This window comes from Leptodactylus fuscus, chromosome 5, assembly GCF_031893055.1.
Source record: "Leptodactylus fuscus isolate aLepFus1 chromosome 5, aLepFus1.hap2, whole genome shotgun sequence".
NCBI classification, from domain to species: domain Eukaryota; kingdom Metazoa; phylum Chordata; class Amphibia; order Anura; family Leptodactylidae; genus Leptodactylus; species Leptodactylus fuscus.
Window position 1 is genome coordinate 136,843,817 of NC_134269.1, and position 243,793 is coordinate 137,087,609.

General features: G+C 41.5%; 1 protein-coding gene across 1 annotated transcript; it reads right to left on the reverse strand.

Moving 5' to 3' along the window:
- Positions 1-96,105: 96,105 nt before the first annotated feature.
- On the reverse strand, positions 96,106-232,526 carry ADAMTS20 (ADAM metallopeptidase with thrombospondin type 1 motif 20). Its single transcript, XM_075275870.1, has 39 exons — positions 232,434-232,526; positions 219,190-219,545; positions 217,261-217,426; positions 191,372-191,631; positions 189,524-189,607; positions 187,498-187,622; positions 186,868-186,908; positions 185,286-185,391; positions 181,754-181,900; positions 179,006-179,147; positions 177,212-177,316; positions 172,397-172,542; positions 171,710-171,891; positions 171,474-171,610; positions 169,684-169,801; positions 159,941-160,036; positions 158,202-158,368; positions 155,754-155,883; positions 154,831-154,957; positions 152,509-152,719; positions 151,902-152,066; positions 149,732-149,896; positions 148,047-148,166; positions 147,230-147,334; positions 146,307-146,471; positions 145,924-146,223; positions 143,953-144,114; positions 143,463-143,639; positions 112,476-112,640; positions 111,047-111,220; positions 110,171-110,341; positions 107,533-107,733; positions 104,411-104,549; positions 103,004-103,095; positions 102,829-102,923; positions 98,877-99,010; positions 98,570-98,661; positions 98,367-98,471; positions 96,106-96,213 (listed from the first exon to the last, which is right to left on the reverse strand). The coding sequence occupies exons 1-39, from the start codon at positions 232,522-232,524 to the stop codon at positions 96,118-96,120; spliced, it is 5,760 nt and encodes a 1,919-aa protein (XP_075131971.1). The 5' UTR covers positions 232,525-232,526; the 3' UTR covers positions 96,106-96,117.
- Between the last annotated feature and the right edge of the window lie 11,267 nt (positions 232,527-243,793).

Genomic DNA, 243,793 nt, shown 5'->3' on the forward strand with positions numbered 1-243,793 from the left:
ACATCATCGGACAACTCTTCTTCCTCCTCCTCCTCCTCCTCCTCCTCCATTAAACGCAGTGAAGCGGACAGATGTGTGGACCTACTCTCCAGCTGTGACGGATCGGATGCTATCCCTAACTCCTCTGTGTGATCTGAGTTATCCCTGATGTCAATCAGGGATTCTCTCAGAACACACAAGAGCGGGATTGTAAGGCTCACCATCGCATCCTCAGAGCTCACCCTCCTTGTGGACTCCTCAAAGACCCGTAGGATGTCACAAAGGTCTCTCATCCATGGCCACTCATGGATGTGAAACTGAGGCAGCTGACTTTGTGGCACCCTAGGGTTTTGTAGCTGGTATTCCATCAAAGGTCTCTGCTGCTCAACCACTCTATTCAACATCTGAAACGTTGAGTTCCAGCGTGTGGGGACGTCGCACAAAAGCCGGTGTTGTGGCACATGCAGGCGTTGCTGGAGAGATTTTAAGCTAGCAGCGGCTACTGTCGACTTGCGAAAGTGGGCGCACATGCGCCGCACTTTCACCAGTAGCTCTGGAACATTGGGGTAGCTCTTTAGGAAACGTTGCACCACTAGGTTGAAGACGTGGGCCAGGCATGGAACATGTTGGAGTCCGGCAAGCTCCAGAGCTGCTACCAGGTTCCGGCCGTTATCACAAACGACCATGCCTGGGCCCAGGTGCAGTGGCTCAAACCATATTGCCGTCTCATCGAGGAGGGCATCCCTCACCTCGGAGGCAGTGTGCTGTCTGTCCCCCAAGCTGATCAGCTTCAGCACAGCCTGCTGACGTCTACCAACGCCAGTGCTGCAACGTTTCCAACTCGTAGCTGGGGTCAATCTAACAGCGGAGGAGGAGGCGGTGGCGGAGGAGGAGGCGGTGGCGGAGGAGGAGGCGGTAGAGGAGGAGGAGGAGGGGGGTGTTCTTCTCGTGTCCCTGCCAGGAATGTTACGCGGGGAGACGAGGTACACCGGGCCAGTTTGGGAAGCAGTCCCAGCCTCAACTACATTCACCCAGTGTGCCGTCAGTGAAATGTAGCGTCCCTGTCCGCATGCACTTGTCCACGCGTCGGTGGTCAAGTGGACCTTTGTGCAAAGCGCGGAACTAAGGGCCCGCCTGATGTTGAGTGACACGTGCTGGTGCAAGGCGGGGACGGCACACCGGGAGAAGTAGTGACGGCTAGGGACGGCATAGCGAGGTGCCGCAGTTGCCATCAGGTCCAGGAAGGCGGGAGTTTCAACAAGCCGGAACGCCAACATCTCCTGGGCCAGCAGTTTAGCGATGTTGGCGTTCAAGGCTTGCGCGTGTGGGTGGTTAGCAGTGTATTTCTGCCGCCGCTCCAATGTCTGAGAGATGGTGGGTTGTTGTAAAGAAACGCCTGATGGTGCCTTTGATGGTGCAGGAGAAGGAGATAAGACAGGACCAGGGGAGGATGAGGTAGAAGTCAACAAAGTGGCGGAGGCAGATGAAGTGGTGTCCTGGCTCGTCCTCTGGAGTGCATCGCCAGCACAGTCAGCAGTGGCAGTGGCAGTGGCAGAGGCAGAGGCAGTGGCAGAGGCAGTGGCAGTGGCGTGAACGGCAGGCGGCCTTTGTCCTGCCGTTGCTGCCTGCCACTGATTCCAGTGCTTGGATTCCAAATGACGGCGCATTGAAGTGGTGGACAGGTTGCTCTTCTCAGAGCCCCTAATCAATTTCGAGAGGCAAATTGTGCAGACAACACTATATCTGTCCTCGGCGCATTCCTTGAAAAAACTCCACACCTTCGAGAAACGTGCCCTCGAGGTGGGAGTTTTTCGGGGCTGGGTACGAACTGGAACATCTTGGGAGATTCCGGGTGTGGCCTGGCTTCGCCTAAGCTGCTGACCTCTGCCTCTGCCTCTAGATACCCTTTTTGGTGCTGCACCTGCCTCAACATCCACACTACTTTCCCCGCTTGACATCCCCCCTGTCCAGGTCGGGTCAGTGTCCTCATCATCCACCACTTCCTCTTCCAACTCCTGTCTCATCTCCTCCTCCCGCACAATGCGCCGGTCAACTGGATGCCCTGACGGCAACTGCGTCACATCATCGTCGATGAGGGTGGGTTGCTGGTCATCCACCACCAAATCGAACGGAGATGGAGGAGACTCTAGTGTTTGAGCATCTGGACACAGATGCTCCTCTGTTAGGTTCGTGGAATCGTGACGTGGAGAGGCAGGTTGAGGGACAATGAAAGGAGCGGAGAACAGCTCTGGGGAGCAGGGACAGTTTGGGTTATTGTTCTGTAAAGCTTCGGAATTTTGGGAGGAAGGAAGACAAGACTGTTGGGTAATAGGAGGAGAGGAGGCAGAGTCTGACTGGCTGCTGGACAATGTGCTGTAAGCGTTCTCTGACAGCCATTGCAAGACCTGTTCCTGGTTCTCGGGCCTACTAAGGTTTGTACCCTGCAGTTTAGTTAATGTGGCAAGCAACCCTGGCACTGTGGAGTGGCGCAAGGCTTGCTGCCCCACAGGAGTAGGCACGGGACGCCCTGTGGCTTCACTGCTACCTTGCTCCCCAGAACCATTCCCCCGACCTCGCCCACGGCCTCGTCCACGTCCCTTTCCGGGAGCCTTGCGCATTTTGAATTCCTAGTTAGAAATTGGCACTGTATACCAGTAGTAAAAATTGTGGGTGCACGTAACCCCAATATATTCTTTGAATTCCCAGTCAGACACTGGCACTATATGGCAGTAGCAAGAAATGAGGGTATTTGTATTCCCAATATATTCTTTGAATTCCCAGTCAGACAATGGCACTGTATACCAGTAGTAAAAATTGTGGGTGCACGTAACCCCAATATATTCTTTGAATTCCCAGTCAGACACTGGCACTATATGGCAGTAGCAAGAAATGAGGGTATTTGTATTCCCAATATACTCTTTGAATTCCCAGTCAGACAATGGCACTGTATACCAGTAGTAAAAATTGTGGGTGCACGTAACCACAATATATTCTTTGAATTACCAGTCAGAAACTGGCACTATATGGCAGTAGCAAGAAATGAGGGTATTTATAACCCCAATATATTCTTTGAATTCCCAGTCAGACAATGGCACTGTATACCAGTAGTAAAAATTGTGGGTGCACGTAACCCCAATATATTCTTTGAATTACCAGTCAGAAACTGGCACTATATGGCAGTAGCAAGAAATGAGGGTATTTGTATTCCCAATATATTCTTTGAATTCCCAGTCAGACACTGGCACTATATGGCAGTAGCAAGAAATGAGGGTATTTGTATTCCCAATATATTCTTTGAATTCCCAGTCAGACAATGGCACTGTATACCAGTAGTAAAAATTGTGGGTGCACGTAACCCCAATATATTCTTTGAATTCCCAGTCAGACACTGGCACTATATGGCAGTAGCAAGAAATGAGGGTATTTGTATTCCCAATATATTCTTTGAATTCCCAGTCAGACAATGGCACTGTATACCAGTAGTAAAAATTGTGGGTGCACGTAACCCCAATATATTCTTTGAATTCCCAGTCAGACACTGGCACTATATGGCAGTAGCAAGAAATGAGGGTATTTGTATTCCCAATATATTCTTTGAATTCCCAGTCAGACAATGGCACTGTATACCAGTAGTAAAAATTGTGGGTGCACGTAACCCCAATATATTCTTTGAATTCCCAGTCAGACACTGGCACTATATGGCAGTAGCAAGAAATGAGGGTATTTGTATTCCCAATATATTCTTTGAATTCCCAGTCAGACAATGGCACTGTATACCAGTAGTAAAAATTGTGGGTGCACGTAACCCCAATATATTCTTTGAATTACCAGTCAGAAACTGGCACTATATGGCAGTAGCAAGAAATGAGGGTATTTATAACCCCAATATATTCTTTGAATTCCCAGTCAGACAATGGCACTGTATACCAGTAGTAAAAATTGTGGGTGCACGTAACCCCAATATATTCTTTGAATTCCCAGTCAGACACTGGCACTATATGGCAGTAGCAAGAAATGAGGGTATTTGTATTCCCAATATACTCTTTGAATTCCCAGTCAGACAATGGCACTGTATACCAGTAGTAAAAATTGTGGGTGCACGTAACCACAATATATTCTTTGAATTACCAGTCAGAAACTGGCACTATATGGCAGTAGCAAGAAATGAGGGTATTTGTATTCCCAATATATTCTTTGAATTCCCAGTCAGACAATGGCACTGTATACCAGTAGTAAAAATTGTGGGTGCACGTAACCCCAATATATTCTTTGAATTACCAGTCAGAAACTGGCACTATATGGCAGTAGCAAGAAATGAGGGTATTTATAACCCCAATATATTCTTTGAATTCCCAGTCAGACAATGGCACTGTATACCAGTAGTAAAAATTGTGGGTGCACGTAACCCCAATATATTCTTTGAATTACCAGTCAGAAACTGGCACTATATGGCAGTAGCAAGAAATGAGGGTATTTGTATTCCCAATATATTCTTTGAATTCCCAGTCAGACACTGGCACTATATGGCAGTAGCAAGAAATGAGGGTATTTGTATTCCCAATATATTCTTTGAATTCCCAGTCAGACAATGGCACTGTATACCAGTAGTAAAAATTGTGGGTGCACGTAACCCCAATATATTCTTTGAATTACCAGTCAGAAACTGGCACTATATGGCAGTAGCAAGAAATGAGGGTATTTATAACCCCAATATATTCTTTGAATTCCCAGTCAGACAATGGCACTGTATACCAGTAGTAAAAATTGTGGGTGCACGTAACCCCAATATATTCTTTGAATTCCCAGTCAGACACTGGCACTATATGGCAGTAGCAAGAAATGAGGGTATTTGTATTCCCAATATACTCTTTGAATTCCCAGTCAGACAATGGCACTGTATACCAGTAGTAAAAATTGTGGGTGCACGTAACCACAATATATTCTTTGAATTACCAGTCAGAAACTGGCACTATATGGCAGTAGCAAGAAATGAGGGTATTTATAACCCCAATATATTCTTTGAATTCCCAGTCAGACAATGGCACTGTATACCAGTAGTAAAAATTGTGGGTGCGCGTAACCCCAATATATTCTTTGAATTACCAGTCAGACACTGGCACTATATGGCAGTAGCAAGAAATGAGGGTATTTGTATTCCCAATATATTCTTTGAATTCCCAGTCAGACAATGGCACTGTATACCAGTAGTAAAAATTGTGGGTGCACGTAACCCCAATATATTCTTTGAATTCCCAGTCAGACACTGGCACTATATGGCAGTAGCAAGAAATGAGGGTATTTGTATTCCCAATATATTCTTTGAATTCCCAGTCAGACAATGGCACTGTATACCAGTAGTAAAAATTGTGGGTGCACGTAACCCCAATATATTCTTTGAATTACCAGTCAGAAACTGGCACTATATGGCAGTAGCAAGAAATGAGGGTATTTATAACCCCAATATATTCTTTGAATTCCCAGTCAGACAATGGCACTGTATACCAGTAGTAAAAATTGTGGGTGCACGTAACCCCAATATATTCTTTGAATTCCCAGTCAGACACTGGCACTATATGGCAGTAGCAAGAAATGAGGGTATTTGTATTCCCAATATACTCTTTGAATTCCCAGTCAGACAATGGCACTGTATACCAGTAGTAAAAATTGTGGGTGCACGTAACCACAATATATTCTTTGAATTACCAGTCAGAAACTGGCACTATATGGCAGTAGCAAGAAATGAGGGTATTTATAACCCCAATATATTCTTTGAATTCCCAGTCAGACAATGGCACTGTATACCAGTAGTAAAAATTGTGGGTGCACGTAACCCCAATATATTCTTTGAATTACCAGTCAGAAACTGGCACTATATGGCAGTAGCAAGAAATGAGGGTATTTGTATTCCCAATATATTCTTTGAATTCCCAGTCAGACACTGGCACTATATGGCAGTAGCAAGAAATGAGGGTATTTGTATTCCCAATATATTCTTTGAATTCCCAGTCAGACAATGGCACTGTATACCAGTAGTAAAAATTGTGGGTGCACGTAACCCCAATATATTCTTTGAATTACCAGTCAGAAACTGGCACTATATGGCAGTAGCAAGAAATGAGGGTATTTATAACCCCAATATATTCTTTGAATTCCCAGTCAGACAATGGCACTGTATACCAGTAGTAAAAATTGTGGGTGCACGTAACCCCAATATATTCTTTGAATTCCCAGTCAGACACTGGCACTATATGGCAGTAGCAAGAAATGAGGGTATTTGTATTCCCAATATATTCTTTGAATTCCCAGTCAGACAATGGCACTGTATACCAGTAGTAAAAATTGTGGGTGCACGTAACCCCAATATATTCTTTGAATTCCCAGTCAGACACTGGCACTATATGGCAGTAGCAAGAAATGAGGGTATTTGTATTCCCAATATATTCTTTGAATTCCCAGTCAGACAATGGCACTGTATACCAGTAGTAAAAATTGTGGGTGCACGTAACCCCAATATATTCTTTGAATTACCAGTCAGACACTGGCACTATATGGCAGTAGCAAGAAATGAGGGTATTTGTATTCCCAATATATTCTTTGAATTCCCAGTCAGACAATGGCACTGTATACCAGTAGTAAAAATTGTGGGTGCACGTAACCCCAATATATTCTTTGAATTCCCAGTCAGACACTGGCACTATATGGCAGTAGCAAGAAATGAGGGTATTTGTATTCCCAATATATTCTTTGAATTCCCAGTCAGACAATGGCACTGTATACCAGTAGTAAAAATTGTGGGTGCACGTAACCCCAATATATTCTTTGAATTACCAGTCAGAAACTGGCACTATATGGCAGTAGCAAGAAATGAGGGTATTTGTATTCCCAATATATTCTTTGAATTCCCAGTCAGACAATGGCACTGTATACCAGTAGTAAAAATTGTGGGTGCACGTAACCACAATATATTCTTTGAATTACCAGTCAGAAACTGGCACTATATGGCAGTAGCAAGAAATGAGGGTATTTATAACCCCAATATATTCTTTGAATTCCCAGTCAGACAATGGCACTGTATACCAGTAGTAAAAATTGTGGGTGCACGTAACCCCAATATATTCTTTGAATTACCAGTCAGAAACTGGCACTATATGGCAGTAGCAAGAAATGAGGGTATTTGTATTCCCAATATATTCTTTGAATTCCCAGTCAGACACTGGCACTATATGGCAGTAGCAAGAAATGAGGGTATTTGTATTCCCAATATATTCTTTGAATTCCCAGTCAGACAATGGCACTGTATACCAGTAGTAAAAATTGTGGGTGCACGTAACCACAATATATTCTTTGAATTACCAGTCAGAAACTGGCACTATATGGCAGTAGCAAGAAATGAGGGTATTTATAACCCCAATATATTCTTTGAATTCCCAGTCAGACAATGGCACTGTATACCAGTAGTAAAAATTGTGGGTGCACGTAACCCCAATATATTCTTTGAATTACCAGTCAGAAACTGGCACTATATGGCAGTAGCAAGAAATGAGGGTATTTATAACCCCAATATATTCTTTGAATTCCCAGTCAGACAATGGCACTGTATACCAGTAGTAAAAATTGTGGGTGCACGTAACCCCAATATATTCTTTGAATTCCCAGTCAGACACTGGCACTATATGGCAGTAGCAAGAAATGAGGGTATTTGTATTCCCAATATATTCTTTGAATTCCCAGTCAGACAATGGCACTGTATACCAGTAGTAAAAATTGTGGGTGCACGTAACCCCAATATATTCTTTGAATTCCCAGTCAGACACTGGCACTATATGGCAGTAGCAAGAAATGAGGGTATTTGTATTCCCAATATATTCTTTGAATTCCCAGTCAGACAATGGCACTGTATACCAGTAGTAAAAATTGTGGGTGCACGTAACCCCAATATATTCTTTGAATTCCCAGTCAGACACTGGCACTATATGGCAGTAGCAAGAAATGAGGGTATTTGTATTCCCAATATATTCTTTGAATTCCCAGTCAGACAATGGCACTGTATACCAGTAGTAAAAATTGTGGGTGCACGTAACCCCAATATATTCTTTGAATTACCAGTCAGACACTGGCACTATATGGCAGTAGCAAGAAATGAGGGTATTTGTATTCCCAATATATTCTTTGAATTCCCAGTCAGACAATGGCACTGTATACCAGTAGTAAAAATTGTGGGTGTATATAGCCCCAATTCTATTGCTAGGGGACTTGCAGGGTATTTCTGGGGTGAAGGTGGGGGGGCACACCGTTGGAACGGGTATCGGGGTATATATCGGGTATACGGGAATACACTGACAGTGTATTCCATTCAGGATCCTGGGAAAGCTGGGTTGCGGCGATTGAGCCCGTCAGTGCCACGTTACACTGACAAGCTTCTCCCTGGAATTTAGCTCTTACAAGAGCTGTTGGTTGTCTTCTCCTTCCTATCCTAGCCTGTCCCTGCCTACCCAGAATCTAAGCCCTAGCTAGCTGGACGGAAACCTCCGTCCTCGGTGAATTGCAAGCTCAGAATGACGCGAACCTGGGCGGCGCTGTTCTTTTAAATTAGAGGTCACATGTTTTCGGCAGCCAATGGGTTTTGCCTACTTTTCTCAACGTCACCGGTGTCGTAGTTCCTGTCCCACCTACCCTGCGCTGTTATTGGAGCAAAAAAGGCGCCAGGGAAGGTGGGAGGGGAATCGAGTAATGGCGCACTTTACCACGCGGTGTTCGATTCGATTCGAACATGCCGAACAGCCTAATATCCGATCGAACATGAGTTCGATAGAACACTGTTCGCTCATCTCTAATTGTTATCACTAGCTCCCCACCCATTTCTCGTATTCTGTATTACTCTGAAATTCCACAATTAACACAGATTTTACAAAATACTGTACAAGATTAAAAAAATTCTGTGTATGTTTGAGGTTTGATCTGGGGTAGATTAATGTGGGTGGCTGCTCTAGAATTAATTTTAGTCTGATCTGAAGATCTGAATTAAAATAGACATCTATTCTGGGATCTGAATAATGTTGGGTTTTTTGGGCTCTGATTATATTTGTCATTATATTTGCTCTGGGGTCTCAATAAACTTTTTTTTTTCCAAGAAAATGTTTGTAATGATACCTCTGCTTTTAACTGGTTCTGCTTTCTTTAGACACTATAATTTTGATAGAATAGCTTTTGGGGACATTAGGCAGCACTGTATTAATGTGGTCACTAGAAGTAGTAGCAGGATGATAGTGTTAAAGTTTGAGGGTTGTGTTGTTATATCTGAGGGGCAAGGGCAGGCTATAATGGGTCATAATAGTTATTTGTGTTATACATATATTTTTTAAGGGTGACATATTGTAAGGAATTGCAGACGTATGCCTTAACAACATGGAAGTTTTCCCAACAACAGATGCATAGATGGGAAGAGGAAGGAGCGGCTGTTCACACTGTGCGTACGGTTTGATCAAGGCACAGCCTCAGTGCAGTCTGACATGGCTTGACTTACTCTAATTATTGTTACTCAGGTTGTCTTACATATTGTGTTGATTTAATATATGACTTGCATTGTATAATACTGTATGTAGTAAATGGAATGATATTCCACATGAGAATTTGACTGCTGGAGAAGTTGCGTGTTGCTCTCCCACAATGTCATCTTCTGACATCAAGAGTTGCTCAGGCTACCCATGGCAGCAAGCACAGCTTGCTTAGCTTGTGGAGTACAGGCTCCTTGGCAACCCCAATTTGGTAGCCAGTTTCTCAAAATGGAGCATTAGCCAAATCCTGCTAGTGGTGACATGAATTTTAGGAGGCAGGTATTGAATTACCTGAGGTAGCAATAGTGAAAAATCTGTTACGAAGGTCCAGAGAGCTGCTTGTACTGCTGTTATCACGTGTGCCTCTGTAGCTTTATCTGCTCATGCAAAGTTAGCAAAGAACTCTAAAGCAAAGGTTCCAGTTTCCAGTGTCTGCGTTTCCATTCCTCCATCCATAAAGAGCTCAGAGGCAACCTACAAAGGAAAGGAGCAATGTAGCTGGGTGGCTGCTCCTTGAGGTCTGGAGGACAAAAGGTATGTCCAGGGCCATTTTCGCAAAGCATGCTGCAGAATATTCTTTTGTATTAACTTGTGCCCAAACTCTGCTCATATGCCCTTTGACCCACCCATTGCTATTATGTGCCTAAGCGCAATAATAATTCTCATCATCTTAAAGCATACACTAATGATGTCTCCATTACAAAGTAAAAAGTTCTCTAAGTAGCCTGCAATATTATGCACCCTTAGTGGCCCTCACATATTATAATGTCCCTTAGTGACCCTCACAAGTATAATGGCTATGTATAACCTTCACACAGGATAAAACCTCCGTAGTGGCATTCATACAATATAATGCCCCCCATTCCCACAGTGCCCCTATAATACAGTCAAATGCCCCAGCAGTAGCCAATAGCCATACAATGCAATATTCCTTCAGTGACTCATAGCATATTAAAATGTTCCCTCAGCCCATCAGACAATATAACACATGTCACTTAGGACTGTGTCACTGGGTGAGGCTAAATGAGCACCATATTATGCACAGTACTACCAGTGTGTGTGGCCAGACTACAGTGTGCATTGGTTACAATATACCCTGAGGATTGTTCCCTGAACCTTTAAGATCCTAGTAGTGTCTCTAGAATACCTGTACACAACCAATATATTGAAGACAATACTTGCTCAGTCCTCTAGTGAATAAATGCAATTTAAACAAGTTTTTTTTATTAATACGGTATTATTTGCTACTAATAAAAAAAACTATTTGCAACTAGCACCTCAATTTCTGCAATATGGTTTTATACACATTTTTAGATTTGCCTAAATATACCCTATATTTGCATGACCACAACACAACTATTATACAGCCCACTCAGATCTGTTACTTACCACACCCTATAACCCTGGCACTTTTATTATAGTATGACATCTCTGCAGTCTACAGTGTAACCACCCATGTTCCAAACCATGGTTTGGGGAATCTTAAGGGAAGGCTCAAACAAAAGAATCTATCATGAATTTGGGAGTGGATTCCACCCCCAAATCCGTGGCGGATTTAGTCTAGAATCCCCCTATGGCTCACCATACAAAAGAGGGCGCTAGCTTTCCAGGCACACATCCAGGGGAGCAAACCCGACTCCTACCACCACCAAACATGGCTAAGCCACCTGAGCAAACCAGACACTCACCAACCAAACAGCCAACCACCAAACCAAAAACACCAACAGATGATAACCAAGGCCGAAATAAAGGCGACCACAGAGGCAAACAGAGAGCGGTACATTGAAGAATGGAGAAACAAAATAAATAACTCCAAGAAACTCACCGTGTACCAATCCCTACAAAGAGACTACACCATGGCCACCTACCTGGAGAGAATACGCCACACCAAGCACAGACAGACCCTGAGCCGGTACAGACTGAGCGCCCACAACCTAGAGATAGAGACGGGGCGATACAGGCAGACATACAAGCCACGGGAGAACAGACTGTGCCAGCACTGTGACCAGGGGGCCCTAGAAGATGAGACCCACTTCCTGCTACACTGCACCAAATACTCAGCTGTGAGGGCGTCTACTACCAAAGACTCTCTGCCCACATCCCAGACTTCATATCTGCAGACGAGGAAACTCTACATCCTACTGGGAGAAGAAGAGGCCACTGTGGAGATCGCTGCCCAATACGTGTCCAGCTGTCACCAAATAAGAGGAAGATGAGACTCCACGGACTATTATATTTATCCCAATACACCCGCCCCACCCCACCCCACCCCCACCTCCCCATATAGCAGTCACCAACGAAGAGGAAGATGAGACTCCACGGACTGTTATATTTATCCCAACACACCCGCTCCACCCCACCTCCCCATATAGCGGTCACCAACGAAGAGGAAGATGAGACTCCATGGACTGTTATAACCCAACCACCCCCCCACCCCCACCATACCCACCACTCACCCACCCAAATCCAACTCCCCCCCCCCACCGCCCACTTTACTAGCTTTGGCAATGCCAAATACCTATTCGGACGTGCCAATAGAGCTTTTTTGATTTGATTGATTTGAATCTGCCACCCATTGCCTGTATCACATAAATCCCACAATCCCCATTCCTCTTCATTTTGCTCCGCACAAAATGAAGAGGCATTTGTCTTCATTTTCCAGCCTACTAGTCCCTAGAAAGACACTTGGCAAACACACGATATATTGTACTTGACCCACCAATGCATTATAGATAAATCACCTGAAACAATATTAGAAATGCCACCAAAAGGCTAATCCCCATTTACTGTTCCATGATGTACACTAGCCTTAAAGAGGACCTTTCACCATATCTGGGCACAGGCAGTGTTATATACTGCCAGAAAGCTGACAGTGTGCTGAATTCAGCGCACTGTCGGCTTTCCCGATCTGTGCCCGGTGTAAAGCGCTATCGGTCCCGGTACCGTAGCGCTTTACAGTCAGAAGGGCGTTTCTGAGCATTAGCCAGAGACGTCCTTCTGCCTCGCGGCGCCAATCGCGCTGTGCTGTGGAGCGGGGAGGAACGCCCCCTCCCTCTCCTGATAATGCTAGTCTACGGACAAGCTGTGTGAGCAGAGGGAGGGGGCGTTCCTCCCCGCTCCACAGCACAGCGCGATAGGCGCCGCGAGGTAGAAGGACGTCTCTGGCTAATGGTCAGAAACGCCCTTCTGACAATAGAAGAGCTACGGTACCGGACCGTAAGCTCTTCACACCGGGCACAGATCGGGAAAGCAGACAGTGCGCTGAATTCAGCGCACTGTCAGCTTTCTGGCAGTATATAGAACTGCCTGTGCCCGGATATAGTGAAAGGTCCTCTTTAAGGCAGATTTCAGTACATTTATGGCACAGTGATACACCCAAAAGAACCACAGGATAAACATGGTAAATATCAATACCACATATCAAGTATCACGCTATGAATGCTCTAGCACAGCACTGGACGGTATAGTTTACATTATTCTCTTATTGGAACAATAGTCTGTTTTCCTTTTTTCACTACATAAAATGTATCTACATTTCCACTGTATACTGTACGTTTCTTCCTTACCCTTAATTCTAGAAATATCTGTAGAGAGATAAAGTCAATGAAATGTGTTTCCATTTTATGAATGGTCTACATTACCTCCTGTTTGTCAGCAGAACTTTTATTCATCACAGTATTGCTTATCCATTTATAATAACAAAACAGAGCAAGCATAAATGGATTTAGCTAAAGTAAGAGCGGCAATGGTCTTTTATTTCCCATCCGTACATGGTAATCCAGACATTAAAGCTTTGTGATTATTCAGCTTTTTCTAAGTGACAGAGGACACAATGCTGCTCCAACTCCAGCAATACGACCAATGCATTTGGCTTCTTATCTCTCTGGGATATGAAGAGCCAGGGTATTCCACATTGTGTATGCAGATTGTTTTACCCTTCTACATTTCTTATATAACAGGGGAAGCTTCTACATATATTCAGCTTGATAATTAAACATGCATAAAATTACCAGCTCTATTAATCCAGCATGACACATACAAAATACACTCAATTTAATTTTATTTTGTTATATCTTATTAAAAAATAGTAGTAATAATAAAAAAAAGTCTATAATACAAACTGTGCGGATTTTATTGTAATAATCATCATATTATAGTTTATAGAGATGAGTGAGTAGTATTTGATCGAGGAGGTATTTGATCAAATACTACGGTATTCGAAATATTTGTACTCTATTGAATACTACTAGCTATTCGCAATAAAGATTCGATTCAGAGCCAGCGTTGATTGGCCAAATGCTATACAGTGTATAGCATTCGGCCAATCAACGCTGATTCTGCAGCAGGCTCATCCTTGCTAGTCAGGAGAGCTGGCAGCTTGGTGTTAGGAGGGAGCTGACTTTTTCTCATAGGATTGAATTGACCAGCGTTGATTGACCAGTGTACAGCATTCGGCCAATCAACGCTGGTCCTGCCAGAGGCTTGTTTGTGAGGAGGCAGAGTCTAAGATCAAACCACAGCAGTCTCCATTGTGGTCTGATTTTAAACTCCGCCTCCTCACAGACGAGCCTCCGGCAGGACCAGCGTTGATTGGTCGAATGCTGTACACTGGCCAATCAACGCTGGTCAATTCATTCCTATGAGAAAGAGAGTAAGCTCCCTCCTAACACCAAGCTGCCATCTCTCTGCTGACTAGCAAGGACGAGCCTGCTGCAGAACCAGCGTTGATTTGCCGCAGGCTAGTCTTTGCTAGCTGGGAGAGCTGGCAGCTTGCTGTTATGAGGGAGCTGACTCTCTTTCTCATAGGAATGAATAGCTGTCTGAGACCTGGGCAGCGGTGGTTTCTTCCTGGCAATTTGGGAAACCACTACTCTGCATATCTATAGCAGTTTTTCTTCATACTGACTCTTGATCTTCTTTCTACCCCCCAGCACCATATGGGATGTTTGGTTAGAAATTGTATGAGTGAGTATGGCTCAGTATGACAATTTGCCTATACAGGGCATGTTTGAATGTTAGAATACCTCTAGCATGTTAGCAGCGCCGCACCTCCCATGAGGCGACCTGAAGCGACTGCTTCAGGCGGCGCTATGCCAGGGCCTCGGGAGGGCGGCATCTTTGCTGACCTAAGCCAGTCCAGGACAAGCTGTCCTGGACTGGCTTAGCGTCACCGTGTCTGCAGCCCGACATGGGAAGCGAGCGGTGTATTGGGGTGGCCCTGCTGGATGCAGCGCTGCTCCAGTGGCCGCCCCTCACACGCAGGCAGAGAGTAGGTCCTCTCCCTGCCTGCTCTTTGCTTGCGAACGCCGCTCACTCTGCTCGGCCACGCCCCCTTTCCGCACGGCCCGCCCCTTCCGCTCGGACCCACCCCTTTCTTGTGACCCCACCCCTCAGCTCCGCCCCTCCTCCGGGGGAGGGCGGCTTTCTGACGCCGCTTCAGGTGGCAGAAAGCCCAGGTTCACCCCTGCATGTTAGAGCACCTTTAACCCCTGATGATTCAGGATTTTTTGTGTTAAATCTATCCTGATGAAACATGCATGTCGGGTGTCATGCTCTATGGTTTTAATTATTCATGTGTGACTTCAGAATTCCTATGGGGTGGCCATATACTTAGGGAAAGGTTCCAGTCAGGCCATTTACCAATAGGGGAATGGATCTGAGTTAGGTTTAGAGGGTCAAATAGCAATCCCTACCCCTTCCTAGTGTGTGTCTGTTACTTTATCTGTTACGTATATACTCTGGGACACTTTTATCTTGGAATTATCTGATTATGTACCAGTTTGTTACTATGAGCAACCTCCTATTTATAATGGCACTACACGCAACATCATCTGATTGGTGAGTGTTACTGGTTTCATTTTTTGGAGGCTGCCGTGCCTGTGTGATTTCTATTGTTTGCACAGCATATATTGGTACAAGATTTTCCTTCCCCTGCCTTTTAGGATTGTTATTAATGCATATTTATTAAAAGTTATGTTTTATAATTAATATTTCTAGAGTACATGGCTACAAAAGGAATGTGAGTAGATGCCTGTTCCCACGATATAATAGTCCTACATGAAGATGCCATGGGCTCCAGAGCTGAGCTGATGCCAGCAGGAGAGAATATCAGCTGATAAATACAGCTAACGCTAGGTTCACACTAGCGTTCGATCTCCGTCCTGTGGTTTCCGTCTTCTGCATGCAGAAGATGGAAACCTGTCAGATCGGGTCCGGCCGTGAGCGGCGGTCAGCGTTTTATGCTCTCCGCCGCGAAACCGTTTTTTTAAATCAGACACAGAGTACTTCATGTCCGACGCTGTGTCCGGTTTTTAAAAAAACGGTTTCGCGGCAGAGAGCATAAAACGCTCACCAGCGCTCACGGCCGGACATCTTTCAAACCCATTCATTTGCAGGTTTCCGTCTCCTGCCTCTGTTTTGTGCAGGAAACGGAAACCTGCATAACGGAGTGCCGGGCACAGATGTGAACGAGCCCTGACATCCTGCTGTAATAGCTGCTCACAGTGAAAACACCATTCTTGGCTATCTAATCCCTAAGGCTTCGTTCACATCTGTGTTGCTAATCCGTTCAGGGAATCCGCATGGGGACCTCCCCGAACGGACTACCGAACGCATTGGAAAGCCGTGTGCAGTGAAAGCACATGGACCCCTTAGACTATAATGGGGTCCGTGTGCTTTCTCCATGGTCTCTGCTCGAGTCATGGAGACAGGAAAGTAGATTGCGAACTACTTTTCTGTCCGCATGTTCCGTGCGGAAAGCACACAGACACCATTATAGTCTAAGAGGTCCGTGTGCTTTCATGATACACCCCTTGCCAATGCAATGGGTCCCTATGCTGACTTCCCCAAATGGATTACCAACACAGATGTGAACGAAGCCTTACTCATAAAGGAACTGTCTCTTTATCTCTAAAGAGAACAAATAAGATTCATGAACTAAGGAAAGATGCATCAAACACCAGATTTACAATAATGCTCTGACTGATCTTTGTTGTGCTGTCAACTAGATATTTTATTATAGGAAACTGAGTAAAGAGAATTCTGCGTTTCTGTCACATAGACATACTGCATATTTTATTCATCTGCAATAAATGGGAAAAAGAAATCTAGTGACCGCCTGTGAAAGTCATTCAATCTCCAGTTTACTCATTTGCCACCTTTTGCCTCTTTCCCTTTGGCCCCAGTTTACGATTCACTTAATTGGCGAGTTTCTTTTTGCCTTGTTTTCTACTGGAACTGAAGTGACTACTTTATTACTGACAAAGGAATTTTAGCCACAATAATGTCTATAAACACAAGCAATAAACGGGACATAAGGAAAGATTGTTGCAAATTCTTTGATCTGTTTTAAAGGATCAGTAGCCTCCATTTATTAGCCTATATTGCTGAACTACTGGTGTTCTAATTAACCCCATCTGGTAATTTTATTTCAAAGGAATAAAAAACATTTTTTATGGTTTAATTCCAGTCCACAACTGTTTATAGTCAGTCTTATATCCAGTGCTCTCCTAGGGGAATAATGACAGTACGAGAAAATCAGGCCTTACAAATAAATCATTACATTATTTTTACATTGTTTTTTTTAACATTTACCTCTTATTTTTATATGTTTACTCCATATAATTGTATGTCCTAGCATATTTGTAGTTGGCTATAGGAAGCTACTTAACTACTACAATGCTTCTAAGGGAAAACACAGTATTTTCGTACACACTGCATGTCATGGAGGATGTCACATATGAAAGTAGATGCGTAGAGAGGTACAGGGCTAATACATTCAGAGTATGCTCTGTAATACAGTGAAACGTCTTTGAAAATGACAATCTGTGACCAAAACCTATAGAAATTCATCCAAGCATTTATTACTACATATTATGGAATTTTTTGTGGAGCCATAAAAGGATTCTATGAAGGTGTATACAACCTCTACCTGACCCACTTCACATAGAGGTTTTCTTATTGGCATACTACATTAGGCTGTATGTATTTCTGAAAGTGGGACCCCTTTTGGGCAGAACTATTATTTGGCGAACAGTGAAATATTCGATATTCGTTTCGAATAGCCCCTCAATATTCCACTATTGAAGCGAATATCAAATCCCATTATAGTCTATGGGGAAAAAAGCTTTGTTTCAGGGGAAACCACTATTCGACTCAGGAGAGTCACCAAGTTCACTATGACACCTCAGCAAATGATGAAAACACCTCTGGAATGCAACTGGGACAGCAGGGGAAGCATGTCTGGGGGCATCTAACAAGCCCAAGTCACTGTATTACGCCACTAATAATGCGGGAGATGACTTTTTCCCATAGGAATGCATTGACCAGTGTTGATTGGCCGAATGCCATACAGTGTACAGCATTCAGCCAATCAACACTGGTTCTGCTGGAGGAGGCGGAGTCTAAGATCGGTCCACAGCAGTCTCCATTGTGGTCCGATCTCAGATGTAGCAGAGTTCATCACACAGCTCTGCTACATCTCAGAAGTAGCAGAGCTGTGCACTGAACTCTGCTACATCTGAGATGTAGCAGAGCTGGCTGTGCGCTGAACACAGAGCAGGCTGTGTGCTGAGCGCTGCTACATCTGAGATCGGACCACAATGGAGACTGCTGTGGACCGATCTTAGACTCCACCTCCTCAGAAATGAGCCTCCAGCAGAACCAGCATTGATTGGCCAAAGCTGTACACTGTATGGCATTCGGCCAATCAACGCTGGTCAATGTATTCCTATGAGAAAAAGTCAGCTCCCGCATAACGCAAGCTGCCAGCGATCCCTACAAGCAAGCACTTGAAAGTGATGAGACCTTGCCAGGCCAAGCTAAATGCCAGAGTAAGTTCAATGCAAACACATTGTGGCAGCACACCATATGCTAGTCGGGATCGCTTGCAGCTTGTGGTATGCGGGAGCTGACTTTTTGCCATAGGAATGCATTGACCGTACTCTTGCATGTATCACGGGCTGGCAAGGAAGGTATATAGAGCTCCAAAGAGCTGTTTCAGTAAGTTTCCTACCAAAATAAAGCTAACTCCTAGCTAACCCTGCCAGTACTTCTATCCCTGTCTCACAGTCACATAGTTCACAGTCTCATATGAACCAAATCTGAAATCCACTATTCGTATAAAGTGGAGGTCACCTGATTTAGCCAGCCAATTACTTTTTCCGATTTTTTTTTCGATGCCTACGTTTTCCTACTTCCTATCCCACCTCCTCTGCACAGTTATTGGTGTAAAAAAGAGCGCCAGGGAAGGTGGGAGGGGATCCGAATTTTTAGTGCGTTTGCCACTTGGTATTCGATTGGAATCGAATACCTCGAACAGCCTGATATTTGATCGAATATCAATTCGATCAAACGCCGTTCGCTCATCTCTAATCATGACTCATTTTTGGAAGCTGTGTCCTACAGCAATACTTTTAGAGAAAAATACGGTACCTCTGAACATATGAGAAAGCTTGTACAGCTCTATACTCCAGATGCTTCGAGCCAATCAGGCCAGTGATTGTGCACTTGAGAAAGGACATGTTTCTCTCCGAAACGTGTTGTGCCTACCTATTACAATAAAGAAGATTGCTCTCAATTGCTTGGGTGAGCGCTGTGTTCTTTAACTGTTCCTCGGGTTGGTCCTTGTTCTGCCGGTGTACCACACGTCCTTGAGACGTCCCTGCTAGAGATGAGCGAACAGTGTTCTATCGAACACATGTTCGATCGGATATCAGGGTGTTCGCCATGTTCGAATCGAATCGAACACCGCGTGGTAAAGTGCGCCAAAATTCGATTCCCCTCCCACCTTCCCTGGCGCCTTTTTTGCACCAATAACAGCGCAGGGGAGGTGGGACAGGAACTACGACACCGGGGGCATTGAAAAAAATTGGAAAAAGTCATTGGCTGCCGAAATCAGGTGACCTCCATTTTAGACGAATAGTGGATTTCAAATCCGGGTCATATGAGAATGTGAACTTTGTGACTATGAGACAGGGATAGCTGTACAGGCAGGGATAGCTAGGGATAACCTTTATTTAGGGGGGAATGTTATTAAAAATAACTTTTTGGGGCTCTATCGGGTGTGTAATTGTGATTTTTGTGAGATAAACTTTTTCCCATAGGGATGCATTGGCCAGCGCTGATTGGCCGAATTCCGTACTCTGGCCAATCAGTGCTGGCCAATGCATTCTATTAGCTTGATGAAGCAGAGTGTGCACAAGCGTTCAAGCGCACCCTCGGCTCTGATGTAGCAGAGCCGAGGCTGCACAAGGGTTCAAGCGCACCCTCGGCTCTGATGTAGCAGAGCCGAGGGTGCACTTGAACCCTTGTGCACCCTCGGCTCTGCTACATCAGAGCCGAGGGTGCGCTTGAACCCTTGTGCACACTCTGCTTCATCAAGCTAATAGAATGCATTGGCCAGCGCTGATTGGCCAATGCATTCTATTAGCCCGATGAAGTAGAGCTGAATGTGTGTGCTAAGCACACACATTCAGCACTGCTTCATCACGCCAATACAATGCATTAGCCAGTGCTGATTGGCCAGAGTACGGAATTCGGCCAATCAGCGCTGGCTCTTCTGGAGGAGGCGGAGTCTAAGATCGCTCCACACCAGTCTCCATTCAGGTCCGACCTTAGACTCCGCCTCCTCCGGCAGAGCCAGCGCTGATTGGCCGAAGGCTGGCCAATGCATTCCTATGTGAATGCAGAGACTTAGCAGTGCTGAGTCAGTTTTGCTCAACTACACATCTGATGCACACTCGGCACTGCTACATCAGATGTAGCAATCTGATGTAGCAGAGCCGAGGGTGCACTAGAACCCCTGTGCAAACTCAGTTCACGCTAATAGAATGCATTGGCCAGCGCTGATTGGCCAATGCATTCTATTAGCCCGATGAAGTAGAGCTGAATGTGTGTGCTAAGCACACACATTCAGCTCTACTTCATCGGGCTAATAGAATGCATTGGCCAGCGCTGATTGGCCAGAGTACGGAACTCGACCAATCAGCGCTGGCTCTGCTGGAGGAGGCGGAGTCTAAGGTCGGACCTGAATGGAGACTGGTGTGGAGCGATCTTAGACTCCGCCTCCTCCAGCAGAGCCAGCGCTGATTGGCCGAATTCCGTACTCTGGCCAATCAGCACTGGCTAATGCATTGTATTGGCGTGATGAAGCAGTGCTGAATGTGTGTGCTTAGCACACACATTCAGCTCTACTTCATCGGGCTAATAGAATGCATTGGCCAATCAGCGCTGGCCAATGCATTCTATTAGCTTGATGAAGCAGAGTGTGCACAAGGGTTCAAGCGCACCCTCGGCTCTGATGTAGCAGAGCCGAGGCTGCACAAGGGTTCAAGCGCACCCTCGGCTCTGATGTAGCAGAGCCGAGGGTGCACTTGAACCCTTGTGCACCCTCGGCTCTGCTACATCAGAGCCGAGGGTGCGCTTGAACCCTTGTGCAGCCTCGGCTCTGCTACATCAGAGCCGAGGGTGCGCTTGAACCCTTGTGCAGCCTCGGCTCTGCTACATCAGAGCCGAGGGTGCGCTTGAACCCTTGTGCAGCCTCGGCTCTGCTACATCAGAGCCGAGGGTGCGCTTGAACCCTTGTGCAGCCTCGGCTCTGCTACATCAGAGCCGAGGGTGCGCTTGAACCCTTGTGCACACTCTGCTTCATCAAGCTAATAGAATGCATTGGCCAGCGCTGATTGGCCAATGCATTCTATTAGCCCGATGAAGTAGAGCTGAATGTGTGTGCTAAGCACACACATTCAGCTCTACTTCATCGGGCTAATAGAATGCATTGGCCAGCGCTGATTGGCCAGAGTACGGAACTCGACCAATCAGCGCTGGCTCTGCTGGAGGAGGCGGAGTCTAAGGTCGGACCTGAATGGAGACTGGTGTGGAGCGATCTTAGACTCCGCCTCCTCCAGCAGAGCCAGCGCTGATTGGCCGAATTCCGTACTCTGGCCAATCAGCACTGGCTAATGCATTGTATTGGCGTGATGAAGCAGTGCTGAATGTGTGTGCTTAGCACACACATTCAGCTCTACTTCATCGGGCTAATAGAATGCATTGGCCAATCAGCGCTGGCCAATGCATTCTATTAGCTTGATGAAGCAGAGTGTGCACAAGGGTTCAAGCGCACCCTCGGCTCTGATGTAGCAGAGCCGAGGCTGCACAAGGGTTCAAGCGCACCCTCGGCTCTGATGTAGCAGAGCCGAGGGTGCACTTGAACCCTTGTGCACCCTCGGCTCTGCTACATCAGAGCCGAGGGTGCGCTTGAACCCTTGTGCAGCCTCGGCTCTGCTACATCAGAGCCGAGGGTGCGCTTGAACCCTTGTGCAGCCTCGGCTCTGCTACATCAGAGCCGAGGGTGCGCTTGAACCCTTGTGCAGCCTCGGCTCTGCTACATCAGAGCCGAGGGTGCGCTTGAACCCTTGTGCAGCCTCGGCTCTGCTACATCAGAGCCGAGGGTGCGCTTGAACCCTTGTGCACACTCTGCTTCATCAAGCTAATAGAATGCATTGGCCAGCGCTGATTGGCCAATGCATTCTATTAGCCCGATGAAGTAGAGCTGAATGTGTGTGCTAAGCACACACATTCAGCTCTACTTCATCGGGCTAATAGAATGCATTGGCCAGCGCTGATTGGCCAGAGTACGGAACTCGACCAATCAGCGCTGGCTCTGCTGGAGGAGGCGGAGTCTAAGGTCGGACCTGAATGGAGACTGGTGTGGAGCGATCTTAGACTCCGCCTCCTCCAGCAGAGCCAGCGCTGATTGGCCGAATTCCGTACTCTGGCCAATCAGCACTGGCTAATGCATTGTATTGGCGTGATGAAGCAGTGCTGAATGTGTGTGCTTAGCACACACATTCAGCTCTACTTCATCGGGCTAATAGAATGCATTGGCCAATCAGCGCTGGCCAATGCATTCTATTAGCTTGATGAAGCAGAGTGTGCACAAGGGTTCAAGCGCACCCTCGGCTCTGATGTAGCAGAGCCGAGGCTGCACAAGGGTTCAAGCGCACCCTCGGCTCTGATGTAGCAGAGCCGAGGGTGCACTTGAACCCTTGTGCACCCTCGGCTCTGCTACATCAGAGCCGAGGGTGCGCTTGAACCCTTGTGCAGCCTCGGCTCTGCTACATCAGAGCCGAGGGTGCGCTTGAACCCTTGTGCACACTCTGCTTCATCAAGCTAATAGAATGCATTGGCCAGCGCTGATTGGCCAATGCATTCTATTAGCCCGATGAAGTAGAGCTGAATGTGTGTGCTAAGCACACACATTCAGCACTGCTTCATCACGCCAATACAATGCATTAGCCAGTGCTGATTGGCCAGAGTACGGAATTCGGCCAATCAGCGCTGGCTCTGCTGGAGGAGGCGGAGTCTAAGATCGCTCCACACCAGTCTCCATTCAGGTCCGACCTTAGACTCCGCCTCCTCCAGCAGAGCCAGCGCTGATTGGTCGAGTTCCGTACTCTGGCCAATCAGCGCTGGCCAATGCATTCTATTAGCCCGATGAAGTAGAGCTGAATGTGTGTGCTTAGCACACACATTCAGCTCTACTTCATCGGGCTAATAGAATGCATTGGCCAATCAGCGCTGGCCAATGCATTCTATTAGCGTGAACTGAGTTTGCACAGGGGTTCTAGTGCACCCTCGGCTCTGCTACATCAGATTGCTACATCTGATGTAGCAGTGCCGAGTGTGCATCAGATGTGTAGTTGAGCAAAACTGACTCAGCACTGCTAAGTCTCTGCATTCACATAGGAATGCATTGGCCAGCCTTCGGCCAATCAGCGCTGGCTCTGCCGGAGGAGGCGGAGTCTAAGGTCGGACCTGAATGGAGACTGGTGTGGAGCGATCTTAGACTCCGCCTCCTCCAGAAGAGCCAGCGCTGATTGGTCGAGTTCCGTACTCTGGCCAATCAGCACTGGCCAATGTATTTCTATGGGGAAAAGTTAGCTTGCGAAAATCGCAAACTGACAGGGATTTCCATGAAATAAAGTGACTTTTATGCCCCCAGACATGCTTCCCCTGCTGTCCCAGTGTCATTCCAGGGTGTTGGTATCATTTCCTGGGGTGTCATAGTGGACTTGGTGACCCTCCAGACACGAATTTGGGTTTCCCCCTTAACGAGTTTATGTTCCCCATAGACTATAATGGGGTTCGAAACCCATTCGAACACTCGAACAGTGAGCGGCTGTTCGAATCGAATTTCGAACCTCGAACATTTTAGTGTTCGCTCATCTCTAGTCCCTGCAGCTGCTGCCACAGCAATTCCGCTTGGGACCTATGGGTGTTTAAGGCTCTTCAGGTTGTTGTGACTTATCACAACCCACCAAGGTGAGCAGACACCTGTTGGTACTTATTTGTTACAATACCTGACTAGTGATAATACACGAGGATCGGCTTGATATTTGTTCTTGTTGTTCCAAAAAAAGGATGGTAGCAGGAAGAGTCCTCAGCATAGAGGACACCAGGTGGAGGAAAAGGGGAGAGCATGAGTGTGTCACTCCAGTAGTCAAGGCAATAGCTCTCAGAGGACCACTACTCCAAGGTGGTTGAACAGAGAAGGAACTTGCATTTACTGGAAATCTGGAAACCCACACAATAGTACCAAATTCTAAGAACTTATTATAGGCGTATGTAAATGAAGAGGTAAAATTATCCATGTGTATTACATAACTGAACCTTGGAAAGAATATGAAAATCTGTCTACCAAGATGTAAACAGGGAGACAGTGCCTCTGTTATGCTGCCCTCTATAGCAAGCACCCTTGAACAACATGCCCGACTTCCCAGAAGCCTTTGCTGCATGATGCAAGGTTATAACCAAATCAATTTGTCAGCTACGGACGGCACCATTTCTGTCTCTTTGGACTTCATCAGCGCAGCATAGAGAGAATTGATTTGGTTTAAGTGAGAGGCTGTGAGACCAGATTGTGGGGATAACGTCTTTCCTTAGGGAGAGACCACCTTCTCAGGTGTGTGGAGACTTATACAGCCATAGTTGCTCCACTGCAAAGGAACATGGGAAGAATATGCAAATGTGTCTCCCAAGATGTAAACAGGGAGACAGTGCCTCTGTTATGCTGCCCTCTATAGCAAGCACCCTTGAACAACATGCCCGACTTCCCAGAAGCCTTTGCTGCATGATGCAAGGTTATAACCAAATCAATTTGTCAGCTACGGACGGCACCATTTCTGTCTCTTTGGACTTCATCAGCGCAGCATAGAGAGAATTGATTTGGTTTAAGTGAGAGGCTGTGAGACCAGATTGTGGGGATAACGTCTTTCCTTAGGGAGAGACCACCTTCTCAGGTGTGTGGAGACTTATACAGCCATAGTTGCTCCACTGCAAAGGAACATGGGAAGAATATGCAAATGTGTCTCCCAAGATGTAAACAGGGAGACAGTGCCTCTGTTATGCTGCCCTCTATAGCAAGCACCCTTGAACAACATGCCCGACTTCCCAGAAGCCTTTGCTGCATGATGCGAGGTTATAACCAAATCAATTTCTCAGCTACGGACGGCACCGTTTCTGTCTCTTTGGACTTCATCAGTGCCTTGAAATCCAAAGGCAAGTTTGCACCAGCATCATTTATAGATGTGTGTTAGAATTTCACAGTGATGGAACAAAATCAGTGTAATATCTAGGGGCTGAGTGGTACCTGTTACCTGCTGAATCACATGTTGTTCTCCACTCCAGCATACTATAGGACAAAAAAAATTGGAGCAATTTCCCATCATCTTCTCCACAGTGCCATCTTGATTCACATGTCTTGATTCATATCTCCCACATGCTAAGTGGGAGATATGATAATATGTACTCAAATCAGGGGTGGGCTGGCTACCACTATCTTTCAGGCAAATCAAGATGGCTCTTTTGACTCGAGCCAGTTTACCTGCCCATACGAAAGACATTTGGATCGAAGCAATGTGTGGAAAAAGGAGGTGGGGAAAATAGCATATTAGCCAAGCCAGGTGAAGGTACCTCGGGTCCAAGTTTTACAGTCACACATATTTTACGGAGAGAAAAACTTTAACTGGTAATCTTTTGGTTTGAGTGTCTCACTAGATAGGATTACTGTTTTTTTTATGTGGACTGGCACATGGGTTATTGCTTGGTGGTTTTTGCCTTCCTTAGGATTAACTGGGGTTTCTAAATAAAAAGATTAACCTTGATGAATTTATTTGTAGGTTCATCTACTATACATACCTTTACAATCATGGTTTTGGTAAATTAGAATCTAACTCATTTCAGATTATTTTCATTGGCTCATATCAACGTATTGGAGCACTTTTTATCTGGAGCTAACAAATACCATCTGTTTGCCATTTACAGTTGAAAACCTTCTTATATACAAATATCTTTTGCTGTAACTAAGAAACCAATCCTTGTAGTTCAAAAGGTTCTGCAGACAATTTCTACATATGTTTTAAACAACAGAGCTGCAGTTTGCTGTTTTTGTGTATATTCTTGCTGTCAAAACATACAAAGAAGAGAATTGGATATGTATTTTGCACAGAAAAACTGTATGTGTAAATATGTTTCTATCTACGTATAACGTTTCTGCAATGTATAAGGGGCAGAATAAAATCTCCTGTTAATTATACACTTATACGTGTGGTGAAGTCTAAATGCAAAATTACAAGCTTGAAGGGAAGTGTCACTAATTATAAAATTATACTTTTTGTGGTGCACCACAGCCTGCGTTAAATCTCTAGATCTTTCTTTAACTCTTTAACATTTGCATGCCAGATGTTCAAGCTAAAGTATTTCTGTTTCTCTTAATTCCTCCTATGGTGATCATTGCTGTACATAGTAACCAATCAAGTCTTAGCAACACTGTTGCAATAATTTTTTTATTGTATATCTTCTAATCGACATATTTACCCACTCATATTCAATACATGTGTTACCTGACATCCAAGCTATAAATGTAGACATGAAGTTTCAACAGTTCTGGCAATTAAATATTAGTAATGTCACTTATTAGTTCAATAGTATTAAATATGTAAGAGTTCTCTTGTAAAAAGAATACAGAAAACTATTATTATGCTTACTTGTATAGCGCCATCATATTCCGCAGCGCTTTACAGACATTGGGCTCATTCACACTACGTAAACGCCAGCTTATTCTGAACGTAAAACACATTCAGAATCAGCGGCGTATAAAGCAGCTCCATTCATTTCTATGGGAGCCGGCATACGAGCGCTCCCAATAGAAATGAATGGGCTGCTTTTTTCACTACGAGCACTCCCATTGAAATAAATGGGAAGTGCCCGTGTGTACGGCTCGGCATGAGCAGAGCTAGCCGTACACGCCGGCACTTTCCATTCACTTCAATGGGAGTGCTCGTAGTGAAAAAAGCAGCCCATTCATTTCTATGGGGAGCGCTCGTATGCCAGCTCCCATAGAAATGAATGGAACTGCTTTATACGCTGCTGATTCTGAATGTGTTTTACGTTCAGAATAAGCTGCCGTATACGTAGTGTGAATGAGCCCATTGACAGTCACTGTCCCATATAGGGCTCGCAATCTACAGTCACTATCAGTATGTCTTTGGTGTGTGGGAGGAAACCCACGCAAACACAGGGAGAACATGCAAACTCCTTGCGGATGTTGTCCTTGGCAGGATTCAAACCCAGGACTCCAGCGCAGCAAGGCTGCAGTGCTAACCACTGAGCCACCATGCTGCCCAGTAATGTAGTTTAGTCCCTTATTGACATGTAATAAAGAGTTGGATTCAAACAAATAGAAGAAAAGATTAAAAGAGATATGCCACGAAAAGTATTTATTCTCTATCCATGGGATAAATAATAAATACCGGATCAGTGGGGTTCTGACTGCTAAAACTCTGACGATCTCAAGAATGGGGGTTCTTTTACCCTGACCACAGCCAGGCTAGCAAATAATAGGGAGTAGTAGAACAGCTACCTAAATCTCACATTGCACTTTGGGATAGAGTCAAAGGTTGCCCAGATTACTTCATTAAAGCCTGCCATGAGGCCAGATGGACTTGACAGAATCTGGGATCCAGGTGATCACCCCAGAAGCTAGAGTAAGAAATAGATGCACTACAAACTGAAAATCAGGTCAGGAACTACAGCAAAAAACTCACAAGGCAGATCAAACCAGAAGAGTGGACTCAAAGGAATAATCATGTCCAAGGCAAGGTCAATCCGAGAGTTAACTCTCAAAACCAAAATCCGTAAGCAAACGAATATCTAAGAAAACAAGCCAAAGTGAGAAGTACAGCAAACCAACAGATATGTTCAGAGCACTGAACCAAACTTATAATTAATTAATTAATTAATTAATTAATTACTTGTAGGTGCATGGGAAGTTCTGACCAGATTTTAAATATCCCTCCTCTGTTTTTGATCCTGTTTCAGCATCTTAGAATTCTGATTAGTGGCAGAATCAGTGAAAGCCTCACATGGCGGAATGACAACCTTAAAGCTAGAAGTGTTGCAGTGAGGATAACACACGCTGAGAATCCTAACATCAGCGGTCAGACTCCCACAATCAGGTATTTATTCTTATCCTATTGATGGCATAGCCTCTTTATAGAATGAAAATACATACTATACAGAGATAACTCAGATGTATTACTAAAATATACAGTTAAAAGCTCCTAGATACACCTACTAAACTACAACAATAAAAAACTAGAATAATGGACAATAGTTGTCCCAAGTTATTGTTATCACTAATAATATTCACCATAATAACAAAGAAAAATTCTGTACAGTATCTATACATCTACAGTTTTTTGGATAATTTCTTATTCCAAATTTTTTGCTGTGATGGTGCTGAAATTCTAAAAAAAAAAAAAAAATATTTGCAGCCTTTAATTATTTTTCCATAAAACTTGTACCTTCTACCTTGAAGTTGATAAAATGATACAAAGAGCCTTGGAGGAAATGGAAGCTACATGAAAAGGAGGTTATCAAAACTGCAGCTCCACAGAATAAACTTAATTAAAACGGAGACATTTGCTTTTCAGGCTTATGAATATTTTCTGGACAAAATGATGTGTTTATTCTTACATAGAATGCTAATCAGTGAAATGTATCTTTTTGTAGATTCTAGGAAATGTAACGTCTAATTTAAAGGGCAGCATATTACTTTCATCAACCAACAATGCTGAAAAAAAGAGGTGCTAAGCTGAATTTTCTTTTGCTCTGAATTACAATTACTATCAGAAGCCTGTAGCTTTCCCCATATGCTTGAGCAGCAGCTAGGATGTAAACATTGATATTAGAAGATCAGGATTCTGAAGATGTTCTTGTGCGCCTAGATTCACACCACATATGTACACACAGATGTATACAGCTATATAGCCATAGACATGCTTATGTTCGGGGCATATATTTGAGGAATTATTTCAAATGGAGTATAAGACAAAATGCATGGGAATAGTCAATGAATGTTTGACTATCACTGTTTAGGAAGAAGTAAAGAAAACAATAATGACAAAAATTGTTAATTATTGTCTTGTGTAGTAACAAGGATCCTATTACACTTGGCGATCTTAGCCTAGACGAGTGCTGATTGATGAGAAACATGTCAATTAGCACTCATTGCCATCAACCTAATTACACAGGCTGGTGTATAGAGAATATGGTTGAAATGATCACTACTGCCATTGCTCCATCACCATTCACATTACACAGGCTGGTGTGTTGCCAATAATCTTCATTTATTATTCTGCATAAAAGGTGCGACTAGCTGAGCAACAATCGGCTGACAGACAGCACAATTGGTTAGGGCATTAAAGAGTTAATCCAGGATTAGAAAACATATCTGCTTTCCTCTTCTCAGAATGTGACATCACATCCGTTGGACACGTGGCCATGTTACAGCTTATTTGATAGGCATCGAATTATAGCATTGCCATGTGATCAACTGACAGTGCTCCAGCTCAGTAGCAGCCATGTTTTCTAATCCTGGATCACTCTTAAGTTTTTATATTCATATGAGGTTTGATGCAGCATTTTCTGTGACAGTCCCATTAAAGAGTACCATTCAACACCTTCAATGACACCCATTCTTTGTATTCAATAGGTGGTACTCCACCAATTTTGTCACAGTTGGAATTTTATCTGTATCCCTCACTACTCCAGAATTAGTTTCAGTGCCTGATATGAGAATGGGTCCATTGTACCCAATAGCCTGTGGTTCATTGAACAAATCTTAAGAAATCGACTCTAGAAGCTGATAATTTGGGAATCTTTTGGATATATAAACTTCATACTCTGACACGTGATGGTTTAAAAGAAATAACAGAACCAACCTAGCAGTATAAAGAATCTAGTGTTTATCCCTTTCCTGACATCTGCCTTATTATTATGGCAGATTTCGGGTATTTAAATATGGAGCTGTCGCCATAGCCATACAGTGGAGACCGGCAGCAATGCCCATGATCAGGGCCCTCACTGTTTGCAGGCATTAACCCCACTAATACCTTGTTATACATGACCAAAACAACATTTTCTTGATGGAGCACAAATGCCGCCATTCAGGGCTGGCGATCCATTACCATGACAGCTGGGAGCCTATTGGAGGCTCCTAGGCTTATCTGGTACAGACTTCTATTACAGGATGCTCTATGCAGTCTAGAATAGAAATACTGTATTTTTACTATGCATTTCAATACATTAGCATTGCAGTGCATTGTATTAGTGATCAGACCCCCCCTACCCTGGGAATCAAGACCCCTAGGAAAACAGAGACACTACATACATAAGATAACCTGGCCAGAATAGGGAAATTGTGCCTGGGTTTCTGAAAAGTCCCAGACCATAGAAAGTTTCCACAGTCATGGTCCTGTGCGTTGGCAAATTACCAAGACAAAAAGACCGTCAGCACTGAGATGTTTGGGAAAAACTTTAAAACTCTACTAAATTTTTAATTATTTATATTTGCAAACATGTTTAACTTTTAGTTGTCTTTAAATTGAAATCTAGTTATGTTTGTGGCGAAAACCCCTATAAATTTATGTCAATGTTAAAATACAATAGTGAACAATACGGTACTCTATGCGGAAAATTCTATTTCTAACAAGTATAATTTACCTTTCTAAGATACTGTGTATATTCATTTTAACATCAGAAAAAAATTTGCAGTGCATATGTGTATATAGGTTGTTTTTAGAACATAACAGACAGATCTTTTGCCAAGAGAGCTAGAGAATGTTGACATATGGGAACAGATTGAATCAAGCGCTGACTATGGAAAGGTTGTGGGAACATCTGAGATGAATAATAAAAAAATGAACATATGTAGGTGGATCTGGCGCATTCCACACTTGGAAGAAGGCTGTAAAATATTTTGGAAGAAAGCAGAAAAGGTGAAATAAGATATCATTGAAAAATAATATGCTTACCTAAAGGAAGGGAATACATATGCAATAGAATCTGAAATTGTAATGAGAAAACAAGTGAATCTTAATGCACATAGACTGCTAGGTCCATTCTGTATTTACTCAAGTCATTGTGTAGGGACTAGGGCATATTAGCTAAGTTAGAAGCAGACTGTTTACAGTGTATGTCTGCATAGGAATGGTTTCACAAATACATTGCCTGCCAAGAATGAAAATTTAAAGCACATTTTCTAAACATACAGACAAGCCTTGGTGTTATTATTTTCAATGGACAAGTGTTCACATTGTTATGGGGCATTTCCTGTTAACATAGAACTAGGAGAAAAGGAAATTATCACTATCCAGAAACATTGATATAATTCCAGTTCTGCTTAAAGGGTTTGTCCGGGATAAACTACAAATGTGTCCCTAAACTAAAACCCTCCCCTTGCCTAACTTCTGATTTACTTGTATTAAAATCAATGTATAATTACCCATATCCCTGGAGTGGTCTTGTGACTGCCCCAGGGACACTTTGTGATAATCCAGTGATGTTCCGTTTCACCACTTCCGAAACAGAAAGTCACAAGTACTCTCCCCCCCCCCCCCTCATTACTTACATGTCTCCTGTGTCCGGGAATGGTTCCTCCCCTCCTCCTCTGTTGAAGTGTCTGCACAGTCTGGAGGTGACTGCAAGACATTTGCAATAGAAATGACAATCCAGTACTTCTGGTCTGTGTGCAGAGTCTCCATCCTGCACAAAGTGAAAAGGAAAGAGGAGCCGTCCCCCAGATCCGAAGCTAGGTAAGTATTATGTGTTGAGGGGGGAGGGGGGGGTGAGCTTAGTTAGTTACTTGAGAAAAGCTAGGAGTGGGCAGGATAGATTAGCATAGCTTAGCTAGGAAGACAGGGAGGGGGCTAGTAGATGTCGGGATAGCTTAGTGTAGCTTAGATAGGGAGACAGGGAAGGGGATGTAACGGAGTGAGAGAGGAGGGGGGCAATGAAAGGGAGGTAGCGTGGAAGGTACATAGAAAGTTACATAGTAGGAAATTAACAACATGTAAACAAATGCAGAAGGAGCTCCCACAGACACCTAGAAATTGCTCAAACACTGGTAAAAGTATATAGCACTAACAGAACTAAAAAAAAAATAATAAAAAGATTTTCTGCCCGAAAAACCCGTTTAAACTATCCATACATAAACTGTAAGAGCAAAGCTACCTGAACTTGACAACTTTGATGTATATATATATATATATATATATATATATATATATATATATATATATATATGTGCGTGTATGGCCGGACCTAGATGAGTCTACAGTGGATCAGGTGTACCCCCTGATGGGCCACTGAGTGAAGGTGGACAGGCTACTGACGGGACTTCCAAGGTAGAAACAGTAAGAGGCAAGGACCAGGCACTACTGAAAAGAAATGCATATCAGGGCAATGTACGACATACAGTATAGTTCAAGAGTAAGAGTCCCTACTTTAGACAGGCTTCTATCATTTATTGCATGCATTTAGTCTCTGTGTTGCTGTAATACTAAATGACTTTCTTATTTATGTTGTTGGTGTTCTATTGCTAATGTCTCATGTTTCCACTATAGTATTTTATTATTGTATTACACTGCTACTATCATCATTGCACTATTTCCTATTCTAGTATGTGAATACTCCACAGGCAGAATGTTGCTGTGCCTATACGTTGTGCAGTGTTCTACTTGCTGCTACATGACATTTCTGTCAAATTGTGGCAGAAAAACTCACTGTAAATAGGAGTAATCCCATGATTTTGAGGAGTCTGGGAGAAGGTCTACCAGCAGCCAGAACTGTGTCTGGTTTGTAGTTTCTGAATTCTGTCCAAACAACTAGTAGTGTGACATGTGGCAATGGCTCTGGGTGAGCTAAGCATGCATCCAGTGTGAGGACAGAAATGTGGCTGACATTTCTGCAGACTTTGCAATTCTGAAGACTTCACTGTTAACCCTCTGTGAAACTGTAACTTCAGTCACCTAAGCACTCAGTGGATGGGGCCGCTGCCCGAATCTTCACCATCGGGTTATCTGGTGTGACATGTTGCGTACTGCAGCGCCTCGACATAGACAAATATTGGATTTCAATTTACTTAATCCTTTATTGTCATGGGTGGTAAGCAACTACCAGAGATGCCAGGCAAAAGCTTATTCCCCTCGTCTCAATAAGAACACATACACTCTGACCCTCAGCTAAGTATGCATGTGTTTTAGAGGAATAAAGAAGAATAGCTGTTGGTAGACACCTTAAACCTCAGTTTAAAACCATTATATTATACTAAACTGGTGGTATAGCTCTGCTGCTTTGTAAGAAACATTAGATACATTAAGTTAGATTGGATATGTTGTTATGGTTCAGCAAAGCCAATAGCCTATTACTTGCAAAGTGCTAAATAAGCACATTCTTGGGTTAAAGTTAACCTCCGCCTCTGTAGCAACTGTAAGGGAATGTATGATAGGATTGTATATTAAGGTTCTTGCTAACATAAGGCTGTCATTCAGAATGTTCCCTGGAGATAGAAAAATAAGTTGAAGTCTGTGTCTTGCTGTGACTACTCAGGAAGTTAGGGGGCTTCTGTAACTATTGGAACAGTGGGGGCAGCCTCATGTGACTGTTATGTGGAAGGGGTCTGCTGTGTCTATTTGAGAAAAGTTGCTGTGTCAAATGGGGATATGGGTGCCTTCTACAACTACTGGGGAAGTGAGGAGGAGTTTTTGTTATAACTGAGCAAAAGGAAGCACACTGGTGCCTAAGGCAAATAAAAGACACTAAGGCGAATAAAAGACTCCATTAAAATAAACTTGTAAGTACACACACACACATATATATTTGATATATATATATATATATATATATATATATATATATATATATGTATGTGCATGTATGGCCGGACCTAGATGAGTCTACGTTTAGAAATTATATATATGTTTAGAAATCTTTCTTGAACTTTCCCTGAAGCACTCCACTCTGTCAGGCTGCAGATTAGTCAAGACGACAAGAGGATATATTTTCAACAGTTATGTGATCTAGCCTAGCATGCAAACTCAGCTTTGCCTATAACTTATATTTGTTTCTGATGTGCTGTTCACATTACTTACACAATTTCATGTCTTAAGTAACCTGCAACGTCTATAAGGAGAGATTTTGAGTTCAAAAAGAATCCTATTCTGAAAACTCCATAATTTTTCCTTTCCTTCTGTAAGGGAATGACTCCTGCTGAACCAGGGAGGAAGAGAAAAACAAAGACCATGAGTCCCAAACTTGACCCAGCCTCTGTCCCTACCTACTTTCCACAACTGTCCTAATGACAGGGACAACTTGGCTACAGTACCTTCTCTGAATAATAGAGATGAGTGAACACTATTCGAAACTGTCGTTTCGAATAGCACGCACCCATAGGAATGAGTGGACGCAGGGGGTTAAGCGGCCGGCCGCCGGCAAAGTCGTGCTGGCCGCTTCCATTCATTCCTATGGGAGCATGCTATTCGAAACGGCAGTTTCGAATAGTGTTCGCTCATATCTACTGAATAAGTGTTACACAGGACAAGGACAAGACAACACAGAAGCAGAGTCTGGAAGCTGAGGTCAAATCAGAGAGACAAACAGTACCAAATCGAAATCCAAAAGAGTAGTAACAAGGGAAGCCAAAGGTCAGAAGTCAGTAAATACAATACAACACAATAGCAAGAGAAATGCTTAGCAAGGACAGCGTCTCAATAGCCAGCAAACAAGTGTGGGCTGATGATGATGGGTTTATAGGAAGTCAAGAACCTGGCCCAGAATTGATTGGCAGATAGGCTGTCAATCACACAGGTAAGGCCTCATTCACATCTGCGTTGGTATTCCGTCCAGGAGAATCCGCATGAGAACCCCTCGTAATGGAATATTGAAAGCAACTGCAATCGGTGTGCCAGTGAAAGCACACAGACCCCATAGACTATAATGGGGTCCGTATGCTTGCCGCCAGATCTCTGCAGGGATCATGCGGACAGGAAAGTAGTTCACAATCTACTTTACTGTCTGCATGATTCGTGCGGGCAGCGCGCAGCCAGCACACAGATCCCATTATAGTCTATGGCGTCCATGTGCTTTCACTGCACAGCGCTTGCAGTTACGTTCAGTATTCCGTTCGGGGGGTCCCCTTGTGGACTCCCCAAACGTAATACCAAACGTAGATGTGATCAAAGGGTAAGGCTTAGATTAACTTTTGGAAGAGCAAAGGGAAATCAAGGTGAAGGAAATGGGTGTGGTGGAAAATCAATTACAAAGATGAGAGAATAGAGAAGTATTTAGACAGAACAACAAGAGAATAAAGCAAGGAATAATAACTGAACACACCTCCTGCACCGCAGCATGTGAGTGGAGAGTTGTGCAGAGACCCGAACAGACAGAGACGTTGGAACCCATGGTGATCTGGGTAAATATTATCTAGGCTGGTCAAGCTGAGTTGAGGGCAAAATCTGTATCATAGTCAACCAAGGGTCCATATGCACCTGGAGCAACCATGGCATCTATTAACTAACATATCTTTTAGTCTGACCATATACAATAATAAATCTAAAAAGATATAATTTTATTCTTGAACTTTATTCCACATGATAAGTGAGAAATCTTTCCCTCCTTAGTATACAGTCATACTTCAAATGCAAGTAAGATCTGCATTTTCTGTTCTTCCTGAAATGTTAAAATATGTCGTACACAGAGATATTTTAACAGCATTTGATGTTTCTTTGATCATAAATGTCTGCTCTAATATTCCCTTTCTGAGTTTTTAAACACAATCTCATGGGATGGCAGAAATGGTTTTCCTTTGATTCATATTACAGAGCCAGTCTGCGTATCGCTCGTCTTTTCCTACAGCACCACACCCTTTGAACATTTCTGGCTTCAACACTAACAATCTCAATGGCCTTGGTAAAAATTCAAATATGAAAGAAGTGTTATCCCAACTAATTCTGGACTCCTACTTAAGAGCTACATATGGTTTTAAGTACATGAGAAAAGCAGTCTGTATTTGTATGAGAATACTAAAATCAGCTACACAGGCAGACACATTGTGGCAGATTTACTAATAGTCTCTAAGTTTTAGATACATTTAGACTAGACAGTTTTGAAATTGCACCAGATTTATCAAATTGTTGCTGTTTGCTAAATCTGGTGTATTGCTAATGCTACCGTTTTATTTTGTTGTTATTATGTGGCGGCTAATGGGGTGGCAGCAGTAAGTAGCCTAACATTACATCATTTCTTAGGCTGCGTTCACATGGAGTAACGCGCCGCTCATTCTGAAATGTAGACATGTGTCAGAGTGAGTGCAGTAAAACAGAATTCCATTGCGTTCAATGGGTTCGGTCTTACACGCGCTACCCATTGAACTCAATGGGAGGCTTTTTTATGTAGGAGTACAAAATATAGTCTAATAATCTAATAATCAAAAGCTGACCCAAAATGTACAGTTAGGGCCAGAAATATTTGGACAGTGACACAAGTTTTGTTATTTTAGCTGTTTACTAAAACATGTTCAGAAATACAATTATATATAATATGGGCTGAAAGTGCACACTCCCAGCTGCAATATGAGAGTTTCCACATCCAAATCGGAGAAAGGGTTTAGGAATCATAGCTCTGTAATGCATAGCCTCCTCTTTTTCAAGGGACCAAAAGTAATTGGACAATGGACTCTAAGGGCTGCAATTAACTCTGAAGGCGTCTCCCTCGTAAACCTGTAATCAATGAAGTAGTTAAAAGGTCTGGGGTTGATTCCAGGTGTGTAGTTTTTCATTTGGAAGCTGTTGCTGTGACCAGACAACATGCGGTCAAAGGAACTCTCAATTGAGGTGAAGCAGAACATCCTGAGGCTGAAAAAAAAAGAAAAAATCCATCAGAGAGATAGCAGACATGCTTGGAGTAGCAAAATCAACAGTCGGCTACATTCTAAGAAAAAAGGAATTGACTGGTGAGCTTGGGAACTCAAAAAGGCCTGGGCGTCCACGGATGACAACAGTGGTGGATGATCGCCGCATACTTTCTTTGGTCAAGAAGAACCCATTCACAACATCAACTGAAGTCCAGAACACTCTCAGTGAAGTAGGTGTATCTGTCTTTAAGTCAACAGTGAAGAGAAGACTCCATGGAAGTAAATACAAAGGGTTCACATCTAGATGCAAACCATTCATCAATTCCAAAAATAGACAGGCCAGAGTTAAATTTGCTGAAAAACACCTCAAGAAGCCAGCTCAGTTCTGGAAAAGTATTCTATGGACAGATGAGACAAAGATCAACCTGTACCAGAATGATGGGAAGAAAAAAGTTTGGAGAAGAAAGGGAATGGCACATGATCCAAGGCACACCACATCCTCTGTAAAACATGGTGGAGGCAACGTGATGGCATGGGCATGCATGGCTTTCAATGGCACTGGGTCACTTGTGTTTATTGATGACATAACAGCAGACAAGAGTAGCCGGATGAATTCTGAAGTGTACCGGGATATACTTTCAGCTCAGATTCAGCCAAATGCTGCCAAGTTGATCAGACGGCGCTTCATAGTACAGATGGACAATGACCCCAAGCATACAGCCAAAGCTACCCAGGAGTTCATGAGTGCAAAAAAGTGGAACATTCTGCAATGGCCAAGTCAATCACCAGATCTTAACCCAATTGAGCATGCATTTCACTTGCTCAAATCCAGACTTAAAGGGGTATTCCCACCTCACATACTCAGCAGTCTTCACTCTTGTAAAATCTTCTTTCTTCCTGGTTTCTTGCATCATTTGGTGGGCGGGGTTTCACAGGCAACCTGCCGTTTAGCCCCGCCCCCAAATTCGTGTGTAGCTCCGCCCACCCACATTGGACTATGAAGTACAGGCAGCAGCAACTCCATTCTGTGTTACATACAGAGACTGCCTGTCTCTGCCATAATGAACACAACTGAATTAGCTAGCCTGATAACTGGGAGAACAGAAGAAATGAAAGCAGCTCCTCTATCTGAGTGCAGGACCTAGGTCACATGGTGTAGACACAGGATTAGCTAGATACACAGGCTCGCTCCCTGCACTTAGCCCCTCCCCCCTGAGAGCAGCAGATACATCATTTGACTCAGGAGCAGCTAAGTCAGGGCTGTGGCCACAAAAAATTGAATAAAGTAATATAGTGGACAGACAAAGCAGCTTTACTGAAGCAATGTATTTAGGAAAAGTCTTACATCCACATTAACAAGCAGTATAGATAGGATCCTTGTGATGGGACAACCCCTTTAAGGCGGAAAGACCCACAAACAAGCAAGACCTGAAGGCTACGGCTGTAAAGGCCTGGCAAAGCATTAAGAAGGAGGAAACCCAGCGTTTGGTGATGTCCATGGGTTCCAGACGTAAGGCAGTGATTGCCTCCAAAGGATTTGCAACAAAATATTGAAAATAAAAATATTTTGTTTGGGTTATGTTTATTTGTCCAATTACTTTTGAGCTCCTAAAATGTGGAGTGTTTGTAAAGAAATGTGTACAATTCCTACATTTTCTATCAGATATTTTGGTTCAACCCTTCAAATTAAAGGTTACAATCTGAACTTGAATTCTGTTGTAGAGGTTTCATTTCAAAACCAATGTGGTGGCATGCAGAGCCCAACTCGCGAAAATTGTGTCACTGTCCAAATATTTCTGGCCCTAACTGTATACAGTGGTATAACAATCAAATAATAATGATCAAAGTGATCATAGAATATATACTTTCAATACACATAATAAGAATCGGCCATTAAACAATACATGTGTCAGAGTGAGTGCAGTAAAACAGAATTCCATTGCGTTCAGTGGGTTCGGTCTTACACGCGCTACCCATTGAACTCAATGGGAGGCTTTTTTTTATGTAGGAGTACAAAATATAGTCTAATAATCTAATAATCAAAAGCTGACCCAAAATGTATACAGTGGTATAACAATCAAATAATAATGATCAAAGTGATCATAGAATATATACTTTCAATACACATAATAAGAATCGGCCATTAAACAATACATAAGACAGTACATACCTACAGACATGGTTAGAGAAAATTAACCCTTATAGGGGGGTCCACTACCGCTACCGTCACAGGGATAAAATCCTTAACTGCCTGACGCGCGTTTTGCCACCAACCGCAGCTTCATCAGGAGGCCTAAGAATAAGCCATTAACCCCTTCCCGACATGCGCCGTAATAGTACGGCGCGTGTCGGGCTTGTAACTATGGCGACCGCCCGGGAGCCGGGCGGCCGCCATAGCCGCTGGGTGTCTACTGCTTTAAGCAGTAGACAACCGGCTCTAATGCCTCCGATCGGTCCCCGGAACGATCGGAGGCATTAACCCCTCCGGCGCGTGGTCAAAGGCGCCGGAGGCGCCATTTTCCCGGCGGCGCATGGGCGCCGCCATTTTGGCAGGGATCGCCGGCTCCTGGAGCATGCTCCAGGGCCGACGTCATGTTGCCATGACAGCCGGGAGCCTTGTTAAAGGCTCCCAGCTGGTCTTCAAATTCTCTCTTTTGCAGGCTGGTGTATGCAGCCTGCAAAAGAGATGATGATTTTTTCAATGCATTGCAATGCATTAGCATTGTAATGCATTGCATTAGTGATCAGACCCCCTGGGGTTCAACACCCCTAGGGGGTCTAATAAATGCAAAAAAAAAAAGTAAAAAAAAAGTAAAAAAAAATATAAAAAGTATTAAAAGTTCAAATCACCTCCCTTTCCCTAGAACAAATATAAAGGTAGTTAAAAACTGTGAAACATATACATGTTAGGTATCCCCGCGTCCGAAATCGCCCGCTCTACAAATCTATAAAAATATTTTTCCTGTTCGGTAAACGCCGTAGCAGGAAAAATAGTCAAAAGTGCCAAACTGCCGTTTTTTCACTGTTTTGATTCTGATAAAAATTTGAATAAAAAGTGATCAAAGCAATAACTTTTCCCGAAAATGGTAGAACTAAAAAGTACACCCGGCCCCGCAAAAAAAGACGCCCTATGCATCCCCGTACACCTATGTATAAAAAAGTTACGGCCGTCGGAATATGGCGACTTTTAGAAAAAAAAAATTTTAACACCGTTTTGGAAATTTTTTTAGGGGTCAAAATGTAAATAAAACCATATAAATTTGGTATCCCTGGAACTGTACCGAAACACAGAATATAGGGGACATGTCATTTTGGCTGCACAGTGAACGCCGTAAAACCAAAGCCCGTAAGAAAGTCGCAGAAATGCATTTTTTCTTCAAATCCACCGCATTCTGAATTTTTTTCCTGCTTCCCAGTACATTATATAGAATAATTAATGGTAGCATCATCAAGAAAAATTTGTCCTGCAAAAATTAAGACCTCATATGGCTCTGGGAGCGGAGAAATAAAAAAGTTATGGGGTTTAGAAGGAGGGGAGTCAAAAACGAAAAACGAAAATCAAAAAATGCCATCGGCGGGAAGGGGTTAAAAAAAAAAAAAAACTCCTTTAAGTTTTTCTGTTTATCTAATGGCATTCATCTCGGTGCCCAATCCCCTTCGAAAAAGTGCTTATGGTGCAAAAAAAAAAAAAAAAAAGAATTTGGTTTCATGACACTGCAGCAATACTTTGGCAGAAACTGTACCATTGCCGTTCACCACAAAGAACACTGCAATCCAAATAAATGGAGTGAATTGAAATTTTTCCACCAGAAAGACAAGGCAGACTTTATTTTTACCTCTCCTGTATTAAACAATATAATATATTCAACATTTGATTATAAACACTGGGTACAGCATTGTGTGGTAATAATAATACAAAATGTTCTTCTTATCTACTGGGTCAATGCATCTGAACTGTAAGGCTGGATAGAACAGCATTGTGGATCACCTGACCAGTTTGCTGGATAAGGAGTCGGACAAAGACACAATTGTAACCAGTAGTAAAAGTAATTGTAAGTAATCTGCAATACACAGCAGATATAGGCTGGAAATAGAAGTTCATAAAAAATAATGAGCAGCTCTTTAACTCATTTTATTAACTTTCTGAACAAGACAACCTTACACTTTGCTAACACTTCTGTGTAATGGTAGAATGATATGTTCTAGTGTCTAGTACTGAACGCAGAGCTGTATAGAATCAACTAATCTCAAAAGAGGAGCATGAACACCATATCAGATCACAATTACTTAAAATAGATCAGTTCAATGTATCATTATAAACCTATACATTATATATATATAGAGAGAGAGAGAGAGAGAGAGAGAGAGAGAGAGAGAGAGAGAGAAAGAAGGGAGGTAGATTGTGGCTAACAACCTCTGGGTTGTAGATATTTTTTTTAATCAAAATGTAAACTAAATAGAGTGCATATAAAATAATTCATATATCATCCTAAGGACTAGTTCACTCGGGGTCAAGGAGGCGGATTTTGACAGTGGATTTCACCTCAAAATGCGCCTCCATACAATGGTGGTTTACGGAGACCACTAATGTTCTCTTTTCCGCTAGCAGCATGTTGCCTCTAGCGGAAAAAAGAAGCGAGTTTCCCATTCTTCAGGCGGATTCCGGCTCCCTGCGTCAATCTCGGTGCCAAAATCCGCCCCCCGTGTGAACGAGCCCTTACACACTAATTCATATGTCGTCTCCTTATTAACAATAAATGCATCCATTTCATGTAAACAAATTATAAAGGGAGATATGAAAGCAGGACAATCAATTCTAAGCAATCAATTATTAATGAATAATAGCAATTATTATTAGTAAAATAATCAAACTGATCGAAACGTGATGTCAGTAGAGTTTAGTAGCTAAAATCTCCAACTTTCATCCGTAAAGCTTTTTCCCACATCTTCAATTGAAAGCTTGTTGAGTACTCCATAGTACTGGAGATTTACTGAAATTTTGTAGAATTATTACTTTGTGCCATTATGTCTTCGCTCTGCTTCTCAACTGATATTACCAGTATTCTACAATCCCCATGTGAGGTTGGTCAAATTGATAATGTAGTAAGGATTGATCCTGCTCCTATTGATTATGTCCCAACCTGTGACGATATCAGGAGAAGGGATTGGTCGGTGGCATAGACGCACCTATTAGGCCTAGTTCACACGGGGAACGTTATGGCGTATTGTGGTCCTGATTGTGACGCAGGAAGCAGCGTCAGAATAGGTCCAAAATGCGCTTGCAACAACTGTCGCGGCTTCCGACAGTCGCGGCTTCCCAGTCCGGAGTAGGCCCAAATGAATGGGCCTAGTCTGGATGGTGCTGCTGTGAGGTGAACACTGGGGCTGAGTCAGCCGCGGAATCCACCTGAAGAAAGGGCAGCTCGCTTCTTTTAAAATAAAAGTTAACAAGTAAGCAAGTGGTCTACATAGACCTCTATTGTGAGGGGGCAGATTATGACGTGGATTCAGCGCCAAAATCCACATCCTTTTGCCCCATGTGAATGAGCCCTTATATGGGCAGGACTTTCCCTTTTTACCGAGGTTGGCAAGCTGGTAGTGTACTATTGTTCAGTGTATTATGCAATACAGATGAAATGTGTATGACCGGAATCAATAGGCAGGTTTTTTTTATATAAAATGTGGTCTTTTTACTCTATCCCTGGCAATGCTAGAGAATATATCTGGGAAAACATGCAGGGATAGAATCAGTAGGCAGGGAAAAGTCTGCTCTAATGATTATAGAATGGCAATACACACACAGTAAACTGCTTGCTATAATGACTAGAATGCCCTAATGAATAGAAACAACAATACTCCCATAGTGGACTTTTGCATAGTAAACTGTTTGCTATATTGAATGGAATGTTCTAATAAACATAGCAATAGCAATATTTATATAGTGGACTTGCTTGCTATGATGGATATAATTCTCTAATGAGTTTGGCATTAGTAGTACTGATATAGTGGACAGTATACTGTCAAAGAAAACTGTTTGATATCAGGGATGTGGTGAGGGGGGCATACATATCATAAGTTCACCCCTTTCAACAGCATACATTATGCGCTTTCTAGTGTACTAACAATACACCTAACACTTCATTATTTTACTTTAATGATTTTAATGTTATGAATAAAAGTAAAATTATAGACATCTTTTTGTTTTCATCATAGTCTATTTTGACCAGAGTCCCCACAAGGCTGGTTGACTTTAGCCAAGTCAAGACCCAGGTTGTAATATCAAAACTTTAGTACTAGAGTATAAGTGAGAGAACTAAACCAGTAACCCTATGGTGGGCCGAGAATGTTTTAAATAAGCCAAAGACAGTGTGGAATAGACAAGCCGTAGTCAAATCCAGGAGGTCACATAAATAGCAAAGCAGAAGCAGAGGGGAGATCCAGAAGAATAAGCCAAATTTTAGTACCTGGAGATCAGCAATTTATTGGAGAGGTTTTAGGGTGCATTCACTGAGCAGCTGAGCTCCTTTTATCTCTGTATTTACTACCTAAGGGTGCATTCACACGGAGTAACGAACTGCGTGACCTGGCACGTATACACTGTGTGAGATTTTGAGCGCCGTATACACTCCCATTGATTTCAATGGGAGCCTGGATCGTATACGCCGCATTATTTTGCGGCCATGATTTTTCAAAATAACACGGCGTATACGAGACTAACTCCCATTGAAATCAATGGGAGCGTATACGGCGCTCAAAATCTCACACGGCGTATACGTGCCAGGTCATGCGGCACGTTACTCCGTGTGAATGCACCCTTAGGTAGTAAACACAGAGATAAAAGGAGCTCAGCTGCAGAAACAGGCAAATGACTGTCCAAAGACAACTTTGAATACCCTGCCCCTAGTCATTTGCTGGTGTAGTAGAGTTCTGATTGGGTCTGTGTCTTAAGGTTTGCCATGGATCCATTTTTGTCCCTGTAGCAGTTAAAAGGTATTTTCCCATTTCAGTCTTTTTAGCTGAGGTGGGAATAATCCTTACTCTGCCTCACTAAGGTCATCAGGATTTATGAAGACAGCCGAACGTGGCTGTTCTAAGCTATTTCCATAACTCCCACAGGGGTAAACAGTAGTTACAGAAAGTCTAGAACAGTCACATTTGACTGTTTCTATAACTTCCTGCCTCGTAGAAGGAATTGCATATTGCAACGGTTTGCAACAATAGCGAGTCTGTTGAGAAGGTGGGAATTATTTTCGAAAAATGAAGAATTTATAATGTTTCAACACTAAACTCTACAGAGATGAGTCATGGCTGGAAGAATCATTCATGGCGGTCTGGTTCAAATAGACAGTGATGAGGAAAGAGAACGTGTACAATAGTCATCTGTGAGTCACTGAATATAATTGCTAAATATATTGTCTGCATCATACTATTGCTGTATTCTCCTGAATGTTCTGCAGAGCCGAATATCATTTAGAAATTTAGAAAGAAAGTGTATTTTAGGACCATAGCTAGCATTAGTTCCCTCTTGATCGCTTGGCAATTCAGAGTAACATAGATCTCAAAATGTTCCAAAGCTACAACAATAGATTTCTGCATCTCCTCGGTTGACTACCTGATATGATCAATTGTATTTTGGATACAAGATTCAGCTGAATGTGGCAATCTCAGTTGAGGCAACAGGGACTTAACTGGGGCACGTACCTCAAAGTTGAAGGGGTTATGCCACTATGGGTACTTATTCCCTGTCCACAGGGCATTGGATAACTGCCTGATCACTAGGGGGCCCAATCACTTGGTGCCTGATTGCAGGGTTCCCCAGTAGTCAGCAGGGCGGGGATACAAAAGTCCCCTCTAGGAGCGCCAGTACACTTGCATGACCAGCACGCCATTGATTTCTATGAGGATGCCAGCACTGTAATTTGGACATGGGATAAGTGTCCAGAGCTGCACAAACCCTTTAAAGAGGACCTTTCACCACCTGGGGCACATGCGGTTTTATAAAATGCTAGAAAGCCGACAGTGCGCTGTGCCCTGGGTGAAGAGCTATTGGTCCCGGTACCGTAGCTCTTCACCATCAGAAGGGCGTTTCTGACAGTCAGGACAGGACAGGAAAATTGCCGCGGGCATGAGCATGCCTAGAACTTTGAAGCCAGTGCCGGAAGAAGACGCAGAGAGAGGCTGTTCCAGGCAAAGATAGAGGCGGCACTGGAGATTTCTCTTGCAGCATTTGGGACGCCCCCAGTGCTGTTTGAGCTCTGGGGACCGCCCTCAGTGGTGCGAGAGAAGTCATTTGCATACAGAAGAAAACCGGGATTTCTACCGAATGGCGGCGCGGTGAAGACATATAAATGTAGGAGAAGAATAGCCTTTCTTAAGGCTATTCCTATGTGTAGGGAGAAAAAATTTAATTTCAATGATTGAATCCCTTTAACCAATGTTAACCCCCTAAGGATATAGCCAATTTTGGCCTTTAGGACAATGCATACAGTGTTGGCCAAAAGTATTGGCACCCCTGCAATTCTGTCAGATAATATTCAATTTCTTCCAGAAAATGATTGCAATCACAAATTCTTTGGTATTATTATCTTCATTTATTTATTCTTCATTTGTCTTCAATGGAAAACCACAAAAAGAATTGTCAAAAAGCCAAATTGGATATAATTCCACACAAAACATAAAAAAGGGGGTGGACAAAAGTATTGGCACTGTTTGAAAAATCATGTGATGCTTCTCTAATTTGTGTAATTAACAGCACCTGTTACTTACCTGAGGCACCTAACAGGTGGTGGCAATAACTAAATCACACTTGCAGCTAGTTGAAATGGATTAAAGTTGACTCAACCTCTGTCCTGTGTCCTTTTGTGACCACATTGAGCATGGAGAAAAGAAAGAAGACCAAAGAACTGTCTGAGGACCTGAGGAGCAAAATTGTGAGGAAGCATGAGCAATCTCAAGGCTACAAGTCCATCTCCAAAGACCTGAATGTTCCTGTGTCTACCGTGTGTAGTGTCATCAAGAAGTTTAAAACCCATGGCACTGTGGCTAACCTCCCTAGATGTGGACGGAAAAGAAAAATTGACGAGAGATTTCAACGCAAGATTGTGCAGATGGTGGATAAAGAACCTCGACTAACATCCAAACAAGTTCAAGCTGCCCTGCAGTCCGAGGGTACAACAGTGTCAACCCATACTATCCGTCGGCGTCAGAATGAAAAGGGACTGTATGGTAGGACACGTTTTTATTTTTCCATATGATGGCTTTATTTTGCTGAGACAAGTTGTATTATTAAATGGAACCTTTTTAGAGTACATATTATTCATTTAAAAAACTTTTATAATTTTTTTTGAGTGGTAGCAAAAAAAAAATATAGCAATTCTTCAATTTTTGTGGTTGTTTTAGTTTTCATTTTACATAGTTCATCATGGTATAAATAACATGTTAACTCAATTTGTGGGTTAGTACAATTACAGCAATACCCAATTTATAAAGAATTTATTTAACATTTTACCTCTTTTGCACAATAAAACATTTTCTTAACATAATTAATTTTCACCATATTCTAAAAACCATCACTTTTTATTTTTTCAAGTGATCGAGTTGCGTAAGGGTATATTTTTTGCAGAAAGCTGCAATTTTCATCTGCATTTATATCTTTGGCATGGTAAACAGATTTGGATAACAAAATACTAAAATGCTCAGGGTGACAGCACCATCAGATGAGCTATGTCACTAGGTTTTGCAGACTTAGTAACAGGTTCTCTTTAAATCACCCTGTACAATACTAAACTGCAGCTAGAGTAGTGTAAAGCACTCTGCCACTGGACTCTGGAAATGTGGAAGCAATTGTGGAAACCATTCTGGAGTGATAAATCACATTTCACTATCTGGCAATCTAATGGACAAACTGGAATTCTCTGGAGATATTATTTACGGGAACACATTATGCTTTTTTTAAATTTTGTGGAGGAGGAATAATAGTATAAGGTACTTTTTACAAGCTTGATCTGGACCCCTGATTTTCAATAATAAATAAAGAATAATGTTGAGGGATTTTCTGAGACTTAACTTAGGATTGCCTTAGGATAGGTCATTGGTGGGATCTGTACTTGGGACTCCTGTTGATCAGGTCTTTGGAGAAGCCATGGCATTCATGAGCTCTGCATCGTCTTCCCTGTGCTGAAAACATAATGTTGATTGGTTACATTGTACAAAAGCAGCTCAGTTACATTTAAGTAAATGAGGCTGTATTATATTACTATTATTATTATTATTGTTTATAAAGCACCATTAATTCCATGGCGCTTTACATTTGGGGGTTTAAATACGGTACACTACGGTACACAAAATATGCGAAACAAATATAATACTAATAATGACCAACTGGTACAGTAGGATAGAGGGCCCTGCTCGCAAGGGCCTGCAGTCTATGAGGGAAGAGGGATAGAGACAAAAGGTGAGGGGAGAGACTGTTCAAATGGTAGTGTGGTGACATAGCATTATTGGAGACTGTAGGTCTTCCTAAATAAGTGAGTCTTCAGGGTCTTCTTCTTCTTCTTCTTGAAGCTTATGATTGTGGGGGTCAGTCTTAGGTGTCCTCGTAATGAGTTCCAGAGTATTTGGGATTCACCAGAGAAATCTTAGAGACAGTTGTGTGAAGAGCGGATAAGAGCAAAGGGGAGTAGGAAGTCTTTGGAGGATGCAAGGTTATATGTGGGCAGGTAGCAGGAGATTAGGTCAGAGATATATAGAGGGGACAGGTTGTGGATGGCTTTGTACATCAGTGTTAATAACTTTCTATTCTCTGAACAATGGGTAGCCGGTGAAGGGAATGGCAGAGGGTAGTGGCCAACGAAGAACAGGGGGAGAGATGTATTAAGTGAGCAGTTTAAATTGGACTGGAAGGGTCAAGAGTATTTGCTAGGAGGCCATAGAGAAGGGTGTTGCAGTAATCTAAGCAGGAGATTATGAGGGCATGGACTAGCATCTTTGTAGTTTCAGGGGTGAGGAAGGAGTGGATTCAATGGATGTTCTTGAGGTGGCAGGAAGTGTTGAGGGTTTGGATGTGTGACTTTAAGGATAAGGATAAGAATCCAAGGTTATCCCAATGCAACGGACCTGTAAGGGGTAAGCGTGGTTACTTTAACTTTGATAGATATGTCAGGTAGAGGGTCTGTACGAGGTGAAGCAATGATGATGAATTCCATTTTCTCCATGTTTTGTTTGAGAAAGCGGGAGTAAAGAAAGAAGGCTACAGCTGCTACACACTTTGGAACTCTAGACAACAGAGAGGTAATATCTGGTCCAGAGAGACATATTTGCAATGTTAATGAAAATAATGAAAACCATGAGAGTCCATGAGTTGGCCCAGACCGAGGGTGTAGATGGAGAACAAGAGTGGTCCTACGATGGAGCCTTGGGGACACCTACAGCAAAAGAGTGTGGCGAGGAAGTGGTATGTGAGTGGGAAATGCTGAATGTGCGGTTAGTGAGGTATGAGGAGATCCTGGAAAGGGCTAAGACTGAGATGCCAAGGGATGAAAGTATTTCTAACAGGAGGGAGTGGTCAACTGTGTCAAAAGCAGGGGTAAGGTTAAGGAGGAGGACAGAGTAGTGATGCTTGGCTTTGACAGTTAGAAGGTCATTATTAACTTTGGTTATGGCAGTTTCTATGGAGTGATGGGGTCTGAGCCTGACTGAAGTCTGTTAAAGAGCACGTTGGACAAGAGATAGGACAGGTTGAGGGACAGTTTTTTAAGTATAGGTGTGACGGTGGCATGTTTGAAGATGGAAGGGAGGGATCCTTTGGTTAGGAATTGGTTGAAGAGATGGGTTAGGGTTAGAGTAATGACTTCATTGAGTTTGGGGATGAGATGTGACTGAATCAGGTTAAGCTCGCAGGAGGTAAGATGGGATTTAGATAATTAGGGTGGAGAGCTTTTCATCAGTGATGGAGAAACAGGTTAAAGATGAAGAGCACCAAGCAGTCGGGTAGAGTGGTTGTCGGGGGAGTAGGGTGAGATGGTCTCTGATGGTGTCAATTTTACTTTTGAAATAAGAGGCAAAGTCGTCAGCTGAGATAAGTGATGTCAGAGGGGGCACAGGAGGATGGAAAAGGGAGTTGAAGGTAGTGAACAGCTGTTTGGGATTGCGGGATAGGGCAGATATGAGTGTGGTGAAGTAGACCTGCTTTGCAAAGGTGAGTGCGTTCTTGAATGTGAGTACTGCCTCATAATAATAATAATAATAATAATAATAATAATATTGTTTATTTATATAGCACAATTAATTCCATGGTGCTTTACATTTATACCTGAGGAAGTCCTCCTGGGAGTGGCTTTTCTTCCAGAGGTGTTCTTCTACCCATGAGGAATGTCTAAGTTTTTCAGTCAGGTTGGTGTGCCAGGGTTGTCTATTGATTGGTTGGGCTCTGATGTTTATGAAGGGAGCCACAGAGTCAAGAGCTGAAGTAATGGTGGTATTATAGAAGGCAGCAGTGGCATCTGCATCCTATAGTGAGGATATGTCAGTGAGTGTAGAAGAGACTGAGAGACGTGCGGTATCAGGGCGGTTAAGGTTCTTCATAGGGTTGTTGGATTAGGAGTTGGTGGGTCTATTACCGAGGAGAGGGCAGAGAATGTCAGCAGCTGTGTTGTAATACCAAGCACAGCCCCTATACTATAAACAGCACTGTGCTTGGTATTCATATTATACAATGTGGGAATCCCTGTGGTACATATTATACTGTGTGTGGGTCACTAAGCAGCAAATTATACTGTGTGGGTGCCAATGTGCATCCACACAGTGGGTGCATAGATATCTGTTTTATAGCAGATATGTGATATTATTATAGGATGTAATTACATTACATGGGATTATAAAACAAATACTGTACAATGTAAATAGTGAAGGAGTCACAATGCTCCCAAAAGCATCACAGTATCTTCAAAGACTTGATCAGAAGGGGTCCTGGGTGCTAGACCCCCACTGATCTCTTAGATTTCTTAGACTGTTAGGCTGTGAGTTTCATCAGAGCCCCTTGACCAGGTATTCTAAATATAAAGCTATATGGGATAACACTAACTGGATTCGAGCCAAACTTTGGATTATTTATCCCTAGACAGATACACTAATTTATCATTGAGTCAGGCTGCATGTTAAATTATAGCTTCTCTAAGGTCTTTACATAGATTATGGTTTTAGTAGGCAGTGGTCATTCTGCGCCAGTGCTGCAGATCGTTTAAGAAGTATTTTACTCTTACTAAATCAGGTTTATTTCCTAAAACCATGGAAATAATGCTAATAGTTCTTATGATTTCATAAATTCTGTGAAATTTATAATTAAGAGGCTAGACTAAACTCTTAAACTCTTCAGTAGGACTATCTCACTTAAAGTTCATTTCTATCTGTACATTTAGTTTGATATATTGATATTAAGCAGAAGAGTTTTGCAGGATGCTAAGCAGAAATATGAATGCGTAAGAGAAGCAGAGACTCAGAGCCGGGAGCATTTAAGGTCACTCTGAAAGCAGTCCTACAAAGATTAAAATGAGTACAGGTATGCACACTCTATTAGTAGCAAGTTTTCCAGGACATATTCCGGTAATCTCCATTATTCACTGCATTTGCTCTTCTGATTTGTGTACATGCAGAACTGATTTTACAGATAATGAATTAACTATGACAAGTACCATATGGTTTCAATTACAAAACTAATCAAGCTAATATTTCACTATGAATTATTAAGAATAATGCAAATACATACTAGGAAAATTTCTCAAACTAATTTGTTAGATAAATAAAAAAAAATACAATGATTTACAAATGGCAACATTTAGACACCATCTATACATTTTTAGACTTGCTCTTGCTTGCTTAAAAATCTTTAACCCTTTACTTTTAAGTCTTCACCATGTCCTGCTACACTCTGGACAGATGTTTAATCCTTCTCTAAACCTCAGCCATCAGCTGTTATTACACTGGGGAAGAGGAAATATAACATTTTAAGGGCTAGTTCACACGGGGTTCCACGTGAACACATTCTGCCGCGGCTTTCCGCTCCAGGCCTATTCCAGAGGGTGGTGTCACGAGGCTCCATGTTGTGGAAAAGCTACTTTTTTTGTGGTAGATTTTTCTGTTCTTTTGAGCTAAATACAGAAGTGGGTCAAGCAGAAGGGAGAAGTATAACTGATTCCTAGATATTTTCCTTTCCTTCTGCACCCACTCTTGGATTTGGCTCAAAAACGCAGCAAAACCTGCAACACAACACACAAAAAATAAACGCATTTCCTCAATGTGGGTTTTTCAATTTCCCTCTCTGACCAGTTTGCCTGCTGCCACACTTCCTGTATTCTTCAACAAGCTGGTGGGCAGGCTTTGACAGTTTGATGGACAGGATACTATAAAGTACCTCAGTAGCTATAGACATTATTGATTATGATTACTAGAAATCTATAATAATGCAGATCAAATAAAATGCTCAGTAAATGTATTTACATTGCACAGGTTTGAAGAGATATAAACTTAAATGCTGCAGGGAAGAGAATTGCAAACTGCAATTAACTGACAAAATTGCCCAGACCAAGAGTAGAAGATAACAGCTCTGAGAACAAATTAAATCAAATCAAATCAAATAGGCTTTATTGGCACGTCCGAATGGATATTTGGCATTGCCAAAGGTAGTAAAGTGGGGGTGGGGGGTCGGAGTTGGAGTCGAGGGGGAGAGTATTTGAGTGGGGGGGGGGGGTGACTGATTTAGGGTATAACAGTCCATGGAGTCTCAACTTCCTCTTAGTTGGTGACCGCTATATGGGGAGGTGGGGTGGGGTGGGGCAGGTGGTTTGGGGTATAACAGTCTGTGGAGTCTCATCTTCCTCTTGTTTGGTGACAGCTGGACACGTATTGGGCAGCGATCTCCACAGTGGCCTCTTCTTCTCCCAGTAGGATGTAGAGTTTCCTCTTCTCGTCTGCAGATATGAAGTCTGGGATGTGGGCAGAGAGTCTTTGGTAGTAGACGGCCCTCACAGCTGAGTATTTGGTGCAGTTTAGCAGGAAATGGGTCTCGTCTTCTAGGGCCCCCTGGTCACAGTGCTGGCACAGTCTGTTCTCCCGTGGCTTGTACGTCTGCCTGTGTCACCCCGTCTCCATCTCCAGGTTGTGGGCGCTCAGTCTATACCAACTCAGGGTCTGTCTGTGTTTGGGATGGCGTATTCTCTCCAGGTAGATGGCCATGGTGTAGTCCCTTTGCAGTGACTGGTACACAGTGAGTTTCTTGGAGTTATTTATTGCGCTTCTCCATTCCTCCATGTACCGCTCTTTGTCTCTCTCAATGACTCCTTTTATTTGAGCCTTGTCCAGGGCATGTTGGGGGTTTTGGCTTGGCAGATGGCTGATGCTTGCTTGGGGGGTATCAGTTTTCTCTGGGCTCTGTGGCTCAGCCAGACTTGGTGGTGGTAAGAGCCAGGACTGCTGCCCTGTATGTGAGTCCAGAATGATAGCGCCCTCTTCTGCATGGTGAACAAGCGTGATCTGAGACCCCAGCCCCCTCCCCTCTAGAAAGCAGTGATTCATGTCATCTGTCCTAATGCTAGATAAGGAGAGAGACCAAAATGGTGGACTTCACAACATTGTTTAAACAATGGGGAGGAATAATCTCACATAGCAGGTAAACAAAGCAGGATTGCTAAATCAACATATTTAGGAAATCTCTTGAATTTATACAAGCTAGCAGTTTATATAGGATCCTTGAGATATAATAGCCCATTAACTGCTACAGCTTTTGAATGGCTAGAGCATCCTTTTTCATATGGAGCTCTGTTGAATATACATTGAGTTAAATTATACATTTTTCTCTTCCTGTATACACAACTAGAGGAAGCTTACAGCATGCCGCTGTATAATTGAGCTCAGTGTATAAACTATGTACCTGGGACAATGAATCAGCTGGTTCTCCCCAGTTCTGTCAACCTGATTGTTAAAAATACAGCCAGACGACAGAACAGGAAATGAGAGCAGGCGTGATCTGGTTATAAAACTGATAGAGGATAATATTCTAATATTAAGATAGGCCATTAATATTACATCTGAAAGGGTCTGACAGCCAGGACCCCTCAGATCAGATATTCCAGGATAGTGTGACAACTGGTAATGCTAATGCTGTTCACTCACCGTATTGTGTATAGCAGCACTGCACATTGTAGGGTAGGTGAACGACATATTAACATTAGGAACAAATGATCTGCAGTGGACCTGGTTGTTGGACATCCATAGATGTAATACAAAAATTAGAAAAGTGGACAATCCATAAAATACATGGAAAAAAATTATATTAGATGAAGAAGGAAGTCACTCTGGGGGCTTAAAAAAGGGGCATGGCTTGAGTTAAAGGATCAGCAGCCTAAAAAATTTAACCAGGCACTGTATGTTAGGCCCATCTTCCACCTCACTTTAGACATTTTTGTGGCATGCTGTGCAGATGCTCCTCTACACTTCCATCCACTCCCCCCAAAAAATCACCCCTTTTCCCTGTATTGCATACAAAAACTATTTAAAAAAAATTAAGAACATATATCTAAAAAATCCTGAACTATAAAATTATAAATATATTTAAGAACACATAGTAGGAAAAAATGGATCAATCATTATTTTTTTGCCATTTCCCCTCCTCAAACATATTAACTAAAAATTATCAGACATTCCATTGAATGGTATAAATAAAAACTACTATTTGCTCTGTACACAGAAAATAAAAATGTTATGGGTGTCAGAATATGGTGACTCAAAAAACTTGTATTTTTTAAAGTTTTGAAATTTTTCCTTTAACCCCTTCCCATTACAGTGCTTTGTCATTTTTTGATATGTGTTCTTTACTGCCTGCCTTCCAAAAGCAATAACTTTTTATTTTTCATTTACAGGGAAGTATGCGGCTCAGGTTCCGGTCCAAAAGACGAGTCGCCGTGACTGAATGCCAGTGCACTGCACCGGCATCCAGTCACACACGCCACTTTCAGTCACAGCTACCCAGCTTATGGACTGGAACCTGAGGTGGCCTCTGCTTCAGGTTCCGGTCCAAAAAACCCTGTGTGAACTTACCCTTAGACTGAGTTCACACAGAGTTTTTTGGTCAGGAATTTGGTCAGGAATTCGCCTCAAAATCAGCCTTCAAAAAAGCCTCCCAATAGAACTCTGTGAACTTAGGGACCTTGAACCCTAGGGGGTCTGATTGCTCATACAATACATTGCAATGCATTGCAGTGTATAGTAAAATCCAAGGCAGCATGTAATAGAACAATATTAATAACAAGCCTGGGAGCCTTCAATAGGCTCCTGACTGTTACGGCCACCAATGATGTCCCAGAGGGAGGCAATCAGTAAAAGATGGTGTCTGCCTACTTTAGTTGCCGCGGTCATGTTTAACCGCAGCATCTAAAGTGTCAACAGCCAGCACGAATTGTGGCTGCTAGTGGCAGGTGCTGGCTGTATTACACAACCAACATCTGCCATGGAGATGAGAGAACTCAGCTCCTGAGGCCATATGCAACCTGCAATTAGAAGTAAATACATGCACTGTGTGGCAGCATCCTTAGGCTAAGGACCCACGGGACGATATGCAGCACTAAAGCGCTGCTAGAAAAACTGCGGCAGGAACGCATCAGGGTTCTTCCCGCAGCACTTTAGACAGAAAGTTCACAGAGTTTTCCTGTTACCATTATATCCGCCGGCATTTCCATAGATATAATGGGCAGGCTGCGATTTCCAAAACTGCACCAGTTTTTGAAATCACAGCGTATCCGCACTGCATTTTTTACCGAAAAGTGGGCATGGGATTCGCATGAATCCCATGCCACTTTGCAAGTACTGTAAAACGCCGCCATTTTTCCTGCGGCATTTCTGCCGTGGGCAAATCGCAGCGTTTTTGGCATATGGGGCCCTGACCTCAGGGTGTTTACATACTATGTACCTGGATGCAGCTATAGCACTGCAAGGGAGCCTGCACATGGAGTTTACGCTCGCTCATTTTGAATGTAAAACTCATTCAGAGTGAGCGGCGTAAAAAACAGATCCTATTGACTTGAATGGGTGCCGGCATACGCACGCTCCCCATTGAAATCAATGGGAGGCTTTTTTACCTATTGCTTTCAATGTGATACGCGGTTCACTTTCAAGTATCACGTGATAAATGATGTAGCAGTGAAGGACAAGTAATGAGTCCTGGCTAGGGTTGAGCGATCGGGATTGGAAAAGATCGGATCCCGATCGGCGATCAAGTTTCACAATCGCAATCGGGTTCCGATCCTGTCTAAAATTAGATCGTGAACGGAATTCCGATCCCGATCGCTCAACCGACTTACCTGCACAGAACCGCTGCCGCTCCCCGGAGCTCCGGGTCGCTGTTCTCTCCTCTCTCTCTTTGCACGCAGGCAGAGCGCTGTGCGCGCCCCCACCTCCCTAGGCTAGTGTTACTGCTGGAAGGAGGCGGGGATTTTTGTGACTTAAGAGAGTGTGGCCGGGTATAGGGAGGGGAGACGTGATTGATGCACTCACGTCTCCCCACCCTGTACCAGCTCACACTCTCCTAAGACACAACAAGCCACGCCTTCTCACAGCATCAGTCACACTAGTCTGGGAGGCGGGGGCGCGCACAGCGCTCTGCCAGCGTGCAAAGAGAGAGAGGAGAGGAGAGAACAACGACCCGGAGCTCCAGGGAGTGGCGTACAAACCGGGAGAGGAGGCAGCAGCAGTTCTGTGCAGATAAGTGGGGGGGGGACTAAGTAGCCAACAGAATTTTAAATCACTACACAGCATGGAGGCTTCAATTTTTGGACTCCACGCTGTGTAGTGAACAGGATTATTTTTAAAATCCGATCTTTGATCATTAAAAAAAATCTCATTGACTTACATTAGGATCGGAATTGGGCTCGGGTTCAAATGGAAAATGATCGGAAATCGGATTTTAAAATTGATCCTGAAATCTCAACATCAGCTCAATCTTAGTCCTGGTGAATATGTGACAAAACAAACGTGAACCGCATGATGAGCAGTGTAATAACAAACAAGGAAAAATGGTTTTCTTTTGTGCTGTTTTACATGATTACACGTCTCAGTTTAATGTCTCACGTATTAGTAATTAGTAAAAATGAATAACCTTCTAGCACTTTCTTTCGAGTCTCTTGCTTGTGGCATTCTTACCTAATTATCAGTCTGTTAATGTATAACTACAGTGTCTATAAGATGTCCTACTTACCGTTTCTCAACATTGTGCCTCATCCTTTATAGCTACTGTTCATCCTTCATCACTTCTACTAAAAATAAAGACATATTTGATTCTGACAAGTCATGATAGAATCTGATGTGTGAGAATATATATTTTGAATTGGAAGTTTTATGTTGATGAATGGGCATCCTATTCTGAAAATAGAAACTGGCCTTAGCTATTAAAAACAGTGGTAGTGGTATAAGATTTTTTTCCATGAGTATGATATAAAACATTTTTCCCAAATTATCAAAAAAATACGAAATTAGCTCCCTCTCCCTTCTTTTTTGTCTTCGTGTGTGACTCACTCATGCTTTCACTATATTATTTTGCATCGGCTCCCTCTAGTGGTGACCATGACTAATGTCATGCTAATCTCCCTCCGGTGGTTGCGGAAGCCAGTGTCATATTATTCTCTCATATAGAACAGGTTCTCTCTAAGGGGGCATTCATACAATGTAACACTGATTTTTGCACGATAACTCGTGTAAGGATCAGCGCTGCAAAACAGAATCCCATTGACTTCAATGGGTTCCATTTAACGCACGTAACAAATTTAAATCAATGGGTTAAAAAGCCTGCCATTGATTTCAATGTGTTATGCTCATTAAACAAAACCCATTGAAGTCAATGGGATTCTGTTTTGCAGCGCTGATCCTTACGCGAGTTATCGTGCAAGAATCAGTGCCGCGTTACATCGTGTGAATGTACCCTCAAAGTGATTGTGGATAGAGCAGTGGCATAACTACCGTAGAGGCAGCGGAGGCGGCTGCCACAGGGCCCGGGCCATTAGGGGGCCCGGTGACAGCCGCTACCGCTGCGTTTTTGTTTTTTTTTTAATAGGCCGTTACGGGCCCTATTCACTTGCTGATCCTGGCTGGGCCGGGATCGGCAAGTGACACCGCGGGCCCCACAAAGGCTATCATTATACTCGGGGGTCTTTGCAGACCCCTGAGTATAATGATCGGCGGACCGGGAGAGGTAAGGGAACATAACAAACACTGTTACTTACCCCTCCATGATCCTGCCAGGCCTCCGTCCTACTTGTCTGACGTCACATGAGCCCGGCCTGCTTCCCGGGTAATGTGACATCCGACGTCATAGAAGAAGGCCAACAGCGGTCAAGACTGCATAGGAGCCGGGGGACAGGTAAGTAACAGTAATTTTTTATGTTTTTTTTCCCCCCGGGTCTCCAATTATTATACTCTGGGGTCTGAAAAGACCCCAGAGTATAATAATTGTTTATGGGTGTCCACTATGGGCTGTAATACTGTGTGCAGGGGCGAATATGGGGGATAATACTGTGTGCAGGGGCCACTATTGGGGATAATACTCTGTGCAGGGGCGACTATGGGGGATACTAGTATGTGCAGGGGACACTATGGGCTATGATACTGTGTGCAGGGGACACTAGGGGCTATAATACAGTGTGCAGGGGACACTATGGGGCATAATATAGTGTGCAGGGGACACTATGGACTATAATACAGTGTGCAGGGGACACTATGGGCTATAATACAGTGTGCAGGGGACACTATGGGCTATAATACAGTGTGCAGGGGACACTATGGGCTATAATACAGTGTGCAGGGGACACTATAGGGCAGTGATGGCGAACCTATGGCACGCGTGCCAGAGAGGGCACACAGAGCCCTCCATGCCGGCACGCCTGTGGTCACCCAGATCGCTCACCCATGGGAAATCCGGTACAGGATTCCCCGTTGATGAGCGATGTACGTGCAAATGCACATATAGCTGAAAGCCGTCAGTGTAGACCGCGGCCTACACTGACTGCAGAGTTTGACCTCTGCTCCGACGCGGGCGCGATGACGTCATCAGCGCCCGCAGTGAAAAGGAGGTGGACGCTGGCGGCTCTTCATGGGTGAGTATGAGAGTATGTGGCTGAGTGTGACTGGCTGTGTGGCTGACTGTGTGTGTGAATATGATACTGACAAGCATATAATACTGGGGGGGAGCATATTCAAGAGCATATAATACTGAGGGGGGGCGTATTAAAGAGCATATAATACTGAGAGGGGAGTATTAAAGAGCATATAATACTGGAGGGGCGTATTAGAGAGCATATAATACTGAGGGGGCATACCAAAGAGCTTATAATACTGGGGGGGCATACTAAAGAGTTTATAATACTGGGGGGGGGGGTGTATTAAAGAGTATATAATACTGAGGGGATACATACTGAGGAACATATAAGACGGGGAGGATGTGTATTGAGGAGCATATAATACTGGGGGGGGGGCATACCAAAGAGCTTATAATACTGGGGGGGCATACTAAAGAGTTTATAATACTCACCTCACTATTTATATCACACAGTATCTGTTTTATAGCAGACGTGGTATTAGTACAGGATGTAATAACTTTACACGGTCACTATAAAACAGATCCTGTGCAATATAAATAGTGAAAATTAATTGTTAAAAGTACAAAATGCAGAGAGCTTTACATTTCAGTACAGTTGTTTGTATTATTGAAAGCTCTGTAAAGCCCCATTCACATGACTGCAATTTGTGGTCTGTAACCGTCCACAATTGTGAATCTGCACGGTATTAAGTTTAAATTGCCGTGTTGGCACTCCGCGAAAATTTAGTGGGTTTTGGGTTGCAGTTTGGGCACTCGGTCACTAAAAGGTTCGCCATCACTGCTATAGGGCATAATACTGTGTGCAGGGGACACTATGGGCTATAATACAGTGTGCAGGGGACACTATGGGGCATAATACTGTGTGCAGGGGACACTATGGACTATAATACAGTGTGCAGGGGACACTATGGGCTATAATACAGTGTGCAGGGGACACTATGGGACATAATACTGTGTGCAGGGCTTACTAAGGGACATAATAGAGTGCGGAGGAGGGGGTCGGTCGAGGTCTTCGGCGTCGGTATCGGTTGGGGGGGGGCCATGTCAAAAGTTTGCCACGGGGTCCCGCCATTCCTAGTTACGCCAGTGGGATAGAGGTATGTTACTATGTCTCAGCAGCCTGCGACATGTCACTGTGCATTATAGCATAGGCATGGTCTTCTCTGGCTCTGCATCCACTCTACCTTCTGATGTTTTCATATTTGCCTTTCACTGTGATTGTCTCACACTGTCTTCTTGTTTGCTTCTTGTTGACCCCCCTCGGGTTTGTTTACCGTTTCCTGGTTAGGGATCGGTTTTATGTGGTTTGTACTCCCTATGTTTTTGTTTGCTTTTTTTCTTTGAGTTTTAAATAAAGAATTTATTTATTTTTTTAAATGAAATGAATTGGGCTCATAATAACAGATTATTGCATCCAGATATTTCTAGTTTGTGGTCGGATGATCCCGTTTCTAAGTACCTGTTTAGTGTACTTTGCAGAAGACATGTCCATTGACTTCTATTGGTATTGGTCACCAGTAGAGCTGGTCATTGTTTTTAATAAAAATCCTAGGGCTAGTTCACACGGAGTTAACGCGTGCACACAGTCGTTACGGGCGTATTATGCGCGTAATTTTGCGGCCGCAAAAAAAGAAATAAATAAAAAGATAGATAAATTAGGACAAAATGAAATAAGCTAGATAGACCGGGAGACAGATGCACAGAGAATTGGTTTGAGTCTTCTTACAGTGTATACTTCATGTAATGTTTGATTTACATGTGTCATGTTGGGCACCAGATGTAAAATTATGTGGTACATGAATTCCTTTGTTTTATAATGTTTTGGATATAATTTACAATTTTTTTGTGTAAATCTACCATCTGTTTGAACCATGTTTGGTGTAACCTATAATCACTAATATGTTTTTGGATTCTATAACATCATATTGCCCCCTAGTGTACAAAGCATGTTGCTTATTCTGATCTTGTGAAAGTCACAACACATAGTTAACTGAATGCTACTATATTCCAGAGAAGATGCAATGTGAAACAAATCTATCGAATACAAAATAACTAAAAAGATTATTTTTAACCAAAAATCCAAAAGTAGGTTGTTCATATATTTTCAGTGAAATATGTTATGCTCCAGGCAGGCAAAATAATATACCGGTGACAAATAAAATGAACATCCTGAATTATTATTTTCCTGGATAATATTTTACAATTTTCCTAGTTTTACAAGTTATGAGCATAATACTGAAAACAGATGGCAATGTTTTCCTACAAACCTCACTGACTTATTAGTGTTTCGTTTGCAAGCAGTTGGGGTGGTTTCTGCTTTATGAATGAACCCACAAAGAAAACTTTTAGCTATGCAGTAACCTCAAGCATGCAGTGCATGTCCAGTGACCCCACCAAAGGCTCTGCTGGTGGTCCCCAAGTTGAAGTGAGCTTTATGTCAAGAGCCAGAGCAGTATAAGGAATGCATAAACAATGATATACTCAATAGTAAAACCCGTATTATATTATGTATATACAGTTATATAGAAAGTAGGTTTTATTGCAGTAAATGGGTTGTTCTATAAATTGCACCAGTTCATTTAGTTATTCTGAGAAAAGGGGATAAAACACTAGAGGCATAGTAATGTCATCATCCCCCCAATGTACAGTTATGGGAAAGAGAAATTACAACCTTCAATTCAATATTTTTATTTATCAGGACTGGAAATGAGCGAGTAGTATTCGATTGAATACTACGGTATTCAAAATATTCGTACTCGATCGAAAACTACTAGCTATTCGTAGTAAATATTTAATTCAGAGCCAGCGTTGATTGGCTGAATGCTATAGCATTCGGTCAATCAACGCTGGTTCTGCAGCAGGCTCGTCCTTGCTAGTCAGGAGAGCTGGCAGCTTGCTGTTACGAGCGAGCTTACTTTTTCTCATAGGAATGAATAGACCAGCGTTGATTGGCCAGTGTACAGCATTCGACCAATCAATGCTGGTTCTGCCGGAGGCTCGTCTGTGAGGAGGCGGAGTCTAGGATCGGACCACAGCAGTCTCCATTGTGGTCCGACCTTAGACTCTGCCTCCTCAAAGACGAGCCTCCAGGAGAATCAGCTTTGATTGGCCGAATGCTGTACACTGGCCAATCAACGCTGGTCAATTCATACCTATGAGAAAAAGTAAGCTCGCTTGTAACAGCAAGCTGCCAGCTCTCCTGACTAGCAAGGACGAGCCTGCGGCAAATCAACGCTAGGTCTGCAGCAGGCTCGTCTTTACTAGTTGGGAGAGCTGGCAGCTTGCTGTTATGAAGGAGCTGACTTTTTATCAGCGCAACTGCAAGCGCTGTGCAGTTAAAGCGCACGGTCCCGATAGACTATAATGGGGTCCGTGCACTTTAACTGCACAGCACTCCTCCTAAACACTCTGTTCCTGCTATTCGTGGACTTGGTGACTCTCCTTTAGTCGAATAGTGGTTTCCCCTGAAACAAGCATTTTTCCCATAGACTATAAAGGAATTCGATATTCGATCGAGTAGTCGAATATTGAGGCTCTACGCGAAACGAATATCGAATCTTGAATATTTCACTGTTCTCTCATCTCTAATCAGGACTTAATAAACAATTGCATGTATGTCATCCTCACCAATTTCAATAAATAACAAAAGTATCTCAGATGAGGGGCACCCGTTTTAAAGGATCCCTTATACATTTGAGTATATGGAGAGATCTGTGAAATGGTCATGACATGGACATGACCTATATTTTGACGGTCTGTGATAATGAACCGTCAAAATAACAGGCATGTGAATAGCCCCCATTCACTGACATCGAATTTAATGCTGCACTATGACGTCCATTAAAAAGAACATGTTACTGTCATGTGAATGTAATTTAAGATTAGATTGTTTAAGGACTTCAGCTATGACCTCAAAGAAGCACTCTACTGTTTATCGAGGTTTGTATTATATGTACAATCTTTAAACAAAGTGGAATTCATTATTCAATATTGAGAAAGATTGGTAACTATTAGAGATGAGCGAACAGTGTTCTATCGAACACATGTTCGATCGGATATCAGGGTGTTCGCTATGTTCGAATCGAATCGAACACCGCGTGGTAAAGTGCGCCAAAATTCGATTCCCCTCCCACCTTCCCTGGCGCCTTTTTTGCACCAATAACAGCGCAGGGGAGGTGGGACAGGAACTACGACACCGGGGGCATTGAAAAAAATTGGAAAAAGTCATTGGCTGCCGAAATCAGGTGACCTCCATTTTAGACGAATAGTGGATTTCAAATCCGGGTCATATGAGAATGTGAACTTTGTGACTATGAGACAGGGATAGCTGTACAGGCAGGGATAGCTAGGGATAACCTTTATTTAGGGGGGAATGTTATTAAAAATAACTTTTTGGGGCTCTATCGGGTGTGTAATTGTGATTTTTGTGAGATAAACTTTTTCCCATAGGGATGCATTGGCCAGCGCTGATTGGCCGAATTCCGTACTCTGGCCAATCAGTGCTGGCCAATGCATTCTATTAGCTTGATAAAGCAGAGTGTGCACAAGGGTTCAAGCGCACCCTCGGCTCTGATGTAGCAGAGCCGAGGCTGCACAAGGGTTCAAGCGCACCCTCGGCTCTGATGTAGGAGAGCCGAGGGTGCACTTGAACCCTTGTGCACCCTCAGCTCTGCTACATCAGAGCCGAGGGTGCGCTTGAACCCTTGTGCACACTCTGCTTCATCAAGCTAATAGAATGCATTGGCCAGCGCTGATTGGCCAATGTATTCTATTAGCCTGATGAAGTAGAGCTGAATGTGTGTGCTAAGCACACACATTCAGCTCTACTTCATCGGGCTAATAGAATGCATTGGCCAGCGCTGATTGGCCAGAGTACGGAATTCGACCAATCAGCGCTGGCTCTGCTGGAGGAGGCGGAGTCTAAGATCGCTCCACACCAGTCTCCATTCAGGTCCGACCTTAGACTCCGCCTCCTCCGGCAGAGCCAGCGCTGATTGGCCGAAGGCTGGCCAATGCATTCCTATGCGAATGCAGAGAATTAGCAGTGCTGAGTCAGTTTTGCTCAACTACACATCTGATGCACACTCGGCACTGCTACATCAGATGTAGCAATCTGATGTAGCAGAGCCGAGGGTGCACTAGAACCCCTGTGCAAACTCAGTTCACGCTAATAGAATGCATTGGCCAGCGCTGATTGGCCAATGCATTCTATTAGCCCGATGAAGTAGAGCTGAATGTGTGTGCTAAGCACACACATTCAGCACTGCTTCATCACGCCAATACAATGCATTAGCCAGTGCTGATTGGCCAGAGTACGGAATTCGGCCAATCAGCGCTGGCCAATGCATTCTATTAGCCCGATGAAGTAGAGCTGAATGTGTGTGCTAAGCACACACATTCAGCACTGCTTCATCACGCCAATACAATGCATTAGCCAGTGCTGATTGGCCGAATTCCGTACTCTGGCCAATCAGCGCTGGCTCTGCTGGAGGAGGCGGAGTCTAAGGTCGGACCTGAATGGAGACTGGTGTGGAGCGATCTTAGACTCCGCCTCCTCCAGCAGAGCCAGCGCTGATTGGCTGAATTCCGTACTCTGGCCAATCAGCGCTGGCCAATGCATTCTATTAGCCCGATGAAGTAGAGCTGAATGTGTGTGCTAAGCACACACATTCAGCACTGCTTCATCACGCCAATACAATGCATTAGCCAGTGCTGATTGGCCAGAGTACGGAATTCGTCCATTAAAAAGAACATGTTACTGTCATGTGAATGTAATTTAAGATTAGATTGTTTAAGGACTTCAGCTATGACCTCAAAGAAGCACTCTACTGTTTATCGAGGTTTGTATTATATGTACAATCTTTAAACAAAGTGGAATTCATTATTCAATATTGAGAAAGATTGGTAACTATTAGAGATGAGCGAACAGTGTTCTATCGAACACATGTTCGATCGGATATCAGGGTGTTCGCTATGTTCGAATCGAATCGAACACCGCGTGGTAAAGTGCGCCAAAATTCGATTCCCCTCCCACCTTCCCTGGCGCCTTTTTTGCACCAATAACAGCGCAGGGGAGGTGGGACAGGAACTACGACACCGGGGGCATTGAAAAAAATTGGAAAAAGTCATTGGCTGCCGAAATCAGGTGACCTCCATTTTAGACGAATAGTGGATTTCAAATCCGGGTCATATGAGAATGTGAACTTTGTGACTATGAGACAGGGATAGCTGTACAGGCAGGGATAGCTAGGGATAACCTTTATTTAGGGGGGAATGTTATTAAAAATAACTTTTTGGGGCTCTATCGGGTGTGTAATTGTGATTTTTGTGAGATAAACTTTTTCCCATAGGGATGCATTGGCCAGCGCTGATTGGCCGAATTCCGTACTCTGGCCAATCAGTGCTGGCCAATGCATTCTATTAGCTTGATAAAGCAGAGTGTGCACAAGGGTTCAAGCGCACCCTCGGCTCTGATGTAGCAGAGCCGAGGCTGCACAAGGGTTCAAGCGCACCCTCGGCTCTGATGTAGGAGAGCCGAGGGTGCACTTGAACCCTTGTGCACCCTCAGCTCTGCTACATCAGAGCCGAGGGTGCGCTTGAACCCTTGTGCACACTCTGCTTCATCAAGCTAATAGAATGCATTGGCCAGCGCTGATTGGCCAATGTATTCTATTAGCCTGATGAAGTAGAGCTGAATGTGTGTGCTAAGCACACACATTCAGCTCTACTTCATCGGGCTAATAGAATGCATTGGCCAGCGCTGATTGGCCAGAGTACGGAATTCGACCAATCAGCGCTGGCTCTGCTGGAGGAGGCGGAGTCTAAGATCGCTCCACACCAGTCTCCATTCAGGTCCGACCTTAGACTCCGCCTCCTCCGGCAGAGCCAGCGCTGATTGGCCGAAGGCTGGCCAATGCATTCCTATGCGAATGCAGAGACTTAGCAGTGCTGAGTCAGTTTTGCTCAACTACACATCTGATGCACACTCGGCACTGCTACATCAGATGTAGCAATCTGATGTAGCAGAGCCGAGGGTGCACTAGAACCCCTGTGCAAACTCAGTTCACGCTAATAGAATGCATTGGCCAGCGCTGATTGGCCAATGCATTCTATTAGCCCGATGAAGTAGAGCTGAATGTGTGTGCTAAGCACACACATTCAGCACTGCTTCATCACGCCAATACAATGCATTAGCCAGTGCTGATTGGCCAGAGTACGGAATTCGGCCAATCAGCGCTGGCCAATGCATTCTATTAGCCCGATGAAGTAGAGCTGAATGTGTGTGCTAAGCACACACATTCAGCACTGCTTCATCACGCCAATACAATGCATTAGCCAGTGCTGATTGGCCGAATTCCGTACTCTGGCCAATCAGCGCTGGCTCTGCTGGAGGAGGCGGAGTCTAAGGTCGGACCTGAATGGAGACTGGTGTGGAGCGATCTTAGACTCCGCCTCCTCCAGCAGAGCCAGCGCTGATTGGCTGAATTCCGTACTCTGGCCAATCAGCGCTGGCCAATGCATTCTATTAGCCCGATGAAGTAGAGCTGAATGTGTGTGCTAAGCACACACATTCAGCACTGCTTCATCACGCCAATACAATGCATTAGCCAGTGCTGATTGGCCAGAGTACGGAATTCGGCCAATCAGCGCTGGCTCTGCTGGAGGAGGCGGAGTCTAAGGTCGGACCTGAATGGAGACTGGTGTGGAGCGATCTTAGACTCCGCCTCCTCCAGCAGAGCCAGCGCTGATTGGCCGAATTCCGTACTCTGGCCAATCAGCACTGGCTAATGCATTGTATTGTCGTGATGAAGCAGTGCTGAATGTGTGTGCTTAGCACACACATTCAGCTCTGCTTCATCGGGCTAATAGAATGCATTGGCCAGCGCTGATTGGCCGAATTCCGTACTCTGGCCAATCAGCACTGGCTAATGCATTGTATTGGCGTGATGAAGCAGTGCTGAATGTGTGTGCTTAGCACACACATTCAGCTCTACTTCATCGGGCTAATAGAATGCATTGGCCAGCGCTGATTGGCCAGAGTACGGAATTCGGCCAATCAGCGCTGGCTCTGCTGGAGGAGGCGGAGTCTAAGATCGCTCCACACCAGTCTCCATTCAGGTCCGACCTTAGACTCCGCCTCCTCCAGCAGAGCCAGCGCTGATTGGCCGAATTCCGTACTCTGGCCAATCAGCACTGGCTAATGCATTGTATTGGCGTGATGAAGCAGTGCTGAATGTGTGTGCTTAGCACACACATTCAGCTCTACTTCATCGGGCTAATAGAATGCATTGGCCAGCGCTGATTGGCCGAATTCCGTACTCTGGCCAATCAGCACTGGCTAATGCATTGTATTGGCGTGATGAAGCAGTGCTGAATGTGTGTGCTTAGCACACACATTCAGCTCTACTTCATCGGGCTAATAGAATGCATTGGCCAGCGCTGATTGGCCGAATTCCGTACTCTGGCCAATCAGCACTGGCTAATGCATTGTATTGGCGTGATGAAGCAGTGCTGAATGTGTGTGCTTAGCACACACATTCAGCTCTACTTCATCGGGCTAATAGAATGCATTGGCCAGCGCTGATTGGCCGAATTCCGTACTCTGGCCAATCAGCACTGGCTAATGCATTGTATTGGCGTGATGAAGCAGTGCTGAATGTGTGTGCTTAGCACACACATTCAGCTCTACTTCATCGGGCTAATAGAATGCATTGGCCAGCGCTGATTGGCCGAATTCCGTACTCTGGCCAATCAGCACTGGCTAATGCATTGTATTGGCGTGATGAAGCAGTGCTGAATGTGTGTGCTTAGCACACACATTCAGCTCTACTTCATCGGGCTAATAGAATGCATTGGCCAGCGCTGATTGGCCGAATTCCGTACTCTGGCCAATCAGCACTGGCTAATGCATTGTATTGGCGTGATGAAGCAGTGCTGAATGTGTGTGCTTAGCACACACATTCAGCTCTACTTCATCGGGCTAATAGAATGCATTGGCCAGCGCTGATTGGCCGAATTCCGTACTCTGGCCAATCAGCACTGGCTAATGCATTGTATTGGCGTGATGAAGCAGTGCTGAATGTGTGTGCTTAGCACACACATTCAGCTCTACTTCATCGGGCTAATAGAATGCATTGGCCAGCGCTGATTGGCCGAATTCCGTACTCTGGCCAATCAGCACTGGCTAATGCATTGTATTGGCGTGATGAAGCAGTGCTGAATGAGTGTGCTTAGCACACACATTCAGCTCTACTTCATCGGGCTAATAGAATGCATTGGCCAATCAGCGCTGGCCAATGCATTCTATTAGCGTGAACTGAGTTTGCACAGGGGTTCTAGTGCACCCTCGGCTCTGCTACATCAGATTGCTACATCTGATGTAGCAGTGCCGAGTGTGCATCAGATGTGTAGTTGAGCAAAACTGACTCAGCACTGCTAAGTCTCTGCATTCGCATAGGAATGCATTGGCCAGCCTTCGGCCAATCAGCGCTGGCTCTGCCGGAGGAGGCGGAGTCTAAGGTCGGACCTGAATGGAGACTGGTGTGGAGCGATCTTAGACTCCGCCTCCTCCAGCAGAGCCAGCGCTGATTGGTCGAGTTCCGTACTCTGGCCAATCAGCACTGGCCAATGCATTTCTATGGGGAAAAGTTAGCTTGCGAAAATCGCAAACTGACAGGGATTTCCATGAAATAAAGTGACTTTTATGCCCCCAGACATGCTTCCCCTGCTGTCCCAGTGTCATTCCAGGGTGTTGGTATCATTTCCTGGGGTGTCATAGTGGACTTGGTGACCCTCCAGACACGAATTTGGGTTTCCCCCTTAACGAGTTTATGTTCCCCATAGACTATAATGGGGTTCGAAACCCATTCGAACACTCGAACAGTGAGCGGCTGTTCGAATCGAATTTCGAACCTCGAACATTTTAGTGTTCGCTCATCTCTAGTAACTATTAGAGATGAGCGAACAGTATTCTATCGAACACATGTTCGATCGGATATCAGGCTGTTCGATGTGTTCGATTCGAATCGAACATCACGTGGCAAACTCCAAAAAAATTTGATTCCCCTCCCACCTTCCCTGGCGCTTTTTTTGCACCAATAACAGCGCAGGGGAGGTGGGACCGGAACTACGACAACGGAGGCAGTGAAAAAAATTTAAAAACCCATTGGCTGCCAAAAACATGTGACCTCCCATTCATAAGAACAGCCGCCGCCATATTCGTGTCATTTCGCCGTGAGAGATAGGGAGAGAGACATATCTGCTGAGGGCTAGATAGGCATTAGCTTCAGATAGTCAGGGAAAAACTGAAGAACAACAACAGCTCTTCTCAGAGCTATACACTGCAGGGACAGGAGTCCAGCTTTCCATGGACAGTGGAAAACAGGGATACAGAACAGTTACTTGTTGCTATATACTGTACGTGCACACCAGCTTTTGTTAGGGGTGTCCCCCCACAAAATAGCAGGAATCCACAGCAGTTACTTCTTGCTATATACGTGACAAACAGCTTTTCTTTGGGGTGTCCCCCCACAAATTTGCAGGAATACACAGCAGTTACCTCCAGCTATATACATGCAAACCAGCTTTTCTTTGGGGTGTCCCCCCACAAATTTGCAGGAATACAGAGCAGTTACCTCCTGCTATATACAGTGTTGGCCAAAAACATTGGAACCCCTGCAATTCCATCAGATAATACTCATTTTCTTCTAGAAAATGATTGCAAGCACAAATTCTTTGGTATTATTATCTTCATTTAATTTGTCTTCAATGGAAAACCACAAAAAGAATTGTCAAAAAGTCAAATTGGATAGAATTCCACACCAAGCATAAAAAGGGTGTGGACAAAAGTATTGGCACTGTTTGAAAAATCATGTGATGCTTCTCTAAGTTGTGCAATTAACAGCACCTGTTACTTAGCTGACCTAACAGGTGGTGGCAATAACTAAATCACACTTGCAGCCAGTTGAAATGGATTAAAGTTGACTCAACCTCTGTCCTGTGTCCTTGTGTGTACCACATTGAGCATGGAGAAAAGAAAGAAGACCAAAGAACTGTCTGAGGACTTGAGAAGCAAAATTGTGAGGATGCATGAGAAATCTCAAGACTACAAGTCCATCTCCAAAGACCTGAATGCTCCGGTGTCTACCGTGCACAGTGTCATCAAGAAGTTTAAAGCCCATGGCACTGTGGCTAACCTCCCTAGACGGAAAATAAAAATTGACGAGAGATTTCAATGCAAGATTGTGTGGATGGTGGATAAAGAACCTCGACTAACATCCAAACAAGTTCAAGCTGCCCTGCAGTCCGAGGGTACAACAGTGTCAACCCATACTTTACGTCGGCGTCTGATTGAAAAGGAACTGTATGGTAGGATACCCAGGAAGACCACACCTGGAATGCATTGGCCAGCCTTCGGCCAATCAGCGCTGGCTCTGCTGGAGGAGGCAGAGTCTAAGGTCGGACCTGAATGGAGACTGGTATGGAGCGATCTTAGACTCCGCCTCCTCCAGCAGAGCCAGCGCTGATTGGTCGAATTCCGTACTCTGGCCAATCAGCGCTGTCCAATGCATTCCTATGGGGGAAAGTTAGCTTGCGAAAATCGCAAGCTGACAGGGATTTCCATGAAATAAAGTGACTTTTATGCCCCCAGACATGCTTCCCCTGCTGTCCCAGTGTCATTCCAGGGTGTTGGTATCATTTCCTGGGGTGTCATAGTGGACTTGGTGACCCTCCAGACACGGATTTGGGTTTCCCCCTTAACGAGTATATGTTCCCCATAGACTATAATGGGGTTCGAAACCCGTTCGAACACTCGAACAGTGAGCGGCTGTTCGAATCGAATTTCGAACCTCGAACATTTTAGTGTTCGCTCATCTCTAGTAACTATGTTCAGGTTTTTATTATGTCTTGTGAACAATCTTCCCAGATGTGGCTGTGCCCTCTAAGGGGGCGTTCACACTACCGCCGCTGTCCACCCCAGGGTTTCCATCCTAAACCCCGCGGAAACTGGACAAGGAACAGCTTTAAAACCAATTCATTTCAATGGGCTTTTAAAGCAAACCACCATTGTTCGTATGCAGCCTCTCCGTGGCGATACCGTATTGTTTTTTGTTTTGTTTTTTTGCATGGACACAAAGTTCTGCATGTATGACTTTGTATCCGGTAGTGTGAACGCCCCCTAAGTTAACAAATTAATTAAGTCCATGATCAGACTGTTTCATGCTCAGAAATAAAGAAAAAAACTAGCTACGTGACCAATAATTAGGACCTGTTCTGAGTCCTAACACTTTAGATGTCTTCTTGAGTGTACCTACACGCTCTACTGCTGAGCTGGCACCATGGAGAGTAGGTGCCAGCTATCACATACATATGACAAACTTGCTCTAGCACCTGTGGTAAAAGTTAAGCTCTGATCATGGATGTTAACACCACATGGATGTTAGATTTAAAGTTGTTTGATCATGGCATTGAAAGAGGTTGTGGAACCAAATGCCCCTCTAACTGGCCTCCTGCACTGGGTTCGGGGATGCTGCTGTATGTTAATTGCAACTCAAGGTTTGATCAGTGACCCTGGACATGCCACTTACCTATCCTGATTTGATGTGATGTTTTGATGAGATGTTGTTCCCTAAATGAGTTTTTAGCCTGCAAAATGAATAATGCATAACAATTAGAGATGAGCAAACACTGTTCGATTGAATAGGTATTCGATCGAATATCAGGCCGTTCGAGGTATTCGTTCCCAATCGAATACCACGTGGCATACGCAGTAAAAGTTCATATCCCCTCCCACCCTCCCTGGCGCATTTTTTGCACCAATAACTGTGCAGGGGAGGTGGAACAGGAACTACGACAACGGAGGCAGTGAAAAAAATTTAAAAACCCATTGGCTGCCAAAAACATGTGACCTCCCATTCATAAGAACAGCCGCCGCCATATTCGTGTCATTTCGCCGTGAGAGATAGGGAGAGAGACATATCTGCTGAGGGCTAGATAGGCATTAGCTTCAGATAGTCAGGGAAAAACTGAAGAACAACAACAGCTCTTCTCAGAGCTATACACTGCAGGGACAGGAGTCCAGCTTTCCATGGACAGTGGAAAACAGGGATACAGAACAGTTACTTGTTGCTATATACTGTACGTGCACACCAGCTTTTGTTAGGGGTGTCCCCCCACAAAATAGCAGGAATCCACAGCAGTTACTTCTTGCTATATACGTGACAAACAGCTTTTCTTTGGGGTGTCCCCCCACAAATTTGCAGGAATACACAGCAGTTACCTCCAGCTATATACATGCAAACCAGCTTTTCTTTGGGGTGTCCCCCCACAAATTTGCAGGAATACAGAGCAGTTACCTCCTGCTATATACAGTGTTGGCCAAAAACATTGGAACCCCTGCAATTCCATCAGATAATACTCATTTTCTTCTAGAAAATGATTGCAAGCACAAATTCTTTGGTATTATTATCTTCATTTAATTTGTCTTCAATGGAAAACCACAAAAAGAATTGTCAAAAAGTCAAATTGGATAGAATTCCACACCAAGCATAAAAAGGGTGTGGACAAAAGTATTGGCACTGTTTGAAAAATCATGTGATGCTTCTCTAAGTTGTGCAATTAACAGCACCTGTTACTTAGCTGACCTAACAGGTGGTGGCAATAACTAAATCACACTTGCAGCCAGTTGAAATGGATTAAAGTTGACTCAACCTCTGTCCTGTGTCCTTGTGTGTACCACATTGAGCATGGAGAAAAGAAAGAAGACCAAAGAACTGTCTGAGGACTTGAGAAGCAAAATTGTGAGGATGCATGAGAAATCTCAAGACTACAAGTCCATCTCCAAAGACCTGAATGCTCCGGTGTCTACCGTGCACAGTGTCATCAAGAAGTTTAAAGCCCATGGCACTGTGGCTAACCTCCCTAGACGGAAAATAAAAATTGACGAGAGATTTCAATGCAAGATTGTGTGGATGGTGGATAAAGAACCTCGACTAACATCCAAACAAGTTCAAGCTGCCCTGCAGTCCGAGGGTACAACAGTGTCAACCCATACTTTACGTCGGCGTCTGATTGAAAAGGAACTGTATGGTAGGATACCCAGGAAGACCACACCTCTTACCCAGAGACATAAAAAAGCCAGGCTGGAGTTTGCCAAAACTTACCTGAGAAAGCCAAAAATGTTTTGGAAGAATGTTCTCTGGTCAGATGAGACAAAAGTAGAGCTTTTTGGGAAAAGGCATCAACATAGAGTTTACAGGAAAAAAAGAGGCCTTCAAAGAAAAGAACACGGTCCCTACAGTCAATCATGGCGGAGGTTCCCTGATGTTTTGGGGTTGCTTTACTGCCTCTAGCACTGGACTGCTTGACCGTGTGCATGGCATTATGAAGTCTGAAGACTACCAACAAATTTTGCAGCATAATGTAGGGCCCAGTGTGAGAAAGCTGGGTCTCCCTCAGAGGTCATGGGTCTTCCAGCAGGACAATGACCCAAAACACACTTCAAAAAGCACTAGAAAATGGTTTGAGAGAAAGCACTGGAGACTTCTAAAGTGGCCAGCAATGAGTCCAGACCTGAATCCCATAGAACACCTGTGGAGAGATCTCTTGATGGCAGTTTGGAGAAGGCACCCTTCAAATCTCAGGGACCTGGAGCAGTTTGCCAAAGAAGAATGGTCTAAAATTCCAGCAGAGCATTGTAAGAAACTCATTGATGGTTACCGGAAGCGGTTGTTTGCAGTTATTTTGTCTAAAGGTTGTGCTACCAAGTATTAGGCTGAGGGTGCCAATACTTTTGTCCGGCCCATTTTTGGAGTTTTGTGTAAAATGATCAATGATTTGACTTTTTTTTTCATTCTCTTTTGTGTTTTTTCATTGCAAGCAAAATAAATGAATATATTAATACCAAAGAGTTTGTGCTTGCAATCATTTTCTGGAAGAAAATGAGTATTATCTGACACAATTGCAGGGGTGCCAATACTTTTGGCCAATACTGTACGTGCAAACCAGCTTTTCTTTGGGGTGTTCCCCCACAAATTTGCAGGAATACAGAGCAGTTACCTCCTGCTATATACGTGCAAACCAGCTTTTATTAGGGGTGTATAGACCATAAAAAGGGCATTATACATCAAAAAATGTGTATGGCTAGCGCAAGGGGACGAGGACGGGGGCGTGGAAATGCAGATGTGGAGCAAGGTTGCGCTCAACCAACAACCAACAGCGTCTACTGTGCCTACTGCTCTGCGGCAGCAAGCATTGCGCTTCCCCACAGTCTCCGGCTTGATGGCCACATTAAGTAGGCTGCAGGGTACAACCCTAACCAGGCCCGACCACCAGGAAGAGGTGTTACAATGGAGAGCGGACAATGCTTCTAGCACATTCTCTACCAGCCAGTCAGCCTCTACCTCAACTCTTCCTCCTACCCAACAGTCTGGTCCTCCTTCCTCACAACATGCTCAATCTTCCCAGAAAACTAATCCCACCTTTCCCACCTCCCAGGAGCTGTTTTCAGGTTCATTCACTGTCCCTCTCTCTGTCCCACTATGTCTTGAATCACCAGAGGTAACAGATGAGTTGCTGTGTCCTGATGCACAAACACTGGAGCATCCGTTATCTCCTGTTGTTGTTGACCAGCAATCGGCCCTCAATGACGACGATGACGAGACACAGTTGCCATCAGGGCAGCCTTTTTCCATTGTCGGTGTGCAAGAGGAGGAGGAATTGGAAGAGGAGGTGGTGGACGACGAGGACACTGACCTGACCTGGACAGGGGGGATGTCAAGCGGGGAGAGCAGTGTAGATGTGGAGGGAAGTGCAGCACCAAAGAGGGTGGCTAGAGGCAGAGTCATGTCCAGAGGCAGAGGACAGCTGCTTCACCCAAGCCAGGCCACATCCAGCTGAGCCAAAAATGTTCCCTCTTGTAGCCAGCCTAGAAAAACTTCCACAGAGGTCATGGTCTTCTGTGGTGTGGAACTTTTTTAATGTATGTGCGGCGGACAAATATACTGCGGTTTGCACACTCTGCAACTCTAAACTGAGTAGGGGCTCTGAAAAGAGCAACCTTACGACCACTGGCATGCGCCATCATTAGGAAGACAAGCACTGGGCTTAGTGGCAGAGAGGAAATGCAGGACAATCGTTGTCTGACTTTGCCGCCACTGCCTCTCCTACTGTTACCAGTGCTGGCGCTGCAGTCCAGACCAGCAGCCAGGAAACCTCCACATCTGCCTCCATCACTTTGGAGACCTCTCCCTCATCCTCCTCTTTTCCTGCCTCAGCTCCTTCTCCTGTACCATCATGCACCTCTTTAAAGCAACCCACCATCTCCCAGACTTTTGAGTGCAGGCAAAAATACAGCGCTACCCACCCCCATGCACAAACCTTAAACGTGCACATCTCCAAACTCCTGGCCCAGGAGATATTGCCGTTCCGGCTTGTGGAAACTCAGGCCTTCCATGACCTGATGGCAAGTGCGGCACCTCGCTATGCCGTCCCTAGCCGTCACTACTTCTCCCGCTGTGCGGTCCCCACATTGCACCAGCACGTGTCACACAACATCAGGCGGGCCCTAAGTTCTGAGATTTGCACAAAGGTCCACTTGACCAACGACGCGTGGACAAGTGCATGCGGACAGGGACGCTACATTTCACTGATGGCACACTGAGTGAATGTAGTTGAGGATGGGACCAGGTCACAATCTGGGGCGGTCTACCTCATTTCCCCACCCAACATCCCTGGCAGGGGCTCTGAACCACCACCCTCCTCCTCTGCCAACATATCAACCCCAGCTACCTGCTGGAAACGCTGCAGCACTGGCGTGGGGAGACGTCAGCAGGCCGTGCTGAAGCTCATCAACTTGGGGGACAGACAGCACACTGCCTCCGAGGTGAGGGATGCCCTCCTCGATGAGACGGCAACATGGTTTTCGCTGCTGCACCTGGGCCCAGGCATGGTCGTGTGTGATAACAGCCGGAACCTAGTAGCTTGCCAACCTCCAACACGTTCAATGCCTGGCCCAAGTGTTCAATTTAGTGGTGCAACGTTTTTTAAAAACGTACCCAAATGTACCCGAGCTACTGGTGAAAGTGCGGCGCTTGTGAGTGTCACAATCCCGCTCCTGTGTGTGATGCGAGAATCCCTCATCGCCATCATGGATAACGCATTGGATGCTGAGGAGTCGGGCATAGGAGCACAACCATCCTGGCAGGATAGTCAGGGGACACTCCTGTCCACTTCACAGCGTATATTGAGGGAGGAAGAGGAGGAGGAGGAGGATGACGAAGTGGCAGATCTCATTGTCACACAGGAGGCTAGTGGGGAAGTTCAGTGCGTCCTTTTGCTGCAGTGCGGATGGGGTGAAATGGAGGAGGAGGAGGAAGAAGAGGAAATGGAGAGTGACCATTCCGCTGGGGGCAGCCAAGTCATGCCAAGTAACACTCTGGAGTGCTTTTCAACTGACAAACGCATTGTCAAAATCCTGGAGAGCAACGACTACTGGATTTTTGCAATCCTCGACCCCTGGTATAAAAATAATGTTTCAAATTTTATTCTGGTAGAGGGGAGGGCCTGTCGCAAGAGTCATTGCCACAAGCAACTGGTGCAAAATATGATGGAGATGTTTCCATCAACTCTCGTTGGCGGCATACAGGAGAGTTCCTCCAACAGGCGAACAACTACATTCACTCAGTGTGCCGTCAGTGAAATGTAGCGTCCCTCTCCACATGCACTTGTCCACGCGCATGCTCCACCGGCCATCTTGATTCTCTTCCTCTACAGGATTTGGATCTTGCTGAAGACCGCCCTTGAGCTTATATGGAAAAAACAATATATTTAAAAAATGGCTATGAGCAGAAGAATACCAGAGGTAGGACTAGAATAGCCTTTGTAAAGGCTATTCCAACGTGTGTTTACTTAAACTAATTTTTAGATAATAGAGGTGCTTTAAGGTGCTTTTAGGCTGTGTCCTTAATGGGTTAACAATTAAAACACGTGTGATGTTAAGGGGTTAAGTTAGCTGTGAATAAACAAATACATCTAGCATCATTGAAATATAGGTTTACTTCTTTTTTTCCCTTCTAATTTTTATTAGTTGATTTTTTTGGTGGAAAAATGACTAAATCTTGCAATCCATAGTGTATTTTCCTGTTACCTGTTTCATTTATTATGATGGTAGCTCAGTAGTAGCAATGGTGCGGATCAAACCAGTCAGACAGGGACACAAAGACTGTAGCAAACAGATTTATTTGAAAAATAAATAAATAAATAAATAAATAAATAAATAAATAAAATTAACCTTCACGTCATGCACAGAAGGAGCAAAATAAAATACAGCCTTAACTTCAGGCAAAAATAACGTCAAACAATATCCTGCTCGTCTGAGCGCTAACGCTAACAGAAAATACTATTCATATATGTGGCTAGCTATCAGCCACACAAATTAGTCAAAAAGAGCACAATACTGTCTCAGCAGACTCACAGCCTCAGGACAGACTCAGGCACCTCCTCTCGCTCACAGGATTTGCCCTGAAGTACAAGCTCTGCAACCTTTTATGGCCCAGTAACAAGCCCAGGACCCACACCTTGGGAAAAAGCCTACTCAAGACCCGCAGTGGACCACACATAAGGAAACTGGGAGGGGTTTACTATGATTCCAGCACTCTGCCTGTCCCCTTCTCACACCTTATAGAAGTTACAGTTGACAACGCAATTATTTTTGAAATATAGACTTGACGGAGGTATTTCCTTTTCCCATTACTGTATATTGCCAGAACAATTTCTTGTTTTTATCTTATGCAACCATGTTTGAGAAAGAGATTACTAATACTTTGACCCTCATGTTCAATAAAAGTGTAAATACATCCTGAATTACTACTTTTGGTGGTTGATAAAAGTTACATCTTCACAGAAAGCCTAGAGAACGTCTCTAACTATAATTATCAGTTTTCTAGATATAAATGTTATCTGTATCTATTCAGTACTTTATGTTTTGGATAGTGATATTTTTGCCATTCCCATAACACATGTAAATGTAGAAAACTTTGACAACACAGAGTGTGTTGTCTACACTGTGGCACAGAGTGTCATCTAGACTTTTTAAATAGATATCAATGACATTTGTTGTCTTCTGTGGCAATATGTATACGAGCGCAATGTAATGTTACAGTTTGCTATATCCATATGGGCCACTAGTTGGATGACATTACTTTACAACCTTAAAGGGATCCTATCTTTTAAACACATTTTTTTCTTACATGTTGGAATAGCCTTAAAAAAGGCTATGCTTCTCCTACCTTTAAATGTCTGCTCAGCGCCGCCGTTCGCATGAAATTCCGTTTTTTCTCAGTATGTAAATGAGTTCTCTTGCTGTACTGGGGGCGGCCCCAGCACTCAAACAGAACTGGGGGTGGCCGCAATACTGACAGAGAACTCTCCAGCGACGCCTCCATCTTCTTCTTGAACAAGGTCTTCACTGTGTCTTCTTCCAGCGGTGTCTTCTAACTTCTACGCCTAGGGCAGGCTGACTGCGCATACCCGCTGGCCACAAGAAAATGGCCCCTTCCAATACTGTGTGAGCGTCCGTTTTTCTTGTGGCCGCGAGCATGCGCAGTTGGCTTGCCCTAGGCCCGAGGCCTAGAAGTTAGAAGACACCGCTGGAAGAAGACGCGGTGAAGACCTCGTTCCAGAAGAAGATGGAGGCGGTGCTGGAGAGTTCTCTGGCAGCATTGGAGCCGCCCCCAATGCTGTTTGAGCGCTGGGGCCTGCCCCCAGTGCTGTGAGAGAACTCATTTACATACCAAGAAAAACTGAATTTCAAGTGAACGGCGGCGCTGAGAATACATCTAAAGGTAGGAGAAGAATAGCTTTTCTTAAGGCTATTCCGATGTGTTAGTTAGAAAAAAAATGTGTTTAAAAGATAGGATCCCATTAAGCATATTGATCAATTATCATTTCTTATCTCCACTAGCTAGCCTGTGATTTGTTAAGCAGCATTTATGTAAGTGTCTGGGGGAATGTCTAGAAGAAATGTAATCATAATAAGCAGAGCTAAAAAAAAAAAAAAGGTTCAGTAAAAGTCTATGGTAAGAAGGTACTGTGGGAAAAACCAACACCACTTCCATCCTTTTGACCCAACACTATATGTGTTATATATCAAAATAAGTGTTTCAAAATATATTGAATTCTTTATTTTGATTTCACATTGCAAGTTTAACAAATATAGTACTATAACTTGAAAAAAAGAAATTTTTCACATTTTGCACAATTTACCCTGGATAATAATGAAAACATAACAATCAACCATATGATAAAAAAAATGGTAAAAAGTATCTGGTCATAAGAGCCCTTTTCAGTGCTGGTCATTAATGGGTGAAAGGAAGGCGAAGGGTAACACACTGTATCTATAGCTGCCCATAAACTATAGAGCCAAATACTTAAAGGGATTTTATCATTTAGAAAAGTCATGTTGAGGTAAACAAATGCCTGAATAGCCTTTAAAAAGGCTATTCAGGTGCTGCTTCCAGTTCTGCCAAAGGCCTCCCAGGTTTTAGTAAAAATGTGTAAATAGTATATGTCAATGAGGCTCACCCTGGTCTCCCAGGGCCAGAAAGCACCTCTCCACGTCACACCTTATCAAACGCCCCTCCATAGTTTGTGCTCAATTATGCCCTCTTCCTCCAGACGTCCTGTACCGCCCATATCTTCAACATTCTCACTCTGAGTGGTTGAAATCCCGCGCATGCGCAGTAACACTCCGTTGTGAGCATTATTGTGCAGGCTCGAGCGCCATTTAGTTATTAAAAGAGATAAAAAGCACTATTTCCCACTGTATGGTTAATAGTTCACAAACATGAAAACTGCCATCCATGACATATAAAGTGAATGTTGCACAACTATGTATTCAGATTACAACAGACCCCAATTCATACTATGGTTCTGTTTGCTGAAACCAGAATGATTTTAGATTATGTACCTAGGTCAGACAGTTAAATCATCATACAATCTGTGATACAAGGCATATGTCCTTATGATGTGTAATAGTGCTGTGAAATTATTGTTAACTAGGTTATATGAGGAGACTGCTAACAGTTAATAACAGCCTACACAAAATAGATGCATGTGTATGTTTTATTAGAGTAGGCTTTAAGCCAACTTCCTTTCATCTCTTTTAAGTCTTGATTTAAAAGGAATGCCGTATGCTGCAAAGATTACATGAAAGGCTGTCCTTCCTTGTAGTACATAGTTCAGCTTTATTATTAAAGATTTCCCCAATGACACATTCCTAATGAATCAAGAATAAATGAAAGTTTACAGCATAGATTTTGCTGAAAAGGAGACTAGTTCCTATGTAAATGTTCGCACTGATAAATTCTGAATTCTATTTATAGAGGAAACTTAATTTCTTACATTTACATGAAGCTTAAAGATCTTCCCACAGTTATATCATGTAAGTAGACATCTGTTCGGATGATTGTTCAATTTCAGACCAAAATTTTGAGACAAATGTTATTTGCATGATGAAAACTTCTACAATTTTGCATCGATTCCTTATAGTTTTCTAAATTTCTGTTTGCTATCATTTATTCTGCTTGCAGTGGGATAAAAATTAGCCCATGGTCATGTGATAAATTAGCCCATGGTCATGTGTGAATGGTCCATGGTCATGTGATAGACACACAGTTGTACAGTTCGTTATATATATATATATATATATATATATATATATATATATATATATACAGTCCTATGAAAAAGTTTGGGCACCCCTATTAATCTTAATCATTTTTAGTTCTAAATATTTTGGTGTTTGCAGCAGCCATTTCAGTTTGATATATCTAATAACTGATGGACACAGTAATATTTCAGGAGTGAAATGAGGTTTATTGTACTAACAGAAAATGTGCAACATGCATTAAACCAAAATTTGACCGGTGCAAAAGTATGGGCACCCTTATCATTTTATTGATTTGAATACTCCTAACTACTTTTTACTGACTTACTGAAGCACAAAATTGTTTTTGTAACCTCACTGAGCTTTGAACTTCATAGCCAGATCTATCCAATCATGAGAAAAGGTATTTAAGGTGGCCAATTGCAAGTTGTTCTACTATTTGAATCTCCTCTGAAGAGTGGCATCATGGGCTACTTAAAACAACTCTCAAATGATCTGAAAACAAAGATTGTTCAACATAGTTGTTCAGGGGAAGGATACAAAAAGTTGTCTCAGAGATTTAACCTGTCAGTTTCCACTGTGAGGAACATAGTAAGGAAATGGAAGACCACAGGGACAGTTCTTGTTAAGCCCAGAAGTGGCAGACCAAGAAAAATATCAGAAAGGCAGAGAAGAAGAATGGAGAGAACAGTCAAGGACAATCCACAGACCACCTCCAAAGAGCTTCAGCATCATCTTGCTGCAGATGGTGTCACTGTGCATCGGTCAACAATAGAGCGCACTTTGCACAATCAGAAGCTGTATTAGAGAGTGATGAGAAAGAAGCTGTTTCTGCAAGCACGTCACAAACAGAGTCACCTGAGGTATGCAAAAGCACATTTGGACAAGGCAGCTTCATTTTGGAAGAAGGTCCTGTGGACTGATGAAACAAAGATTGAGTTGTTTGGTCATACAAAAAGGCATTATGCATGGCGTCCAAAAAAAACAGCATTACACGAAAAACACTTGCTACCCACTGTAATATTTGGTGGAGGTTCCATCATGCTTTGGGGCTGTGTGGCCAATGCCGGCACCGGGAATCTTGTTAAAGTTGAGGGTCACATGGATTCCACTCAGTATCAGCAGATTCTTGAGAATAATGTTCAAGAATCAGTGACGAAGTTGAAGTTACGCCAGAGATGGATATGTTAGCAAGACAATAATCCAAAACAACGCTCCAAATCGACTCAGGCATTCATGCAGAGGAACAATTACAATGTTCTGGAATGGCCATCCCAGTCCCCAGACCTGATTATCATTCAACATCTGTGGGATGATTTGAAGCGGGCTGTCCATGCTCGGCCACCATCAAACCTAACTGAACTTGAACTGTTTTGTAAAGAGGAATGGTCCAAAATACCTTCATCCAGGATCCAGGAACTGATTAAAAGCTACAGGAAGTGACTAGAGGCTGTTATCTTTGCAAAAGGAAGATCTACTAAATATTAATGTCACTTTTCTGTTGAGGTGCCCATACTTTTGCACTGGTCAAATTTTGGTTTAATGCATATTGCACATTTTCTGTTAGTACAATAAACCTCATTTCAATCCTGAAATATTACTGTGTTCATCAGTTATTAGATATATCAAACTGAAATGGCTGTTGCAAACACCAAAATATTTAGAACTAAAAATGATTAAGATTAATAGGGGTGCCCAAACTTTTTCATAGGACTGTATATATATATATATATATATATATATATATACTAGCTTTTACCCGCGACTTCGTCTGCGGTGATTTGAGAATTGGGCGGACACAGATGTGTGAAACTGTAAAAGTGCTTTAAAAAGTTAGGTGGGCTAGCAAATGTGATGTGATGTGTTGTATTGTGTATGTCGTGATACAGACAATGTGATGTGTTGTATTGTGTATGTCGTGATACAGACAATGTGATGTGTTGTATTGTGTATGTCGTGATACAGACAATGTGATGTGTTGTATTGTGTATGTCGTGATACAGACAATGTGATGTGTTGTATTGTGTCAGACAATGTGATGTGTTGTATTGTGTCAGACAATGTGATGTGTTGTATTGTGTCAGACAATGTGATGTGTTGTATTGTGTCAGACAATGTGATGTGTTGTATTGTGTCAGTCAATGTGATGTGTTGTATTGTGTCAGACAATGTGATGTGTTGTATTGTGTCAGACAATGTGATGTGTTGTATTGTGTCAGACAATGTGATGTGTTGTATTGTGTCAGACAATGTGATGTGTTGTATTGTGTCAGACAATGTGATGTGTTGTATTGTGTATGTCGTGATACAGACAATGTGTTGTATTGTGTCAGACAATGTGATGTGTTGTATTGTGTCAGACAATGTGATGTGTTGTATTGTGTATGTCGTGATACAGACAATGTGATGTGTTGTATTGTGTATGTCGTGATACAGACAATGTGATGTGTTGTATTGTGTATGTCGTGATACAGACAATGTGATGTGTTGTATTGTGTCAGACAATGTGATGTGTTGTATTGTGTCAGACAATGTGATGTGTTGTATTGTGTCAGACAATGTGATGTGTTGTATTGTGTCAGACAATGTGATGTGTTGTATTGTGTCAGACAATGTGATGTGTTGTATTGTGTCAGACAATGTGATGTGTTGTATTGTGTATGTCGTGATACAGACAATGTTATGTGTTGTATTGTGTCAGACAATGTGATGTGTTGTATTGTGTATGTCGTGATACAGACAATGTTATGTGTTGTATTGTGTCAGACAATGTGATGTGTTGTATTGTGTATGTCGTGATACAGACAATGTGTTGTATTGTGTCAGACAATGTGATGTGTTGTATTGTGTCAGACAATGTGATGTGTTGTATTGTGTATGTCGTGATACAGACAATGTGATGTGTTGTATTGTGTATGTCGTGATACAGACAATGTGATGTGTTGTATTGTGTATGTCGTGATACAGACAATGTGATGTGTTGTATTGTGTCAGACAATGTGATGTGTTGTATTGTGTCAGACAATGTGATGTGTTGTATTGTGTCAGACAATGTGATGTGTTGTATTGTGTCAGACAATGTGATGTGTTGTATTGTGTCAGACAATGTGATGTGTTGTATTGTGTCAGACAATGTGATGTGTTGTATTGTGTATGTCGTGATACAGACAATGTTATGTGTTGTATTGTGTCAGACAATGTGATGTGTTGTATTGTGTATGTCGTGATACAGACAATGTTATGTGTTGTATTGTGTCAGACAATGTGATGTGTTGTATTGTGTATGTCGTGATACAGACAATGTGTTGTATTGTGTCAGACAATGTGATGTGTTGTATTGTGTCAGACAATGTGATGTGTTGTATTGTGTATGTCGTGATACAGACAATGTGATGTGTTGTATTGTGTATGTCATGATACAGACAATGTGATGTGTTGTATTGTGTATGTCGTGATACAGACAATGTGATGTGTTGTATTGTGTCAGACAATGTGATGTGTTGTATTGTTTCAGACAATGTGATGTGTTGTATTGTGTCAGACAATGTGATGTGTTGTATTGTGTCAGACAATGTGATGTGTTGTATTGTGTCAGACAATGTGATGTGTTGTATTGTGTATGTCGTGATACAATGTGTTGTATTGTGTCAGACAATGTGATGTGTTGTATTGTGTCAGACAATGTGATGTGTTGTATTGTGTATGTCGTGATACAGACAATGTTATGTGTTGTATTGTGTCAGACAATGTGATGTGTTGTATTGTGTATGTCGTGATACAGACAATGTTATGTGTTGTATTGTGTCAGACAATGTGATGTGTTGTATTGTGTCAGACAATGTGATTTGTTGTATTGTGTATGTCGTGATACAGACAATGTGATGTGTTGTATTGTGTCAGACAATGTGATGTGTTGTATTGTGTATGTCGTGATACAGACAATGTGATGTGTTGTATTGTGTCAGACAATGTGATGTGTTGTATTGTGTCAGACAATGTGATGTGTTGTATTGTGTATGTCGTGATACAGGCAATGTGATGTGTTATATAGTGGAAAGCTATATGTAAAATGTGAGTGAGTAGAGTGAGGGCTACTCCTGAGGTGACAGTAAGGAGTGTGCAGGCAGGTTGAGGCAGGAAATGCCAGGCAGTGTGTGTGTGAGTGTGTAGGTAGTGATACAGACAATGTGATGTGTTGTGTATGTAGTGATACAGACGATGTCATGTGTTATGTGAGAGAGTAGAGTGAGGGCTGCTCCTGAGGTGACAGTAAGGAGTGTGCAGGCAGGTTGAGGCAGGAAATGCCAGGCAGTGTGTGTGAGTCTATAGCTGGGGCTAGGAGTCCTGCTTTTGTGAGTCTCCTGCTAGGAAGCCATGTTGTTTAGTGGCACCAAAAGTAGCCTGTGACTCAATCCTAAGGGAAAACTATGTTTGTGGAAAATTGCACGCAAATCCGTCCAGGCATTTTAGCGTGATTGAGGAACAAACATCCAAACTCACAAACATCCAAACACACAAACTTTCACACTTATAATATTAGTAGGATATATATATATATATGAAGAGCTCAACGGAAAAATGGCCTAAGTCCACATTTTGTCATATTTCAAATTATTACCTAGTACCTCGTTCTATGCATTGGGTTTACAAGGTACCTAGGATTAATGACCTAAGTCCATATATTTCAATGCAGAAGAATGCATCGTTTAATAATAGTAGTAATTAATTAATAATATTAAATAAATAATATTTATACATGAAGCTGCAATTTTTTAAATAAATAATACAATTTATGATTAGGATTAACGGTGTTCATTAGCTGATTACATTGGATAGATATATTCCACAATAATGCCCGTTTGCTTTAGGCTAAAACTTTAAATTTCGTTTTTCTCACAATATTGATTTTTGGACTTAGGCCATTTTTCCTTTGAGCTCTTCATATATATATATATATATATATATATATATATATATATATATATATATATATATATATATATAATGGTGAATGAAGCAATGAAGCAGGAGCTGTCGGCAGACTGCTCCTTCTTCACCACTGTGCTCCCGTGTGCTCTTACATCGGGAGCTGCAGGCACAGTGTGATGTTGTCACTCCATGACTGAGACTACAGACAGAATGGCAAGAGAGCAAGGAGAGGTGAGTATCAGCGTTTTTTATGTTAAACTTTGAGGGCAAATTAAGGTGGAACATGAAGGGGTCACATAAAACTAGGAGCAGATGAAGGGAGAGGCAGATGGAGGAGGAAATGAAAATGGTGGCAGATGAACGGGGGATATGACACTCGGGGCAGAGATGGAGAGGGGACATTAAACTGGGGAAGATGAAGGCGGCATGAAACTAGGGGCAGAGATAGAGGGGGGACATTAAATTGGGGGAAGAGATCGAGAGTGGACATTAAACTGGGGGCAGATTAAGGGTACCTGAAACTGGGGCAGATGAAGGGGGCACAAAAAACTGGGGGCACCAGTGGAAAGGGGGGACATGAAACTGGGGGGCAGATGGAGGGGGAACATTAAACTGGGGACAGATGAAGAGGATAATTAAACCGGGGAGAGATTAAAAGGGACATTAACCCCTTCCCGCCGATGGCATTTTTTGATTTTCGTTTTTGACTCCCCTCCTTCAAAACCCCATAACTTTTTTATTTCTCCGCTCCCAGAGCCATATGAGGTCTTAATTTTTGCGGGACAAATTTTTCTTCATGATGTTACCATTAATTATTCTATATAATCTACTGGGAAGCAGGAAAAAAATTCAGAATGGGGTGGATTTGAAGAAAAAATGCATTTCTGCGACTTTCTTACGGGCTTTGGTTTTACGGCGTTCACTGTGCAGCCAAAATGACATGTCCCCTATATTCTGTGTTTCGGTACGGTTCCAGGGATACCAAATTTATATGGTTTTATTTACATTTTGACCCCTAAAAAAAATTCCAAAACTGTGTTAAAATTTTTTTTTTCTAAAAGTCGCCATATTCCGACGGCCGTAACTTTTTTATACGTAAGTGTACAGGGATGCATAGGGCGTATTTTTTTGCGGGGCTGGATGTACTTTTTAGTTCTACCATTTTCGGGAAATGTTATTGCTTTGATCACTTTTTATTCAAATTTTTATCAGAATCAAAACAGTGAAAAAACGGCGGTTTGGCACTTTCGACTATTTTTCCCGCTACAGCGTTTACCGAACAGGAAAAATATTTTTATAGATTTGTAGAGCGGGCGATTTTGGACGTGGGGATACCTAACAAGTATATGTTTCACAGTTTTTAACTACTTTTATATGTGTTCTAGGGAAAGGGGGGTGATTTGAACTTTTAATTCTTTTTATATTTTTTTTTATATTTTTTTAACTTTTTTTTAATTTTTTTTTGCATTTATTAGACCCCCTAGGGGTGTTGAACCCCAGGGGGTCTGATCACTAATGCAATGCATTGTAATGCATTGCAAAAAAGCATCCTTTCTTTTGCAGGCTGCATAGACCAGCCTGCAAAAGAGAGGATTTGCAGACAAGCCTGGGAGCCTGTACAAGGCTCCCGGCTGTCATGGCAACGGGACGTCAGCCCTGGAGCATGCTCCAGGAGCCGGCGATCCTGGCCAAAATGGCGGCGCCCATGCGCCGCCGGGAAAATGGCGCCTCTGGCGCCTTTGATCGCGGCACCAGAGGGGTTAATGTCTCCGATCGGTCTGGGGACCGATCGGAGGCATTAGAGCCGGTTGTCTACTGCTTAAAGCAGTAGACACCCGGCGGCTATGGCGGCCGCCCGGCTCCCGGGCGGTCGCCATAGTTACAGACCCGACATGCGCCATACTATTACGGAGCATGTCGGGAAGGGGTTAAACTGGGGACAACTGGAGGGGAACATTAAACAATGGAGGTCACTGGAGGAGGACAGTAAACTGTGGGAGTAGCTGGAGAGGGACCTGTCTACCTATAGTTGCCTGAGTTTAATGTCCCCCTCTAGTTTCCCCCAGTTTAAACTAGGGCACCAGGATTTTGGAGGTATGGTTATAGTCACAGCGCAGTGATCAGACATCTGCCGGGTAACGAGCTGTGTACTTATGTGTCCTTTACATGACCATGGACTGATATTTATCCACGTTAAGTAAACAGAATGAATAACAGCAAACAGAAATTTAGAAAATGATGAGGAATTGATACAGAAATTATATTGGAAAATTGTAGAAGTTTTCATTATACAAATAATAGCATTTGTCTCTCAATACTGGTCTGAAACTGATTGACCTCTTAAAATATACCTTTGATAGTTGGGGATCATGGGCTGGTTGATGAAAGCCAATAGCTTCCTTCCTATTCTATAATGTGGACCCAGTGTGTGAGTTAATATAGTGACAGAAACCATGTACTATAATTTCAGAAATCACAATATACAAAGATAATGCAAAGAAAAATGCAGCCCAGTGAAACCACATTTAGTACACATTGACATATTTCTTTACCTTTTATGAGGATTTCCCACTAGATGGCGGTGTTTTCATTAGTTGTCTGTAACTGCAAGGACTGTATAATGTAAGCTCCATGATTTGTCAGAAGTTTACGACCTCTTATGAGGCATTATATCTTTAGCTGATGAAAGAGTGCATAAAGATAAAAGTAAAATTGCAAAAAATAAAATCTTGTGTGCAAACTGACACTCAAATGAGCAATTTCATATATTTTACACTTTTTATAAAGTGGGGATGAAATCAGTGGGGAGTGCGCCCGGAGCCAGGCAGAAATAAATAGCATTGTTTTTTATGTTTGTATCCTCCCTTGGTATCCGATCATTATACTCTGGGGTCTGAAAAGACCCCAGAGTATGATAATTGTTCATGGGTGGTCCACTATGGGGCATAATACTGTGTGCAGGGGCCACTATGGGGTATAATATTTTGCGCAGGGGCCACTATGGGGCATAATAGTGTGTTCAGGGGCCACTATGCGACATAATACTGTTTGCAGGGGCCACTATGGAGCATAATAGTGAATGCAGGAGCCAGTATGGGGCATAATAGTGTATGCAGGGGCCACTTTGGGACATAACAGTGTATGCAGAGGCCCACTATAGGGCATACTAGTGTGTGCAGGGGGCATAATAGTGTGTGCAGGGGCCACTATGATCATAATAGTGTGTGCAAGGGCCATTGTGGGCATAATAGTGCGTGCAAGGGCCACTATGGGCATAATAGTGTGTGCAGGGGCCACTATGGGGTATAATATTTTGTGCAGGGGCCACTATAGGGCATAATATTGTGTTCAGGGGCCACTATGGGACATAATATTGTTTGCAGGGGCCACTATGGGACATAATAGTGAATGCAGGAGCCAGTATGAGGCATAATAGTGTATGCAGGGGCCACTTTGGGACATAACAGTGTGTGCAGGAGCAACTATGGGGAATAATAGTGTGTGCAGGGGCAACTATGGGGCATAATAGTGTGTACAGGGGCCACTATGGGCATAATAGTGTGTGTATGGGCCACTATGGGGCATAGTAGTGTGTGCAGGGGCCACTATGGGGCATAGTAGTGTGTGTATGGGCCACTATGGGGCATAATAGTGTGTGCAGGGGCCACTATGGGCATAATAGTGTGTGTATGGGCCACTATGGGGCATAATAGTGTGTGCAGGGGCCACTATGGGGCATAGTAGTGTGTGCAGGGGACCACTGTGGTGCATAAAAGTATGTGCAGAAATGCGGTATGTGTGTGTATTGGAGGAAGGAGTCGGTTGGGGGGCGCAAATGTTCGTCTTGGGGCCATGTCAAATGTTCGTCTTGGGGCCCAGCCATTTCTAGTTACACCACCATTGTTGTCCCAGGAGGAGCATTGCATACAACATGGGTATTTCCATTTAATTTTTTTTGTTAATGGATACTTTACTCAGGTCGATAATGTATTTTTTTTCACCAATTTAGTGTTACTGCATTCCCTTGGGAGGCATGATTCCCCATCATAATGTGCATTATGTGGTCTATACTTTATTCTGCTCATTTTTTCCATACTATTTTTACCTCACATCTGTGACATTGACTAGCATGTGACACTCCAATGATGTGAGTTAGATTGTATTACTTGCTTATTACTCTTTACTAAATACCTTTATTGACATGTGACACTATGACCATGTGAATGAATTATGCTCTAAGACTCTTGTCACAGTCCCCCTGTGACATGGCCATATTTCCTATGACATAATCCTTTTAACTTGTTTGATTTTATATTTGTACTTCCATAAAATTTATATTAGTTTTAGGCTGAGGCCCCACATTGCAGAAACACAGCTTTTTTGTTGCAGATTTTGCTGCAGTTTTTTGAGTTAAAGTCAGGGGTGGATTAAGTAGAAGGTAGAAGTATAGTGAAGGAAAATTATTTGATCCCTTGCTGATTTTGTAAGTTTGCCCACAGACAAGACATGAACAGTCTATAATTTTAAAGGTGTGATAATTTTAACAGTGAGAGACAGAATATTAAAAATAAAATCACATTGTATAAATTTTATAAATGTATTTGCATTTTGCATAGAGAAATAAGTATTTGATCCCCTTGGCAAACAAGATTTAATACTTGGTAGCAAAACCCTTGTTGGTGCGCACAGCAGTCAGATGTTCTTTGTAGTTGATGATGAGGTTTGCGCACGTCAGGAGGAATTTTGGTCCACTCCTCTTTGCAGATCATCTCTAAATCATTAAGATTTTGAGGCTGTCGCTTGGAAACTCAGAGCTTCAGCTCCCTCCATAAGTTTTCTATGGGATTAAGGTCTGGAGACTGCCCTTAGCAGAGAAACACCCCCAAAATTTTTCTACCTCCATGCATGGAGACAGTGTTTCTTTGGGTCATAGGCAGCATTTCTCTTCCTCCAAACACGGCGAGTTGAGTTTATGCCAAAGAGCTCAATTTTTGTCTCATCTGACCAATCTGGATGATTCTGAGAGTGATTGGGAGAAAGTACTGTGTCAAATGAGACAAAAATTGGGAAGCTCTTTCCAGGTAATCAAAGCGTCAAAATATGAAGAAATATGAAAGAAATTCGGTGTTTAAAGGACCCACTGAGATCATGAATTTGAGAAAGGAAAGCTGGGTTGTTATGAAGGGGCTATCGTAGTAGTAGAGTAGATTTTGGACTATTTTGTAAACTCATAAATTGCATCTACAAAACAAATAAACAATGCATTCCATGCTCTTCCTCAGGCTCTGAAATTTACAATATAGTCCAGAATGTACTTGACTAACAAAATAGTGCCTGCCTTTAGTATCGCAGTTTTCCCTGCAAGGATTCAGCACCCCTGTTTATCCCTTACTGTGAGTAAATGTGGATGAGTCTTCAGGAACCCTTCTTCAGGAGTGGGGTTGGCAGCCTATAGTCCTTAGGACAAGCACTTAACCAGATACTGTAGGTGTTGTGCCTCCACTTGCACAACCCCAAAAGGTGAGTACATTACCTAAGTATATACCCAGATAAAGTGTATCCTGCACAAGACTCTGTCTCCTGTTCTCACTTGAGCATCTTCAGAAATCCAATGATATAGAATAACAGATGGACAACATTGAAGTATTGTATTAGAATTTCACTTTTTATTTTTGAAAATATTTAGTTTTTCTAATTGAAATCAACTATTGCACTAACATTATTGACTCGACAGTAGGTAAAATCTAATTTGACTGAGACATTTTACATTATAGTTTGTCTTGGTCAACCCCTTAGGTTTATTTAGCAGATGGATTTTTAAAAAAATCAGATTTTCAGAGTAAGTGTACCTTTAAAATTCTGCTAACATTTGCTGTTTATACTTTGTTCAACTCAACTCATTTGGTTTCATAGCTTTAACATAATATAAACAGACCTGTATTGTAGATTAACATTGAAGGAGCATTATAATATGAGTGACTCTTTTTGTTGGTGGTGGTAAAGGCAGAGGTGCTTTGTATATTTTTAGGTTTTTTAATACAATGAAAAGAATACAATTTCCATATATGATGACATCTGATGTCCAGACAGCGAGCACTTAAGGCTTGTAAATAAACATCTACTGTCCAAGTATAACAGTTTCTACACTGACAATGACAAGGGAAGTCTGTGGACAACTGACAAAGAGCAGACTCAAGAGATTTGGTTTAATTGTTTGTTCATGTCACTGCCCATTTCCAAATACTGTACATACTCCAGTAATCCCAGTGTGATGCATATACTCTTCATGTTGTAAAGAGAGGATGAGGAGCAGTTCTAATAAATATGGCCTTCTGGAAATAAATTCAGTATAATAATTAATACAAAAAATTAATAATAAAAATGTAAATAATTTAGACATATACTATATCTTAATCAGAAAGACTTGGTGGTATTCGGTCTTCAGCGATTGTTGAATTTTGCAAGAGACAAATATATTTAGTTATTAAAGTATATGACACATCTCCGTTGCCAAAAATAGTCGGCTATTGTAAATGAAATACAAGGAAATGGAAATGAAAAGGATAAAAACACATAGGTCTTTCTAGGGTTACAAATTTGGAATAGTGATCTAAATTAGTCAACTGTAAATTTTCCATTAAAGAGGACTTTTCACCATTTGGGGCACATGCAGTTTAATACACCGCTAGAAAGCCAACAGTGCGCTGAATCGGCTTTTCCGTTCTGTGCCCCCAATGAAGAGCTATCGGTGCCGGTATCATAGCTCTTCACCGTCAGAAGGGGCGTTTCTGACAGTCACTCAGGAATGCCCTTCCTCATAGTAGAGTCTATAGCGCTGTACTGTGAGAGCTGGAGGAACACCTCTCAGTACTCGTATATGGAGGATTACTGTGAGGGGAGGGAAGAAGGGGTGTTTCTCACCACTGTCATAGTACAGCACAACAGATGCTACTGTGAGGAAGGGTGTTCCTGATTGACTGTCAGAAACGCCCTTCTAACGGTGAAGAGCTATTGTACCAGCACCAATACCTCTTCACCGGGGGCTTTCTAGAGGTGTATTAAACCGCATGTGCCCCAGATGGTGAAAGCTCCTCTTTAAAAGTCATAATACCATCTTACACATTTATGGCTTATCCACAGGTTTCAAGGTATGGATCCCATCTCTGTTATTTAATCCTGTAAAAATAACAAGGCACCCATATGCTATTTCATGACTTGTGTTCTTACAAAATTTAGTGGATAGGGAGCCGCAGTTTCACATGGTCCTCTCCATCAAGGTTTAATGGAGTTATGGTTAGAGTTGATCAACAGGACCCAGAGAAGGGGCAAGCTACTATCAAGCATAAATGTATAAAAAGGGAATGTTCACATCCATATTAAATGTCTTAAAGGACTAACCTAGATCTGGTATAGAACACTTCTTCTACAATACAAATACTGACAGTCAAATTACAGTGACCAAGTACAATATATGAACGAAAATGTACAGAGTATACAGTATGCTGTTATATAAAGCCGCACATATGTATTTTACATAAGTACATTCAAAATCATTCTACAAATTGCTTTGCCTTAATTAAGTAAACATTCCATAAATAGGTTAGAGAATTCAGAGGGGCTCCACCGGACCCTAGCAATGATTGCCTATGCTTAGAGTATGCTATCAATGCTTTATTGGTGAGGGTCATCCTTCCGGGACCCCAACCTATTAGCACAATAAAGAGGCCACACTGCATACAGGAGTGAATGTGATAAGCCACAGCTAGTTATACAGATGAGAAGCTGTCTACAGAGATAATGTGGTAGCTGCTGGTACACATAGAAGATCAAAAATTAAATTGGTAATTAATTAATTGGTGGCCACTTCTAGGTGATCAGTGCTAAAGTCCTAGTAAAGCCCTTTAAAAGATAAGCGCTTTCTACCACACAGTAATAAACACTTCCTTTGAATAGATACAGTGCATTATACTAATATAGTGCAAAAGTTCTTTTTGTTGATCATTTATAAAAATATCAAAATGTATTCTTCTAAAAATGAAGCACCATATTCAATATTCTTAATTTAAATGCTACTTTTTTTTAACATAAATCACCAAACTTACAATGTAGTTAACAGATTTTGAGAATAAATCACTATTATTCTAGTATTACACTAGAATTAGGATGTGTGGCTACATTAGATATTTCGTTTAAAATAAATGCAGTCATTATTTTTCAGCTCAGTGCTATAAATGTATTGTTTTTTTATGTTTTATGAATAGGTTAGATTTATTAAAACTTTCTAAAAGATATAGTCTTGCTGTCCATAGCACAGCTTTTATTTCTGAAGTGCTCAGACTGAAAGCTTTGCTGTGATTGTCACTTAGGCTAAAGCCCCACGGGACGTTCCGCAGCTCTAAAGCACTGTGGGAAAAAACGCGGCGGCAAGCAAGAGTTTTCCTCCACGGACTTTCTGTTACCATTATAGCTTCGGGAAAGCCGCCAGCGTTTCTGTAGATATAATTGGCATGCTGGGATTTCCAAAATGACGCCGTTTTTGGAAATCAGAGTGTCTGTGCTGCAGTTTCTACCGCAAAGTGAGCATGGGATTTGCATGAATCCCATCCACTTTGCAAGTATTGTAAAATGCTGCGCTTTTCCTGCGGTGTTTCCGGCCCATGGGGCCCCAGCACATAAACCAAATTATTTGATCAATACATTTTCGTACTAGAATGGACAGTAAGGTACATTTTGATGTTCTAATCTGCAAGAAAATGCAGATTATAGGGTTTTGTTAGGTTACAGCTGCCATTATGATCATTTGATTCTTATAAGATCAAAGATCATTTAATACAATATAAATAATAAATATTTTAATAAAATATAACTTTACTATAGGTATTTCTAACATTTACTGAATATTAGAAACTGACTTTTGCATTAAAAAAAAGTTAATGAATACCTGAGAATATGCCCTGAAGATTGTAATGCACCATTTAAGTCTTCTTATTTCACATCATTTTCTAGAAGCCTAGCATGCATATAGTGCCTTTTATCATTCTAAATAATGTATTTGAATAAATAAAATTCATATTAATGTATAATATACGTGTACAGAATTGACCTGACATTGAAGACTTGATAAGACAAATCCTGACATTTAGTATAGGATGAATACAAATATATATTGGCACGTTATGCATATAGAAGTTCATTGTATATTCTCTTCAGGAAGTTTGAAAGTTTTCAAAGTGCCAAGACCCCTTTCATCCAGCAATGAAAAGGTCACTATAGCAGTATCCACTACTCACACAGTTTTAAGCTTAAGTGTGAGGGCCAAGACTCTTCTGATGGGGGGTCTGATGATCTGTTCTGATGATTATAGAGTAAGTCTTATCCTGCTCCATGACAACGGCATGGAACCCCTACTGAGGTCAATGGGGGACAGAAGCCACTTGGATGTCTCATGAAATCGTCTCCTCCTTGATCTGCGTACTTGGTCATGTGCATGTAGCCTTAAAAGGGTGTTCCAAGTCATTTGTATGTCCCCTGCAGAGGTTTAAAATAAATGAGCAGTAAATCTCAACCACTGACTGACTGCATTACTCATGTGCAGGAAAAAAACCAGGGAAACCAGGGACCCGAAGACTCTCCAATGGATACTTGGTTGTACAGAGAGGTCTCTCTTCAGAGGGCAATAAATTATTTGGAATACCCTTTTAAAGTTTTGTGCATATATGATATAACAGTGGACCATGAAAAATAGATGACTTTTTCCCTGGCTTTCTAAAGTTGTGCCTGTCTTATCATTCAGGAACACTCTCCGCAACACCTCATATTCAACATTCTTGACATGAATTTCTGTTTGCTGTTTCAGTTTAGGCAATATCCATGGATTAATTGCCTTGGACTATGGAGGCCACAACCCATCTCAGACTGAGTTTCCATAGGCCTACCAGAGGAAAAGATTCCTTGGGTCACCTTCCATCTATATAGACCATATAATGTCCTTTTCATGGCACACACAATAAATCCATGAGGTAATAGGGCACCCATAAGAAATAGACCCTAGTGGCAACTGATTGGCTCCGAAAGAAATATAGAGTTGCCATTTGGTAGATTCCTGGGACCTATTTTTGTCTTAAAACAAGGACCCATCAGAACAGCATCTAGTACTCTGGTGGGACAGTCCAAGCCTCTTGACCATAACTCTCTGCAAACTGTATGTTCTTCTGTGAATGTACACATGTACACAGCTGTATTCACATTTTCATCCAATATTGAACCCACAATTTACAAATCCCTAGACACATACAAAATGCTGATTTTCAGATCATCAAATGGATGTTGGCTCAGCTTGTGTGGATTTTCTGTGTGCCAGTAACTTGTTCTACCAATTAATATAATTGGTTAGAATGAATCACACTTTACTGGACATTATATAATGCAATGGGTCCAAATGGCTGTCTACAATCACATCCAGTAGCCAATGGCAATACAAATATCTGCACATTTCTGTTTTTCCCTTCTTTAACTCTTGCACAACTGTCACTCAATATGGTTTTTGGTGCGATTTCAATATACATTCTTATGACATGTACCTTTTGCACCACTATCCTCAGGGTTCCCATAATCCTCTCCTGAATGTCCTCATGAACAATAGGTGTCACACCATGTTTACTGCTTTTTTTTCTAGAAAGGTAAGGTCTGGAATTTAACCAGCATAACGGTACAGGGTTTCTTTGACTAAGTCTGTGTATATCCTATTGCAATTCTTTGTTGAATGAAAAATGGCATGTTGGACTCTTCATACACAACAATACTGTACTCCACAAAGAGTACCAGTCATCTGCCAGGGAAGGATATTATGGGACTGATACATTTCTTAATCTCTGGTAAAATGAGAGCTGAACTCTGAATGGTTGATATCAGCAAAAAAGAGTATTGATAAATTAGACTCAATAATCATTATTCTGTATAAACCACAAAAAAAGGGATCTATTTTTCATGGCCCACCCTGAATTGTATAATGACACATAAACAAGATTTCTACAATATGCTATACAATTACTCATTGTCCTCAATATTTGATTTGTTTTTCGCTAAATCAAACCAGCCATAGGTGGAACTTGTGAAATCCCTGGTGAACATTGCAGGCAGAAGTTGGGGCTGGCCATTCATGTAGAGTTCTGTAGTGTTATGTACACCAATCTAATGTTATCATTATCATGTTGATCATGTTAATTTATGAATGTGCTGAGTCCTCTAAAGCAAGAGGTGTTCTTTGTTACCAGCTCTTCACTTTGGCTAATATTTGGGCTGACAAGGGGAATTCAGTGTAATCTAACCTTCAGGTTCCAGAAACATAACCTGTATTCTGATAGTTTAAAAATGGACAGCTATGTACTGGAGGAAACCGCTCTTTGATACAAGGTCATATTCATAAAATACAGCTTGTCTATGAGCAAAAAAGCTATACATTTATTACACTATTCAATACTCTCTCTGATTCCTGGCCACTAAATATAGCTGACAACTTCAGGTGTTATCATTGTACATTAAGATCAGGTTGAAAAAAGAACAGGTAACTTTTTTCAACAGCCCTTTTACATGTCAAGTAAGGAGTCCTCTAATGGTCTTGTACTTGAACCTGGAGACCAAAAGTTGAATGGGGGACACATTTTCCACAATAACCTCCACATCTTCCATAAATTTTCACCCCATCCTAAAAGAAAGAGGTGATTAGCAAACATATGTACTTTATATGAACTTTACGAGTGATCATGTAAACTTTACCAGTGTATGTAAACCCTGAAATGTACAGCCCCATGGAATTAACGGTGCTCTATAAATAAATAATAATAATTTATGGCTTTTCTCATTGCATATATACTCAGTGGCCAAAAGTCACGGAAGGCATGTCCCAGTGACTGTTGAGTCGGATATGATGTTGAAATAGTATGACGCGATGTGGCCTATGGCGCTAGTGTTGCTAGGATATCTTATCTGAGCAGTCGGATGCAGACTGGTGTCTTGTCAACATGGCAGCACATCAGGAGTTAAGTCACTTTGAACGTGGGATGATAATCGGTGCAAGACTCATGGAGCATAGCATTTTGAAGATTACCCAGGAAGTTGGGTTTCCGAGGTCAACAATGTCTCAGGTGAACCTACAATATCACAGAGACAACGTTGGCAGCCGCATAAACTGGCGCACTGGTCGACCACGAGTGTTCGATGAACAGATGTCATTGTCACCGTCACAGAATCATACAGAGCTCTCAATGGTCTACTGTGGGTCAAATCGCCATCAATTTGAATGTGCGGCACCAGGACCCCATTTCCATCAGGACTATACCCCGAGAATTGCACTGTATCGGCTTCAACAGTCAACGCCTGACCTGTGTCCCTTTGCTGATGCGGCAACCGAGCTCGAAGACTGGCATGAGCCCACAACTATTGTCATTGGACCATGGAACATTGGCGACATGTGGCATGGTCTGGTGAATCACAGTTCCAGTTGTACAGAGCCAATGGGCGTGTGAGAGTGTGGAGTATGCCATGGATCTTGCATGCCAACAGAGACGTGTCAAGGCGGGAGGTGACTTCGTCATAGTCTGGGCCGTGTTCACATGATCACAATTGGGCCCCATTGTTTGGGTGCAGGGATCAATGACCAGTGCTTGATACATGCGACTTAAGGCAGACCATCTGCACCTCTTTCTGGTGTTGGAGTTCCCTGATGGGGATGCTGTGTACCAACAGGACAATGCAACATGTCATCACTCATTGGTGTCATGGGATTGGCTTATTGAACACACCAGTGACCTCACAACCCTTGTTTGGACTGCTTGCTCACCCGACCTCAACCCCATAGAGCATTTATGGGATGCTGTGGATACCAGTATCCGCTCCATGGACCCAGCGCCAACTACACAGGACCAATTGTGGGCTGCAGTGCAGACTGCGTGGATCAATATCCCTCAAGATCTCTTCCAACACCTTGTGGAGTCCATGCCTCATGTTGCTGCAATTAAAAGGTCTCAAGGAGGAGCGACCCGTTATCAATGGCGCATCCGGCACCTTCTCATGACTTTTGGCCACTCAGTGTATATTAGTGACATTAGTTTTAGCTACTGATATCACTGCACCATCAAAGGGGTGTCTTTACAGGCCAGCATCATTACAGGACAGTGGAGAATGCCCCTTAACAAGACAATACAGTGATATTCGTAGCCAAAACTAACATCATTGATATCTCTGCAATGGGCAGAGCTAGAAACAAAAGAGAATGTGTGCTGAACAGTTTTATACATGCCAGTTTTTACTAGTATACATCACACCCTGTGTTATATGATATTAAAGGTCCTCTTTAAGCTTGTGGATGATGCTAAAAATACTGCACATGTAATGTGAAGGTATACATTTTTAGAGATAAATATATAAATGTAATACAACAGGCTTGTAATCTAAAATAAAGTATCAAACACAGAAATAGAAACATCAGATTTAATGTATTCAGGATGAAAAACAGAAGAGTCCTAGCTTTATGCACATGTATGACATACGAAGGTGAGTATTGAACAAGAGATGGTGCTAATAATTGCTAATTATATTCCTAATACATTCTCAATACATCAGTCTTATCTGCACAAATGTTATTATTTATCAAATTCTGGCATTATTTACTTCCATGTTTTGACATGGCCTGTAATAAAAACGGAATAATATGACAATGATGCGTATCACAACTAGGATTTTCCTTTTACCCTTATGGTTTTCAGTTATTTTCAGATCTCAGATCAATAACAGATTTGTAAAAATGTTTGTACAATGACAGTGACTAGGTGAATTTGATGTACAATGCTTTTTTCATACCTGTGATCTGTGAATATTGACACTTGCATAGTTTCCTTGAGCAAGCCACCTAGAAGTATCTGATACTTGAAACCCAGTTCCTGAAAGATTGATACTGAACTGTCCCTATTTGAGAAAAAAGAACATGCTGACAATTAGCATGTGGCCACCTTGTGCTGTGAGGGGTGCGGTAATTCAGTCACACAACATAGCTATACATTTACCTGGGGACACTTGGCAGCACTGTAACAGTCACCTGCTGTAGCAAATGGAACTGCTCTTCCATATAGTGTGCGAGCGTAGAGAAGATCTGTAGCTATAAAGTTATTGAAGATATTTATTCAGATTGCCATATGATTCACAGATTTACATAAAGGTATGACCTTGTCTGACCTCAGAGGTGATCATACCCATACAATCATGTGCATTCATACACTTATCAAAGTATGACTTTTTTGTTCTAAATAAAATAAGGAATTGCTGTTTGATTGTCACACGTTTTTCTACTATAAACTTTTTGTAGAAACTTACTTTTGATTTGCATTGAGATGATGTCAAGTCTTATTTTGTTGAAGACAGTTACTCCAGCTGCAAGATAGTCATTTTTACATGCACAGTCTTGCCTTCTGCTACCGTTGAATGGACACTCATATGGGTTTCTTAGCCTTAACAATAAAGCACATTAAGATGTGGGGTATTTAAATATATTTTCCATTTGCAACTGTAGTGTACTGTAATATCATCATGAAGTTAAAATGTAGGAGCAACCACTTACAGTGAACCGTTCACCAACTCCACCAGCTCTTTCCACCCTTTAATAGGAATCTCTCCATTGATTCTAGTATAAGTGGAATTTTTTTCTCTAGCCCCCCTTTTTTAGCTATTTTCAGTACATGATATTTTACGTAGACTCTCTAACTGTTTGCCTCTGATTGGGACCTGCTCCTGCCTGACACCACCCACTTGACATTCAAAAATCTAGATAACCTATCAGGCACCAAATCTAACTGCATTTATGCAGGGGTGAACCTACCCCTTTCGCCGTCCGAGGCGAACTACAGAAAGCCCCCCCCCCCCCTGGGAGGAAGGGGCGGAGCGTAGGGGCGTGACGGAGCAAAGGGGGCATGGCAGAGTGAAGGGGGCGGGGCTTAGCGCCGTTCGCAGGCAGAGAGTAGGCATGGAGAAGACCTGCTCTCTGCCTGAGTGTGAGGGGAGGCTGCTGGAGCAGCACTGCTTCAGTGGCCTCCTCAAACCACTGCTCGGTGCTAAGCCAGTCCAGGACAGCTTGTCCTGGACTGGCTTAGATAATCAAAAATGACGCCCTCCCTGGGGTCCTGACATAGCGCCGCCTGAAGCACTCGCTTCAGGTCGCCTCATGGGAGGTGCGGCGCTGCATTTATGGCACCAGAACAGTGGAGACTAGTGAAAGAAATTCCAACTTTTTGGAATCAGTGAAGGGGCACCTATTAAAGGATGCAAAGAAATTGAGTTGGTGGAGATGGTGAAAGGTTTACTTTAATGCCAATAATATTGGCAATGCATTAAAAGTTTCTAATTGTACAATGCCATATAACAAGAAGCTTTATCTCTTAAAAAGTTATTGTTGGCTCACAAAATCACGCATAATGATAAGAAAGCCATTATTTTATGATCAGTGGGGATTATACTTCTAGAAACCCCCAAAATCCTGAGTGCAGTTAAATTTAGAGCTGTGACCCTTTACTGAATAACAGCACTCCTGGCTGTGCAAAGAAGTGTAGTACTCCTTTATATATGAAAGTGATTCCCAACTGTGGTGCCATGGAGACACCACAGGGGTGCTACAACAATCTGGAGGGGAAATGGCCGCACATCCCCTTTTAACTACATTGGCATCCTTAGAATATCAATGTAGTTGTATAGAACAGTACATGTTGAAGAAGAGAAGAAGCAGGAGAACATTACAGCTTCGGTGGACTGTGCATGGACAAGTGTTATTTGTTTTTGTTTTTTTATTTATATACACAATCAGGAGTGTGGGGCTACTTTCAGACTTTATTAGTTGTCAGGGGGCCATTGGGAGAACAATAATACTTTCCTGGAAACAAAAGGAAGAAATTAGTCTTGTCTGGAGCCAGTGGTGGACATTATTAGTAGCCTGGCCGCTACTGGGGGACATTATTACTTGTCTTGGGGCCACTGGTGGATAGTGAAACTTTTTTGTGGGCTAATGGAGGATACAATATTACTTGCCTGTGGGCCACCGGGAGATATTATTACTTGCCTTGTGGCTACTAGAGAAAAATATTACTTGCTCGGGGGTCACTGAAGGACATTATTGCTACCCTAGGGCAAGTAGGGAGATTTTTTTTTTTTGCCTAGGCATCACTGGAGAACGATATTACTTATCTAGGGGAAAATGAGGGGCATTATTAGTTTTTTGGGGGGGAAATGGAGAGCACTAGTAGGTGTCTAGGTGGCAGTAGGGAGCATTATTAGGTGTCTGGGGTGAAAGGTTCTCTTTAACGTCAATAATATTAGTAATTCATTAAAAGATTTCTAATTGTACAATGTTATTCTACAACAAACTTCATCTCTTAAAAAGTTATTCTTGGCTCATAAAATCATGCATATTAATGAGATAGCCATAATTTTTTGATCAGTAGGTATTATACCTCTAGAAACCCCAAAAATATAATTTAGAAATGTGACCCCTAACTTAACAAAAGCACTTCAGGCCATCTGCTTTTTCAGGAACTGTAGAACCCTTGTATATATGTGATTATAAGCACAATTCACAACCAGGGTGCTGCAGAATCCCAAGGGTGCCACAACAATATGGAGGGAACTGGCCGCATGTATAATTTTAACTACATTGGCATCCTTAGGACAATTGATAGAAAGTAGATGCATTGAATAGTGTAGCAGGAAGGCTTTAGCTTCTTGCTTTATCACTCTAGTGATGTCTGGTGAAGACTTGCGACATTGATATGCAGAGAAGAAGTAGGAGAACCTCAGAGCTTTGGGGGTTTAGGATTGGTAAGTGTTATTTGTTTTCTTATTTATATAGCACCACTATATGGGGGACATTATTATTTGCCTGGAGCCCACTGGGTGGCAGTATTACTTGCATGAGGGCCACTAGTGGATATTATTACTCCTCTGCCAGCTACTTGGGGGCATTATTACTTGTCTGAGGGCTACTGGAAGACATTATTACTTGCCTGGAGGCCAATGGAGGCTTGGGGCGAGGGCTGATTTAACCATAGGGACAACGGTGCATCCACACCGTGCCCTAGGGTAGCAGGGGCTCATTCAACCGCTCTGGATCAAGCGGGAAAGTCCCACATCTCGGGTGCTAGCCCAGGTGGCAGGCAGTGAATTCAACTCTATCTGTGCTCTTAGGACACAAATAGAGATTGAATACAATAGAGCAATGCAGAGCTATCAGCTCCATGCTCCATTATTCAGCCTTCAGCTGGTGATGTCAGAGCCTGCAGGTATGTGGGAACGGAGTTAGTTGAATATTTATTTATTTATTTTTTTTGTAACTTTGGTGGTTGAGTTTTTGCAGGGAAAAATAAGTTAAAGGGGGGGGGGGGGCACTAGCAAAAAGATTGAACAGGGCCCCCTAATGTATTAAGATGGCCCTGCTGAGGACCACTGGAGGACATTATTGCTTTCCTGGGGGCTACTGGAGAACATTACTACTTGCCTGGTGGCTACTGGAAAGTAGTACTAATTGCCTGGGGACCAATGGGGAGCATTATTATGTGTCTGAAGACCACTTAGGAGCATTATTACGTGGCTGAGGACCAAAAGGGAGCATATACTGTGTGTTGGGCCACTGGGGAGCATGATATTATGTGGGGCCACTATTGAAGCTTGGTGATGGTAAAAGGTGAATTTTTGTATGTGATGGGTGGAAAGGATGGGATGTGAAGATTTCAGGGTGCATTTACATGTGCTAAAAACCTACTTTTCTTGACTTTTGGTAAAAATTATTTGGGAGGGGTGCCCTGAGGAATTTTTTTTAAGGGGTGCTCTAAGTCTGCAAAAAGTTGGCAAACATTGGCATATGATATACATTCATTTTAGAACATGGAAATAGCGAAAAAATGAAATGAAAAGCAGCTGTAGTAAACATTCAATGATAATAACATTTTTCTCTATTTCCATAGAACCCCAAAGGGTCCGTTTTTAGCATTTTAACAATCCATCAGTCAGAAATCCATGAGATCATTGTGAAAACAGTTGGAAACAGAAAAAATGTATTAAATGTGACTGTCAGGGTTGCCACCTTTCCATAGATATTGAACAGTCCATCTCCAGCCATGCCAGATCATTCACTTCTTTCTGTATAGTTTTCTGTACACTTTTCTTTTTATCTGCAAGTCATTGCAGACTTGCAATATAACATTTTAAACAGACCATTACATTTCTGGATATTTCTAAGATTAGTACTTACTAGTCAATCTGTATAGCATTGGAAACTCTTAAATACCTATATCCAAATACTTCAGAAAAGTTATCCCCTTCACCTTTAACCAATGTTATGTATTCTTTTGGATGATCTGATTGCATTCCTGAACAGTAAATCTGAAAGAAATAAGACAATAAGATACAGTTCTGCAGAAAGTACAATCCTAAATATTTAACAGGATTTGGATTAAACCCACCTTGACTTTTCTGTTGCTAATTTTCAGTGCATATTCACCATCTGCTTCAGTGTTATTTAGCAAGCGTAGCTCTTTACAGCTTGTATAGTCACCTATGAATTATAATAGGAAAAGGAGTTTATTCTGTCTTCTAGGTTGTGAAATATGTCCATTTAGTTTTCATAATATTCACACATGTTATGCAATCTTACTGTGTAAAATGTTAATAACACATGCTGAATATTAATGCTAGGAGATATAAAAGTCGATGAGTGACAGAATAAACAGGATTCCGAATAGTAATGACAACCACAAGACCCCCCAAAACAGTAACCGTCACAAGAGCCCTAATAGTAGCATCAGCACATTAACAGCAGCACACAGAATGCCATAACATTGACAGCCAATAATAGAACAATACATACGAGCCACAATTATTACCTTCACTACCATTATAGAAAATTAAGGTTTGAGTGTTGATGTAATGATTGAATAATTATCATAATTTACAACAAACACTAAACAAAACAGCTATATGCAGTTATAGGTCAATGAAACCCCATGCAACATAATTGGTTTTTGTGCTCTTTATCTGCTCTATACTTCATTTATGAAGCATTTGCACCTTTTCCTTTATTTTTTTTAGATGTTGTGCTGCTCTTGTCACTTTTGCTATTTCATGAGAAAAGTGGGCATAGCCTAAATGGCGATCCTTTTCACGCTGTATTTATGACTTGCGCCTTTTTAAAAAAATGCACTTCAGTCCATGGGCGGCGTAAAAAAAGAACCCGTCAGGTTAGAAAGCATTAAAGAGAGCCATTGCTCCATTTTAAATAAAAAAGGGGAAAAGTGCACATGGCCTAAAAAAGCGAATCTCAAACTAACTGACGCTAGGTTCACACCTGCGTTCAGCACTCCATTCTGTAATTCCCGTCTTCTGCATGCAAATAGACGAAAAGCACAGACCGGGTTTGGCCGTGAGCGGCAGTGAGCGTTTTATGCTCTCCGCCGCGAAACCGTTTTTTAAAATCCGGACACAGAGTACTGCATGTCCGACTCTGTGTCCAGATTAAAAAACCCCGTTTCGCGGCGGAGAGCATAAAACGCTCACCGCCGCTCACGGCCGGACAGCTTTCTCACCCATTCAAATGAATGGTTGAGAGAGACTCCTGCAGGTTTCTGTCTCCTGCTCTGTTTTATCCAGGAAACGGAAACCTGCATTACGGAGTGCCGGGCGCAGATGTGAACGAGCCCTAACATGACAACATTTAACAAGCAGGTGCGCCTACATCATAAATAAGCACCGCAGTATATCTAGCTTAATAAAACACGCACTGATAAAAAGTATGGCCACAAAAGGGGCAAAAGATCAAGAACCCCAATGAGTGCCCACATCGGTACAATAGCATGAGTCCTTATAATAGCAACAGCACTTACAGTATTTTGACGAACACGATTTCCTAGCTCGAGGTTTCACATGTGATGGGCACAGGTCACTTGGAAGATTGTTTTCAGTTACACATACTACTTTTCTTTCCATGAAGCCAATCCCACATGTTTCTGAACACTGTTTCAAAAAGTTTAAATAGTAGCATTACATGTGTATTCCTGTAGCATTCAGCAATGTGTTATGTATATTAAATGTTAAACACAAGACAACATAACAAATTTAGAAAAAAACTAAATTAATAAAGGCACTCACTTTCTATCAGTAGAAGATTTAGGCCTTTTTCTCATAGACATATTGATTTTAAAGTAATCATTCACTCATACATTTATTTATGGATCGTGAGTTAATAAAACAAAACATGCTCTATACTGGACCATTTTACTGATTAAGATGACCATTGAAGTCTATGGGTCAGGAAAAAAATGGACGATATATGGATGGTTTCCTGTCCATTCATTCACTGAGCAAACACGATAAAGTATAGGATGTGTTTTTTCGAAAACTGATTGATCCATTTTTCACGTAAGTAATAAAGCTTTAGTCTCAATCCCAGCTATTACTTACTAACATGATTATTGTCCAATATCCCGGCCCAGCCTGAACATAACTTTTCAGATCCTGACTAGGGCTGAGCAATCGGGATCAGAAATGTTTGGATTCCGATTGCGATCGGAATTCCGATCCCAATCTTTTCCGGCGGGATTGAGATCAGAGGTTATTTCCTACAATGCCTGGCTACTGGCCAGTCATTGTGGGAAAAGCTATAGTATCAGATGAGCAAGTACTATTTGAAACTCCCGTTTCGAATAGCACGCACATATAGGAATGAATGGAAGCGGCTGCGTCCATTCATTCCTATGGGAACGTGCTATTCAAAACGGGAGTTTCAAATAGCACTCGCTCATCTCACAGCAGCGCAGCACAGAGTGATTTACCGCAGTCTGCCACTCTTCTGCTTCATCCCTGTTTTTCCGTATACTCAGCTCTGCTACATCTGAGATGTAGCAGAGCCGAGTATACAGCACAGCAGGGAGGAAACGGAAGTTCTGTTTCCTGTGGTGCGCTGCTGTGAGGACGACAATGCAGTCACCATATAATAAGCCATGGCTGAAGTTCGCGAGTAGATAGATACTACTGTACATTGACTTGTCTATCTACTCTTCTGCTTTGTCCCTGCTTTACCGTATATTCAGCTCTGCTACATCTGAGAGATGAGACAAAGCAGAAAAGTAGATAGACAAGTCAATGTACAGTTATGGAGATGTAGCAGAATCCAGTACATGGCACAGCAGGGAGAAAACAGAAGAGTAGATAGTATTTATCTACTCGCGAACTTCAATTAACTTACCTACACAGATCCGCTGCCGCTCCTCTTCTCTCTCATTGACATGCCTTCAGAGTGCCCTTGTGGGCTTGTGGCTTAGGAGAGTGTGGGCAGGTACTGGGAGGGGAGACGTGAAAGATGCACTCACATCTTCCCGCCCACACTCCCCTAAGCCATAACAAGCCCCGCCTACTCCAATCATCTCTAACACTAGCCTAGGGAGGTGGAGGCACGCACAGCGCTCTGAAGGCATGTCAATTAGAAAGGATCGGACCGAGAAGAACGGGGAATGGCAGCGGATCTGTGCAGGTAAGCAGACACCAGGGGGGCTAAGTAGCTGGGCGATTTTTTTTTTTATCACTACACAGCGTGGAGTCCAAAAATTTAAACAATTTTGGGACTTCATGCTGTGTAGTGAATAGGATCGTTTTTAAAATCCGATCTTCGATTATTTAAAAAAATCCCATTGACTTGCATTAGGATCGGAATTGGGATCGGGTTCGAATGGAAAATTATTGGAAATTGGATTTTAAAAATGATCCTGAAATTTCAAGATCAGTTCAACCCTAATCCTGACATTTTACAGATCTAACATAGAGACTTATGTTATTCAGTTCAGAACGAGCATTTAAAGGGAACTGTCTCATGACACATATTAGGAAATGCATTAGCATCCAGTAAAGTTGTTCTATGGTTCTAACAATTTCAAATTTTCAGAATAAATCCGTCTCGATATGAACGGATTCGCCCATCTCTATCTGCAAGTGCACCTGTTTTCTTACACTAGCTATGGTGTGTTAATCTGGGTCCTGATTTTTCTAAAGTCCAACTGGCTTTGCAGTGTGCTCTAGTGAAAATGTTAGGGATGTCTTAGGGTGCATTCACACTGAGTAAACGCTAGCTTATTCTGAACGTAAAACACGTTCAGAATAAGCGGCGTCTAAAGCAGCTCCATTCATTTCTATGGGAGCGGGGATACGAGCGCTCCCCATAGAAATGAATGGGCTGCTTCTTTCACTCCGTGCAGTCCCATTGAAGTGAATGGGGAGTGCCGGCGTGTACGCTCCGGCATGAGCAGAGCTTGCCGTATACGCCGGCACTCCCCATTCACTTCAATGGGACTGCACGGAGTGAAAGAAGCAGCCCATTCATTTCTATGGGGAGCGCTCGTATCCCCGCTCCCATAGAAATGAATGGAGCTGCTTTAGACGCCGCTTATTCTGAACGTGTTTTACGTTCAGAATAAGCTAGCGTTTACTCAGTGTGAATTCACCCTTAGGGTGCTCGTAAACGCCGCTGTTACGAGCGCTCCCATTGAAGTGAATGGGAAGTGTTCGGCAGTCTGCTGTAACGCCGGCGTGTACGGCTCTCATACACGCCCGGCATTACGTAGTGTGCATGCACCCTTAGACTTGATCAGCTGCAGCAGTATAGAATTTTAGGTAGCTTATTTGTCTTGCTATCTGATCTGCCAGTTCCTGCAGTATATTTGGAAACTTCTTAAACAGCAATTCTATCACTAGAAATTGCTCAGGAGGAAATTCCATTTCAAATCCAAAATGGAGCCATTGAAAAAATACAATTGATTCTGCCAGAAATAGTCCTCATACAGCTACACAGACAGAAAAATTAAAAAAGGTATGGCTCTCAGAATGCAGTGATTCAAAAGGAAAAAAACAAATGTAAATAAATAACAAACTCATTATTTATGGTATAGTGTGATTTACTGTTACAGACATAATATATTGAAATATAAACTGTAATTTTACACCTAACCTTGCTCCAATTTCCAACTTTCCAAAGGTGGCCTTGGACACAACTCCGTCCATTGCATCTTGAATATAATGAGTTTTGCCGAACAGGACAACTTTTGTATCTGACCATTCGTAAGCCATTTATAAACTTATTGTGTCTTGCGAGCATTTTTTTGCAAATTGTTAATCTTGGTTTGTTGCCAAACCAACAACTCCTAGAACACTGTAACAAAATACATACATACATAAATAAATAGTGCTATTTTTATGTATATCCATTTGCTTAGCATTCCTAATACTACTGCTGCCACTACCAAAAATAAGAAATACAATTAACTATAGGTGCTTTTCTCCTATCCACATCATAGGGAATATGTGTTTGGTGGGATCTTACCAATGGGACCCTAATTGACATTGACAAGGAAGATCTGCAAGTGTCATTAGTCCCCTTAGAGCAGGCGTCCTCAAACTACGGCCCGCGGGCCACATGCGGCCCGCCAAGCACATCTGTCCGGCCCGCCGGCACCACCGGCAGGCACGCATTTATAATGAAGCTCCTGGGGAGCTCAGTCCAGGCCATATAGCGCGCTTCACTTCACCTATTGGAGGGCACCGCTCCTGATGTCTGCGCGATCTGCTCTGTCTCCGGTGTCCGCCTGTGTCCTCCTGTCACATCGCATGTATGCGATGTAAGAAGGATACCGGTGATCTGCCTCCAGTATCCTCCTTACATCGCATACTTGCGATGTGACAGAAGGACACAGGCGGACACCGGAGACAGAGCAGATCGCGCAGACATCAGGAGTGGTGCCCTCCAATCAGTAAAGTGAAGCACGCTGTCTCCATGGCCTGGCCCGGTATAGTCAATTGTACCCCTCCGCGTCACTTCGTCAGTCAGGTCACCATAGCAGTGACCTGACCTGAGGCAGCCCAAATTACAGTGGGAAAAGCCACCTCACTAGTTTGGTTTAGTGCCTGCTGACTTCCTGGATCCCAGACCCTATCTGTGCCCCCTGAAGTAAGCACTATAATATCTTACTGTAGGATTAATAACACCTCAGGGGGCATTCACACTTGTGTTTGGTGTGTGCATTCCGCTGGGTCAGCTTTAAAGGGATTCTACCATTAAAAACTGTTTTTGTCGTTGACACATCAGAATAGCCTTAAGAAAGGCTATTCTTCTCCGTGCCACCATTCAGTTAAAATTCTGTTTTCGTCAGTATGCAAATGAGTTCTCTTGCAGCACTGGGAGCGTCCCCAATGCTGCGAGAGAACTCTCCAGCGCCACCTCTATCTTCTTCTGGAACGTCATCTTCATGCGTCTTCCTCCGGTGCAGGCGGTGAAACTTGTATGCCTTGGGCCTCGCTCAGAGCCGACTGCACATGCCCGCGGCCACAAGAAAAATGGCCGCTTGCACAGTAAGTAAGCGGCCATTTTCTTGTGGCCTGTGGGCATGCTCAGTCGGCTCTGCCTGCACCAGAAGAAGACACATAAAGACGACGTTCCAGAAGAAGTTGGAGGCGGCGCTGGAGAGTTCTCTCGCAGCATTGGGGATGCCCCCAGTGCTGCAAGATAACTCATTTGCATATGACAGAAAACGGAATTTTAACCAAAGGGCGGGGCAAAGAAGGAATCGAAAGGTAGGAAAAGAAGAGGCTTTCTTAAGGCTATTCCTATGTGTTATCGAGAAAAAATGTGATTTTAATGGTAGAATCCCTTTAAACTATATTCTGGCCCTCCAATGGTCCGAGGGACAGTGACCTGGCCCATCTTTTAAAAAGTTTGAGGACCCCTGCCTTAGAGAATGCAGCAGTGGTGCATAAGTTTGTCTACCACTCTTTTGACATTTCCAGACCAGTTATCTGTGGCTGTCCTGAAGAAGTAACAGTGCATGTCCCTGTTCTCCTAATCATTGGTGGTCCCAGCTGTTTAACTCCTACCAATGAAATATATATTCCCTATCCTGTGGATAAATGGCATTAATGGGAATATCCTTACGAATGCATACAATTCTTACATAAAATGCTTGAATGAACTTGTTTAATTGTGCCAGTAGTGCACTATTAGGCAAGGGTTAGTTTTGTACTATGTGCTAATTTTGTACCTCTTTAATAAAAAGTATATATAGATATAATATATGTATATACTGTATTATATGCATGATATATATATTTATTCTTTACAGGACTACATAGAAAGAGGTAAGTTAGATCTATACAGTGAACCACAGAGAGCAGGTTGCATCACACTGCTTGTTAGTATTTATTTGCACTTCCAATGCTGTCCCTTTAAGACTTGTTGAGCGGGATACACAGCACTAACTATAAGCTGTATTCGATCTATGCACTGGGGGCTATATAATGGTATTACAGGTCAGAGGGCAGTGATGGAATATTTGGGTGCTGTACAACAGCTTTGTACAGCTCCTCATTTTGGGAGAGAGTCTTCGAATATAGTTGTATTTCGGTGCCACCACGTCAGTTGTGATGTAGACTGAGAGTTCTCAGTATTCAGAATATCAATTGATACAACAGACTGTTTTAATAAGGTGAGTGGTAAACCACCATTTTAACTTTGCATTTGACTGACAGTGGTGGGATTGATCAATCTCTCATGCATAGTCTGCCCCCAAGTATTTTTACTGGATGAAAGACAATACCTGTGAGGAATCTTCAGTCACAACAATATGTTTGCAAGTGGGATTTATGCACTTCTTAGTGGCAGGAGGCTTAGCCGCCGAGTCACAATAAGACTCATTCACAGATCTGCCTTGAATATCTGCACATTTTATTTTCCTCCTTGTTTCTTCTTCATTACAATCTGTGGAACACTTATACACAGAGAGTTATTATGAGCACATCATTTATACAGTTATATAATATGGAAACAGAATTTTTTGTTGGTTAAGTACGGATATTCTCAGAAATCAGATATAGCATGTGCAGAAAAAAATATTTGATGAAACATCATTTAAAACAGTAAAAACCATATATAATGAAAAAACATCATATAGAAAATGGAAAATACTAAAATTGCTGTGACTTGACTGTAAGGTGTTACTTATATGACAGTGACGTTTTTGAAGGATCTACCAAGCGGGAAAAACGAACGTATATGTCCATTCTTGATAACAGTTTTGCGTCCGTTCTGATTTTGATGGGTGTATCATCCAATTTGTCACTATTTTTATTGGTCCGTTAAAAAAAAGGACTGAATTTTATTGGCCTGTGTTTTTTTTTTACCCAAACCACTCTTCCACTTATAATGGATGTCAATCCATTTTACATCTATTAAAAAGAATCCATTGATTTTCATTGGGTCTGTTTGGCCATCAAAACGGACAAAAATGGATCATGTCAATTTTTTGGCAGCCGTGTTATGATCTGTGCAAAAAAATGACGTATTTGATGGCTGTCTTATCACATTTGAGTGAATAAAACTTTAATTGGTGCTCTGTTTGCAGCACAAATGCAGCTGATCTGAGGGACTACACCTTAGCACATTGTACATTTTATTAATGTGCATCAATACTTACAGCCGGCCATTCTTCTGCAATCCATTGGTACTGGATACAATCAGATAAAGTGCAATATTTGTGACTGTCTGGGCGAGTAGCAGGACTGCATAACTTTGCATCAACTTGGCCTTGTCCTTTTAGCCTACAATATACTTGTCTATACTGGATTCCTACACCACAAGTTGTAGAACACTAAAGAAGAAAAAAAATATTTAAAAGAACATAAATCTTATTTTATCAAATACAAATGCACTATGTGTCTATAAAGTCCAATCAAATGAGGTCTGTAGTTTAGCATTATAACATTTGTGACAGGTCTTCATGAAAAGATGTAACATGTAAATGAATAACTTAATGCCTCCGGAGAACATACAGATATAGCATTTCTTGGAATCACTTCTAGTGAGTGGCAGAATATTTTGCATCATTAGGCTGCATTCACACTGAGTAACGCTGGCGTTTTTTGTGCTTATTTTTTCACATAGCGCCGCGTTTGCGCCGTTTAACACGACTGCAAAATAGCGCGGCGCAAACGTGGCGTTAACGCGGCGCTATGTGCAAAAATAAGCACAAAAAACGCCAGCGTTACTCAGTGTGAATGCAGCCTTAAAGCCTAAATGGGAGCTGTCTATCAAACCAAAGGAATTGCTGGGAAGCTCCTGCTTCCTCCTCCACTCCTGCTTCTTCTACACTGGAGGGATAATATAGCGTGCGGAGCAACCCCCTATAGTGACATAGTTTTGTCACAGTAAAAAACAGTAGTGACAGTGTTAGGCTAAAGCCCCATGTTGTGGAAACACAGCTTTTTTTGTTGCAGATTTTGTTGTGGTTTTTTGAGGCTAAGCCAAGAGTGGATTGAGCAGTAGGTAAAAGTACAAGAACTTTCTATATATTTCCCATTCCTTTTGTAGCCATTCTTGACTTTGGCTCAAAAAAGCGCAGCAAAACCTGTAACAAAAAAAAGCTGTTTTTCCGCAACGTGGGGTCTCAGACGAGCATTTGGCCATTTTAACAACACAGGTTTTGTCTCTTAATTAAAATGGATCAATCACTGAAGAGGTGACTCCTGTTATTGATATAAATAATGGGACTCAGGAGCTTCATGGCTAAAGTAAATGGTCAGATCATAGCAGGGCTGCTGCTATAGTAAATGACATTTTCCCAGTTTTGTGGGTAAGTAGCAGCATTGTTATGAAAATGCAACAGCATTGGTTATTTTAGCCATGATGTAATTGTTAAAAATTCCAATGGATTTATGGATTTAACTAAACCTTAAAATCAATTAAAACCTGTTACTTAAAAAAGGTGGAGACAATTGTGGTCCATTGAGATATACTATTATTGCAACAATTTTAAAGAGGACCTTTCATGGTTTGGGGCACAGGCAGTTCTATATACTGCTGGAATAGAAGATGTCCACACTGAAGTGTGAAAAAACATTCCTTACCTCTTCCCATTTTCCGCTTTTCCATGTTGGGCATCTGCCAGTCCTGCATGTCTTCTGAGTACGAGGCTTCCTCTGGTGTTTACAAAGTGAATCATCCACTGGTTGGCCGTTTGACATACAATGAACTTCTCTATCTTTTGTCCCCTTTCCACAGGTAACAGAGCACTAAAAATAAGAAAGACGACAACATATGCAGAAGCTACATCTTGTATACTGAAAGTAACAGAAAGAAAGCACTTTGTGGTTTACATTTTATTATCATCAACAAGGGCTATAGTCTCTGCAGATTAGATGGATAGACATAATCCTGCATACAGGGCTATTCTTTCCAGCAAAATGGAAGAAGCCACACATGTCCTGAGAGACCCGATTATTAATAAAGCCACTTAGCACCAGTGATATGCTTCATAAGATGCCTCCAGCACAAAGTTTATAAACATGAGGCAACAGTATAGTAATTCAGCTTAATGGGAATCAGTCAGCAGGAAAACTAGTATGAAATTAATGGAGTAAAGGGAGAGCAAAAGCCCTGGCAGGGAAAAAATGCTCCTAAAGCCCTTTTTAGCTAATTTGTATAAGAATACTATACTGATTTTCATGAAAATGAAGCTGCAAATCAGAAAAATAAAGGTATTTCTCGGTAGTGCAGAAGTCGCCCTACAAGGTACTGTCATTAGTTTGATACAGATTTACCTGCTGACAGACTCCCTTTAAAGGGGTTTTCCAGGGAAAAATGGACAACCCTTTCAACTTTTAAATCAGCTGGGGGCATTAAAAATATATTTTTTAAAAAATCATGCTTACCTGTCCCCTATTCTCCAGTGTTCTCCCTCACCTCCCTTTCCTTATGCTCCGGCGGTCTTTTTCAGAGTTCCGCTGAAACCACTGAGGCCAATCATTGAAAGGCCTGAGATGTCACTACCTCTTCCTGAAGCTGCTGATTGGCCTCAGCAGTCCCGTGACCGCTGAGGCCAATCAGCAGCTTCAGCAGAACTCTGGAAGAGACCAGGGAGAAGCTACTGGAGCAGAACAACTGGGTGCAAACTGGGAGAACATAGCAACCAGTCATAGGGCTGTTGTTATTTTTCAAGAATCATATAAGGGATTGAATTGCTGGTAGTTCTGATGACTAAAATGTAATGACTATAGTGTGAGTGAGAATTGTCCAGTTGGACGAGGTGCATACTCTAGGCAGACACATATAACCTTTACTTATCATGCCACCAATGACGGTGTGGCACATTCAGTTAAGAGATTTTTCTAATTTACAGTGGCCGATTAGTAGGAGGTGAGTTAATTATCAGAATAATTGGCCTATGTAAATGAGGTTTTCAGTACTGCCCAGTTATCAGACAATATATCCAACTATATGAAAGGCAGAAAGGACCTTTACTCTTAACCCTTCTATTCCTAATTTGTAAGCATATTCACACTGTCATCATTTGCCCTAGGTAAATCTACAATGGCTTTTAAAGATAGTCTGGGGCAGGAATCCACAGCTCAGACATTTTCTACAAATTGGTGTAGGCAACTAATCTAAGGCTTTTCAGAGCACGGTCTCAAAAATATTGAAATTCATTATTTTGAGGGAACTTTTTCCAAAACATGCTCTAACAGAGGTGCCCACTTCATCTAGAAGAAAGGGTTTACCATCAGCACATATGTTTCCCATAAGAAAAATGGAGGAGATTTAGAAAGATAAGGCTAGATTTCATGACAGTCATTGCAATCTGTCACTGTCATCCATCATAAGAAGATAACAATGGATTTAAATGGAGATAGAATGACTAATTTACTACACCCTGCATCTGCATTCACTGTCAGGTAAAAAAAAAACATGACTGAAGCTTTTTTTTTTTTTATAGTTTTCGAATAGAAGAAAAAGTCCTGCATTCTCTGTCTACATCAGTCATTCTATCACCATTTAAGTCCACTGCTCCCATCCTGATGCATAAAGGTTGAGAGCAATGGACTGTAAGGATGGTCTTGTCACCTTAGTCTTAATGTCTAACTACTGTCTAAAACTGTCCAAATGTCTATTTTTTACATCACAAAGCTAATCACTTATTCTACATAAAGTTATACTAAAGGGTTTTTCTGAACAACAAAATTTCTTTTTTCCAAAAAGGTCTATTAATAGGATAATAAGTGACCCCAAATACCTTTAGCAGTGTTTTGAGTGATTTCTGGGGAGCTCCTCGCATCCTCTGTATTTGTTTACATCGGCATTTTCCTGTTCCTAAAATTCCTGTGATTCCTTGGTCTGGTCTCAGAGCTGACTGACTCCCCCCTCCCCATCCACCCTCTTCCTGTTTCCCTAGCTAGTCCACCCACCACACTCTCAGCACCCATCTTTAGACTTCTAGTTCTCATTGACTCAATAACCTTCTCTTCTACCTTTAATATTGTAATATTGTAATCACTTCCATCTATCATCATTATAGTCACACAAAGAAAGCTTGAGGACAAAAATTAATTCTTCCTGCTTTTTTGGCATTTGATAAATAAATATAAACACTATAAAATATGCTCCACAGTGACCACTGTACAGTATAATGCTCCACAGTGGCCCCCGCACAGTATAATATACTCCTCAGTGGCTCCCGCTGCCCACTCTACGGAGGTGCTCCTCTTTGTCTTGTCCTCTAGACCCATTACACTTACTTTTTCCTTTTTCTTAAGACCTGGGACGTCATCGCCGGCCTGCTTGCGCAATACAATGGGAAGCTGGCGCATACAATGAAGAGGTGGCCTTCCAGCGACGACGCCCCAGGATCCGGATATCCACAGGATATGATGGGTGGGCTTCTTTCCACTGACGTTTCCAAGTGCTGATAACCGTTAGACCGAGACCACAGAATGTCAGTGGAAATGCAAAAAATTTAATACAGTGTTGGCCAAAAGTATTGGCACCCCTGCAATTCTGTCAGATAATACTCGTTTTCTTCCAGAAAATTATTGCAAGCACAAACTCTTTGGTATTAATATCTTGCAATGAAAAAACACAAAAAAGAATGAAAAAAAAAAGTCAAATCATTGATCATTTTACACAAAACTCCAAAAATGGGCCGGACAAAAGTATTGGCACCCTCAGCCTAATACTTGGTAGAACAACCTTTAGACAGGATAACGGCGAACAACCACTTCCGGTAACCATCAATGAGTTTCTTACAATGCTCTGCTGGAATTTTAGACCATTCTTCTTTGGCAAACTGCTCCAGGTCCCTGCTCCAAAGTGCCATTTTGACATCTCTCCACAGGTGTTCTATGGGATTCAGGTATGGACTCATTGCTGGCCACTTTAGAAGTCTCCAGTGCTTTCTCTCAAACCATTTTCTAGTGCTTTTTGAAGTATGTTTTGGGTCATTGTCCTGCTGGAAGACTCATGACCTCTGAGGGAGACCCAGCTTTCTCACACAAAACATTGTGCTGTAAAATTTGTTGGTTGTCTTCAGACTTCATAATGCCATGCACACGGTCAGTCCAGTGCCAGAGGCAGCAAAGCAACATCAAAACATCAGGGAACCTCCGCCATGTTTGACTGTAGGGACCGTGTTCTTTTCTTTGAAGGCCTATTTTTTTTCCTGTAAACTCTATGTTGATGCCTCTTCCCAAAAAGCTCTACTTTTGTCTCATCTGACCAGAGAACATTCTTCCAAAACGTTTTTGGCTTTCTCAGGTAAGTTTTGCCAAACTACAGCCTGGCTTTTTTATGTCTCTGGGTAAGAAGTGGGGTCTTCCTGGGTATCCTACCATACAGTCCCTTTTCATTCAGACGCCGACGGATAGTACGGGTTGACACTGTTGTACCCTCGGACTGCAGGGCAGCTTGAACTTGTTTGGATGTTAGTCGAGGTTCTTTATCCACCATCCGCACAATCTTGTGTTGAAATCTCTCATCAATTTTTCTTTTCCGTCCACATCTAGGGAGGTTAGCCACATTGCCATGGGCTTTAAACTTCTTGATGACACTGTGCACAGTAGACACAGGAACATTCACGTCTTTGGAGATGGACTTGTGGCTTCTCAGGTCCTCAGACAGTTCTTTGGTCGTCTTTCTTTTCTCCATGCTCAATGTGGTACACACAAGGACACAGGACAGAGGTTGAGTCAACTTTAATCCATTTCAACTGGCTGCAAATGTGATTTAGTTATTGCCACCACCTGTTAGGTGCCTCAGGTAAGTAACAGGTGCTGTTAATTACATAAATTAGAGAAGCATCACATGATTTTTCAAACAGTGCCAATACTTTTGTCCACCGGCTTTTTTATGTCTGGTGTGGAATTATATCCAATTTGGCTTTTTGACAATTCTTTTTGTGGGTTTTCCATTGAAGACAAATTAAATGAAGATCATAATACCAAAGAATTTGTGATTGTAATCATTTTCTGGAAGAAAATGAGTATTATCTGACAGAATTGCAGGGGTGCCAATACTTTTGGACAACACTGTATATGTAGATCACATGACCTACAGTCATGGCCAAAACTTTTGAGAATGATACAAATATTAATTTTTACAAAGTCTACTGCTTCAGTTTTTCTAATGGCAATTTGCATATACTCCAGAATGTTATAAAGAGTGATCAGCTTAACAGTAATTACTTGCAAAGTCAATATTTGCCTAGAAAATGAACTTTATCCCCCAAAACACATTTCAACATCATTGCAGCCCTGCTTTAAAAGGACCAGCTAACATCGTTTCAGTGATTGCTCCATTAACACAGGTGTGGGTGTTGATGAGGACAGGGCTGGAGATCAATCTGTCATGATTAAGTAAGAATGACACCACTGGACACTTTAAAAGGAGGCTGGTGCTTGGCATCATTGTTTCTCTTCTGTTAACCATGGTTATCTCTAAAGAAACACGTGCAGTCATCATTGCACTGCACAAAAATGGCCTAACAGGGAAGAGTATCGCAGCTAGAAAGATTGCACCTCAGTCAACTATCTATCGCATCATCAAGAACTTCAAGGAGAGAGGTTCCATTGTTGGCAAAAAGGCTCCAGGGTGCCCAAGAAAGACCAGAAAGTGCCAGGACGTCTCTTAAAAGTGTTTCAGCTGCGGGATCGGGCTACCAGCAGTGTAGAGCTTGCTCAGGAATGGCAGCAGGCAGGTGTGAGTGCATCTGCACGCACTGTGAGGCAGAGACTCTTGGAGCAAGGCCTGGTCTCAAGGAGGGCAGCAAAGAAGTCACTTCTCTCCAGAAAAAACATCAGGGACAGACTGATATTCTGCAAAAGGTACAGGGAGTGGACTGCTGAGGACTGGAGTAAAGTCATTTTCTCTGATGAATCCCCTTTTTGATTGTTTGGGACATCTGGAAAACAGCTTATTCAGAGAAGACGAGGTGAGCGCTACCACCAGTCTTGTCTCATGCCAACTGTAAAGCATCCTGAAACCATTCATGTGTGGGGTTGCTTCTCAGCCAAGGGAATCGGCTCTCACATAGTCTTGCCTAAAAACACAGCCATGAATAAAGAATGGTACCAGAATGTCCTCCAAGATCAACTTCTCCCAACCGTCCAAGAGCAGTTTGGCGATCAACAATGCCTTTTCCAGCATGATGGAGCACCTTGCCATAAAGCAAAGGTGATAACTAAATGACTCAGGCAACAAAACATAGAGATTTTGGGTCCATGGCCTGGAAACTCCCCAGATCTTAATCCCATTGAGAACTTGTGGTCAATCATCAAGAGACAGGAGGACAAACAAAAACCTACAAATTCTGACAAAATGCAAGCATTGATTGTGCAAGAATGGACTGCTATCAGTCAGGATTTGGTCCAGAAGTTGATTGAGAGCATGCCAGGGAGAATTGCAGAGGTCCTGAAGAAGAATGGTCAACACTGCAAATATTGACTTGCTGCATTAACTCATTCTAACTGTCAATATAAGCTTTTGTTACTCATAATATGATTGCAATGATATTTCTGTATGTGATAAAAACATCTGACAAACACACATAAAAACCAGAGGGCAGCAGATCATGTGAAAATATAAGATTTGTGTCATTCTCAAAACTTTTGGCCATGACTGTACACATATTTCAGTAGAACTAAGAAAAAAATAATAAATGTTATTTAGAGAATTGGAGGGGGGCATGGGGGCTTTATGCTTAAAATATAGATTTATTGTGGACAACCCCTTTAATTGATGTTTTACTTTCAGTTAGTTGATTCTTACAATTTAACAGTTCTATTTCTCATGAGATAACTGATGTTTACTGAAAAATAATTTCTTCATATGAATTTATGGGTCATTCCTGCAGGACTGTATTATATAGTTTTATCTTTTTCATGGGATATTCATTTTTTGCATTCACATCAGTTTACATTGCAATATCATATTTATTACAGATGAGCGAGTAGTATTCGATCGAGTAGGCATTCGATTGAATACTACAGTATTCGAAATATTCGTACTCGATCGAATACTACTAGCTATTCACAGTAAATATTCAATTCAGAACCAGCGTTGATTGGCTGAATGCTATACAGTGTATAGTATTCGGCAAATCAACGCTGGTTCTGCAGCAGGCTCGTCCTTACTAGTCGGGAAAGCTGGCAGCTTGCTGTTATGAGGGAGCTGACTTTTTCTCATAGGAATGAATTGGCCAGTGTACAGCATTTGGCTAATCAATGCTGGTTCTGACAGAGGCTCGTCTGTGAGGAGGCAGAGTCTAAGATCAGACCACAGCAGTCTCCATTGTGGTCTGATTTTAGACTCCACCTCCTCACAGATGAGCCTCCGGCAGAACCAGCGTTGATTGGCCGAATGCTGTACACTGGTCAATCAACGCTGGTCAATTCATTCCTATGAGAAAAAGTCAGCTCCCTCGTAACAGCAAGCTGCCAGCTCTCCTGACTGGCAAGGACGAGCCTGCTGCAGAACCAGCGTTGATTTGCCGCAGGCTCATCTTTGCTAGTCAGGAGAGCTGGCAGCTTGCGGTTACGAGGGAGCTTACTTTTTATCAGTGCAACTGCAAGCGCTGTGCAGTTAAACTGCACGGACTCCATAGACTATAATGGAGTCCGTGCACTTTAACTGCACAGCGCTCCTCCTAAACACTCTCCTCCTGCTACTCGTGGACTTGGTGACTCTCTTTTAGTCGAATAGTGGTTTCCCCTGAAACAAGCATTTTTTCCCATAGACTATAATGGGGTTCGATATTCGATCGAGTAGTCGAATATTGAGACTCTACTCAAAACGAATCTCGAATATTTGACTGTTCGCTCATCTTTAATATTTATTAGCGTAAATGAACTAGTAAATTAATATGGGATACTGTTGTAGAAGTCTAATCTGAAGATTGAGCGAGAACAGACCTGGACTGATCCCAAGAAGTAAATTCTTGGCACAGAATACTTCAAGCTATGTGAGGATTCAGCAGGGCATGTCTGTGATATTGTTTGAGAAGAAACATATCTCAAGCATTCCAGTGTTAAACTATTAAGTATAAGCAAAGACAGATCATAGTAGTAACTGTGCGTCATGGCCACTCTACTTCGTTCCCTTACTGAACTTTTTTCTTAGTAATCTTAAAGAGATCAGACTTAGTGTAACTAAACGTTGAAACGACTTCTGATTTTCTAACAGCACTTTGTGTGAGATGCTGCACTTCTTTAGTTCAATCTCACCTCTGCATTGTCAGCTAGTGGAGTAAAAGTGGCCAAGCACTTTTATAATACAGGTAAAATGAGGTGGGCGAGGGGCTTCAAACAAATATTTATCAGCAGTTCTGGCAAAATATGAATTATGAGCTTCACAATTCTACCTGGATTATTTCAAGAGATATAACAGCTGAAAACACAATTGGGATTGGGAACAGCTGCAACTGCATATAAATACCCCAATCCCAACTGTATTTTCAGCTGGTGATATCTCTGAAAATAATACAGGTAGAACTGCAATCTTGGGGTCATATCAAAGCTGAAAATACCAGAGCCATTTGTTTAAAGTGAAGAAGGGGCAGAATTCCCCATCACATGTAAGCACTGAGGCCAATCAGCAGCCTAAGGAAAGCAATCCAGGACATCACACATCACAGTGCGTCGGGAGCTTCCATCGCAAGAAAACATCGGAGCAGCAGGACCGGACTGCACTGGGCAAATTATGGTGGAAAATAAGTATTTGGTCACCTACAATCAAGATTTCTGGCTCTCACAGACCTGTAACTTCTTCTTTAAGAGTCTCCTCTTTCCTCCACTCATTACCTGTAGTAATGGCACCTGATTAAACTTGTTATCAGTATAAAAAGACACCTGTGCACACCCTCAAACAGTCAGACTCCAAACTCCACTATGGTGAAGACCAAAGAGCTGTCAAAGGACACCAGAAACAAAATTGTAGCCCTGCACCAGGCTGGGAAGACTGAATCTGCAATAGGCAACCAGCTTGGATTTAAGAAATCAACTGTGGGAGCAATAATTAGAAAATGGAAGACATACAAGACCACTGATAATCTCCCTCCATCTGGGGCTCCACGCAAAATCTCACCCCGTGGGGTCAAAATGATCACAAGAACGGTGAGCAAAAATCCCAGAACCACGCGGGGGGACCTAGTGAATGAACTGCAGAGAGCTGGGACCAATGTAACAAAGCCTACTATCAGTAACACATTACGCCGCCAGGGACTCAGATCCTGCAGTGCCAGATGTGTCCCACTGCTTAAGCCAGTACATGTCCGGGCCTGTCTGAAGTTTGCTAGAGAGCATTTGGATGATCCAAAAGAGTATTGGGAGAATGTCCTATGATCTGATGAAACCAAACTGGAACTGTTTGGTAGAAACACAACTTTTTATGTTTGGAGGAAAAAAAATACTGAATTGCATCCATCAAACACCATACCTACTGTAAAGCATGGGGGTGGAAACATCATGCTTTGGGGCTGTTTCTCTGCAAAGGGGCCAGGACGACTGATCCGGGTACATGAAAGAATGAATGGGGCCATGTATCGTGAGATTTTGAGTGCAAACCTCCTTCCATCAGCAAGGGCATTGAAGATGAAACGTGGCTGGGTCTTTCAACATGACAATGATCCAAAGCACACTGCCAGGGCAACGAAGGAGTGGCTTTGTAAGAAGCATTTCAAGGTCCTGGAGTGGCCTAGCCAGTCTCCAGATCTCAACGCTATAGAAAACCTTTGGAGGGAGTTGAAAGTCCGTGTTGCCAAGCAACAGCCCCAAAACATCACTGCTCTAGAGGAGATCTGCATGGAGGAATGGGCCAACATACCAACAACAGTGTGTGCCAACCTTGTGAAGACTTACAGAAAACGTTTGACCTCTGTCATTGCCAACAAAGGATATATAACAAAATATTGAGATGAAATTTTGTTATTGACCAAATACTTATTTTCCACCATAATTTGCAAATAAATTCTTACAAAATCAGACAATGTGATTTTCTGGATTTGTTTTCACATTTTGTCTCTCATAGTTGAGGTCTACCTATGATGTAAATTACAGACGCCTCTCATCTTTTTAAGTGGTGGAACTTGCACTACTGGTGACTGACTAAATACTTTTTTGCCCCACTGTATATACACATATAAATCCGATCTGCCAGCAACTTGTAAACTTCTATAGATGGAAGATGTCCTTTTATTGGAAAAGCGGTATACTCTTGCACCCGTGTCCGCCCACCAGGTCTCAGTCCTATTTCCCAGGAAAACTGCATAGGGGACGGCTTCCCAGTGTTCAGTTTTTAAACCCATTCATTTGAATGGTTTTTTTAAAGCAAATCGCGGGTGTCCATATGAAGACTCTCCATGGGGAAACCATCATTTTTGGAAGGACACAAAGTCCTGCATGTCCAACTTTGTGTCCATAGAAAGAAAACTGGTTTCCCCCGTGGAGAGGCTGCATACGGACACTGGCGGATTGCTTTAAAAACCACCGCCGGGAAGCCTTCCCTTATGCAGTTTTCCCAGGAAATAGGCTGGAGACCTGGTATTTGGACACAGATGCAAGTGTGATCGCCCCCTTAAAGCTCTTTTTTTTTTTTTTTTTTGCAAGGGAAATTGTAGTTTTTATTGTTATCAATTTTTGGTATGCATGACTTTTACTTTTATAGTGGGTTTATTTTTGTGAAGTCCCTTTGCTATACAATACCAGTCAAAAGTTTGGACACAATCCATGGTTTTCCTTCTTTCTTTTTTTTATTTAAATTTTTACATGGTAGAATGTTGAAGACATGAAAACTATGAAGGAACACATATGGATTTAAGTAGTAAACAAAAAATAAGGGTAAACGTATTCTCCAAAGTATCCCCCTTTTTGCCTTGATGGCTACTTTGTACTGTCTTGGCATTCTGTAAATCAGATTCAAGAGGTAGTTACCTGGAATGGTTTTCATGAACAGTTTAGCCTTTGTCACAAGTTCTTTTGTAGAAAGATGATTGCCTTCATAATGTGTTTGTGACCATCAGTTGTATTGTGAAGAGATGAGAGTGGTACACAGTTCCATACAGTGTTCAGTGTTATTCAACTACGTTCTAGTCCACATTAATGCAAGAACCAAACAACTGATTAGAAAGAAATGGCGGTCCATCATTACTTTAAAACAAAAAGGTCAGTTAATCCAGAAAATGTCAAGATTTTAAAGTTATCCTCAAATTAAGTCATAAAAACTATCAAATGTTATGATAAAACTGACTCTTGTGAGGACCACCTCAAAAAAACGAAGGAAAACCAAGGATTGCCTTTACTGCAAAAATAAGTCCGTTAGGGTCCATTCACATGGAGTAAATGCGCACTCATTTTTGCATAACACACGTGTAAAAATAAGACTCCCATTGACTTCAATGACATTTTTTACACGTGTAAAAAATGCGTCAAAAAACGCACCAAAAACATGACGCAGTTTTTCACGTTTTTACATGTCTAAAAACTATCATTGAAGTCAATGGGAGTCTTATTTTTACATGTGTATTCTTTACACGTGTATTATGCAAAAATGAGCGCGCGTTTACTTTGAATGGACCCTGAGAGATCTGGGTGTCAGAACCGCATAGATCAGATACTGATAACCTATCCTCAGCATAAGTCACCAGTATGCAAAATTCATTTGGGTGAAGAAAATCTTTTCAACCCCATATGTGTTCCATCACAGTTTTCATGTATTTAATGTGAATCTACAATGTAGATAATAAAAAAAAAAAAAAAAATGGAATGACAAAGTGTAGCCTAACTTTTGATTGGTGCTATAGAAAATTATATAAGTGGCACCATATGGGCTGGGCTTCTATTTTCAATAAACTGTCAGGCAGCTAGTTCTGATTGTGTTATGACTGTGCACATTGTGTTGGTAAGAATATGTTTGAAGGGGCACTAACCCATTATATTTGGGGTACCTGTTGGAATCCACTTATTAAAACATTTTCAGACAAAGGCCCCATGATGCAGGAAAAGCAGCTTTTTTAGTTGAAGATTTTGTTGCGTTTTTTGAGCCATAGCCAAGCAAGAGTGGATTGAGCCTTGCTTGAGACGTATAAGGGCCCCTTCACACGGAGTTTACGCTCCATGTTTTCTGTCTACGTATAACGTGTATCTTCTTGCGCGCGCAAAAAGACGCGCATTTTAGAACATGCCATTGAACTCAATGACTACATTTTACACGTGTATTTTTACATGTGTAAAATGGACACAATACACGGAGCGTAAACTCTGTGTGAAGGGGCCCTAAAGACTTTCCTATATATTTCCCATTTCTTCTATAACCACTTTTGGCTTTGGTCCCAAATCTGCAGCAAAATCTGCAACAAAAAAAAGTTGCTTTTCTGAAACGTGGGGCCTCAGCCTAAAAGTGCTGCTTTTGAAAGTAATCAAAAGACCACAATAAAAAAAATTGTACTAAATTTATCTAAAAGTGAACTCTTGTGTATTTAATGAAATTAAAGGGTCTCTGTCAGCATGAACATCAGTTAAACCCTAAACACATAGTACTTTGGGGCAATATACACAGATTCCAATAGTACTTTTAAAAACATGCAAATGAGTCTCCAAGTGCTACTTGGGCCGTTCTCTCAGATTCAAGTACCTCAAGGGAATCCTAAAAAAGTGAATTCCTCAGACTGGGAGCATCTGTACACAATAAAGGTACCATTAGATTCTGTGTGCAATGCCCTAAAATACTGTGTTTTGTTTATAACTGATGTTTGTGCTGATACTCTCTTTAAACACTCGGGGCAGCTGAGAGCTTTGCATTCTTTGCATTAAAGCCTAATTCTGACACGAGAAAATTCTTGCTATGATATATTGACAACGTAATGTAAACCATACGCATATATCAAACGTTATACAACAAAGTCATAAGACCAAGCTGGAAACAATACTGTTCAAAGCTATAGTGTTTCCAAGGAAACAGTTTATGACCAATAATTGTTCTCCAGTCTTATTTGTCTCTATTATTTGGCTGTAGAAATCTAAAGTCAGGGAAACTAAAATCTTCCTTTTAGCAATCCATTAGTTCAGTTATATGATTTCATTTGAGTTACTATTGTACTTTCTTACCAGACAAACAATAAAAATAATGTAACACTAGATGCAGAGCATAGATAAATAATATAAACTATACTTTTTTCTTAAAATAAATTTGTTGTGTTCCTCTGGAAGTTGAAATCTGGTGTGTTTTTTTTTCTATGATTCATCTATGAAGAGGCCTTGAGGTGGCAAATGCCAAGAAATATCTAAATTTATATCTCATTTTGGTCCAAAAATTCTGCAATTAAACTGAACTTTTTCTGCATCTTTGGTGCACTTTGACCAAATTAAGTCACACTCCTTTCCATGAAACCATTGCTCTTGTTCTAGAAGTCTTTGACATTTTTTTAAACAAATTACACTAGAATTCTGAGGCATAATGCTTAGTAAATCTCCTCCAATGTCTCTTGACTAGGGTTGAGCGATCATGTTCGGAAAAAATCGGATTCCGATCGGCGATCGAGAAAATTTCACGATCACGATCGGAATTCCGAACACGATCTTTTTAGGTGGGATCGAGATCGGTAGTATTTCCCACAATGCTTTCACACTGAGTATATAGCGTATACTCAGTGTGAAGGCTCCGCTGCGGTTCCATAGGAATGAATGGAAGCAGCCAGCACACAGCCTTAACCCCCTGCGCGCCGGGTGCCTCCATTCATTCTAATGGGAGACTAAAGTAGCATCTCTAGTAGCTCCTTACCTCCAGAGATGGCTGCTCCGCTGTGGGGAGACGTGACGTCTCCCCTCCCAGTACCCATCTACACTCTCCTAACCTGGCAGGGAGGGGGCAGCGAAGGGAGAAGAAGACTGCAGCTGGACCGGCAGCGAGGCGAAGAATAGCGGAGCAGCCATCTCTAGAGGTAAGTGGACACCAGGGGGGACTAAGTAGCCAGAGGATTAAAAAAAAATCCTCTGGCTACTTAGTGATTCACTACACAGAGTGGATTCTAACAATTCTTAGATTCCATGCTGTATAGTGAATAGGATTGCTTTTAAAATCCGATCTCCAATTAATAAAAAAATCCCATTGACTTGCATTGGGATCGGAATTGGGATCGAGATCGGGTTCGAATGAAAAATGATCGGAAATCAGATTTTAAAATCAATCCTGAAAAGTCAGGATCAGCTCAACCCTACTCTTGACCATGATATGTGGTGCTTTTGGCAACAATTTTTGCATTTGCAGAATCCATGAGGAACCAGTACAGTGGAAACCCCTCAAAACTGAACCCATATAGGGGTACAGTGAGCAGATTTCCCATAATTTAACATTTGACTGTGAAAATGAAAAAAATACATTTTGATTACAATGTTGTTTAACCCCAAATCTTTCACCTTTACAAAAGGTAACAGGATCCAAAGCAAATCACAATTTATTATGTAATATGTAGTTATAAACTGCTGTTTGGGCGCATAGCAAGACTCAGTAGGGTAAGAGGGAGGTTTGACATTTGGATAATAGATTTTGCTAAAAATGGAATTTGGGCTCCATGTCACATTTGCAAAGCCCTTGAGATACCACCATCGTGGCCCTTAGGGTAAGTTCACGCATAGTTTTTTGGTCAGGGTTTTGAGGCTGTAATCGCCTCAAAACCCTAACCAAAAAGACGGCTCCCGGAAAAAAGAATCGGGGTGCTCATTCTTCAGGCCGAGTCGCCTCACGATTCGGCCTGAAGAAACTCTCACCTCCGGACTAGGCCCATTCATTGGGCGTAATCCGGAGCGGAGCACGCGGCTGGATGCTGGTGCAGTACACCGGCTTTCAGTCGCGGCGACCCGGCTTTTGAATCAAAACCTGAGGCGAAAGCCGCCTCAGGATCCGATCCAAGAAACGACGTGTGAACTTACCCTAATCTTTTGCCTGGAAACACGGGACTCAGCACTGAAAGAAGAATTCCCGAGGCCTAATTTGGTGCTTTTGATACCATAGTTCCACATCTGCAGGGGCTCTAAGGTAAAATAATAAAATAAACCTAAAAGATTATCTCAGCAACTAACTCCCTGATTCCCATAGTATTTGTAGTCCCTGAATGCTAATGTGAACTGACCCTTACAAAAGGTAAAGTGACACAGATGGTGCAAACTCAGTGCCCAATATGCTGCATCTAGCTAGTGCCATTTATGGCACATACCCTTTAAATTGCCATGCAGCTTCAGGTACTGCAATGCCATAATTGTTGACATAAATTCCTGTTTAGGCACACTGGAGTGCTTAGCAGGGAAGAACTACCATCAGACTTTTGAAACACAGATTTTTGGTAAAGTGGTTTTCAGGTGCTACCAGTGCAGTTAAACCAGGTTCACATAGGCTTTTTTTGGTCAGGATTTTGACGTGGAATTTACTTCAAAATCCCGCTCAAAAAACTGCCTCCCATTGAATTCAATGGGTTCTTTTTCTCGCAAGCAGGAACAAAGAAGTGACATGCCCTTTCTTGACATGGATTCTTCGGCACTATACTCCCTCCCAATTAGTACACACAACTAGTTATAGGGCAAGGATTGGCAGAGCTATGTTAATATTACACTGTGCCAAAAAAGCAAACTGCCACAACAGATATTTCACAAAAAAATATCAAACTTTATTTAAATAGATGTTAAAAGATATATAAGAAAAGAGGTAATAGATGGGGTGGTACAACCATACAAAGACATGGAGGCCCAGTTAAAATGATACTATATAATGATAAGTAGATGTCACTCTTATTACATACATATAGTGGTATATACAATACCCATGAGTTTTAGAGTGCATATACAAAACAAAATTAACATAGTACAAAGATATTATTTACCTATGAGAGAACCTCCATGTACTAAATGCTACGACGCGCGTTTCACCACTATGTGGCTTCGTCAGGGGGAAAAAACATTATGTGGCTATAAACATTTCGTATAGAGTATATATAGGGTCAAAATCAGGGTATAAATCGATTGCAGCTGAGAGAAGTTGGGATACATGCTCCTACCTAATGCACGTCACCCTCTCATTCGTAACTGCGTCATCATAAAGAGACGCGCAGATCAAATATCAAAAACCGTGCAAGCGCAGTGTTGAAATCTCGCGAGAATACGACATATCGCTGTCATATGCATAAGAGAAGATGACTGATGGCGAACATGCCAGTAAACAACCTTATTGCACATTCGCAGGATACGAGATCTCGTACAAAGCTGACCAAATATGATCTAAGCTAAATGATGCCACTTTGTATCAAATATCACAAGTATTAGTAACCATTGGTATATGTTCACATGTAATGAGAAAAAACTTTGAACTGAAGGCATATATTAAAAATCGCCAGAAAAAAACCGCTGAATGTGAATAGGGCCTTAAATATGAGGCATGACATTTTGAAAAAAGTGACAAATGCTAGCAAGTGTACATACTATATAGGAGTGAATATGATAATTATAAAGTGATGAGTGCGCAGTGCCAAAGTGAATAAGTGAAAAAGTGAACAGGTGAACGAATAGTGAATACATTAAAATATTTTATTATATTATATAATAATGAATTTAATACAGCGATTTTATGCCACCAGTAAAAAAAAATGCAGATTATAAACATGCATAACAATGTAGTAATGATATCAAAATGTATATTCAAATGTACAATTATATAACTATAGTAATAGACCATAGTCATCATATAATCATCATACATCATTCATAAGAATGGAATATGACGACCATGGTCAACTCATATCCATATAACATTCAGCTTTTTTTTCTGGCGATTTTTAATATATGCCTTCAGTTCAAAGTTTTTTCTCATTACATGTGAACATATAACAATGGTTACTAATACTTGTGATATTTGATACAAAGTGGCATCATTTAGCTTAGATCATATTTGGTCAGCTTTGTACGAGATCTCGTATCCTGCGCATGTGCAATAAGGTTGTTTACTCCCATGTTCGCCATCAGTCATCTTCTCTTATGCATATGACAACGATACGTTGTATTCTTGCGAGATTTCAACACTGCGCATGCGCGGTTTTTGATACTTGATCTGCGCGTCTCTTTATGATGACGCAGTTACGAACGAGAGGCTGACGTGCATTAGGTAGGAGCATGTATCCCAAGTTCTCTCAGCTGCAATCGATTTATACCCTCATTTTGACCCTATATATACTCCATCCGAAATGTTTATAGCCACAAAGTTTTTTCCCCCTGACGAAGCCACATAGTGGCAAAATGCGCGTCGGGGCGCGTTTATTACATGGAGGTCCTCTCATAGGTATATAATATCTTTGTACTATGTTAATTTTGTTTTGTATATGCACTCTAAAACTCATGGGTATATATGCCACTATATGTATGTAATAAGAGTGACATCTACTTATTATATAGTATCATTTTAACTGGGCCTCCATGTCTTTGTATGGTTGTACCACCCCATCTATTACCTCTTTTCTTATATATCTTTTAACATCTATTTAAATAAAGTTTGATATATTTTTGTGAAATATCTGTTGTGGCAGTTTGCTTTTTTGGCACAGTGTAATATCCCTCCCAATTAGGCCCATTCATTTGAGCCTAATCCAAAGCAGAATGCCGATGCACTGCATGAACTGCAGCGGCATCAGTCGTAGCTAGCCGTTTTTTGGACCGGTTTCTGAGGCGGCCTCTGTGTCAAAATCTGTTCCAAAAAACCCCTATGTGAACCTGGCTTTACCCACTTTGGAAACTAAAACCACTTTGGGTATTCATTGATGGGTATCGTATGGATCAGTAGTTTGGAGTTTTCCTAATATTTCAGTTTCTAATGACGGCACATCTAAGCTGTACAGAGTACATCAGGGCATACTATTTTTTTGGGCAGGAAATGCAAAAAGAAATAGCAATTTCACCATTGCTGTTTGGGGTTCTTTTTAGGGCATTTACTATCTGTATTGTGAGGGTTAATAAGATTACAGAGATACCAAATATATACATTTTTGAGTTTTGCTACTCTTACTGGAATATGGAATATGTGCTGGGCCAATTTGCATGTGCACACTCATCTATGTTAAAACTAAAAATTTAGTAGAAATGTTTGTAAAAATAAATTTTCTGGAGCACAATATTATGAGACTAATAACTTGTTTCTATTTTTTCATTGAAGGAGCTATGTTAAGCCTTGTGTTTTGGAGGGTGAGCTGCAGGTTTTAGTGGTATTGTATTTTTTTGGTACAGTAAATACTTTATTTTTTAGTGAAAGAAAGGTGACCCGAATAAAAAAAAATAATAATAATAATTATGGCGTTGAACTTTTGTCAAACATTCACCATATAAGATAATGGTGAACATTATATTTTAATAGTTTGATCTTTTTCAGACCAATATGGGTTTTTTTTAAATACATTTATGTAAGAAATTGGAAACTTTCTTGTTTTTTATTGAAATCTTGCAGGTTTATTTTTTTAAAATATTTTTAACAGTTTTTTGTTTTTCTTTTTTCAGTCTTACTAGCAGTGGCGTAACTAGGAATGTGGGAGCCCCGTGGCAAACTTTTGGCATGCCCCCCTGAAGACCCCCACCACCTATAGACCTCAATGTAAAAAAAACAAAAAAAAAACAACGGACACTTACTGTCCATTTTTTCAAACAGACAGAAAAGTCCTGCATGTTGGATTTTTTTTGTTTGGTTGAAAAAACAGACATGGTTGTAAACGGACACTAAATGAGACTAAAGGACACGATAAAATCCCATTGAAATGAATGGAAATTGCAAACGGACCAGCTAGTGTCTGTTGCTAAAATCTTGTACGGACAATAGCCATGGACACTGCTGAACGGACACCAACAGTAGTGTGAACGACCCCTTAGTTTACTTATTAGACTAATATTATGCCTATCAGTATTATGTTGACAAGCAATAATACACTGCGTTATTTAACCGCTTTTGGACTGGCTGTTGACTTTATACATCCGGGAAGTCCACTCTTAACCCTGTAAAGATATACTTGTACGACCTTGATGTATTAAGCAAAACACTCTATAAACACAAGTTAACAGGTAATTCCATTAGTAAACATTGTTCTTACAAACAGCTCATTAGGGAAACATATTTAATCCAGAAGTAATGACAAAAAGCAGCACATTTTATTTTATTACATATATCCTTAACATCCACAATAGACAGTCGAAAAACGGTTTAGTCAGTTTGTTATTTATTCACAGTATCAGGTTATTTTACAAACATAAGCAAATGTTAGAATACACAGCACAACAAAGTAACACAAAATAAGATGCACAAAACAATGGCATTTATTTTAAAACGTACCTCAAATGTTAACTCTGTTTTACACATGCAAGACAATAACTTTTTTTAACGCAGTGAATGCCAACATTTACAAATGGATCAGACACCTAATGTAACATGGCAGGAAAAGTCATTGATAAAATAAAAATACATTTCATAAAGTATTATTTAATAAATATAGCGTCTGTCTAAAATCCAATATAAGTTATAAAAAAAATTTCTTTTACAGCACCTTTGTAATAGTAAACCAAGTGGAAGACCTGTCTTTCTTTTGGAAGAATTTGCATAGTCTATTTGTCACTACTATAACATTATATTTTATTACATGATCTTTTTATTAACTTTGTTCTGAAATATAGTTGATAACAAAATACCATCTGTAAATGTTTTTCTCATGGCCCTGAAAAGGTTTTGTTTTCTGGTAAAAAAAGTAAGTAATTAAATCAAATGTCCTTTTTCATTCTAAGGCCTGGTTAACATCTGCATTCGGTATTCTGTCCAGGGGATGTCTACTTTAAAAAAAACTATTTTCATATACCTTTTTAGATAGCTCTTTGTTAATAGAGGCAAGTACCCTGTTCAGGATCCTCATGTCTTGGTATGTTTAGCTCTGTAGAATTTGTCCTGTCTTGCATAACACAAACAACTCACTGATAACAAAAGGCACAATCTAAAAGTTAAAGAAATGGAAAAACATGGCTGATTTCTTATATTGCAGCCCAGGTTAATTAAGGCTCAGTTGCAATACCATTCTGGACAGGTCTTTGGAAGAAAGCAGCCGTGGTTTTCTAATCCTAGCAATGCCACTAATTTCCATGGAGGTGGTTCTGCAGGGAAAGTGAACACTTACTGCTTAGGGAAGGTTCACATAGTGCTCCCAGTCTCCGCTTTTGGGTTTCCATCTTCTTTCGAGAGAAACTGGACAGGAGACAGAAACCTGGCGGTCAGTTTTCAAACCCTTTCACTTGAATGGGTTTGCAAAGTGACCGCCCATGAGCGCCTAAAACCGTTTTTTTTTTTGTTTTTTTTTTTAACCAGACACAAAATTTAGCATTTTAAAGTGTCTCAGACAAGGTAGGTTTATCTATGAAGTCACAAATAATGTACAGTGCTCCAGCTGCAATCAAAATGGTCACCAATGTGACTAAAAATATGCAAATAGAGCAAAGGCTTAGTCTTGGTGGTGCAATTTGTGATTGATCCTGCTGAACTGCCTCTAAGAAAAAAAAGTGGACAGGTGTGGCACATGCAGCTGCATGACAAGATGGCTAGAGTGGAATACAATGGTAGAACAGGAAACCTTAGGCTTCCTGCTCCATCATTCAGACTTCCACTTGCTTTCATTTCCACTAGTTTGACACTGGCCTGATGCATTCAGCAAAAAAAAAAAATCTGCATTTTCCGGAGAGCACCATGGGAATGGGGCTAGTTAAGTGTTACTTTTTTATCTATATGGGGATTCATTTGTGATCATTATACTGTGCGGGTGCCACTGGGGAGCATTACACACTGTGAGGCTACTAGGAAGCATTATACTGTTGTATACTAGCAACTAAATTCAACATTCAAACATTAGCCACATCTGCCATGTTTTTCATGCTAATGTGAAAACAATGAAATATGGATTTTGCACAGATTTCAGAGTGAAATCTTCATGAAAAATGTGCAATACCTTAAACAAGCAGAAACTTCACTACAACTCTAATATTCTGTTAGTAGGAAGGATTGGGATAGTCTGTGAAATAATAAGTACAAACCTTATTGTCATATTATAAAAGGATTGTTGGTATTGAGCAAATAAAAAATAGATAAATATATATTTCAATGTAGCAAGTGTAACCAGTACAGCTTTTCATAGTTTTAAATAATAATATAATTTGTAAAATAGAGGGCATTTTAAAATAATCTAATCACATTAAAGGGCAGAGAAAAGATTTCACGGTGCATCTCCTGCACTAGATACGTTTTCTACTCATATAGATTAGAGTCCTCCAATGTCTAATTATTAGATGCACAGTGGGGTGACAGAAGTCCTTGTGTCCAACTTCTTCTATTGACATTCCGTCTCTCTGTGAGGTCATCGACTGCACTTCATTCAAGTTGCCTTTACATAGAGTATGGCATAATTCTATGGTTTGTCCGCGGCATGGGCGTTTTACAGTCACTGTGTGGTGAATGGGATTCTTACAATTCCCATCCCCACAGTGTGGTAAAATATGCACATTGGACATGCAGAGATTTCCAAAACCGTTTCGGTTATGGAAATTGTAGCATGACAATTATACCTACAGAAACCCTAGTGGTTTCCCTATAGGTATAATTCAAGTAGAAAGTTTGCAGAGGAAACCTCTGAGAATTCCTTGTGAAAAGTGCTGCAGGAAACACTGCGATTTGTTGTCACTGCAGTTTTCCCAAAGCGCTTTTTTTGCTGCAGACCGTTACGTGGGGCCTTAGCCTAAAGTGGTGTTAATCATATGACCAAGAGTCAGGGAGGCAGAGGATAGAGACTTCTGGCCCCCCTGCCCTCTGCAATGTTGCTAAGCAGTACACTAGGGCACCCTTATCTATGTGAGTAAGTATGTCTATAGAGTGCAGTGAATGCACTGTGAAAACTTTTTTCTTCCCACATAATCACTTTAAATAATTAAAATAGCAAAACAAAATATAAATTTTGTAATCTGTATGTCTAATACCCAAATATAAAGAGAAAAAAAAAACAACACTTATGCAAGTTACAATACAAAGGTTAAAACTGGCCTATCCACAAGAGTAAAACCTGTGGCTAAAATCTGCTGATTCTCCATCATCCCTCAGCTGCCTTGCTATGTATGGCCCCTAGCCTAAAGAGATGGTCCAGGGTCAAACAAAAACAGAGCTACAGTGAGAAATGCAAGTAATTCCAAATAATAAGAGAAGCATTACTTGCCTATTAGATCCTCTGCTTACTAGACTATCACCACTGAGACCAGTAATTGGGTATAGGGTTCATGAGTGTCAATGTGGTATCGGTTCTGCAGCACAGTAAACCAAGATTGTGGGCAGCAACTGAGCAGTAGTGGCAAAGCAGCATGAGATCTTATACGGTAGTAATGTTTATTTTATTACTTTTATTATTTTCCCAATAGGCCCATTTTTGGTTTATTGTAGCCAGTTTATTGATGGAATACAAAATAGTAAGGGTCTTTTTTAAGTAGACAAGTACCGTATTTTTCGGACTATAAGACGCACCCAGGTTTTAGAGGAGAAAAATAGGGAAAAAAAATTTTCAGGCAAAAAATGGTAAAATATTTAATATATGGGAGTTGTAGTTTTGGAACAGCTGCAAGGCCACATTGACAGGTGACCCTGCAGCTGTACGGGGATGTATAGGGCGTTTTTTTTGTGGGGCCAGGTGTACTTTTTAGATATACCATTTTGGGAAATGTTTATTGCTTAGATCACCTTTTATTTAATTCAGAGGCAAAACAGAGAAAAACCCGGCGGTTTAGCACTTTTGATTTTGACGTTCACTGTACATAAAAATATTAGTAGACCGGGCATTTTCAGACACAGGGATACCTAATGAGTATGTTTCACAGTAATGTTATACTTTTATATGTATTCTAGGGAAAGGAGGTGAACTTTTATTTATTTTATTTTTTATTATATTTTTTTAAGTGGTTTTTTTTTTGTTTTTTTTTTACTATTTTATTATCCCCCGCCTAGGGGGCTTGAACCTGCAATCATTTGATTGCAAGTCCCATAGACAGCAATACAAGTGTATTGCCGTCTATGGGAGATTCTATACATTACTATCGCGGAGTGTCATAGACCCAGCCGCGATAGTAATATATATCTATGACAGGCCTGGGAGCCTTCATTAGGCTCCCGGCTGTCATCGGAACAGGTCGGCTCCTGCGGCCTCGCCGTGCAGGAGCCGGCCTGCATCACTAAAGGTATGGGGCCGGTGGGGACCGGCCCCGGGGCTAACTAACTGCCGGGACCTGCGAAGGAGGAGCGGATTTACAGCATGGCTGCGCTACTGCCACCGCTGGTTTTCTGCAGCGGCAGGAGCGTGGCAATCTGCAGGTCCCGGCAGCTAAGACAGTCCCCGGCATCTGCTGTAATAGACCGGCGGATGCCGGGGAGTGTCTTAGCTGCCGGGGCCTGCAGATTGTCACGCTCCTGCCGCTGAAGAAAACCAGCGGTGGCAGTAGCGCGGCCATGCTGTAAATCCGCTCCTCCCCCCACATTCGGACTATAAGACGAACCCTCATTTTCCTCCGAAATTTGGGGGAAAAAAAGTGCGTCTTATAGTCCGAAAAATACGGTAAATCATTTGTCAGCACCAATTTATTATTATAGTAAGTTTTTTAAGAACTAAGGCCGGTTATTTACTTTGTAATATTGATGACTTTTCCTCAGGATAGGCTGTTAGTATTACATCTGAGTGAGTCCAGTAGTCAGGAACCCCACAGATCAGCCTTTTCTGAGACAGTGTGGCTTCTGGAAGTGTTTACATGCTGAGATCTGCACTACTCACGTGCTGTATTATTCATACCGTTGACTTTAGATACTGCAGCATTGAAGTCTATGGTACAGTGCTGCATGTTTACACTAGATAATGGCTGGGAATCATCATCTTAGGCTTGGTTTCCACAGTAGGGTTTTCTTCAGGTTGTTTGTTGGTATTTTTGATGCCGAAATTTGGAAGAGTGGGACTGGGACAGAAAGAGGCAAACTATTGACTAAAATAGGGCAGTCATAAAAGAGGCCTATAGGACTATTATCAAAGGGCACACAAAGCAGGCCATTGCTCAAGGGCCAGGGATGTGTGCTTACCCTCAGACTAAAAATTGCCAGTCAGTTGCTGGTTAAAAGAAATATAACATTATTTTTTATTTAACCATTAATATATTAATTGGCAAATTAATTTAACTTACATTTCATTCATTTTACATTTCATGCTTTGCAAACTAAGGGTGCATTCACACTACGTTTACGGCAGCTTATTCTGAACGTAAAACACGTTCAGAATAAGCGGCGTATAAAGCAGCTCCATTCATTTCTATGGGAGCCGGCATACGAGCGCTCCCCATAGAAATGAATGGGCTGCTTCTTTCACTGCGAGCAGTCCCATTGAAGTGAATGGGAAGTGCCGGCATGTACGGCTCGGCATGAGCAGAGCTTGCCGTATACGCCGGCACTTCCCATTCACTTCAATGGGACTGCTCGCAGTGAAAGAAGCAGCCCATTCATGCTGTATTATTCATACCGTTGACTTTAGATACTGCAGCATTGAAGTCTATGGTACAGTGCTGCATGTTTACACTAGATAATGGCTGGGAATCATCATCTTAGGCTTGGTGTTTTACGTTCAGAATAAGCTGCCGTAAACGTAGTGTGAATGCACCTTAAGAATGGAAGTGGTGGGTGACCTGCATATATATATATACCCTACATAATCTGTAATTTGTGAATCTATTTTTAAACAAATTCATACTGTATAGTCTGCAAGCGGAATTTATTAACATTTTCTGTTTTAGTGATTATACTAACTTCACCAGTCACCACCAACTAGTCTGAGGCTAAGGCACCACGTTGCGGAAATGCAGCTTTTTTTTGTTGCAGATTTTGTTGCGTTTTTTTGAGCCAAAGCCAGGATTAGATTGAGCAGAAGTTAAGACATGTAAGAGCCTTCTATGTATTTCTGATTCTATTTGTAGCCATTCTTGGCATTGGCTCAAAAAACTGCAGCAAAATCTACAACAAAAAAAGCTGTATATCCCCTGCCAAGTGATCCACAAAAAACATCTAAAACACATAATACAGTAAATATAGTGTATGACATGTAATTCCGAATGTTTTTTTTCCTGCACATTGAGTGACAGTTCTGGTGCATTTAACTCACTGACATAGATTTCTGTTCTACAAATGTCTGTCACATAAATCCATCTCCTGCAGTTAAATGGTGCTTGTAAGAATCAAAGGCACATACTAAAGGCACAGACAAAATAGTATTGAGGGGTGGTCTGCTACTGCTTCATTACCTCTATGGGGTGGTCAGAAATAGTCGAGCCCAGTATTTAGCCTCTCTTTGCCAATCCTGTGGAGCAGCAGCAGCATGCATACACACACACACACACACGAGTTGGGAACCCTATCAACATGATTGCCAGTGGTCTCAGCTTTTGGGCCCCCACCTATCAAACACTTACTACCTATGATATTATCTATGATACTACTTAAACCAATAAGAATTATTAATAAGAAATCAGCACTGTAATGTAGCTTTGTTTAGTAGGGACACCCATAGCCCCAATAAATATACAGTATGTTATGACATGAATAATTTTCAATACAATTATTTTAAGATTGAGTAAACTAGCTTATTTAAAGTGTTCTCCCTGAATCAATATATTAACCATATGAGAAGTCAATACATAACAGATCCCATTTTCTCTGTAGTTCTATATTAGTACTTTTCTCTAAAATTATATTTTATTTAGGCGACTCCAGTTCTTACTGTATTGTACTGTAAAACACAGTGCTTAGGTTTTTCATTGTCCTCAGCTAAGTTTGTAATTATGTGGGTTCATTGGGACATTATGGGCCATAACTTTTTTTTATTCGTTGATGGAGGGCCTTGATTAATGTAAAATGATTTGACATTAGTAGCATTCTGCGGTACATATATCTTTCAATTTCTTTTTATTATGTTTATTTGGATGTAAAAAGAACCAAAAAAAGAGATTTTGGTGGGTTTTTTTTCTTTGCATCCACCATATAGGTTAAACAGTGAGGTAATATAATATAATAGATTACTGATGGTGCAACATACAGGTTTTTTTTTTTTTTTACTTTTTGGGAAACACTGGATACCTTGGAGGATATGGATACAGATCCATACATGTCACAGCATCTATTGACTTCAGTATTTAAATAGTTAAACAGTCGTGATCACTGACTGTGACTCTTGCTGTGGAAGTCTAACCAGTTACTGTTGGGCTTCCACTGTGATTGTGGTGACGCATCCGCTGAGCCAGTGAAATCAGAATGACGTATACGTATGACATTCTGAGTTAATAACCCCTCATTGTTGATGCATGTACATGATTCTGCATTAAGGGATTAAAATGGGTTCTCTGTTTTGTGTCACGATTTATATGTGTAGTGTCCTTTGTTTTTTTATTTTTTTAATTATATTTTCTGTTTATGCATTTATATATTTTGTGACATTCATTATGTGTCCCCCTTGAGGTCAGACCTCTGGGGAACATTCACACTTTATAATTTTTTTTTTAAGTTGCAGTTTATCACTTTAACTGGGGCATCCATAGGAGTCCCAGGTACAAGACAAAACTGTTCCAAATAATCAGAACAGTCATCGATACAAGTCATCTCCTAAGACCCAGCAGTTCTCCTGTGCCAGGGTGCCTGGTGGTTAAGGGATTACTGCATCAAACAGGCACAGCTCTGTGGTTCCCTGTATTCACTGCATAGTGTTCATTGAGTGCTATGCAGTGTGAGAAGAAGAAGACAGTAGTGGTTATAAACCTTTTCAATCTGTTCCCCCAAGGCCCAACATGCTGCTGAAAGGTGCAGGGGTTTTAAGCCGGTGCCTTGTACATGTGGAACGACAGCAAAAAGCCTAGCAACAAAAGCTATACATGTATGGTGCTTGGTCTTTAAGTGGTTAAACTATTTTATAAAAATGTCTCTGCATGTAAAAACAAACTTTAGTTTCTCCTCTATATTGTGATTTACAAACATGCGGCCACTATTAAAGCATAGCTTCAGTTATAAGAAACTTTGCCCAAATGAGTAGTACAGGTGAATAAAAGAAACTTTGTAATATAACTTATTAAAAGGAATATGTTTCCTTCTTCACTTTTCAGTCTTCATATAAATCTATGAAGAGAAGAAGGGAAGAGGAGGCTGCTGAAAAAAAAACAAAAAAACATGTAATTAATTCCTGCTGCTACAACCTGCTACTTTCCCACTGCTATATCTTCCAAATAAGACATCATCACTCCACAGAATGAAGCTATACACTCACCGGCCACTTTATTAGGTACACCTGTCCAACTGCTCGTTAACACTTAATTTCTAATCAGCCAATCACATGGCGGCAACTCAGTGCATTTAGGCATGTAGACATGGTCAAGACAATCTCCTGCAGTTCAAACCGAGCATCAGTATGGGGAAGAAAGGTGATTTGAGTGCCTTTGAACGTGGCATGGTTGTTGGTGCCAGAAGGGCTGGTCTGAGTATTTCAGAAACTGCTGATCTACTGGGATTTTCACGCACAACCATTTCTAGGGTTTACAGAGAATGGTCCGAAAAAGAAAAAACATCCAGTGAGCGGCAGTTCTGTGGGCGGAAATGCGTTGTTGATGCCAGAGGAGAATGGCCAGACTGGTTCGAGCTGATAGAAAGGCAACAGTGACTCAAATAGCCACCCGTTACAACCAAGGTAGCCAGAAGAGCATCTCTGAATGCACAGTACGTCGAACTTTGAGGCAGATGGGCTACAGCAGCAGAAGACCACACCGGGTGCCACTCCTTTCAGCTAAGAACAGGAAACTGAGGCTACAATTTGCACAAGCTCATCGAAATTGGACAATTGAAGATTGGAAAAACGTTGCCTGGTCTGATGAGTCTCGATTTCTGCTGCGACATTCGGATGGTAGGGTCAGAATTTGGCATCAACAACATGAAAGCATGGATCCATCCTGCCTTGTATCAACGGTTCAGGCTGGTGGTGGTGGTGTCATGGTGTGGGGAATATTTTCTTGGCACTCTTTGGGCCCCTTGGTACCAATTGAGCATCGTTGCAACGCCAAAGCCTACCTGAGTATTGTTGCTGACCATGTCCATCCCTTTATGACCACAATGTACCCAACATCTGATGGCTACTTTCAGCAGGATAATGCGCTATGTCATAAAGCTGGAATCATCTCAGACTGGTTTCTTGAACATGACAATGAGTTCACTGTACTCCAATGGCCTCCACAGTCACCAGATCTCAATCCAATAGAGCATCTTTGGGATGTGGTGGAACGGGAGATTCGCATCATGGATGTGCAGCCGACAAATCTGCGGCAACTGTGTGATGCCATCATGTCAATATGGACCAAAATCTCTGAGGAATGCTTCCAGCACCTTGTTCAATCTATGCCACGAAGAATTGAGTCAGTTCTGAAGGCAAAAGGGGGTCCAACCCGTTACTAGCATGGTGTACCTAATAAAGTGTCCGGTGAGTGTATATCAATTAACCAGTTGTCAGCAACCTCCTACTCCCTCCTCCCCTCTCCATAGAATTCTATGTGCAAACTGGATATAGAGACTGATCTCTGTAAAAAACAAACAGTCTAAGTGAAGATAAGAAAGAGGCAAGTGACACAATAACTGGTGGAATAAGATATATTACAGAATCTTATATAACCTGTACTATTCATGTATGAAAAGTTGTTTATAAATGTAAGCATTTGAGATGAGTGAACAGTGAAATATTCGAGATTCGATATTTGATGTAGGAGAGCTGAGTGTACGCTGAGCTCTACTACATCCAGAGATGTAGCAGAGCTGGAGGTCACCTGATTTCAGCAGCCAATGAATTTTTAAAAATTTGTTTCAATGCCCCCGTTGTCGTAGTTCCTGTCCCACCTTCCCCTGCGCAGTTATTGATGCAAAAAAACGCACCAGGGAAGGTGGGAGGGGATACAAATTTTTAGTGCATTTGCCTCAAGGTATTCAATTGTAATCGAATACCTCGAACGGCCTAATATTCGATCGAATAGCAATTCGATCAAACGCAGTTCGCTCATCTCTAGTAGGCATGCTTTAAGTTGAAATGTGCCTAAATGTATGTCCACATGGGACAGATAAGCTGTAGATTTTCAATACAGCTTTCCAAAAAGAAAATCTGCAGGATATTACTGCAGCAATGGAGTGAATGACATTTTAACAAATCTCATACACATGCTGTGGAAATGTTAATACAAAAATTGACCTGTGATGCATGTCTAAAATCCACAATATGTAAATTTATGCGGTGGATTTTTACAGTAGGTTTCACCCTTAACACTATATAAAGTGAATTCTGCTTCAGATACGTGGCAAAATCTGTAACAAATCCACATGTAACACATGAGGATTTTGTCATGGATTCATTGTGGATTTTGCCTCATACTTGCTTTAAAATAATAGTGCATGTGGATGTAACGTTATAAACAAAAAGCAAGATGTATTACTTTTAGTAGCAACACTGTTTGTGTCCAATGACAGTTAATGGAAATTATAGCTTTTAACACAATTTAGCTTTGCATATTGTTTATAATGATGTAGATGTGATGAAAAACGGATATCATCCATATCATTCATTTTTAATGGACCCAGAGACTTGGAATGCATAAGAAATTAAATAAATAAAAACTCACTTCAATGGGTTTTTAAAATAGTCCACAGATGTCCGTTTGCAGCCTCTCTGCCGTCAATCCTTATTTTTTGGAGGAACACAAAGTCCTGTATGTCCAACTTTGATCTCCATCCAAAAGCGTGGATACACGGCGGAGGCTGCAAACGGATCCCTGCGAATTGTTTTAAGAACCCATTGAAGTGAATGGGTTTTTAAATGGAACGCTTGCTAACCGTTCCCAATCTGTTTTTCTGATATTAAGGTGTATTCATGACAGACAGACACCAGGCGCAAGTGTGAATACTTGATAGTATTTGGTGATTGTCTATTTTATTCTACCCTTTTGTTTAGACAACAGTCAGCGACTGGTAGGTTGTATAATTAATGCATTCATCAGTCACTCAATTAGTTTTTCTATGAACCATAGAAAATTATCAGCAGGTTTCTCTGAATACTTCCACCACAAAAGCATGAGAAAAGCTGAAAAGAGGGGTTTCTGAGAAGGTATTTCTTTTGGGATTGTTGTAGGTAGCCCACTGTTCTCAGCTTTTGTATTGAAAAGGTTGAAATCCACAGTAAAAACCTGCAACATAAACTGACACACTGTGGGTTTTCAGCGTAGCATGTGGATAAGATTTGGGTATGTCTTATCCACTTTGACCCAACTAAACGTTACAATATGTCAGCTGCCAGCAAACAAGTGGCTAAACTTCTGTATGTCCCACGTGGATGTACCCTAAAAGGTCAACCTTAATTAATTTTTATGAAAATATTATTAATAATGCAGTGAAATAAAAATAAATGCATAGTTTAAAGAGGTTGTTCGGGAAAGAAATAATTTTAAAATAGGCCAGGTAAGGTGAAAAAAAAAAATCATAATACTCAGCTGTACCCGATAGTCCGGTGTCCTCCCAGCGTGATCTGGTCCTTCTGCTCTGGTGTCGTCTCAAAGTGAAACTCATCGCCAACTGTGACGTCCCAGATCCCTTCTGCTGAATCCGCTGATCGGTCTCAGCGGCATCAGGAAGTGACCCTCGGACGTAATAGGAAATGATGTCACATCTCCTTCGCTGAGGCCACTGATTGGACTCAGCAGTCACCTGAGCTGGGGACTACTGCTGGAAGACAAGAATGGACCAGCAGGACTAGACTGCACTGAGAGACACCAGAGCACTGAGGAAAGGTGAGCGTGATTTTTCTTTTTTCACCTCACCTGGCCTATTTAAAATATAAAATTTTTGCCTAGACAACCCCTTTAAGTCTTGCCAAAGCTCCTTGTCTCTTCTCCACCTTCCTTTGAATAGGAATTCTGAAAACCAGCTGAGGACTTGAGTAATCTTGCAGACAGAATGTGTTACTGCCTGACAAAATTCTGACATATATCAGCTTGTCCAGATTGGCAGTGTGCTGACAGTAGACAAGTAAAAAAAAAGAGCAGCTTGGCAGCTTACAATTCCTCATCCCAAGCTGTGGTGATATTAAAAAAAAAAAAAAAAATCAGTTTTAGGAGAGGAATCGTAGAATTGCCATAGTTTTAGGTCAACCACATGTCTTTGGAACCAAAATTCCTAGTTTAGAAATCTTACTGTATCTATCTATCTAAAGTATTAAATATTTGCAAGTCTCTTAAATTAAACTAAAAACCAATACAATTTACAAAAGCTAAAAATCTGTGAAACAACTCTGTGTAGCAGTATATACATATATATTTACACAAAGGAATGCCCCAATGTTTCAATATATTATTCATACTTAAATATCCTTGCTTTAAATAAAAAAAGGTACATCAGTTAGCTCATGGAAAGCTGTGCATTAAATGCTCCATATAAGTAATGTAAATATGCTATCGTACCGAATTCCATGGTCCTGGATGCCATGAAGCATCAGCAGGGCATATGTGTGTATTACACTGCGCTACATTTGGTGGTTTATCGAGGATTTCACAATTTTGATCGTCCAGAACCTGTCCACTTGTCAGTTGGCATATCACCAGTCTTGTTCTCATTCCTCCGCCGCACGTCAGGGTACACTGTAATATAAAGGCAGGCTTTAACATTTTGAAAAGGTATGTAACTTTTTGCATAGTTTCAAAATTCGGTAATGAAGGATGTGAACATACATAGAATAACTAGTAATGAAAGCTGAATTGTAACACCATGTAAACTCTAAAATTAATCAAATGATATAACAGATTTTCAGTAAGATCTGATAGTTGTTTGTATTGTATTATAGTATGACTGTATTTCGCAAGCTTTCACTTGTAAATATAAAAATGTCGCATAATAGAGATAAATATCAATTAACTGTATTTCATGGTAATAACAAAAACTTTTATTTCTTACCTCACCCCATCTACCGTAATTCCAACGAGGACAAGGCCCAGAATCACAGTGCCTTGAATCGGCAGGTTTGGCTGTTGCATCACAAAAATGACTGATCCTTCCTTCTCTGTCTTGACATACCACAACTCGACGTTCAAAACCACCTGCACATGTACTTGAACACTAGTTAAAACATTGCACAAACACAAGTAAACATTTTATAAGGTAGCAAAAATGTAAATTAAAGACACATGTACGCTGCATTAAAACATCTTGATGCTATTGTAAACCAAATGTACAGTGAAGCTGTATGCTTTATGCCTTGTAGTCAATGCTTTGTACATTCTCTTGTAAGAAACTAGCCATAAAATAATCTATTAAAGGGATTCTATCATTAGAATTCCCTTTTTGAACTAAGACCACATTGGAATAGCCTTAAGAAAGGCAATTTTTCAACTACCTTCTCCAACGACGGCTCTGTCTTCTTTTCCCGATCACCTCTTCGCCAAATCATTGACCGCCTCCTTAGCTGGCAGAGCCAACTGTGCATGTCAGTTCGGCCATTTTCCTGTGGCCTCTTACACGAGCGTTCATTCAGCCACAGGAAAATGGCTGAACTGACATGAGAAGTTGGCTTTGCCGGCTGAAGACGCAGCCAATAATGTGTCGAAGAGCCGGTCGGAGAAGAAGACAGTGGCATTGACGGACAGTACCCACAGTGCTTTCTGAATACTCATTTGCATACAGCAAAAACTAAACAACATCATAACAGCGGCGCGGATCAGAATAATAAAGGTAGGAGAAGAATAGTCTTTCTTAAGGTTATTCCGACGTTGTCTTAGTTCAAAAAGGGATCTAATGAAAGAATCCCTTTAATGGAGCAAAACTCAAAAAGTGAAATTGCCGCATTTATAGTGATGGCCTATGCATAATGACAGAGAGCTGCAATACATGTATGGTCTTCTACACCTATGAGATCATCTTCTTCCTTAAAGTAAGAATATCTGAAACATTAGTTATTAATTGCCTGCAAGTTGACAAAAATGTATTTTGAAGGATCAAGTATAAATGGGTTTATTCATACATGGCACCTTTCAAGATTCTGTCCAAACTTCTCTTTCTCTCTAGCTATACACTTGGCTTAGGACAGTTTATCTAACTCTTTATGGTCCTGATTTTATTTCATCATTTTTCCAATATCCCATTCTACTGGTGTACAAAAACTACTATTTACTGCACGTCATACTTTTCTTAGTTTCTCATAGTTTCCTACTATGCTGAACACCTCACCAGGCTCTGCCATACACTTCTGCCCTCATCTCCACATAGCATCTTGTATGTAACTTTGAACTACACCAACTACTCTGATATTCTTGTACATTATGTACCGCATTCTACAATATATATAATTGAGCTATTATTACTTTATTTAGTTATTCCCTTACATCTAAAAATGCATAGGATCCTTTTATTCAGGTGGGACATGAGATCACATTGTGACATGCTGAAAAGTACATGCCTCTATGTTCCTGTATGCATGGACTGCCTCACACATGCTCATCATAAGGTGGGGCACAATCTCCTATTATAATTGCTGCTGACAATTAGACAGCTCCTGTCACACAGTTAAAAATTAAGTAAATGGCAGTTCATCCTCCCTGACTATATACTTTTTCTGGAAAATACAGACTGTAGGATAAGTACATGGTTCCCCAGCACCAGAGTTGGCACTGTCTCTGGTTACCCATGTGATGCTGTTCTGAGGCATCATGGGAATGATAGTAAAGCACAGAGAAAGATATATATAAACACCAAGAAGAAAATAGGAAGAATTGCAGAAAAGGTCTCAAAGAAAAAGTAAAGGCAATATACAATGAACCTCAGTATGTGTAATAACTAAATATTGCAGTAAAAACAGTATAGAAAATGGAATACAGGATGCAATTTTATAACATAAGCAAAGTTTGTTTTACAATAGAAAATATTTCTTACTGCTCCCCATGGTCCAGTCCTCCATTGGTTTTCTTGACTAGTAGTAGCTTTGTTTCGCTGATTGTCTTTGCTGCTTATATCATGTTCTCTAAATCTATGTGGGATCTCGGGATGAGGAAATCTCATTGGATGGTTATGGTTACCAGGAAACTGGCTAAATGTTTGGCATGGAGCCATATTACACTCTTGCTCCATTATAGGTTTGGTTTCTGGATCACAATTTTCTTCATCAATTCTTCCATGATAACTGGTGCACACAACTTGTCTAATAACCATTCCTTTTCCACAAGTCACTGGACACTGGACACAAGAGAATTAGAAGAAGCTTATAGGAAAGTGTTAAGGAAAATTAAAGGAATAAAAATGCCATTAATTTTGCTTACAGGTGACCAATCTCCTGACTTCCATTCTCCACAGGATGTAAAACAGGTGGAAACTTCAGGTGGACGAGGTAAATGGGTACAAAAGTTCTCATCAGCCACACCATCAAGCACATCTCTGCAGCTCACGTAGCGAGCACGATTACCTCTTCCACACGAAGCAGAACACTGAAATTTTCCAAAATGTTTTATGCTCATTAAATAGATTAAGTGCGTTTTTCACAATATACATAATCTTTTCCAACTAGAAAGGATTAGAGATGAGCGAATACTATTCCAAACTCTAGTTTTGAATACCTCGCTCCCATAGGAATGAATGGGAGTGGGCTAACTGCAAGGGGTTAAGCGCCGGCCGGCATGCGGCTGCTGGCATTCATTCCTATGGAGCGAGGTATTCGAACCTGCAGTTTCGAATACTATTAGCTCATCTCTAGAAAGGGTCAATCCAGCATTAATGAAATTGGCATATGTCACACTGTAGGAGAGAACAGCACACTTCACATATGGTGTGATATTCTTAATAAATTTCAGTAGGCCTCATTTAATAAAACTGCCCTTGTTGCTCTTAGCAACCAACTATATCACAATTTTAACTGGTTGGATGCTATGGGCAATTTGGACAGCTAGCGAGCTCTTGAATAGCAGCACCATAATGTTATAATAACATTACATTAACACAGACAATACATAGGGAAGTCTTCAATGTCATCTAGATGCTTAAATGTGAATAACCATGTTGGTTAAAAAGACATATATTTATCAAATGGAAAAATTATATATATATATATAATTATTGATCATGTATGACAAAATTCTTCCTGAAAACTATAAAGGTAGCAATATGTTTAGACTTGCAGTGTATCAAATGTGAACAACAGTCTGTAAACTATTTCTTCTAGACTAAATACAGATTACATGGCACTTACTGGTGTCCATGATCCATATCGCCACTGTGCATTCTTTTGTACTTGATCTATAGAGATTGTTGGGTATACACGAGAGTGTGTCGGACATGGAAGTCTTTCACAGTCCTGTTGATACAAGACTAACATAAATAACAATAATAGTATATTATAACAGTAGTTTAAATATATTGCAGAAACAATATAGTAAAAACATTGTTTACAAGCTCTGGAGATACAATGAAATAATGAAGTTTAAATGAGCAGAACATCCCCAAACTTACTATTACGTAGATAATAAAGATTCCATTTATTTAACTTGATTGTCCTTTTTTTATATTGATGACCCAACATAATGATAGGTCATCAATAAGAGATCAGTGATGGTGTGACAACCGAGATCCCAGCGGATGAACTGTTTGAAGGAACTGCAGCACTGGTGTGAGTGTCGTGACCTTTTCACTATATTACAATACATCATACACTATGTATTTCATAAATACAATGCAATGTAATTATAGCATCATCCCATAGAAATGAATGGAAAGAGGACTTAATTACATTGCATGGATGCTAAGAAAAAGATGCTTTGTGTGATATAAAGAGTGAAAAGGTCATGGCCCCTTTGAACAGTTTATCTGTAAATCTCATCCACTATGTAGCTACTGTGAATTGTAACGGGCTAGCTGCTAAGAATTTATGTAAGCAAATTGTCCTAAGTGTTTTTTCAAGAAAAAGAACAAATTAGTAAATAGTTGGTAATTTAAAACTAATGAAAGTTATTATGAAGTAACTCTACTTGTCTCTGTAAACAAATATACAGTACAAAACAGATATTTGCCTGGCTATCGGTAGGTCTAGACGCTGCATTGCATTCACGTTCATCCAAAGAAATTCCATAGGCTCCTGTACTACATTTCACTGTGCGCATTTGATAGCCATGTCCACAAGTAACTGAACACTGGAAAGGAAAGATTTACAATTAGCAAGAAAACTATGGTTATATAAAGAATAGAAATGTTTGTTTTAAAGCTGCTTTCACATGAGTAGGTAAACTTATACTTACTATTCTATAATGGAAGATATGTTTAGGTATATATAGTGCCCTTTAGTCGTGTACATATGTAATAGCAGTTTATTATGCACTACTATTTAAAAACTTGCTGGATGACCTTTTGTATTGTACTGTTCATACCATAGGGAGACTTTATAACTTGGTCCCTGATTCACACTGTTAGATAAGGCCTGGTGCTCTTTGCTCACCTCCAACATCAGTTGTCACCACAATAATCCAACATCCAAAGTATGTGAAATCATGTTATTTGCCCGGTATGTACTGTATTAAACACTCTGGTACCTGCTGAATGCGGCCATATTAAACCTATAATACCTCCTAGTGATCTGACCCCAGCATGTTCTACCGGACATAATAAACCAGTCGCTAAGTATATAAAAATTATATATGTAAACAATATTACCCTACTCTATAGAAACAGAAGAAATATTTGAGAACAGTGCATCTTAATAAATTACATATTGTACCGTGAACAAAGCTGCAATGCAAAGCTATATTTGCTTTAATTACTAGATAATACAACAGTGGCTAATCAAACATGACCTTAAGGCTGAAGCCTCACAATGCGAAAATGCGGCGTTTTGGCTACGGCTAAAACGCTGCGTTTTACAATACCTGCCAAGTAAATGGGAGTCTGGCTAATCCCATCCACACATTGCAGAAGAAATCTAAAGCAGAAAAGCTTTTTTCACGTTTTGTGACATTTGCAGCATGTCAATTATGCCTTCTCCACCTCAGGACCGCCCACTTGACAGTAGAGAACCTACCACTGGGTGATGAGACTAACAGCATTTAATGCTTAGGAATGGTAGGGGCTAGAGGAAAAAAAAAAAAAAAACTGCAACGGAATCAGTAGAATAGGATGAAAATAATTGGAAATGGTGAAGATGGGAAAAGGTGCTCTGTAAGGCTACGACTCCATGCAGCGAAACATATTTTTGAAAACTCTGCGGAAAAATATGCAGTGAAAATGCATTGTGTTTTTTTTCCGGTGTTTTAATTGAGTTTTTGCTGCATTTTTTTCCCCCACCATGCTCAATGACTCTGCTGCCATATGCCAATTGCATAAGAACTTTATTGTGTTTAAACTAAACTTTATTTGGTTTTACCTGTATGCTTTGGATTATGTTTTCATGAAACAATAATGAATTCCCCCATGCTAAGCGAGTATGCGCTTCCTGCTGTAGTAAGGGCTGTACTGTGTGTTCGGAGTCAGTCTGAGTCTCCCTACCTCTATTTCATGCTGCCAAAAAGAAGCACTAAGTGAAAAACTGCAGCTGCTTTTCTCTCTTTACTGTCTGAGATTTTTGTTTGCTAAGGTGAAGAAGATTTCTAGAAGATATATTGCAAAGGTTCATGTATGCATATGTTATACTAGCTTATAGAAGAATAAATGTCTTCTAATTTTATAACTACATTATGAAAATTATATACATTTATTTGATACTTACTTGTCCCCAAGCTCCAACATGCCAATAAGCACATTCTTGAAGGTCACAAGTTGTGATGGACTCAGGTTTGAGTTCTGAATTACAATAGTCATCTTTCATATGTTCATCATTCAATACACATGCTACATGTCGACGCCTCATGCCTTTTCCACAAGTCACAAGACACTAATGAAACAGAGAGAAATCTGCTGAGCATGGTAATAGTAGCTAGACTACAAATTGACTCATTTAATAATAACTACAATTGAGGGTATAGAGATGCAGTACAGATCTTAATGAATTAGGCACATCCCTTTCCATGCGCATGATTATAGTACTACTAAGCCACATCAACCTTTCGGAAAGGTCTCAAAGGTGGTCTTGTGCAAAAAACTGCCATAGGGGGCTTGATAAATTCCCCCTAATATATGTATTATAACTTACTATACTTAATGACCGCATTTTAGGGAAAAAAAAAGGTAACGTAGAGCACTAGCTGTTTAAATGAAGAGAACAGTCAGTACATATTCTATCTGTGCTCCAGTACAGTCCACACTCAAGTCTAGTTTCACACAAGCATTTATTTTGGCATCTTAACTGTTTTTGTAACTGCGAAAATCTATTAAAAACACACTGACGAGATTTACAGAATAATTAAGAGTAAAATATGAGAAGCCCTGCTTGCATTTTACTTTCAAAATTCTTTGGGTTTGGCTTTTTTTCAGGCGTTTATCTATATATTTCATTACAGGAATAATAAATCTGAAAAAAAAAATGCTGGAAAAAGCCTGTGTGCCCCCCCCCCCCAAAAAATGCTATAAAAACATTAAACAATACTGGCATTTTTTAAAAAGGAAAAATTTTGTGCAAAGGTAGCCTAACAGCAGTGGAGTAACAATCACGGTCAAAGGGGTTGCAAACGTGACTGGGCCCCGAGAGGTACAGGGCCTGCGACCAGCTGGAAAAGGCCGGGGGCTGGACCATCTTGAGAGCCTGTTTCCCGGACCGCTATATCTATTGTTGATGGAACAGGGTCTAGCTGGGACCCTTTCCAATACTTGACAGCCAAAGAGAGGTGACATCCCCCAAAAAAACTACTTATATTCACTTGTCCTGGACTGGGCATACTCTACGGTGCTGTTCTGGCCGGTAACTAAGGTCCTGCTACCCAGGCCTCACTGCTGGGGCCTGTGATTTGAATGACTTCATCACGCCTCACGTGACCACTGAGGTCCAGTCACAGGCTTCAGCAGTGACATCTGGTGCACATAACCTCAGTTACCAGAGAGAAGAGGACCAAGGAGGATGGAAAAGACAGCCGGATTGATCAAAGATGACCCGGAGAGGTGAGATAAGGTGAGTATAAGTGTTGGTTATTTTTAATTGCTTACCCTGAGCCTCTGATTATGATTCTCTAGGGTCTGAGGCGACCCCAGAGTATAATAATAGCACCAACTTTAGGAGGGGAACTCTTAGTAGCATATCATACTGTGTGTGGGCCACTGTGGATCATATAATACTTTGTGGGGACCACTGTGGATCATATAATATTGTGTGGGGGCAACTGTGAGCATATAATATTGTGCAGGGACCACTCTGGGGCATATTATACTGTCTCAGTATTGTTGACATCCCAGGCGCTGTGCTGCTCAGTCACCGTAGTGCTCACTCACTGAAGTTGTTGGTACTACAGCTGTATCCTTTTCAGTTATCTGAGATATCTCTACAGCACCAGTAATGGTCACCATCAAGAATTCGCTCTAGGGAGGGGGTAGGGAGCTCTGGAGAAAAGTTTGCACCGGGGCCCGCAAGACCTTAGTTATGCCACTGGCTAACAGCCTCATATTCCTTATCCCATGCATGCTTATATAAACATGCCCAGACACAGTATGTGTATCACAAGTTAAGCAGCCTTCTAAAAGCAACAGAATCTCTTGATAAGTTATCACAAAGAAATATGCTAACAATCCTATCAGTCCCTGTATGCCGACACTGTGAGGGTGAGAGAGGAGGTGGGAACATCTGGAGCAAATGGTCCAACAGATTTATTTTCAAGAACTTATCATTATATTCTAGAAACTGAGATCACATATTTAACTTGTTATGCTAAATTCACAATGCATTCAGGGATTACATTACGATGTATGAAACCATAAATCTATATAATATTTGAATTTACAGCTACTATTACCTCACTCCACTCACTGGTAGTCCAAACAGGGCAAGCATGTTCATTACAATGCTGGGTCACTACTTTTTGTTCTTCATTACATTCTGTATCAACCAAACGATGACCAAAGTTGTTCATACAATAAGCTTCTCTTGTCTGCACACCCCGTCCACAACTATGAGTGCACTGCCATTAAGACAAATAAAAAAATGTTTACAATTTTATATTAATCTAGCAAAATGCTACATTAACATTTTCAATAACGTGATCAGGACTGTAGAAATACTAAAAATAAAAAATATGTACCCTAAAAAATTCACCCTGCTAAAAAAAACAAGATGTAGAAAATCAAGGCAAAATTACAAAAAAACATGGGTTTGCAAAGACTACTTTACATGTAAAAAAAAAATGAACCTCAAAAATCATACAGTGAGGCTAGATTCACTGTTGTAGCGGGGTCTCCATCATTCGGGTCCACTAAAACAGTGGTTATCCATGGACACCTGTGGACCCCATAGACTTTTCTCTCTGCAGATTTTTGCCAGAATTCGACGCACATGTAAACCTAGCCTCCAGAAAACATCGCTATTTAAACAAAGGGTGGCAACACTCATTTAGGTGTACTTACCTGGGTCCATTCTGAATACTGCCAGCTAGCTGAAAGGCAGTTCCCATGGCAAGGTTCACGGACCGGAGGCTTAGACTGGCTGATGCAAAATTTATCTTCCACGGGTGTGGTCAGACCTCTAACAGAAGAATATTTTATACAGCGCACATCTAGTGACCGATGTCCAGGTCCACATTGCGACGAACATTCACCTTTGCCAGCAACATACCACCTAGCCAGAACAGAAATATTTATTGATATACTTGTTTCTTATCGTTATCAAACCAAATATTTAATAAGAACTCAAGGATAGCAATTTCTTAACATATCTGTTGCTTGGAACATTAAAGGGGTTTTCCTATCTCCCTGTTTCAGCAGTTTGCCTGCTGTCTCTTGCTCTTACTCCCTTTATCCCCCCCAGCTTGCTGAACAGGACAATATGAAGTATCACAATAGTTATGCAGATCAGATAATATGCAGATGCTTGTAAAGAATGGACTCAGTGTTTTCTGTGTGTTTATACCTTAAGGACATAGAGAAGTTTTATACTTAAAGATGTGGACCTTTTTTTGTTTCTCACTAAAAGCAAGGATGACTATGGGAACCAAAGTAGGGACTGAACTGAGGCTGGGGCTACCAGATTTGATTTCAATGGCACCCACTGGGGGCAATCCATCGTGTTGTAGCTACATCAAATACTGGAAACAGAGAGGCCAGCTATGTGTTTATGAAGTTACACAACGCATCTCTGTATCTGTGTTTTCTTGTAAGCCCAGATCTAATGAAAGATCTCTCTCTGTAAGCCCACAAAAGAGTGAAAATAACATAGGATTCTTGGAAGCGTATTCATTTTTACTGTGTTTATTCTATCGACATAGGAGAGATCAGGATAATGCCATGTTATAAGGTCCTGCACTAACTTTGGGATCAGGAAGGTGTAGTTCCATTTGAAATGTTAATGGAGTTACATAGGTTAATCCCTAGGTAAGGGATGTATTTATTCCTTGTTTGAAATCCGAAGTTCAAGGTAATAAGCTTACTAGTCTCACGGGGAACATTACAGTGCCAAATTTTGGATTTAAACATGTTAAACCTAAAGCCTGGTAATCCTGCAAAATGTGTACGGGTGTTAAGTAAGTTGGGGAGTGTAATTAGAAGTTTAGTAATGGTGAGGAGCATGTTGTACGCAAAAGGGCTAACTTTATATTCATGCCCTCCAACACTTACTTAAGACAGTGATGTCCTAATTGGAATGTAGAGTTATAGCTAGGGGTTCAATTTCAAGGATGAAAAGCGCTTTTATTCTTAAAGATGTGTGAGCACTTGTTTTTTCTATGATTTTCGGTTAGATATGACTTTTTGATCACCGTTTTATTTTATTGATTTGTACTCAACTAGAGATAAGCGAGTACTCCCGACTATCTTGTGATGACCTATCCTAAGAATAGGCCCTCAATCCTAAAGCTTGGCAACCCATGGTAACTCAATACTGTAAACCATCAGTGAACTGCCCCAAACCACCCACTTTTGGGCAATGTTTGTATAAACTTCAACCCCTTCGGAGGTCCAATTGTCAGGATATTGCCAAATAATCAGAATGGTAGGCACTAGAGATGAGCGAATACTGTTCGGATCGGCTGATCCGAACAGCACGCTCGCATAGAAATGAATGGACGTAGCCGGAACGCGGGGGGTTAAGCGGCCGGCCGCCGTCAAAGCGGAAGTACCAGGTGCGTCCATTCATTTCTATGGAGTGTGCTGTTCGGATCGGCTGATCCCAACAGTACTCGCTCATCTCTATACTCAACGTGACCAAAAAATGGCAATTTTTACATTTTTATTTTACAGCATTTACTCTGCAAATAAATAATACGTTACATTTATAGTATGGGTGGTTATGAATGTTTCAATACCAAATGTGTCTTTTTTTACTTTAATTTTATGTAGTAAAACTAATTTTAATGGAAAATGGAAAAACAATTAAAAATATAAATATGAAACGTAAAACCAAAAATGCTTATATAATATACTGTATACGCTGTGATACTGCATTGCAGTACACTTTGTGCTGGTATAGTGACAGTTTATTAAATTCTATTTTCTTCAGAGTCAGATTAACCCTGATGGTGAAATGGGGGCTTCTATAAGCCTCATATTAAAATAAAAATGCATCAATTCATTGTGGGGAATGCCGATGGGAAGTGTAGTTATTACTGCACAGTTTATAAACAGTTACATAACAGTTTGTGACAGCTTGTTCTTGCTGTGATAATGTATATCTTTGAGTATATGTATATAATATGTAGTTGAAGGCAAAGCTAGGGTATATAAATTCACATTTACCTTAACTGGCAATCTATGTTACATGGCTCTGTAATAGGTTCTGGTCGAGACAAATATTCACATCTTTGATCAGAGACAACAGCTTGGTCACTTTTACGCTGGCAGGTCACTTTTCTTTTACGGACACCTGTAACATTAAAAAAGTATAGAGTACATTTCTTTCATAGCAAATTACAAGCAAATTCTGGTTTTTACTATCTTAAAAACCATTTACATAAGTGGTTGCAGGATGCATCATTTACTAATGTAGTCTGTAGTTAGAATGTCTCTGTAAGGCAGTTTCACATTTATTCAGACCGTGTTGCATTTTTTTCTAGAGTGTATTTCACAGAAAATCCTCAGAGTTTTCCTCTGTGTCTTTCTGCATCAATTAAATCTGTTAGCAAAATGCCAGCGTTTCCATAGGTATAATTGTAATGCTGCCATTACCAGCATTTCCGCTGCAGATATTGTTCTGCAATGTGCGTGTAATGTTTTGATGCGGTGTTTCCACCGTGGCTGAAACAATGCATTTTCACAACGTGGGGTCCCGGCCTCAGATGTAAAAGCATGCATGCAGCTGTGTATAATGTCTATGAGAGAGGAGAGAGATCATGGCATCTGCGGTACTTTACAGGGTAATCCTAAAAACAGCAAATCCAGCAAGTGTGAAAAGAGTATAAAGCTGAGCAAGATAATTAAAAAAGGAAATAACTACTTTATTTATGGTGGCATGAACTTGTTGGCATTCAGACACATATACTATAGGTACTTTTTAAGAACATGCATAACATTCTAAAATTGTATAAACATTTTCACCTTTTCACCAAACTCAGCTATTTGTCACGTTAATGTATGAATTTTCACACTAATATTAAAAAAACACTATCTGTAGTTTAACATTTTTGGCAGCTTTTTTTTATTAAGTGCATGTTGAAATTTACCTTGACAAATCTTGTTGCAGGCTTGCCATGGCCCATACTTGCTCCAAGAAAATTGGTTGAATGTATCCTCAATAGGAATATTGAATGTGTATCGAACATCAGGATTGTATAAATTTCCTACACATAGGATCTGGAACAAGATTGATTAAATTGCATATGAAACTACATCACCGACATTTCTGACAACTAAATCTAATAAAACATGGCATAGTAATAATGTGAGAGAAAATACAAGCATTATGATATGTCTGCCTCAACAAATCTAGTCAAAACATGTGACGCATAGCATAAACACACTAGAAACTTTAAGGAAGTTTTCTTGGTATAATTGCACTCACAAGCTTAAGGGCTCTGTAGGACTTGGAAAGAGTCCTTTTCTCCCTTTTCCCTCTTCATTTATAGCACCAGTTTTCATCACCTGTAATCCAGAAAGAGGGAAGATGAAGATTGGACCAGTTCCTTAAGAGGTGAAAATATACAAAAGAAAGGAAAGGATGACCCTTTCCAAAGTCTCCAGCAGAACCCTTAACTTCCTGAATGATTATTTTTAATCAAATATTTTCATAAATTTTAATATGATGCTATGTATTATGTTTCAACGGGCAGAAAATATCGGTTTATCGTACATTTTATAATAAATCACCATTATTGTTGAAGTTGTCTGAGGGTAAGTTCACATGGAGTTTTTTGGTCAGGGTTTTGAGGCTGTATCCGCCTCAAATACCTGACCAAAAAGACGGCTCCCATTGAAATCAATGGGAGCCGCTCAGGTCTTTTTTCCGGGAGCCATTTCTTCCGGCTCCTGGAAAAAAGAAGGGAGATGTTCATTCTTCAGGCCAAGTCGCCTCGCAATTCGGCCTGAAGACACACCCTCCTCTGGACTAAGCCCATTCATTGTGCGTAATCCGGAGCAGAGTGCGCGGCTGGATGCCGATGCAGTGCACTGGCTTTCAGACACGGCAACCCAGTTTTTGGATAGGAACTTGAGGACGCCTCCACATCAGGTTCCGATCCAAAAAAACCTGTGTGAACTTACCCTTATAGAAGGAACTAACACTAAGATGGATAACGCACATGTTGAATAAATATACCCAACTGCCAACATTTGCTATCAAAATGAGAAAGTCACATTTCAAGTTGCACAAAATTTAGCAGGAAAATTTGCAACATTTGTCTAGTTACTGTAAAAAAGTAAACAGGTGAGAAAAACTTGTGGCACAAATGTATGAATCCCCATAGGCAGTGGCGTAACTACCACCATAGCAGCGGTAGCAGCTGCCACAGGGCCCGGGACATTAGGGGCCCGGTGACAGCTGCTACCGCTGCTATCATTATTCTCGGAGGTCTTTTCGGACCCCCGAGTATAATGATCGGGGCCCCCTGTTGGTGGAATACTTTCCACCAACAGGGGGCCCCGAAGCTGCAGCAACGGCTGAGACACAGGAGCTGCAGGTCTGGCTCCTGTCAGCGCTGCAGGACGTTCCCCCTCTCTCCCCCCTCCCTTTCTCTGCTGTCCTCTGCCCACCAATGAGAGGAGGAGGCGGGGCTTATCCCTGCCGTCCAGCACAGAAGAGAAGAGGAAGAAGCTGCTCTAGGAAAATGAAATACGTACTGGGGTTACTTATTACTATCAGGCATTTGGGGGGATTACTTGTGTTTTAGTAACTCCATGTGCCTCATAGTAATAGCAGTTAACCCCATCATCTCCCTCACATTAACCCTTGTTTGCCTCACCATAAGAGTTACTGATATGTGAGACATTTGGGGGTAATAGTAATGAAGATACTTTATTATTACCTCCATGTCTCTCACATATCAGTAACTCTTATGGTGAGGCAGACAGGGGTTAATGTGAGGGAGATGATGGGATTAACTGCTATTAATATGAGGCACATGGAGTTACTAAATTGTAATGCACAGGACCAGATTTTTTTTTATCCACAATTTGTCCTGGTATAGCGGTCAGCGGTGACAGTATTTAGTCCTGTAGGGGCCACTAAGGGACATAATACTGTGTGCAGGGGGCCACTATTGGGCATAATACTGTGTGCAGGGGCCACTAAGGGACATAATACTGTGTGCAGGGGCCACTATGGGACATAATAGAGCGCGCAGGAATGCGTAGGAGGGACTCGGTCGAGATCTTCGGTGTCGGGGGGCCCCATGTCAAAAGTTCGCCACGGGGCCCCGCCATTCCTAGTTACGCCACTGCCCATAGGATACATAATGAGAAATTGATATAGTCAGATGAGGGCATTTGCAAGTTGTCTTGACTATGCAGTGTTTAACAAATTATATTCAATACACACCAAATAAATGATTGCATATATATAATTGACTTATTGCACAAGACGTCATTAAGGTATGTGGGCCAATAACAGAATTGTTCTAAAGGAAGGAATAAACTGCAGTTCCTAATTCACCAAATCAAGTGACAAACCAGGTTACCTGAAGAATTATATCTTCTTCCAGACGATCTGTACAATTTATTCTTTCTATTACATTGTCTGAACCGCTGTATTCCAATACAGAACCTCTCACATTAACTTCCCTTTTAAACCTGCTCACTACAAAATTTCCATTGAGGACAAAATTTCCTTGGCCATCTGACAGAGCTGAAATAAATTACAACAATATATGTTAGATACAGTAATAAAACTGAAGAGACTAAGACTAGGTTCAAATTCATGTAGGAGTCTCCATAGGAGACTCTGCTGCAGATTATGTCTAAGGCTAAAGCCCCACATTGCGGAAATGCAGATTTTTTTGTTGCAGATTTTGCTGCAGTTTTTTTTGAGCCAAAGTCAGGAGTGGCTACTAAAGGAATGGAAAATATAAAGTACTTATACTTCTATCTTCTGCTAAATCTCCTAATTTCAGCTCAAAAAGCCACAGCAAAATCTGCAAAAAAACAGCTGCATTTCTGCAACATGGAGCCTCAGCCTTAGGCTAAGGCCACACGGGACGACCCGCAACTATAAAGTGCTGCGGGAAAAACCGCAGCAGGAACGCATCGCGGTTCTTCCTGCAGCGCTGATGCATGCAGTAAGAAGAAGATGAAGAAGAAGGAGGAGGACGCTCTGCATGGGACTGCATACTGGGTAAGTAGCTTATACTACTGTGTAGGGGGGCCTAGTGTGGAGTATATAATACTGAATGTGTGTGTGTGGGGGGGCTACTGAGGAGCATATAATACGGTGTGTGGGGGGAGGCCTATTGTGGAGCATATAACATTCTGTGTGGGGGGCCTACTGTAGAGTATATAATACTGTGTAGGGAGTCTACTGTGGAGGATATAATACTGTATGTGTGTGTGGGGGGCTACTGAGGAGAATATAATACTGTGTGTGTGGGGAGGCCTATTGTGGAGTATATAAGACTGTGTAGGGGCCTACTGTGGAGCATATAATACTGTGTGTGGGGCCTACTGTGAAGTATACAATACTATGTGGGGGCCTACTGTGGAGCATATAATACTGTGGGGGGCACTGTGAAGCATATAATACTGTCTGGGGGTCACTGTGGAGCACATTGTACAGTGTGGGGGCCACTGTGGGTCAGATTGCACTGTGTGGGGTCCCTTCACTATTTATATCATACAGTATCTATTTTATTGCAGACGTGATATTAGTACAGGCCGTAATAACATTACACGGTCACTATAAAACAGATTCTGTGCGATGTAAATAGTGAACATTAATTGTTCAAAAGTACCAAATGCAGAGACTATTACTTCTCAGTACTAAGTTGTTTGTATCATTGAAAGCTCGGTGAAACCCCATTTAGCGACTGTATTTTGCAGGTCTGTAATTGTCTGCAATTGTGGATCCACATGGTATTAAGGTTAAATTGCCATGTTGGCACTTTGTAATTTAGTGGGAGTGGGTTGCAGTTTTTGGCGCTCTGTCTCTAAAAGGTTCGCCATCACTGACTTAGATGGTGAGCTCTAGAGAGGAAAGCAAGACATGCAAATCCCACGGGGGCTACCAAGAAATCATAACACAGCAAAAGAGGATTCCATGATTTTAAAGACAATAAGGAGCAACTAAATAGAGTTATAATTAAGGAACAATGCATTCCGAGGAAATTGTTTTAACATTTAGAACTGGAGTTTTTGTTGTGTAGACTCATATATTTTTTGTATTTAAAAAATGGTGACTACAATACAAATGTTGTCATACACTTACCAAGGTAGTTGTCATCATCCGGTCGACCAGAGTAGCTATGCTGATGAACATCAATGTTTGTTGCACCAGCAGGAATTTTAACAATAATATTATATCCTAAGAAGAAAATAAAAATTGTATAAATGTAATTTTAAGCTCTGGATTTAGGCCCTGCTATTCATTAATTTATCATAATAACAATAATCAAAAATACAGAGATTAATTCAATTGATCTTGTTTAAGTCAGAAATTCTGAATAAATTAAAGGAGTATTCTCACTAATGAAAATGGCTGCTATGTTACTGGCAAAACATGGTCAATGAAATACAATATAAATGGTCATATTTATTAGTAAAAATACTTGATTGTATTCTTAGTTTAAACTCCCCATGGGAACCACATAGTTTGGGGATCTAACTGAATAAAGGTGGGGGAGCTGTACATAGGCAATGGTGAGTTCCCTGAATTCCCCTGCATAACATTCCAAGCACTGATATGATGCATTGAGTGGATTTTACTTTAATACATGCAATATGGTTATTGGACAGAAGACAGAAACCCGGCAGTTAGTGTACACCCGTGAGCATCTTCTGGTCTCCGCAGCAAAACCTTTTTTTTTAAAGCCGGAAATGCAGAGTTGTGATGAGTAGAGTCCTCCAGTGCCTCAAGTGCAGTCATCTCTGAAGGCTGCTGCTTCCTGGAGACAGGGACCACAGGTCTCGAAGGTACTGGTGATGGGGCTGCATTGCGCATCGATGCGCCAGAGAAATAGGAACCAGCCTCACTGTCCAAGGACGGCTGGGAATCTCCAAGCTGGAGAAAATAGTTTCATATGGGCATATCAGGTGCCTGGGACATTGGAGGATCCCCACAGTATCATTCTGGGTGCTTTGCGCATATGAAAGCAGTAAATCGCTTTAGTGAGGCTGCAACTGGAGCTCAGCGAGACACGTCTAGACGCTTCCATGCTACGACACGCCCTCCGTTTGAGTTTTTTTAGAATACTTATTGTGCTAAGAAATCTGCTTTTGCTTAAATGAAGTTTAGTTGATTTTTTTGTGGATAGGTGAATTTTATGTTTATACTCCCAGCAGCAGTCCTCAAATTTCAAAAGGCCTTAAAGGTGTTTTCCCATCTCATCAACTTGTTCCCTATTCCTAGAATAGCAAATAAGTTGCACACTGACCGCTGGGACTCACAACCAGCATGAAAATAGTGGTGCTTTGTTCCCTGTTCACAATGAAGCTGTGGATAAACGGACATGCCTCTGTTCCATTCACTTTAATGGGAACACCACTGTGTTGTACTTTAGCTATCTCCAGTAACTCCTTTCAAATGAATGGCATACACTTGTACCTGTCCATCTGCAGCGTACAACCCCGAAGAGAAGACCAGAGGAGAGGAGTATAGATGACACTGCCACCTGCTAGGCCGGGGATGCTCCTCACTCCCTCCAATCCCTCTCCAGGGCTGTCCTGCAGCACTACCTGATGCAGATGATAGTAGTCTTGTTTCTCGTGGGGCACTTCTAGTTGGAAGAGGGGACCTCTCCTAGCTGAGCCAGTGTGAGATGGTGCTCAGAAGAGCCCTTGATGTTAATGCAGGCATGACTCAGGAGTCTTGTGTTGCAGGGTAAACCAAAGAACTCTTTATTAAACATCTTCAACAGTTTCACCAGCAGCTTGCAGATGGGTTACAGATACAGTACTATTTCCCAAAGCCTTGGCCTTAGGAAGTTTGCCAGGAATAACACAGACTCTGCAGAAATACACTTCACCTACTCATCCTCTAATACCACTCCCAACATAGATAGACGTAGATAGGGACTGAAGCGGGGCAGAGAGTCCTGATAGAGACCTGAGTACCTGAAAGCTAGGCCCAGTTGAACTTCTCCTGTCAGGGACCTCTGTTGCTCCTACTGGCACAGATAGCAGATGTCTCTCGGAAACGCACCAAATTTTCTCCCTATCTCAGGGGCTGTTTCCAGCTGAAACCGAGATACTCAGAGAGGCACGAAACCTTCTCCCTATCTCAGAGGCCGTCTCTGGACGAACCTGGTATAAGACGACTTCCTTCTAGAGGCTGACTGGTGTCTGCTGGGATCTAATTCAAGTTCTCCCTCTGCTCCACACAGCAGGGCACATGCAAGATGAAACCTCCGATAGGCTGCAACCACTACTCTGAACTGGACTGAACTGGACTAAATCTGTAACTCTCAACAGTGGACTATAAACCCCCTCTTCAACCCCGCCCAGTGGCCTGTGATTGGCCATGAGGTAGTATAGCATTATTCAAACTACAAAAAGTGCAAATTCTCAAAAAATGGCACATATTTCACATTTAACATAGAGGAAAGTACAAACAAGAAAACCTCAGGGTACAAGTGACAAACAAAACAAAAAGCAGTTCACTCCGGGATGCTGCACATCCACTGCTCCATTTAGAAAGGGCAGCAAAATACTCCCATTCTTGTGATCAATGGAGTGCTCAGTGATCAATTCTTCACCGATCTGCAAATTCTCCCCTATCTTGTGGAAACAGACATGTTTTTACCATAGAGGGAGAAAATTAAGTCAGCATCAAATACCTCTGGTGTCCAACCTAACTTGTATCTCGTCAGACAATTTGGCTTTTCCAACATGGGGCTTTTGTCATTAACATAACATGTCTATGATTAGCTTACAAACAAAACTGGTGGACCACTAGTAGCCATAATTCAGCAAGTCATTATACATTTTGATCATTCTGAAAGTTACCATTTCAAAGGGTATCTTTGAATATCTTAGTTCCAAGCAATGACTGATATCAGGGGTAAATCAATGTCATATCAATTGTCAGCCATGTTAGACATATGTACCACAAGATGGCAGCATTCTCATTCCCTGTTAGTCTGACATTGAAAGAAAGAAATAAAGCCTTCTGATTACTTTACAGAACCGATACACTCTTCACCAAGAGAAAACATATATCACTGATGTTTAATGAATATAATATTTTTGGGGAGTTGTACAAACATACTTTAAACATACATCTCTCATCTTGAAATCCCCTTCTGCACTACTGTAATGAGACAGATTCTGAAGTTCTATGGGTGCCAGTGATACATGGGCATTACTCTAGCATGTATCCACCTTGGCAAAAGTGAAGCCCCCTTACTTTAGCAGGTCTCCATCTTGCCAACATGCATTATTGTTTTACAGTCCTATGAAAAAGTTTGGGCACCCCTATTAATCTTAATCATTTTTAGTTCTAAATATTTTGGTATTTGCAACAGCCATTTCAGTTTGATATATCTAATAACTGATGGACACAGTAATATTTCAGGATTGAAATGAGGTTTATTGTACTAACAGAAAATGCGCAATATGCATTAAACCAAAATTTGACCGGTGCAAAAGTATGGGCACCTCAACAGAAAAGTGACATTAATATTTAGTACATCCTCCTTTTGCAAAGATAACAGCCTCTAGTCGCTTCCTGTAGCTTGTAATCAGTTCCTGGATCCTGGATAAAGGTATTTTGGACAAACAATTCAAGTTCAGTTAAGTTAGATGGTCGCCGAGCATGGACAGCCCGCTTCAAATCATCCCACAGATGTTCAATGATATTCAGGTCTGGGGACTGGGATGGCCATTCCAGAACATTGTAATTGTTCCTCTGCATGAATGCCTGAGGATTTGGAGCGGTGTTTTGGATCATTGTCTTGCTGAAAAATCCATCTCCGGCGTAACTTCAACTTCGTCACTGATTCTTGAACATTATTCTCAAGAATCTGCTGATACTGAGTGGAATCCATGCGACCCTCAACTTTAACAAGATTCCCGATGCCTGCATTGGCCACACAGCCCCAAAGCATGATGGAACCTCCACCAAATTTTACAGTGGGTAGTTTGTGTTTGTCACGGGATGGTTAGAGTCTATACTATAGGCAATGTGTAATATATATTTCATGTGGAATGTATTCTCTAACCTGTTATATACATCAGTGTGTAGTTGGCTGATTGGGGTCTAGTGTGTTAGCACATTGTATGCAAATACCTCTAACTAGTGAGGACAATGGGTGGAGATAATCTGATCAGTGTCTCCAAGAAGATGTTGGATGGTGCATTGTCCATAGTAGACAGGGAGTCTGCTCTCCTTGGCATAGGTGAGGGGGGAAGGATCTGTGGCTCAGCCCTTCCCACCCCCAGGTATAGGTGTAACAGTTTAGTATATAGTATATAGCTAGCAGTTAGTATGTGTTAGCCGGCCTGTGCACAGCTCTGCAGAGAGCCAGAATTTAGTTACAGGACCAAGGAACCAAAGCTATCATTGGATTGTGACTTCTGTGGACTTATTGTTATTACGGTTGATGTGACCGCCGCCGGCTACTAACTTTGTGGATTACAATAAATTGCTGTTGTCTCCCGACCTCTTGCGTCCCTGTTGATTCAAAAGACCATCCGGAGGAAGACGTATACCTTTGCTCCGTGACAACTGGTTGGCAGCGGTGGGATCAACAGCGGATAGCGAGATGGACTACAGCAGCCCAGCGATTAATGGAGCCACAACCTCAGAATACAGGAACTGGACTATGGCAAGTCTACAAGTAAGGGCCCGGGAACTAAACCTGAGTTACCAGGGAAGAACGAAAGAGCAACTGATCGAGGCACTGGAGGAGATGACCCTGCAAAGCGACCATGAGGAGGGCTGCCCCCAGGAGACTGGAGAGATACGGGAGTGGCAGGTACAGACCCAAAAGAGCAGATGGGTTGTTTTGTATGAGGAGGAATTGGCAGTGCTGGGGCTAGGAGCAACTGCAGAGCAAAGGAGTAGAGCATTACAGAGGGCTCAGGAAACGGAGAAGGAGGAACAGAGAATGGCGCATGAAAAGGAAAGAATGGCGCATGAAATGCGAATGGCTGAGATAACTATGAGGAATTATAATCAAACGTCGACCCCCAGCCCAACAGTGAGAGAACCACCATATGTCTCCCATAAACACTTCAAGACCTTTGAGGAAGCGGCTGGGGATGTTGATGGATATTTTCAGGACTTCGAACACCAGTGCCACCTGATGGAAGTCCCAGAGAAGGATTGGGTCCGGTATCTGGTGGGGCACCTACGAGATGGGGCTGCGGAAGCTCTCAGAGCCATGGACCCTAGTGATCAGCGGGACTATGAGGCCATTAAAAGAGCGGTGCAGAAGTATTATGCAGTCACTCCAGAGACCTACCGAGTTCAGTTCCGCTCTTTGTCTTACAATGGGGGAAGCTCCTTCCACATGTTCGCCCACAAGTTGAAGCAAGCATGCAAGCGCTGGCTAGAAGGAGAGGAGGCTGTCACAGTCGATAAGATCCTCCAAGTCATACTTAAGGAACAGTTCTTTTCCCAGTGCCCCGCTGAGATCCGTGAGTGGGTGCTGGAACGGAACCCAGCCACAGTGGAGCAAGCTGCTTCCCTTGCAGATGAGGGCCTGACCATCAAGCCGCAGTGGAAGAGGTTGTTTGCAGAGGAGCGGAAAACTACCACAGTCCGCCAGACACCCTTCATCCAGCCACCCACCTTTCGTGCCCGGCCTCAGGATTACAATTCCCCCTCTACCCCTGCCCCAGCCCATCGGCCTCCAGCTATGAACAACCCTGTCCCTAGACAACGACCTACTGGAAGAATGCTAGAGCGCAGATGTTTTGGGTGCGGGCGGCCTGGACATTTGCAAGCTAGTTGCCCTGTTAACATGGGGGCACGGGCCACCGTGGCATCCCGGCCTATTCACTACCTGGGAACCACTCCTAGGACAGAAAGTTTGGCCCCATTTCCAGATGACTCCATGAATGACACATCTGTTCCACCTCCAGGGGTCTATGGGATTCAGCCTTCCGCCACACATCCCGCAAACCTTCAGAGGAAGCACTTGCAGGAGGTCCTACTGGATGGCCGAACAGTTGTTGGATTCCGGGACTCGGGAGCTTTCCTAACGGTAGCGGACCCCCGAGTTGTGCGACCCGAGGCCCTAGAGGAGGGTCCTGGCATTTCTATCAAGTTGGCAGGGGGTACTCAAAGACGTATTCCTAAAGCTACCGTGGAACTCGACTATGGTTATGGACCAAAACGATGCACAATTGGTGTGATGAGCGGGCTGCCGGCCGATGTTCTGTTAGGCAACGATGTTGGAAATCTACAGTGCCACTTTGTGGGAGCAGTGACCCGAAGCCAAGCTCAGAGAGACGCCAACATGGATCGACCGGATTTTCTGACAGATGCCAGCCCTTCAACCCTACAACTTTACCATTCAGTACCGCCGAGGGAACCAACACCAGAACGCGGATGGGTTATCCCGGCAGGAGGACATATGAGCTATAGAGACTGATGTGCATTCCCCAATTTACCTGTGTAGGCCAATTGTGTCATGCACATGTTTTGAGAGGGGGAGGGGTTGTCACGGGATGGTTAGAGTCTATACTATAGGCAATGTGTAATATATATTTCATGTGGAATGTATTCTCTAACCTGTTATATACATCAGTGTGTAGTTGGCTGATTGGGGTCTAGTGTGTTAGCACATTGTATGCAAATACCTCTAACTAGTGAGGACAATGGGTGGAGATAATCTGATCAGTGTCTCCAAGAAGATGTTGGATGGTGCATTGTCCATAGTAGACAGGGAGTCTGCTCTCCTTGGCATAGGTGAGGGGGGAAGGATCTGTGGCTCAGCCCTTCCCACCCCCAGGTATAGGTGTAACAGTTTAGTATATAGTATATAGCTAGCAGTTAGTATGTGTTAGCCGGCCTGTGCACAGCTCTGCAGAGAGCCAGAATTTAGTTACAGGACCAAGGAACCAAAGCTATCATTGGATTGTGACTTCTGTGGACTTATTGTTATTACGGTTGATGTGACCGCCGCCGGCTACTAACTTTGTGGATTACAATAAATTGCTGTTGTCTCCCGACCTCTTGCGTCCCTGTTGATTCAAAAGACCATCCGGAGGAAGACGTATACCTTTGCTCCGTGACAGTGTTTTTCTTGGAATGCTGTTTCTTTTTGGACGCCATGCATAATGCCTTTTTTTTATAACCAAACAACTCAATTTTTGTTTCCAAAATGAAGCTGCCTTGTCCAAATGTGCTTTTTCATACCTCAGGCAACTCTATTTGTGGCGTACGTGCAGAAACGGCTTCTTTCTCATCACTCTCCCATACAGCTTCTATTTGTGCAAAGTGAGCTGTATAGTTGACCGATGCACAGTGACACCATCTGCAGCAAGATGATGCTGCAGCTCTTTGGAGGTGGTCTGTGGATTGTCCTTGACTGTTCTCACCATTCTTCTTCTCTGCCTTTCTGATATTTTTCTTGGCCTGCCACTTCTGGGCTTAACAAGAACTGTCCCTGTGGTCTTCCATTTCCTTACTATGTTCCTCACAGTGGAAACTGACAGGTTAAATCTCTGAGACAACTTTTTGTATCCTTCCCCTGAACAACTATGTTGAACAATCTTTGTTTTCAGATCATTTGAGAGTTGTTTTGAGTAGTCCATGATGCCACTCTTCAGAGGAGATTCAAATAGGAGATCAACTTGCAATTGGCCACCTTAAATACCTTTTCTTATGATTGGATACATCTGGCTATGAAGTTCAAAGCTCACTGAGGTTACAAAACCAATTTTCTGTTAGTACAATAAACCTCATTTCAATCCTGAAATATTACTGTGTCCATCAGTTATTAGATATATCAAACTGAAATGGCTGTTGCAAACACCAAAATATTTAGAACAAAAAATGATTAAGATTAATAGGGGTGCCCAAACTTTTTCATAGGACTGTATATAATAAACAGTAGGCACCTATCAATAATGCTGAAGTAAAAGTTCAGCTGGCCATTTATGATGTTGACATACTTCACATTATGAGAGATTTTTAGCCCAAATATAAATGATAGCAAGTGCAGGTTTGATCGAGAACGTAACTGATCATCCTGCGAGGTGTCGCGAATTTCTTTCTCAATTATAGCATTTTTGGCTGCGCTCCACTTCTTGCACTTGCTACAATGGAAACCTTCATAATCTTTCTGACGCATACACTTGAATCACCTGCTAACTGTTCGGGTGCAACAAGTGCCATGAAAACACTGTTCTTGTGGTTATTGTTGTTGCTGCTGCTGCTGGAGCCATTGCTCAGAAAGAAGTAAGCCATTTTGATGAGCGTACTCAGAAGCTAGGATCAAGCTTTGTACTAGGATCTTGCAACGCCATTTTAGCTGATTCACAAAACGGTAGGTGGATACACTAGTAGAATACCTGCAGCTTCGCTCGCAAAAAATATAGTAACTAAAGTAAAATATAATAAAGTCAAATTTTTCGTGTCACACAGTATTACTATGACCTGAAGGAGCTGACATCTCAGTAATGAAAACCCTCACAGGCAGACTTGTGTAGTTGCCCATAGCAACCAGAGCTCAGCTTTTACTTTACCTCAGCAGGGGGGCGCTAGCGACATGTAATGTGATACAATTTTGTGAAGGTGGAGACATGCTAGAGTAACGGGGCTTCACTTTTGCCAAGGTGGATATATGCTAGAGTAAGACCTGACACATGCAGGACTGTAATGTTTCTCTGAACCTCGAAGAGCAGGGGTTCCATTACAATGCAAAGCACATGGAGAGTGAGAGTGGGTTCAGTGATGATAATGACCTGTCTGGAATCTGAGTTTCTATAGTCATCCACATAGCACATTAGTTTGGGGGAGAGGGGGTTCAGGATGACAGATTCTGTTTAAAATATAAATGTCATTTAAGTTTTTTCAATAAATAGGGCAATATACTTTATTAAGCTCAGCTTCCTTTTATGCTAAAACAGCTTCTGCACTGCTGCCCCTATGCTTTCAGTCAATGGCTAGGGAGAATCCATATACTAGTCTATGTAAGGGAGGCCTTAGCATGTGAATTCTGCTGAGAAAAAAACCTTTTGATAAATGAATAGTACTAGTGACTGTAAGAAGCTCTGCTCTTATCAGACTCTTTCCTTGTCCACCTGGTTCTGCTAATACAAGTTTCACTGTGAAAATCATTGTTTCAGTGAGGGGAAGGGGGATAAGTAAGCAGTGGGAGAGAGAGATAGCAGGAGATGACACAGCTTTAGACTGCTGCTCTCTTTAGATGTCCTGCATGGCCCTAAGGCCACTTTAGAGTAATGCCTGGTTCTCATCTGCGTTTGATAATCCAAGGGGGTCTGTGTGCTTTCTGCGCGCTGCCAGCACGAGTCATGTGGACATGAACGTAGATCACGAAGTACTTTTCTGTCTGCATGTTCTCTGCGGACACCATGCAGAAAGTACACGGACCTCACTATAGTCTATGGGGTCGTGTGCGCTCACAAGCTCTCCGCTTGCCAATGCGTTTGGTATCAAACACAGATGTGAACCAGGCATAAGAAGAGACAGTTGGGTTCACACTAGGGTCGGTGTCCGTAGCTAATGTCCACGGAAGATTTTAGCATCGGACACTAGCTGTGTCAGTTTACAATTTCCATTACTTTAAATGGGATATTATGTAGTGTCCTTTACTGTCCGTGGGTGTCCTTAAGTGTCCGCTTACAAAGATGTCCAATTGTTCAAGCGGACAGCTAAATTCTACATGTAAAAAAATTCAACATTCTTAGAATTACCACATTAAAGGCAGGTAAAGGCAGTGTATTGAAAGATACAGGCTCTTCAAAAGAAGTCATTCTGAATAAACTAATAAAATCCAGTTTTAATTTAACACTCCAGAGAGCTATTAATGATCTACTTACCATACTGAGCTTTTGTGAAGGTTCCAGCTACAGTTTTACATGAAGAATTATCACCCCCGCATACACCACATTTATCTTTTCTTGCTTTGGAATTTAAAACATGGTCACAGCCCGCTTGCTAAAAAAAATATAAAGCCAATTTGATGCAGAAAATGCCGATTTAAACACAGAAAAAACTTTGTACTATTTGCTCTAGAAAATTCACTACATATTAAAGTGTAACTAAACTTTTATAACAAAATTTTCATAAATTAATAGTGCAGGTGAAGGGAAGAAACATTACTATATACTTGACTAAAGAAAAGTGCCTGTGTATTTAAGTATTACCCCTGTCTTTTATCCTGTCTTATCTCATTTGGGTGACTCTGGATTATATTCCTTACACAAGAAGACTAGTTTACAATGCTGTCTATGGAGAGGGGATTGAGAAGAGGCAAAGGAGCGAGACAAATATATGAGGCAGTCTACAGCATTAAATCCAAAGACATACTGATCGTGAATTTAGCATAGGCACTCTAATTGGAACAGTGTATGGTGACAATATTTGTAAGAGCTACAGAATATGTTGCCACTATACAAATCAACAAAATATAAATATACAATTAAATAAGTCAATAATGTCAGGAAAACTTTGGATAGTAATTATTGAAAGAAAACAGTTACCGTATATACTCGAGTATAAGCCGACCCGAGTATAAGCCGACCCCCCTAATTTTACCACAAAAAACTGGGAAAACTTATTGACTCGAGTATAAGCCTAGGGGGGGAAATGCAGCAGCTACTGGAAAATTTCAAAAATTAAAATGGTCAGAGTTTTTGGGTGCGGTAGTTGCTGGGGAAGGGGAGGGGGTGTTTTGGTTGTCTGTCTGCCCCTTCCCTGAGCTTGAGGACTGTTTTTTCTTCCCCCACTTGGAATTCAGTCTGGCTGAATATAGGGTATCTGCAATGCTCCTATTAACCCCTTCCCGACGGAACAGGAGCACTGCAGATATCCTATATTCAGTAGACCGGGCACTGTCAGACACAGGGATGTGTATGTGTTTCACAGTCATTTTCTACTTTTATATGTATTCTAGGGAAATGAGTGATTTAGAACTTTTTTTTATTAATTTTTCTTTTTTTTTTTTTGCACTGTTTTATGGGAGATTCTATATATTGATATTGTGGCTGGTCATAGACACCCCCTCCTAAAAAAAAAAAAAAAAAAATTTTTTTTTTTTGCTGACGAGTATAAGCCGAGGGGGGGCTTTTTCAGCACAAAAACTGGGCTGAAAAATTCGGCTTATACTCGATTATATACGGTACCCTACAGTGCAGATGTCTCTATCCATAGACCTCTATTGTATAGATTTGAGCAATGGCAGAAGGAGGTAAATAATTAAAGAAACAGCAATTTTCTTTAATAAACCATATTGCAAAGTTTTTTCTACCATAAGATGAACTATTGATATATGAAAAAATAAAATATATATATTAAATAGCAAAGTGTAACTTTGCTTATACATTTTCTCCAATAATATCAATCTATCTCCTGACAAAGTGCAACGAATTATATCTGTCGCTATAATACATATATATATATATAGCACCATGGAATTAATGGTGCTATATAAATAAATAATAAATAATAATAATAATAATAATAATAATTATATATATATATATATATATATATATATATATATATATACACACACACTGTATATATAACCATATCTACAGATCTATTTTTTCAGAGTGGAGAAAAAAATCTAAATGCAGTTATAACACATGCATGACTTTATATTTACCCTGCATAATCCTTGAACACAAAGGTCATCATTTTCAGGACCACAAGGTGTGCCGTCGATAACTCTATCCTTCAGCTGATAATAGGATGATGTCCCAGAAACACGACAAAACAGCTTGCATCGATCTTTCAATTGGACTGTACAAATAATAATGCATTCTCTGTTACAGTGAAGTTTTTGCTTCACTCACTTTCTTACAATTCACTTGTTAAGAAGAAGATACATTTTATGCTTACTGCCACTATATTTTGGTATCCACCGTACACTGGTTGTAAGGCCATTGATATTAAAATGTTTGCCATCAAATTGAGAACACTGAACGTCTCTAAAATCTTTTTTTCCTTTGGGACAAGAATCCGTGTTACAAGATCGGAACTTCATCCTTCTTCCCACACAATACTTTCCTCCATCCTTTGGCCTGAAAAATATTTTCAGTAATAAAAGTAGTATAGTGCTTGCCATGTAATTAACTATAAAGTGTTTAAACCCACAAAAATACAGTGAATATATTTATAGTACAGCAAATTCAAAGGTGTACGTGCTATTAAAATTAAGAATTGGGAATTTCATGTATGGTTTATAAGTAAGGGTGAGTTCACACTACCGTTACTAAAGTCCATGGCTGTCTTCCGTCATAGGACTTTAGCTGTCACAGAGAACGGTCAGTGACTGATTCTGTGTCCGTTCCCATTGACACTAATGTAAACAACATGATTAGCTTCCGTCATGTTGTTAAATTAGTGGCAATGGGAACGGACACAGAATCAGTCAGTGACAGCTAAAGTCCTTTTCTGGCATCCAGTGACGGAAGGCAGCAACGGATTTTAGTAATGGTAGTGTGATCTCCCCCTAAAGCATATCATTTTATTGACAGAAGCAACATTTACATGAACAACAGAGAATATATCAGTTCAATGGCTTACTCAGGTTGACTGCAATATCTAGCAGATGTTTTGATTCCCCCACCACAGCTTCTTGAACATGAACTGTAAGGCTCCCAAGGACCCCATTCACCATCCACAGGACGGGTATTCGATACCTTGTCTACACAAAGGCCACGATGGCAATGCTAGTTAATAAACAAAATACATGAAAAATGTAAAATTGTCAGAAGCAGCTCATTAACCGCCTTTTACCTCTCATATACACCCTCACTTTACAGATTTTTTTTAATTTATAATTTTATTAAATAATTTAACCTGCTAAGATTTCAGACTAAAATATGTGTATGTATGTGTATACATTACATTTATTTACAATAAATTCTGCAGGTCAGGGGTTTCTGCCCTTTACAGTGTCTCTACAGTCTGGCTAATAAAGGTGAAAACTGACCCGCTGCTATGATTTCCATATATTTTTTAAAAATATTGTTTAATATGATTATGCAAAAAAAACTTACAATGTACCTCTAATTATTAAACCACTTTTCATTAATGAGTAATGCAGGTCAATATATTACATTTTGTTATATAGCTTAATAAAGAAATATTTATCACTTCTCCATTTATTACACTGCTGTTCTACTCTATACTCAGAGTGTTTGGCACTATAGCATTACTACCAGTCTTAAGCCTCATACACAGAAGTCTATGGTGATGGAAGGGGTGAGGAGGCGGCTGTTAAGACACTACACTGCACAGTATGAGGCAGTCAATTACCTTTAAAGACAGTCATCAGTTAGCAATGTTCAGAGCGCTCTTACTCACAGTGCAGCTGCATTTGGGTGCTTTCACACAGAGTTTACACTCCGCTCATTCAGACACGTAAACACGTGTCAAAGTGACCACTGTAAGACAGATCCCATAGACTTCAATGTGTGCCGGTCTTACGTGTGCTACACATTGAAATCAATGGGTTTAAAAGCCTCCCATTGATTTCAATGTGTAGTGTGTGTAAGCCGGAACCCATTGAAGTCAATGGGATCTGTTTTGAAGCGCCTCACTCTGACACGTGTTACATGTCTAAAAGAGTGGCACGTTACTCCGTGAGAATGGAGCCTTTAGGTGGTTTTTTTTCAACAGTTTCCTACTCCCCCTCCCCTATCCATAGACTTCTATGTCAGAAGTAATTCAGGCAGATAAAATGTGAAGGAAATAGATTTCTTTAATGAGATACATTGGAATTTATATATATATATATATATATATATATATATATATATATATATATATATATATTCATCTGTACAACTCACTTATGAAAAGATGCTTTGTACTTGAAGGTACTATTTAAAGGGGTTTACGGGAACTGGGCAACAGTAAAAAAAAAATTAAAAAAAGGGTAGGTAGGGTAGGGTTGCGTGACTGTGACCTAAATCAAAATCATCTATTTAAAAGTACAATGCTAAATATATCCAAACTCTATACCTTGCCTTTTTTACTTGTTAAATGGGGGGAAAAAAGCAAATAACTCAGCATATATACAGTACATTATGCATGCAAAATAGGGAAATACTATTAGGAATTTAATCTGGTAAAATTTAGGTATGATTGCAAAAAACATTTCTAGAATGAAACTAGGACAAGTTCCCTGCTGCTAGAGGGTGCAAAGTCAAGGTCATGGTGGTGCTGGTAATTAATATTGTATGTTTATGTTCATACTTTGTAGTGACCTACACCTGCGCTTGGGTTTCCACACTTTGAGTCCACTTGGGGATGGTTGGGATAAGTATTATTTGTACACCCTTTTTTCACCCAAGAAAGTTAATTCCCACTATATACCATCTGTGTAATTCTTAGTTCACAAAGTATGTATATAAAACACTAGTTTTATTTCATGTAACAAACTTTAAAACCCCATCAAGTCTATAGTGTCATTATCTAAATTAACATGATGCACCGACCACTATCTGTTAGTCATATACCAATTAGTTGAGGCTAGATTCACACCTTCGCTGTGTTCTTCCCTTGTATAGGGATGTATACCCCTAAATTGTCCAATCAAAGAATCCGTTCTAATATACAGCACCCTTTTGATCAAAACTTACACTCCTATGCTGAAACCCCACATGGCGTACCCCGTGGTGTTTTACAGTCCCTACAAAATGGGTGGGATGCTAACAAATTCCATCCACACATTGCAGAAAAATACCTGCAGCAGACATGCTGCGATTTCCAACACCATTGTGCTTTTGTAAATCGTAGCATCTCAATTATACCTACAGAAATACTGCGATTTCCAAAAATGCAATGGTTTTGGAAATTGCAGAATTTCTGCTTGCAGGTATTTTTGTAGGTATAGGTATAATCAAAGCAGAAAAAAGCGCTGCGGGAAAAACTGTGATGCATTTCCGCAGCGTTTTTCCCAAATCGCTTTTTTGTCTATGGCTATGTGGGGCCTTAGCATAAAGGGCCAATTATAAGTTTCTACATATCACCACGAACAGACATCGTCCTTTAGTGCATGTGCACATCAGATGCAAGACAAGGCCAGCTAAACTCACTACACCATGCCAGTGTATGTGCCATACAACTACACATAGAAATGAGCTAAGTCCCAGGAAATGTGCATATCACAGCAGACTTAGTCTATTTTTTTGTACCGCCCACAATTGTGGACCCAGTGTCTACACATATATCAGTATATTGTAAGATGTTAAACTAGAGATTACCCAGATGTTCCAGTATTCAAGTTTTCAATCTCCTTTTGTACATCCCAGATATATAGAAAATTTGTCCCAAAATTTTGTCATCAACGTGGCAAATGGAGCACAGAAGGAACAATGTGGCACATCTTTTGTGCAATAGGGACTATAAAACAATGTCTCAAATTTCACCCAACTAAGCCAGAAATGTGGCACTGATTGGTTAGCAAATTCTTCACAATGGGATGTACGGTATATGATTTGAACTGATTTTTAGGAATTTTAAAAAAAAAAAACCTCAAAAAATCGTTTAATTTTCCATTTCACTCTGTATATTTAAAAAAGTACTATATCCTGATTTTTTTTTTTTTTCATCTGGTCTGGTATAATACTCGAATGACATTTCAGTAGGGATTTCTTTGCAGCAGTAACTTTATTTACATCATAGACAAGACAGACAGTATTACAATACAAGATATTACCTCTACAGAAAACACCACATAACGCTAATCATTGCATCCACTACTGACAACAGATCTCAGAGAGTTGGTTCCAGACTATTGCTAACTTATGTTACTAAAAATAATATATAACTAAAGCCTTATGTATAACTGAAAAAGGCAAATAACTTAATCCAAATTTTTAAAAAAAGTTATAGCTCTCAAAAGAACATGCACCAGAAAACACAAATATATGCCTAGTCCTGAACCAGGGAAAATGGCCCTGTCCTACAGTGGTTTAAGCATGCAAGCCTCCAATTATAAAATAATAATAATAAAAAAAACTTTTTATAAATAAATAGTACAGGTGAAAAAAGAAACTTTGTAACATACATACATACATACATATATGTTTAAAAAAATATGTTTGCCATCCCCAGCCAGACAAACATCCAACGCTAGTAGTAATGAATGCTGAAAAAGCGTTTGATAGCTTTAAGTGGTCCCAGCTGGTGTTGGTTCAAGACAAGATGAAGGGCAGTATTGGACTTTGCTGTTGGATTGCGTTATTGTCCCACAGCTATACACATACACAGGACTTTTTGTCCTCCCCCTTCATCTTAGAGAATGGAATGCATCAAGGTTTCCCTGGTTCTCTCTCATTACTTTAAAAACCTTGGCTGAATACTCAATACTCCCAGCTATACTAAGAAATAAGAGTGTGAGCAGTAAAACCAAAAATAGCTCTTAATAAGAATATAATAAAATAATACTAATAATATACTCTTGGGATATCCCCAGGCCAATCTACAAAGTGTTTTTCAATGTACATTTTGGAAAGTTCCAAGGATACAAAATTAATGTTTCATAAGAGTGAGGTGTCCACAGGCCTTCTGGGGTCAATTTGGGACAGGGGTTTCCCAGTCCACATCCATCCTAGTTATTTATCACTTATTTAAGAATTAACAAAGCAAACACTTCATTAAGTGTATATACGGTAACTTGAAATACTCACCAATTTTTGCAAAGATTCCAGATGATTTTTAGGCTAAGACCCCACGTGGTATCTCGCACCAAAAACGCACCACAGGAAAAACTGCAGCGGCAACACATCACGGTTCTTCCTGCAGTGTTTTAGACAGAAAGTTCGCTGAGGTTTCCTCTGCGGACTTTCTGCTTCAATTATATCTATGGGGAAACCACCAGCGTTTCCGTAGGTATAATTGACATGCTGCGCCGGTTTTAGAAATCGTCACATGTCCGCACCGCGGTTCAGTTTATGCATCTGAGTGGTCATACCCCCCACTGATTTGTAAGTTATCCGATATCCTATAGATAGGAGATAACTTGCTTTCGTGGAAAACCCTTTAAGGCCAGGGCCCCACTTTTTTTTTTGGTAACTGCTGCATTTTACTGTTACTGCAAAGTACATGGGATTCTGGCTAATCCCATCCACACACTGCAGAAAAATACCTGCAGCGGAAATGCTGCGATTTTCAAAATAATTGTGTTTTTGGAAACCGCAGCATGTCAATTATACATACGGAAACGCTGGTGGTTTGTGTATTGGTATAATTGAAAAAGAAAGTTGGCAGAGGAAAACTGATAGGCACTGCTGGTAAAAACGCATGCATTTTTCACTGCGGCCGGCTACATGGGGCCTTAGCCTTACTATATTAAAATGTTTAACTATGTTAATAATGTAATGTGCACACCTTTCCAGGACCACAGTCGCTTCCATCAGCTAAAGGCATATGTTGAGTTAAACATCCTTTATGCATTCCTTCTGTACTTGTGCACCACAAGCGCTTACACTGTTTCTGTTTGAAAACAAAATAAATATAATTTATTACATTTCTTTATGGACATCTTCTATTTGTGTACAAGGCTATATTCACATTGCTGTTGCCTTTCCACTGTTCTGATCCATCACAGGATCAGAGAAGAAGACTTTCCACAACTGACTCATTTTGTGCTTATTTTATCACCAAGTCATAGCTGGTGAGGCTTCGGTAGAAAAAAGAATGAGAAGCCTTGTATTACCTAGAAATTACAATAGAAGCCAAACATTCTAGGAGGCCGTTAGATTTGGTGCTGGCCATTTCAATGCAGCAATATCTTATTAGATATGGAGGTCCTATCTAGGATATCACGACTTTCAGGAGTTTTCATCATTTGAAAGTTACATGAAAATATCATAACTAAATTACATTACTTATATTCAGGTCCTGTGTGTCACAATATGTTTTATGAACCATAAATAGATTCCCAGTTCTGCATGTTACTACTGGAAGCATGCCAAAAGCCTGACATCAGGCATTCTCTTATCAATTGTAGTAGTGTGAAACTGCTGTAATTCCTGGAAAGTTGCGTTGGCTTATGGCTGTTAACCAAGCAGAAAACTACCAGTTTAAAGACTACATTTTCTAAAATACAAGGCACAAGCACACACTGTGTAAACAGTGAGATAGCAAAGTCTGTATCAAATCAGTACAAAATACTTTTTGCAAGCATTTATAAAATTACTAAACATTTCATATCCATACAGTACATATATATATATATATATATATATATATATATATATATATATATATATTAATTAGGGTCTTATATTATTTTTTGCTTCAAAAGATAGGTTAGAGCTTATTTTCGGGGAAGTCTTATTTTTTCCCCATGGATAATCATCCACTTACCATACCCCCTTGCACTCAAAACAATTAAGAGTTGGCATGTGCGAATGGTGGATGAGCTCTGACACACAGATCTGTGTCACTCCTGTAGCAGTGGACTCCCACTGGTGACCGAAGGCAGCCACGATGTAGTCATGCCAGCAGGACTACCTGATCTGTGTGTGCGAAACCAGCACTAGTGGTAGTCAACCATTATTATGGAGAACTCTCTTACTAGTGCCATCTTGTGCAGATAGCTCCCTTAAAGCTAATGTGTGGTTCTCTTGGGGCTGCAGCTGTTTTTGGGGTGTCTGCTTTCATTGATGAAGGGTCTGCTGTACTCTATTTACTTTTTTACATGTGCAGCTGCCTGGACACTTTTTGTTTTAATGAATTGAAGCTAGGGATTATTTTTTGGGGAAGGATTTATATTTCAAACATACTCCAAAAATCCTGAAAAATCATGCTAGGGCTTATTTTCAGGGTAGGTCTTATTTTCGGAGAAACACAGTATAAATATATATAATGGGGGACATACAGTTTGAACATTCCAGTGTCTGCCAGAAGTGGGTAATACACACTGATATAGCACAGTAAGTGAAACTCCTGTGCCATCCTGCCCTATAAAACTTTATAAACATGCAAAAAGAATACCCTAAACTCACTAAATTAGCTGTCTAGTGTATACTTTAGAAAGGAATTTATTTTATGCACCTTTATGATTTATTTAGAAAAAAAAACTATTTGAAGCAACAATTATTCTTTAAGATAGTCAACACAACATTACATTCCATCTAGCTTAAATTAAAAAAAAAATTGAGATGAAAAACAACTTACCATGTATGGACAAACCTGAGACCCTTTGCCAAACATTAGCTCACACTGTTTGTTAGCATCGTATATCACACCAGGTAACTGATTTGAAAAGTCATATACACGTCCACTGGGCTTATCAAGGAGACATTCTCCATAGCCAGTACTATAAAAGAAACAGAATCCAAATATAATGGATATATATAATGTGCAATGCATCCATATCCTAAAGCTTAGGCTCATCTACCAAACACTGTCACAAGGCCTCCTTCTAGCCTTGTACGTACAGAAACATCATACCCAATGTGCAATTTTTTGAGATCCCTTGCTCAGTTCATATTAAAAGGACACTCACTCAGGTTCCATTTAAACTTCACGTAACCACCCCTCTTCACTGTCAGCCCAGGAAAGAAGCAGCAAGAGGCAGACTCTAGTTGTGGCATGCTACTGCGCTTCAATCTCCCTGTGTGTTGTCATCTGTTTGCGGAGCAGGATTTTGTGCACTATATAGATCTATATAGATATAGATCTAATATACATTATATATATGGTGTGTGTAACACCCCAGATAAACAGTGACAACCCTTTGAGTCAAAAAGTTATCTCTCTGTTATCTATGATGCTACATAGCACTTCAGGTAACATTCTCAGTACTCAGCAAATGTTATGGCATTATCTGTGGAGTTATATGGTACAGATACTGTACTATATACAGTATGCACTATAGGTGTTATGTGCAGTCCTATGTAACACCAGCACATATAATGATAATTCTAGTAGTAAATTTTAACTGCAGTTCTATGTAACACCTCTGATAATGCCATTATAGCTCTTATAGTCACAGAATAATCACTCTTATCAGTGGTGTTATAAATGACTGCTACATTATCTAATATCGATTACATTATCTGTACCCATTCATATTATATGTGACCTGCACTTTTTGTGTTCCCTTCACAAAAGGGTGGCATGTGATTCATGGTCACACAACAATTTTTACGGCACGCTCCCCACTCTGGGTCTCCCTAGTCTCTACCAGCAATAGTCGGTGAATATAAATTAAGATTTATTACATTACCTTTACTCAGAATTACCGCTATGTGTTATCTGTGGTGTTACATGGAACTGCAGGTCACATCTATTACATTAGTAGCATCCTGACAAAACGAAAGGGGTGAAACGTGTGCAGGAGCTCGAGGTGTAGGTCATGGAGTCTATCTGGTAGCTATATTATACAATATCTGTGAGGTATCTCTACTTGGCATCAGGGACGCACCTCTAATGAGGCGACGTGAGGCAGCTGCCTCAGGGCGGCAGTTTGGGAGGGGGCGGCAGCCACGGGACTTTTTTTTTTACCTAAACAGTATTAAAGTTAAAGGACCTTTGATGATGTCAGTGATTATGTCATCAAAGGTCCTTTTGCAATTCGGCATCTATACAGGGCCCGCGGTAGAGGGGGGGGGCAAACATCCTCAGGGGCCCCATACTTTCTCTTTCATCAGGCCTAGATCGGCAGCAGATAAATCACTGCCATTTGTAGGGGCTGCCCATCGCTATTTGTAAAAGTTTCCCTGCACACATCAGCTTGCTGTGCTGCCCCTCCCCCTCAGCATCAGAGTGTGAGGGGAGAAGTCTCTTGCAATGTCACGGCTTACTCCACTACCAGGTAGAGCTGCACAGGTGTTTTCCTCCATGTCCTGTGCACCCAGCAATTCAGCCAAAGGTAAGTATTAGAAATGAGCGAACACTGTTCGATCGAATAGATATTCGATTGAATTATCTTCAGTCTGGAGGGGGGGGGGCGTCTTTTGATCGACAGCCTCAGGCAGCAGAGGGGCTAGGTTCACCACTGCTTGGCATGAGGTATATTACAAATTTGATTTGTGCCAGACTGTTTCATCAATGTGATATATGATGATGAGGGTGGAATAGTGGTTTACATGTACTGCTCACTTCTTGGTGTACACGCAAATAATATTTTCAATTGTAATAACTGCACAAGCACTACAGCACTTTATATGCCTACTACAATCTTTCTTTGCATATAACCACATGGCAATGGAATTTGTCATTTTACATCCCTACAATGCAATTTCGTAATATAAGTAATTTTGGGCATTTATGCAATTTTATTTATAATATTTTGTATACAATTATATGAATTGATACTTGCATGCATTTCATGAATTGTAAAATACAATCAATTAGATATAGTCTTCTGGATGATACCATGACCTCCATCTTCTTTTTTCTTTTGGAGTTTTTATACGTTTTTAATATATTGTTTGAGCAATAAAATTTGCTATGTGTAAGATTTATTGTAGCATATTTGTTTGGTATTTGCAGTATTGATTCTATATAGGTCATTTGTTTTTTTGGGAATCTTACTAATTTAAATTCAGTAGAACAAAGATTTTGTAGGTTGTTCACATCTACTACATTATCTGGACTGAGATTTATCACAGCAGCATTACATAGGACTGCAGCTAACATATATGTATTTTGCAAATCCATGGTATATAGAGGAACAAATATTCAGATGTGTTTTTTGGTTTTGAGTTTATGACAGTCCCTGTGCAGTAAAAAAGGGCTTTTTGATATTTATCTGAAGGTCAATAGATGATGTGAATAACAGATGTTTCTATTGAAAAGACAGCAACAAGTCATGAGAAAGTCATACAGAAAGTATATTGGAAACTATACAATAAAGAAAAGAAAATCAAAATCAAATTTTCACAATCAAATTAGAATATAATAAATGAAAGTACTCACTCTAGAAACTCTGTAATATATTTCTGACTACATTTAGACCAGGTCCAAGGGTTAGTGTCATAGCTTAAAACTGCTGACATCACATGGAATTCATTTTTAATTCCAATGTCTTTACACTTTGAGCTGTCATCGTGAGGCATGTTAAATCTGAAAAGCAAGTTAATAGGCATGCATATTATGTGGGGAGATTTCCTTAGACTATTAACATTTATAAAAGTAATACAGGGTACACTATTCGAGCTAAGACTGTGCTAAACATGTTGGCTGAAATTTAAACGAATACATTTCAGAAAGTCCAGGTTACCACACACTGGACATCCTATGCACAGATAGACTGAAGATCAAGTCAGAAACATAATAATAATTATTTTATTTATATAGCGCCAACATATTACACAGCACTTTACAAATGAGAGGGAACATGAACAGACAGTATTTGACAATAGAATGTAACAAAAGAATTAACAATAGCAGTGAGAGCCCTGCTTTAATCTAGCACTGGTTGATCATCTATTTAAAAGCAAACTTTCACTGACGTCACTTTAAAGCATCATCCAGCCTCAAATAAAAGGGACTCCATCATTGGGAAAAGTCATTTTTAACTAAGCACACACTTGCATAGCCTTTAGAAGGCTATTCCACATATACCTTTTGTATGTTAATTGCCTCAGTAGTTTTTGAATGAGCCCGTTTTTATTCATATGCTAATTAGCCTCCAGCATGCACCCGGAAGTTTCAGCGAGCACTCTCTGCTGCGTTTGTGTGAAAGCAGGGAGATGGGTCAGCAGCAGAAGCCTGTGATGTATACATAGCACTGAGACTTCTGGGTGCACGCTGGAGGCTAATTAGCATATGGATAAAAGTGGGCTCATTCAAAAACTACTGAGGCAATTATCATACAAAAGGTATGTGTGGAATATCCTTTCTAAACACTATGCAACTATGTGCTTAGTTAAAAATTACTTTTCCCAATGATAGAGCCCCTTTAGGCTGTTTACGCACAGATATACTGCCCCACCACCACCACCCCCATAGACAGAAAGCCTTTTCAGAAACAAACATAGGTTACTGCCCACTCGGAAAATAAGAGCTAATTCACATGTAAGCTACCAAGAGCCACATCTTTTGAACAGATGGACACCAAATTGACCAGGGCCACAGCAGAAGTCAATAGATATATTTTGTTTATATTCTCTTTAACGTAAAATCAAAAGTAAGGAAGCATTCTGATCTTCCACAAGCAGAATACCTGTGCATCTGTACCTGTATTGCACCAAAATTATGGCTGCTAAACATTTGATTTACCACTGTAATGATGCTCTTAGTGTAAATCATTGCTCTTAGCCATAATTAGCCAGGATTTACAGTTGTAATATTATGCATGTGTTAAACAGAAAAAAAGTAGTAAATCAGTATGCTATGTAAAGGGATGACACTACAAATAGTGTTGTAGTTGTCAGCTAGCTGTTAGGTAATAGAATTTCATAGCCCAGCCAGAGATCTGTGAACACCTCCAATTGGCTGTGACTGGGAGAATGAATGGGTAGTAAGTAACAGCTGGGAGAGCTGCTCCCATGACTAATAGAGACCGGTCTGTGTGGGTCAACAACTAATCCCGAAGGGTCATAGACAAAAAGGAGTAAGCCTGAGGAACAGCGATGTAGCAATGAAGATGCTATGGCTGAGAGAGGTGAGGAGGGCATTACACAGAGGAGCAGCTAAAATCCCTATGTCTGTAAAAAGCAGTGAAAGTGACCTAAGGCTCTGAGATATATTTTAAAGTGCTAAACAATCATATTCTTCAAATTAGATACAGTTGGACTCTGCTGAGCTAGTGACTGGTTTAATTTATGTTACCCTCTTGTGTTCATCTAAAAAATAGGAAATGCTTGGCTGTCTATTTTCTCACTCCTTTCTACAACTGGTGTAGCCAGTAGGATGAGTCTCCATGAGGCAACCCCTGAACCTTTCAGAAGTGTACCCACTCTCACATGATGTTCCAGACTTTAGATTTATTTTGGACTTGTTGAATTAACTTGCTAGGGAGATTGTCCAGATAAAAAGGGGCCTTCAGAAGCAGTAAAGGCCTTGGACTTGCTCTTGACTCCAGGAATGACATGGATGGGCTCACAGGCGTTGGGGATGTGACTGGCCTGGACATTTTGCCACAGACTGCTGTATCACAAGGAGATACAGAAGTCAAACAATTCTCTATAAATGAGAAGAGATCATTGCTAGCGTTTGACAGGCAAGAACAACCAACAGAGGCTCTACAATGATGGCAAACAGAGTAGACAAGGGCTGCTTGGTGAAATGGGCCACATGGCAGGAACGTTTAGAAATAAGCAACAAACAAGTTTAGTAAATCGAACCATTAAGTGGTTCAGTGCATGAAAGGAGTACAGATTGGACTAATGGGCATAACAAGCTAGTAAGACTATAGTGGTAGAATGTCCTCCTGCAGATGTCCTCATCCAGCAGCTTCTCTTTTACTTCAGATTTTTTCTCCAGGCTATACACCTACTAGTCTGTTCTATGTGCAGAGGATACAAAAGGAAACCTCAATAATCTTTGACTGATGCTGTTAATTGGCTTTCCAGATGCAATGACTGAGTTACAATAAATCACAAGAACAGTGCCCAGAAACTATTAATGTAACCCACCTGCAAAATACAGTCCTAGCGTGAAAGTGGTATCAGGTCTCACCTATTAAAGTGCAGCAAAGTCATATTCTATACACACTGAGCTACTGACAAGTCAACTTAGTAAACTTAAAGACGACCAGTCACCAGGTCCAAAAATCCCAATGACATAACTCATCTGACAGGCCCTGTCACCCTGAGCATTTTGGTTTTGAAGATATAAGCCCTTTTAATAGTTATGCAAATTAGGGTATGTTATCCAAGTGGGTGGTAACTAGAGATAAGCAAACTGGTTTAAAATCAGCAGGTTTCTTATTAATTAGTATAATTTTGTGTTTCGCCAAAACTGAAATTTTTTGGGTCTACCATCCACAAATCATTGTTATACATGGGTATATCTTTAGACCAAAGAGTATACTCACCATAGGCTCAGGGACTGGGAAGAAAAATGATAAGAACTCAAATTCACCTTCCCTCACCATTCCTTGCTTCTCTTTTGGCATCCAGTGGCCTCTTCTGGGTGTCTTCCAGCCTTTTCTGGCCTCCGGGGTGATGTCAGCAGTGCTGCATTGCTGTTAAACATCATGAGATTGATGTGCCTCACATAATCGAAGAGGCCCAATAACAGGCCTCAGTGGAAACGCAAGACTGCTAACATTACCCAGGAGGCTGCAAGAAGTCCCAAAAAGAACAATGGAATATATAAAGGAGCCTAGGAAATGTGAAGGAAGATGGGTATGAGAGTTTATCATTTTTCTGCATCTTCCCATGGCCTCTTACAAAAATGTAAAAAATGGTGGTTGGTTGTTTTTGTCACTCTTCTACACATACCTACATTGCAGATAGTCTTTTTGTATGTTTTTTTAAATGGAAAACTGAACAATACTCACACATGTCCCAGTTCATGTGCAATAGTGAACGCAGCACCTAAACCATTTTCCTCACTGATAGAGCAACTCCGTTGTGGATCACACATTGTACCTAGCTCTGCTAATCCTGTAAATTATAAACAATATAGCATTACAAAAAACATATATAAACAATACTTCATTTTACATGATTATCATTATCTATGTTTGTTCATTGCACTTCATAAATGACAGTTCATTTCAGGATTCAAAGATGCAAATGACAAAGTACATGGAGACAAAAGTTAGTGGCTGCCGTACAGGCACTCATCACCAATACCCACAAGGGTCAGCTGTTTTACAGGAAGCCAATTTACCTATCAGTATATTTGTAGACCGTGGGAAGAACTGGAGTACCCAGAGGAAATATATCCACACAAACATGGGAAGGATATATAAAGTGCATACAGATGTTGACCTTGGTCACATTTAGATATACGACACCATTGCTGTAAGGCAACACTAACTCACTACTGAACCACTAATACCATCCCATAATTTTTTATAATACTCTATATACTTCTTGCACGATTGTACTGCAGATTGTGCCCATCTATGTCATGATAGATTGATCATATCTATGCTCATGATATCACATAACTGTAAAGAAACGCTAAATACACAATACTGCACCACAATCCACTGTCAAATGACTCAATAAATTTTCTGGCATTACAGAAAAGTCATAATTTGTTAAATGTATGGTAAATTTCAAGTATTTGTATGGCAGTTGGTGGGTTACCCCAATAACACTATTCTACAGCAACCCACTATGTTCTAAGAGCCGCAGACCCCATCCCAGTAAATTACATTCAATTTCCAGAGCCACCTCCCCCCATTGAAAATGTTACAGCATATCTCCTAACCTTCCAATAGATAGAAGAATAGCATCATAAAGTACATTTGAGTAGTATTTCCCTCTTTCACTTTCACAACTCTTTACTTTTATAGTTGATAGATAGTAGTGGTGGTATCTCCATTATTTTAGAGATGAAATGCTAAAAATATTAAAACCCCAAAAGCCCATAGCTCTGTCAGAGTAAGATGCATGCAGTTCTGCTGCCCAAGCCAAATGTTTGCCTAGGAACTCAGGCATTTGGTATATGCCAAATCAGTGCTTTTCTGGTAAAATTTTGTTGATATGTATCAGAATATCTATTTCACTTTATAGGAAAACATAGTGTACAGATAAAGTAAAGTAAAAAATATGAACAGTATATTGTTTTCACAGTGGAAGTTATTGGGAAGCACATTCTATGATATGCCTATAGAGCAGAATATATTGCAGATTGTATTGAAGGAATACTCCCAATGTATACCTCTGACAAAGCAAGGTGTGAGCAGAGCCTTGGGTCTGTATCATTTCTGACTAAATAGGAGTAAATCCTATTCAACAAAAGGGCAAAGCTAAAGAATCATTTCCTGCTTTTCTACAATGGTAGCTGCTCAAAAAAGTTGGTTATGGTTATATCATTTCAATTTCTAAAATTATCTTTTCACTTTTTGATGCAGATTGCAGTGCACTGAACAATTATAGAATAGTTCACAAAACATAAATACTTACCTAAAGTATCACATTTATTACTGGCTCTGCATATATCTTCTCTATTGAAAAAGGTACAAAGAAAGTTAAACGTACAGTTATAGTCAATACATGTAATATGTAAGATAATAAAGTCAACATTATATTTCAGTAAATGAATACATCTGCAGACCACTAATAGTCCACCAACATGAACTACAGGACTATAAAGGTTGCCAGATTTTAGTGACATCATTTGTGATAGCTGTCACTTAAAAGAGGCAAGATACATATATTCTATACAATATTTGTTCAACTGAATCACTTAAGCTCTCCTTATCAACTGACTAATGACGCTGAGCAGTGAGGAATCCCCCTACCCAGTACTATTCTATGGGCGAGTACTGTCAGGGGTGGGGGGGCAGGGTTTGGTTAGACCTAGTGGCGGTTACTACTGTATGTGTCATCAGTTTTTTCTTTATAAAGAGTGACTGCAAAATTAACATACTAGTTATAATAAAGAAGAAAGGAATGGAGGAGGAATGCCATAAAGTAAGAAAATTATATTACCCACACAGCAAAATATAGTATGAAAACACATTTTTAAGTTACACTTTCATAGTTTTTTAGTTATAGCATAGTAAAGTTGTAATATTATCTGATAAACAATACCTTGTAAGAAGAACAGCTGTATCATAATGGGAAGGATGAGAATCATCAAGAATATTTTGTGTTCTTTGCCAAACACAAAAATTGTGGAGTGTTGTAGCTGCATTAAAGCTGATTGCTGGTCCATCCTACACATTAAAGAAAAAATGGCATCTTAACATAAGTATTAAAATATATGTCACATTGCATTAGGGCTAATTCACACGGGGCCAAAGGGGCAGATTTTGACAGCGGAATCCACGTCATAATCTGCCCCTTTACAATGGTGGTCTATGGAGACCACTAGCGTGCTTTTTTCCCGCTATCGGCAACTGCCGATAGCGGGAAAAAAAAGAAGCGTGAGGCCTTCTTCAGGTGGATTCCGCAGCTCGCTGAGCCGCGGCTTCCACCTGGCAGCCGCAACTTCCTGTGTCGGCCCATTCATTTGAGCCAACTCCGGAGTGGGGGAAGCCGCGACCGCGACATTGTGGCAGGCGGGTTTTGACCATATTTTGACTTGGCTCCCCGAGTCAAAATATGGTCAAAATCCGCCCCACCGCCCCCCGTGTGAACGAGCCCTTAGAGGAAAGGAACAGCTGAAAGCACAATCAATGGATATTTTAAAGCCTTTTACAGGTTACACTACAGACAAATAGTTCCCCGTTTAAAGAAACACTAAACCTAATAAATATATTCAAGGAATAGAGTTGCCCTCACTGTTCATCAATCTAAAGCATTTCCTGCATGACCCAGAAAAAGTGTTGCAGAAATCCTGCAGAGGACAAAGGATTTACACTCTTACTGAATTTCTCCATTTTCAGCTGCTGACCTGCTGAGGGGCATGGATTAGCCAAGGGACTAGCCAGGACCACCTTCAAGTTTATGTGGGCCTTTGAGTAGCCATTGAGTGGCAGAGCCGCAGTGGGCCCCTTTGTTAAGCAACCCATCCAGTGCTCCTCTTAAAGCTATCACAATAAATAAATAAAAAAAAAAAAGAAAATCGGTCGTTTTATGTAGCAATAGAACTGACCCATAGTTGACTTGTCCCCACATATATGTGTGGACCCATACAGTATCATGCCACCTTAGCCCTCACACAGTATAATGGCATCCTTATGTCCCCAAACAGTATTATGACCCCTTATGCCACCACAAAGTATAATCGCCTTCTTATGCACCATGCAATATAATAGCCTCCTTATGTCCCCACACAATATAATGGCTTCCTTTTGCCACAGTTGGTAAAATGTCCCTCCTATACGCTCCTACTTTAACATTATTCATAAGCATTTGTTCCTCTGCCAATTTCAGTTTATAAACGATGGACCCCATTACAGTCAATAGGGTTTGCAAGGCTCCGTGTGTAACTGGTGTTTTAGCTGTCCACCTCTCCATTGTTCAACTCCCCCGACTGACCCGACCAAATGAAGAGGTGACGCTAGGGTCAGCCTGATTGAGTTGAATATGTTAATCAAATCTGAGCCACGTTAAAGGTGAACACATCAATGTTTTTCCGTTTTGTTAGTAATATGAGACAAAATAGGATTAAAGGAAATTACATTCATCCACGAAGTGTTGGAATATTTTTTGTGTTAGTGTTCATTTAAATAATGAAACTAATTTTAAGAAAGAAAATGTGAAAGACCTTTTTACTTTTTATAATGCAAATTCTAAATTTTTAAGATGGATTGAGGGTGCCTGTTTAATATAGGCACGAGGTTTAAAACTGGGCATTCTGAACCTGCATGATACTTTTTAAAATCATAGCCATATCTGAAAACATACTGTACAAAATGTAAACTTTATTGAGGTTCATGCCACCATTCTCATTTACAAAGGTTGGGATGGTAACAAACTTGGAATCTCTCTGGCCCATATGGAAAAATTTATTAGCACAAAACAAGACTCCTTCTTATTCCTTCCTATGTGGCCCCCCTTTGATGTCAATGTATATTTTCTGCAGGAAAAATTTTTCGGAAATGCACAATGTTCATTAAAATTCCAAAACTGAAAAAAAATTGTAAATAGTAATAGTAAAATAGCATGTTACCTGGTCATTGTGAATTACAATTAGCTTTACAATCAAGATATTTATGAGATTCCCAATGCTTGGATCTTTATAGATAGCAGCAACCTAATATAAAAAAAAAGTAAAAGATCAGAAAAATCCAAAACCATCTCATTAGATAAATTAGAAATAGGTCTTATTTTTCAAACAAAATGTGATACATATTTGAATAATGCAATAAATTAGGATAAGATAAAGGAATAAGAAGTAGTATACCAAAGCAAAAAGGAACTTTTTTTTATGAGGGAGCATTGTTATTTAGAATACATGTATACAGAGAGAACACATTTACACTGGAAAGATTTTTTTTACAGAGGCTCTCAATCAAGGGTGTGCGCAGGCTGTTAAACACAAGAGATCATATCAAATATCACACGACATTCCACTTGGCACACAACATAGCACCCATATATAGAAACCATTTACTCATACTAGTATCAGAAAATAAACCATGGAATTCTATTTCAAATGTAGTGAGGTTGCACTTGAAGAAATAACCAGGCCTATTAAAAAGTTTACTACACTGACCCACTTAGTAGCATGACTGGTTGAAACCCCATCTGGAGCAGGACTTTGTGGTTAGCCACTTGCCACTACAGGGTATTTATTATCAAATAATTTACAAACAGGCATACAGTATGCTCCCACAGGACTGATATGCTGCACACAACCTGCATCAAATGAGATTAACATCTCTTTCATTCTGGTACTGTACTGTACTACTATTAATGTAATAGGAGCGGTACTGAACTTATCCCGAACCAGCGCAATGCAATGGGCTGTGCCACTTCTATTACATGAATTACAGCAGCTGCATACACTCTTCATCCACTAATGTAATTTCTGGCACCCAAAGGCTGCTGGAACAGCTGATGTGTGTGGGGTCCGGGTGTCAGATACTGATTACCGAAAACTCATGTTGGGGCCAGGCAACCGCTTTAACTTTATAGAATGTATTATATAATAATACCAATGATCATAAGTGAAATTTATTTGTATGCATAGTATAAGATTTGTTCATGGAGGTGTATGTCATAATTTGAATACTGTTTTCAGCTCAGTTTAGCAGCATGCTAAATTGCAGTTATCTCTGGATTTACACACAGAGATAACAGAGGCACTACTCACTGTTATTCTAGCCTTATTCAAGACTCAGCAATGGAAAGCAATGTGCAGAGAGACAAAGTAAAAGAATAGAGGTGACCAAGAAAAGGGACCAAGACATTACGCTACCACTAAAGCTAAGTAAGAGAGCTGGTCTCTAACATAGGCAATGAACAGAAAACTCTGAAGAAGCATATTTAGCTGTATCTGACAAATGGAGCACCATAGCTGGGTTCACACGAGCGCCCGGACTCCGTTCTGAGCTTTCAGTCTTCTGCATGCAGAAATCAGAAAGCTGTCAGACCGGGTCCGACCGTGAGTGGCGGTGAGCGTTTTATGCTCTCCGCCGCGAAACTGATTTTTTTAAACCGGACACAGAGTACTGCATGTCCAACTCTGTGTCCGGTTTAAAAAAAACGGTTTCACAGCGGAGAGCATAAAACGCTCACCGCCACTCACGGCCAGACATCGTTCAAACCCATTCAAATGAATGGGTATGAAAGAGTCCTGCAGCTTTCCGTCTCCTGCTCTGTTTTATGCAGGAAACGGAAACCTGCTGTATGAACGGAGACCGGGCTCAGATGTGAACGAGCCCTTAGTGTATGCTACACATTTGATCATGATTCTGGAGATGACAATATCTCTTTATGCATAGCCAAACACCATGAATGGTCATTAACAGAGCACGGAGAGCCAACCTGTGTATTAAGTGCTTATGTTACTTACTATTGACATTAGGGTTAAAATGTAGTGCTGTAGGTTTCTGCCATGATGGCGCACCATTTTTGCATCTGCTGTAACCATGAGTTCTACATATCTAGGATATGAAATAAAGCGTTTACGTCTGATATGTAAAATGTTTCCTTCATCTTTTGTCTCATTTTGTGGCAAATATTTAGAAAGTGCAGAGTTTGTAAACATAATAACATCTTCTTCAAAGCTGCTTGAAGTATGTAACAATGCTAACTCCTTCTTCATTTTAGATTCTGTAAAACAAAGGTGAAAAGTTATTAGCAAGAACATTTCTTATTACTAATATTTTAATACACTAAGCACTAAAAAATATATGCATTAGAAATCTGAATGACGCTTACTTACAAGCAATACAAATACATAAAAAAATAAAGTATATTATTCTCAATCCCAAATCCAAGTGTTTTCTTACAAGATCCTTAAAATGGAACTCATTACAGAAAATTTCTGACATGTCATCTGTTTCTACTGTAGGGAGTTCATATGCTGTGCAGATAACTGTGCTCATCTGTGACCTTTTGGTGCAATAAGCCTTAGAATGTTTATGGTTTATGGTCTCATAGAAAAGTTTAAGGAAGCCTTCACATGCTCCACTCATTCTGAACGTAAGCTCGTTCAGAATGAGCGGCGTAAAAACAGATCCCATTGATTTCTATGGGTGCTGGCATACGCACGCTACCCATTGAAATCAATGGGAGGCTTTTTTTTACCTATTGCTTTCAATGTCATACATGCGTATGCCGGCACCCATAGAAATCAAATGGGATCTGTTTTTACGCCACTTATTCTGAACGAGTTTACATTCAGAATGAGCGGAGCGTAACTCCGTGTGAAGTCTCCCTAAGAGTGTGTTTATATTCTTAGGTTTTTAACCCCTTAGCGACCTTTGACGTACTATTACGTCATGGACGCAAGGTACTTCGCGCACCATGAAGTAATTGTACGTCATGGTGATTCCGCCCGCTCACTAGCTGAGCGGGCGGAATCGGAACTGGGTGATGGCTGTTACTGACAGCTATCACCCTTTTCCATAACCTCCGGTCAGTACTTTTACCGATCGGAGGTTTTAACCCTTTGATTGCGACGGTCAAACATGACCACCGCAAACAAAGGGTGCCGCGATCTCTCCCCCCCCCGCCCCCCCCGCCGGCACCCCCCGCGGCGAGATCGGGGGGTGCCGGTATCTGTAATACGTAGTCTGGGGTCTGGTTAGTGACCCCAGACAGCTCTGAGCACTCACTTACTTACCTGGTGCTCCCGGCGTCTTCTGGAAGTGAGTCTGTGCCGTCTGCACAGCTCACTTCCTGTTTCTCGAGTGAGACACGTGCAGGCTGTCACTGCAGCCTGTGTCTCAGTCTACAGTAGAGAATCAGTGATTGCATGCATACATGCAATCACTGATCCATGTGTCCCATAGGGACACAAGAACAAGTAAAAAAAAAAGTGTAAAAAAAAAAAAATAAAGTATTTGAAAACAATTAATAAAGTTATAAAGTCCCAAAAATCCCTTTTTTCTATAAAAAATGAATTATGTAAAAAAAACACAAAAAATTAATAAAAACAATACATATTTGGTATTGTTGCGTCCGTAACAACCTGTACAACAAAACTGAAATAATATTTAATGTACACAGTGAACGGCGGTAAAAAATAACGGAAAAAACCCGCCGGAAGTAGTGATTTTTCGCCATCTCACCTTACAAAATGTGCTATAAAAAGTGATCAAAAAGTCATATGCACCCCAAATTAGTACCAATAAAATGCACAGGTTGTCCCGCAAAAAATAAGCCCTCAACCAACACTGTCAAGCGAAAAATAAAAATGTTACGCCTCTCAGAAGATGGCGATGCAAAAATCACTGATTTATGTCCCCAAATCTGTTTTTGTTCTGCAGACTTAGTATCGCATAAAAAAATAACATAAATGAGGTATCGCCGTAACCGTACCGACCCGCAGAATAAAGGTCACATGTTACTTATACTGTACGTTGCATGGCGAAAAATGTAAAAGGTAAAACTCAATACCAGAATTGATTTTTTCTCTTTTAAATCCAGCAAAAAAAGAGTTAATAAAATGTAATCAGTAAGTTTTAGGCACCCCAAGATGGTGTCATTACAAAATACATCGTATCCCGCAAACAACAAGCCCTTATATGGCCACATCAGCAGAAAAATAAAGAAAATATAGCCTCTACCAATGTGAAGACAAAAACCCGCAAAATCGCCAAATCATTAGAACACAACTGGGTGCGGCAGGCAGGGAATGTATAAGCTGTGCAAGCGAATATCAGGGGACACCCCGGATTTAGAGCTTACGAGGGAAAATATACCAGAAGTGACCCCAGTGTGACTTCCCCAATCATAGGAGCTACTGGGGGTACAGTAGGGAATTTAGTGTCTGCAATGTCCTCCGCACCGCTTATATATTCCCTCTTCGCCATCCGCTGTGCAGTCACGTCCGGGATACTAATACTCACTACACCCCCTGATAAATTCTTTTAGGGGTGCAGTTTTCAAACTGCGGTCACTCCTTTGGGGAATCCACTTTTCTGGTACCTTACAGGCTCTACAAACATGACATGGCGTCTAGATACCAAACATCTGAATCTGTACTCCAAAAGCCGCATCGCGCTCCTTCCCTTCTGACCCCTGCTGTGTGCCCAAACTGCAGTTTATGCCACATGTATGACACATGTATGACACTGGTGTAACCGGGGTAATGTCATATGTGAGTATAAACTGATATTAGGGCACATGTATGACACTGGTGTACCCCGGATAACGTACGTAATGTCATATGTGGGTATAAACTGATATTAGGGCCCAGCCAGACACAGAAGGGAAGAAGGTTATTTGGTTTTTGGAGCACAGACTTAGACGGTTTGGTTTTTGGATGCCATGGCACTTTTGCAGAGACTCTAAAATTTCCCCTACAAAATGGGGTCACTTCTTGGGGAATTCCAGTTTACTGGCACCTCCAGGGCTCTGCAAAAACAACATGGCACCCAGAAAGTCCCTCTAAATCTGTACCCCAAAAGCTATAAAGCGCAGTGCTCCTTCCCTTCTGAGCCCTGCTGTGCGCCCAAGCAGCAGTTTATACCCACATATATAAATTTTTTGCCCCTCGGGATCGCCCACTTAATAGTTTTAGGAGTGCAGGTCTCTGACAATACAAAGTGGGTGCAATTTTGCAAATTTCAAATTTTGGGAAGCATTTTTAGTCTCAAAATCATAATACCACTTGATACATTCCTTGATGGGTGTAGTTTCTAAAATGGGGTCACTTTTGAGGGGTTTCTATTGTATTGATACTTTAGGGGCTCAGCAAATGCGACATGGCACCTCAAAACTATTCCAGCAATATATGCCCTCCAAAATCCAAATAGCGCTCTTTCCATTCTGAGCCCCAACATGTACCCATACAGCAGATTATGATCCCATATGGGGTATTGCCGTGTTCAGGGGAAATTGTGGGGGGCTCTTAATTCTCTAAGTACTTGCAAAAATTAAAAATATGGCGCTAAATGGACGATTTATTGGAAAAAAAGTAATTTTTCATTTTCACATCTCAATGGTAAAAAAATCTGTGAAACACCTGTATGGTCCAAGTGCTCACTAAACCCCTTGATAAATTCCTTGAGGGGTCTAGTTTTCAAAATGGGGTCGTTTTTTTGGGGGGGGGGGGGGTCCACTGTTCTAGCACTTCAGGGGCTCTCCAAATGCAACATGGTGCCTGAAACAGATTTCAGCTAAATTTGCCCTCCAAAATCCCAATAGCGATCCTTCAGCTCTGGACTTTACAGTGTGCCCATACATCACTTTACATCCACATGTGGGGCATTTCTGTAGTTGGGGCAAAGTGCTTGACAATTTGTGGGGTGCATTTTCTTTTTTAACCCGTTGTGGAAATGCATAATTTGGGGTTAAAGCTACATTTTATAGCAAAAAATGTCACTTTTCCTTTTGTTGGGCCAATTCTGTTACACTCCTGTAGGGTCAAAGGGCTCACTAAACCCCTTGGTAAATTCCTTGAGGGGTATAGTTTCCAAAATGGGGTGACATTTTGGGGGTTTCCACTGTTTTGACACATTGGGGGCTCTGCAAAAGGGACATGGTGCCTGAAAAGTATTCTAGTAAAATCTGGCCTACAAAATCCAATTAGCGCTCCATCCGTTCTGAGAGCGACCGTGTGCCCGTACATTAGGGTACCAGCACATATGGGGTATTGTCGTGTTCGGGAGAAATTGTGTAACAAAATGTGGGGTGCAGTTTCTCCTTTAACCCTTTGTGAAGATGAAAAATTTGGGGCTACATTGACATTTTATTATAAAAAAGTAATTTTTCATTTTCACATCTCAATGGTAAAAAAATCTGTGAAACACCTGTAGGGTCCAAGTGCTCACTATACCCCTTGATAAATTCCTTGAGGGGTCTAGTTTCCAAAATGGGGTGACATTTTGGGGTTTTCCACTGTTTTGGCACCTTGGGGGCTTTGCAATCGGGGCATGGTGCCTGAAAAATATTCTAGCAAAATCTGGCCTACAAAATCCAATTAGTGCTCCATCTGTTCTGAGAGCGACCGTGTGCCCGTACATTAGGGTACCAGCACATATGGGGTATTGTCGTGTTCGGGAGAAATTGTGTAACAAAATGTGGGGTGCAGTTTCTCCTTTAAACCTTAGTAAATGTGTAAATTCTAGGGCTAAATGAATATATTAGTGACAGAAATTGAAAAATGTAAATTTGACTTCCATTTTGTTTTAATTGTTGTGAAATGCTGAAAGGGTTAAGAAACTTTCTAACTGCTGTTTTAGATTCTTTCAGAAGTGCAGTTTTTAGAATGGGGTGACTTTTGGGGGGTTTTATTAGAGAGGCCTTTCAAGTTCCCTTCAGAACTGAACTGGTCCCTTGAAAAATGTGTTTTGGAAATTTTCTTGAAAATTTGGAAAATAACTGCTTGACTTGAAAGCCTTATAATATCTGAAAAAAATGAAAGGGTGCTTAAAATTTGATTGCTACATAAATCAGAGACATGGTTAATTATATTTATGAAAAAATTCGGGTAGTATGACTTTCTATTTGAAAGGCTTGCAATTTCAAAGTTTGAAAACTGCATTTTTTTCAAAATTTTCACCAAATTTCCTATTTTTTCATAATTAAAGACAAAACATATCGACGAAAATTTACTACTGACATGAAGTACAATGTGTTACGAAAAAACAATCTCAGAATCACTTGTGTAAGTTAAAGCGTCTCAAAGTTATCGCCATTTAAAGTGACACATGTCAGATTTGAAAAAAGAGGCCTGGTCCTTAAGTCACTTTTGGGCTGTGTCTCTAAGGGGTTAAGAAGATTTTCTAGCCAAAACTAGAAGTCCACTGAAAATAAAAACAAAGAGGCAGTATCACGTGTCCTTTATATTGTCATTTCAGTTTATAGTCCACATCTGGTTTTGGATTCAAAAGGCGACTAGGAAAATTAGAAACGCATCCCATGCATTTGTATACTGCTAAGTACTCCTCTCAGAGGGCAGCCATGCAAAGCTAATAACAGTTGGATGGGCACAGCACACAGATGTGCACAGTGATTGTAGAGGACTCAGTACAGTACTGTATTATTTACAGAGATATGTCAGGGCTCTTTATCTGTGGGGCATGTTGTACTTTTTATTGGTTCCAATGTTTGGTATGCATGACTTTTTGATCACTTTTTGGGGAAAGCAAAGTGACCAAAATATATTAATTTGCACATTGCGGTATATATATTAATATATATATATATATATATATATATATTATGGTATTCACTGTATAATTAACTCTATTTTTGGATAGTGGGGACTTATACGCATGTGGGAATACCTAACATGTTTGTTTTAGTGTTTACACTATATATTTCTTAAATATAAAGGTTATTTTTTAACTTTTAGTTGTTTATTTATTTTTGTGTGTTGTTACTATGTGTTTGTATATTTTTTCACTTTTTACATGATCCACAAGGAGGCTCAGTGCAATGTCCTGCAATAAATAGTTTAGGGGTGTTATAGGGGTGTAACACAGACAAGAGCCCAAAGTAATGCCTCAGGCAAAGCTCCTATGCCAGCAGCATTGAGGCGCTGTGTGTTAAATATACGCCGTATATGCAATGCAAGAGTATGGCACTCAGCCTTAAGGGGTTGAGGTCCTAACACAGCATTTCAATTGGGTTGTCATCTAGATTTTATAAGGGGTCCTTACTGCAGCACCATCCCCAGTTGTCTTACAGAAGTCTTCTCTGCCTCCTTTGGACCAGTTTGCTCTTCCAGCACAATATCCATCTTATTTAGATATCTGCATAAGGCCAGGGCTCCACAGAACATAAATGTTGCCATTTGTCTGCGGAATTACAGTCAGGGCAAAGTGGAAAGGATTCTAAGGAATTCCATGCCTACTTTGCAGTAGAAACCGCGGTGCAGACCCGCCACAATTTCCAAAACGGGTGCAGTTTTGGAAATCACAGCATATCAATTATACCTATGGAAATGCCGGTAGTTTCCCTTTAGGGATAATTGAAGCAGAAAGTGTGCAGAGGAAAACTCTATGAACTTTCTTTCTAAAGCACTGGGGGAAGAACCATGATGCGTTGCCACCGCGTTTTTTTCCCGCATGGCCTTAGCTTTAAGAAGGAGGCTGTTACCTTAGCACCTAACAACTGTACGATCATTCTTTATCCCTACATCCATTGGGCTTAATCTCTGCATCCATCAGGGACTAATCTCTGAACTCCTTGAAGGTAAGTTTCACAAAGTGGAACCTTTGAGTTACATACAATCTAATTTGCATTAGGCAAAGTGATTAATGAAAGACTTCAACACTCAGGTTGGCCATTATGAATACCTGGTACTGCCCTTTTGTCTCTACAATGCTTCAACAGTCTTCCAAGAATTTGTGAACAACGTCTTCAGAGATCTGCTTTATTAATGGCCATCTTCTTTGTGTTCTTATCAGAAACACATATGCAAAGTTCTATCTTGATTGAATCAGCTATATGCCACACTGAAGAAGTTCGTACTGTGATGGTCATTGATCTATTCTCTAAAATGGCACACTTCATTCCTCTGCCCAGTCTTCCCACTACTTCTCTTCCCACATGGTTTACCACTACAGTTCAATTCATCTCAAGATTCTGGAGAGCTTTCTGCAGTCTCCTGGATGTAAAATTAGACTTCTCCTAAGCCTACCATGAATAAACTAACCTACAAGTGGAGTGAATCAATCAAGTACTGGAAAACTATCCCTGTCACTTCATCTCCTCACAACAAAATTATTCAGTCCATCCTCTCACTTTAGCATGATAACTCTGTAGCGTCAACTGGTACTTACCATTCCAGCATCCTAGAGTTTCTCTTACTGTGCCAGCTTCTTCTGAGATTCTTGTTGCTAAATCTGCGTATAGGAATTTACCCTGTGATGCTAGGTTCACACCTACATTCCGCTTTCCGTTCATGAGGTCCGCATGAGTACCCGACAAACAGAAAACTAATTCTCTTTAAAAAAAAAACCCAATCACCTGCGGAAACCAGCGAACCCCTTAGACAGTAATGAGGTCTGCCGGGTTTCCGCCTGATTTCTGTCCAAAAAATGTGGAAAAATATGACGAGAAAAGTCCTGCAAGACTTCTCTCTTCGCATTTTTAAGGTGGAAAGGGAATGAAATCCCTGTGCTGAGACTTGCTTGCAGGAGTTTTCCCTCTGCATTTTTAAAGTGGAAAGGGGAACGGAATCCCCAAGTGGAGATCAGGCACAGGTGGGACCCTCCTAGCTTGACCTACAAGCTGCAACTTCCATCAATTCTTCGTATCACTAATTCTTTTCTTGTCTCTCTACACAATGACAATGATCTTCAATAGATGTTTTGAGGACTTCTTCTCAAGCTCCTATTCTTATAAACCTTTAAGATATTTTTTTTTCAGTAAGGCCAGGGCCCAAGTATATACACATATCTGTGCCTTCACGGTCCCAGCCTGTACATTGCTCAGAGATGAGTCTGCAGTTTCTCACAGCTCACAGTAAGTATAATGAGAGTCTATCTACTTCAGACTTTGTGTTATTGTTGATGGGATCTTAGTCATAGACACCAAGCAGTTATTGTGCTAAGATCTCCATTTTTCTCTGTCAGGGTTCTTTTCAGCTGCATCATATCCTGGATTTGCAGGCTAGTTTCCTTGAATCTCCTATATTATGTTCGCTTTGGCTTTTCTACGCTTGATTGCTAGATAACAGTTGCCCTTGATAGAATTACATGTAAAGTAGTAGTAATAATTCATGGGGAGGGTGGGGCAATCTTCACTACAATGTGCACACCCCCTGCCACAGATAGAAATGCAAAATGCATTGAAACCATAAATGGGCTATTATCAGTTGAGTGAAGGTTTATACAATTGAGCAGAGAACAGATTGCCCAGCACGTCCCTGCAGATATTTCAACTTATGATAAAAAACCCTCAAATACCCTTTAACCCTTTAGTAACTGCTCAGTTTTAGACCTTAAAGGGGTATTCCCATGTCAAGGATCTTATCTATACTGATAGCTTATGTAAATTGAAGAGTTTTCCTAAATATATTGCTTTAGCAATACTGCATTGTATTCCTAGAATGTGAAATTATAGCTCCCATTGTTTAAACAACGTTTCCAAAGAGCTGGACCTGTGTGATAAGACAGGACAGATGACAAGACTTACTGCTCGCACAGATATCTACAGCTCAAGTTAACTGCAGTTTGTTGATAAAGCAGTGTTTGTTGTCTCTCTATATAAACACACAAATAATACTGAGTCCATTCTCTACAAGCATGTGCATATTTTTATTGTATTAGATTTCTAGTAATCATAATGTAATAATAAGTATAATAAGCAAGCTGGGGGGAGGTGGCTTTGACTGTTTGATAAGGAACACAGGAAGTAAGAAGAGGAGACAGCAGGAAAGCTGCTAAAACAGGGAGATGGGAAAACCCCTTTAATAATTTATTTTTCCATCAACACATACCAAGCCCTATAAGTTGTTTTTTTTTTTTTACTCTTTCATCAATGTAACTGTATGAGGGCATGTTTTTGGTTTTTTTGCGTGACAAGTGGTAGTGTTTTGATGGCACTATTTTGAGGTAGATATGTTTCTGAAAAGGAATAGAAAAAACAACAGTAATTTTCCCATATAAATTTTGCACTATTCACTGTGAAACTTTATTTATTGGCTTTTCACTTTTTATAATGCTGTTTTGATGGCTGATAGACAAAAGCAGCAGTTCTGGCATCTTTATTTCTATTTATTTTTATGCTTTTCAGTATGTCATTACATTTGTATTGCAATACACAATCTAGGTGTTATTTTCTTATTATTTATTAAACATTTTTGAATGGGGAGATTAACCCTTTCACACATAATCACATTAATTTACATCATTATGCACAAAGGGGATGGCTGTATAGTACACCCAAGATGTGCCAGCGTCTCCACAGTGCAGTTTTTACCACTAAGTGGACATGGGATGCTTGAATCCCATCCACTTTGTCCTGACTGTAAAATGCCACAATTTTTCCTGCGTAGTTTACACCACGTGGGGCCTCGGCCATAGGGGGCATTCACACGATTCTTGCATGATAACTCACGTAAGAATCAGCGTTGCAAAACCGAATCTCATTGACTTCAATGGGTTCTGTGTAACACATTGAAATCAATGGGAGGCTTTTTAACCCATTGATTTCAATGTGTTACACGCGTTAAACGGAACCCATTGAAGTCAATGGGGGTGAATGCCCCCTTAAGGGCAAATAATGTTTTGAGATCAGTAGTTCAGGAGAGCAGGAGGAGAGAAGGCAAGGAGATTTTCTTCAATTGTAGTTGATGTTCGGTTATTTTTCAATTAATTGCCCTGCCATAATGTACATATATAGATCTATATACATAGGGTTGAAAAGTTTAGTAGTTTCTATTTGTAATTCATCGTTCCTATAATGGACCAGTGGTAAAATATTTTGTTGGTGCTTTCAAGAGGGTTCAGTACACTAATCTGGAGTATGTACAGACATTTTTAAATAATATGGACTACTTCAACTTTAACTAGAGTATAAATCCCTGGAGTGCGCTCACAGCTGTAGCCCTTTCCCACAACGTTGTTTTTAAAGCATTAGATCATGTGTGTTATATAGACTACAGTTAAGCCATAAATGTCTGGCATGAAACCAACTGTCAGTTATAAACAGAAAGCCATACGTTTCTATCAACTAGATCTGCAGAGAAAAAACTGAAAATTCCTTCTCTTGGACATAATGTACTTACTTGCGCCACAGTAATAATTAATAAAAATAAATTTACAAAAAAGGTAATGTTTTTTGTAAGAGTTGACACTTTGAGGGGAATTTAACAACCCAAACCCAGTTTTCTGACATAGAAAGGGTATAACTGTGGCTCATCTTTGGGGCACGGTCCTTTTTTGAGCCAAATATGCACTACTTAGTTTGTACTGCGCCTCCCTTGCCACTTTTTTTTTCCCCAAAAGCAGCCCATTCATTTCTATGGGGAGCGCACGTATGCTGGCTCCCATAGAAAGCAATGGGATCTGTTTTAAACGCTGCTGATTCGGAACGTTTACACATTCAGAATCATCCAGCGTATACTCCGTTTGAAGGGGCCCTTAAAAGTACATTATGTGAGCAATGCAGCCCCTGTAGTTAAGGGAAAACAGCTAAGCATTAATCAAAATAAAGTAAACAAACATGTTAGGCAAGGGCATAGCTTGAGGGGGTGCAGAGGGTACAGTCGCACTAGGGCCCAGGAGCCTTAGGGGGGCCATAAGCACTGACATCAGTATTGATATTGCAGCTTCCATCTGGCCCATAAACCAAGGAGACCCACAGATTACCCTAACCACACTAAGGATGATTAAACTCCTTAGCACCCATAAACATCACTATCAAGAATTCACTGTAGGGATGAGGTAGGGGGCCCAGGACAAAAGATTGCACTGGGGCCCACAAAACTTTAGTTACGCCATTGATGTTAGGTATCTTGTAACTATCCAAAAATACTGTTAATTAGTACATAAGTATAATAATAATGTACTTTTGTAATGTATTTTGGTCATCACACCTTAACCAACAATAAAAAGGGATCAATAAGTATATATGTAAATATATGCTTAGTTAAAGGGGTATTCCCACCTCACATACTCAGCAGTCTTCACTCTTGTAAAATCTTCTTTCTTCCTGGATTCTTGCATCATTTGGTGGGCGGGGTTTCACAGGCAACCTGCTGTTTAGCTCCGCCCCCCAAATTCACGTGTAGCTCCGCCCACTCACATTGGACTATGAAGTACAGGCAGCAGCAACTCCATTCTGTGTTACATACAGACACTGCCTGTCTCTGCCATAATGAACACAACTGAATTAGCTAGCCTGATAACTGGGAGAACAGAAGAAATGAAAGCAGCTCCTCTATCTGAGTGCAGGACCTAGGTCACATGGTGTAGACACAGGATTAGCTAGATACACAGGCTCGCTCCCTGCACTTAGCCCCTCCTCCCTCCCCCCTGAGAGCAGCAGATACATCATTTGACTCAGGAGCAGCTGGTCAGGGCTGTGGCCACAAAAAATTTAACAAAGTAAGATAGTGGACAGACAAAGCAGTTCTGCTGAAGCAATGTATTTAGGAAAAGTCTTACATCCACATTAACAAGCATTATAGATAGGATCCTTGTGATGGGACAACCCCTTTAAAAATGAGTTTTCCCAATGATAGAATCCCTTTAAAGACTGATGATGATCACTAACTTCTATGTGAAAGTGTACTTTGCTGCCTCTGAGAACTGTGTAGACTTCATTGTGCAGAGAGGGGAATAGGTGAGTTGTGAATGGGGTGATCCTATGTTTTACAAGTATATATACATGTACCTATCATTGAAATCCTGTCAATAATGATTATTGGTTGAGGTCTGAAAAGTGATCTCTACATAAAAGGTGTCAGCCTATTGTAAATCAAGATTATTTTTTAATATAGAGATAGTGACATGGAACATTTAAAAAAAATCTCAATTCTTAAATAATAATTCTTTATTAAAATAATACTCTTTACTCCATTCTGAATACAGCAGATAAGTTCATTATTCTGCCCAAACACTAAATCAAAGTATCTCCCTTGTTCCTGTCACAGTTAACACATTATTGAACACTTGTACATAAAGTATATAACATCAGACCACCACTTTTTTTTTTTTTTTTTTTTTTAAATGGCCCTTTGTTCATGGTATAATTCTAATCTTAAAGAAACCTTTAGTCCGGGGCCCCCACGGAACGGAAACGCCATGATTTGCCCATGAAGGAAACACTGCAGGAAAAGTTGCAGTGGTTTACAGTACAGGCAAAGTGGATGGGATTCAAGTGAATCCCATGCCTGCTTTGTGGTAAAATCAGCCGTGCGGAAATGCCGCAATTTCAGAAGTTGCAGCATGTCAATTACATCTATGGAAACACCGGCGGTTTCCCCATAGATACTTCGCAAATTTTCTGTTTAAAGTGCTGCAGGAAGTACCGCGATGTGTTCCCTACACGGTTTTTCTCACAGCACTTTTCAGCTGTGGGACGTCCCGTGAGGCCCTAGCCGTACTGAGAAAAAAAATCCAATCATTAATATAAAGCCTTTGATTTATTGGCCATACAGCCATGTCACTTTGTCACATATTTAGCTTTTAAGTTATGGATTGAAAAGATAAATGTGTTGACCATATGCTGGCATGATGAACAGATTGTATAGCTTCTTACAGATTGTAAGGCATACCATAACAGGACACGTGCAGACAAGACATGCTGTCTGAGGAATCAGGAATAGTTCACACTATGACTGAGCAAACGATCATCTGAAAGCTATGGAGTACTGCATGTCTGAAGCAGAATCATTTATCTGGAAATAAATCACTATGGCAGCTGCTAAAGAGATTACCCTATTACCACAGTAACAGATGATGAGAGGAATTCACAATACGGCTTTCATTTGTTGCATATAGAGCATGCTTGCCATCTATACTGGATGCAAAACTCAGACTCCCAGCAGAGCCGCCATATGTGTGTAATATGGCTCTGATTAACTTATCATCGGCAGCTATAAGATTACTGTCCTGCATAGAAAAGAAATGACACAAGGTCACCCATGTCAGTGGATCCTCTGGATTTCCACGTACAGAGGTCAGTGCGTCTGCTGGACATTCCGTGAGCAATGGCTGACATGATGTAAAAGAAATCTGCAAAAAGTAAGGACTGGCATAGTCCTTGCAATACAAGAAACCAAACAGAAAGGGCCGAAATCAGGTTTGGGCAACCAAAATGAATCCAAGGAAAGCACAGGTGATTAGCACTGACACAAGCTGCGGCCAAATGGAAAATGACAAATCGGGTCTTTAAACAACTATAGAGTTCAAGAGTGAAAGTAACTGCTGAGCTGGCTGTGATCCATGCAACATAGTAAGGTCTAAGGCTGGGTTCACGTCTGTGTCTGGTATGCGTCCACTTGCAAACTGTTTAAAGAGAAAAACGGTTTGGTACAAAAACGATTCCAAATGGTTACACAGTGGATACTCAAATCTGTTTTTTCTTAAAGATGGATTACGCTGGGTTCACACCAGCGTCTGGTCTCTGTTCTCAGGTTTCCGTCTTCTGCAGGCAGAAGAGGGAAACCTGTGACACCGTGTCCGGCCGTGATCACGCATTTGAATGGGTTTGAAAAACGCCTGCAGGTTTCCATCTCCTGCCCAGTTTAGGACAGGGAACGGAAACCTGAAAACGGATGCCCCGGGCACAGATGTGAACGAGCCCTGAGTCATTGAGTGGCAGTTAAAAAAAAGTCAGTTTGTAATCGGTTCTATTTTTGACCAATCCGGTTTTTTTTTTCTTCTTCCCTCTTTATTCTAGCATGTGCAGAGAGAAAAATAGATTGCAAAATGGACACAAACTAATTGCTATCCGTTTGTAATCCATTTTCCATAGACCTCAATGTTAAAAAAACGGACTGGTTGCTGTCCATCTGGAATCCTTGTTTTTAGTACAGAGGCAAAGTCCTGCAAGTTCAGCTTTTCTCTCGCAAAAAAAAGCGGAGACCAGACGGAAATTGCACAAACTGATACGTGTGAATTACTTCAGAAAACCCATTGAAAACAATGGGTTTTAATCTGGACAGTTCTAAATCAGTTTTTGAAAATTTCAAATACTGATTTCGAATGGAATTAAACTCAGATGTGAACCGAGCCTAAGAACTGAGATAGCAAAGCTGAATTTGGGGTAACACAGTGGCTCAGTGGTTAGCATTGTTGCCTTGCAGTGCTGTAGTCCTGGGTTCGAATCCTGCCAAGGACAACATCTGCAAGGAGTTTGTATGCTCTCCCCATGTTTGCGTGATTTCCTCACATACTCATAGGGAAAAATGTACATTTTGAGCCCTTTATGGCTCACAAGCTACATAAAAAAATATTAATAAAAGCTGAATTTGCTTTATGGCATCTTTTCAGCGGTAATTGACATAGCAGACAATGTGTATTGAAGGATTGTTGAGATGAAGCAGCGATTACCTGAACTTTTTTTTTCTCATGAAAAAAATGTTTCAGTAAATAAAAATAGTACAAAGAAACGGGAGGAAATAATCAAAACATATCAAAAAAATATGTAAAAAAACCCCAAAAATAACCTGTCAACATAATCAGGAAACCTCTGCCGCCTTTTTGTTGCCACTGCGGTTCTTCCCGCAGCTTGCTAAGTGGGGTCTTAGCTCCCTTGCAGACGACTGTGTGCTAGATCAGTTTGCCATCCTTCTCCCATCTCTCCCTTCATATTATTTTTCATGTTGTTTTCACCTTTGTCAATTTATTGAAAACCTAATAAAAAACCTTCAATATGAATTTTTTTTTAAAACAATATCATTTGACTTCAATCCAGAAGGATTCCCAAGATGATTCTCTGCCAATCTGGATGGAAACATTTTTTTTCCCTAGTTTATGAGCCATCATAGGCTGTTCTATTTTGGAAAATACAAATATTGACATGTCAGGAGAGGAGAGGGGTATATTTAATTGTTACTATTCCATAACTGTAACTTTATATGTATCTGCACTTCAAGTACGTGGCATTTAGCATTTAAAGAGTACCTTTCATCAGATTGGGCACAGGCAGTTTCATATACTGCTGGAAAGCCGACAGTGCGCTGAATTCAGCGCACTATCGGCTTTCCCGATCTGTGCCCTGGGTAAAGCGCGATTGGTCCCGGTACCGTAGCGCTTTACAGTCAGAAGGGCGTTTCTGACAGTCAGTCAAGAACGTCCTTCTCCACAGCAGCGCCTATCGCGCTGTACTGAGAGAGCGGGGAGGAACGCCCCATCCCTCTGCTCACAGTGCTCACCCATAGACAAGTATTATCAGGAGGGGAGGGGGGCGTTCTTCCCCGCTCACACTGTACAGCGCGATAGGCACTGCTGTGGAGAAGGACGTTCCTGACTGACTGTCAGAAATGCCCTTCTGACTGTAAAGCGCTACGGTACCGGGACTGATAGCGCTTTACCCGGGGCACAGATCGGCAAAGCCGATAGTGCGCTGAATTAAAGGATTATCTTATCTTAATTCAGTGCACTGTCAGCTTTCCAGCAGTATATGAAATGGCCTGTGCCCAATCTGATGAAAGGCCCTCTTTAAAAAGTATAAAAAGTAACACTTCAGAAAAAAAAAAAACTGTTGTATCATAAAAATAAAGCCCTGCAAATGCAGTAAACAGAGTACAGTATGAGTCAATAAATAGCTCATGAACACCATCCTAAGCCTGGCTTAGACACTGGCAACACAAGTCCAGAAATCCACAAATTATTAACATTACATTATTAAATGTAACTACTGTAAATGAACACAGTAAGGAAACATTAAAACTTACTTTGAAATCTACAGTAATATGCGCCAGTAAGCAGCCCTGCCCTATCTCTTTATAGCTGACACTATGACAGCAACACCTGTTCAAATTGTAAAAATGATAGGACTGAACTTGGACGAAAACTATCGGGTCAGCAAATGTCATAACTAAGTTCAGTTTCAAAGTGCATGAATAGTTGTGATCATTCAAGCCCAGAGGAAGGAAGATGTAGTGTAATAGTATTCTAGACCTGCTGAATGAATATACTGCATGGCACTCTCAAAGCTGAATTGCCTGGCAGCTTAAAGTGACTAACCACCATGTTAAAAAAAAACAAAACGTGAATATACATTAAACTCTATAGTCTAGTAATCTGGAGCCACTAATTTTCTCTGAATGGGGCGAAATTAGAGAAAAACTGAATTTGAATCTTCTTACTGGTTTTGTTTTTATGGCCTTACATATTCCTTATACTCCTTGGTTTTCCACAATCACAGCAATACCAAATTTGTATAGTTTTGTGTCCTGTTTTAGCCTTTACAAAAATCCAAAAAATTATTTTAGTCGTCATATTTTAACACCCATAACTTTTTTATGCTTTAGTGTATAGCGATGTGTAAGGTATATTTTCTTGTGGCACAAGATGTATTTTTATTCATACTATCTGGGGGATTTATAACATTTTGATTACTATTTATTACATTATTTGGCAGAGGCGAAATGGCAAAAAAACAGGGATTCTGATGATTTTTTTGCTGCCATAGTGATGTTTACTGCCCGAATGATTTAATATTCTTATGTTTTTAAAGGTCAGGCATTTTCAGATGTGGGAATGCCTAATTTATTCATGTTTATTTTTATTTGTGATCTAGGGAAAGGGGTTGATTTGAATTTTTTCGGTTTTTGTTTTATTTTTTTCTTATATTTTATTGGTGTTGTCAGCAGGAATTAATGCCCATGAGGCAAGGGTGTATCCTCCACATCTAGAGAAAAAAGCTCTCACTATCATTATAGACAGGACATCGGTGAGGACTGAGACTATAAGGGTAAGTTCACACAGGTTTTTTTTGGTCAGGATTTTGAGGCCGTATCCGCCTCAAAATCCTGACCAAAAAGACGGCTCCCATTGATTTCAATGAGAGCTGGTTAGTTCTTTTTTCCGGGAGCCGTTTGTTCCGGCTGCCGGAAAAAAGAAGCAACATGTTCATTCTTCAGGCTGATTTGCCTCACAATTCGGCCTGAAGACACTCCCTCCTCCCTACTAGGCCCATTCATTGGGCCTAATCCAGAGAAGAGTGCACAACTGCATGGCGATGCAGTGCACCGGCATTCAGTCGTGGCTACTCGTTTTTTGGCCCGGAATGCCGCCTCAGGTTCCAGACCAAAAAACCCTGTGTGAACTCGGCCTAATACTTGCTGCCACAGGGTCTTGTAATGGGTTATAACTTGCACAACTTCAAGGGGAACTGGATAGGATGGCTCTTCTTCTTACTGCCCAGTAACCTATATGCTAATATGACATCCGCACTGTAACCTCTTGTTTGGCCAAGAGGCTTTGAAGTGATGTCGGAAGTCCGTCTAACTCACAGTCCATGTGACCCCCCCCCCCCCCCGCCGCTTCCTCGTCCATCTCATGTTACATGTGGCTTGTTATAATCAGTTCCGAACCAGTTCGCTCAACTCTATGTACTAAATTCATTATGGGCTTTAGGTTAAGGCCCCACAGGACAATAAGCAGTGCTAAAGCGCTTCGGGAAAACCGCGGCAGGAATGCATCACGGTTAGACCCGCAGCGCTTTGAACAGAAAGTTCACAGAGTTTTCCTCAGCGGACTTTGTTACAATTATATCTATGGGATATAATTTACATGCAGCGATTTCCAAAACCGTGCTGGTTTTGGAAATCGCAGCGTGTCCGCGCTGTGGTGTTAAATGCAAAATGTAACGCCTTCCCAATGCAGTAGAAAAAAATGCAGAAGCAGCACAGCATACAAACCGGGTGCAAAGCCAAACTAGAAGATGGCTAATCTTCAACTTTACATAAGAAGTGGAAAAAATGGCAGCACTCCAACATTTAGAAAAAGTGTGGGTTTATTCCAAGCAGCGTGGCATTTGCATGAATCCTATCCACTTTGCAGACTCTGTAAAACGCTGCGATTTTTCTCTCGGCATTTCCGCCACACGCAAACGCAGCGTTTCCAGCCCGTGGGGCCCCGGCCTTAGGCACTATTTTCTCCCTGGCCTAAGAGAGGCAAAACAATATGCAGAAATACCAGAATTCAGCCAATTAATAAGTGGTATACACTTAGATTTGACAACCTAAAGCTGTATTAAATTTATCCTCTAGCATTAGCTACTGTGGTAAATCTGGCACATTACACTGTCCAACTATTAGGATTAATAAGGCTTTTTTAACAGAAATAAACTGCACTGCCCTGCTGTCCATAATCTACACATGCACTACTTTTTCATGGATCACAAACAGCACACAGTTGAGCAACCCCATTTGTCTCCAACAGACTGTCTACTACAGATATCACGTCAGTAGGTTGGATTGACATACTGTCAGACCAATCGCAGACAAGTTGTAAGACCAGGTGCTGAATTGCAAACAGTTTTGAAATGAAAACTGCTTATTTTTATATGTACCAAAACATGTACAGTATTGAACACCACACCAATAATTACACGGGTCATTAACCTTTTAATTTTGTAAAAAAAACTAGAGATGACTGCCAACAACACATCAGTAATTTCTATGAGGAGATAACTAGACTACAACAAAAAACTGACCTTAATATTGAGTTTCACATGTTTGATTTTAAGGTGAACATTTCTCCCACATTTTGTGATAACTGCTTCTTTCTTTGAGAGTATAAAAGGGAAAAAAGAACTAGGTCAACCTGTTCTCCAGGAGACATAAGACAGACAAAAAGTGAGCTAACTGAAAAAGTAGCTTTACTGTGCATAGAACTGCAACCAAAAATAGTGTCAAGTTAAATGTGTGGAATAGCAAAGCTGTTTTAAGTTATTCCAGATACAAAATGTAACCCCTTCCCAATGCAGCCATTTTCCCATTTTCATTTTTGACTCCCAAATTTCCTAAGCCATAACTTTTTAAATTTATTGTTCACAAAGCCGTATGAGCACTTAATTTTAACGGGACAAATTGCACTTTGTGTTGGCATCATTCAATTTTCCATAAAATGTAACAGGAAGCTGGAAAAAAAAATCAGAATTGGTGAAAAACTGCATTTGTGTGACTACATTTTAACCCCTTAAAAAGAATACAGCCCATGTGCTGTCAGGAAAATAGCCCCTCAGTCTGCTTTGACTGGTGAATCGGGGGTTAATACCTGTGATCAGTGAAGGCACTGATTGCAGGCATTGCTTCCGTTGCATTATACAGTAGAAACCCAATGCTTTGGAGGTTGCTCAGCTGCTGCCCAACATCCGCTGTACTAGTATGCTGGGTGTCAGGAAATGGTTAAAGAGTCATTTCATATTGTTATAAATGAATAGCTCAGGAGAATATAAGAAATGTTGCAATATCAGAGGGAAATGCTCCTACTTGCTGTTATTAACTCCTTTCCTGCATATGAGACTGTTCAATTCACTGAGAGATATGTCTAGATTGATGACACACAGACAGATCAGAGGTTCAGTAAGAAACAAGCACAGACATAGCACAGTAAGGGTATGTTCACATCTACGCTTGGTGAGCGCTTGGGGATTCAGTTCCCCATTCCGCTTTAAAAATTCGGAGAGCCATGAGAGTTAAGAAAGACCAAGGGCTAGGGAAATTGCCTTTCCCTGATTTGATAGATTGTAGCTGCTCAAGCTGACCATCAGGCTTCTTCTACCTCTCACGTGGTTCATGGCTTCACAGGAAATATTCTCCACCACACTGATGCTGTTGTGTCTATGTTTCAGGCCTACTATACACAATTATATAATCTCCCTACACGGTCTGGCTCTGCCCCCTCCATGGCTCATACTGACCTGCGTTCATATCTAGTTCTTGCCCTCTTCCTTCCCTCCCCCCTTTGGCCCTCAACTCCCTTAATGCTGCCATCACAGATGAGGAGCTTACTGATGTTTTGAAGATTCTACCTAATGGTAAGGCTCCAGGTCCTGATGAATTTACTTACCTGTATTACAAAACTTTACATTAATTCCTTGCTTGATAATAGTCCAATTCCCCACTCCATGCTTCATTCTCACATTACTTTTGTTTCCAAACCAAATAAAGACCTTCAGGAGTGCTCTAACTACCGACTGATAACCCTCCTGAACTCTGGCTTAAAACCTTTTACTAAAATCTTGGCAAACTGCCTCTATGCTTGGCTTCCATCTCTTATCCACAAGGACCAGGTGGGATTTTGTTCCCTGTCATCAGGAAGGAGACAACACCAGAAGGGCTGTGGATTTGATTGATGTGGTCAATCACTCCTCTATTCCTGCTCTTCTCTTAAGCCTAGATGCAGAGAACGACTGACGTCTAGACTGGTCTTTCATGATGGCCACCATGGAGCGATTTGGCTTCTCAGGCGATCTCTGTGCTTTACTCCTCTCTCTCTGCATTAGTTATACTCCCCTATGCTTCCTCTTCCCCATTCTCTATACGCAATGGTACTCGACAGGGCTGTCTCCTTTCCCTCTTAATTTTCGCTCTCTGTATCGAACCTCTGGCTGCTAAGATTAGAGCCAACCCTGTTATAATGGGGGTTATGGTACATGATCAAGACTTTAAAATCTGTCTCTTTACAGATGATGTCTTGCTTACTTTTAACAACCCTCACACCACTCTGAGGGAATATGACACCCTGAGTCAACTCTCCATCTTCTACTCCAAATCTATGATTACCAATGGAGAAACTGCTCACTCAAGTATCTAGGCATTCACCTTTTCTCCTCTTACTCCACACTGTATTCAGCTCATTTTCCTTGACTATTCACAAGATGCACTCGTGAATAGTTAGATAAATGGCATCCTCTACATATTTTACTCATAAGTTGTATCACAGCTGTTAAGATAACTCTGCTTCTGTATTTTTTTTAAACCTTTTGTAAGGGTTTTGGTAGAGCAGCAATTCCCAGGTAGCTGCTGGTGGACCCTGGGGAGGGGCACATTAGATAGTGAGCCCTCAGCTGAATCCCCCTGCTGTCCCTTCCTGCTTGCTGGTTCTATCCTAAGCAATAGGCGACAACTTGTCGACGGACCCTTCCTATATATGTTATGACACAGGACGCAGACAAGACAAACGACAACAAAGGGAGGTCAGCTAGCCAAGGGTCCGGTAACAGTCGTGCAATGCAGTACAGAATCAAATTCAAGAAAATGGTCAAAGCGTTAGCCAGAGGTCAAAAATAGAATACAAGTAACAACAGCAAGAGAAACGCCAGCACACATGAGGCAATAGCAAGCATCAATGTGAATGCAAGCCAAGAATAAATAGGGAGGACTTGATAGGAAGGCAGGCTGTCAATCACATGGGTAAGTCTGACATTACCTATTAGAGGATCAGAGGGAAACCAAATTGAAGGAGATGGGTGTGGTGGAAAATCAATTACCAAGGTGAGGGAACAGGACAGTGTTCAAACAATACAAGGAGAAATCACAGCCGGGCACGTCTCCTGTGCCGCAGTATGCAGCCAGAGTATGATGCCAAAGCCCAGACGGGCAAAAATGTTACACCTTTCCTGTTGCTGTCCCTCACTCTGAGCTACTGTCTCTTAAGAAGGACAGTTCATTTGGAATGGGAAATGTCACCATAGCCCACATTCTGTTATGTTCGCTGATAACGCAGAGTGGGGTCTTGTGGTTCCAACACCTTATTGGGCTACTCATATGTGTTGCATTCTAATTTGGGCTGCATCATAGGCCTTTACCAAATAGGTTGTAATCGTAAAACTGTGGGTGGCCCTGACCCACCCAAATGTTCTCTTGTGGTCCCGCGCACCTCCTGTGCCTGTCACCCCTCTTTTGGGTTCTATCCAGTTCACCAGACATATTTGGACCACCTGCCATAACTTGTTCCCACTAGCCTCACCTCATTCTTCTATGATCTCCATCCTATATAACCTAGGTAAAAAAGCAGAACTTTTCTCTATACATTTTTCAAGCGGAAACCCGGCAGTCCCCATTATAGTCTATTGGGTCCACAGGTGTCCCCGAATAACCACTTTTTAAGCAGATTAGGTTTCTTTTTCTCGGGTCTCCATGTACGTCCAAGGAACACAAAGCTGAACGCAGGTATGAACCTAGCTTAAATGTTTGGCAGATTTTAGCATTTTCATAGCAGATTTCCAACAGTTTTTCATTAGGTTACAGCAGTACTGAGCAGTATAGATGTGAATACAGCTCTGGGGAAATAGAAATCTGTAATCTGCTCCACAAGATTTAACGTAGCAACAGTTAGGTTATAATAGAATATGGCATGGAGACAGCGTCAACTGACTGGCATTATAACTCCTTTACAGCATTCAGCGGACATGGATGGACTGTTTTACAGGCAGTTAAACATTCTCCTTACAGCCTTGAATTATGAGATTTATCTCTATGCGCATTATAGAACAGAAACATTTAAAAGATTGTGCCACTAATGGCCTTGTCCCCTAGCCACAAGAATGGGACCCCAAGAGTTCCTGTTAAAGCTCCATGTAAATGTAATGCTGGCATGTCATCATACTAAACCCTACATCCTCTTTTATGGAGATGCTTAGGGGGTGCTCATACTACTGTTGCTATTGTCCATTGCTGTCTTCCGCCATTGGATGACAGCAAGAGACATTAACCCTTTCACTGCCAAGGGTCTCTGGAAATTTTGCACCTCCAGTAGCCAGAGCAATTTTCATAGTTTTGAAACGGATAAATCAAAGCTAAATTGCAACATTAAAAAAGCATCCAACCCCCCATACCTATATATTTTCTTAAAGTAGACACCTGCAGCATTGTCTCAATACCACTTGGTACTGTATACGAACAGGCACCTTCATGCAATTTTGATTTAAAGTGAATGTTTTATGAAAAAATGCAAATAAATGTATATTAGTTGTTAAAAGTGGAAACCAAACAATAAATTATATGCACAAAACCTCCTAAAAATAAGAATTCAACATGTGCAGAGTTCATTCATATCAATATGGCCTACACCCGCATGCACGTGTCTTCAGAAAATCGCTAGAACTGGAAGGAACAAAAATCTGCTTGGAAGCTAGAAATGTTAAAAACGTATCATCCTATAAAATGTAGGGATTACACACCGTGAAAAGCAAGTGAACCCCTAAACCCTATATATTTTTTGAAGGTAGATAACCTGAAGATTACATATGTCTCGATGGGTCATCAATAGCCATATCCACCATCATGCAACTTTGTGACAAACACAAAACATTTTTTGAAAAAATGCAGTAAAACACATATTTGCACCTAAAACTCATGTTCAATCTCACATTGATATACAAAATACATTTAAAATACTGTAATAGGTTATGCCGTATACAATGTGTATATGTACTATTGAACAGCATACCGTATAGAAAAACACAACTTAATGTTGCATATATACAACCACCTTCATGCAATGTTGCGGCAAACAGAGACTGCTAGCAAAAATTGCACGAAAAATTCAAATTTGCCACTAAAGTGCAACTCAAGCAATCCCTTTCTGCAAACAAAATGTACTTTCTAAAAAACTGGAAGATATGAGGAGTTCATACATACCACACATGAATATATTTACAGGGGCGGGTGTTAAAGAAACGCCAAAATCGCAGAAATGCACCAACCCATTTTGTGCATGCAAATTAAATAAGACTTTACATAAAAATATTATTTTCCATCCCCCTATAAAAATATTAGCAATCTATATGTTCATCTCTAGTGATAATTGTTATTACTATTATTTTAGCATGTAACGGACATCGCTAGAGGCGTATTTTACTGTAGAAAGCTCAGGTATAGACCGGACAGGGATTGAGTGAAATGTAAACTTTATTTGCGACTTTGTTTATATGTTGTGTAAGTGTTTGGTGCGACTTTTTTTTTTGGCTGGTTATGTTTAGGGGGTATAAAATAACAATACCCCACTAGTAAAGCTCAGGGGGGAATTATATTATACCTGTATGTGACAAAGAGACAAAAGTACAGTATGCTATCTGATTGACAGGAAGGGGGAAAATAGGGACTGAATCCCTTCTCCCCTCCTCCTGGGGTCACATACAGGTTGTGCACAGGGACAGAGAAAATGCTTCTCTGTGTCTCTGTGCACGCTGCAGCTGCTCCTTCTCCCCCTCCCTGGTTCATTAATGCTTCCCGAGACAGGAGGGGGGGGCGGGAACACTTTAAAGTCCTGTATCTCAGGACTCGTTTGGCCTATGAAGATAATTTTAGATTCATTTTAAAGATGAGAATCTCATCGAATTGCTGCTAAAAACGCTTTCGGGAATTCAGATCTTCAATGAGATCTCAATCCCCAATAGCGTTTATAACAGTGAATCGCTTTGGCACAGTAAGGGTTAACATGAAGACTAATACTATGACAGTTTCCATTGACACTAATCTTCCATCATATTTGTTTACCTTTGTAATGGAAGATAAAGTCCTATTATTTCACAGCTTATTTACTCTCCCCTCTTCACAATGACCTCTGTACAAACCACAGAGCATGCCTAGAAAACTATCCTATACAAACCAATAGGGTGTGCTCCAGACCATGGTGCCTCTGCCCATGAGCCATCTCCAGAAAAAAAACAGAAACCACAGGTTATTTTAGGCTTGTTGGAGTTGGAATTTTAAGATTTTTTTTCTTTAAATACGGAGAACATAGAAAATTAAAAGCATCTTTAAAAAAACCTTTAAAAATGTATTAAACATAAAAATGTGCCTTAATATGACTCATCACTTTTAATTACCTTTAGTCACTTAGTTATAGGCATTTGTGCCATCAAAAAAAAAAAAAAACTTTCTAAGCCTGTGCTTGAAAAGCCAAATAACAGTCCTTCCCTTCTGCTCCTTGCTGTGTGCCCATGTGAGGGCTCGTTCACATCTGCACCCGGGGTCTCTGCTTTCAGGTTTCCGTTTCCTGCCCAAAACTGGGCAGGAGATGGAAACCTGCAGGCATTTTTCAAACCCATTCAAATGAATGGGTTTGAAAAGTGTCCGGCCGTGAGCGGCCGTGCTGTGGGAAAAACCGCGGCGGAAATGTATTTTGGCTTTTCCCACAGCACTGCTTTAATTATATCTAGATGGAAAATGCCAACATTTCTGTTGGTACAATTAACATAGTGTGGTTTACAAAAATGGGACTGTTTTTTAAATCACAGCTTGTCCAAGGCGTTTATGCTACGTGGTCCCAGCCAAAACATGGAAAAAAAATTGTCCACTTTTACTTTTTGTTCTGTTAAACCACTTAGTATTGACAGCAACATCTAAGAGAGTTAAATGGCAATTATGCTCTCTAATAGATGATAGAGGGGTGATATAATGAACAAAAGTCCAAGGTTGGAGTTATGGCTTCCAAAATGGGCTTTAATCGATATTAAATTGAAAATTTTTATTAGTCTTCTAATAATAATACTAATAAAACACATGATGTTTAAAATATAATGCTAACATAATATAGGGATATGGTACATAACATTTATTAACTAATTTGGGAGTTATGACTGCCTAAAAAGCAGAGGATTTGAAATTTTGATTTTGATAATTTGCCCAAATTTTGACCAAACTTACAATTTTTCATAAATAAATGTCATAAATATCAATAAAAGTTTACAACTAACATGAAACACATCATGTCCCAAGAAAACAAACTTAAAACTAAGTCAAAGCATTTCTAAATTAAACCCTAAATGGCAGATGTGAAAAAGGACCTGTGTCCTTACTTAAGGCGAAAATAGGCCATGTCTATGAGGGGTTAATCAATGTGCTGTAATCCTCCAATGAGACTGTACCTGATATATCACAGTTTGGATCTGCTTTTCCAGAAGATTTCCCAGGATTTTGTTGCTTTTTGTAGAGAAGATGTGGCTTGCTGTGCTCATCTTCATGTTCCTCTCCATTGTATTTCATCAATGGTTCTAAAAAATATTCCCCATCATGTGTTTTAAAAGTGCCAACCTATGTAATGAAAATAGTTATCTTTATTAGAACTACACTGAGAATTCAAGTTTTCATGTTAGCCTATGGTTCACACTGTATTTTTATTTTTTGTCCTGATCTGTAAAAGGTTCAGAGCAACAGACACAAAATTGAATAGAATGCAGATTTCTTGCAACAGGCCAAATTGTTTTTACTAAAATTGGGTGAGGTATTGGGGCATGGTGGCCTCACCATGAGAGAAGGGGTAACTATGGACAGTATGTGAGAGATGGGCGCCATCTCTCACATACAAGACCTCCTGTTTACACAGCAATCCATGCTAGAAAAAAAAAGAGATCAAACTGTAACTAAATGGCTTATTGAAGAATGTAAAACAAATAAGGAAAGACATTGTGAATAGACAACTATTAATATTAAAGGGATTCTACCACTAAAACACTTTTTTTTCTAGTTACCACGTCGGAATAGCCTTTAAAAAGGCTATTCGTCTCTTACCTGTGGAAGTGCTCTCTGCCGCGCCGTTCGTTCAAAATACCGGTTTGTACCGGTATGCTAATTAGTTCTCTCGCAGCGATGGGGGCGTCCCCATCGCAGGAGCAGCGATGGGGGCGTCCCCATTGCAGCTCGAAAACCGACCGCAGCGCCGCCTCTCTGGTCTTCGGTGTCCTCCCCTTGCCTCTTCAGCGTCTGTCGGACGCCTGCGCAGTATGCTCTCTGTTCGGCGAAGCTTGACGAACGTACTGCGCATGCGCGAAAGTGCGGTCCCAGCCATAGTGCGGGCACCGCACTTTCGCGCATGCGCAGTACGTTCGGCAATCTTCGCCGAACAGAGAGCATACTGCGCAGGCGTCCGACAGACGCTGAAGAGGCAAGGGGAGGACACCGAAGACCAGAGAGGCGGCGCTGCGGTCGGTTTTCGAGCTGCAATGGGGACGCCCCCATCGCTGCTCCTGCGATGGGGACGCCCCCATCTCTGCGAGAGAACTAATTAGCATACCGGTACATACCGGTATTTTGAACGAACGGCGCGGCGGAGAGCACTTCCACAGGTAAGAGACGAATAGCCTTTTTAAAGGCTATTCCGACGTGGTAACTAGAAAAAAAAGTGTTTTAGTGGTAGAATCCCTTTAAAGGGATGGGCTTTTAGACAATACTAAAAAAACAAAACAACCCTTTAAACCTCACTATGGAAACAAACCAGCAACACATAGCATTTCCTTTAGAAATCCATGACATACTACAAATTTAAAAATATTGTTCTCCAAAAATAAAATGAATGGCAATTTTTTTTTATCAATGGCATGTGAATAGGTTTTTGAAAAATATCACTTGAAGCTATATGGTAATAAAATAGTTACATAAATTTGACCAAAAAGCAGATCTTAGGTTAAGGCCACATGGAACGAGTCGTAGCCAAAAAGCGCTTGGTGGAAATTAATCATTTTTTTCTGCAGTGCTTTTCAGAGAAAATAGTTTATATCTGTGGACCTTCTGATTCTATTGTACCTATATAGAAAATGCCACCATTTTTGAAGGTATAAATGACATGCTGCAATGCATAAAGACGCAAGCATTTTTTGAAATCACTGCATTTCCACTACTGATTTTTTCTGCAATGTGTGGATGGGATTAGCCAGAATCTCATCCTCTTTGGAGGTACCGTAAAATGTAGCGGTTTTTGCCGTGTCCTGTCCTACTTGTTTTGCAACATGGGGTCTTAATCAAATAAGCCTTTCTTGGAAATAAACTGAAAACAAGCAGATATATTTTGTTTAACTTACCATGCCACCGCAGAGACTTAGGATAGCTGGATGTGCCTCCAGACCATTGACATGCCCACTGTGGAAACAATGTTTGAGGTCTGATAAGTCAGGCTGGGCATGGCTTTGGTTTCCAATATGGATAACATTGTAAGAATCCGCAATAAAGCTTGCATCATTGGTAAGATTAAAAAGGAAAAGCTGGCCATAGGCAGCAATGTGATAATATGTCCTGTTCACAACAGGTTGTAAAGTCTGAGGTTCTAGACTCCTTTTCTTTCTTCTGAATTGTTGGCTTGGAGGGAACACTTGTCCAAAACTGTTGACTCGAGATGGTATGACAATCTCATATGATGAAAGTGTTTTCACAAAACTTGCTGCAAAATAACATAATAGATTAGAAATTACCTAAAACAAAACAACTCAAAAAATGTGTGTGTAAAAATTTGAAGTAGCAATCACTCTGGTCTTGCAAGGACTATCCAATCCATCTCGGGCTACCCCCTTTCTATTTCTATCGTGCACATCCTCCATAACTCTATAGATTGTAATAGTACTCAGACTGCTCTGACCAAATGGATATATGATTTCCCACAGCTCAACCCTGCAACTCTCCTTTTAACCCTTGAACACAGTATTAAATATCTCTATTCTAGTAGCTACACTGACGGTTCTGCAGGTCTACCACAGGGTGTACTTAAAGGGGTTACCCAGCTTCCAAAAATTACCTGCAAATACATCCACAGCAGTGTTAAATACTCATTGTTCCATTTTGTACCATTTGCTTTGCTTTATTTTACTTGCTGCTCCTTGTATCACTGTTATCTACATGAATCTGTGGACAAACTACAGTCCCCATGATTCGTTTGTCTGCTCTCATTCTCTGTGTACCCCTCCCTTCTCCAATCTCCCATGCAATGAAACCACAGGTAATAACATCTGAGATCACATGCTGCTGTGATGTTTCATTTGCCAGCTGCAATGCTTAGGGTAAGTTCACACATAGTTTTTGGTCAGAATTTTGAGGCTGTATCCACTTCAAAATCCTGACCAAAAAGACGGTTCCTATTGAAATCATATATATATGTAAAACTCAAAATCTGTAGTACCCCGCTCTATACGAATCCACAGTTCTCACCCGACTTGGGTCAAATTTGGCATGCCCCCTTTCCACCCACAGGAGCAGAATACTGTGCACGTTACATCTCGAGAGCGTTCCCCCCCCCCCCCCCCGTCATGAGATTGGGGCACCCAAAACACAACACACAGACATTTCACAAACACCATATAAACATCACACAGACAGCACACATATACCAACTGTCAGGGTCTGGGGTTGCTAGGTGGGGTGGCATAGACACACAAGTCCAGTTTCTTTAGTCCAAAACAAAGGTAGAGTTTATTTTCACTCAAAAATATACTTCAGCAACAAAAGGAAGCAATACAAAAATAAATACCTGCCCGGCTAGGCTCTAACTAAACATAGAATAGATTACCTCACCTAGAATAACAGCAATCAAAAAGCCAGTTGAATCACTCAGGACACAGCTCCAAAAATATGACCTCTTTCTTTGGCTCTCCAGCCAAACTCTTCTTCTGGAGCTGACTTCTTAAGCTCCCTTGATGAGCAGACTCTCTGCAGCTGAGTCGCTGCCGCAACATCCCCAAAGTGTGGACTGGAGGGGGGTGGTATGACAGGTCCCACTGCCAACCCACCTGCCATTCCTAAAAAATCCAGCCCAATACTGAGCATTTACCAAAATGCTCAGCAGATGAAAAGTTGTCTGCTGAGAACAAACATTCCTTCTGGAGTTTTCTCATCTCACCCACCTAAATAGTCTGGGTGAGATGTACACCCCCTCCATTACCTGACCAGCCATCGGCTTACACAACCCACAAGCACAACATCACACAAACAATCACACAAACACCAGACCACTTTAGACACACACAACACAAACACCACCCCACAAATACCACACACACCCACACGTACGGACCACAAACACACTCAGATGGATGCACACTATTCACATGGATGAACAGAGCACATGAATACTCACACACAACTACCGCATGCAAGGACACTTGCACTGCACATGTGCAAATCCATAGATCACATGTGCATATGCACACATACATATACACGGACCGACCACACACGCATATATACACAAGGATCACACACGTGCGTACACACATACACACACGCACTGACAAAACATGTCTGGTATCCTTAGTGGCTGCTTGCACACTACAGTATTTTTCACGGGCCTCCGAGTCATGGATTTGGTGGTTCCATAGACTTCTTTGTGCACAAAGCTGTGAATTTTGCAGCTCTATAGAAGTCTATGGAGCTGTAGAAGCCATGACCCAGAAAGGCACAAGGTCAATCACTTAAAGTAGCCGGTATTAATTTGAATAGCCCATGTTTTTCACATGGACAGTTGGTTGCTCTACAGTGGGTAACCCCAAAAATCTTTTCATATATGCTCCTGAAGGTAAAACAAGAAACATTGTTTACCAAAAGGCACTACAATAGAGAGTTGTGTAACCGTAAAACAATTTTACTCTTTTGTCCGTGAACTATTACGGCCAGTTCACACAGAGTTTACGGGCACGCATTCTGGCACGTATACTCGTGTCAGAATGTGAGCGCTCAAAACAGATCCCATTCATTTCAATGGGTCGTTATGGGCGTATAACGTGCGTAATTTTGCACGCGTAATTTTGCGGCCGCTCACATTCTGACACGTGTATATGTGCCAGAATGTATGCCCGTAAACTCCATGTGAACTGGCCCTTATAGTTTACACTGGAGGGAGGGGGGAAGGGTTGCACTATGTTGTTATTTGGGTGTAAATGTTTTATATGTTTGTGTAAGGTGCATAAATCTAAATTTTTGATAAATAGTTTAAAAAAAATAGCTGTAATAGTTTATACTACATAATATGTATTGAATATGTAAAATCAATAAAAATGTAATTTTTTTAAAAAAAGTTGTTGTTCACATCAATGTTACGACAAATTAGTAAAATGCCAAAATAATACAAATTTAAAGTGGAAAAAAAAGATTTACTGTAGCGCTCTGAAAATGTCAATTTATGTGCGACACTGAAAGTTTTACTTTAGCATAACCAACAATTCAGCATCTTTTCCGCGAGCGAAGCCGCAATTATTCTACTAGTGGTATTATAAAAACAGCTTCTGCATTTTCTTTATAGAATCCTTGCAATATTAAATAGTATTTAAAAACATTAGCACACATATTTAAGCAAGTGCTGAGGTTATGTCAGTATTTTCCACTGTTCAGCTACAGTATCAGCAAAGGTGTCAGTAACAGATGCCAAGCAATGCTCACACATCCAGAGGAAGTTCATTGGAGGTCATAATAGAGAACTTCAATAACTGACCAGACAGTTATATAAAGCAGCTCTCTTATTACAAAACTTGCCCTGGAAACTGTATAGAATGTTCATTATTTGCAAAAAGAGTTATTTTATTAACAATATACTACACTCTACTATAGCAGAACTACTTCAAAGGAATTATCATCGCAAACTAATCTATTTTTTAAAGGTCATCCCATGAGGAGAGAATGGTAGGATATTGCTCCTGCTGCACGTTAGTCTGACCACAGCCTAGCTAAATGTAGGTGTAACTGGTTGTGGATGGCACACCTATTTACTTCAATGGGAGCACCAGAGACCACTGATGTAAAGCACTCAGAGCTACCATTGAAGTGCATGGGAGTATTGTCCACAACCCCTAAGTTCAGCCTGACTTCGGTCTGGTTGTGGGGAAAAAAAGTTCTCCTGTTCTTGCTTTGTGTGATAACCCCTTTAAATCAAATTTATATGTAAATCTATTTTTTAATTTTACTTATCCAAATCAATATGTTTATTTTTTTAAAAAAACATAGGGGTGATTTAGGGACAAATTTGTGAATATCCTGGAGTGGTCCAGCCAGAGCTCTGACTTGAACCTATTTGATCATCACTGTAGAGACCTGAAAATAGCTGTCCAACAACATTCCCCATCCAACTTGACAATGCCTGATAGAATCTGCAGAAAATAATAACAGAAAGTCCCCAAATTAAGGTGTATAAACTATGTGGCATCATATCCAAAGCCTGGAGGCTGGTATTGCTGCCAAAGTTCATTCAACTAACTAATGAGTAAATACTTATGTCAAATTACTAAAGAATCAGAGACAGTTTTAGGAACATTTTGATTAATAATACGTAACAATTGACAGTTAAAGGTGATCTATAAGGTCCAAGGTCACCTCCCAAGATAATAATACTGCCATATAGAGCCCTTAAATAGTAGCAGAAACATATCTTTATGTCCACACACCAATGAAGCAAAGCAGAGATAATTATCCTTTTACACATATGCAAATCTGCCTGCAAATACTGCAAGTCAGACCCGCCACCAATGCACTTGCAGGCTGATATGCATATCGACAAAAAGATAATTCTCTGGCCACACGGTGGCTCAGTGGTTAGCACTGCAGCCTTACAGCGCTGGAGTCCTGGTGTTCAAATCCCGCCAAGGGCAAAAAAAACCCATCTGCATGGATTTTGAATGTTCTCCCTGTGTTTGCATGGATTTCCATCCCATATTCCAAAGACATACTGATAGGGGGGAAAAAAAATGTACATTGTGAGCTGTATGTGGGGCTCACAATCTACATAAAAAAAAGATAATTCTCTCTGCATTGCCTCATTATTTTGTGGCCCACAAAAGTATATTTGTGCTCCTGTTAAAGTCTTCTGCTTGATACGATTACCAGTTTATCACTTGTGACATCGTAGACTCCCATTTACCAATGCTAATATGAGATGTTCCAAAAATCAGTACATTGCCTGTCGGGGTCGTTGGTGTATATCATGTGAAAGATTTAACACTGCCACTGGCATTCAATTTTGTTGACAAAAAAGAAAACTGCAGATTGGATGTAAGCCTTATTTTTGTGTCTTTAATCTGAAGTGCGTAATAAAATCTAAATCAAGGAGCATTTTTGTCTGAAATAAAAAGGTTGTGCAGTGTGAAGTCTTTAATATTCTGTTCAGCCTCTCCTTAGTTATTCTGGTCTCTTAAATGGTTAACAGATGTTGGGAGAAAACCACTAATGGCAGCTATTCTAGTGTCCATACTGGTTGTTAGCCAGCTTTTCCAAGGCCCTGAATGGTGGTCTTATTTAGATTTACACCCCCTCAACACCCTCCTCTGTTTCCTTTATGTCTACAGTTCTGAATATGTCAGAGTAGTTGTGCTATTAAATTCACAATCAGGGAGACACAAAGGTAGTAAAGGTGACTAGAAGAGTATGAAACCGGAAAAGAATGAATAATAATAATAATAATAATAATAATAATAATAAGAACAATGTGTAAAAGCTCACTAGTCAAACCTCTTCCCATATTCTATATGTGATTATTCATACTAATCCAATAACGCTGTACAAGACTAACTAGATGTCTTGAGACATCAGCAGCCAACCAGAAGTGTAGCTAGAAGCTCCTGAGCCTGATGCAAAATCTAGAAGTGTTCCCATTTACCATGTGCTCTATATGTAATTATGATATATAATGAGGCCTCTTAGCCCCCTCAGTATCCGAGACCCACAAGCAACTGCTACCACTGCACTCCCTTATAGCTACGCTCCTGCTGCCAACACTTCAGGCAGTCCCACTGTAAACATTGTGGGGAAGATGCTGTCAGCTCAATAGGAAGGTCTGCACTGGACCTATTACTATATATCACACTACAGTTGAATACGGCATATCTACAGTGCCAACACATGGCAAATCATGGAGGTAGTCTTAACTAAGGCCCTATTCATATCAGCGTTCGGGTTTCCATTTGGGGAGGCCACTTGGGGACCCGCCTGAACAGAAACCTATACCCAATAAAGAGGACCTTTCATGTCTTCAGGCACATGCAGTGTAATACACTGCTTGAAGGCCAACAGTGCCTTGAATTCAGCGCACTATCAGTTTTCCCGTTATGTGCCCCTGCTGAAAAGCTATCGAAGAGCTGCTGAATGAACGCAGTGCAGTGGGTGCATGCTATTTGCCACTGAAGCCCAGAGGCCTCTACAAGTTGCTGTTCTACAGCAGTGTAGAACAGTGCTTCTCAAACTGTGAGGCACAGCTCATTGTCTTTGGTGCAGGTCCCTATCAGTCTCCGCATTGGCACCAAGCTGGAAGCATAAATGATACCGATAAGGCCAGCTTTGCATTATCAGTATGATCTATACAGCTAGAAAGACTGGAGAACCGTTGAAGAAATCATCACCAAGACCAGCCGTACTAGACTTTCTTACAAACTCTTTCCCTTCCTCCTTGCCTGTGTATAACAATAACATCATTATGCACAGTCCAAACTTATGGATGAAGTCGGTTCGGCCACAGTTTTATTGCATACGAGGGTAGTCTGAAAAGTTTCTAACCTTCACGTGTAGATGGCAACACTCGTCAACCAAAGTTGGGGAATGTGTTCGCACATGTGTTGGAACGTACTCCCAAAAATTTCAGCCATTTTTCACCATTGTTTTTTCTTTGACAGTCATTGAAGTGAGTTGATGCGAGTGATTTTGTGAAAATAAATAAAATCTAATATCTTAGTTTTTGTTTCTGGGGTGTAATGGTGTATCCAAATTTCATCCACAGTAATTAATCGGCGCCAAAACTCTGATTTATTGCACTTAAACTGCGCCAACAGAGCTTTGCAAATGTTCATCCGAATTCGTTTTTGGTCCAGAGTGAGCAATCGCGGCACCCAGCGCCTAAAATTTCAACCAATATGTGGAAAACACGTTCTTTCGATATGCTCATAGCCTCTGCTATCTCTCCAATCTTAATTCGACGGTTCTCTAGCACCATTTGGTGAGCAATGTTTTCATTTGTGGTTGCATTTTTTGGCCGTCCTGAACATTCATCGTCAACCAAGCTGGTACGGCCACGTTTAACTTCAGCTACCCAAAATTGCACGGTAGTACATGATGGTGCAGAGTCCCCATACACAGCGTCCAACTGGTCTTTAATTTGCGAAGGTGTATTGCCTTTCAAAAACAAAAGTTCTCAGCGAGCACCCTCTCTGCTATGTGCTGTGTGTGTGAGAGCAGAGAGGCTGCTGCTGCCTCATCTCCCTACTCTCACAGACATAGAGCAGAGCACAGCAGAAAGGAGTGCTCGCTGAGAATTTCCTGGGCTCACTGGAGGCTAATTAGCATATGAATAAAAATGGGCTCATTCAAAAACTACTAAGGCAATTTATATACAAAAGGTAGGTGTGGAATAGCTTTTCTAAAGGTTATGCAAGTATGTGCTTAGCTAAAAATGACTTTTCCCAATGATAGAGCCCCTTTAATGCTGTGTCTGGGTAATGCGGCTACCCCCTTACAAAACACTGTTAAGCAGTAGATTGGACCTCCTCGCCTTATTCCCTGCTGACTGCTAAGGTCCCCGTAGTTGCTGTATTAAATCAGGCCAGGGGCCTACCAGAGCAATACTTATCCCTTACAATGGCTTCTAATAGGAGGTGGAATCATACTTAAGCATGTCTGTAACAAAGAAAAAACGTCCCAAAAGGTTATAATAATAATAATGGCGAACTGCAAAAAATACAAATTGTGCCAAGAGGGGTTCGAGGCATTACATCTGAGGACGGCTGAGCATAATATAATAAACATTGTATAGTAAAACACTAACATGCGACACCGTGGGGGGATAGGCAGCGATCACTTGTATTGATGTACAGATAATGTAATCCTATATGTATGTCCAGCTTACAAGATGTTACTCTGGCAAGGTCTACCAATAAGTAAGTAGCACCCAAGCTAACGGGCAGCCACAGTTCTCCATGTATATAACATACCATCATGTCTTCTATACAACTCCCTATTCCGCTCTCTTAAAGGGGCCAATGACTTATACAGAGGCCTTATTGTAAGAACCGGATGGTCCCTTATTACCTGGACACAACATATCCACTACCCCTAGTCACATCCCGTATGCATAGCTTCAGCTATCTACATCACTAATGGAACGCATCTGGAGATTGTGCAATGTACCAATCTAGTTTCAAGAAAAACCAATGCCCCTTGTAAGGCCCCATTATAAGCCACTATAATACAGAAAGGATGGAGCCTGGAGAGAAGAACGTTTGTATCACACTGTATTACAGCCAGCCAGGTATCTACACTACATAGATACAGTAACCACTGTTTGACCTTAACCCCGTAGTGACCGGCTTGTTTTGGACCTTAATGACCAAGCCAAATTTTGGAAATTTGCCATGTGTGACTTTATCAGTGAATAATTCTGTAACAGTATATTGTATCCAAACGATTCTGATATTGTTTTTTCATAACATGTTGAACTTTACTGAGAAGGTAAAATTAGACTGATATAGCTTGCGTAAATTTATTAAAAAACTCGCAAATTCTGAAAATTTTGAAATATTTTCCATTTTCAGTTGCAATATTTCACATATACACAATAACAAAGAGCAAAAGTTAGTAGTTATATGTTTCCAAATGCTCCTATTGTGCTTCAAGCATATTTAAGTAATTTAGACAATTTACACGTTTATAAGCAAATTTTGAGTATGCAATTTTTTTTTTTTCCTGTACCAAGCTATGCTTGCAGACAGGAATAGGTGGCATAATAATAGAACCTCCCATTAAATGACCCAATTAGGAAAATTAGACCCCTTCAGGTATTCTTTGAGGGCTATAGTGAGCATTTTGATCAAACAAATGTTGTTTTGCAAGAATTATTACAAAAGATTTTAAATTTCTTAAAATATGTGTCATTTAAAGGCAGTTGTTTTTGCACACAACACATCAAAAAGAAGAAACACATCCCAAAATATATCACCCCCAGGGGTGAACCTGCCCCTTTCGCCGCCCAAGGTGAACTACAGAAAGCCCCCCCCCCCCCCCCCGCTGGGAGGAGGGGGCGTGGCGGAGCGGCGGGGGGGGCTTTCTGTAGTTCGCCTTGGGCGGCGAAAGGGGCAGGGCCTCAGGGAGGGCAGTATTTTTGGTTACCTAAGCCAGTCCAGGACAAGCTGTCCTGGACTGGCTTAGCCCCGAGCGGTGGTTTGGGGAGGTCACTGGAGCAGCGCTGCTCCAGCAGCCTCCCTCACGCTCAGGCAGGGGTGAACCTGCCCCTTTCGCCGCCCGAGGCGAACTACAGAAAGCCGCCCCCCCTGACAGGAGGAGGGGGCGTGGTGGAGCGGCGGGGGCGGCACAGAGAGGACCTGCTCTCTGCCTGAGCGTGAGGGGAGGCTGCTGGAGCAGCGCTGCTCCAGTGGCCTCCCCAAACCACCGCTCGGTGCTAAGCCAGTCCAGGACAGCTTGTCCTGGACTGGCTTAGGTAACCAAAAATGCCGCCTTCCCTGAGGCCCTGGCATAGCGCCGCCTGAAGCGTTCGCTTCAGGTCGCCTCATGGGAGGTGCGGCGCTGATCACCCCACATCTCCCGTGTTAAAAAATGTACACTTTGTGGCCTTAGTCCTATGTACGCACATACCGTAGTGCCCAAGAGGTAGGGAGGGCCAATTGGATTTCAAAACACAAATTTTGCTTGCAGATATTTTAGGCCCATTGCACATTCCAATAAGATTTGAGTTACCAAAGCAATTGAAAACCCCAATGACACCATTTTATAAACTAGACCCCTTAAAGTATTTATTGAGGGGTATAGTGAGTATTTTGACCCCAGAGGTTTTGAAATAATTTGCGTCAAACAAAAAACTTTTTTTTTTTTTTTTTTTTTACACGAAAGTGTCATTTTAAAGGCAATTTTTTTTTCACACAACGCATGAAAATGAAGACTCACATCCCAAAATAGATGATCCCATTGATCAAAAACGTACACTTTGTGACCTTACTCCTATGTACGGACATACAGTAGGGCCTAAAAAGAAGGCTGCAGCAACTGGATTTCAAGACACAAATTTTGCTTCATAATGTTTCAGGCCCATTGCAGATTAAAACAAGATTTGAGTTACCAAAACAATTGAAAACCCCCATAAATGACCCCATTTTATAAACTACACACCTTAAAGGTATTCATTGAGGGGTATAGTGAGCATTTTGACCCTATAGCCATTTCACTGATTTTACTAAGCTGGTGAAGTGTTGGATACAAATTACTAAAATGTCCCTTTATCCCCAAAGTTTTCATTTTCACAAGGGGTTAAAGGACAAAAAGCTCCCCAAAATTTGTTAAACAATTGCTTGTGAACACGGCAATACCCCATATGTGGTCATATGGGGTATGGGTACATGGTGGGCTCAGAATGGAAAGAGCACTATTTGAGTTTTGGAGGGCAGATTTTGCTGGAATAGTTTTCAGATGTCATATCGCATTTGCAGAGCCCCTAAAGTATCAATACAATGGAAACCCCTCAAAAGTGACCCCATTTTAAAAATTACACCCATCAAGGAATGCATCAAGGGGTATTATCATTTTGAGCCTAAAAATGCTTCCCAAAAATTAATATACAAAATAAAAATTTTCATTTTTATTGCCATTTCAGTGCCTAATACTTTGCACTCATTTTGTGTTGTCAGAGACCTGTACTCCTAAAACTATTAAGTGGGCCATCTCGAGGAGCAAAAAATTATATATGTGGGTGTAAACTGCTGCTTGGGCATACAGCAGGGCTCAGAAGGGAAGAAGCACTGCGCTTTTTAGCTTTTGGGATACAGATTTAGAGGGACTTTCTGGGCGCCATGTTGTTTTTGCAGAGCCCTGGAGGTGACAGTAAACTGGAATTCCCCAAGAAGTGACATAATTTTGTAGGGTCAATTTTAGGGTCTCTGCAAATGTGAAATGGTGTCCAAAAACCAACACTAAATCTGCTCTCCAAAAGCACATAGCGCTCCTTCACATCTATGCTCTGCTGTGTACCCAAATGGAGGTGTATGCCGACATGTATGATACTGGTGTACCCCGGATAACAATCTTCTGAGAGGTGTAACATTTTTATTTTTTGGTTGACAGTGTTTGCGGGACAACATGTGCTTTTTATTGTTACTGTTGTGGGGTACATATGACTTTTTGATCACTTTTTATAGCATATTTTGTAAAGGGGAGATGGCAAAAAAAAATAAAAAAAATCACTACTTCTGGCGGGGGTTTTTTTTCCGATGTTCACTGTGTACATTTAATATTGTTTCAGTTTTATTGTTCAGATTGTTACGGACACGACAATACCAAATATGCATTGTTTTTATTAATTTTTATGTTTTTTTAGAGAATTCATTTTATTTATAAAAAAGGGAATTTTGGTAGCTTTATAACTTTATACATTTTTTTCAAACACTTTTTTTTTTCACTTTTTTATGTATCCCTTTAGGACACTTGAATTGCAATGATTTCATTGCTGAATCAATATTATATAGGCTGCGAGACACAGACTGCTTGTGTCTTGCAGCCTGTGCACACGCATAGGCTGACTTCCAGAGGTCCTGGCAGGATCACCAGGTAACATTTAGCAGCCTGGGGTCACTGACCAGACCCCAGTCTGCATATTATACATACCAGCACCCCTCAATCTCGCCGCGGGGGTGCCAGCAATATCGAGGAACCCCTTGGATGCTACGATCATGTTTGATCGTGGCATCCAAGGGGTTAAAAACCCTGATAAGGAGCAGGGTGTTAGCTGTCAGATTCAGCTAACACTCCCTACATCGGCACTGTCAGGTTAAAACCTGCCCTGACTGCCCGACATATTTTTACTATCGGGTAGTCAGGTAGGACCTGTCAGTGCCGATGTAGTTTTCCTATGGGGCAGTCGTTAAGGGGTTAAACGCAGTAATATTACTCAGCCTATAAGGGGTTAATGTAGCAAACAACACACGATTCTGACATTCTCTTGCTTTCTTTGTGAGCGCACCTATTCTTTCCACATTGCACAAACATAATTATGCATTCTTTTTATATCCAGTACAATGTACAGAATAATAAATGGTACCATTATGAGGATTAATTTGCTCCGCAAACCTTAAGCGCCCACATAGCTCAATGACTGGAAATTAACAAGGTTATGGGGTATGTGTGACGGTCTCTCGCACCTTTCAGCCTTCCCATTGTAACAATGAAAGCTGCTGATAACCAGCCCCGTGACAATAACATGCAACAGCTGTACTACAAGTTCTAGATACAGCACGTGGAAGGGAATTAGGATCTTTGGCCCATAAATATTACAGTTAGAGCATGAGATACATACATATTTACCTAAAAGTAAAGGCAATGGAATCCCCCTGCCTGCCGAGTACAGCAAGCTCCTGATACACATCCAACCACGGTCTCAACAAAGACATTAACTGAGAGGAGCGGGGGAGGGGTGAGTTATACTATAGCAAACATGTGACAAAGCAGGGAACTATCAGATTGTGCTACAACTTTACTGCAAAACTTCCTACTATGACTGATTTAGCAAGCTCTGCAAAGCCAATTACAAATGTGTTAGGCTGCATTGCAGCTGCTCCTCTCCCTACACCACATATATAATCCTTCCTCTCCCAGGTACAAATTAAGCAAAAAAAAAAAAAAAACTATCGTGTAAGCATTTCCTCCATTTACAAGCAGAAAATCTCTATAGTTTCAGGGGGAGGACGCCAGCCAGCCGGTTCTGGGGACTCTGTAACTGAGCCGGTCCAGTGGTCTAGAAGCCACCACCGGCTGTTGTAAGCAGAAGGGAGCCCTGTACTAGCGCCTCGTTCAATTTTGAGCAGAGAGACCAGCCAGCTTGCTTGCCCTTTCCCTTACCTTTTGATGCAGCAGCTCATTGAGCTGCTGTTACCGGCCGGCTGCTCCTTGTTCCTGGTCTTGTAGATCCTGCACGCTACTCCTTCAGTTCAGTGTGCCAAGAAAGCTGATTGCATACATGTGGGGAGGGTGTGAGGAAAACAGCCCCTTCCTTCTGCATTCACTTTGTATAGAGACCAGACCATCCTCCTTTCATTCACTGTGAAGCCATCTATCTTGTTTCCTCAGCACTGACGGGGATCCAAGAACTCTACCCTATAACCTACATAACCCACGACCCTTCTTCCCATGCCTTCTGCACGCTGTCATACTCATATTCCTCCCTCATGTAGCTTCTATATATACATTATCACCATACAAACACACAGGGACATATTTGACAGTGACTTCCATTCATTACTAGTAGGTAGCCGGTACAGAGAGTCCCCCCTCAGCATGCAGGCCGGCGGTGTTAGTGCCATGCTGTCATTACCTTGCTTGGGGTGAAGCCGGTTTTCCCAGGAGCGTATGTGCAGGAAACAGAGGTGACAGATGAGCCCCGCCAGCCAGTGCGCCCCCAGCATGTTCCCTTCTTGTCCGAGAGAAGACCAGGGCTAAGCTCCTCCGTTCCCCTCACTTCCCTCCCTCCTTCCTCCAGTCGCTCTCCCCCAGCCTGCACCCCTCGGCTCCCCGGCTATTCCTCACAAGCACTTGGGCGCCTGTGCGGTTTCTCTGTTATGCCCCTTACTAAAATCTCGCCTGTGCCGTGGCCGCCACCCTCGCATCGCTTCGTCCTTGTCCCTTCCTTGTAGTGCCTTCAGCTGCCACAGCTGGGACTTGCACTGAGTACATGTGTGAAGACACGGCTCGGTGCCAGTAACTTTGCTTCTCCGTCCTCCGTGCTCTGACCATCCCAGGACTCCACATCAAAGAGCACAGCCCGCCTTCTGGCCAGCCCCTGACACAAGCCGACATCATAGACCCTCTTGCTGGAAGGGAGCCTATCTATCATAGAGACTCACATACACTCCTACAGTGCAGCTGCACAAGGCTGTGCCTCTGCCAGCATTATACAACATGAGGTGATACTTATAACTGCATCTTAGAAAAGCTCTGAGAGACAAGGACCTCACATAGGCTATTTCTATACAGCGCTCTTCCTAAAGGCTATGGGTTAGGGGAAATGTCAGACTAGGGTGCATAGGGCCTGCCATTCTAGTGTCCACTGTGTAATTCCATGCAAATATTACCTCAATCTCATTTGCAAATTTTTTTGAGCAGTAAATTACTGTCTAGTATTTGCTTGGAACTGTGTACTGTCTGGAGGAAGCCTGTCAGTAGTCTGCTGACTGCCTCTTGTATTATGAACCAGGAATACATGTAGAAAGACAAGAGAAGGCTAAAAGGAGCAGAGGTTAGGTCATTGTAGGGCCACTTGGAGGAGGTAGTAGCTAACAAGGCCGGGTGACTAGAATTTCAGTTGGTTACCAGGAGAACCTGGTGAGCAGGAGCCTGGAACCAGTAGTGGCAGATGATGCAGCAGTGGGTGCATGCTGTTTAGAAGCAAACAAATAGAGAAATCGGCATCACTCCGAGGACGGTGAAAAATTCTTCTTTAATCCATGTTAAATTTTAAAAGTACAGACATAGTACAAAAGAAATGAAGAAAACACAACAAAAAACATTAAAAAAAACGCCAATGCGTTTCAGAACACGCAGTTCCTTAGTCATGGCATCCAGAGGCCTGTACAAGTTGCTGTTCTACTCCAGTGCTTCTCAAACTGTGAGGCACAGCTCATTGTCTTTGGTGCAGGTCCCTATCAGTGTCCACATTGGCACCAAGCTGGAAGCATAAATGATACGGATAAGGCCAGCTTTGCATTATCAGTATGATCTATGCAGCTAGAAAGACTGGAGGACCTTTGAAAAAATCATCACCAAGATTCCACAGGTTCTTTACCTACGTACAGGTTCCATCCGAACCTGTAGGCTGAAAATGATTATCAGGAGGCAAGATGCCCCTGTGATGGCCAGCAGATTGTGGATCCACTGTGCTACCAATCCGGTATAGCTTGGGGCTACCTCTAAGGGCGTAATCCCAGCAGACTCCCCAGTCTTCACCCTTTAACCCCCATATGGGGTATCACTGTGGAAAGTCTACCAAGCTGCTATCTCCTAAGGTGGTTTCAGTTGACTAGGTTGGACAGAACTATGACTAACAACAGGACAGATACCTGTAAGTGTACATACTAAAATCAGACTGGGGTCAGAACGCAGATATGAGAAGGCACAGAGAGATATAAACAGACAACAGAAAAAAAGCATAAAAACAAGGTAGACAAGGATTTACATAAAACAACTGAGCATGCATGCACCCTGATACAACTCAAATCTACCGACATACAGAAACCAGAATATAACCAAATACACAATTAAACACAAAACAAAACCAAAATTATTGGAGCAGTCCCAAAAGCACAACAACCATGAATATCATAACAACTCAAGACTCGCAGAATATAAAAAATAATCAATTTATTAACAATTATAATTAATAAACATCAATAAACAACATATAAGATAGGGAAAACACACAAGAGGACAGAACCCCCCACACAATCGATGGCAGTATGACACCTAACCCTCCCACTAATGATGACTGAGAGAAATCCTATAATATGAATATAGTATCGCAGAACTGGATAGAATATCCGATATAATAATTTCTATCAAAAATATACACTCACCGGCCAATTTATTAGGTACACCATGCTAGTAACGGGTTGGACCCCCTTTTGCCTTCAGAACTGCCTCAATTCTTCGTGGCATAGATTCAACAAGGTGCTGGAAGCATTCCTCAGAGATTTTGGTCCATATTGACATGATGGCATCACACAGTTGCCGCAGATTTGTCGGCTGCACATCCATGATGCGAATCTCCCGTTCCACCACATCCCAAAGATGCTCTATTGGATTGAGATCTGGTGACTGTGGAGGCCATTGGAGTACAGTGAACTCATTGTCATGTTCAAGAAACCAGTCTGAGATGATTCCAGCTTTATGACATGGCGCATTATCCTGCTGAAAGTAGCCATCAGATGTTGGGTACATTGTGGTCATAAAGGGATGGACATGGTCAGCAACAATACTCAGGTAGGCTTTGGCGTTGCAACGATGCTCAATTGGTACCAAGGGGCCCAAAGAGTGCCAAGAAAATATTCCCCACACCATGACACCACCACCACCAGCCTGAACCGTTGATACAAGGCAGGATGGATCCATGCTTTCATGTTGTTGACGCCAAATTCTGACCCTACCATCCGAATGTCGCAGCAGAAATCGAGACTCATCAGACCAGGCAACGTTTTTCCAATCTTCAATTGTCCAATTTCGATGAGCTTGTGCAAATTGTAGCCTCAGTTTCCTGTTCTTAGCTGAAAGGAGTGGCACCCGGTGTGGTCTTCTGCTGCTGTAGCCCATCTGCCTCAAAGTTGGACGTACTGTGCGTTCAGAGATGCTCTTCTGGCTACCTTGGTTGTAACGGGTGGCTATTTGAGTCACTGTTGCCTTTCTATCAGCTCGAACCAGTCTGGCCATTCTCCTCTGACCTCTGGCATCAACAACGCATTTCCGCCCACAGAACTGCCGCTCACTGGATGTTTTTTCTTTTTCGGACCATTCTCTGTAAACCCTAGAGATGGTTGTGCGTGAAAATCCCAGTAGATCAGCAGTTTCTGAAATACTCAGACCAGCCCTTCTGGCACCAACAACCATGCCACGTTCAAAGGCACTCAAATCACCTTTCTTCCGCATACTGATGCTCGGTTTGAACTGCAGGAGATTGTCTTGACCATGTCTACATGCCTAAATGCACTGAGTTGCTGCCATGTGAGTGGCTGATTAGAAATTAAGTGTTAACGAGCAGTTGGACAGGTGTACCTAATAAAGTGGCCGGTGAGTGTACACAATATAGAATAGATACTCTGAAGTGCTGATAAGATATTCCAACCAGAATGATAAATATATATCCGCATTCGTACTCCCACCACATGTCAATAAGTGCAGCTAAGAGGATAATGTAAATGCATACCCATTGATAGAGACATGACCAAATGTCAGCAATGCCACAGTGGGAGATACTCAGCAGAAGGAGACTCTCAGTACATCAGAAGATGGGCCTTGTTGAACCTGTAGGCTGAAAATTATTATCAGGAGGCAAGATGCCCCTGTGATGGCCAGCAGATTGTGGATCCGCTGTGCTACCAATCCGGTATAGCTTGGGGCTACCTCTAAGGGCGTAATCCCAGCAGACTCACCAGTCTTCACCCTTTAACCCCCATATGGGGTATCACTGCGGAATGTCTACCAAGCTGCTATCTCCTAAGGTGGTTCCAGTTGACTAGGTTGGACAGAACTATGACTAACAACAGGACAGATACCTGTAAGTGTACATACTAAAATCAGACTGGGGTCAGAACGCAGATATGAGAAGGCACAGAGAGATATAAACAGACTCAACAGAAAAAAGCATAAAAACAAGGTAGACAAGGATTTACATAAAACAACTGAGCATGCATGCACCCTGATACAACTCAAATCTACCGACATACAGAAACCAGAATATAACCAAATACACGCATGGAGTAAACACAACTCATTGCTATACAAAGATGGACTAAAAGGCAGAATTATATAGATGTAGATAAACATTGATAGAGAGGAAGAAGTTGATCAGGTGCAAACACTAATAATTAAAGATAAAGGAGCAAGAACAGCATACAAACGTAGAAAAAAAATAGGTCTAGGGGTCCGTTCAATCCCTCTCATTGACTTCAATGGGTTCCTTTTTCTGTTAGCAGAAAAACAAAAAACTATGTGTGAATGGACCCTTAGGATATGTTCACACGGCAGAAAATGGATTGTGTGAACATACTGTGCAGCTAGCCGCAACGGAATGCCGATGCAGTGCACCGGCATTCCACTCCAGATTAGGCCCGAATGAATGGGTCTAATAGGGAGGGAGTCTCGCGCCGCAAGAATCCGTGGTAAATAGGGCATCTTGCTTCTTTTTTCCAATACTAGATAACGGAAAAAAGAAGCGAGCAGCTCCCATTGAAGTAAATGGGAGCCATTTTGGCAGGCGGATTTTGAGGCGGATTCCACGTCAAAATCCGCTGCCAAAAAACTCAGTGTGAACTAGCCCTCTGTATAGAACACAGAGTGTAAGTATTATAACTTCTCTTTTATCTTTTATCTGGTCTGACAGGGTGGCAAGTGTGGAATTGGGTAATGATTTGCTGTGAGTATGAAAAGTTTTATTTGGGGGACAATACTACTGCCAATGGAATCCTGATGGAAAGGAAATCGGGAGACTACACCTGCAGTTAGCAAAGGGGAAGGTTGAGGGGCAGTTCTGTTACCAGTGATATTTGGTGCTTCCATGGAGATATGTTGTCTAGCATACGCTGGGTTCACACTAGCGCCCGGACTCCATTTTCAGGTTTCCATCTTCTGCATGCAGAAGACAGAAAGCTGTCAGACCGGGTCCGGCTGTGAGCACCGGTGAGGATTTTATGCTCTCCGCCGCGAAACCGTTTTTTTTTAAATTGGACACAAAGTACTGCATGTCTGACTCTGTGTCCGGTTTTTTAAAAAAAACTGTTTCACGGCGGAGAGCATAAAACGCTCACTGGCGCTCACAGCCAGGCATCTTTCAAACCCATTCAAATGAATGGGTTTGAAAGAGGCCTGCAGCTTCCCATCTCCTGCTCTGTTTTGTGCAGGAAACAGAAACCTGTATGAACAGAGACCGGGCGCAGATGTGAACGAGCCCATAGTGGTATTTTTTTTTTTACACAGCTAGAGTAGTTCCTGCCAGTGTAGCAGGGGTGCAGGTCCCTGTCAGTGTGAATGGCAGCACCTACAAGGGACTGTAAAGCAGAAGTTGCACTGAGAATGATAGCTTTGTATTATCGGTGTCGTCTCTGTGGCTAGAAAGTCTGTGGGACCTGTATATACATCATTACCAAGACTCCAATGGTCCTTCACCCAGCAACCAGTTCATCTGAAGTCTGTAGGATGAATACTGCTACCAATGGACTAGAGCATGGTTCCCCAACCAATGGTCAACGGTCCAGGAATGGGCCGTTGGGGCTTTTTTGCCGGTCAGCGGAGCGGAGTGACGGGGTGGCCTCAGTTCTAAGAAATTGTCTCCTAGCAACAGGACACAGCACTTCACAATAGTGTATTAATGGGGCAGAGGTGGGGTTTTGTTCATATGGGGACGTGGTTATGGAGTGGTAGTAACTATTGGGTAGCACGATGTCCTGTAGTGTATTTGGTTGCCAGAGTAACTAAGCAGCAGGAACGCCTCGACTTCTGTGATCGGCTGATTACCTCTTTGACACGTGATGCAGCCTCTTTCTGGAAACCATCTCTTAGGGGGCGTTCACACTACCGTCAGTGTCCGACAGGTAGTGTCCACTGCTAGTGTCCGTTCAAAATCTCGCACGGACATTAGGAGCGGACACTAGCTGTGTCCATGACACTTATCATTCTTTTAAATGGCGATCTGGTGCGCTCTTTTACACTCCGTGCCTGTCCTTCACTGTCCGCTTGTAAAGATGTCCGACTTTTCAAGCGGACAGAAAAAGCCTACATGTCGGGATTAGGTTTTTCTTTTGATCGTCCGCATCAGGTAGCGGGGGAAAGGTGTGCGTCTATATATATTATGTCCCACAGTGGCCCCCTGAAACCTGTATTATGCCCCACAGCTGTCCACCCAACTCTATTATGCTCCATAGCCGCTGTGGGGCATAATAGTGGTTGCAGTGCTACGCTGCTACTCTTTTTTTTAAAGGACCCCCCCCCTTTTTATAACATACCAGTAAACCCGATATGTAAATGAGCCTGTCTGTGCTACCTCCAAGTCACCGTGCACCCCCGTGTCATACCTTGAAACCGGCCCCTCTTTAGCTTGTGTGCTGAAAATTCCTCCTCCTCTCCCCCTGTGACCGCCTCCAGCGTCTCTCATCTCACTCCTGTACATTGAAATCTCGGGCATGCGCAGTAACAGTCCCTTCTGAGCGCTACTGGAGTTATCTGGAGTATAAGTGCAGTCAGTGGAGTATATTTTTTTAAAATAGGCCGTTACCTGCTGGAATAACCCCAGCAGGTAACAGGCCCCATTTACTTACCAACCCTATGGTCTACGACAGATGCGGCTGTAAGTGGGGATCGGTAAGTGAGGCTGCAGGCCAAAAAAATACTGCTATTATTATACTCTGGGGTTTCTTCAGATCCCAGAGTATAATGATCGGAGGGCCAGGGGAGGTGAGTGAACACAAAAACCAAGGTTACTCACCTCTTCTGCACTCCAGTGTGACTCGATGCAATCTTGCAATGGTTGGTGTTCTTGGCCAGTGTGGTGATCTTCATCATCATCTTGGAAGAAATAAGAGTCTGACTGCTTCCCTGGCTGTGCCTGTGACATATCAAGGGACTTCTCTGCATCTAAGAGAGAGTCTTCCTCATCCTTTTCCAGTCTAGGAGTCCCAGATCCTCATCCTCCTCCATAACTACAGTATGATAATGTTGACTAAATAGTGGAAAGTGTTCCTTCATTTCCGTCCCTCATTGCATGAGTGTAAGCATTTCCAGTAAGATAGCGGGATTTCATTTCTGATGCTGCAGATGTCCCTTTTAACAAATTTGGTGACTTTTTTTTAAAGAACTTGAGAAGCCGGCACACTTCCCTCATAAGCCTCCAATGATGTGTTTTGAAACTTGCCTGACTCACGTGGAATTTTGTCCTCTATATCAATTAGTTTTACTTATTTCCAGAAGCTGTTTGTTTGCATGTCGCTTCCGTATAAGTGACTTCACATCTAAAAGTAAGTGATATGTTCAACAAAAATTGTTTTAACTGAAGAAAACAGGGCTCTCAAATTTTCCTTTTTTCACTTAACACAAAAGGCAAGATATTCATTGAAAAAGGCACAATGTACCGTATATACTCGAGTATAAGCCGAGTTTTTCAACTCAGTTTTTGGGCTGAAAAAGTCTGCCTCGGCTTATATTCGGGTCATTACAGTAATACCGTAGTTACAGACCCGGCATACAGACATGGGGGTTGGTGCCGGGCCGCAGCATCGCCACACTCCTGGCAGAAGTACCGGGGCCTTCTAGCAGAAGTACCGTAAGTACTTCTGTAGTTTGCGATGAACAGCATCGCCATGGCGATGCTGCGGGCCCGGCACCCGCCCCAGTGTCTGGATGCCGGGTCTGTGCTGCGTAGTCTGCGGTTGCCATTAGAATCGGCACCTCCACTGTAACTCTTACAGTGGTAATGGCGGAGTTACAGTGGAGATGCCGCTATGCCCCTGGAGAGAGCGGAGGCGACCGCTCTCTCAAATGCGGCCCTGAAGCGCTGGGGTGATCCCCGGGCCCTAATGGCCCGGGCCCTGTGGCAGCCGCCTCCGCTGCCTCTGTGGTAGTTACGCCACTGCCGGTACCGTAGCGCTTTACAGTCAGAAGGGTGTTTCTGACAGTTAGCCAGGGACGCCCTTCTGCCCAGCAGCGCTTATAGCGCTGTAGAGTGTGAGCGGGGAGGAACGCCCCTCCCTCTGCTCACACAGCTCGTCCATAGACGTGTATTATCAGGAGAAGGAGGGGGAAGTTCCTCCCCGCTCCACAGTACAGCGCGATAGGCGCTGCTGAGCAGAAGGGCGTCCCTGGATAACTGTCATAAAGGCCCTACTGACTGTAAAGCGCTACAGTACCAGGACCGATAGCGCTTTACCCGGGGCACAGATCGGGAAAGCCGACAGTGCGCTGAATTCAGCGCACTGTCAGCTTTCCAGCAGTATATAGAACTGCCTGTGCCCAATCTGATGAAAGGTCCTCTTTAAGGCTAAGGTCCCATGGGACAATCCGCAGTGCTAAAGCGCTTTAAACAGATAGTTCACAGAATTTTCCTCCGTGGACTTTGTTACCATCATATCTACAGGGAAGCCGCCAGTTTCCACTTTGCAATTACTGTAACACGCAGCGATTTTTCACGTGGCATTTCCAACTCGTGGGGCCCCAGCCTAAATCTACTTCAGAGATTTTCCTCATGTATTGCACTTCTATTTGCCTTATATTATAACCTAAATCTTCCTATTCACACTATTGTAAAGATGTTTTTCATGTTAAATCTGTGCATTTCATTACAACAAAGCTCTCGATTTTTAAAGAAATGTAATAAATACAAAAATAAAAATAAAATATAGCACTAATGATTTGTGGTTATATAGTTAAAACTGTAACTACCAAAATAAAATATGTAGTAAGCCATAAGAATCTGATCTACAAGATCAAGCGTTGGCAGTACTCTTCTACATTCTGTACGGCCTGAAACACCAACTGCAGCCATGGACTTCACTATTTGTGGTGCTCTATCAGCACAGTGCAGCTGTTGTAACAGCCAGTGAGAATGCCAGCGACAGTACAAATGGGACAGAGAGAAATGTAGGTCACAGTATTTCAGTAACTAGTGTTGTACACTTAGAATGCATAGTCAAGTATATGCAAAGAAATGTTTTCCAACAGTTTGTTGTACATGTGCATATATACCCATAGTGTTGATTTACAAATCAATAGAATACAGCTATATTTTTATTAATACATTCAGCTTTTTATTAATGCAGATCTGTTATCAGACTATGCTGTTTATGTAAGAATAGCATATCATAAAGTCAAGCCCATTCTCCTATTAGCTTAAATGGCACAAAAATGATTGTACCATTTGTCTTATAGGAGTGATCTAAGAATAGACTAGGTATATACTGTAAGTCTCCACTGCTTTTTTTATGTATACATCATGTTCTGTGTTCCATTTTTGCAAATTCTTAATTGTCCTTGATGTTATGTTTCTTCAATTAATAAATACCTCTTGAAATGTAATACAAGAGAAAATAATTTTTTTTTTTTGAAGTTAAGCCTTAAAGACCCTACAAACTGGAAGTAAGTAAAACTGAAAAAAATTGATAAACATTTTTCCCTCCTTTTTCTACATTTATTAGATTACATTTGTTGGGGGACAACTGGGTAATAGTGACCATAACATAATAAGTTTTCTTGTACACATTAAGAAGATGTTCATTAGAGGGGGTACAAAAACACTAAACTTCAGGAAGGCAAATTTTAACCAGCTAAGAGAAGAGCTTAGCGGCATAAACTGGGACAATGTCCTCAACGTGAAGGGAACACAAACTAAATGGGACATCTTCAAAAATATACTAAATAAGAGCACTAGAAAACACATACCATATGGGAATAAGCGGGCCAGAAATCATAGAAAACCAATATGGCTAACTAAAACAGTACAGAATGCAATGAGGGATAAAAAGGAAGCATTTAAAGAACTAAAACAAGAAAGTAGCGACACAGCATTAAAAAACTATAAGGAGAAAAAACTTTGAAGATTCAAATGAGGAAATTGGTGCCCTGCGGTAGGCCTTCAGATACAGAAGGCAATGGTGCCGCACACTCAAAGAATGATATGTAGCGTGGTGCTAGCAGTAACGGATCCTTCGACCCACCAGCAAACAATCAAAAGATGCTGCTGCACACACTGAATTGTTGAAGGTGCAAAAGGTTTATTTACATGTATTTGACAATCGTTGTGCCGTGGGCATATCGCAATAGGCAAAAAAAAAAAAGAGAAAACAATAGATCAAAATAATGTTGAGTGATGTCATAGCAGTGGGATGATACATTCTCGATGCATGTTTTGTAATTTGCTATCTTGAAAGGAAACAAGGGAACGAAGGAACTACAACAATTTTTTTGTTAACTTGGTAGGAAGATATAAGGGTAATAGGGCTAGTAGGGACACTTTGGCTTGATTGATTCAACAGGCTATTGTTCTTGGTTGAGAATCTGAAGGGGCCAGTCCTACATCCAGCCTGAAAGCCCATTCCACCTAGACTATGGCCACCTCCTGGGCAGAGAGAAGAAATGCCTCCATCGACCAGATTTGTAAGGTGGCTGTGTGGTCTTCACCTGCTACTTTTTTTCTCTTACAACAAATTGAATCTGGGTTCTTTTGATCTATCCTTTGGCAAAAGATCCTCCAGCCTGTTGGCCCACCCTGAATTGTAGGTGCTATCATGGAAGAAAAGCTCCAGCTCTCTGTACTCCATTATAATTACTTACCAGTAATTGGATTTCATTGAGCCCATGGCAGCGGACTGTCTAATTACCTCCCTTTGCTTTTTTAGTTTCTTAGGGCCCATTCACACTCCGGATACGCTGACTGATTCTGAATGTTAAAACACGTTCAGAATCAGCGCGTATAAAGCAGATCCCATTAATTTCAATGGGAAGCGCTCGCGTGTACGGCTCGCCGTGTGAAGGGGCCCGGCGCTCGGCTCATTCCGAGCCGTACACGTGAGCACTTTCCATTCACTTCAATGGGAGCGCTCGTAGAGAAAAAAGCAGCCCATTCATTTCAATGGGGAGCGCTCGTTTGCCAGCTCCCATTGAAATGAATGGGATCTGCTTTATACGCTCTGATTCTGAACGTGTTTTAACGTTCAGAATCAGTCAGCGTATCCGTAGTGTGAATGCACCCATAAAAGTGTTTAGTGATGGAGCCTAAAAAAAGGTCTTTATACTTGGCCTTTGGCTTCCTATGCTGTATTTCACACTTCCATGTGCTTATAATGGATATCAGTTCTCCTGTTTCCAGCTCAGCACCAGCAATGAATGCTAGGAGGAGGTCTGAAGGTTTTAAAGGGTTTCCTGTCCTTGTAGGTAGATCTTCCTATCTTTGGAAGATGTCATGGGATTTTATTTATTTATTTTTAC

Bases quoted from the DNA above. Each gene is read 5' to 3' on its own strand.
- ADAMTS20 (XM_075275870.1), bottom strand. From the start codon at position 232,524: ATGCTGGGGGCGCACTGGCTGGCGGGGCTCATCTGTCACCTCTGTTTC. The intron at 144,115-145,923 runs GTAAGAAATATT...TGTTTTAACTAG, and splicing joins GGACTGGACCATGGGGAGCA to TGTTCAAGTACATGTGCAGG. The intron at 110,342-111,046 runs GTAAGTATTGAT...TCTGTGTATAAG, and splicing joins TTGCAGAAGAATGGCCGGCT to TGTTCCACAGATTGTAATGA.